Consider the following 270,155-nt stretch of genomic DNA (forward strand, 5'->3'; position numbering starts at 1 on the left):
TCTGTAAATAAGTTGTTGGTGTGCGGACATTGCAAGAACTGAATATCTGTCTGACAAAGCAAAGTAGGATATGTAGGTTTCTTTTCTTGTAAACGTATTTGAAATGTAATCCAGTGTTTTGTCAGGAAATGCCAAAGGGGGAGATTGTTAGTACGAAATTCGTATTGACATTTCCTAGACTTTAGTATAGGGTGAAAATTAGTTTGTGAGGAATTGTTATTGAACGCTTTGTCACTACTCTTTCAACTCCCACTTCAGGCATGCCCGACCATATGAGAATCTTGACCTCGGGTAAATCATGACATAATCACGCATTCATTATAGGATTCCTAGTTGGAGCTATTTTCACTCAAGTATTTTTATGTTAATCTTATTTTTAATAAGATTAGATTTTATCTCTTGAGATTACTTTCCTAGTTCAACTCTATTTTAATTGAAGTTAAAATATTATCTTTTCCTATTGTGACTTTGCTTGTTGCTTACCTCTTAGTTAATTTGGTTTAAAGAGAGCGTCTTTACTTTGAGTCAAGGTGAATTAAATCTCTTATTGATGATAGGTTGTGGTGCAATAGGAAGTTGAAGATTCGTGGCCTATTGGGTTTCTCTCCCATGAGAGAGAACAAGTCTTGTATAAAAGATTATGTGCCATTCTTTTATTCCATAGCTTTTGAAATATTTGTTTTGAGCATATAGAATTCTAAGAAAAGCTGTTGTGCGCATATTTGAGATAAATCATCAAGTGTTCAATGTTTACTTGGTGATTTATCAAACACTTTAATCATTCATATTGCATTCATATGCATGTCGGTAACTCATACGGTTGAGGGCACCAAGACCGTGGTGGCGGTTGTCTCCGGTGAGCTTGAAGCAATCGTGACGATTTGCGTTCAACATAAGGAGTGTCGAAGATCATCCTGTGACAGAAGTTGAGTTATGAAGAAGTGATAAACATTATCAGAGTGTGTCTAGGATAAGTGTGTGAGTACTTCTTGTAATCATCGTTCTATAGTGGATTTGTGTTGGACTGAGAAGTCCCGTGGATTTTCCCAGAGGTGGGGTTTTACCACGTAAAATAATTCTTTGTGTGTTCTTTTAATTTAAGCTCTGCACATTACAGGATTGATAGGCCATATCAATCCTGCTTCAAAAGTTGATTATTATTTATTGCAAAAAAAAATTCAAATTAGCCTGTTTAACCTTCTCTAGGCATATATAGACATCCTACAGGTATTATCAAAGTCAATATATACTTCATAATAAATCCCATAAAATCAAGTTTTCTTATTTGATGTGTAAGGAATAAAAGCCAAAAATTATCTTGAGAAAATGATTATTCCGAAAAACCATTTTTCATACTTAATCAATATTTTTACATAAAACAATTTTTCATATATGATATGAATGCATGAAGGGACCTAAGGTCAATCTAAGTAAAAAGTCTTAGATGTTCAATCCACAAAGAGTTTTTAAGCTTTCAAAATTGCACCTCCGCAAAAAAATTCTTGGATCCACCAATTTATGACTCTCCTATATGTATATCCGTCAGTGAACTCAGAACCAAATTAAAAATCAATTTCTACTGTGTCGAGTAGTGGTATGAATGGCTGGCCACTTTTGGAGTTCGACCAAATACTCGTGTATGCCCTCAATTGTATGAGGTACTTCTGGTCCAGTCCAGTCCAGAGTCAGACCACATTAATATTGTGGGTTTCCACGAAATGTCTGGGCAAGTGCTGGGATAGTTTAAAGTAATGAAATCAAGAAGGATAACACCTGGAATTCTTATTGATTGTCCTTTGATTCTTTTTCTCAGTGTTTACACATGAAAATTCTTTGTGTTGGATGTAGAGTTTCTTTGTCTGGACTTAATAATTTTTAAGTTTGTCAATCTGGTGGACCTGATCCAGCCGCAAATCTGATGCTTTCATTTTTGCATTCAAATGACAAGACAGGATCTTCTATATATGAATTTAGGCCAGAGCTCCAGAGGGCGAAGGCAAGCTTGCCGGCCGACATATATGAATTTCGCAACCCGCTTTACACACAGTTATTCTGATAGCCTCTTGACAACCACACAACGTGCAACACAACGTGCAACGTAATTTTATGGCCCAAAACATAGTACAGTTGAGAGGTTGACCAGAGACATTCAAGACATTGATGTTTTGCATTCCTTTAATTATAACATGGATTTTATTTATTATTATTGATATTATACAGTAAAGAACTTGTGGTCTATTCATATTATAATATGTACATAAAGGTGAAATGATGACACTCAAATTTGTATGACGTACATTTAGTGAATTAGAATAATATATATATATATATATATATATATATTCTAAATGTGTGTACTAAATTTTTTCGTGGCCAAAATGCTATACGGGAAACAAACATCATATATGTCTACTAGGACCTATCATTTTGACCTCTACAACCACAAGTCGTGCTTTGTTTGTTTTGCCAAGACCCACGTAGACTTGGAATACCAAAGTTGGAGTAATGCTCGCGGCGGCTGTTTCAGCAAACAAAATTGCATCATCAATTAGCTCCTAGTCTATTGAAAGTTTAAGCTTCTCTTCTAGGTGTCAAACCTTTTTTCTTTTTTCTTTTTTTCTCAGAAACAAGTTTCATCGATGTAGAAATTCATAGCCAGTACAAAAGTGAACTGAAAGAAATGAGCTCAAAGAAATGCAACACAAAAGAAATAAAGCCACTATAGCCATAAAATTATTAAGGCATCTCCAATCATAGTCTCTAATAGTGGATAGAGCCTCATTTAGAACTCTGATGAAATAAACTCTAAAGGCAATGGCGGTCCTACGCCAAGGACAAGGTAGGCAATTGCCTGCCCAAAGTTTACAAAAAAGAAAATAATACCCATATGTAACGTAGGCACTAGGCACTAAGTAGGCAAGGGAAGCACGAGAGCTTCAGCTCCCAAAAAGCTTCTTAGGTGCCCACATGATACAAATTCAACATGCTTTCATAATTTTCCACGTCATAAAATAGCAATACCTATCCAATATGAAATGATTATTCATATTCATATATGGTTTCTTTACAGCAGTCCTAATTCTTAAAAATATTTTCCATGCTCCCTCGCAAATATTTTCAGATTCCTATCTGGTTTCTGTGCTAAAGTTCCTCTTGTATTTGGTTGGAATTTATTATGATAATTGTAATAAAAGGTTACTTATTTTAATTTATATTTATTTGGTTTGTTACACTATATTTCTCTTTTGTACTCAATCCAAGGTTGATAAATGAAGAAATATGTTGTTATATGTAAATTGCAAAAATTGTTGTCATATGTGGGGTTGGAAAAATTGTAGTGGTGGATATGTTTAAATTTATATATGTTTTTTGATGTGCAATGAGAAACACAACATGATATTATTCAAAACAACCTCAATTTATATATATCTTTTTCTGCGTGCAGGCCTTTCTGGCCTTTCATCGAGCATCTTGTGTGCATTTGAGGTCGCCGCATGGAGTCGTCTCAGACCTCCACAGACTGTCCACAGCCACATTTTCGGCCATCTCATGGGGTCATGTGACCCGTCTTGTCCCTGAATGGGTGCCCTGCATGAAGGTGCGATGGCCACACTCAAACTTGTATGACATCTAATGGATTAGAATAAATATCCGGAGTTACTAACGAAGAGAGTCACACAAAAACATATGGACCACGTCTATAGTACCGTACGTATATCCAATAATTGTAGGTAGATAGCTACTTATCGTGAACATGTCTAGTAGGACCAAAATGTGTAGTATATTTATCAATGACAAATATGTATAAAGTCGATGGTGCTGTATTTCAGTGTAAATACGTTTTGGTCTGAATACAACAAATCCATAAGAAAAATGAGTTTGCTCCATTAATAATGCACCGCAAGAATAACAATACTACTCTGCGGATGAGTTTCTTCATCTTCAGGACTCCGTCATTCTGCACCAATGCATGTTGAAGAATACACGAGTCATATATCGGAAACTTAACAAAATAGAAAGTCTCATATAATAAATGATTCCACTCCTAATAATATCGGCTTTTGATAAAAACCTCACACCTGTTAAATAGGTGATTAAGTTGGGAACAATATCGATATTGTATAGTGGTGTCCAGTCTGTCCATCCTGAAATCTTAACAGTATCGATCGGCCATTGACTAGGCGATTAAACCTAAAACAAACAAAACTCAAATCAAACAAAAAAAACCCCAAATTGAATCAAAATCAAACAAACCCCAACTTAAAAATTTTAAAAAACCAAAAGAAGAAAAAGAAGAAGTGATTGATGTGGATTGATTGCACTTGTGGCCACTAAAAGTGGTCCCACGTGAGGAGGAGTGTTGAAGAATACACGAGTCCATATAAACTTAACAAAAAGAAAGTTTCATATAATAAATGGTTCAACTCCTAATAATATCAAGACCTTTTAGTATAAAAACCCCACACCTGCTAAACAGGTGATTAAGTTGGGGACAATATCGATATTGTTAGTGGTATGTCAAGGATCCCTCTAAAATCTTAACAATGCATACAAAAAGAAGATTTGAGTATATATATACAAACAAAGCTGTTTTCAGTTTTTATAACGGTGTATTCGTGGGTGTACTAAGGGTATTTTTGGTAGTTAAATAGGGTGTACTTAGTAAATTTTACATTTTGATTTCAATATTAACTTAGATCATAGGGTGTACTTAGTTAATTTTAGTGTTCGTTTAGCAGTACTCTTTAGATATTATCATTTTTTAAATTGAAATGGGTTGAATTAAAATGCCTAATATGCACTCAAATCTAGCCCATATTCTCCAATGGAGACACCTACAGGGTGATTAGATGCAAACATATATATAATGTTTCAAAAAATATCAATGATATTACAGTTTTTATAATAATAAAAATATCTATTGCCTATAGTTCCTATTTGATTGATGCGATTTAGCATGTTAAGAGCAAATTAATAGATCTGAAATTAATGCGACATGGAATGGAATATATGTTACATTAAATTAAGAAATGAGTGAAGCTAGCTTTTTTTTTATTTCGTCTTCATCTGTAATTTGTGATTTTGGTTGGGTTTTTTTTATGTTTAGTTAGGTGGGTGTTTTAAGATTTTTTTTGGGTTTACTCTTCCTAAGGGCCCATTTGGTTTATAAAAAAGGAGGCTTGCAAATGGTGAATATCTACACATGGTGGATGTTATGTTAGAGACGAGACGTATATATAACAATTAATCCTATTTGTGTGAAGCTTTTACGTTCTGAATTATACACATCCAAAATGGTCCATATCCATCATCTTATTACCTCTACTGTTTCATCTACCTTGGGTTTGTCTTGCTTTGCCGTGTGTTGAGATCGCATGCATTGCCTTCCCAATTCCTTCCACTTATTCTCGCCCTTTACTTCTGGTAATTTCTTTGCCTCCTTTAATGTTCCTTTTCACTTGGATTGGGCTCCGATTTATCCTTTTCTTTTGGTAATTTCAATTTGGGAATCTTGGATCTTTGATTTTTTTTTAAATTTTAATTTTTTAAAATCTTAAAAATAGTTTGGAGTTCAATACCAAACAAGTTTTTTAGATCTTAAAATCAGTATTTGAAAACTCACATTTTAAAAAAGAATTATGTTTTTTTAGTTCTCTTTTTTGAGTAGGATACCAAATATGACCTCAATTATTGAGCAATTTTTTTTTCTTCCTGAAACTTAAACCTTGACAGGATGGGTTATGTTCATGAAAAGAGATTGAAAGATGGGGCGAAATCTGTCTTTAGGACATTGTAATTCTTGCAAGCCTTAATTGCTAAAGTTGTCAGTGTTTCTATCTATTTGTGTTTGCTTATTTACATTAATTTCATGTAAATTTGTTATTGTATTTGATTATTACAATTTTGTTGAGAATTTATTGTAATCTAAATTTATATTTTCTATTGTTCCACCAAAACACATAACATTAGAGCATACACAATGGGGAGGTGTATATGGGGGTGTATGTTAAATATACACCCCGAGTCACCGGAATCGTCTCTAATTGGGAGATGTAAATGGATGTAAATATACATCACCACCATAGGGATGTAAAATAAAATGTATATTTACATCTATTTTTACATCCCTTGCATGTGGGACCCACCCGAGAAAAGAGAAAAAAAATGAAGAAAAGTCAACATAAAAGGCTGGGACCACGACTACGCCGAATTTACACCCTCTCATTGGAGCATACTTATAGTGTAAAGGGATGTAAAGTGGCTTTACACCCAATTTACACCTCACACTGTGGATGCTCTTAGCATTGGAAATTTTATTTTTTTTTTTTTTTAAGTTTGAACAAAAGTTTAGAGGAGATTGGTCTACTTTCACCACCAGACTGGTGACTCATAACTTCAAGTCGGAAGGACTTACGCGTGCCACTCAATTGTCAATCACCGGCATGAATTTATGTAGGATTTAGCATTGCAATAATTGATGTACTTGCACTATGCCAAAAATGACCTTTAGCAATAGATATATTGCCTATTTACCCATCCTATCGTGGTATTCATGACATATGCCTATATACATTTTTATTGGATATGAGAATGAGTTTTTGAGTTGTGTGTGATTGTGTGAGGTTGGTTTGGTAGAGGGGTGATTTCTTGCCCTTGTGATTCTTTATAGAAACAAAATTGATGATAGAATGTAGAGACATAGAAATGTGACTTTGTTGGCCATTGCAATTTTTGAGTAATGTTATGTGAAACTTGCAGCAAATAAAATTGAAGGATCCATAATTTATATTGCGGATTGTAAGGCTCAATCACGGCCAAGGGCGAATCCACGTATATGCTAGCATATGCTCTAGCACAATGCTGACTTTTGAGATTAGGCTTATTGTGTAGGCTCAATCTAGACCAATCAAAGAAATCAGCCGGCTGCAAGAAGAAAGAACAGAGAGATGTAGCAGATGAAGAGAGAAGAAAGAAAAGAAGAAGAAAGGAAGAAGGAAAAAGAATAGAGAGAGAGAGAGAGAGAGAGAGAGAAGAGGAAATCGAATAAAAAAGAGAGGGGGAGATATGTGTTTCGATTGGATGTGTTTTTATTTTGTCAGGTGCACTACCCAATTAAAGGTGATGTTTTTATTTTATTTTTACTTCAATTCCTTCTAAATATTTGTTCTTTTTTTCTTTCTTTGTTTCCCTTCAATTTCCAAATATTATCAATGATTCCAATATTTTTTCTGTTTCAAATGTCGTATATTAACAAAAAGTTATAAATATGATAAAGAAAATATACTGAAAAAAGAGTGCTTGTAAAAATAAAAAATTGTAACAAACAAGGGCTTACCCAAAAAAAAAAAAAAATTAGCCTACCCCTACAAATATTTCTGAGTCCGCCATTGATCAATGCAGAGATTAGGAAGTTAATGCATGATGACATGCTTACAAAGTCTAGGCGATTTCAGGTCTTTTCTTAGGCTTCCAATAGCTTTTCATCTCGAAAGCAACCTTTCTAATTTAACCAAACATTAATCCCAAGTTATTGTCTTGGAAAGTGACACTATATCTATCCATTTAAGACCAAATCTTGTTACTGCACGTAATATTTCAGACAAGTTTTGAAATTCCTTTACCAATTATCATCTTCCTTTAAGAAAACGAATAGTGGGAAAATCTAAAGAACCTAATTAGAGGTGATAAATTATAAATGAATGGCGGCAACTTTTAATAGATAAGCCTTTAATTAAATTCCCAAAATACCTCCACCACCACCACCACTACGCCGCCACTGTAGCCATCACCGCCATCTCCTCCTCCTCAACCTCCACCACCACCACCTCGACCTCCACAACTGTCATCACCACCACCAACACTACCACTACCGCCTCCTCCACCTTCATCACCACCACCACCATCACCACTTTCACCACCACATGATCAGCCCATAACACTTTCAACATCATGCTATTTTAGTCATTATTCACAGTTACAACAGTTTTATATTAAAATTTACCAAACATTTTTGACACTGATTTTTGTACTAACAATACTTTAAAAATATTGTTTACTAAACATGAAGTTGCTTTACTTTACAGCTAATTATTTTTAAAGCATAACATAAGCAACTTTTTTTTAAAAGTGATAGAAATTCCAAACTGGACCTTAGTGCATACATAAAAAGAAGCTCCTCTTTTTACTTCTTGTTTTTGGTCGAAGGGAATGAGATTTCATTGCCAAATAAATATACAACTTATAAGGAAGCCCAAATACAAAAATCAGAAAATAGAAAAACAGGGGCTCCATAACAAAATAAACATCCAACCTAGAATATAATACTAAAATAGCATGCCCAAAACAGCAAAAGCCCAAAAAATACCAAAACTCTAAAATCTAACCCTAAACGAAGCCAACCGTCATCACCACTAGATACGCCACCGCTGCCACAAGAAGAGTGAGGTCCAGGAGAACCAAGAGAGGAGATCTGTAAAGTGTGGATATAGGGGAGCAAGCCACCGTGCATCATACTCAAGTGATCTATCAAGTAGTAGTCAAAATTGACCATAGATTTATATAGCCCACAAGTGCAGATCCAAGTGTTAGATTTGAGAATGAGTTGTTGGAGTAAAACAATTGTAGCAATCCAGTGGCAAACCAACTAACTTTTAGGGGTAGAGGACTTTCGGTTTTGAGATTTGGTGGGGGAGATACACGGTTCGATGGAGGAGTGGAGGGATGAGAGGAAAGAGAGATGAGGGAGATGCAAGGGATGTAGAACAAAGGGAATGGAAGTTCATAGGGAGAAGTAGAGGATCTCTAGGTCAACATTTGAAAATGCAGAGAAAAGGGTTTTGAAAGGAAACACATAAAGTAAAGAAAGGAACCCACACAAAAGGAAGCCACATAAAAGGAAGCTTTAGATGTAAGCTTTGGGCTTTGAAAAGGTTGTATAAATAATTGGGTTTCTCATCTTTACTGATAAGATTCTAGAATAAGGCTTGGTCACCAAGTCTTTCTTTGAGTTCCCTTGGACTTTGATAGCACAAGTGCTCTCAAGAATCCCATTACAGGGCTTAGAAGAGCTGTAATGGGATTTGCCATGGATAGCCAAACTTTTATCCTTCTTCAAACCAAGAGTGCCTTGCATAGAGTTGAGTGGCATAAATGATCCTTGCACATCTTCCACTCTCAAGGGATCAAAAATTGCTTTATTGATGTCAGCAAGCAACTCCGTTGGGGAGTCAAATGCATTTGTAGAATTGAAAAACATCTGAAATGCTTTGAGGCAGTGAAGGTGAAGTTGTTTGCATGCTTCTGGCATTTCATTACTACTCAGAGCCAGTTCTAGAAACTCTTTCTTCTTTTCATCCAATGTCTTCTGTACAATTGCTATTGATTCTTCAACCCCCAAATTTGGATTTTCCTTCATGTGTAGCAGAACGAGGTTTGGCTTTCCCTCCTCTTGCTCCCTCTGCAATTATACCATTAGTAAACTGAAAATTGAAACATATTGACAATTAATTAAGAATTTAGTCATTAAATTAATATGCACCTGGTAGCTTCTAATGTCATTCAAAAGCCTTGTCAAAAGCATAAGTGAATTTGTAAGTGGCTGCCTTTGAGGGCACTTGAGGATGTCTATTTCTGGAGGTGGATTCAGCAGAAAAGCAGCTGGAAGAAGAATGGTCTGTGAAGCAATAGAGCTTGTGGCCACTTGGAGGTACTCAACTGTTGATGGGGCATGCCCATTTCGGCTCCACTCTGCTTCCTTTAACCAGCTTGTAATTGTTTGGCACCACTAAGATTCATTTGGTAAAAAGTTAAAAATAAGTAACAAACTTTTTTACTTTTTACCATAGATCTAATGCGTGTAAGAAAATTTTGTCAACTGAAGTTTGAAAGTAAAGTCTTACTAGATCCTGGAGATATGCCTTTATGTCATATCCATTTTTATTGAAGAATTGCCCAGAAATGTCATCAACAAGGTCTTTGAGAGCATTGAATATAGTTTTGCCATGTCCAGTCAGGCCTTTTGGCTCCCATCTGATTTTATATGATACCAACATTTAGATAATATTGACAAAATATTTATGAACGCAAACTATATTTTATATAAAGTCGTACTCATAACACTACGCATACCGCATAACAGTGAGTGTTATAGCTAAAGTATACAAGAATCATTGTTTAACATTACATTGTACCTGTTGATGGCATTGGCAAGAGCATCCAATTCATCCTATTGAACCTTCCCTGTCAAAAAAATCATCAGCAACTGTAACAAGAATTGCACCCTTCACAAGTGCCAGCCGTACATCTGAAAGGGAAGAGTTTGATGCGGATGAAGCAACTGCAAAATGGCAGTATGTGGTTTTCTGTCGAGCAAACCCCATGTCAGCAAGACCCATGTCCTTTGACCACCTGCATTATTTTTCACCACACAAAAGGGGAAAGAAAAAAAAGTTTCACTTTTCATGACTGATTAAAATAAGATAAATAAAACAATTAGGAGAGTTTGTACCTTTCTAACTCCTTCAATTCATTTCTGAATACGGACTGTCTCAGTGTATAATTCTCAATGGCAAGTTGTAGCAGCGTGGCATTGCTTTGACATGATAGTAATCTGCAGGGAATAATTAATCAAGTAATTTATCTGATTGTGAAAATTTGACTGCCTTTAATCTAATTGTAGTATTAGTAATTACCTATAAGATAAGGCATTTCCTGTCCATGGACCAAGAGTTTCTTTCCTCTCAATGCACCTCCTGTGCTCTAGATGATCCAACCGTGCAAGCCATGGGATACTAAGTTCATGCTTAATCTGTACAAGGGAAATATGCAACAAATTAAGGAGCTGATTAAGTAACTGAATAAAATTATCATTAAAAAATTTAAATGAACAATAATGGCCAAACTTTTACCATATGTTTTAAAATTTTGTGAAATAAAACACGTGCGTATTTTTCTCGTCTCTTCGCAAATAATATAAAATATACCTGTTCTTGCAAATGAGTCATAGTAATAGGTCGGACCAAATTTGTAGAGTCTTTTATTGTTTCCTTCTCTAGTATTCTTCTTGAGAATGCCCTGGCATCCTTAAGCTGATTTTCTCCTATGAAAGTAACATCAGTTGCCCTGTATACATTATACATGGCACTCAAAAAAAGCTCATGATGCTCTTCTATATACGCCACTATATCTTCATCCTTGAGGAACCTGCAGAACTTCTCTGCATATAATTGCAAAAAATGTAAATTAATATTTAATTAAAAACGTTTGGTGTGCAATTCAATTAATAAAAAGGGCTAACGACAAAAGACCCCCTAAAGGTTTGGATTCATTCTCAATACGGACCTGGAGTATGCAGTAACTAATAAACATATATGTAATTAACATTGATCCTTACCAGGAAAACCTATAACCATGTAGTCTTAGTAGTCGAAATGCGAGAGAATGTGTATAGAGTTGTAGTGGCAACGCATGCTTTGCCATACTCTTTGGTTCTTCGCAGCTGATGTAACTTCTACTTTGTCAATTAGAAAAAAATTAATCAACCAGATTAATTAAATTTACATGTTAATTATCTTTATATATATATATATGCTTAATTAATGTTGAAGATTAGGGCTGGGTGTCACCTGTAAACTTGGCCCAGCAGACTTGTAATCTCCTCCATGAAATGCTCTGCCAGCCCCAGCCTCTCAATCTGGTTAATTAGATGAATCTTTACAAGGTCTTCATCAAAGGGGTAGACCGTAGGAACTGTACACGTACCAAAATTGTTCTACTATGTTAGCTCATGTTGTTTTTTTATTTTATTTATATCTATATATATATAAAGCAAAAGACTGAGAATGATGAAACATTCAAAATACCAGAAAATGCCCTTGGTTAATTCAAAAATTAAGAATTGAAAATATTAATTAAATGAGAATAATATGGTAAATTCACAAAAATTTTCATATTAAAATTAAAAAAAAATCAAATTATAGGCCTTACTTTTATGGAACATAACTAGCATGTTATCTTTTCTTAATTATAAAATAAATTTTAATGTTTTTAAAAAAAAAAAAAGCCTATCGCATGCGTGGGCGTGTGCAGAGAGGCTAGTTTTTAATAAAACCAAAATTGGGGAGGGAGACTTGAACACATAACCTAGGTATATGAAAAATTGTGTTCAATCACTTGAGATACAAGCTTATTACTATTAACTCATTTGTCATTTAGAAAAAATTATTCTCAACTACTTGAAATACAAGTTCTCTTGCTATTTGTCATTATTTAATATATTAAACACACATGCAACGTCAGTAATGTAGGTGACAAACTACGTAGGCCAACAATGACATCATATAATACAAAATATAAAAAGAAAACTACGTACCTCCATAACCACATGTTTGGACAATAGAATTCAATTTCACCAAAAATTCCTTGTTTCCTGTCTTCATGAAGGCATATGCAATGGCTGATGGGGATTGGATTAACCCGTCTTCAAGATATTTTAACATGCGTGCTGGATTATACTGTTGCTGATCACAACCAGACACCCACCTGCCCAAAACAGAAAACTAGCTTGGATTAATTTTCATAATTGGGATATTAGGTCCGGCAGGAGAAAAACTTTGTTGTAACGGGAATAACATAATTTTGCTTTCCTCTATCAATCATGCTATGCCACATCAAAAAATTCACGTGTGTCATAGCGTTATTGGCAGGGGATGGTCAAAAGAAAACATGCAAGAGTTGACACTTGACTGGATCGTTGGTGGGGCTTAGGAAATTGCACGGCAACATGCTCTTTGACCTGGAGAGAAACTCTCATATAACGGGGATAACATTTTTTACTATCCCCGGCCAATAACGCAATGATATGTAGGATAACTTTTCCACGTGTCATTGCGTTATTAGTCAGGAATAGCACCCTATTGCATGTAAGTTTTTTCGGTATGACTGGCCAAATTAAGTCTATCATAAAGTGTACTTCGTATTAAACATAAAGAGAAATTAAAATTTAGAACTACCTCTGCGTTTTGAATATTTGTTGTCTCTCCGAGAAGACTTGTTCTACCAGCGCTGTTGACCCATTAGAAAAGTAAACATGTAGGCCCTTGGTTTCTGCAAGTTCAATCATTGCGGGGAAAACTATTGCAAACCACTCAAGAAAAGAACCGTTCTGCTCTTCCAAGAGCTTCTCTGTGTTTGCATGGATGAATGCCAACCCTAAACATGCATATACACAGTCGAGTCAACAAGCACAGCAAATTAAGAAAAGTTTGCAGCAATTAGTTATGCAAAATTGGGTATTTTTCATAATTGGTTACTTTCTTTTTAAAGTCTAGTTCTCTTGAATTAAGCTACTGCCTACTGAAATAGTGTAATGTTTGTTGCATATAATGCATTAATAATTGAAACAATCCAATAATGATTAGAGAAAATGTAAAGAACCGGACTTTAATAAAATCAGGACATCCGAATTAGAGAAAAACTATATATATATATATATATATATATATGCACGTACCTTTCTGAATGGCATCGTGGCCAACATTCCATGTGGTAAGTGCAACAATGCAAGCAAGAGTTGAAGTGAGGCACTCTATGGTGGGATGAGCAATATTCTCACCCCAGGAGCCTCCTCTGTTTTGGTGTTGGAGCACCCAATCCAAACACCCCTGAAACAATGGTTGATCTGATTGTTGAGGGCTGGAAACCATTGAGAGCCAAGCAGTGTCATACGGAGAAGGAGGCACAAGAGAATAAACATCAACTTTTGATGACGCTAAGAGATCTTGTTTAACCTTCATTACAAGATTCTTAACTGAAGATTCTTGCAAATCCATGCAAATTTCTATTTTTTTTTATTTAGCGTACGTTAGTGTTCAGCTCACACGTCTTTGATTATTTCTTTGTGTAGATTCGTATAATTTGTGTGCTATTTATAGAGTTTAAGTCAAACCATTCAAAATGTGTATATATTTCCATAAATGTTTTTTAAATTAAAGGGTTCTTAGATGTAGGTCCAATTTGATGAAGATGTAATGGATGTATATAGTCCACATGCTGTTAGTTTTCAATTGCAATCCAATAACCTGCCTCGTCAAATAAGCAAATAGTATATCTACAATTTTGAAGTAATTTACAACATATGCCACTAATAGAAAATGGCAAGTCTTATAAACACCTCCTCTTACAATCAAGTCCATGTGAAACAAATCTTTGGCAATTCATGCTTAACAAATTCAGCGTTTTTGTTATATATATACATACATACCTTCAAGGCATTAGTTTTTTTTTTTTCTTAGGGTTTCCAAAGCAATGTTCATGTGCGAGTGCGAGTATACTATATACATATATACATATATACCTTCAAGGCATTAATTTTTGACCTTGTTTTGGCTGATCTTAGATCTTTATTATTCCGTTTGATTATGAGGACTCTCCCATATGTATAAGGGAACTCAGAACCAAATTAAAAATCAATTTCTACTGTGTCGAGTAGTGGTATGAATGTCTGGCCACTTTTGGAGTTTGACCAAATACTCGTGAATGCCCTCAATTGTATTGAGGTACTTCTGTACTTCTGATCCAGTCCATTCCAGAGTCAGAAAACATTAATATTGTGGGTTTCCACGAAATGTCTGGGCAAGTGCTGGGATAGTTTAAGGTAATGAAATCAAGGCTAGTTACACTATGGAAGCATGCATGCATGCACTTCATTAATTATAATAAGGATAACACCTGGAATTCTAATTGTCTTTTGATTCTTTTTCTTAGTGTTTACACATGAAAATTCTTCGTGTTGGATGTAGAGTTTCTTTGTCTGGACTTAATAATTTTAAAGTTTGTCAATCTGGTGGACCTGATCCAGCTGCAAATCTGATGCTTTCATTTCTGTATTCAAATGGCAAGTTAGGATCTTGTTCTGTATCCAGCTAGATGCCCGAGGGCCAAGACAAGCTTGCCGACCGACATATATGAATTTCGTCGCAACCTGCTTACACAGTTGTTCTGATAGCTTCTTGACCACTACACAACGTTCAACACAATGTGCAACGTAATTTTATGGCCCAAAACATGGTATTGTTGAGAGGTAGACCAGACACATCCAAGAGTGGTAGGGTGTCACGACATTGATGTTTTGCATTATAACATGGATTTTATTTATTATTATTGATACTATACCGTAAAAAAACTTGTATGATATGATCACACTCAAATTTCTATCACATTTAATGAATTAGAATAATATAAATATTCTAAATGTGTGTACTAGATTTTTTGTGGCCAAAATAAAAGCTATACGGGAAACAAACATCGTGTATCTCTAGTAGGACCAGAATATATGTGTATATACTGAAGGATTGGCATTTGCAGATTTCGGCAATCTAGCTGGCTATCTAGGTTAACTATATAAACGCAACAGGGTAATGACCAAGTTGAAGCAACTTTTTCTTTTCCTTTTTTGAGAATCTTTTCCTGTTAAGAGTGGCGATCGATAACATACTAAATTCATACACATTAACCTTTTCTGAGGGAACATTCACTCCAAACTACTACACTACTTACACTAATAAATCCTTTGCAAGTAACCTTTGACCATATCGTCTAGAGCATGAATTCTGATTCTAATTTGTCAACGTACCGTCCCAAGTATGTTCCATGTGCATTATGATTAATTGTGTACTTCACGTACAGCCACCTAATGCAAATCAATCAACGTCCAATTACAACTGGAGTATAGAAATGATGATTTTGAAAGTTTTTCTTTATGATATGCTCGCGTAGACTTGGTCCATCCATCATTATGACCTCAACAACGACAAGTCATGCTTTGTTTGTTTTGCCAAGACCCATGCATGCGTAGACTTGGAATACCAAATTTTGAGTTATGCTCGCGGCGGCTGTAACAGCAAACGAAAATGAGTTTAAGCTTATCTTATAGGCATAGGTCAGACCCTTTTTTTTTTCTTTTTTTTTTCTTTTCTTTTGACTTTTGACTTTTTTCCTTTTTGTGGTCAGAAGCAAGTTTCATTGATATAGAAACTCAGAGCCAGTACATAAAGCAACTCCATTTTTGCCAATGGGGAGTTAGCAGCCACTATTCACGTGAATAGTGGTTGCCTTCAAAATCAATTTTGTGTTTCCACCCATTGCCCTAAATGCAAGCATTATTCATTTTTTGTTTTATTCACAATTTTATTTACCTTAATAATTAATGTGGATAATATTTTCGGATAAGATTTACGGGTTCCTACGTGTCAAGACTATTCATAATCATATAAAATTTCGGGATAAGATTTTTTGTTCAAATTTCGGATGAATTTCAAAATTCAAATTTCAGATAAATTTTGGGTTCAAATTTCGAATGAATTTCAAAATTCAAATTTCGGATGAATTTCAAAAATCAAATTTCAAAACATTTGGGTTCAAATTTCGGATGAATTTCAAAATTCAAATTTCAGATAAAATTAGGTTCAAATTTGGATGAATTTCAAATTTCAGATAAGATTTTCATCCAATCAAATCAAGCCACGTGGCATCTTTATCTTTTTTCTATAAAACCAAAGGCTCACCTCATACCTCTCACACCACATCTTTCAATATTTTCATTTCTTAGAGTTTAGCATTCATACTCCATTCATTCTCAATGGAAGAATATAGGAGATGCTTGGAGAGGCATGAGAGAGAAAGAAAGGAGAGAAACCGTAGAGCCGATGAAATCAATGAGTTGCAGAGGCAAGTTGATGAACAAGTTCTCATAGCAGTGGCAATGGAAGAGGAAGAGAACCAAGGTCGCCGCCGTGGTTCACAAGTCGGCCGTCGCCGGAATGTGGACATGACATAGGCATTCTCGGGGTAAGAATCTTTTGGAAGATTATTTTATCCCAACTGCTTTGTACAATGATGTTGATTTTGAAGGCGATTTAGAATGCAACCCCACTTGTTCAATAAAATCATGCATGATATTTGCAATTATGATGCATATTTTGTTCAAAAGTGTGATGCTACTGGGGTTTTGGGCCTTTAAGCAAAGCTTACAATTATTATACGCATGTTAGCGTATGGAGCATCTGCTGATCAGGTGGATGAGGTTGCCCGAATAGGAAGTCCACTACGTTGGAGGCTTTGGTAAGATTTTGTGATGCGTTGAAAACCTGACACTAGGGACTACCTGCGTAGACCTACTCCGAGGACCTCCAACGGCTTCTACAAAAGCCGAAGCTCGAGGATTTCGGGAATGATTGGTAGCATCGACTGCATGCATTGGCAATGGAAGAATTGCCCAACACCGCAAAGTGATTACGGAAATAGGAAAGGCACAAAAGTATCATCCTAGAAGCCGTTGCTTGGCTTCGACACATGGGTTTGGCATGCTTTCTTTGGAGTTGCCGGAGCCCAAAATGACCTCAACGTCCTGGGTCAATCTCCGGTCTTCAACGATGTTTTGAGCGGCCAAGACCCCAATATTACCTATGAAGTCAACAATACAGTCTACAGACGGGGTATTATCTAGTGACGGTATCTACCCAAGGTGGACCACATTTGTCAAATCCATTCCGAATCCCCGATCCCATAAGCAAAAATTATTTGCTACTTATCAAGAAGGATACAGGAAAGATGTCGAAAGGTGTTTTGGCATCCTTCAAGCTCGATGGTTGATTGTTCGAGGTGCGGCTCGTATGTTTGATGAGGAGATCCTCCGGAGCATTATGATGACTTGCATCATCCTCCATAATATGATTGTGGAGGACGAGTACGATTATGATGCTGGAGAGGTCTATGAACCGGATCCAATAAACACGGCCTTGACCTGGATTTATGAAAGGCCCATGGGGCCAAATGGAGAACCGTTTGAGCTGGAACCGTTGGTGAGGGACGATCGTATGATGACCCGGATGATAGATCGATATACAGAGATGCAATCTTTCTATATTCATGAAAGCCGTCAACTTGACTTGATAGAGCATTTATGGACGGTGAAAGGGAATGAAGATGAATGATGGAGCATAGATGCTTTGGTTATGTTTTAGGCCTTATGTTTTGGTTGTGTTGTTTAGTATTGCTTATGGTTTGGTTGTGTTGTTTTTTTATTTATTATTGTGCCTTGTTTCTAGTTTTTGTTTTGATTTGAATTATGTTGTGTTTGATGTATGGAATATGTTGAATAAAATTGTCTTTTATTGAAGGCTTTGTTTATTAAATAAAGAAATCCAATACAAGTCATTAAGAATTACTACTACAAAAATAAAAAACATGAAGTACACCAACTTTAATAGAAAACAAGAAAATTAAAAATACATAAAAGGTATGCCAACTAATTTAATGGTTTTGATCATTTAACCAATCCGTGTTGCTAGGCCCATCATCCTGGAAAAGTCTTCTTCTCATAACATCCCTTCGTTCTAGCTTCCAATATTGTTTTGTATCAGGGGACATATGGCTTGTATCCATCGCCATAGTTTCCCGATCCGTCTTCTCCATATCTTTTTTGCAAATACTCCTTTTCTCGTGCACACTCGGCTTGAATTGCCACCTCCATATCTTGGCGTTTTTGCTCCAATTCAATTCTTATGCCGTTTTGCCTTACAATTTCCTCCAAAAACTTTGAATTATGATTGCTTGAATTACCCGTTTTCTTTGCCTTCGCAGCCTTTCGGCCAATGGGCCTCGGTTCCTTTTGGATGGGTGAGTCTTCACTCATAGGGGAATCGAGAGGTGAATCCGATGTCGTTGCATCACGGAGAGGCGTCTCGTTTAACACAACGTCGGGACCCGTTGGAATAATATTGAAGCGTTTACAGATTTCACCACCTCCCAACATTCATGATGGGTGAATTTTTTTTTGCCACCCCCGGTTGCACCAAACCACATCTGTGTTTGAATGAGCTATTTAACAAAAAAATGGAAATGCAATAACTATTTAAAATATATTGGATATGAAAGTAACAAAATAAAAATAATGGAAATGCAATTAACCTTACAAATAAATTGGAAGTGCAAGAAATATGAAGAAACAATTGGAAATGCAATAAATATTAACAACATATTGAAAATGCAAGAAATATTAACAAAATATTTGAAATGCAATAAATATTAACAACATATTGAAAATGCAAGAAATATTAACAAAATATTGAAAATGCAAGAAATATTAACAAAATATTTGAAATGCAATAAATATTAACAACATATTGAAAATGCAAGAAATATTAACAAAATATTTCAAATGCAACAAATATTAACAAAATATTTGAAATGCAAGAAATATTAACAAAATATTGACAATGCAATAAATATTAACAACATATATATATTAGGACATTAAACTTAATGATTACGAAAATGACAAAATACTTACTTCGTTAGTACGATTTTCCCCACTTCTATACAAGTTCATCGCTTTTGCCAAGGCATCTCTCCATTTTGCCATCTCTTTGTTGAGAAGTTTCCACCTACTCGACAATGCCATTTCGTACGAGTGGAGTCCGAATTTTTTCGCAAAATTCGGCATGAATTTTTTTCCACATATGGAAAAATTTCATCTCATTGCCTGACAAGGGACAATGACAAACTCGGAGCCAAGCCTCACACAAAGAAACATCTTCCATGGTGCTCCACGCCCCTCCGGTTTCAATAGAAGAAGCCATAAAAATAAAAACTAAAATTACAAGGTGAAAGAGATGAAAATGTTGAGTGAAGAGTGAAAAATATGTTGAGTAATTGTAGAAGTAGAATAAAATGTATGAGAATTGGTGTTGAAAGTGAATGGTATTTATAGGTATTTATAGGAAAAAAAAATCAGAATTTTTTAGGATTTTTTAGTATTTTTTATTTTTTTTCATAATTTTATTGTCCAAAAATCGCCAGCCGTTGGATTAACATTTGGAATCAAATCGAGAGTGGGGGAGTGCCACGTGGCTTCCACCTGGCGCGTGCGCGCCAACGTTAAAAATTTGAAAACCGCGTGACGACGCCGCCATGGCGTCACCTCCACCGCGTTTTGGACTCGGGCGAAAGTTGCCTTGGGCGGCCCGGGTTAGTGGGTCCCACACCCCCGGGCCTGCATGGTCGAACGAGATTTTGTTTTCCCCCTTCCCTCGGGGGGCTGCATGGCTGGAATGGCTCTAAGTGAACTCAAAAAAATAAGCTCAAAGAAATGCAACACAAAAGGAATAAAGCCACTATAGCCATAAAACTTATACATTAGGCATTCCCAATCATAGTCTCTAAATGAGGCTGTAAAAATAGTGGATATAGCCTCATTTAGAGCTCTGATGAAATATTTTAGATTTTAAAGGTATCTTTTCCACAATAGTGTTGAGAGTATTTATCCTACATTGAAAAGTTAAGGGATTTAGCCTGGGTTTATAAGGAGTTGGGTTACTCCTCCCATTGCCAATTGGTTTCGGGGTGGAACCTCAACTTTCTTCATGGTATCAGAGCAAGGCTTCACATGTTGAGCCCAACGACTACACATGCTCCCAACGTCACCCAATATGTGTTGTTCACGTGTTGGGGGGAGGTGGTTCGCCCCTCCTCCCCTCCCCTCCTCTTCCTCCTTATTCCTCCTTGAATCACACTTCTCTCCTTCTCGCCCTTTTTCCATTCTTGTGGGATGAAGACCATGGGCATGATTTCCTCTATCACCACCATCTTTACCCTGCAGATCCTGCTCCATATCTACTCAAAATCCATGGCTCATATGGATTCCTTCACCTCCCCTTTGATCTAGCCTCATCCTTGGTTTGTAGCTGCAAATTTTAAACACGTTTTGGCGTGTATTTATTGGAAGGTGTGTAGAGCTCTAGTTTAGGTGCTTGCACCACCTCCTTCTAGGTTCTTGGTTCTTTTCCTCCTGGCTGAGGAATGGGTTTTCTCATTCTTTTTTTGTTCGCTGCTGTCTTGGATGTATTGGTTGGGTTAATTATGGATCTATTAGTGAATCTCGGGTGGGGCTATGTTTTGAGGGATGTTTGGCTTGGTTTGCTAACCTACAGGTGTTCGGTTCTTCATGGTGGTGATTGGTGGTTTGTCCATTTACAGTTGTGGAGTTTCTATTTGCTAGTGGTGGCGGCTTGGTGTTTCTCTTTGGTTGTGGCGGCTAGATTTCCTGTGTTTTATTTTTTTTATTTTATGTATTTTATGTTTAATGTGGGCTTTATGCTGAATGTGGGTGTGATGCCTCTTTGTGGGCTATATGCCTTTATGTGGGCTAAATGCCTTTTTGTTGACTTTTGACATTTTAGATTTTGGCTCGGGAACATGATCTTCATATTATACTGTACTGGTTTTAGCTAGATTTGTTTATGTTTGTTTTTTGGCCGATGCTTTTGCCCAACTTTGTTTGTACTGTTCTCCGCTCTTTTTGGAGTTTGCAATAAATTGCAATTCAACCAGAGAAAAATTAAAAAAATAAAAATAAAAAAAAAAAAAAAACCAAAAACAAGAAACATAGCCCCATTAATGGAAAGGCTCTCTATCTACCTAGATGCCCGAGGGGGCCAAGACAAGCTTGCCGGGCAACATATATGAATTTCGCAACCTGCTTACACAGTTATTCTAATAGCTTCTTGACCACCACACAACGTGCAACGTAATTTTATGGCCCAAAACTGGTATTGTTGAGAGGCAGACCAGACACATTCAAGACATTGATGTTTCGCATTATGACATGGATTTTATTTATTATTATTGATATTATACCATAGAAAACTTGTGGTCCATTCATATCATAACATGTACATAGAGGTTTGATCACACTCAATTTTCTATGACATTTAGTGAATTAGAATTATATATATATATATATATATATTCTAAATGTGTGTACTAGATTTTTTGTGGCCAAAATAAAAGCTATACGGGAACCAAACATCATATATGTCTAGTAGGACCAGAATATATGTGTATTTTCTGAAGGATTGGCATTTGCAGATTTCGGCAATCTAGCTAGCTATATAGGTTAACTATATAAACGTAACATTTTTCTTTTTCTTTTTCTTTTTTGAGGATTTTTTCTTATTAAGAGTGGCGATAACATACTAAATTCACACACACTACATGAATGCTATGACTCGAACCCAAAATCTTTCTTAAAAAAGAAAATTTACACCAAATTATTACACTACGTATACTAATAGATTCTTTGCAAGCAACCTTTGACCACCATATCGTACAAAGCATAAATTCTCATTCTAATTTGTCTTTTTTGACCTCCAATGTACCGTCCCAAGTGCGGTCCACGTGCATTATGATTAATGTGTACTTCACGTATCATACAGCCACCTAATGCAAATCAAACAACATCCAATTACAACTGGAATATAGGAAACGATGATTTTGAAAGTTTTCTTCGTTCGAGATAACTTTATGATCTTCCATTATTGGCATTGCATGGTAGATTATATGATGGGCCGCAAACAACATATGCATCATCAGGGCTGGTCTTGAATTTTGGGTGGTCTTAGGCGATAAACTAAATGAGGCCCCTTCTCTTAGTATACAATTGCCAAAAAAAACAACAAATAAAATGATTTTATGTAGCGCGTGAATAAAAAAGGTAGTATGCATTATAATAGGACATATCTCCGTAAAAAAAAAAATTCATATTAGATATTTAATATCATGAAGGAAACTACAAATTTACAAACCAACATTCCAGCAACTAATAATGGGAACATGTCCCTGAAATTGGTAATTTGTATTCTCAAAAGATGCATTAAAACTAAGTATTTGTTCAAAATACTAAACCTTTTCCCTTAAGATTGGCTTCTTGTTTCAGGCTTCATCACATGACTTTACGTGCAAAATCCTCTTTGCGGTTTGCAAAAAGAATCATACAACATAAGAAAAGTAACAAATGGTAGCACAAATGGACAAAGAAACAAATATAAGTAACAACATACATATTTTTGAAGACCTAAAACTGAAAACAAAGAAAGTAAATCATCATTTCTTCCATATTATTTTCATTTTCACTGAGATCACCAACCCCTTCATTAAGTAAATCATCAGCTGAATCTTCAATTGATGAACTAGTTTTAAAAAACTTATCAAGAGCTCCTTTTTTGAGTTTGAATCATTTTTTCTATTTTTCTCTTTTTATTTCTTTTTGCACTTCCAGATTCATGTTTCCTAACCATTTTTCTAGTGCAACTCTTAAGTCTAGAAAGTGAAAAAAAGACAACAATGAACAAAACAAACACATCAAACACAACCAGCACAACAAACACAACCAATAAACTAAAGTGTTACCAAAAAATTAAAATTAAAATTAAGCAGCATGCATATCTGAGACTGAGCTCATGCATGATATAAGCATATGCATATGATCTAAAATGTACGACGTGTAGATGACTTACATATTAATCGTTTCAATAAAGTCAATGGTGCTTTATTTCAATCTAAATTAGTTTTCTCTGAATACAACAAATCCATAAGAACAATTAATCTTATTTGTGTGAAGCTTTTACGTTCTGAATTGTACACTTCCAAAATGGTCCATCCATCATTATGACCTCTACAACCACAAGTCGTGCTTTGTTTGGTTTGCCAAGACCCATGCATGCGTAGACTTGGAATACCAGATTTGGAGTTATGCTCGCGGCGGCTGTAACAGCAAACAAAAATGCATGATCAATTAGCTCCTAGTCTATTGAAAGTTTAAGCTTCTCTTCTAGAAATAGGTCAAACCCTTATTTATTTTTATTTTATTTTTGTCAGAAACAAGTTTCATTTTATATAGAAATTCAGAGCCAGTACATCAAAGTGAACTCAAAAAAATGAGCTCAAAGAAATGCAACGCAAAAGGAATAAAGCCACTATAGCCATAAAACTTATTAGGGCATTCTCAATTATAGTCTCTAAATGAGGCTCTAAAAATGGTGGATAGAGCCTCATTTAGAGCTCCGATGAAATATTTTGGACTCTAAAAGCATCTTTTTCATAATGAGGGGCTCTATATTTGGATTTTTATGGTGTAATTTGATTTATGGGAATTTATTTTTATTTTTATTTTTAACATTTTAACAACAAAATAATCAAATTTACACTAGGTTCTGAAACGACAAACACGCATATTATTAAGACTTTGAAAGTAGAAACAAATGTGGTGAATGATATTGGTGGTGTGAAATTTTTCAAAAAAGGAGATGCATTTTATATGGAAAATTGAATTGCTTAAATAATCAAAAAAGAATAAAAGAAAATTGATGTTGGTATATTGAATTTCTTAAAATTGCCATTAGTTTTATTTTCATTTTTTTGTTCAGAACTAAAGTTCATTAGAAACGCACAAAAGGGCACAAAAATACAACATAAAAATTAGAACCAACAAATTGAGCTCAACGTCAAAGCAAAAAGGCCAGAGGCCCAAATGCCCACAACAAGCCTAAAGCTCATAAAGGCATTAAGCCCACCCACATAAGCCCAAACAAAAGGCCAAAATAGCATACAAACCCTAAACAAAACTTAGCCGAGTCGCCGCCGCCAACGCTTGAGACGACACCACTAGGACAAGTTAAGGGGATGGGCTGCCACAACCAAGGGGCACAAAGTGAAAAAAACGTACAACCTACAAATACCCAAAAATTCCACATATTACATAAACACAAACAAGAAAAAAGAAGCCACCACATGAAGCTCAACACCTCCCAAATCAAAACTGATAATGCACCAGAACAAACACAATAACCAAACAAACAACTACATAATAGAAAGAGGTGGTGCAGGCACCTGAGCAAGAGCAAGAGGTTGAACTCTACGAATCTTCTGTATGCAAGAAGACGAGTTTCGACTAGCTGAAACGACCACATGGTGAAGCAGATCAATAATGAAAAGAAAAATTTAGTGGGAAAAGATAGGACCGAGACTAAAGAGAAGAGATTTGAATGGAGTGGGTAGGAAAGATAAAAGGAAAGGGATGGTGGAATGGACAACTGAATACAATGGATGAGAAATATAGGGATAGCTGGGGAATAAAGGAAGTCGGAGGCATAAAGCCTCAAAGTTCAAGTAGAGCTCGAGCAAAACACCCACACACAAAAAGGGCGAAGGGGGCCAATAGATCTTCACAAAGAGATCCACTGGAAACAGGTAGAAGGCAAGAGAAGAACCACTAGAGGAAGGGAAGAGGAAGGGACCTCCTTCCCTCCTCCCCCCCAAGTCGTGCAACGCAGACTTAAATTTTATCTAAGGAGGTAGTTTATGACATTATAGGTTCACTAAGCTAAATGGGCAATCAACCTGGATTGTTATTTGTGCATGCGCTTATGGGCGATTAGAGAAGCCGCCTTTTTCCTTTCATATGGGGCCCACTTAGGCTTAAGGATCTCTATCCATATCCACAGATTTGGAGACCTTTCAGACGGGGCTTCATCATTTAGAGCCCAAAATCAATGCCACTGGAAATGCCTTTTTGGGTCTTGGGCTATATAGTTGAGAACCTCATGGTGGTTGCAAGAATTCTATAGTGAAAGCCTTATACATGGCTCTTAGGTGATGTCATATCTCTAATTAGATCAAATTGGTTTGATCCAATAGTTAAGAGATATGACCTCACCTAAGAGTCATATATAAAGCCTACACTATAGAATGACTCATGGTGGTTGAGTCTCAAAATATAGACCTCATTGGGGATGGCCTTACATACATAAATCCTACTAAAGGCATAAAGCCTACCAAAGGCCAGGTAAATTCAAACCCTAACAGACTAACAACATTGTTGTCAAAGTTGGGAAGCCAAGCACAGCACCATGGCCCAAATGGATGGGGAAAGCTATCACCACACATGAAAATACAACAGCAAAAACACCAAAAAAACACAATACAAAAAAAGTCACAACCCATCAATTCGCCAGCAAAACCAAAAAACCCTTACAAAACATAAGCACAAAAACACAAAAGCAACCACACAATAATCACCAACTCCACCAAAATCGACATCGCCAAAACACCGAATCGAACACTGCAACCAAGGGAAGACACAACCCTCCAGTAACAAGAGAATGAAAGGAGGTGGTCCAAGTACCTGAGCTAGAGCATAATTTAGATTTCTACACATATTCCAAGAGATACGCGAGAAGTCGCGTTTAAGCCTGGTAGCAACGTCCAAAATGGAAGGCCAAATGGAATTGGGGGAGAGAAATTTTGGCTAAGAAAAGGGAAATATGGGATTTTGATAGCGGGAGAAGTGGTAAAGGAAAAGCAGATATTGAGATTTGGATATTTGGGGGAAATAAGGACAATACAGTAAGGGATGGTTTTGTGGAAGATTGAGGAAAGGCATATAACAAGAGGCATCGAGCCTCAGAATTCGAGCAAAGCTAAATCAAAAACCCACAAATGGGGGAGAAGGGGCCACTAACAAACAGCTGTGGACCAAGCAAATAGGGAAAAGCCTACTGAACGCTCACACAATTTGGAGGATAGGGGAGCACGAGCAGTGATCTCCTCCCCTCCCAAAGGACATGCGGCGCTGGGTTTTTTGTTTCTTTTGGTACGACTATAATCCATGATTTTCACTCAATATCGAGCAGTCCTTATTTGATGTCTTATTTATTTATTTTATTTTTGAAGTTTTCACTTATGTATATGTATGCATTTCGAGAGTTAAAGGTCGTTGACTCCTGACTAGGTGTATGTTTCCTTGCTTATCAATGAATTCCTCGTACTATCGAGTTTTGTTGTGTGTAAAATTTGGGATGCATGTTATTCTTGAGAATGTAGTTGAAGATATAGAAGTAAATAATATAAGTATTTAACAGGTTGTATACAATTTGGGAAATGTCATAAAAATTAAAGTAAACTCAACCAAAATTTCAAGAGAAACTTTTCGATTCATAAAATTTACATAGAAGTTAGCCTACCTTATTTTTGAATCATGAGCCCGTACATATTCGCTTTCAAACCAAGGAATAAATTACTAAAACCAACCAAATGAACAAATTGGGCCTTGGGCAACCCTTGTGTTGGAGTGAGGCCAGCAGGATTGTTTTCTTGCAAAACAATATGGTAATTGGGCTTATGCATAGCAGCACATTCACTTCCATCACAGATTGTTTCCATAGGCGTTCTACAATTGCCAAAGTACTACAATTTTATTTCGTCTGTGAGATGAATATATTTTTTTCTTTGGTCTGGAAAAGAAAAAAAAAAGATGGTAATCAAAAAGAAAATAATGTCAGCTTAAAAACATGGAAAAAGAAAAAACGAGGTCCCACCGAGATTTGAACTCGGGTTACTGGATTCAGAGTCCAATGTCCTAACCACTAGACCATGGGACCGTTGTGTCAAAATCATCCAAATTATAAAATATAACCAGTACCTTTTCCAGTCTTCATAAACCATTTCACCATTTTAGCTTCACTCTCGCTGAGCACTCGCAAGCACCCAAAACCCTGATGAGAAGAACCCTACTGAGAGCTCCCTTTTCTTTCTCAGCAACCTATGTTCTTCCTCGGAGGCCTCCCCGTCCGTACATCCATGGTGACTCTTCATCAGAAGCCTCGAGTTTTCATTCCACGTCAAGTTTCAGCTCAAATCCCAGGTGGGTCTTCACCAACTCTCTTCCTCCTCCAGAATGGGTAGAGCCTCTCAATGATGTCTCTGATATAGTATCGAACCCACAAGACTTTGACCCATCTCCATGGGTTGCCCAAATTCTCAATCTTTTAGATGGGTCTCTGAAGATGGAAGCCAATTTAGACTCTTATTGTCACACTTTCTTGATTAAATTGTCTCCCAATTTTGTTGCATATGTGTTAAAGTCTGCTGAGCTTCGTGGAAAGCCCGAAACAGCTTTGCGGTTTTTTGCTTGGGCTGGTAAGCAAAAGAAATATCATCATAAGCTTGAATGCCATGTGTCTTTGATTGACCTTTTATCTTCATCTGGTGATTTGGATCGTATTCGATATGTTCTTGCTGAACTTAAAGAGAAGAACTTTTTGATGAATTCTGCCGCTGCTAATTCTTTGATTAAGAGTTTTGGCTGTCTTGGAATGGTTGATGAGCTGTTGTGGGTTTGGCGTAGAATGAAGGAGAATGGGATTGAGCCTAGTTTGTATACATATAACTTTTTAGTGAATGGATTGGTAAATTCGATGTTTATTGAATCCGCTGAGCGGGTTTTTGAGGTTATGGAAGGTGGGAAAATTGTACCAGACGTTGTGACTTATAATACAATGATTAAAGGGTATTGTAAGGCAGGGAAAACCCAGAAAGCAATGGAGAAGTTCAGAGCTATGGAGGGGAGGAATGTGGAACCTGATAAGATTACTTATGTGACTTTAATACAGGGGTGTTATTCAGAAGGAGATTTTGATTCATGTTTGGGTCTTTACCAAGAAATGGAAGAGAAAGGACTTGAAATTCTGCCTCACGCGTATAGTTTAGTTATCAATGGGCTTTGTAAAGGTGGGAAATGTATGGAAGGATATGCTGTTTTTGAAGATATGATTCAGAAGGGTTGTAAAGCAAATGTGGCAAACTATACAGCTTTGATCGATTCATATGCAAAATGTGGGAGCATTGAAGGGGCAATGAAGCTTTTTGAGAGAATGAAAAATGATGGGCTCAAACCAGATGTGGTAACTTACGGCGTTGTTGTCAATGGATTATGTAAGAGTGGGAGAGTGGAGGAGGCCATGGAGTATTTTCAGTTTTGTGAAGGCAGTGGGATGGCAGTTAATGCCATGCTGTATTCTAGTCTGATCGAGGGCCTTGGAAAAGCTGGTAGGCTTGATGAAGCTGAAAGGCTTTTCGAAAAGATGATTGAGAAGGGATGTCCTCAGGATTCATATTGCTATAATGCCCTTATTGATGCCCTAGCTAAAGGTGGAAAAACTGATGAAGCATTAGCACTCTTTAAGAAAATGGAAGAGGAAGGTTGTGATCAGACAGTTTATACGTACACAATACTCATCAGCGGACTGTTTAAGGAGCACAAAAATGAAGAGGCATTGAAGCTGTGGAATATGATGATCGATCAGGGCATCACACCAACTGCTGCTTCCTTCAGGGCTCTCTCAATTGGGCTTTGTCTCTCAGGAAAGGTAGCCAGAGCTTGCAAGATTTTGGATGAGCTAGCACCAATGGGTGTAATTCCTGAGACAGCTTTTGAAGATATGATCAATGTTTTGTGCAAAGCTGGCCGTTTCAAGGAAGCTTGCAAGTTGGCTGATGGGATTGTGGACAGAGGTAGGGAAATACCGGGACGAATTCGAACTGTTCTAATCAATGCTTTGAGGAAAGCAGGCAATGCAGATTTAGCTATGAAGTTGATGCATAGTAAGATCGGCATTGGGTATGACAGAATGGGTAGCATCAAAAGGCGAGTGAAGTTCCGAATTCTCTTTGACAGTTGAGTCTTAGCAATGCTGTAGTTCTTAGAAATTCTGTTTAGCTAATTCAAAGATGGCCTCTTGTATCGCAGAGTTGATGTTCACAATTCAATCCCTGTATATTACATCATTCAATTTATTGAAGAAACTTTCACATAAACGTTTTGGACCTTAAAAAAGTTGTCAAAGTGTCTATTGGCCCAGCTGGATGGCAGAAGAACCTAATCATTTCGCTTTGGCCACATGGCATGTTGAATGTATATGTGATCTCTGTATCAGTACCCAGGTGTGGCTTTCCTCCTCTATATCAAGAGCAACAAATCATACATGAACTGACATTTTCAAAAATATATAACTAGGTGGAGATATATTAGTCGGAAATCTAAAGAAAACATTCTATTCAATGTCCAAAATAAGCATGTTTTATTATTTATTAAATAGACAGAAAGAGACAATAGATTCATTTTCCAGAATAATAAAATTGCAGAGAAAAGTTTTGACTAAACAGGGAAAGTAAAAAACTTTAGAATCAGCAACTCAACTGAGCAATATTCAATATGTTGACTCTATTTGGTTCCTAATTTTTACATATTCTACGAGTGTGTATGACTAAGCACATTCATCTGTAATGATTTGCCAAATTAGTTTCTTGTTGTGGTAGGCATTCCACCCACCTAGATATCATTAATCGCGTGTACTGCCAGACCTATTTATTGACATTACTGCAAAACTATCATTAGTTTGTACTGCAAGTTGCATATGTGATGAAGTTGTCAGATTTATTGCTCATGCAGGATAAGGCCCATCCCCAAAGAAATAATCAATCTGTGTTCCCCTTTGAATGGCTGTCAAAATCAAAGCTACAGTATGGAATTTTGTAGTTATTTCATTTAGAGAATCTAGGTTGATGCTTTGATGAAGCTGGTATGAGGATGGGTCCCCGACACAGTTAGATGAAATAAGGGTGGAGATGCTTCAGTGTTGGGATAGGACAAAATCATGCACACCCTACTCATATCAACTGCTGTTTTCATCATTTGCAAAGATGCTTGTCTTTCTAAGCCTCTATCTTATGTGATTGTCCATTATTATTACTGTTTGAATAAGGTCCCTCAGTGACTTGATTTTTTGAGAATTCTGGTCATTTGGCTTAAGTCCTCAGTCAAATTTGGTTTTTCTGCTGCTGTCTTGCACCCAATGTTAAGTATAAACTGCTTGCTGAACTTGCAGCATTAGAACTTCGGAGTTTTAGAATGCAGGGGACTCAAATAATTGTTAATTTGTTTGTTGGTTATGAGTTGGCTAGTGTTAGATTTCTTGTGTAGAGTTGAAGTGATATTTCTGGAAATCTGGTCCAGAGTTTTAAATATCCTCTAGTGCTTTCTGAGATCAATTTTGGTCCAGGGTGAGATCAATTTTGGTCCAGGGTTTTCTGGTTGTCTTGAGAGGGATTTCCACATTAATGTCATCATCTGTGATAAGTGTGACTTCATCGGTTTGCCAAAAAAAGCTTATCATGTCTATTGGGAAGATTTTGTTCAGGTTTTTCTTATTTGAGAAGATTTTGTTTCTTCTTCTTCTTCTTCTTCTTTCTTCTATTTTTCCATTTTCTCCACTTTCACTGCAATAGCCAACAGCTTTTATTTGCCACTTAGGTAATAAAAAGTTAGCAAGTACAACTGGAAATCTTTGCTCACACAACACAACAACACTAGCACCCCTTTTTCCCTTGGAACAAAATGAAGTATCAACTCTATGGTAGTGACTTATCTGGACGCTAACAGACAAGAATTAAGGTACCGACTTTTTGCAAATTCAAATTTAAAAGAAATATAAAAAGGAAAAAAAAAATATCAACGATCCAACTGTCGCCTTCTTCGTTACACTACCCTTGTCACATTATTAACGTTGTGTTTCTAATTGTTGATTCTCATACGTAATGACCTTATATTATCAAGATAAGATTTGTTCGTTTTTTAGGCCCCGTTTGGTCGGCAGGTTATGGTACCGCAAAAACTAGTGGTAATTGAAGAACTTCTCTTCTTGTGACATTGGAAAATATCTAGCTTTCGGTTTCCTCCGGGGAGATTATATCAGTCTAAATCTAACAATCTTGAGACCAAAAAATATATATTTGTTTCGGAGTCATGTATTTGTTTCTGCAAGGTGCAACAAAGCTAAACATCATCTGTTAAATCATGAAGAAACTTTACATCAATAGAATTTATCAACTAATCAAAGTTGATTAGTGCCTTTTTAAAATCATTTGGATTTATGGAAAAAACTAGTTTTTGACCCCTAAAATCTTATGTGAAACAGGTGGGAAAATTAGAAACCCCACAAGATCTGGAAAAAGATTTTGGCTTGTAAATGAGTGGCTCCTAAACTTAACACACACATGTTCGATTAATTTCATCAATAACGAAATGTTGATTTTGGCTGGGAAAAACTCTCAAGTAATTGTAATCATTATATCTTTGGACATGGACTTAGATTAGATGAGATTTAAACAGTTGTGAGTAGCTACATCACTGATGGTGAAATGGAGAGAGTGAAGCTACAAATGGTCCTGGCACTGGACGCATTTGGAAGGCAGGGGCCCCAGAGACAAGTAAAGCTTGTCTATGCACAACCACTTGTTAATTATCCAGCCAGGAAAGGATATTACATTAAGTGCCTACAAAATTATAGGACGTGGTGTGGGTCTCTTCTGCAGAATATGCAGTGCACCAATGGTGTGAAATTAACCCGTGAGTTTATGAAGAAAAAAAGAAAAAAAAAAAACCAGTGGGTTTTGGGTGGTAAAGCATTCTTCTCCCTACCCAAAATCTGGGTTTGATTTGATCAGTCTTTGCCAATTTGCACGCAATGAGGGGATAGTTTTTATCTAAGGCTGACTGGTCCGTAGAGATCCACAAGAGTTGGAAAACAAAATCTAACAACTATCTTGATAAAATACCTTGTTCTTTGATAACAAAAAAAATTACAAGTAATTAATTTTTCTTATATAGAAAAGGAGCTAAGAAAGAGACTTGAACTAATTTGATCATGATTCATGAGGGAGTATAAGAATAAATACTCTAAACCACTATAACTATAAATTTGCTTGCAAGAGTTACATCTTGACTTAATAGTTATGAATATAGACTTTTGTGAGCTGTAATAAATAGGGAAATCGTGATTATGTATTTATAAGAAATGCTAAGGTCAGTCGCCACTCAATTGAGCAAGCACGCCATACATACGCGATATATATGCATAATCTGCCAGAAATCATGAAGAATAAGAAAATTTAGGAGCATGAAAATTTCTGGAAATAAGAGGCCAAATATGGCTTCTTGAAGGAAGCTTGGTATCTTCTCGTCAAGCTTCAACCCTTTCTTTAAGTGAGCATAAATAGCAAGCTCAAAATGGCAAGTAGATTTCCTCTTTGTGCATCTCCATCCCAAAGCGCCTTTGCTCTTGGAAAATGATATGATGTGTCTGCATCAGGCAAAACTCCCTCCACTAAACGCCAATCTTTTCTTTCATGGCTCCAAATACTTTCTGGCTACTAGCAAGAAAATGGGAAAGATGATTCTTCAAAAAAAGTGAAAACTAGATAAGCAAAGTACAGAAAATCTGCTTTTGTTACTTATATGAGCTGGAGATTATGAAAGTTTAGTTTGTTCTAGTTCATTACCTTGTATTTCTTTTTTTTGTATAAATCTATGGATCAAGTCTTCAGTCTAACTTTGTTAGGAAGTAATTATCCCATACCAAAATTGTCATGGTAGGTTTGGTGTGTTTACCGAAATTGTCATAGTAGGTTTGGTGTGTTTACCATTTTCTGTCTTTGACTTGATGAAGTGGTGTTCCTCTTATTGCCACATGTGTCTAAAACTTGGGTTCCTAAAAACTAGAATGAGATCATTGTCCACCTAAATTTCTGTACCTTGCCTTAGCAGTAGAAATAGGAAGGTGGGCAGAGGGGTCTTCCACCAAAAATGAGAGACGAGAGTATTTATGTATGAATGAGGCACTACTATATATCATAAAATCCTCTCAATTTTCAAAGGGTGGCTTAGTAATTGGAGGGAAAAATAGAGCATGGTGCTGCTAGGCCAAGCTGTTAAAGCTGATTGGTTTTGGTCCCTTGGCAATCCTTGTCCCCATATCATTTCAAAGAAGAATCTCTCTCTCTCTCTCTCTCTCTCTCTCTCTCTCTCTCTCTCTCCCCTTCAAAAAAGGATGACACTACGTATGTCTTGTGGTCTACAAGGCATCGTACCATTCTAAGAAGAGTGAGGTTGTGCAACATTAGAAGGTTGGTTGAGCTTTTTAATAAACGACAAAGGCTAGCTCAAGATAGATTGCCATAATCCAAGAGAGAGATTTGAATTTTTTGCTGTTTTCTATATAAATCATATATATGCTAGAGAGAAACAAGAGCAGTCAGGACCCCCACTAACAATTGTACCAACTTTATTATTTTCTGCAGCCTCTCAGAATCTCTCCAATGGAACCAGCTGCGTGTACGAATAACCAGAGCAATGGCAACTATGGAGAAGACATCATTGGGTGGTTTGAAGATGTGACTGAGAAAGCTGGTTTGGTTCAAACACAGACACTCAGGAAGATACTTGAGCAAAACTGCAGTGTGGAATATCTCAGGCAATGGTTGGGGGACATCAAAATCCAAGAGGTAGATGGATTTGTATTGGAATCTCTCTACACTTCTCTGGTGCCCCTTGCTTCACATGCAGATTTAGAGCCTTATATTCACAGAATTGCAAATGGGGACGCTGGCCCTATACTCACCCAACAACCTATGACCACTCTCTCCTTAAGGTAGGTTCCTTCATTAGGTTATGTGCTTTACATTATTCCTAGTTTTCGACCAAACTGAGTAAAATATACCTTGTTTGTGCTATCTTATGGCTGCTCGGAACATTTTTGCTGTTGTATTGAGTTCAAAGAAAAAATCCACCATTACCTCTGTTTTTTTCAATTTGGCTTATCTTTCTCACTTTTTTGTTGGGTTTAATGTTCTTCTAGTTCTGGAACCACAGATGGGAGACAGAAGTACGTACCCTTTACCCGCCATAGCGCACAGACCACTCTTCAAATATTTAGGTTGGCTGCAGCTTACAGATCAAGGTTGGCTACTCTACAAATTTTTCATTGTTCTATTTTATGAATAACTATCTGAACTTCTGAATCTTTCATTTAATATATATGAACCTATATCTTACGGCAATATTCCAATCTTTTATCATGAATACTTAGAAATTTCTTTAAGTGGCTCTTTAATTTTACTGAGCTTTCTTCCTCTTGATTGTAGAGTTTATCCAACAAGGGAAGGAGGGAGGATCCTGGAATTCATATACAGCAGCAGACAGTTCAAAACTAAGGGAGGATTAACAGCAGGAACAGCCACAACTCACTACTATGCCAGCCAAGAATTCAAGATCAAACAGGAAAAAACCAAGTCATTCACTTGCAGCCCAGAAGAAGTCATTGCAAGTGGTGACAGCAAACAATCAACATACTGCCATCTCCTTCTTGGCCTCTTCTTCTCTGATCAAGTAGAGTTCATAACCTCCACCTTTGCCTATAGCATTGTGCAGGCCTTCATCACTTTTGAAGAACTCTGGAAAGAGTTGTGCAATGACATCAGAGATGGCACTCTAAGCAAAAGAATCAATCTACCGAAAGTGCGAAAAGCGGTCTTGGATATCATCTCCCCAAACCCGACATTGGCTTCAAAAATCGAAGCTAGTTGCAAGGGCTTGGAAGATTTGGATTGGTTTGGTCTAATTCCTAAGCTCTGGCCAAATGCCAAGTATGTGTATTCTATAATGACAGGATCAATGCAACCATATTTGAAAAAACTCAGACGCTTTGCAGGGGATGTGCCATTAGTTAGTGCAGAATATGGATCAACTGAGAGTTGGATTGGGGTGAATGTGGATCCTTGTTTGCCTCCAGAGGATGTGACTTTTGCTGTGGTACCAACTTTTTCTTACTTTGAGTTCATACCACTCCATAGACATAAGCAAGATTGCAATTTAGCCATTGATGACTTCATAGAAGATAAACCAGTCCCACTATCCCAAGTCAAGGTTGGACAGCAATATGAGATAGTCCTCACTACTTTCACTGGTGAGTTGTCACTCTTGCTTTTCTCTTCTCTTTTTTCTTTTTCTCATGGATATCAATTTTTTAGCAAACATTTCTACATGAAGCATGTAACAGTCCCAAGGGTTCCGTTTTTTGCCGATTCAAGTGATACGTGAGTTGGGTTTAGAACATCGTGAGACAGTTCGGTGTTTGAAGTTAATCTAATTTTACATATTAAACCCAAGTTAAAGTGACTGTTTTTCTTAAGCATTTTAGCATCTTTACTAGGCCAGCTCAACCAGTTGCCCTGACATAAACGACTTTCATCTGTAGAACTTTGAATTGTACATGTCTATGCCCCATCACTATATTTTTCCTACAACAAACCAAGCCTCGATTCAATACAGACACGTGGACTGTTGATTATTTGCAGACCAGCAGCAATCTTGGAAAAATCTGATCATTTTCTCAAACTCATGGCCCACTAGTTACATTTTGGAAAAATTAGGTAGTCAGGATACGTGGATGAAATTAAGACCATAATATCATGGTCTCGAAAAGAGTATGCATAAGGATCTGTGTGATGTGTTGATCAATATTTGAGCTACTGTTGAAGTTAAAACATCACAAAATGAGGGAAATAAAAGCAAAATCTTGCTTTTGTTTTAATTTTAAATTTTAAAATAATGAATGTTTGTATAATGTTTTCAGGACTTTATAGGTACAGGTTAGGGGATGTGGTGGAAGTGGCTGGTTTCCACAATGGGACTCCAAAATTGAACTTTATATGCAGAAGAAAGCTTATATTGACAGTAAACATTGACAAAAACACAGAAAAGGACCTTCAGATAGTGGTAGAGAGAGGGTCTCAATTGCTGAGCAAGTCCAAAGCTGAACTGGTTGACTTTACAAGCCATGCTGATCTGCTAACTCAACCAGGCCACTACATCATATATTGGGAGATCAAAGGCGAAGTTGAAGAGAGGGTTCTTGGTGAATGCTGTAGAGAGATGGATGCATCATTTGTGGATCATGGCTATGTGGTCTCAAGGAGAAGCAATTCAATTGGGCCTCTGGAGCTGCGCATTGTGGAGAAAGGAACTTTCAAGAAAATTTTGGAACATTTCATAGTAAATGGTTCTGCTTTGAGCCAATTTAAGACCCCTAGGTGCACCAGCAACAAGGTGATCCTCAGTATTCTCAATCTATGCACAGTTAAAAGGGTTTACAGCACTGCATATGCTCATTAGCAACATAAGTTGCATATGGCGGGTTAATTTCTTCCGAATTAGAGAGATCACATGTCAAAACCAAGACTTGCAGCTGCGCGCTATCAAATGTCGGACAGTTACAGAATAAGGCTTTGTTACATTGTTTCTCCTGCTTATATATCATGTCCTTGCCATTCCCTCATGCGTGGTGAATGCTCTAAACGGAGAACGAGAGAAAGAATTTAAGATAAAATGGCATTGGCTGTGGCAACCCCATTTACATCCAAGGGATTGAAGGACTTGTTTCTGATAGAAATCTAAAAATTTAAGCATCCATCAGTCTTGTTTTTTTAAGTAAGATAAATGAGGACTGGCCTGGCCAGATCAGTTTTACTGTCCATCAATGATTAAGCTTTTCAATAAAAGACCTGTGCAGTTGAAAAATTCATCAACATTGGAAGAGCAAAACTCAGTTCAGGCTTCTCACATCCGCAGATTCTAGCAGCGTCTACATCTAGAGAATTGCAGTTCAATGAAGAGACGAATAGCTAATTTCAACTTTGTAAGAACCATAACCCGAGGTGGTTTGACGATTTCTTTTCCTACAAGCAATAGGAGACTTCTATCTTAGTCAATCTTGGACGTTGGTTGCCTTTACTTCACAAATCACAACTTTTTAAATTTAAAACATAAAATTATATCCAATTTATTATAGAATTTAAAGTTTCAATCTTCCACACAAAAACAAAAGCATGGAAATGTAATAACTTTGGAAGCTTTTCAGTTTCCACACTTGTTTGAGTGGCTAGACATAAACGCTTGGCCCAATAAAAGGTTCGTATATAATAATTCCAAACAAAAACTAGCCCAAGCAGGACTTGTATTCGACCCATAAAGTCTAGAGACTCCCTCCGTCTGTAGGCATTTCAACCTCCAACCATCTCTCTGTTTTCCCTCTGTTTTTTCTGCTTTTCTGCTCTACAATTCACTATGAAGTGAAGAAATGCACAATTGGGTTTCTCTCTTTTTCCTCACCTTTTTTTCTGAGCTTAGTTGTTAATGACATAAAGGAAGAGAGGAGAGAGGTTTCTGCTGAGGTTTGGCTCTAAATGGGGGGTGAAGATAATTGGGACGGCGGCATAGCTATGGCACCAGCCATGATGATGGCTGCACAAAATACAGAGAGAGAAGAAGAGCAGTGGAGGAATTTTAACAACTCAGTCAATGCAGTTTCCTTGGGTTTTGTTGCTACTGCCATTCTCATATCAATGTTTCTTGTTATGGCTATTTTTGAGAGATTTTTCAGGCCCAGATCATCACATCTGCCTTCAACTTCTCGAACCACTCGTTTCGATCTCCAGCAACAGATTGTCTACCAGAATCCCAAGCTTGATCACCACTCTCCCAAAGTAAGCTTCATTTAATTTCTCTTGTTCACTGCTGAACTTTTTTACTTTCTTTTATGGGGGTGCAATTATAGCTAAGCTGATTCCAGTTTCACTGGATTTTGTTCAAAATGAAAATGGGTTTGTCATTCTCCACCAAAAACAAAAGTAAAAACAAAAAATAGTGTCACTAACAGAAGAAAGAACATAACAGAACCCTGTTTTTATTTGTAGAATTTGTTGTTGTCTTCTCTTTAGCTAATTGGGGGGTTAGTGGTTTTAATTTAAGTAACAATCTCATCAAGATGACAGTGAGTTATTTGGAGCTTCCATTTCTATAGTGGGCTGCATAGTTTATAGGATCTGCATTACTTGCAATCTTATTTGATTATTAATATCCCAAAACCCATGATTTTAAATCATGAAAATTTTATCATATTTTCATCATTTCAAACCATTTCTCATTATTAATGTTTGTAATGCTTTGTTGACTGTTCTTAATTTGTTTTTTTAGGTAGACTATCAAGCAATAAGTAGAGTCTTTGACTCAATTATTGATAAAATTATGAGATTTATATACTGATCAAGTACTTGTTCTTTGACCAACTACTGCCATGAACCCTGATTTTAAGCATGGGAATGGCAAAACTTAGCCACATGGTGCAAGGACCTATGTTCACCATGTGATTGATGTTCCAAATGTTTATGCCTTGTATGATCTCCAAAAACAGGCATACCACCAACTCATTTGTTTCTTATGCATAATAAAACAAATTATGTTCGGGTGCCACGTGTCCGTACGACATTGAGTGATCGATGAATTGTGAATATATTTTGATGTTTCATAGTTGAATTTGGTTTGTGAGAAGCCTTGATTTGAGGAGAGGGTTAAGTATTCTGCAGACAGCTTTAGTATTTTTAGAAGGTGTACAATTCACGTGAAGGAAATTTCTTATTGTTATTTGTTTACTTTTTGTTAACCCACTAGTGAAGGAGTGATTATCATATTCATATTCATGTTCTATTCTTGGATTGCAAGAATGATTAAGTAAAAGGGCTTGCTTTGCTGCATTTGAATCTTTAAAAGCCACCAACCACGCCAGAAAAGTGGCTTTCCTTGATTTGGATTTATTTGTAATTGCATGTTATTTGTGCTTTTGCGCTGTCTGTTAAGGAAATTGAGTTGTAAGACAGTTTTGTATTGAATTTGTGCAGATGACAAGTTATGCCAGAGAAGTTTCTGTGGTGATGCCTGGAGAAGATATTCCTACCTTCATTGCACATCCTGCACCTGCACCATGCCCCAGAGAGCGCGTCGCGTGGCCTCTGCATCAACACAAGCCATGCCTCAACCCCTCCTCCTCAAGCTGAATTTCTAGTCATACCTAGAAATTCAGCAGAATCATACCTAGTTTTCAACAAAAGTGCTTTTAGTTTCAGACATTATTAAAACTTGGGTTAGTTATTGACAATCACATTAGTGTTTTGAACCTAGGAAGGAAGCTAGTAACCAGAAACACTCATCATCAGCACAAGGATATGTAAATTCCACTTATGTATATGTTTTCTTGGTAGCTCATTTCAATTCTATGTAACTTAAGTTTGTGGCTTTGTTAGCCTGCGGTGGATGAAAATCAAATAACCATCCACAAATTGGTCCTGCCAATCCAGCCATAGTGTCTAAAGGACCTTACCTAAGTGTCACATATAAGGCTCTCACTATAAAATGACTCACTCAAACGAGCTAGCTTGGTTTTTCACCTTCTAAAGCCCAAAAGAAATGTTAGAGAGTTGGCTAAAAACCCAGAAAAGATTACCACTAAACCTATACAATTGAAGGCTTTTATTTTTTATTTAAATACCAAAAATAGTCTAAATTATCAAAAATTAATATAATCTACAGAAAGAGGAATTCAAACTTAGATGCAAAGGTGAGCTCACTGTCCTAATCAACTAGTCTAATCTACGCCTCTCAACTTTTAAAGTTACTAAAGAGAGATGGGAAAGACTACGTTGATTTACATTTACCAAACAAAAAAGAGGAAATTTCCTACCAAATCACCAAATGTTCCTGAGTACAGACCGTACAAGCAGAAACAAATTCTGGGGGACACTAGAAAGCCTTTGTATTATTTGTATGCAAAACCAAGACCAAAACCAAAAAAGTTACACCAAAACCAATGAAAGGGAAAGAACTAAAAAGTCTCTGTCTTTCCCACCGCCCATCCCATTCCATTCCAAGAGAAGATACCGCCAATTCGAGGAGGAGGACCATTTCCAGTCCAGTACATATCCCTAGACGATTTGCAAATCTCAACTTTTTGAACAAAATATTTTGAAAAAATAAAGTAAGAAAGAAAGGAGAAGAACATTGTTTTGCAGCCACAACTCAGCAAGTCAGCTCCTGCTGCTGCTGCTGCAATCCAACACACAACAAAGAAAGATTATTGGGTTTTAATTCACAATTAATCACAAGACAAAGTCCCAAAAACAAGGATGCTCAACACTAATTCACACAAAGATAAAGACACAACCCAATCCTGATGATGCCATATCCAGAGAATATATATACATTGTTTTTTGAAGCAAAAAAAATTTCCCATTTTTTCAAAAGCACTTCCCTTTTGCTATTTTAAGCTGCTCTAATCCACAATGCTTTCAAGAAAAGCCAAGAAAAACATTTCGCACAAAATGCAACCAGTAACCTAAAAAAGCAGACTCAGACAAAGATGAAGCATTCTAACTCGAGGGACTCATTCCCCTGCTTCTGGGGTTGCGAAACGCCGTCGTTTGATGGTTCCGCCTCCTTTTTAATTTGTTTACCCTCACTCTCCACTGCTCCCTGCTGCGATGAACTGCCACAGGCAGCGGCTCGTCCAGTCACCTTCGCCGGGCTCCTTCCTACAGCTGCCCGACCAGCGCCACCGGCCGTCCGAGTAGCTGGTGACCTCGACCGGGACGACACCGCATCACGCCTGACTCCGGTGGGGCCCGCGCCACGCTGCATGGTCCTCAGCTGACCCGATTCCCGCCCGCGAGACGACCTCGTTTCAGTCCGATTCCTCTTCCCCATTGGAGGTTCCGGCGCCCTCGCAGGGAGCTTGACTCCTTTTTCTCTCCGGCCGGCGAGTTCGCCGGAGTAAGGACGCTTGCAGCGTGCCGTCGTTGAAGAAGGCCCACTCGCCCTGTCTCTGTTTCCCACGTCTCTCTTCCGCTTGCTCGTAGCTTCGTCTTCTCTGGCGTCTGTAATGGTGGTTGTGGTGGTGGTTGTTGACAATGAGAAGCTCTCGCTTACCCCACAAAGGTCTGAAGCCTGAGAAGGCTCCTCAGAGAGCTCCTTGGGCTGCTCTGCTTGGAGTTTCGGAGGAACATGGGTGGGCTCTGCCTGGAGATTCGGAGGAAAATGGGTGAGCTCTGCCTGGGGATTCGGAGGAAAATGGATGGGTTCTGCTTGGGGTTGCGGAGGAAAATCGGGAAGCTCTTCTTGGAATTTCGGAGGCAGATGGGTGATTTGGTCTTGGGATATTTTGGGGATTTGGGGTTTGGAGATGGGGGTTTCGGAGAGAACCTCCTTCACTGACTCTTCTTCAACAACCGGTGGAGGATGTGGAGGCGGTGGCGGCGTCGAGGCTCTGAGTTGGGTTTTCTGGATATGGGTCGGGTCGGGTTCCGTCACCGAAGATCTAGCATGGAAGTGGCGGTTGTTGGGGCCATTTGGGTGGTGGTGAGGGTGTTGGTTTGGGGTCTTGGTGGTGCCGAGACAACAACCCATTTATGAGTTTTTATGGTTTGTGAAAGCAGGGATTATTTTCAGAGCGCTTTAGTGGAAGTTCGTAGTGGCTAGCTAGTGAGTAAGTGAGGGAGGGTTGGGTGGGAAAGAAAGATTTAAAATTTAACGGTCATAAATGGGAGGGGAGAGAGAGAGTGACTGGCGCAGAGACAGAGGTTTTAACCTTTAGGCTAAAAGACTATCTCCAAACAGCCAAGAGCTTTAGGGCAGAGATATTGATGATGGATTGATTGGTTTGGGCGTTCTGATGAGGATGAGGTCCTCTTCACTCTTCAGTTGCAAAGCTATGCAGCAAAAGCCTCATTGCATTGCAGGTAATGCTGACGTGACATATACATATACATATACATATATATATATATTTGTGTACGGTATATTCACCTCTCTCTCACCACAGCACGCTCAATGAATGATTATGGTTTCTCAGAGACTTGAAAAGGGAACCCCAAACGGAGCAACAAAAACTTTTTAGGAAAGGAATAGATAGATAGAAAACACAAAGGTTTCGTACGGGCAAAAATTTAGAAAAACAATGACAAAAGCAAAAGATGCCCATGCGCCACCAACATATCAAATATGGTCCCCAGATGCTAGAGTCGCTGATCTTCAATATAAAACGAAAGGATAACATATGGGCGTGAAGAAGACTCTAGTAGGTCCAGTACTAAGTCCTACTACTAACTAGTAGGTAGGTGGTTCAGGCCTGACCGAGGGAGGAGGACCCGCAACCAGTCTGGCGAACCTTCCTAGGATCATTGCAAGCTACAACATAAAAGAAGAGAGATTGTTTTCAAGTAAACTTTTGCGACAAGACGAATGATTTTGGCATATGCTATAAAGCCATTGCCATCAAGTAGACCCAAACATGTGGGACTCATAAGCAAGCATATATTATTAACTACACTGTGTAAAAGGATTGTATTGCAAGGCAGCTTCTTGCCATCCACATCAGTCGCTTCGTGTGTGTTTAGTGCCGAACGAGAATCAAAATAAAAAGGAGGAGCAGCATGTATAATGGATGTGGCATTGAAGAATAATCAATTATTCTTTCTATTAATAATTAACAGCAGCAATCACAGTGATATAAGACCTCAATAGAGCAGCGGAGCAGAGTGGTGTCTGATAATTACAATGAATTGAGCATACAACTGGAAGATATCATAACAAGACCATGTATGCTTGGGCGCTCTATAATCATCACTTGTACAATACACAGAGTACGCCGATGGAAAAGAATACAGACCGACGGTTTGTCGAAAGAGAACAAGGTAGGAAACAAACCCGCCTATCATGAGACAGAAAGATGCGAAGAAGTGGCCCGATCTGATTCTATCATTGACTTGATGTAGAATTCACCGGCTTTGTATGACGACCTGACCATGGGACCAGAAGCCACATATCGAAATCCCTGTTACATTCAAAATAAACCGTTGATTGAACTGGTATAGATACCATGGAATGAGATGGTATTGTATCAATTCATATATTCACGACACTCAGTTGTGTAGTTGTCCAAATATTCATAACACGATGTTACCACATCCAGAGTAAACCAGGCTCGATACAGCTGTTACCTTGCCTGATCCCTGATCTGGTTTCCAGGTATAGGACCTGGGAGCAACCAAAGCTGCCTAACGTGCTTGTAACCAAATTTATATGTGAGGTGGGCCAGAAGATCATTTGTTTATAAGTTAAGCTCAAGCATGACATGAGAGAGCAACTAATTATACCAGTGCTCAAACATTTTTTTTTTCTTCCAAACTACAAGAGAAAATGAGAAAACCTGTTTTGCAAAGAAACATCAAATAGCATAGCCAGCTTAGTTAAAATGATAAAAGCATACCATTTCCATGCCAAGAGCTCGATACTTCTCAAAAGCTTCAGGAGTAATGTATTCAGATACAGGCATATGGCGCTTCGAAGGACGCATGTATTGACCAAATGTCATCACATCAACACCTGCTGCTCTCACCTTCTCCATTGTCCTCACAACTTGATCAGGTGTTTCCCCACAACCTAACATTACTGAAGTCTTTGTTAGCGTTCCAGCAGGAGCATAATCTTTGGCCATCATTAGAACATCTAAAGATTGTTTAAAATTGGCACGATGATCCCGCACTGCCCTCTGAAGCTCTTCAACTGTCTCAATATTGTGAGCAAGAACATCTAATCCTGATGTTGCAACTTTCTCTACGCAGCTGGAGTCTCCCCGAAAATCAGGAACTACAAGACAACATGGCAAATCAACATCGCATATGGAAAACAAACAACAACGGAAAAGTCTAGACATAAAAGAACTGCAATCACATAATTTCCAGGTTTAACATCCGTTAGCTATAATCTCTTAACCATTCATTTATACATACAAAACGCAATCTTTAGTCCACTCAACATAATGTTCTGAATTCTATACTGAGTTGATTTCTATCATCCTAATTTAAACACTATTATTAACACAAATTCATAATCCAAAAAAAATAAAATAAAAGATAAAAATCATACCCAAAGCCTCAATTAGCATACTGGGTTTCAGCGTCTTCAACTTTTGCACGGTCTCCGCAAAATGCCCACTCCCTTGATCAGGCAAATCGTCCCGGTCCACGCTAGTAATCACCACATAATCCAAACCCCATGACGCGATTGCCTCCGCCACATTCGACGGTTCATTGGGGTCAGGAGGAGGTGGAGTCTTCGAAGTCTTCACATTACAAAATCTACAAATTTTAACACACAACCAAAAACTCCCATCAAAACAAAAACCAAAAAAGCACAGCGACTAGCTCTCAAGCGCATTTCATCGAACAACTTGCCTGCAACCGCGGGTGCACGTGTCACCGAGAATCATGATCGTAGCGGTGGCGGTGCCGGTCTCGCCGCCGGACCAGCACTCACCGAGGTTGGGACACTTGGCCTCCTCGCACACCGTGTGGAGCTTCAATTCTCTGAGCTTCTTCTTGATCTGAGTGTACTTTTGGCCGCCGGGAATTGACTCCTTCATCCATTTTGGCTTGGGGAGAGGGTTCTTCTTGGTTCCAACTTCGACGGAGTATGGGCCTTCGCCTTCCACGAAGTCCGTCAGAACTGGAGACTCGGCGATGAGGCGGGCCCGCAGGCCCGCCAGAGTCTGTGGGAATTGAGAGGAGGTTGTGGTGGTCGAGGGTGGGGTTTGGGTGGACGACGAGAAGGACCGCGTGGTCGATATTAGGGTTCGACCAACTAGGGTTGTGAACCGGGTCTGCATCTCTCGTCCGATGTGGGTTTTGCGATAATGTGATGAGCGATACGGAGAGATTCAGACGGTTCGAGGATGAGGAAGAAGGTGATGAGATTTGGTGGTTAGTTTGGTTGGCGCAGACAATTTTGGATCTGAAAACAATAGCCCATGTGTAACTCTATTAGGGCCTAATATTTTAGAGTAAATTGGGTTGGTTTGGGCCAATGGGGAGCCCAAAATATCAGAAACCCAGTAAGGCTAGCCTATGTTGAGCGGCTATCGAGGACCTGGGTTATAATGAGTCAACAATAGCTTTTCGATCAATGAACTCCTCAACATTAGATGGCTATATTGAACCCTCAACATAGCAAATGGCGTCTAGCCTAGTGGAAATTTGCAAACCATAAGTCTTATGTTCAAATTCTCATGGCATTATAGTTGTGTGGATGTGTAAGAAGTTTCACTCCTTTATAATTTAAATTATCGCTTATATTATAAAGAAAAAATAAATAAAAGCTCTCTCATAAACCTTGATGTACTAAAAATAACGCATATTTTTAATTACTTGAAATCAAGTAAATCATGAATTCGAGACAGATATTTTCATTTTTAGTTTTAGAGGAAGTAGTAAATTTGCATTAAAATTGTGAAAGGTTATATATTCGAGCGAACAAACGTGGCTTTATTAAAACCTTGCCCAGGAAAATCCAGTGAAACAAAACTTGGGACGAAGAAAAAAAAACGCTCCATAAAGACAACAAACAAAAACTCACGACAACTCCATAATATCATAGTCAGCTTGAAGAAACACATTGAGCCATGAAGGATCCCTTCAAACTAAATGTCTATAGACACACTACCTAAAGCAAACTTAACAAGTCTATCAGCCACACAATGTGTGCAATGTAACCTACACTATAACACAAATAAGTGATGAATTTACACTCTAGGATATATGTTAGTATCACATGAGGGTGAATAGGCCTGCAACATCTCATTGTAACTTCTCAAGCCACAATGTGTGCAATGTAACCTACACTATAATTAAATACATTAATAAAAACCTCGTGGACGTAACCCGATTCTCATTTCAATGGAGTTAGGTAAACAACATCAACCTCGTGGTCTTCTGTACATGTGTGGTTGTATTGTTTATCTCTTGTTTGTCCAATTTTTTTTAAGACATCAAAAATATAGTTTCAAAAAAAATACAATTTGGACATTATAATAACAGTAAATTAGTAACATCGCGGTGACAATGTCACTCGGTAGGTTGGAGCTTAGGCTCTACGCGTTGATAAAAAAATGAGATCTCTAAAAACAGAAAGTGTGCAAAAATATATTAAATTCAAGCGTGTCAATTTCCGATTGGGTGTTAATTGGCTTTCCCTTTTTGAAAATGACTCTTTTTGCAGCCAATAAGCTTGGGCATCATCCTTAAGTCGTCAACAAATAGCATCTACTCAAAGGTGCTGGGGCACCACCAAAGGTCCGACATATAAATAATAGATAAAAGGACAGAAGAAAGAAACAGCTTGTTGATATCTGTATATATCTTCAGGGATATATGTCCGTTAGATGTACATGACATGTATGCACTGATCAGACAGACCTGGAGAGAATTTGGACCAGTGCTTAGCTTATCATCCACTAAATTTTATATATCCTTATGAGTGTGACTTAACCAATTCTTATTCATGCCTAAGTTCAGTTACGAGGTTGCTTTCTATGTCTTTCTCCTCCAAACTCCAAGTACCAGATCTGCCCATTCATTAATATTATCTAATTTCCCCCAAATTTATATCTCCAGCCTTGTTCTTTATCTTTATTTTTATTTTTTATTCTCTTCATTTTGCCAGTCACGTGGATTAGGTTTAAATTAAGTTTAAAACTAATGACTGGCAATCCATGTGACAATACAATTGGGGATATTCCTTCACACTCATCTCATACAACGGTTTGATTCTTCCATCTTTCATTTTGTTTAATTAATGAGAAATAGATAATTCAAACTTGAGACATCGTTCAACATTAGAGAGATAATTAAACTAGATTAAGAGTTAGTTAGTATTCCATTTCTTTCTTTAAATCAACACGACTTGTAAGGGATTTTGCTCAGTGGTTAAAACCATTTAACATTGCACCCAAAGTCTGGTGATATTAAAGAAATCAAGTTTTGTTTTTTTTCCCCTCTTTTTGAGACATCGGGTCCTCCATGTCTGTATGTATTTTTCTTACACAAAATGATATTGAGATAAAAAAGAATCAATCACAATATACATCATATGTTGAGTTAAATGCTCTTAATTATTTAAATTACAGTATCAGTATAATTATCGTAGCTTGCCACGTGATATAATCAGCAGCTAAATAAGATTATCTCTTCATAATTTTTAACTATAAATTGGTTTAAGGAGGACCAAAAGCAATTAGCGCACTGTTTTCTGCTGAGGTGCTGTCCCCGTGGCATTGCTTTGCAAAACTCAAATTTTTTTTTTAAAAGACAAAAGAGACACTATAATATGAAGTAAAGGACGCAAGAAGTTGTAGTTTTCGGTCATTTTAGTCGGCTGCTCAACTGGCTATTATCAGGGGGATTCCGCCGCGATGAATGACAGCTAAAGACAGCCTACCTTTTTCGAGATCTGATTTTTCCATTTTCTTATGACTTATGACTCTTTTTTTTTCTTTTCGTCCGTTGGAAACCGATAGAGATAATAGAAAAATTTTACTTTTCTTAAAAGTCGCTTTTCCTCACCCTTAATTTTATTCCCCACACTCCACGTTATGACAAAAATTAACCTCCAACCCAAGTAACGCTCCTCATCCAAACAGGCTTTTAAACTCGTCCAATATTTTTGTTTTTGTTTTTTATTTTAAAAAAAATTTGGGAAAAAGTCCAAAATTGTGACCGTTTTCATGAAACATTTTATTTTCGTGACTATAAATATTGAAAAATAAGGGAAAAAATAAAAAAAAGATAAAACTATGTCCTCATAAATTGTGTGGGCTTTTAATTAGCTGGATGAAAAGCCCGTAACAATCATTCGACAGAACACGTGAAGCCCATGGAAAATCTGGAGGCTATTAATGACGTGTACTGTTTTTAGTGTAAACAAAATTTAATTTCCGCTTCCCTTAAATCACTTCGTCACGCTCACGCGGTATGCGTGAGGGAGCTGCCCATGCAAATACTCATCACTAATATTTTTGAATTTTTTATTATAAAAAAAGGGAGAAAAATATAGAACTAACATGCCAATGTTTTTCAAAGTTCATTCATTCCAAACTTCAAATAAATTATTTTTCGTAAACATAAAATTTTCCTATGTTACTAAAGAGAAGGTTTTTCAAAACTATGTATGTTTGATTCTTCCTATATTATATTTTTAGTGTGTTTATTGTTTGTTCTTTACGTGTACATTTTGAATTAGTTATTTTATTGTCTAAAGTATGTGTGTCTTACTTTGCCAGTTAGGTTTTGGTTCAACTCCCTCCTATTCTTTTTCTCTCCTTTACACATTTTAGTTCATCCAAACAAAGCAACTTTAATGGTTTATGTTTGAGTTGAAAATGCCAATAGATCTCATCACAATGAAAGATTTCAAACGAATTAAAAGAACATTCAAAAGAAAATTGTATATTTTGTGCTAACATTATGGGCCTGCATTTCACAAAAATAATGTGAAATTTGTATATTTTTGTGTATTTCACGTAAATTTAGTGCAGATTATATGCGCTCACAAACTTAAAATGTATTTTTATGTAAACAAACTGATTAACTTTTTTTCCGATTGAATGGAGGAGGAGATAGTATCCAAACAAAAACAAATTAGCGAAGTGAGACCATATTTATCATCATGGAGAGAACATAAAATGGCAATTAGGAGAGCTCATTTAGGTAACTGATTAATCTGGATTACATATTTTATCCATTAAATATGAGTCAGAAAAAAAAAAACGAAGTCAATGATATTACAAGATAAAATTATAAATCTCCGAAAAAGGAAATAAAACCGACGCGCGCGCCATAACGAGCGTGGGCTTTATGCTCAACCTTTCATACAAATAGATATGTATGACTTACGCGCACGCAGATACATTGTTCCCGAGTTGAAGTTTAGAGAGAGAAAGAGAGATAGTGGTCAGAGAGAGAAAGAAAGAAAGCAAAGAAAGAGAGAGAAGAGTTTCAGAGCTTCACAGCACCTCCTTTTCTTCTCCTTCCTCACTGTACCTTTATACATTTTCCTCTGCCTTTTTCCAACTTTTTCTTTTCTTCCAAGGCTAAAAAGGATTAATATTGGTAATTGTTAATTCGAATTATGATGTAATAATTCTGTTTAAGTGCCTCACTTACATTGCTTACTTCATTTGAATCTTAGCTCTTAAGTTCTTTTTTTACTCCTGTTAAATTCTACATTTAAACAAACTTTATCCACAAAGCTCTCTGCATTTTTCCTCACTGCTGCTTCTTGCTTCATTTACTTCAATTTCCTTCAGCATTTGCTTAATTCTTTTCTCTCTCCACTTTCTCTGTAAGTTCAGGCCATTGTTTTTACACGAATCATTTACCTGTGTGTGTGTGAAATTATGATGTTGTTTGTCTGTGAGTTTTGGCAAGTGGGTTTGCTAACTTTTTTGTGGCCAGTTAGGATCACGAGGGCTGCTTTCTGTTTGGATATTAATATTTTATTTTAATTATGTGATTTTTGTTTTTGGTTTATTTTTCAGATTGGAGGATGATTTGTGAGTGATAGCTTATGAAAAAGGGAATTGAGAAGTAAACTTCAGCTTGGGATCAATGGGTAGGAAGAGATCTGTGTTAGAGTACAAGAACTTGAAGATCCATGGACAGGTTTCATTGGGGTTGATATTGATCTGCTTGGCTCAAGTTTCTCTTGGAGCGACTAGTCCTACTGATGGTAAGCCTCTTCCCATTTTTATTTAATGGCCATTCTTCAGCATTAAAATTCTTATGTGGGAAAATGAGTGGGTGTTCAAGTTCTAAATCTTGGTATTATTGTTATGACTGGATTTCTCAGATAATCAAAACTCATTATTCTGTTGTTTCTGTGTATAACTTTGTGTATGTCTTTTTTTTTTCCCTACTTATTTCAAAGAAAATAAAATCTTTTGATAATGTGATTCGGCGGCGGCGGCGGCGTCGTCGTTTTCAGCAATTGAATGCTTTATTCTAGTGTAATTGTTTGTGCAAACATGTTTCCTTGACTAGTTCTAAATTTTTATAGTTAACTGGAGCTACAAACACTTATTATCTGCGCTTACTTCTGGTTTGGTCAGTTGCTGCAATTAACAACTTACATGCTGCACTTGGCACGCCTGTTCTTCCCGGGTGGACTTCAGCTGGAGGAGACCCATGTGGTGAAACATGGCAAGGCGTTCAGTGTAACGATTCTGTAATATTAAGAATGTATGTTAGTCTCTTTCTTCGACTTCTTTTGTTGACAGGTCGTTCTCAACATGTTAATTTTCAGCTGTCTCATGATTATAATGATTTTATAGAGTTCTTAATGGCGCTAATTTGGGAGGACAACTGGGTGAAAACTTAGGAATGTTTGCTTCAATACAGGCAATGTAAGTTGTACTCTCTCTCTGGTGGAACTTTATGTGTGTGTGTGTGTGTGTGTGTGTGTAATGTTGTTTTATTATATCTTATGCTCCAAGTTATATCTTGATTCAGTGTCATTAAAATCCTTTAGTCTTCATTTTAAGAGATAACAGGCAAATTAGGAAGATATGCATGAAGGGGTGGTTGTGAGTGGATTTAGGTTTGGTTAGTATGTATGTAGGGGCTTTTTGTGCATGCACAATGGGTTTTACTTTAATCTTTGTGCTTGTAAGTTTTTGTTTTTGTTTTACTCTTAAGTTGTTATCTTTGGATGATAGTGTGGAGCACACGGACATTATATACTAGCTTTTATCCAGAATGCTCATTAGGATGATAGTTTTGCATTTGCAAAGGTGACTTGTTTAGTCTGTGCGTGGTCGAGGGTAGAATGCAAAATGTTGGGGAAAGATCTAGGACTAGCTTTCCTCATATTATGATATCTTGCATTTCTTCATATATAAGTTTTTTCTTTTTGAAATTTTGATACATTTGTGGATTATTGACATTGGTGTTTATGTGCAGAGATCTAAGCAACAACCATATTGGGGGAAGTATTCCATCCAATTTACCTGTTAGCTTGCGAAACTTGTATGTTCAACCCTCTTATGAAATTATAATTTTATACTGCATATGTCAAATATTAGCCTGAGACTGCTGATTATTTCCTATCTATTATGCTCACGTATGCAAAACATATGATAGTCTATACCTTTGGCAGTTTTCTTTCAGCTAACCAATTCACTGGAAGCATCCCAGATTCTCTAGCTTCGTTGGCTGAACTCACAGACATGTATGTCATTTTCTTGCTTTTGGTACAGCAGCTCTCAGTTTTTTTATAGGATTGTTTCTAAGATAAGCTATTTTGCCAATCAGGTCTCTTAACAATAATCTTTTAACTGGAGAAATACCAGATTCCTTTCAGAGCATCACAGGGTTGATCAATTTGTAGGTTCTTATTCTGAACTTTTCAGGCTTATATTTCCCAGTTTTACTTTTGTACGCTTTTCAGGCTTATACACACATTTAACCTTTGCAGAGATTTGTCCAGTAACAATTTGAGCGGGCAACTGCCACCCTCTCTAAAAAGCCTAATATCTCTGACCACTCTGTGAGTATCTTGTCTAAGTAAGCCTTATTTATTATGCATCTTCTGTGTCGATAAATAGAGCTAACTCCTCTATTGGCAGACATTTGCAGAACAATCAGCTGTCTGGAACCCTAGACGTTTTGCAGGATCTTCCCCTAAGTGACCTGTAATCATCTAAACAATTCATTTTATTTTTCATATACAGAATTCAGAAGTTTCTAGTTCTATCTTGCCTTCTCATTTTCAACATTCCTTTCCCATTATAAATGATTTTTCTTCCTTACTAAACAGGAATATAGAGAATAACCTTTTCGCTGGACCCATACCTGAAAAGTTGCTGAATATCCCAAATTTCAGGTGAGCCTTATGGAGTACAAAAGTTTGAAGAGATTACTTGCAGTTTCACACACATTGTAGACTTGTCCTTAAATGAAGCATTAAGTTCTGTTGCAGTATATCATATGCAGAATCTAAGTTGTTGATCTTTGTTATACATTGTTATCAAGGAAAGAGAGCTTGATAATTTGGATACTATAATTGTTTTTCCACATAACTAATTCTTATATGCTTAATGCAGAAAAGATGGGAATCCATTTAATTCTTCTATTGCTCCAGTCCCTCCACCCACATCTCTGTTGACTCCACCCCCACCTCCAGTGTCTTTTTGGGGACCACCTACTGGAAAACCACCTGGCAGAACACCTGGAAGAACACCTGGGAAACAGGCTGATGGACCATCTTCAAAAGATACATCAAATTCTGGAAAATCAAAGAAATTTTTAACTACTAAAAGGGTAGTTGGGATATCAATTGGTGGGGTCTTGCTTTTTGTTATTTTGGTACTAGCAATTTTGTTTTTTATGCCAAGACGTGGCAGAAGAGAAGAGGCGGACAGAATTTCCAAGCGGCATCAAATAGGTGCATATATAGGTGACAGGGAGAACCCTCCCAGGGACAATGGTTCCTTGGTTCAACCAACAAATCTAATACAGAAAGGCAAATTCTCACACTTTTTTTATTCAATCTAATTTAAGTAGTTCTTTCTTGGATCGTTCATATTTATGCATCTTATTGTAAGCAACTCACTAAAATTATGGTGAACAGTTCCGAAAGAGGCAGTTGTGAGGCCCAAAGAGGATAATGAAACAGAAACCAGAAGAACATGGGCAATTCCAAAGCCAAATGATGAGCAAGATAGAAATGTCCAAAGGACGGGCACAGTAACAAGGCAAGAGTCTGATTTGAGTGCACTTGATATGTATTTGACGCCTCCTCCTCCTCCTCCCCCTCCTCCCCCTCCTCCACCACCACCTGTTGAGAAGGTCATTGTGAAGCCATTTGTGCCAACTGAACTGCCTAAACTGAAGCCTTCCACTAAAAATCCAAACCTTGCAATTTTTGCGAAGTCTTTTACCATTGCTTCCCTTCAGCAATATACAAACAGCTTTTCTCCTGATAATCTTCTAGGAGCAGGCATGCTGGGAAGTGTCTATAGGGCACAGCTTCCTAATGGAAAGGTCTGTTTCTGATTTATGAATTGGTTTTGCTTTATTGCAACTACTTCATGGATGAGTAGTTGACTGAAATTTGTGTTAGGTGCTTGTTATTTTGCACTTTTGTAGTATTGTTGTGCTAGGTCCACCAGCATTGATTGATTGTTTTAAACAGCCTTCTTGTTTATCAATTTATTTATTATCTGCTATTTGTACTTCCAACCATCTGAGTTTTTTCTCTGAACAGTATGATTGATCTAGTATCAAAATAACCACATGGAATGGGTGCATTGAATTCATTATATGTAGATTCAATCCTTCATGTTCATTCTGTGATAAGTTTCTAGCAAATGATTTGATGTGTAGAGAGTTTCCATTTTCAATGAAATCTAGTGTCAAGCTTGATAAATAAGCAAATTCAGGGTGATCAAAAGCAAGCTGTCAAACTTGATAAGCAAACTGAGGAGGACGTCATAATATCTATTGGATTTCACCTTTTAAGCAGATAAGAAGAAACAGATATGCTTTATAAAGACATAAAATTAGATGCAGTCTTATCGACATTTTGCAAAAATATATTGGCTTGGGAGAAAGAGTTTCACGAAGAGAATTATTATTATTTTTTTTTTCTGTGTCATGTGCTTTTATCTCATGGAATCAAGCAGTTTCTGTTTATATGTACAGAACAGTTCAGAAACTGACATTAATCTTTTGGGATGCTTTTGTAGCTACTTGCAGTCAAGAAATTGGACAAGAGAGCTTCCAGTCAGCAGAAGGATGATGAGTTTCTTGAACTGGTAAACAACATTGACAGAATCAGGCATGCTAATGTTGTTGAGCTCATCGGTTACTGTGCAGAGCATGGTCAAAGGCTTCTTATCTACGAGTACTGCAGTAATGGTTCACTGCATGATGCTCTGCACGTAGATGATGAATTTAAGAAGAAACTGCCATGGAATGCTCGTATTAGAATGGCACTTGGAGCTGCAAGAGCCTTAGAGTGAGTACCAATTGCAATGGCAATTTCTGAACCCACTCATGTAGACCTTTTTTGTCCCTGATCATATGGTGATAGGAGCTGCAGTGAGTATAACTCTGTCTTTGTTTTGTTTGAGTAGGTATTTACATGAGGTCTGTCAGCCAGCTATTGTACACAGGAATTTCAAGTCTGCCAACCTTCTCCTTGATGATGACCTTTCCGTGCGCGTTTCTGACTGTGGCTTGGCTCCATTGATATCATCAGGTTCTGTAAGTCAGGTAAGTCATATTTCTACATTTTTTTTTGCAGGTATTTTTTTCCTACAACAGTGTGGGTCATGAGACCAACATTGACAATTTAAGGGTTTTTTTTTGGAGGACATGTATTGTATTCCTTCAACATGGATTTAAATAGCAAGAGAATTTGGTTCAGTGAATGCTTTCTCCATTGTGATTATATATAGATATAGTCTAGATATATAAATAGCCTTCAGAATGAGCATTGTTTAGGAAAAAGAAAGAGTAAGAATGTAAATGATTTCTTTGCATTTTAAATGAATGTAATTGTGCATTCTTAAGTGAGCCAATATTGCTTTTCTTTCCCAGATGGTTTTGTAGCTTTAGCTCATTCGTATTGGTTGATTTGCATTTCTCAGATGCTTTTGTAGCTTTAGGTCATTCATGTTGGTTGATTTCGCTTTCTGATCTTGAAGCTTGCTTATGTCCAGACCACTCTTCCGTATTACTTCTTTTTCAAAAGGCATGCAGTGTTTCGATTGTCTGCTTAGGCTTTAGGTCATTCCTATTGGTTGATTTGCAATGTGGAACAATTGAACGAATGATGACTACTTATGGTCATCACCAGTACTACTTATTACTACTACTAAATTGCTTCGTACTTTCAGTTGTCAGGACATCTGCTATCGGCTTATGGTTACGGAGCTCCAGAATTCGAGTCAGGAATTTATACTCATCAGAGTGATGTTTACAGCTTTGGGGTGGTAATGCTGGAATTATTAACAGGCCGGAAGTCCCATGACAGGTGAAAGACTAGCAAATTCAAGTTCTTAATTGCATTCTCGCATTATTCCACCAACCCCTGCTTAATTTATTTTTGGATTTGAAAATTTGAGTTTACAGCACGAGGAATCGAGGGGAGCAATTCCTTGTTAGATGGGCCACTACTCAGCTTCATGACATCGATGCATTATCAAGGATGGTCGATCCTTCTCTAAATGGACAATATCCTACGAAGTCTTTATCAAACTTTGCAGACATTATAGCTCGATGTGTTCAGGTAAGCAATGTCATTTTTGACATCGTAAGTTATACAGTTAAGTTAGACTTAGTTTTATGGAATTTGTGACAAAATATACTTCAAAAAGGGCACCATTGGGTTGGTAAACTTAGCTTACCTGGTATCTCTGTTCAATAAAGATAGAATGCTTCGAATGCTCAAAAACACAAGTTTGATTTGCCACATTAGTGGGACGTGAGCCCCATTATACTTTTAGTTGTTATTCACCGCCTCGACTCCAAAGAGAACTATAATCCTAAAAATGTGAATTGTATTTTACAGTCGGAGCCAGAGTTCAGGCCACTGATGTCTGAAGTCGTGCAAGACCTATTAGACATGATACGGCGAGAGCCTCAAGGCAGTGGATCAAGTGAAGATTGACTTTTTGTGAAATGAAGACCTAATGACCAGATTATCAATGATGGGGGGTGCGTTGGTTGTGACTACTGCTAGAACCAAGAAGATACATACTTTGTAAACAGGCTGCAGATGATGGCTCCAAACTTACACCACCAATATCTGCGTCGCAAGCTTCTTTACTGCGACCAGCTGCACAAAGTTCTGGATGTGAACATTCCAACAGTCCGATTTTGGTGTTCAATACTCTGTGGTCATTCTATTGTTTGTCTGTCCTGCAAAGTTGAGCTAACCCAATTGTTTAGCTATTATTATTTGTCAATTGTCACTATAAATTCTTGGTAGTGAAACGTTTTCGGCTAGCTCTGTGATGCCTCACGAACTTGGTTTCTACCGATTCAAAATGTAATCTATTCCATTTTATAACACATATACATCATGAGCTTTGTAAAGGATTGGTTAAATTCGATTTTCTTCGCCATTTCAGGTTGTTAGGGCATTTGCCTGTGTAGTTTTACTATTTTAGCAACATCTTCTGACTGCACCAGCGGCGAAGTCATCTAACATGGCAATGTGGGTCCTACACTCATTCATACCACGACTGATGCTAGCACTTTTCTCAACTATTGAATTCGGCATTTGGATTTCCGTGTATGAGAACTGTGAGTGTGAGGGAGGTGGACTCATTGTCCTGATCAACAGGCCTAACCTAACCCATGTATACAAATGCAAAAGATAATACAACCGTAATTGTGGTTTAATCCAATCCAACTAATGCACAATTAGCTCCTTGAAGATTGGGAGCTCCTTGACTATCATGGTCAATTACTGTCTTGAGGATTAGAAGTTAATTATAACCAGCGGTTAATTGATGCCACTTTTAATTGGTGTTAAAACTAATTTGTTACCTCAGTGAATTGTGGTTTTACTTAATGACCGCTATTCACGCTCCCTCAATGCACTCCCACAGTGCAAGGCCACCACAAGGGTTAAGCGCGAATATCTCCTCCTTTTCCTTCTATAGATATTTACTTCTCAAATATTTATTTATTTTCGACAATACATTATAAATAATAAACATTGTGAGCGTGACAGTCTTATAATGTATATAAATTATAAATACCACTAAATATATTAAAAACCGATTTAAAAATATTTTAAAAAAATTGTCTCCAAATCTTACTGTAGAGAAATAAATATTATTAAAATATAGTTTTGCCCCATTTTTTATTGTCTGAAATATTCTCTTAAAGGCCCCACGCCACGTACAGTATTAAGTTACAGGCCTTCCCCGCCCAACACCCTTTATAATCTCGTCTCTGATTTTCTGGTTCAATTTTCCCAGGAAACAAACAGCTCCACTAAAACGAAGGCCGTACGCTCCAAGAGCCTCTCTTCGTCTCTCGTTCCTTAAAACCAATAACCACACCCAAAAAAATAAAACAATAAAACAACGTCTCTCTCATTTTTCCATGTTCGACGATCCTTATCACCGAAAACTCTGACTCTCACATTCCCGATTTAGAGCCCATTGTCATTTCACAGTCACCAGAGCTTGGATCGCTCCCATGAATCGGTACGATTCTAACCCTTTCGCCGATGACGAGGTCAATCCATTTGCGGTGAGTTCCGATACAGACCTGCATTTACGTATACGTGTTTTTGTATCTATAGACAGAAGTCTCTATCTTCAATCGCGATTTCTGTATGTGTCTGTGTATTTACATGTACATGATCCTTTGGGATTTGGAAATGATGATATGTTGAAATCCTGGCTTATAGTGCTAAATCTTCAATGTCTTTTCATTTCACTGGTTTGGGTCTCTGTTTGGTATTTGATTCCACGGTGAATTGAAACCCACAATGTAGGTTGTGTAGTTATGTTCATCTCTAGTTTCTTTGTTTCTGTTATTCAATGGTCAGTTTAGTTGGTTAGAAAACAGAGAAAAGGGAAACAACTAGAAGGTTTGGATCTTAGGCCTTTTTTTTGGGGGGGGTTACGTAGAACTCAAGCATCTGAATGGGTTCATGTGGATTGTTGGGGTGATTGTGCTTGCCTCATGTGCTGACTCTGTAAAGATGATTTCTGCAAAGATGAATTTTTTTTTTTTCTTTCCCTTTTTTTAATCTTCATCTTATTGCGTTTTGCTAAATTTCTAGAATCCTGGAAGTGTCCCCCCTGCAAACTCGAGGCTTTCACCTCTTCCTCCTGAACCCTATGATCGCAATGCAACAATTGATATTCCTCTTGATAATTCAAAGGTTGTTCAGCATATGCAAGATGTTGAATCATATTTTAAAGTTTTCTATCTGTCATTTATGATCAATGATTTATTTTTGTCAACGAGCAATGATTTCTTGTTCCTTATTATTTTTGTTACTGTAGAGTTTACAAGCAAAGGAGAAGGAACTCCACGCAAAAGAGGTTGAATTGAAAAAGAAGGAACAGGTAATTGCCCATTATAACTCATATGATGCTTGCAAAGGGCTTATAAAATATAATTGATAATCTTGTAAACGGAGTCCCAGACCGTTATTTTTATAGTAATTATCAATTTATTGTGGGTATGTCGATATTTAGGTTCATTTGAGGCACCTCTTCTGTACCAAGGCATGTTAGAAATTGTTGCCATGACAACAAGAAAAATCCACTTCAGATGCAAGTTTATATTTTGACGTGCAACATTGATTTTAGTTGAGAAATGTATGCTTTTAGAAAAATTAGTTTTGTATTTAGTAAGTGGAATTCATAATGCCATCATCTCTTTTCAGGAACTAAAGCGGCGGGAAGACGCCATAGCACGAGGTTTATCCATTTTCTGATATGTGCTTGAGAGAGTATATGACACCAAAGTACAATTTGTAATTTCCCATTTCTTTTTCTTTTTTTGGCAGCTGGAGTTGTAATAGAGGAGAAAAACTGGCCTCCATTTTTCCCCATCATCCATCATGACATTGCAAACGAAATACCAATCCATCTACAGAGGATCCAGTATGTTGCGTTCACAACATATCTGGGTATGTTAATTTTTATTTCTTTTCTTTTGTGATAGTCGGCATAGGTGTTTCAATGGCCAGATGATATTTGATTGTAGATTTTTTGTTTCTCGCTCTTTTCCTTGTATTGACTTTAGTAGTTTTGAGTTAAAAATTGATTGTACAAAAAGATCTTCTAATTAATTCAATCAAATTTTTCTGTGGTTGCTTAAGTTGACTAAGCTTATGGCATTTTTCAGGTTTGATTGTGTGTCTTCTGTGGAATATTCTGGCAGTTACCGTAGCCTGGTTCAAAGGAGAAGGTTTGATCTGTGACTTAGTGTAGACCCATTAGCCATTATAAATAAACTATTTCATGATTTAGTCTGAACTTTTATCTGCTTGCAGGTCCAATAATTTGGCTTCTGGCTGTAATCTACTTCATAGCAAGTGTTCCGCTATCCTATTTCCTCTGGTATCGCCCGCTTTATCGTGCTATGAGGTACTTATGATTCTATGGATATGACCTTATTGTCATCACTATGCAAAAACTGTATATGAGGCTTCAGGCCTATGCAAATGATCACTTCGATGACTCTGCACTTTCTACAACATTTGTCCAACATATCTTTTATCTTATACTTTTTGTTTAGGATTCATACTTGTAATTGTGTGCCGTCTATTACAGGACTGATAGTGCTCTGAGTTTTGCTGGGTTTTTCTTGTCTTATCTCGTACGTACATTTTTGTTTCGTATTAAAGTTATATTTTCTGCATTCAAGATGATGTGAAAATTGGCTCACTTCTATGCCCTGATTCTCTATTTGCAGCTCCACATTGCGTTTTGTGTCTATGCTGCAATTGCTCCTCCAATTGTCTTCAAAGGGAAATCTATCACGTAAGTTTTCTTCACTGTGCAGTCTACGGGGTTTACTAATGACTACTGTTACATTAGTTCTTTCGTTTATGAAGGGGGAATAAGTACAAATGAGTATCCAACATGATAATGTCCTGCAGATCTTGTCATCTAAAATTTTCTCCCAATAGACAACCTTGCCTTCTTCTTGTAGTACATCTTCTTCTATTAATTACAAATATACACTAATCATATTTCCTCCTGAAACTGATTTTTCTTTGGTTTGATCTTGTGTACAGAGGTATTTTGCCTGCAATAGAACTGCTGGGTTACAATGCTGCGGTTGGGGTAAGTTTCGAGCTTTCTTTATTCTATGTTGGCTTGGATATTCTCCTTCAATAATTGCAACAGAGACAAGTCTGTTTTTTAGCTAGGCAACAATCTAGTGGTGTTAGTGATGAGAGTTTCAATATGATGGAAAGAACTAGAACTGTTAGATTGCTATGACAGTGGTTTGATCTTGAAGTTTTATTTTGAGTTGATGACCCCGTGAAGACTTTGTTTCTTCATTTCAGATACTTTACTTCATTGGATTTGGGCTGTTCGTCTGTGAAACAGTTCTCAGCATCTGGGTTATTCAGGTTAGATGATGAATGGACTTGCATTTTTCTCCTGGATTTACTCTGTCGTTTTTCTTCCCCTCTTTGGAGAAACTTACTCTTCTTGCATCGTATCGTATTCGCAGCAAGTATACACGTATTTCAGAGGCAGTGGAAAGGCTGAAGAGGTGAAGCGTGAGGCAGCAAGAAGTACCATGATGGCAGCAATGTGAAATGACCAAATCAAAAGGATTTTGGATAGCAACTTGTTAGGATCACGGTTTCTCTTATATTCTTTTTGTTTAATGGTTTCTTCACAAACCAAAGGATTTCGTATAGTAGTGAATTTTGTTAGGTTGTGCAGTCAGATGGATTGTGCTTCTTTTGAGTCCAACCTTGAAATATCGTTTCCCCGTATTTGATTCTAGAGAAACACTCTTTATGTTTGATACTTTTGGTCCTTGAATAGTTGAAATTTTAGTCACAGAGGCCATGATAAATCAAGCTAGGCAGGCTTCTTTTGATTGTCTCGTACAATTTTGAATTTCTCATGACTTTGTTAAGCAAGCATTAATAAAACGCATGAATAAATCTTGTGTAGGGCTGTCCCATGCAGTAGTTCTCTCACAAAAATTAAGCATTGCATGTGTCCCAACTCCGACACCCAACTTTTTGTGAGAGTGTAGGCCACCTCTACATGAGAATCTCTCATACTCAACCTAATTTCTTATAATACAATCAAAGAAAAAATTGCAATAACAATTTTCCTCTCCAATATTTTTTTCAGTGCCAACCATATAAAAATCATGGCCGCCATCTTGCGAAGGCTATGAGCATGGTCACAATAACAAACCCAAAATAAAAAAAATTATTTCTGGGGATAAACAGAATATTTTGTCTGATATTATTTTAATAATATACTTATTTTTTTGGTAAAGATTAATTATTTTTTAATTAATTGATAGGTATAAATAAAAGAAGAAAGTGCAGAGACTGAAACAGAAACTTAAACATCAGACAGAAAAAAATCAATAAAAAACCAATATTTCGAAAATTTCTTTTGTCGGTTTTAGCCCTGAGGCTCAGCTTGTTCCTACACGAAAGAGGACCAACTTCCAGGGGCTGCAGCAGGAATAAGAAACTTAAGTCCTCCATTAAACCTAATTCTTTAGGAGCTGAAAAACCCTGAGCCCCGAGTACCAAGTTTCAAAATTCAAAGCACAAAGCCATGATGCTTCACAGCCAGAGTTGCAGTTCCATGGAATTAGGGCAAGAAAGTTTCCAGAGCTCAATGCACAACCGCACCTTCTCACCAAGTAAGCTTCGAAATCCCCAATGTCCTTTCAGAACTAGGGCCTTTCTAGAATTTAACTTTACTCACCACAATCACGGCTTAGCAAGAAGGCAATTGTACCCTGTTCCTTATGCCTTGTCCACTCCTCAAAATATTAACCATGTTGTGACTTCACGAGCTCAGAAGCAGAATTCGAGAGGTCCTAGGGCTTTTGTAGGGTTTAAGCTTCAGTGTGATTCGGAAACATTGGTTTTGCCCACAAAAGGTTCTTCAATTAATGGTAAGAAGAAGGCGTATGGTGGCGTATTGCCTTCGATTTTGCGGTCTTTACAGTCCGAAAACGATGTTGAAAAGACCCTTAATTCGTGTGGCGAAAATTTGAATCCAAAAGAACAGACTGTGATTCTCAAAGAACAGAAAAGGTGGGAAAGAGTTGTGCGTGTTTTCGAGTGGTTCAAGTCACAAAAGGAGTATGTACCCAATGTAATACACTATAATGTGGTTCTTCGAAAGCTGGGTAGGGCTCAGAAATGGGATGAATTAAGGCTTTGTTGGATTGAAATGGCGAAAAAAGGTGTTCTACCGACGAACAATACATATGCAATGCTCGTTGATGTGTATGGGAAAGCAGGCCTTGTGAAAGAAGCGCTTTTGTGGATCAAGCACATGAAACTAAGGGGAATTTTCCCGGATGATGTTACAATGAATACGGTTGTTAAGGCCTTGAAGGATGCAGGGGAGTTTGATAGGGCAGATAAGTTTTATAAGGATTGGTGCAATGGCAAGATTGAGCTCAATGAACTTGATTTAGATTCTATGGGTGATTCTGCGAATGATTCTGGCTTAGAGCCTATTAGTTTTAAGCATTTCTTGTCCACTGAGCTTTTCAAGACAGGTGGGAGAATCCCCACTTCAAAGATGAAGGCCTCATCGGATACAGAGAACCCTATCCGAAAACCACGGCAAACATCGACATATAATGCTTTGATTGATTTGTATGGGAAGGCAGGACGTCTTGATGATGCAGCTAATGTGTTTGGAGAAATGATGAAATCTGGTGTGGCAATGGATGCTATTACATTCAATACTATGATCTTTACTTGTGGAAGTCATGGGCATTTGTCAGAAGCGGAAGCTTTGCTTAGTAAGATGGAAGAAAGGGGAATATCTCCTGATACAAGAACTTATAACATTCTTCTGTCTCTGTATGCTGATGCAGGGAACATTGATGCTGCTCTGAACTGTTATAGGAAAATCAGAGAGGTGGGTCTTTCCCCAGATATTGTATCTCACAGGACAGTTCTTCATGTATTATGTGAGAGAAACATGGTCCACGATGTGGAAACTGTGATTCGGAGTATGGAGAAATCTGGTGTGCGAATTGATGAGCATTCTGTTCCTGGTGTCATCAAGATGTATATTAATGAGGGACAGCTTGATCAGGCGAAGTTTTTTTTAGAGAAATGTCAATTAAATGGTGGGCTTTCATCAAAGACACGTGCAGCAATTATAGATGCATATGCTGAAAAGGGATTTTGGACTGAAGCTGAGGCCATATTCTATAGGAAGAAAGACTCGGCGAGACAGAAGAAGGATGTTGTGGAATATAATGTTATGATCAAAGCTTATGGTAAGGCAAAGCTTTATGATAAAGCTTTTTCTCTCTTCAAGGGCATGAGAAATCATGGGACTTGGCCTGATAAATGCACATATAATTCTCTCATTCAAATGTTCTCAGGAGGTGATTTGGTGGAACAGGCAAGGGATGTTTTAACAGAAATGCGTGAAATGGGTTTTAAGCCACACTCTCTAGCCTTCTCTGCTCTTATTGCATGCTATGCTCGCCTTGGTCAGCTTTCTGATGCAGTTGATGTGTACCAAGAATTGGTAAACTCAGGAGTACAACCAAATGAATTTGTGTATGGTTCTTTAATCAATGGATTTGTAGAATCTGGCAGAGTTGAAGAAGCACTTAAGTATTTTCGCCACATGGAAGAATCGGGAATTTCTGCAAACCAGATAGTTCTTACATCCCTGATAAAGGCTTATGGTAAGGTGGACTGCCTTGATGGAGCAAAAGTACTCTATGAGAGGCTGAAAGATCTAGAGGGTCCCCGAGATATTGTTGCATCTAACAGTATGATCAATCTCTATGCAGATCTTGGAATGGTATCTGAAGCCAAATTGATTTTTGAAAAATTGAGAGCAAAGGGTTGGGCAGATGAGATAACATATGCCATCATGATTTATCTTTACAAGAATGTGGGCATGCTTGATGAAGCCATTGATGTAGCAGAGGAAATGAAACTTTCAGGTCTAATAAGAGACTCTGGTTCATTTAACAAGGTAATGTCATGTTATGCCATTAACGGGCAGCTACGTGAATGTGGAGAATTGTTGCATGAGATGGTAACTCGGAAACTCTTGCCTGATAGTGGATCTTTTAAAGTATTATTCACTATATTGAAGAAAGGTATTCCAATTGAAGCAGTAACGCAGCTTGAATCATCTTACAATGAAGGGAAACCTTACTCTAGGCAAGCTATCATCACCTATGTTTTCTCTCTGGTTGGTATGCATGCTATGGCACTCGAGTCGTGTGAAAAATTCACAAAAGCTGATGTAAAACTTGATTCTTTTCTTTACAATGTTGCTATATATGCTTATGGGGCAGCTGGGGAAATTGACAGGGCTCTGAACATGTTCATGAAAATGCAAGATGAAGACCTGGAACCAGACCTTGTAACGTATATTAACCTAGTGGGTTGTTACGGTAAAGCTGGTATGGTTGAAGGTGTGAAGCGGATATACAGCCAGATGAAATATGAAGAAATAGAGCCAAATGAATCCCTGTTCAGAGCTGTAAGAGATGCCTATACAGATGCCAATAGGCATGACCTTGCCAAATTGGTTAGCCAAGAGATGAAATATGTGTTCGACTCAGAACATCAAACAGATTCCGAAACTAAAGCTGAGGCTGATGAAACTACTTCAGATCTTGAGGATTTGTAATTATTTGAAGTGAAAAACTCCCAATGGCGTTACACTGTACAGAAAAGCATTTGTGCATGCATCTCATACTGTGTATGTATGGTAGGAAAACAGCTGAATAATTTGAAGATTGTATAAAAAGTACTGGGTTTGACGAAACATGTGTTGTATTTCCCATTTGTTAAATTAAATCTTAATAATATGCCAACACTGAATGCAATTTTTGCTACTTGATTTAAGCTTTATGTGCTTGTTCATTTTTCATGCAGGCTGATATGCCAAAATTTGCAAGTGATCGGTATTATTTTAACATTGCTACAGTAAAAGATAACTTATTGTTTTGACAAGTCTAGGTCAAAATCTACTCTCACTCACCAATTAACCATACAAAATGAGATTAAACCAAAATTCTCATGATATAAAAAATGTAGAGTTCCCAGCTGTATATCGAAGTGAGAAAAGCTAAGAAGAATGCATCAATGCAATTGTCTCCACCAACCATTTCTTGAATTGCATAATGTGAGTATCTTATCAAGGATGGGTTGACAGTGGATTGTTGGTTCACTCCTATTTCTTCTCACTTTTAGACAATATCCATAACAACAGGAAATTTTATTCTTCTAGGAATTTCCACATCACCCGCAGGAAGAAAAGAACCCAATTTACTGTTGGATTCAATCCAGCTCTTACCCGGCGTCTTCTTAACCCCTCTATCTTGCATTATCCTCCCAATCTCCAAGGCATCATCCCATCGGCCTACTGATCTATACACATTAGCTAGAAGAACATAACTCAAATGGTAGTCAGGTTGTAGTTCAATCATTTTCTTGGCTATGCGCTCTGCAGTAGTGGAGTTCGAACAGCTTGTGCTAGCACCTAGAAGAACTGCCCAAAGGGAAGAATCATTCCTACAATCTGCATTCTCTATTAAATTCTCAGCTTCTTCAAGTAGCCCAGCACGGCCTAGAAGATCAACCGTGCAACAATAATGTTCAATCCCAGGTTTAATCCCGTACTCCTTTGTCATCAAGATAAAATAGTTTCGCCCTTGATCAACCAAACCTGCATGACTACAAGCAAAAAGAACCCCAATAAAGCTGATATAGTCGGGCTTAACCCCCTCCTTAATCATCCTATCAAATATTCTAAGAGCTTCTGCACCTCCACCATTCTGAGCAAACCCACAAATCATTGAGTTCCATGTTATCAAATTCCTAACTGGCATCTGCGTGAAAACTCTACGGGCAAAATCTATGCAACCACATTTTGCATAAAGATTAACTAAAGCTGATTCTACAATAACATCTCTCCAACCACACCTTCTCACATACTGGCAGTGCACTTCTTTCCCTTGTTGTACAGCCGCCAAACCTGCACATGCGCGAAGAACAGTTCCAAAACTGTATAGGTCAGCCTCTTCCATTTCCCTGAAATGCTTAATGACAGATTCAAAGTCTCCAGTTTGACAATACACTCCTAGCAACGCAGACCAAGAAACTGAGTTCTTCTTGGGAATCCTATCAAAGACACGTCGAGCATACTCTACTGACCCGCATTTTCCATACATGTCAACCAAGCTACTCTCAACAACCACATTTCCACAAAGTCCATATGTAATTACCTTAGCATGCATTTCTCCACCTTGCCTCAGCCTCCCCAAGTTGCCACAAGCAGCCAATACCGTCCCAAACGTAAAACCATCGGGAGACAACCCATGATATCTATGCATCAAATAAAAGAACCCCAATGCTTCCTCAAACAAATCGCTCCTTGTGAACGCAGAAATAACCGACGTCCAGCATATAGCACCTGGTTCAGTCAATTCATTGAACAGCCGGCGCGCATCTTCCGATCTATAATTCCTCCCATACATATTAATCAAAGCACTAATTATAACATGATTAGAAACAAACCCACGTCTCACCACCACTCCATGAAAGCACAGGCCCAGCATCAAGTCCCCAATCTCCGAACAAGCTTTAACCACGGCAGACAAAGTGAACGCGTTTGGCTCAATCCCAAACTTCAACATATCATAAAACACTTCAATTGAATTTCCAGGCTTTCCAGCCCTAACGTACCCAGTTATCATCGAAGTCCATGATATCACATCCTTAACAAAAAGACCATCAAACACTTTCCGAGTCTCGGACATATTGGGAACCAACTTGAAATACAGAGAAAGCAAGCTGTTCCCAACGAATCTGTCGGTTTCGAGGCCAGACTTAACGACATGCGCATGGATTTGGAGGCCATGGTTGAATGAAACAGCGTTGGTGCAAGTTTGTAAGAGCGAAGCGTATAGGATTGGTTTAAGGGTGATTTCGCCGGAATCAATGGCGTTCAGGACCCGAATCGCATCGGAGAGTAAGCCCAGCTTGCAGAGTCGGAGGATTTGGGATTGTTTGGGTGATGGGTTTTTGGTGCTCTGTAGATTTAAGGATGTGAGAGAGCTGCAATGGCGTTTGAAGACGAGCTTCATGAAAATGGGGACGACGGGCCAAAACTGATTTTTGAAAAATATATAGCCGTTTGAGAACTTGTTAGGTAAAGTACCCGCCTCTCTTTTTTTATTTGAGTCATATTGAAGTTTTACATAATTAATTTAAATTAAAAAATGAGAAATGTTTTTTTCTTACTAACTATAGAGAGGGAATCAAATTTTGGTGTAAAAAATCGGGTTCATTGTCTTTGTCAACTAACCTAACTTACATTTTTTTTTTTTTAAATTCTGAACTACTTAATTAACTAATAAATTTATAGGAATTTATTCATAGCATTTCCTTCATCTTGGATAACCTCATTTACATTCCTTCTCCGTTAAGAAATACATGTGCTTGTATGGTGTCACGTTATGAAAATGAGAGGAAAGGAAAAGGTATGGCTAAGATCCTCCAAAAAGAAGTAGAGCTTTAAAAGTTCTATTTATAACCTTTTTTTCTTTTAAGAAAGATACTACTCAGAGGCGGACCCACGTTGGGACAAGAGGGGTCTAACACCCTTGAAATGCCTGAAATTTGGCTATGGATGACCCCTTGGACAGCTGTGGAGTGCCCCTTGTGTGCACACCAAGTGCTCAACGAAAGTCTCAGCCTGTCTGTGTTGTGTTGGTCTACCATGGAATCAATAGGCCATTTGTTTTTCAGTTGTGCACTAATGCAAAAGCCAAACCAACCGCAAGGAAGGAACAACTATATTTTTTTCCTTTTTAGTTTCGTGTTGCTCTTGTTTATTTGTTATTGTCAAACAATGGAAGAAGGAAAGCCTCTTTGTTTAGTTAGTAGCGGGGGAGTGGAGGGGAGGCTGGGAAGAAAGATTCAAAGAGAGAAATAAAGAATAAATAAATTTTTAAAAAAGAAAAAAGAGGGGGAGGCTGGAAGAAGAAGGAAAATAATAAAGAAAGAGAGAGAGAAAGAATAAAAAAAAGAGAGGGGGAAAATATTAAATAAAAGGAAAGAAAGAGAGAATAGAAATTTTTTTTAAAGAAGATGGATATATCTTCTCTACTCACTCTGTTTCCTTTTTCTTTTTTTTTTCTTTCTAATTAAGTGGGTCGAACTGGTGCAAGTTTTACAAACACGTGTAAAGACTGGTAGGTTATATTTTTATTGATTAATTTAATGCTTTTAAAGACTCGTAAGGTATCACTTTTGTAGTTTTATTTATTTTGTTATTGGCATTTTTTATTAAAATCAATTAAATCATAAGTTATCTTTTATTATGTCATATCACAATTGGAATCCCAAGAAAACGGAGAATTTGAAAGAGAAAAAATAAATAATAATAAAAAAAGGAAAAACTCTCTTCTTCTTTTTTGGGAATATTTACATTACGGATCTTGGATCCACTACTTATAATCTTTTAATTATATATTATGATGGTATAAGTTGGCAGGTCCTTGAATTTAAGAATGGACATATTTCATGAATATGGTAATCCCAATACCAATTTGTAGACACCAACTATTAAGCAAACGATTGTGATTTGTAGCTTAAAAAATCATATAAGATTTTTTTTTTTAATTGGAAAAAAGAAACCTTACAACAGGAAAACCACGAGGGAACGCAAGCCCAACTAAATCAAAATAAAACCGAGCAGAGGAGCTTAAAGGAAGCCCTTGCTCTCAGAGCTGGGAAGGGTTCGAACTATGGACTAAATTAGCTAAAGCATCAGCAATGAAGTTTGCTTCTCGAAAGATATGCTGGAAAGAAATCTCTTCACAGTAAGAACTTAGCAGCCTTATGTCTTGAACCAAGAGATGAATACTCCAAGGAACCGAAATAGAAACTAAAAATTTTTGTATGTGACAAGTAAAAATATTTTATTTTTATTGGAGAATACACATACGAAAATTACTCCCTTGATTGATGCTCTTGGTATGTTTTTAGAATTGATTTTTCCAACCGAAGTTTTAAATGTGATATGATGACACCTTAAATGGGCATATTTTTCATGTGGTGACGTTTTATATTGGTCGAGTCAATTTGAGCTAATGGTTTTACAAGTTTGGTTTGGATGAGACAAACAACGAAATATTAATTGTAGCATGCACATATGGTGGAAAAGTCAAAATCTTTTTCCAATTTTCCCAGCAAACAAACAAAAGTTAACATCTTTTTTTCTTAACCAAATTTTTTGTTTCCAAGTTGGAAAAAAGATGATCGTTGATTTTCAATGCTTTGACTGTGCGTCGGCCAAAGCCCACTCCAAATCCAAATCACCACCAAGGACCTACCAACTGCCACCCACATTCACTCCCAACAGAATCAGCTGAACCCTATTAATCACCAGATCACTGTCAGCCCTTCATCTACACCCATACGTACGCCCAATATCCCATGCCCATCATTTCATCCTCGGCCAGTTGGCAAAACTATACAGGCCTGCAACAGGAGCTTAAGCCACGAATATCTCCATCCCCCAACCTTACAGATCCACACTGATCCAACGGTCAAAAACCAAGATGACCATAAGACTTGCTCGACCTATAATTCTGCTGATGCATTATATAAACAAATAAATTTTCATTTCGTATTTCTCAACTTGTAGGCTCCGCTTGCTCTCAGCTCCGAACAAAGCAACACATCACATTTTTGGGTGCTCTCCTCAGAAATTAGTTAAAGGGCAAAAACCGAAACCGAAACCAAAACAGAATGGTGGTGTTCTGTTTTCTGGTGGATCAGAAGAGGCAAGTGCGGCGGAGCAAGCCGGCGGCAGGGATATGCTCACGGTGCGGCGGAGGAGCGAGTGTTGCCGACATGCAGACCGCTACAAGATTTTGTTACGTCCCATTTTATTGGAAATCTTGGAGAGCCATCATATGTACGTTTTGTGGAGCCATTCTTAGATCTTATCGATAGTTTGCTAGTAGGCCTTCTTTACTATGAATGCCTAATTCAATTTCTATATCTTATTATTAGTTTAAGATGTGTAAAATTGCACATCAACGCCTTACGCATTGCGTCCGACTCTCTCACATGGATATGTTTTTTTTATAAATAAAATCCCTATGAAGTTTTTCTTTTTGGATTTTGATTTGGTTTTTGGGACGTAGTTGCGTTCATGGTGTCGATTTTGACTACACAAAAAAGAAAGTTCATGGTGTCGAATTAAAATAGAAACAGTGTAAGGTGGAGACTAGCTGGAAGAAGATGTTCAAAGTGGATAGGTAAAAGTGAAAGCTGGAGAGTTAAGATGGTTTTTATGACATGAAGGCGGCAAGTTTGGTGTTAGGTTTGGTTGGGGTAAAACTCTGTGCTCACTCTTTATGATATGTACATGGATGCCTGCCTCTGGCTCAGTTTGTAGCTACATGCAATAAATACCATGCAAGTCAAAATGTTAAAAAAAACCCATGCTTTTATCATCAACAATATAGAAAAACCATATTTTATCATCTTACCCTCGTGGAAAATAGAGTTGAAATTTTCATATTTATTAAATAATCTTTTGACCTTTTTTTTATATATAATATAAGCGATATTGGAGGAGGGGGTTTTTTCACATAAACATTGTTAAGGTACCATCATGGAGTTCTCCTGATCTACAAGTCGATGTCATTTTCTACTGGGCTAGACTTCGTTGGTATAATCTTTTGACTTTCGATTATGAGCAAGAGATATGTACATATATATGGAATTATGGCTTTCAAACACAAGGAGGAGAGTGTGCAGTAAAATCAACCCAAGTAATCTCTCCAAACGAAGAGGTCGAAAATAATTAGACCCTTTGCAGTAAAAAAAAAAAACATATATAAGAGCAATGTGATTAAGAACAACATATATAATTAACTCGAACTAGACAACAAGCCCTCTCTTAATCGCATTGAAACTACATGGGACGGATCCCCTCAACTCCTTTTTTCATTACTAATGGAATATCCTTCATTAATAGTATTGCCCATGATGCTGTTTTGTTTCTCAGTTGAAAGGGAGATGTCATGAGCAATTTTTTTCGAACTAGATAACATTATATACCGATGCGGCATCATGACACAAATATATGAAAATAACATAATCTTGACACAAAACAGCATCGTTCCCACACAACATAAACTCAGCATTAGTATATGAAAATAAACAGCATCATTTGTTTCTCAGTTATTTTCATATGTTGTGTTGCGGCATGATTGACCACACAACATAAACTCGGCATTAGTATAAATACATGTTAATTCTTGACACAAATATATGAAAATAACATAATAATCTTGACACTAATATATGAAAATAACATAATGTGCTAAAAAGTTTCCCAAAATTAAATAATAACTCATGAAAGACTAACTTCCTAAAATGACTAACAAATGAGTCATATTTTAAACATGAACAACTTTGTTTGAATATATTTATTTTCCTCATTCTAATATATATAGACTAACTTCCCATTTATTTGATATTATATAAAGAAAATGTTTGAATATATTTATTTTCCTCATTCTAATATAGATTTTTATTTTTTATTTTTTTATACAAATAGTATTTTTATTCTATATATATACAGTATTTTTATTGGTCGTGCGTTTACAATTTTGTTTCCTCGATGAACCTCTTGAAACGACGCCGCTTCACCTTATTATTATTATTATTTTTTTAATAAATATTCTTGATTTAATTAACCAAATTACCGAACACTTCGCCATCTTTATATTCAGCTGAAGATGTTGAAAACCCTAGCTAGGGTTTAAGCACCTGACCGTTTCAAAGCAAAACCCCAAACTATTTATATTCGCTTGCTACTAGCACTTATGGAATTTCACTTTTCTCATTCTTCAACCCGAGTTCTTCTTGTCTGCGTTCTCAAATGGTAGGGCTCATCCCTGAACTAACCCTCGAAGACCTCGATCTAGCTTCAAAGACCAAGAATTCGAAGGACCCACCTGACCCTGTTGATCCCAGAGACTTGACGTTTGCAGATTCGTTCTTGGATTTTGAGTCCATAGAGGATTGGTTTAAGGATATACCAAACCCTGATATGACAGAAACAGGGGAGGTCAAGGTTGAGTTGGTTGAAGAAGGGTTTATTAGAGAGGCAAATGACTGTGAAGGCCAAATTTTTAATGTGTATGACCCAATTGATTGTGGGTCTGAACCGACTGTTGATGGGTCTGTGCCAATTGATTGTGGTTTTGTGGAGAAGGTGGAATGTGAAATATCAGAACATTTGGGTTGTTCTATTGAGGAAGAGCTGGGGAAGGTCAGTTTGTTTGGAGGGTGTGATCAAAATTTGGTTCTTGATGGTGGGAATTGTATGAGGAGTGAGAGGCATGAGGAAAGTTCGGCTCTTAATGGTGAGAATGGTATGCAGAGTGAAATAGTGAGTTGTAATGCTGGAGAAAGAGAACCACAGAATAATGAGAATGGGAATGAAAGTTTGAAATCCAAGATTGAAGGTGAGAATGGTGCTAGGAGTGAAATAGTGAGTGAAAGTTCAGAGTCCTCATCGTCGTCTTCGAGTAGCAGCTCGAGTGATGATGACAGCAGTGATGATGGTGATAATATGGATGAGGAGGAAAACGAGAAAGGGAAAATGAAGGCGGAGGTGGAGGAGTCCGACGAGGCTGGTGAAATTGAAGAAGGTGAGATACGGGATGCTGATGGAGGAGGGGAGAAGGGAGATAAGACACACTATATAGATTATGAAAGTGCTGATGAAGATTATGAAAGTGCTGGTGATGATGATGAAGTGGTTGCTTGGACTGATGCTGGAATTTTTGATGATGGAGACGAGGAAGAGGATGATGGTGGAGCTCTGAAAGGACCCATTAGGTCCAAGAATGAGCTTGAGGTAAGAAATTTTTTATTGGTACTCTCTCGCATTTGAAGCCATTACTGAACTTTTGAATTGATAAGCTGCTATGAACTTTTAGCGAGAGGTGGACAAAAAGTCTCTATTGATTTGCTTGGAGTCACGGAGGAAATGGTACTTCATGAGTCCTTACTGATAAATTAGCTTAGCTGAGGGGTACTGGTTGATTTCGCTTTAGTGTAGATAGATGAGAAGATAGCCAACCTCAACTTTTCTGGATGGGGACTTAGTTGAATTTAGTTGGGATAAGGGGAAAGAAAAAGTAGTTAGGATCTTTAAGCAAGCAACAAAGGAGGATTCGGCTCTCCTTCTCACTATCTAAACACAAGTTGAATTGATCTTCTTTTTCTATCATATAAGTCTCATATTTAGTGGATTCCAGGATTGCCAGTATTTTGGTTTGAATACTCTCTAGCAGATTAAGTGCGTTGGAGTTAATGAAGCATGATAATATTAGGTTTTATTTTTCAATGTCTCTTAACTTGGGCTACTTTTACTTGTCAGAACTGACTCTGGAATTTTTGTTAGCCATCTTCTGTGTAAACCGTCAATGAAATTAGCTTTCTGCAGTTATATGTCTGCAAATAGCTTGAAACATATTGTTTTTGACCTTTGCAGGTACTTCCACCTATTCCTCCAGTGAATGTGACCTTGGAACCACATCATCAGATGATGCCTGTGGGAGTTGTTTTATCGGTAAGCTCATAAGCAAGTAATCCTATATTGTAACATGGACTCCATCAATCTCTGGTGTCGTTGAAAATGTAGAATCTAGTTGACACTCCAGAAGATGCACATTTGTGGTAATGTTTGAGTTTGATGTCAATTTCAATTTTACAGATCCTTGGTACCCAAGCGATCGTAGAAGGGGTTGAGAAGCACAACCCTCTAAACGAGGGTTCAATTCTTTGGATAACCGAAAGCAGATCTCCGTTGGGGTTGATAGATGAAATCTTCGGACCTGTCATACACCCTTACTATGTGGTGAGATACAATTCAGAAAGTGAAATCCCTGCTGGAATACAAGCAGGCACTTTGGTCTCTTTCGTTCCGGAGTTTGCAGATCATGTGCTCAATAACAAGGATGTTTACAAAAAGGGTTATGATGCATCTGGTAAAAATGATGAAGAGGTGTCAGATGAGGCGGAATTTTCAGATGATGAGAAAGAGGCTGAATACAGGAGAATGCAAAAAATGACAAAGAGAGGAATGAATGACCAGAATCTTGGCAATAGGAAAAACAACAGAAAAAAGGGTAAAAACAAGCCTGGACCCTGGAAAAATGATCAACCTTCACCCCAGCAAACACCAAAGGATGCAGGTCAGCTGCCTCCCAATCAACACCAACATCATTTCTCTCCAGCTGCACCATCATTTGATCGTGGTTATTGTCCATCTTCTTCTGCAGCACCACAAGGTTTCGTTGGTGGGACTGGATTAGTTCCACCATTTCCAGCTGCTACACAGGCCACTGGTATGAACGCAACTTCAAATGGAGTTTGGACAAATGGGATGCCGTTTCAGCAACAAAATACATCCTTCCCAAATGGATTTCCAAATAATAGTTCACCATGGCCTTCACGCTATAATCATCAATATCCTTATCAAATGCCTATTCCGGAGAGATTGCCATTCTACCCGCAGGCTGAAGGTCAGAGATTTCTTTGTGGTGCTGTCTTACCAGGTGGACAGTTGAATTCCTTTGCAGGACCAACGTATTCACAGGGGCTGATGGGTCAACATGGCTTCAATCAAACAACATTTGGGATAGGTTTACAGGGCCAACCCACACCAGGTCAACAATTGAATGCTTTTGCAGGACCCATGTATCCACAGGGGATGGTGGGTCAGCATGGTTTCAACCAAAATGCATTCGGGATAGGTTTACAAGGCCAACCTACTCACCCGACCTTAAATGCAGACCAAGGAATGCTGTCGAATAGATTGCCTGTTGAACAGAACTGTAATATGCCACAGCCTGTTGCAAATACAGGCAACGTGGACATGCAGCAATTTAATCCGGGCGCATCTTCTAATCGTGGAAGGAGACCGTCTCATAGAGGGGGTCGTCATTTTGGAAGGGGAAGAGGTAGGCAGCAATCAAGGTGAAAGTTATGGCATGCTCTGCTGCACCAAGCACACTGAAGTTAAACTACAATAGGCGATGAGAAGAGCCACCATTTTGAAATTGCTTGGTTCTTTTGTATTCTGTTTACCGATTTTGATAGTTTGTGTTCCATGATGCCAATTTTCTCGTTTTTGTATTTGCTGGTCCAGTGTATGGTTGAACATAATACCCGCAGAATGGAGATCAATGTGATGCATTAAATTCTATTGGTGCCCTTATTTATTAGTAGAAGTTATATTCCAATGCGAGGACTAGGAGGTTAAAATGGTCTTGGGTGAAGTCGAATTTTGAATGTCGAGAAATTCCGGTATAGTAAAATGTTGAATTGTGTTGTGTCCGCAATACATAGAATGCTTAATTATGTACATGCCCTCTGTGCTTTCCAACTTATCTCAGATTACCACCTGTGTTTGCAAACGGCTCAAAGTATCCCCCAACGTTTAAAAAACCATCTCACTTTACCCTTTCCGTCAGTTTTTTTGAAGTTCCATTACGAACGTTACTGTTCATCCCCCCAAAATTCCATAACAGCAACCCATCCCTTTGTTATTGTTCATCCGACCAGTTTTTGGCTGCCATCTCCTCCTCCGGCCACCCCAAGCGACGACATGGGTATCAAAAGAACCAGCATGTTGTCCTCTACCACTCTCACATCTCATCCGCTACCAACCGCCGTCTGGATCGCCGAAAAAAGCAAGAAATTGGCCGATTTTTACCCAAAATCTCCATCGCTCGTTCGGGCGATTCCGAGCACCATTTGCTTCGATCCAGGTATGGTTTTTCAACCTCTTGAGCTGTTCTTGCTGCTAGTTGTGTTGGTTATGATAAATTTCTGAGTTTTGGAGAGTAAATAAGCGATGAACAGTAACAAAGGGGATGAGCTGCTGTTTTGGAATTTTGAAGGGAATGAACAGTAACTTTCGTAACGGAACTTCAAAAAAACTGACGGAAAGGGTAACGTGATACGGTTTTTTAAACGTTATGGGGTACTTTGAGCCGTTTGCAAACACTTGGTAATATGAGATAAGTTGAAAAGCACAGGGGGCATGTACATAATTAAGCCTACATAGAAAGTATTCCGGTGTCCGTTGGCGCAAATCTTTTGCAAAAGGTTTAGTCCTCCTAACTTTGGCAAAGAAAAAAACATATAGAAAATGTAATTTCCTATCTGATTCCCCAACAAGTACAACGGGGCTCAAATCCTTTAATTCATCACCCAATTTTCTCCTCACAAATTCGTATTACTCGATCTCAATGCTTTGCACTTGCAATGTTTATAAAGTATTTTCTTTCATTTGCAAGGGTTAATTTAGCGAAGACCATATGCAAACCCGATGACAGGGTACACAATCTCCAGGTCAATCTTAAGCTTCCTAAGTATTCAACAATTCAAGAAATTTTGAAAATGGTAGGAAAGCATAACTAGAATATCACACTGACCAAATAGAAATTATGAGAATAAATCATTAAATTAGAAGGTTCTGAAGCAGTCAAGAGAACAACATACATTGAACTCAGGTGACTGGAAACAAGTTTAAACATATAAGGAGAATGTCATTGAAGGCTGCTTTTCAATGCTTCTTTTGCTTCTTTTTTTCTTTTCAATGCGGGGAAATGGGAGGTGGTGGGCGTTCTCTCAATGAAGCCATAATTGGTGCACATAACCCATATGATGAAAAGAGAATATCAGGACACCCGATTGTTACTCAAGTTTTAGCATTCCTTGTGAAGTCGGTGCAAGTCTGGCAGCTGCAATCTGAGAAACGACAGATTTCACAGCCAAAGCACACACAAGAAGTGCAGCCTTGGCATGTTGGAGAACGGGTACAGCCTCTATATACTCTTCGACTTGCTCGTTCTTCTTCATCATTACATGTTATTCTGAAATACAGAAACAACCATTCCCATCATCGTTATTGAACCTTTAAAAATCTAAACATACCTAATACATATATATACTTAGTGTTTGCAAGAATTTACAACATACACACTTTAAAGATGTGGTCACAAGGAACATGAAAGTAGATTTACCTCCAAACTAAAATACCTACTGGTAGCTTTTAAACATTCTAGCGGAATAACATCTACTAAAATTAGTGCCTTCCATTTTCAGGGGTATGTGTTCCTAAGGCAGTATTCAAGTTCATTACATAGTAATAGAATATTATTCCTCTGAAGTAAAATCCATTTTTGCTGAATGAACAGTATACATAAACATAAAATAGGAGAACAATAGAACTATAGTCGCTTCAATAAGCAATCATTTAATGGTTCTAAAAGTTGAGTAGAACAGAATATTAAAACCATAATAACTTTAGACACCATTAGCATAAGTATGGAACAAGCTTGTTCATATGCTTCACATTGTTAACAATGGTTAATGGACTAAAGTATAAGAGAAAAAAACAACCTGATCCCTTAATGAGTAAAGTATTTATTCAATGTAAGAGAGGAACATACTTGTCATATGGCAGCTCAGCACATTTCCAGTTCACATCAGCTAAAGCATCATGGTGAATCCGGCATTCCTCTTTTGTCCGGAGACGAAACCTGCGCTCCTTGTTGCATCTAGTACAGCAAACAAACTCATCACGGTGACAAGCCCGTCCATTGTTAGATCTGTGGGAAGCATTAGCATGTTTTGATGCCTCGTTGTGGTATTTGAGCAGCACTGTTTTACACAGTGGAACCTTCTTCCCATTATCAATTACCCAAACATTATTCTTCCATTTCCTAGCTGTCTCTCTTCCAGAATGCTTCTCAAATGCAGCAGGAGTCAGTTTGTCTAGTCATTAAAATACAAAGAGAAAAAAATTCAGATGCTTAAAATGCAAGATTTGAAATGAAATAGAAACAAAAAACCTGAATATAACCATAAGCATCAGACACTTCAATGTGAGCTTTCCTCATGATCACTTAAAGTAGTTAAACAATACTTGAAAAGGCTTGCATTCCTGCCAGGTAAAGTTTCACATGCTAAAAGAAAAAGAACCTTTACCATTTTCTGGATATTCTCAAGGCATCACGCTCGCTTAGATATAGCTAAATTAACTACATAATTAAACATTAATGTGCTGTGTCCTTATCTTGTTAGAACCATGAAAAGTACTGAAAGTACAAAGACATCACTTCAAGACAAGAAAGTTGTAAGCAGGTGATCTCAGTTATGAAGTTAAGACAGTAACCAAATAGCTTTCCTATTCATGGCTTCAAGGTAAGTATTTGCTCTACGAACAGAACAACTGTCCTTAATGTACCAAGTTGTTTTAGATGAGGAAAATAAACTGGAACTTCAACGTACAGTGAAGACATAGAATCTTATTAGATCCTCTAATGTTTTCAAAGTACTCAATAGAAAGAAAATAAAGTCCATGAGCTATGGCAAACCCAATATGCATAATTATGAGGATGCAACACTTTCAGATCCTCGGTTGTCAGAAAGAGGTACTTTGGAAAATTCCACGCCATATTCTCATTGCTTATTGATAATAGCACTGTAGAAACAAGACCAGATGCGCATAAGGACATCAAATAACAAAGCCTAGCTTGAAAGTTATGCGCTTGATTGCTCATCAGAAATCAAGTGCAAAGTTCATTAGCTGCAAGAAAACACTGATAGCCAAAGAACAAAAATACTATCAATGCCCATGAGCCAAGGATGAAAATGCAATTTCATCAACCACACTTGTTCAAATTACAAGAAAGAAGAAAGAAAGATAGATAAAACCCTATAAAAACTAAACCATGGTATGCAACTCCACATCATCTTACTCTGTAGAACAGAACTTGGACATCAAAACCAAAACCAAGTCCAGGAGGTCCCGATCACCACCACAATGGCAATGTAGGTTTCATTCTCAACACACCGCCTCAAAGAAGAGCCCTTTAGTCAACAAACAGACCACGATACAATCTAAACTCAACCATATGAAGCAAGAAAGTGTACAAGTACATAGCTGCATTACGTTGTTGCATAAAATCAAGGAGAAGACATTCACTGAGACAAAACAACATACACTTAAACTGTATAACCGGAAAAAATACAATGGACAACTTGCAAAGAGAAACTCGACACCAATACAAACTCTTATCTCACGGCAGATTAAAAAGACCAGAAAGGGACACCCATCAACGTCAAAACCCAGTTCACGATGAACTCAAACTCAAAACACAGGCACGCACATTTAACATGCATTAAAATCAAAACCCTTTTCCCAAAAACAACAAAGCAAGGCAGAGAGAAAGACCTTCCTGACAACCAGGGGTGCATTCGCAGGTGATTTCCAGGTCACCATTGACGAAAACCCTAAGCCTCCCAACAGCATCACCATATCTGTGGCTGGTACAACCACACGTGACCTCTATATGGTCCGAGCCTCTGTTGACCCCACTCATCTCTCTCAGCTCATCATCGCTAAACAGCACCAACGCAGTTTCCCTCTCTACTCCATTCGCCATTTTTTCGCTTCTCTCTCTGAAAAGAACGGTTTTCGATCGAAACCCAGAAAACCCACAAGACTTTTCAGAGAGAAATCGAAGAGAAAGTCAGTGAAAAGCTAATAAAATCAAGGAAAATAACATGGGTCTGGGTGATGGATAATGGGCTCTATTGGGAACAAGAGGAAAAACTCAAAAAAGCCCAGAAAACCACAAAGAAAGGCAAGTAATTAAAAGGGTCTAAGAGGCACGCATCTCCATGGATTTATTCCGAGAGATCTGGTGGAGGAAAACGTTGAAAGTTGCAGTCTTGTAGATAGAAAGAGAAAAAAAAGAAAAGAAAAGAAAAGAAAAAAAATTAAGCGTTAGGAGTTTGATAGAGAGAGAAAGAGGTTGGTTGGTAATGGGGTTGAATGAATATGAATGAATGAAATGAGCTGGCGAAGGAAAACAAATGTCGTGGGGTGAACTGAGAGAGAAGTGAGAAGGGGTTAAAGGACTCTCTCTCTCTCTCTCTCGCTCTCTCTCTCTCTCTCTCTCTCTCTCTCTAAACTACTTGCAATGCATGATATGACATGAGAGAGGGATAAAAGAAAGCAAAGGGCTTTGGGGTCAGGGCTTTTCGTTTATGGGAAAATCCCTCTCGTGGGAAGGAGACGAGGTTTTCGTTTTCTGTTCAAGTCTTTTGTTTACTCTTTCATTTCTTTGTTTCTATAATAAAAATATAAATTAATTTGTATTCTAATTTTTTACTGCTAACTACTTGGTTGCTGTGGAGTTTGCGAGTACTATAGGATTGTATTAGCAGATTTGCCCTGTTTCCATAGAGCTTGGCATCTATCTATAATCTATCTATATCCATCTATATATCTAACTTCTAAGTCTAATAATAGACTAAGTCTAAAGTCTAAACTATGTTTACTGTTTTACTATGCTGCTGAGGTAAAGGTCGCTGCCACCAGGCACCTGAGCTGTAAAGATTTTATCAGAATTTGTGGGGAGCTGAGTTGGGTTTGTACTTTACCAGTGAACAGCCAAATTTTGAGCAGAAATTATAGGTTCATATACTTGGTTTTCTCGAGAATCGGGACTGAAAACAACCCAACCCTTTGCTCTCTCTCTCTCTCTCTCTCATACATACATGTATGCCAAGAATACCAATTATCTTTTTAATGCCTTCCCCTAAGTTTCAGCTAAAAGTTGATTGAATTTGGGATGAAGATATGAGAAATGCATGAGGTTGTAAAAGTTGCATTGTCGCTATCTGTAAATAGTTTTGTCTTTAGGTGATCAAAGCTATAAGTTCACAGTGCTTGAATTGTTAAAGCAAAAGGAGCTTTTCCAGAAAAGAAGTGAGCCTTCAGCTGGGCATACATGTCTGATGCATGCACAATATTGCACAATTTGTCTACCTAGCTAAATAGTAATGCTGCTGCGCAGACGGTGCAAAAGATTTTTAATATTCCAAAACTGCATGATCACGAGTCTTGCAATCAAGTGGTCCAAACAAAGCTAGCTCCAACTATCTGAGGTCGATTGTAGTGTTTTCAAATCCACAAAATACGGATCTCAATTCTTCACAAGTAGTCTTGATATAACATAAATGTTGTTAATACTCTCGATTTGTTACGGTAATAGTGTTACTTGAGAGTATTTCTCAAAACGTTATATTTATCCAATAAAAATCATCATCGTGCCTACTCCGATGTAAAATGAGACCTTTTCTTAAGTTTTCCAATGATAGTTATACAAATTTAGGAGAAATATAATATAAAATGTCATACTTGCACTTTTTTTTGGGTGATAAAATGTCTTAATTGTACTTAGGCACTCACCTACCTTGAATTTGTGGGAGTAATTTTATATAATTTGTATGTGAGTGGCGCCATTCATATTAGGTACGTCACTATTTCACAATGGCACATGCATTCTCTGTTTTCTATGACTTGGACCATTTAAAAACATACTCAAAGTTTTAGATTAGCTTAAAGGAACACTATGGACACTAGAATCTACGTCTAAATTCCTACATTATTGCAAAAGTTGGATGCCAATTATCAAATTCATATACTATCCTTATATATATATTCTGTTATAAAATAGCAAGATTTGGTTTTAAATTGATCGGTGCAGGACGTGTTGATTGTTTGAACTTTAAACACACTTTATTACGAATTTTCATGCCTTTAATAATAGTGGCGGGTTTTTGTGTGTGCTCAAGCCAGCTCCTCTTTTGGGCACAAACACTGCATTTGTTTTTCCTACTCTGCTTTCCCCACAGGCAAAGATTGAATTGAATAATATGGTTATCTTTATTGCATACTTATGAAGCGAGCCAGAACAATGTCTACCATGCCTGGTTCACCATCTTCATGACTTTTAGTTGGCAGTGGTGAGGTTGTGCTCCCAAAAGGACCTACCATATTAGACAGGAGGCGTGATTTAAATTGAAAGTTAGCTGCAAGGAACTTTGATTCTTTTTGCTCAATTGGACTTGGGTCTTGTTAAAATCTCATCATCACCAATGCATTGTAAATTTCATATATATTAACGTGAATAAGTTACGCAGGTGGACGTGGACGAATGACGTTAACTTCTTTTCTCTAGGGTGCCCAAAAACTCGAGGCTGGTGGATGTCAGTTTCACCTTATCACAACTCAGGCTTATGAGCAATATTATTATGTGCCATACCACACTGGACTATAATCCCCTGAAAGTAGTCAGTTCATGACACAGTTGCATCACAGTGAAACACTCTAGTTATAGTTTGGTTTCATCTATCTATACATACATGCATATGTATATATAAAGAAATATTCAACAAATTCAACTAGCCAATTGGTTCCATCATTAGCTCATGACACAGTGCAGCCACTTACATATGTCTTGAGCTAATTATGAGCTGTTTTGGCAAATTACCAACGGAGGAGCCAATTGGGTTTTGCGGTAGGAGGATCTGATGCCATCATCACCATCATCATCATTATCATTATAATATTTACCAAAAGGTATAAGAAATATTTCAGTGTACTCCCATTATATTATTATATAATTTCATAAACAAAACCTTTTTTTCACTGTGGCATGCGATTTGGTTGATGATTGGCTTGATATCCATTGAAGTGACCTGGCCAAACAGTCATCTCTCTCTCTCTCTCTGCATTCAAAAAGTTGTGCAGACAGCCAAACCATAGCCCCCAACCCAACAAGTTACAAGAAAAACTTTCTTAACCCAGTTGCTTTGTCTCTTCTTCTTATTTCTCTCATCATGCCACTTATTAAAAAGTCGAGAGAGACAAAAACAAGAACAACATAAAGAAATAGGGAAGTATTTCTCACAAGCCACACCATAAAATCATAACAGATTGCCCTGGACAGATCTTATGCAGGACAAATTACTAACAACAATGATTAATTTAAGAATTATGAGCTTCTATTTTTTTCCCTTCCCTTTTTCATCTGAATATGGGTTTGAGCTTGTCATATGAAATTGCTACATGATTTACATTGGATTCTCCTTGAGGACCACTTGGACTTCCAGGCCTACCCAACTTTGAAATCAACATACATACATACATAGTTTTGATCATTCTATATATCTAGTCTAGTGACCCAGTGAATAGTCATTCATGAATCATAATCAATTGGGTCTTTTCTCATGTGCAATTTTTCTTCTAGTAATTAAGACAAATTCATTGGCAAATCCAAAACCAAAACAGCATTTTTTTTCTTGTCCAATCCAAATAATAAGAACCTAGGGCGGCGCCTAATATCCACCTACTCCTAGAGATACAATACAAACAGCTTTCTAGGTCACCCAAATAGCTTGAACTTAGGTTGTTTTCAGAGAAAGATACATACAACATAAAATAATAAGTGATTAAAATCTCAGATCAAACCAGCAAGCTAGCTTAAAAAGCTTACGAGAAGGAAGAACAAAAAGATTTGATCTGTGTGGTCTTTGCGTAAGATGTATTATGGGGCATTGTCAGTGAGCTCCCCTGTTGAGGTAAGGCTTTCAGGGATGGTATGGTATGGTGTAAAATCTCTGAAGCTGCACAGAACCCAATACTTGTTATATGTATATATGTGAATCTGACCCATATATGTATATATATATATATATATATATCATATGGTACAAAAGCATGTATCAGCTTTTGACGCCATCTGAAGCTGCTAACTTTGGCAATACTTGAACCTGCTTTTACATTTTTTTATTTATTCAAGCAGTGATGATATTAATGATGCTCCCAAGTTTTACCTCGATCAAAAGTCAAAACCCAACCAAGCAACATAATTTGGGTCCAGTAACAAAGATTGCTTTACCCAACTTTCAAAAATCATTGAATGTAAGCTTCCTTCATTCAAGTTCACAACATTTTTATCGTGAATAAATCCTCCCCTTTTATTCCGCATTCATCAAAAAGAAAGGAAAGAAAGCAAATTCCATGTGACAAATCGGCCACACAATTCAGGCAATGATTAACCTATTAACGTCTGAGTTTACAGTTCATCTCCCAGTTGGAAAAAAGTTACGAAATGGTTGCGAGACCTTCAAAACCCTATTGACAAATAGTGCAAGGTAGATTGCTAGATTGTAGATGTGCAGGTTGGGATGGAATCTTATATTTATATTATATTGTATAGGGCTTCTGTTTCATGAACGTCAGTGTCAGAGTACCTAAGATGTAAACAGAGAGAGAGAGGTCTAAGGTCTAATCCCATCTCATACTAGTGCTCGTACCATATGCGAGATCCGCATAGCCGATCACACCACAGAAAACGACGGCGTACTTTTCCTACATTTTCATCGAAAAGTCAACCTGTAAATTTCTCCCATTCATCACCATTTTCATTGGCTAATCACATCAGTCAAACAGTAAAACTAAAATAAATAAAAACCTTAATATATCACATGAAATACCCCAATAAACCAAATAAAATTTATAAAGATTTGGAAATCACAAATATTAAAATATGAATTTTAAATTAAAAAACACACGCACACAAAACCTTCTTTTGGGATGAGTCTGGACTTTGCGGCCCAAAGCCAGGTCTTGAGTCCATGAGATGGGCTTCCTTGAGGTGATCCACAATGAACAAGCTTTTCCTTTCAGCCAACCACAAAAGCAACTGCAAGAGCAAACTTTATGATCTTCTTCTAAGCTGAGTTGAAGTTTCAGATGATAGATTCAAGAAATGTTAACTTCATTGAAGATAAAAACTTCCAAGTCACAAGAACCAGATTAGTTTGGAAACCCACAATTAAACATACGGATTAAGAGTAATATATGAGAATAGGACCCTCAAAGCTATCACACAATACAGAGTAGGAGCCAAGAATTGAGGGCTTTTCCACTCCAATGCCTTGTAAAACTATTTTAGAACCAAAAAAGTTCAATTAGCAAAAGGGCATAATGTTTTAGCCTTGGTATTTGGATTGAACAACACCAAAATGTTCTTTTACCAATCTAAAAACTAACCAAATTACAAAAGAAAAACCCCAAAGTTTATAACATATCAAAGTAATTAGTAAGGCAAAACAATTGTTGTAGTTGTATTGGTAGATCTAGGAGCTGCAATTCATGTCTGGTTTGTTTATACATGCAGTTTTTATGCTGAAATTTCGCTGGCTTTTATGGGTATTTGTATTTGCCCTTGTAACTGATGATCTTTGTGTTTAATTTATGAATACAATTATTATTTTTTCTATATAAAAAAATTGTTAGTTAATCTAAAAGTTTAATTCCTTACTAATTAACCATCAAATAACCCCCACAATCAAACAACAAATGTGAATTTATCATACTCTTTCATGGTTTCAGAATTATTAAACTATAATATCAGTTAGGTGCAAAGAAGTACAAAGGATATTATATGCAGAACAATAATTTTGCAAAAATGCCTATCTCATTGTCATTTCATATAGTTAAGGTAATCCCTCCCGATCATAATCTCAACCACCACCCAATATTTTCACTTCATTTTAGTACGTGGGCCATAGCCCCACACAAAAGAAGGTCTGTGGGCCTTAGCTCTATTAAACTATAGTTTTCTTTTTTGAGAATTTTATAATAATATTTAGGAAGGAATGAGTTGGTGTTTAATGATAACAAATGTCACCACCAAGCACAATGTTCAGCGTTACATTCCAATGCAATTAAACTATAAATTTTTTGCTACTCATTAATGAATTTAACCCACGCGGATTAGAATAGGGCGCGGACATCTTTGGATACCATCACTTGTTGCTTGTACATTGATCTTCTTGTGATCTGAACATTTAGCATTCGCTAACGGGTCTAGTTTGGTGAAAAAGTCATTGATTTGCAGATTATTAGTCTCAAATTTGAATCCTCGTGACGTTATATGTGAGAAAATTCCCTATTTCAATATTGCTTATAAAAAATAAAAAATAATAAGAATAAATTATGTTTTTGTCCACATTTAAAGCAAAGTCTTCTTTTACTTAATCGCCCATTGCTTCTCTCTCTGCCTGCCCTAGTCTCTTTCAGGTTGCCCACTTTCTGATGATCTCATCTCTCCCATTACCAAAAGTCATTACTTGAGACTCAATACTTGAGCTTTCTCTTGTTTCTGAATCTTCTCTGGGTCCTCTCCACCTGAGTAAGCATTCATACTCTGTTTCCTTTTTATCTGGGCAGTTTCTCTCTCTCTCTCTCTCTCTCTCTCTCTCTGCCAAACTTCCTTGATTGACGCTTATCAAACTTACACTTTCAAGTGGTTTGCTTTTGTTGCTTTCAATTCAATTTTGGTAAGTTAGATCTGGGTTTGGTTGGAGTTTGAAAGACGCTTTCCATTCATGGCCCTCTGAAAACTGAAATTTAACTCCTTTGCATTTAAATTCATCTTGACGTTTCATAACTCTGATTATTACTTGATAGATACCTCTCACTCCTTCACCTGGTCTCGTTCCTTTGCAGCCAACGCATCTGTGTAAGCGTTCTTATTGTTTCTGTAAATAAATCATACATTTTTCACTTGCCTTGTTCGCCATCGTAGCTCCTGAATGCTAAAGTTATGAACTTGATTCTGTTTTGCTTGACACCCATGTTTTGTGCTGAAAACTATCAACTCTCAGCTTAGATGTTATTTATATACTTGTTAAGAAGGCGTTTCTGGTTTGGTCATTAACCTCCTTGCTACTTAAGCTCTGTAGTCTTTAGAAGATTGGTGGGTTTTGCTTTGATTCAGTTTCTGAGCTGATACAGTGGGTTTAGGTTTCTAAACCGAAATATTTGTTGGAATAAGGAACCAGTAAATGAGTATGAGGAAGTATATGAATCCCCACTCAGCAAGGGTCTTTGGTGATAGGGTTTGGGTTATTCCATTCTTTGCTAGCTTGATCATATTCATTACCCTCTTTTTCTCGGGCATTTCTGGGCTGTTTACCTCCCCACATGGTGGAGAGCAGTTGCCATTTGACATTATTTCCTTCTCAAAATCGGATGACTCAAATGAGTATTTTGTTGAATCTGATTTGAAAAGATCATTGGAAACCTATGGGCGTTCTGAAATTGGGGCACCTAGATTAGCATATCTTATATCAGGTACAAAGGGTGATAGCCATAGGATGATGAGGACTTTAAGCGCGGTATATCATCCAAGAAATCAATATATCCTACATTTGGATCTTGAGGCTCCGCCTCGTGAAAGGTTGGAATTGGCAAGTTCAGTGAAGGCTGATCCTACTTTTAGTGAAGTGGAGAATGTGCGTGTTATGGCTCAATCCAATTTGGTGACGTATAAGGGCCCTACCATGATTGCTTGTACCTTACAAGCCATTTCCATTCTGTTAAAGGAGAGCTCAGAGTGGGACTGGTTTATAAACCTCAGTGCGTCAGATTATCCTCTCATGACACAAGATGGTTAGTACCAGCCTTCCCTCATTGCTCATTGTTACTTTCATTGATATCATGGATGCTGTAATCATTACTACTATGCTTGTATGAATATTTGCTGCCCTTGATTTTTTAAAGAGAGATTTGATACATATTTTGCATATTGGATAAGGGTTGTGGTAACAATGCTATTGCTTGTGATTGAGCTTCTTTTCTCCCAAATGGCCTGCCAAAATGTTGCTTGTCATGTTCGTCGTTTTAAGGACTTTGTGACAATTGCAAGGGCATTTTTTTGCAGCATGAATTTGTGTATTGTCCACTATGTTATTTCTAATTATGATGGATTTTCATCCATTTTAGTGTGGTAGCGGAGAATGTTTTGCTGATTCAATGTATACTTTTATCCCTTGCCATGTCGTAATTGATAATAATAATAATAATAATAATTTTTTGTTGAATTTGTTTGCTTATGAACTTGGATAGTGAAAAGTACCTCATAAAGTGTTTCTGATGACATGCCCGCCAATATAGCCCTAAATTTTGCCTGCTAATATTCAATGTTGTGCTAATACCTGATGATTTGACACTTTATTCGAATATGTGATGAAGCCTGTCCTCGTTGACTAATGACATGCTATCTGCACACTGCTGTTCCTTTGTATGAAATAGTCTATCAAAGGTGTACCAGAATCCTATAAGTAACGAGGCATTTATAAAAGGGGTACAGTAGTTTTCAAAATATATTGCTTTGGAACATTGAGCTAGTGATGCCTGTCTATGTTTCGGCTTTCATTTATGGGCATTTGTTTGGTCCTAGGAGTGACAACTGCTCTATCCTGTTGATTTACCCTAAAGTCTCATGACATTGTTATTTATGCTACTAGCAGAACCATATTTGTATTAAACTGTCTGCCTGTTTGATATAATCTAAATGTATGTCATGTGAGGAATATCAGTCTCATGTTACCTGATCTGTTTCCTAATTGTGCAGATTTGCTTCATGCTTTCTCCAATCTGTCTAGAAACCTCAACTTTATTGAACTTATGCAGATTACTGGATGGAAACTGTAAGTGAAATGTATTGAGCCCAATAAGAAACTGTTCTATCTTTGTATTTTATTATCATGATTATGCTATAATCTCTTGTTTTGCAGGAATCAAAGAGCAAAACCAATCATAATTGATCCAGGCCTGTACTTATCAAAAAAATCTGACCTTGCATGGACCACTCAGCGCCGATCACTTCCTACATCATTCAAGTTGTTTACAGGTAATTAAATTTGGTAATTTCTATCCCTGTTTCCTGGAAATGTTTTATTGCACCTTTGCTTGTTGAATGGTTATAAAAATTTACATAGCAGAAACATATTGAAAAATGTTGAAATGCGTTTCTTTTCTTTTAGTTTGACGTGTGTTGTTCATGCAAATCAAAATGTATGCATATTGGGTAATTCAACTCTGAAACAATCTAGAAGGATCAGCTAAAATGATTTATTTTGCATATAGATACACCCTTTAGGGTCACCTACGAATTTGCTTTCAACGATCCAAACCATCAATTTTTGAAGTCCACATTCATAGATCATCCTTGCAAAAAGGATAATGGTAACCGAAACCGTTTCGACATCCAATTGTGTCCTTCGAAATCAATGAACACAATGCTTCAAAAAAGTACTAAAATTTCAATAACTCAATTGAGTGGTCAAATGATATTGGATTCCAATGATTTTTTGTAGAGATGATCTTTGAATGATTATCTAAAAAATAGACGGGTTAGATTAGTGAAATACAATGCGGAGTGAGCCCTACAAGGGTGTCCCTCAAATAAGCCCTCAATGGAAGCTATGTCTTGTGTCCAGCTGAACTACTCCCTCAACCCCAAGAGAGGGAAAAATAGAATGAAGATAGACAAAGTTATATGTTAAAAAACCGTTTCTTCTGCAAAATGACATTAGCTTTACTGATTAAATATAGTAATTTATGACTTTGATTTTTCGTTTTGCGATTAGCAATAAACCTCTCTCTAAATTAGTTTGAACACTAGTTTTTCATTTTTCCTTGTGTGCAGGTTCAGCTTGGGTAATGCTATCGCGATCGTTTCTTGAATATTGTATATGGGGCTGGGATAACCTACCACGTACCATCCTTATGTATTACACCAATTTTGTTTCTTCTCCAGAAGGCTATTTTCATACTGTTATTTGCAACAACGAGGAATTTCGCCACACTGCAGTAAGCCATGATCTCCATTACATTGCTTGGGATAGCCCTCCGAAGCAGCACCCCATCTCGTTGTCTATGAAGGACTTTGACAAAATGGTAAAGAGCAATGCTCCATTTGCTCGAAAATTTGCAAGGGATGACCCTGTCTTGGACAAAATTGATAAAGAACTTCTCGGTCGAAAAAGCCGGTTTGCGCCTGGGGCTTGGTGTATAGGCAACCCAGAAGGTGGGGCTGACCCATGCTCAGTGCGCGGTAATGATTCAGCGTTTAGGCCAGGTCCTGGTGCTGTGAGGTTCCAAGAGCTGCTTCAGACACTGTTGTCTGAAGATTTCCAGAAAAAGCAATGTACATGACAGAGCAGAAGTAAGAGTTGGAAAACCCAAGTGTACATTAATGTATCCATAGATTACAAGGCTGATGTAAAATGACAGTGAGTTTTGTTTTAGATATATTAATAGAATATGCAAGCATGCAACTTCCATTTGGCATAATGGTTCTTCATCCCTTAGTTTGTTCTCTTGGATCACATTGTCCAAACAAGTTCTTCTGATTAGTTTCTGTCTTCAGATGTTAGTTTCATATACTTTTCAATAATCATATCTGGTGAGTGATCAGTGAAGTAACCCTTCTCCACATCCAGCCCTTCTTGAGCCGCTAGCATCTCAACATGGTTCTGAACTCTGTCCCCTCCAATCTGGTTGGGCTCTAGGAGCATGCAAGCTATCTCTGTGGAGTCCTCACCATGAACAAGGCCCAGTGTTTGCACGGTTGGGAGTCCGCCCCCTCGGGCACTCACCATCCGTGCAATCCGTCGAGTGGCTGCGACATCTGTGGACAATATGGGTATGTTGTACAAGGCAACCCATGGACGTGCCCCGATCATCGAGATGCCTCTGGCGGGGCATATACTAGTTGGCCCTTCATCAGGCTTTTCATGGAGGATTTCTGGCATTGTCCATCCTGCCCATTGGCTGCCCATGAAATTGGGTCTGTAGTAGCCAAGCTCACGCCTGATGGTGTCAAGGGCCTTGCCTGTAGGGTGTGCTGCAGCATACAGATATACTGGCACTGCAATCAGTATGAAAGAAAGCTTATTAGTCAATAAATCATGAAGGGTTACATTTCCTTGACTTAAAGAGTTATTTTAATAGCTTAGGATAGGACCAACCTTGGAACCTATTGCCAATGTCCACTGCCACTGCCTTGGCAAGCCAAGCAGCTTCATCCAGAGATGCCCTAGCCAACGGGTGGAAGACAATGTCGTCGACAACCCCTAACCGAGGGTGAGCCCCGGAGTGCTGCTCAAGGTTAATGGCTCCAAAGGCTGCCTCAGCCATGGCCATTACAGTTTGCTGCAAGGGGCTATATATGGCACTTCCTGTGCTATCATGCATAACATAGGACACAATAGTGTACCTGACCCTATTGTAAGCTCGGTCCTCAAACTTGTTAACAATGACAGACTCTGGATCGAGCCTGGCAGCACGTTCAATGGCGTCCAGAGCAGCGTGGTTGCGCGATTCAGATATGTAAAGCTTACAGCAGAGTAGCATGGACTGGTCTATGGTTTTCTTCTTCTTGTCCTGGTGTCAAAAACGACATCATCTTTATCAAAGTGTTCGAGTGAGACAATAAGAGGATAATGTACATAAAATTTACTTCATATATGTCGCCGGTTAGAATGGCAGGAAACATTTACAACTAATAGAACTAAAAACCCACCACAGAGATCCAGTGGGCTTTTTGCCATAATCACACTTTAATTATGCAGATCGTCTTCACGTGAATCACAACATATGTCATGAAGCTTCCACTTAGCCAACTGACGAATGTATGGCCAGTATTTTTGTTATTTATTCATTGTCATTATTAGTCTGTCTTCTTGTGGATCCTTTTTTTCTTTCCTCTCTCTCTCTCTCTCTCTCTCTCTCCCCCTCCCTCCCTCTCCGTAGCCCCAAAAACCAGAATCCAAATGCATGATGAACATTTCTAAGAAATCTTAATTTGTTTGATGAACATTATACATAGAGTAAAGTAAGCTACTAAGTTATACTTGAAAAGAAGCTGCTGCATTATTGAAGAATGGGTTGGTTTCAATTAATTCATAAATCACACATATAATCGCCACAAACTTGACGAATGATTCTGCAGTTGAACTAGCAACTAGGCATGAGAAAAATAAACACAAGAAGAACTATATGAGAAACTAAGGAGACTAGATGATTTATTCTTCTGCCAAAACAGAGAAGAAGAAGATGATGAAAAAAAAAGAAAAAGGAAAAAGAAAACTACAGAAGATGAGATGATCAATCTTTCAATTTCAATAGCTTTAACAAGTCCGTACCTTGCAAGCTGGGCTATTATCCATTTCTTCTCTCCAATGTTTAATCTTTGCAGCTAAAGTTAGTGTCTTTTTCACGAGACCTGACAGACAGGGAAGACGCATATATAAGAACAATGCTGTGACTCAGGATTGAGGCAGCATCGGTGTAAGCATGTGCCCCCACAATTCGACAAGTCCATGCTCGATAATAATAATAATAATAAATGAAAATGACCAAACCCTTTTGAAAGCATAAACCATATGGTGAATGTGATGTATTTTTTTAATCACCACCGTCCGTATGAATATCCATTAAAATAACACCACATGATAAATTATCTCTCTCTTGGCACTCTTGCACAACACCCAAGTTACACGCAAGAAAGCCATGTGTAATTGGGAAGAAAGCATCCCAAATATTGTACTTATCTAACGTATGAGCATCTTTTGTTGAAAGAAGTATAACGTGAGAAGAAAAACTTGTGTGAAATGAGGATACTGACCAATCATGTTATGTCTAGCGAAAAAAGTATCATGTGTGACATATTGTAATTGACCGAAATAGAAAAACAGTGTTATTCTTATTCTACACAAGTATTTCTCGTAAAGTAAGAGTTCAACGGAGGCTACTTTTTTCCTCTTTCCATGGCTGTTTCCTTTGAAGTAAGAGTTATTCAAACAATAAGCAGACTGTGTTAGCATTACAAATTGCAATCTTGGTAAGTTTTGCTTTTTGGATAAGTTTGCTTACAAAAGATATTTAATGTTAAGATGAAATTGGAGCCCTAAACCCAACACGCAATGCCATGAATATAAGCTGCAGAATCAAATTTCCCCTTGATTGTGGGAAACAATATGACCGGATGACAGACATGTCATTTTTATCTATGAACCCTTTTTGCACAAAGCCAGACCTTTTGCCACATAATTTGCTGCTCCAAAACTCTTATCAACCAAACCAACAATTCTGTCACAAAATTTCAACTATCATTTAGAAGGTTTATCATGTACAGTCTATCTGCCAATAGAGTTTAGTTTAGTGAAAAATGACTTTGATTTACAAACCAAATGTCTCATGTTTGAATCCCCACGACATCATAGTTGTATGCGTGTGAGAAATCCTCCTCCCCTATAATTCAAACTATCGCTTGTCTATCTAATAGATGAAAAGGATTTATGCAGCCAATCTAATATTATTAGTGTGGATAAGAATTTGCCATGCTTTGTCGGGTGAGGTACTACTACTACTAGGCAGTAAGCACCAAATAGACTTCCATAATTATACTAAAAAAATACATGATTAAGAACAACAAACAGATAGAATTCAAATAATAAATTCCAAAAACAACGCCAAAGCTTCAAGTTAATTAAAAATTGGGAAAGAAACTAATGTTTGGACAGTGAGTTGACAACGACAGATGGAGAAGCTTCAACCAGACGAGTTATGAAGTCTCATCACGGGTGCATTGGCCTTATCATATTGAAAGAAAACTCTTTTGATTTTATTCATCAAAGCTTGTCTCAGATAGTTTGTGCGATCCAACACATGCTGAAAGAGAGGCCTTAAATCTCGTTTGACTAGTATGAGCAACAGCTGTTTCTAGCCTCATTTAAAAAAAACACACAGCTGTTTCTAGCTAAAACTAAATAAATTTGTTCTTCTGCAAGACATTCCTAATATTGCAAAAAAAAACATTTCTTTTAACGAGAATAACACTGTTTTCTTATCTCATGTCAATAACACAATGACACTTGGAAAAGTTATCCCATGTGTCATTACATTATTGGACGGGATGTATCCCCGTTGCATGAGAGTGTTTCTCCTAATAATGGGGTTATTATTATTATTATTATTATTTTAATAGCAATTTCATTGGGATTATTACGACTAAAAATTTACACAAATCAAAGCCTCAGCGATTTTCAAATATAATGCCAATAGAACCATCCAAATTTCATACATTGGACAATTCAAGAATCAGTAGCCTCACAAGGATACATGAAAGAACAAGTTCACATACAGCAACCTGACTGCAAGTAACTTTCAATTAATTTTTCTTGAGAAAAATCAGTGAAGTAGCCCTTCCCCACTCTTATCCCCTCTTCCTCTGAAAGCCTCTCAACTTCAAGCTGAACCCTATCTCCTCCCACTTTCTCCGGTTCCAACAAATTGCAAGCTACCTCAATGACAGATTCACCGTGTGCAAGTGCCATGGCTTGGACTGAAGGAAGTCCACCTCCTCTGCCACTCACTCGTTTTGCAATTCTACGAACAGCAGCAATATCAGTAGAAAAAACTGGGACGTTATAGTTATCAACCCACTGGGTTGCTCCAATCACAATGACACCTTTTCCCCGAGTCACTTGAGGGGGTCCCTTGTCCGGCTTCAGCGCCAAGTATTCTGATTTTGGGCCCCCAACCCACTGTTCTCCACTAGAAGTTGGCTTGAAATAACCCAGCTCTCTTCTGATTGAATCAAGTGTCCTCCCCTCTTCATGGGCAGCTCCATAGAGAAAAGTAGGAACTGCAGGCTACATTTGAGATTATCAGCAATCCATGTAGAATATAAACTGATTTCCATCCATATAATTTGAATTTGAATTTGAATTTGAATTTGACTGTTGCTAATAATCACATAGCTTAACATAGCCAGATGATTTCTACTTTCCAGTTAATCATCTTTAAAAGCATATTTGCTCATCATTCTACTACTATCGACAATATAATGTGGTCTCACAGTCAAGGGAGCAAACCTTGGAGATTAGAGCCAACATCTGCTCCCAAAGAGTTTGCAACCCCAGCCACTTGGTCCAAAGAAGCACCAAGCAGGGGGTGAAAGCATATATGATCCACAACTCCGAGCCGGGGATGACTTCCACAATGCATCTCAAAGTCGATGGTTTCGAAAGCAGCCTTAACCATGGCAAGCACTGCCATCCTCAAGGGACAAGGATCCTCAGATGGCTTTGGAGCCAACTTGGAGACAAGAGTGTAACCAACTCTGTTGTAAGTCTCATCTTCAAACTTATTGACAATGGGTGCTTCTGAGAAAAGCTTAGCAGCTCGCTCGATGCCCTCCAGCGCAGCCCTGTTTCTGCTTTCAGAAATGTACACCTTGCAGCAACCAAGCATCGACTTCAACATTTTCTCTCCTCCCTGCTCGTCAGTAGCTGCAGAAAAACCCCACCGATTACCACAATGAACAGACACCATCCAAAAACAGTGTGGCCATAGTTTCTCTCGGACCACAAAATCCTCTAACCTTAGCCACTACTTCAGCTAGCTACTAGTGGCTGGTGATAAAAGTATCCGAGCACAACCTAAATTTGCGATGAAGGATGCTTTGCAATAATGTTTATAAATTTGATGCAATGGGAAGTCCAGGGTTATAAAAGCTATATCAAATTGCCAAAGAACCTTGTCTTGCAGTTAATTTACTCAGACTCGACATATAGAAAACAATAGAGTTCATCAGATTACCATGAAGAACAAAACGTTCTTTAGTGTACAATTTTTCAACTAATTAATTACACCATAATCATATCATAATTTCAGCAACACATATTAGGAAACTCTATGAGTAAAGAACAAATCTAAAACTAGAGGAAGATTAGAGAACTAGACCAGGAGGAACACTCACAACCCAGAAAACAATTGACCAACTCACACTCCTCCTTCAACCAAAACATCAACTTGAGACTAACCCATTACAGTAAAACGACAAGAACCCAACTCAATACGACATCTGCTTAGCTTCAGAAGCAGCTCCCGGATACCCCTTATACCCCAATTTCACACCCATTGAAGCACAAACCGCCCTGAACTTCAACCTCAGAGCCTCCATTACATCTTGGACGCTCTCGTCCTCGGGTTCCATAACTGGGTATTTCTCAATCAACTCCTCCATCTGCTTCACACCCTTCTGGACCCGAAGCGAGAACGGGGTCGGGTCGACCCGGATTGCAGAGTTCCACACGTCCACGCAGCCCCGGTAGAAGCCGAGCTCCTCGCCCACCTCAAAGCCGTGCTTGAGGCCCACTTCCTTTGCCTCCTCTTTTCCGGCGACTAGGCCGTCTCCGTAGCCTTCATCGAAGCCTTCCTTATGTAGGTTCTCAACGAGATTCACAGCTGGTTCTAATATGTCTTCCATGGAGCACAACTATGGAGAACAAACAATCCTCAATTTCTCTCAATTTCTTTTAACTTTCAACGTGTAACCCTAAAATCCCAATCTATGGGACCGAAAACAAAGACAAGGCTAATCAAAATTGATGCAAGAGGTACCTGAAATATCTCAGCGCCTTTGGGTTTTTAAAATTGATCGTTTAACAGAGAACAAGTGCTTTGATTTTAAAGTGCAGCTAAAATCATACGCAGCTGCTCCTCCAAACGAAGGTGGCGTGGGCGTGGAGGTGGAGGACGATGTCGTCCCGGGGCTGGGAGTTGCCGTTGAGAGGACAAGGGGAGAGAGATTTTATTTATTTTTTTAAATTAAGTTTTTAAATTAATATTTGTATTATTTATTTTTGAAAGGAATGTATTTCTTAAATAATTTGTGGACTGAATTGTCCCTCCATAACTAACAGAAGTTAAAAGAAATTGACAAAAATTGAGGATTGTGCTTGAAAAATTGACCAAATTGAAACAATAGAGATCAAAATAGTAAAAGTGACAAACTATAAAGGCCAAAAGTGACTTTTTACTAAAGCAAAAATAGGAAAGAGAAAATATATATATCTACCTGATGATCGTGGAAGTCTTCGAGACTGCAAGAGTGCGCTTGTGAATAGTGGTGGTAAGTGGTGGCTATGCATTTGGATCAAAATATCCAGTTTTGGTTTAAATGGGTCAAGTTTGAAGGTAGGCATAGCCTATTAGAGCATATTCACCTCAAAAGGCTAAAGCTAAGGCAATGACTGCTACTATTCACGTGAATTATCACTTAAAATTTCAGATAACATTTTCGTATAAAATTTTCTAATTAAAATTTCATATAAGATTTTTGGTTGCCACGTGTCCATCATTTTTTAGAAAAGATTTTCATATGAGAATCTCAGTTGCCACGTGTCTTATTCCAGATAAAATTTTCGGATATTCATTAAAAAAAATTATAATATCATATTTCAAATAAGATTTGGTGTGGAAAGTGAATAATGTAAGTGGAAAGTAAAAAATATTGGAAGGAGAAGAGTTTGAATGAAGATTTGGTGTGGAAAGTGAATAAAATTGTTAGGTATTTATAGGAAAAAAAATCAAGAATTTTTTGTTATTTTGTTTTTAAAAAAAATTCATCGAGCAGAAGTCAAATTTTTTACGTTGGCGTGTGAAACTCACATGACAATGGTAATTTTTTTTTGGATTTGTCCTCACTGATGTCAGCGCCTTCGGGTTGAAGTCCAGGCAAGATCTGCTCTTAGGCTTGCCCGGGTTGGTGGGACCCAAAGCTTGCCCGGGCTCTCTTTCCTGCACTGGAGGTCCAAACCCCGCTGGGGAGGCCTCTTGCCCTGGCAAATTGGGCTGCGGTGGAGGTGCCTTAGAGTCCCTGTTACTTCTGCCGCCGCAAGGCTTACAGCCCAATTCATAAAATACAGTCTTCTACCTTTTTGTTTTTTGGTTAGAAATATGGGCTTTTAAGTTGGGACTTCCTTACCACAAATCTGGGATGGATGTAATTGATTTTTATTTTAAAAATTAATACAAGCAAAGCGATAGCCTAAGTGGAGAAATGAGGGACAATATGGGAAATTGAGGGACTAAAAAGCCCAAGTAAAATCTCACACCCCATGAAAAAATGAGGGACATTGTTGTAATTTTGAAAGAGAACATGGGAATGCTCAAAGAAAGAAAGAAAGAAATAAATATGTGAAAAGGTAAAGAGGAGTTTCTAGAATCAGTGCTGTGGACACAGTTCCCATGCTTACTCACACTTGACTTCATCCTTGTTAACTCCGCCCTTTGTGAGTTCTTTCTTGTGAGAGAGAACGAGAGAGTAGTTGCGGGGTCCTTTTTGCGTGACAAGCAACATGCTTATATGAATTAATTAAACTCTAATATTAATCATTATTATTATGACTGACTGAGAGAGAGAGATCACTCAGAGAGACCCATTGAGAGAGAGAGATGGCTAAGGGGAATGGGAATGGAAGCAGCAACAACAGCAGCAGAGGGAGGCCATATGGATTGATGTTGGTGATGGCATTTGGGGCAGCATTGCTTGGGGTGATGGTGCTTCACAAGCTCAGGGAGAGGCGCATCTTCAACCTCCTCCTCAAAGAGAAAGACACCGACCTCATTTCTCTTCACCACCTTTTACAGGTTCTCTCTCTCTCTCTGTCTCTCTCTGTCTATTGAAATCAACCCGCTTTCACTGAACTACAAATCAATCTCTTTCTCTTTGCACGCCACCTACTAATTAAGCAAATGCTGACATGCCTTCATCTCCCCTTTTGAGTTTTTAGTTTTCTCCTTAAAGAAAATCACCCAGAAAATTATGGCTTGCAAACCAGTGCTTGTTTTGAGCTGTTAATTGGTATGTATTCATGTTGCCGTTTCAATCGACATGCAGATCCAGAAGCTCTTTGAAAAGCTCCTGACATATTATATTCTAAAGAGATACACCCGTTTTGACCAAAACACCTTACTTAATTAATCAGTGACCACTTATTTTATTTGGGATTTTCTTAATTTGGGGGTGCCGTTGAATTGGGAGAGAGGGGTGGATGATTAATTATGATTGATTACGAAGCGTATTATTAAACAAGATTAGCATATATGGCTAATGAGATTCTATTTAGTGATATTTTGCTATTTGTTTACCCTCACAGAAGGAGAGATACTACGCCAAAGAGTTGAAAAGGAAGAACGAAGAGATGACAACGAAGCTATACTCCATTAGAACCCAAAAGATGGAGCTTGACAGAAGAGTCTTGGAGTTTAAGTCCACCATTGATTCGCTTAAAGAGGAGCTACAAACCATGGAGGCCGCACTTGAGGAGAAGCAGAGTGAAATCAAAATGCAGAGAGTGAACGTGGAGAATGAGAATCCTCAAGTGATGGAATTATTAGAAATCTTGAAGAAAAAGGAAGCTGAAGTTGAAAATTTGAAACACCATCTTGAATACCCGGTTAAGGTCTCGTCGGTGAGCACTGATGATCCATCAAATCCAGCTGTAACTCTAACCTTGTCTGAAAGTGTGACAGGAAAAGGGAAAACAGAGGTGACTGAGACTACAGAAGAGGCTGATAGATTGCAAGAATCCACCACCGCTAACAAGAACATTGAGAAAGCAAGGCCAATTGAAGGTGGAAGTGGGAATAAATCCATTCGTCCTAGACAGGGTGAGAACACAACAGAAGTAGAAGATCAAATTGGAGAGGGAGAGGGAGAAACTGATAGGAGAGAAATGATGAGCAAACAGTCAGAGAATTTCGTGAACCCTCAAGACAGGAATATCAAACAAGGCGACACCGAAGAGGAGGGCCAAGGAAAGAAAGGTGAGAATTTCAAAGATGGTGAGGAAAGTAATCTGGCAAATGCAGCTGAGGCAATTAGTGAGACTAATGGAAAAGATGATGGAAATATTGAAAACTCTGAACTCAATGAGAGTCAGAAACTTCATGCGACTCCTAAAGGTGGGATGAAGTTGGAAATGCAAGACGACTCTGACAACAGTGGAAGGTCTAGAAGAGTGAGAGGGAAGCATGGCTTTATTAGTGGCAATAGACGTAAGAAATGGAGATTAATTGCTAAGCACAGGAGGTTGGAGAACAGGGGAAATTTTAAAAACAATGGAGTGGGAAGTGTGAGAAGTACAAGATACATCAAAGATGATCAGAATGGGTCTACGGACAGTGGAGACTTAGAGGAAGCAGCTTCAAACAGGAGACTTAAAGGTGATGGCAAACAGAGACTTGAAGTTGGAAAATCAAAAGACCATGAAGCCATCAACATACAACAGAAACTAAACAACAGGGATATCAACAAACCAGAAAATAGTGCTGAACAAACGAAATCTGCGGATACACAGGACTTGCCAGCAGATTTGGAAGTTGCAGATGCAGAAGAACAAGAAAAACATGCAACTGATGATAATCTCTTTGATGAATTATCTGGTTCCAATTTGGAAGAAGATAAAGAAGAGTACAGGGAGGAGGTAGATGAGTCTGAATTTTAGCAGATTTAACAAGTTCTTAAGACTTCAGTTTGGTCAGGAAGTGTTAGATATCTGTTTTTATTGCTAGTTATGTTTGGTTAGCATGTTTAAGCCAGAGTGAAACTGAAATCTGGTGTATTTATTCTACAAACCCGGATTTTAGCAATTAACATCCCTGAATAGCCAAGAGAGTGATTCATTTGGTTTAAGAATTCCCCAGAAAAAGAAACTGCAGACTAGAAAAACAACTTTGCGCTATTAAAGAGTTTCCTATAAAAAAAATTTCCCAGAAATTGAAGAATCGCTTCGATATGAGTTGCAGACTTGATTTTAAAAAAAAGGGCAGATATTACGAAATTGGAGTATACAATGTTCCTTGTGTTTGAGTGGCTTTTCTAATTTACTGAAAATGACTATTTACTTGCTAATAAATTTCTATTGAATCCAACAATAAGATAAGGGTCTGATTGGGGTTAGTTCTCTAGGGCATAATTAACTGCCCTTTAAAGCCATCAAAAGAATTTTGAACTAGGAAGGAGAATGTCATTATTTTATTGACACATGAAAGGTTAATGCATCGAATCACAAAAGTAACTACAAAAAAGACATAATTGGACAGGGCATAAACTCCCAACAAAGCCATTAACCTCGATATTTTTTCAATGTATCAATCTCCATAGACTGATCAAAAATCAGTTGCTGACAAAGAAAATGAAATTTGAAGACATTATATCCAAGCAAACTCGTTATTTCAAAGAAGTTCTGGGAATATCTAAAACTCCAAACCTCAGTGCGATGCTTCCGCCAGTTTCTGAAACAAAACAAGAATTAGTCAGCAAAAGCGAAAAGTACATCACAAAACAACACAATAGTTTACATCGGTGACCCCATACTGGAATGCTAAACTACACTCTCAGCTATGTTTACCTGGTTCAATCAAAATTAGTTTTTTTTTTCTCCCTGATCCTAGAGTTACTAGGATTGTCCAACCAATAAACACAGAAGAAAAGGCACACTGCATTGCGTGCTTCACACAGAAGTACTCTACAAGACCCTGACCCAGCCTAAATTCCCCTAACCTGATCCATAGCTAGCTCTATGTGGGGCATTAGTAGCAATTAGCAAAGCAACACCCTGTAATAATGTGATCCAATTGCCATATGTGAACACCTTGAATATTGCAAACAAGAGTGTCATCTTGCAAATTTTCTTAGAGGTGAACCACTAACTATAGATTACCAAGCCATCTATATCATAACACCAAAAACATACAATATAAAGCAGGGAATGTGACGACGGGACAAAAGGAGAACAACCATTTATTGTAAGAGTATAAAGTGAGAGACGCAACGTGAGTTCTCTAGTTATGTTTTTGGCATCCTACTTATTTTTAAGCATGCACAGATTTAACAAACCTAGATGCTGGAAACAATGTAAAACTACAACATCTCACTAGATTGAGACAGGGAACAGCCATATAAAGGCATATCTGATTGATAACACAAAATTATGACACGCATCCTTCTGCATTGAAAACAGTGCTAATTCAAAAATAAATAAATAAATAATAAAACACAGCAATGTTGCTTTGCACATCTGATGCCTAAGCCCACAACCAACCATAACACATCCTAATACTTATGGGTTAAAGAAATCTGAAGTACCTCTTCCTTCTTGCCTTTGCCTCCAGTGAAGAACTTGTAAGCCCCAAAGATGAGTAGACCCCAGCCAGATAAAGAGACAATTACAAACTGCAAAAGTACAGATTCCAGTCAAGAAAACAACTTCATGTGCCCAGTAATTTCTATTATACCAAAGGTTCAAGAACAAAGCTAAGGAACTTCAACAAGGTAATGTGTAAAACCACTTTTCCATAGCTAACAGCCTCTTGTTAGCACGTCTTTTCAGACGAGAATCATAACTCAGCACCCATAAAAATGTTAACATTGCTTTATCTAACTAATAAAAATGTTAACAAAGTTTGGGGGGGTTCTATGTAGTTGATCCAAATTAAAATGAAGCCAAGTTTCGTAATTTTGACCGAGACAAGCCTCAAATTGGAGGGGAAAAGGTTCAAACCCAAAATAACCGGAATGCATTTTGTGATAACTTGCTGTTTATGCTGCTATTCTACATCTTAAGACATAAAGATTTTTCCTTGACGAATGTCAATTCCAAACAAATGGGTTAAATGAAAACCTAAAAAAGGCATCAAAATCATCACAACCCATTAAAATTCAACAAGAAACTAATTTCATGAAAACGAATACCACGACTATAAATTTATAAAAAAAAAACAATGAAATTTAAGATAGAAGGAAAACGAAGCACAGAGAGAGAGAGAGAGAGAGAGAGAGGGACTGACATGCTCTTCCTTCCATTTGGATGGGCTCAATGGGTCTTGCCAGACGTTAATCCTTGGGGTTCCATGATGATCTGCAAGTTCAAATTTTTTTGTTGAAATAAAATCAGCTCAAACTCTAGATCGGGAATCAAGTAATGGAAAAACACAATATTGAATCTACGGTTTACCAGCAGCGCCGGCAAGGCCACGTCTTTGGATTAGATTCGATGCTTGAGACGAGGTTCTAGCCGAAGAGATTCGACTTGAAGTTGCGAATTGACGAGCTGCGGCCGCCGCTAAAGTAGCCATGGCTTTGCGCTTCAGAGATGAGAGGTAGACGAAGAGGAGAGCGAGACACAGAAAATGGAGGAAATGCTTGCTTATGAGTTATGCGTCATATGAGTACAAGTAGCGCAAAAACGTCGTCGTTTGCGAGAATTACTAACGGAGCGTTGGGTACTTTACTTGGGTTAGTTTCTGAAGTTGAGCCCAAAAGGCTTGTAAGCCCAAAACTGGAGAAATTCTCTGGTCCGGATGAATCACCTCACCCGTCCGGCCGCAGATGCACACAAGGGAGCCCCTGCATTGGGGTCTCATACGCGGAAAGGCTATAATGAGGGCTTAAAGTGAGGAGGTTATTTGAGGAGGTCAAATCTCACCATCAACAAACGTAAAGAAATCATGAGACTTAAATATTTTAAATGTTTTGACGGTCGGATCGGTCTCCTCAAATAACCTCCTCACTTTAACTCCTTATTGTAGAAGCTCCCCTCATACGGCATTACTTCGTTAGTTATGTTGTGGGCCGAACGGATGAGGTGATTTGTTGTCGAATCAAAGAATTACTCTTAAAATTAACCAATTGGGCCCATCCAATGTTCTTGGGAACATATGCAAGACTTGAAAATCTAGTTAAATAATATTTGTTCATAGCGGAGAATGTATCATGCCTAATCGAAAATATTTAGGGACATTTTGGAAAAAGCAAAAGGAGAGAAAAATTTTAAAAGAAGCAAAAATGGACAAAAATACCCATATTTATTTTTAGATTTCCTAAGGAATCCAATACATTTGCATGTCTTTGATTTGAAAGTTGAGTGGTTTTTTTGTCTTTTTTGAAAAAGCTTTGGCTTTTTCCAAAAGTGAAATTTTTTTTATGTCTAAAACCTAAAAAACCTAAATATTTATTTGAATTTCCTTTACACTGATATGAGCCTAGCACACAAAGGAAAGCCACTCATCTACTTGTATATAAATCGTGTTTGTATGAGCTTTTAGGTTTTTGCGTTGCGTTTGAAACAATAGCTTCTCATAATCACAAGTAGTTGTTACTTTGCATTGATTCAAAGTGAACTTCAGCGATACAGTGGAATTATATTTCATACCATGTAAATCTAGTCAAGTAAAAACGTAGAGGGAATACAAATCTGCTTGTCCAATGAACTGGAACTCAAACAACTCAATCAATTTCTTGTTACTCCAGATGGCAATTGCATCTTTTGTTAACTCTTGAAGTGAAGATAAACAGGTAAAAGAAGAATGATAACAACACAAGTGCTAATAACTATGGCAATGCAAGCCCACTTCCTGTTATTCTTCTGATAGTCCTTAGCTACCTCAAGCTGCACATTTCCTCTCCTGACGAATGAATTGGCACGTGCCACATGGCTCTCTATGTCATTCAGCTGCTGCCCTTGTGCATCCACCAGTGCAGCCATGTCTAGGAACACTTGGTGGAGCTCAATGAGGCTCTTCTCCATCTCCTTCACGGCATCATGCCGCTCTTGGATCTCTTGAACAGTGTCCAAAACTTGGCCACGACCCTGCTCCTCAATTGCCTTCTGAAGCAATGTCTCACTCGCTCCACTCGATATCAAATTCTCAATCGTTTCTTCATTGGCCTTCTCGCCTGTTATTGTGAAGTACCTCCTTTGAACTGTCTCTTTGTATTCGGATCCCATTTTGGTTCTGAGGCCTTGAAAGTCATCCATCATGTCCTTGAGCTTCTCTGCTAAGCCATTAAGTACTGAAGTTCTCGTTCGATCAGAAGATGACCCTGCTCCACAGCCGGGAAGTTTTCGCTGATCAGCATTGGAGAGTTCAAGTGTTTCCAGCTTCCCCTTGATGATTTTAACCAGCTTCAATACCTGCTCAACATCAGAATCCATCCTGGCGCTAAGCTCTTTCATGGATTTGGCATCGTGGATGAGTTTGCTCTCCTCATTGGCTTCCTGTAACCGCTTGTAAAGCTGCACTACAGCTCTCATGTCATGTTTGACATTCTCTATCTCCTTAAAGAATCCATCAAGATTGACAGTCTCTTTCCAGGCCTCACCACCTGCCTGCATATCATCAATGCAGACTTGTTGTTCAAGGTCCTTGTATCTTTTGAATGAATCGCTCAAAAACAGATCGTTCATCTTGGCAGCTTATCTTGATAAGCTTTGCTGTTTGGTAGGCAGGAGAAACTTGTTTGAGGTACGGACTGGTGAGAGGGTCATAGCATTTTTCACTTTTCTGAAGACCAACATTATAGGGGAGAGGAATTCATGGTTGCCCATGAACTGCCACATGGCTGCTTCTCCTTCTTGATACACCCTTTGAATTGGGTTTGACTTTGTCATTGATTTTCATCTCAATGATCATGATTGCAAATTCAAACAGTAATCTAAATGAAAGTTGACTTACGTTCCAATAGATCTGGCCTCAAACTGTCAAACATAAGTACGTGTTGACCAAATTGATTAAATAAAAGAAACATGAAGAGCACTAAACATTTGTAGTGTTGCCCCTGTAGATTTGTGGCTTGGCAAGTGAAATACAATAACTTAAAACATGGCATTGCAGATTTACAATGCAGGGCTGATTAAATTACTCATATGTCATGGAAACATATTATATGGAAAGTTAGAAGCAAGCTGAAGTGAATATGCTGCAACTACAGGCCTACAAGTACACATGGTGATGAAAGCAGAATCAAATAAGAGCCAATTTATATATATGATCATAAAAAATGATATTACAAAAAAAGGAATATGTTCATCGGCTAATGATCAAAATTTTCTTGCTCATTTACAGAAGCTTGTACTCACATATACACTACAATGGTACGTTTCACGAATCATCTCCCAGGTCATGATTTCTAGACAATATGATGATGTCACTTAGCCCCGTGCTATATAATGTTGAAATAGATAGATCATGACATTATATCTTCTTGTTTTAGTTGTTGCTGCTTAATTTTCTCCTGTTTCCATAATTCCAATTGAATAATACTACACTTCAAACTCCTCTCCTGACTCTGTCCGCACAAAATAAAAAGAAATAGGTCACTTCTGAGAAGTTTTGAGCCACTCGTATATGACATTAAGCATTAGTAGGTCAAATTTTAAACATGTATAGTTCTTGATTTGGAAAAGAATAGCGTTCTTTTATTACCTCAAGCGTCGTTATGGTCTTGGAAAGCTCAAGACACTCCTCTAAAAGCAATTTTTCTTGTGCAACGACCTTTGCTAATTCAGACAGTAAAGGAACAGTCTGCTCTGCCTGTTCAAGAATCGGGTTCAATGTGAGTCCGCATTGCACAAATTTCAGGTAACAAGGTAGTAGTATATAAGCTTACAAACCACTGAAGTATACCAGAGGTGAGAAAGTAGCTAGCAACAACTTCATGGAAGCTGTGAGATCGGAAGCATGTCGAATAGCAAAAGCAGCCAATTGAGTATCCACCTGCAGAATGCTTGGCTTTGTTAGAAAAACAAATCTCTTTCGCTGAAACCAAAACCTTACAATCAGTTTCCTTTGGCCTACCTCTGCACCCTCAATGAGGGGTACTCTGCAGACAACAGAATATAAGCACTCTTTCATCATGGAAAATGCTGCCATGTGTTGCCATTCCACATCTCCCCAAGACTCCAATGGCTTAAGCTACACAAATTACGAACACATCAGTCACATTTTAACACAGGTTGTCTGAATCAATCCGAACATCTGCACACCATTAATCTTGTAACAAAATATTTATTGATTGTTGTTTGCTACTGACTTGAGATCGGAGTATAGAATTCAGCTTCAGGTCAAGCTTTTCTTTCTCTAGCTTCAGTTTCTTCTGTAGCACGGAATGTCGCAACTTTATAAGACTATCCCAAGCATATATAACATTGGACTGCAAAAATCATTGAAAAACAAACAGTTCCCAGTTATGAACTGAACTATGGTAACCTCATAATCTCATGAGAATAAAAATAAATAAAAAAATTGTTCCCACAAAGTAGAACTAGAATCAGAGATAACCTGTGCTTGATTAGCTATCTTCTCATCCACAACATAAGCTCTAGCATTGGCATATCGCCACTGCATCAATCTGTTGTGAAGCAACCGAAGTTGATGACCCATCTCCGTCATACTTGGCGCCGAAGGAACCGAATTAGACCTTACCAGCACTGAGCTAGACGAAGAAGATTTCTTACTCTTGAACAAGTCCAACCCCAAGTTGAGCAACTTCTCCACCCCCTTGGTTTTTGAGGGACTAGTAGGAGGCTTCAAGCTCGAAAACGACATCGGTACGCCCATGTTCTCGACAGACATCGTCGGCGACCCTGTTCTTCCCGGCGACAATGCCCATTGTGTCGTCGCCCCCGTCAGCGAATGAGCTCTCCTGATCACATTTTTAATGGTGAATTTGTTCAACTTCGGAGACTTATCTCCTGATATCGGGAGATTAGAATCCGATGTCCCTCTTCGATGCCTTAAAGGTACCTCATTCGTGTACTTTGAAGAAACCCCCATGCCCAATTTTCTCGAACTTGAACCCGCATTTGGAGACCCAACAGTCTGGCCTGAACAGCCATCACTGCACTCCGATCCCGAATCAAGAGTATCGGACAAACCATCCGAAATTCGCCGAGACGGTTTCTGATACAGAGCATTTTCGTCGACTGAAAATCTCCTAGGAACAACCACATTCGAATTACTCGAAAACTTACTCGAAGACGACGAAGAAGAAGGGGAAGTAGATTTTCCCAGAAACTTGAAGTTTCTCGGGTATCTCATCGACCCACCAATGATGGGTTTGTGATTTTCCTTGGCGCTTTCTCTCTCTTTCTCCTTTTCATTCTCGAACAAACCCACTTCTCTGCGGCTTCTCTGCCTACCAAAGTTTGAATTTTTAGTCTCGATATGATCTTTGAGCCTGTCGTTTCCAAGGTGATCGGCTAGAGTGTCGAGCTTCTTGTTTGATGATGAAGTTGAAGAGGGCCATAGTCCTCGGATGGGGCCCAAGTCATCGAGCTGGGTTTTGGGTTTTCGGGTTTCGTTGAAAGGCGAACCGGATTTGCGCCGGACTGGCGAGATGGCTTGGTTTGGAGATGGGAGGTTGGTGGTGGTTTCGAGCGAAGTGGCTGAAGTTGGTGATGACATAAACCGCGAGCTTACTTCGCGGGATTTGGGTCTTCTGAGTTTGTGAGATTGCTCTGTGACGACTTGATTGTTGTCATTCTTCTTCATGATTTGTTAGAGAGAGAAGGAGAGGGAGAGAGAAATGGTTGATTACTGGTGCGAAAAGAGTATGTGAGGATTTGAAGAATTGATATCTGCGTTCCTTTGGAAACAGATGGGATGATACCAAAAACAAACCACCACACTTGAAATGGCGGCAAATTAGATCCTACGCCGGCATACGAGGGGGGTTTTTTGGGGATTTTGGAGGTGAAATCACTATAATGCCCTTGTGTTGACTAACTTGGCAATAAGTGGAATATAGACGAAAATAGTGTATTAATTGTTTTTCAAAATAATGACTTCTTTTTTCATATATAAGATAGGCGATTTGAACACAAAACATCGGTCGTAGAAGTGACATTTCTCTTAATCAATCCTTTGATAAAATAATGAATCTTGAAATCAACTCCGATGCATATAATCATCGTAAATGTATAAATATAAGCTTGATAAAAATCTTAACGATGTACTATATTTACTAATTGAATGCATAGTGGAACTTGTCAATGGTAGTAATGCTATATATGTGCTACTCATACAAGTAATATGTGGTTAGATACAAGTAACTTTGTTTGGAAATGAACGTTAGTTTTCGGTGGTAAAAGACTCAAAAGGGTAGTAGTAATGATTGGATGGGAGTGAAGCAAGAGACGTTAGGAAGTAGAAGACAAATGGAATAAAGAATCACACTAGGTAGGGACTCAGAGACTCAGTACAAAGTAATTCAATTAAGCCGGCAGTTAAGAGTTAACGAAGGATTTGGTTGGATTGGCATCTGCCAGTTGTTAAATAAATAATGTGTTTTTGTTGTTAATTTGTGATTAGCATGAGCGTGCGTGTCTATGCAAGCTTCTTCCAATTTGAAACCGAACCCAATCAATCAAAATCCTGTTTTATCTTATTGTTGATTCAACTCAAAATTTGAAGTGGCAAACTAATCTCATATCAAAGAAATAGTCAACTGCCAATTCAATATTTTGAGGAAGGTAAAGGCACAGAGAGAAGAATGTTCTTTTAAATGAATTTATAAATAACCTTTTATTTTTATTATTTCCAAAGAATATTGAGTATAAAAAATAATAATAATAAAGAAAGGAGCGCCGTTGCCGGGGATCGAACCCGGGTCACCCGCGTGACAGGCGGGAATACTTACCACTATACTACAACGACCTTGTTGTTATTAGCGTTTAGGTTCATCTTATTTAACAGATCTTAAAGCAGAAGTAGTACAAAAAGATACAAAGCCTTACATTCGTTTTAACGCTATTTTCTCTATCATTATGTCGATTTAGCTTTACCTTATAACTATGATTTCTCTCTATCAAATTTCTTTTTCTTTTACTTTATGGGAATCTATCAGATCAAAAATCGACTTTACATTTTCTTTATCATTCCTGCTTGTTACCGGTTGCATCTTTGCGGTTGAAACTTGAAACAAGCATATGTTGTCATGTCAGCAGGTGAAGAAAGAAAGGAAGCCAGCCAAGCACAAATCTTAAGCGTAGATGAAAATGATTAATTTGATTAGATAGGATGTAAGAAACTTTGCCTACCAATAGGTCCAATACCAGGCAGTAAAAGGCAATATCCTATCTATGTATTGCACAAGAGACCAAATCAAAAGGATACTACAAACTACCAAGGTTGTACAGTTCAACCTATAGCACAGATACTGCAACAACAACAAAAAGTTATTCAAGAATAGTGGTTAGCATTAACAATTCTGAATGACTTATAATGAAGTAAATCATCTATACTACAACACGATCAAATAAACACTACCCATCTTACAACCAATCCCCATGCTTGATCTTGCAAAATCATCATGCAAGCATTCATGACCTCAAAAAGGCTACATCTCTCCTTTACGCACCAACTCTGTCGTGATAGAGAAGAAACTTCTATGTCTGAAATCAATGGAAATTGCATCTTTGTAATAAGGGATGGCTATAATCAACATATTTCTCCCAAAGGGGCTTGTACTTTTCCATCCCAATCTTCAACCATGGTTTCGAGTTTCCATTGTAGTGCAGCACAGCTCCTTTCTCTATCAAATGAGGATCAACATTTGTGTAGCCTAAACCCAGAATATGCCAAGAGGGATCCAAAGGCTCTGTCAATCCGTAGAACGTCAACAATCCAGGTGGCAACGTGCCAAGTTTCCACAATGTTCGATCTACATTTCTTTCCTGCCAGTAGTGGTAGATACCAGTGACATTCCTCTTCCTCCACTGAACCAAATCAAAAACATTCATCCCAAACGCCCATCCACATGCATCAGGGTCAAAATGTGCTCTTATGAGAGGGTGAGAGTAATTCAGATATTTATGGTATCTGTGAAATGTCTCCATGCACGTCTCCACCGCTCCATTAACATTACCATTCAAATCAATAGAGAACAGATCAGACACATCCTTCTGAACCACAACATCATCATCCAAAAACACCACCTTCTTCAGGGCAGGAAAAACTTCTGGAATATAAAACCTCAGATGATTAAGCATAGAAAGATACTTTGGGTTCCGAAACTTGATTGGTGTCCGGCCATCATCATTATTTCCAGAAAAATAATAACTTTGAGTTTCAGAGTCTTGGAGCTGCTTAAGTACGGGAACATAAGAAGCATTTAACCATGTAAAATCCGCAAATTTTTGAACCTCAACGACCACTCCTCTGAAGCTGTTTATAGAAAACCAGGCCTTCATTGCAGCATAGTTGATTTCATCGGTTACGAGATGGAAGACAATCTTATCTGGACTTTTGGAATTTATAGAAGTTGAATTGACCACAACTGAAGTTGCTAGGATGTTGTCAGAGAAGACACAGAAATGATAGAGATTGTTATCCTTCAGTTTCATGTCTATTTGCTTTCTGTCCTTGGTTTTCCTCTGTAAATTTGAGTTTCTGAACCATTCACCAGTCAACTGAATACCAAGACAGTAGAGACTTTTTGGGACTTCTTCAGCAGCTATTTGTCCATATTTTGAACTTTTCTCACTCACAGAACTCATCTGTTCTTCCAGAGCTTGGATTTTGGCTTTCAGTCTCATGATCATGGTTGCACTATCATAATGGAGCTGCTGTGCTTGGTACAGTATTAATGCCATATCGCGAATCGCAGTTTCCGATTCTCTAATTGTCAGAGGAATTCGCCTGGTTGCAGCATTTGACAGCAGGATCTGTGAACTTCGAATCTGAGCACTTAATTCCCAAGCAAATTGAAGGTTGTTGCTTTCTTTGGCAATCACAACGAAAGCTTTTGCCAGAGCAATTTGGTCATTGAGCTGCCTGGAAACTGAGTTGGGATTCAACATTTCTTCAGTAATGTTAAGGCCTTCCATAAGTCTATCATTCCTGTATCTCTGCGGAAGGAAAACAAGCACATATTTTCTTAATTTTGCAAAAGAAAGTGGAAAAGCTAAAGGGAAAAACGATGTATCTATCATTTCCTCCACTGCAGAAAAGAATCAAACAAAGATTTGTCTTTTGACCAAATAAAAAGAAAATTCAATTTGTCTACCAAAATCATGAAGGAGGATATTGGTGCCACCATATAAAACCAGCTTCCTGGCATTCAGACCACATGATATGGTGTCATGATACATTACCAAAACAGAATGCTAGGATTCAGCCGGAGTTTTTATTATTTGTACTTTGTGATGACATCTAAACTAAGTGTTCCTTGACTTTGTGATGACAATAAAATTTCTACATTTTTTCTTTGATTTTAATGTAATGAACTCCACAAATTTCACAAGGATCCACAATATGAGCATACTAGTCTGAAAATTTTGATACACTCAAAAAGACAATCAGCCAAGCACATCCATATCATTCGACAAGCATTAAATCTCTACACTGCCTCTCAAAAACATTAACTATTTTTAGGCTTCTCTAGGGTGTACTATATTTCAAGATCCATGATGAAAGCAAGTTCAGTCAAATGGCCCTGGAATCCCTTACACATATCAAAATTTCTTTTAGTACCCTTCTGGTATACTCCTTGTCACATTCCACATAATAGATAATGAAAGTAACAGGTTTTTTTTCCTCCCAATAGATCTTGTGCACTCAACTCCTATTACATGAAAAGGAGAGTCTTGAACCCTTTCAATGAAAGTTTTGGGAATAATAAGATCATGTCAGATGACAACTAGATCAAAAGCCAAACCCCAACTCAATAACACTAATGTCTTAGCATGAACAAAATCCCAAGTATACAAAATCAACTCCTTTCTATAGTAGCTAATAACACCAAGTATAAAAGCAAAATACAATCGAATTCTAAAGCTTACATCTTTTTGCTGTTTTAGCTCCCAAACTGACAAAAAAAACTCATTGCCATGAAACCAATCAACTGTTCCATTCACAACCCAATTCAGCCTTTTCTAGCTCACCTCCCAAGTCACTCAAAAACCCAATATCTACAACTCCAATTCCCTCTTTATTCCTACATTTTCTAAGGAACATTCAACTAAACCAAAAACGAAAAAAAAAAAAAAACAGAGGGTAGAGAAGTATATACCGTGGGAATGACAGGCCTGGACTCCATCTGATTTCCTCTGCTCAAAGTGAAAATGAAGAGCAAAACCGCAACCCCACACAGTACCCACCACAAGGCATTGGGAAACCGCCTCCTCAGGGGCCTCCGAAAGTCCGTGGCTCTCCGCCTCATTATTCTCTACCAGTTCCAAATCTGAAGGGCCAATACGGAACCCGTTTGTTTCCCGAGAAAGTTGCAGCCTTTTAGACAGAGATCGCCAAGGTGGATTAAATTCGAGTGACGGGATCTTACCGCACAATACTTTTCCAGGGCTGAGACTTGAGATTTGAGATCATAATTGGGATTGAAATTTAGGGTTATGAGGGTTGAATAACTTGAATTGGGTTGGGTTTTGGATTGACGAAGATTTAGCAACACTGGGAAGGGAAATTTGGCAAAGAGAAAGAAGGAAGAAGAAGCTCGTCTTCTCAGTCTTTTTTTTGGTCTCAATTGTCTTCTCAGTCTTTCTTCACCAGACAGACAACAACAGTTGGGAGTTTGTGTGTGATTGTGTGGAGTGAGAGTGGTGTGGGCTATTCTCTTTTGTCTAAATTCTGATAATAATACACTTTCTTAATTTTTATTATTTTAAATTTATTTGTTCATTGGGCATGCGCATGACTATATGCCTATGAGATTCAGATGAAAATAACAGCCGAGTTTTAGAATAATTAATTCAAATGCTGGGGTCATTTTCATTTGATCTCGTGGCTTCTCTTAATAATGTTGGGGGGTTTTCAGGTCTGTTTCCTCTATGCGACGAAGACATGCACCCAACATTTTAATTCCTCGCATTCAGATTTCTGACTTTCACATATACTAAACAATTCTATCGAGCGTAACGTGGAAGATTTTTCTAGAACGTGAATTATATTTTATGCAAACACATTTGTAGTTGTGGAACTATTCATTATATATTTTATTTTATTTAGTCAAGATGTGAAACTTTATATTCTTCAACATGCCTTCTCACGTGGGACCACAATGTAGTGGACCACACGTGGAGTCAAGACACATCGCTCAATTCAGGCCCAATCAATCAACCCGCATTCTAATACCATGTTAAGATTTTAGAGGGAGCAACACCGAAATTGTCCTCAACTTAAATACCTACAAAGCCCAATAGATGTAGAGTTTTATCACAAAAAGTCTCAGTGATATTAGTAGTGGAAATGAATTAAATGATAATTGAAGTTAGAAAATGATATCTACTTGGAACATTCAACATCGAAAAAAGTCTCAAATTCAAACATCCCTCTCCTCCCCTTGTCATAAAAGAGAAGAAAGAAATCCATCGGATTTGTTGCTAGGATTGACCTTCAATTCAAAAACATAATGTTGATAAAATTGTATAACCATTCGTCCCAAGCGCATAGCCAAATCACACAGACTTATTCAAATGGAATTTTATTTCTTGTTTTTTTGACTTGTTTTTCTTTTACAATGCAAGAACCCAGAACAAATGTAATGAAAATAAGTAAACCAATAACTAGTACAGATGTAAATTGATCTCTAAGCCAACAAAAAACTAAAACAACATACAACTCACGAGGGCGCCGGAATGACTCTCTAGAAAGGTTTGTAGTAGCCTTCTATTTCAAAAAGAGTATGCGCTAACGCAGGTGTGCTGAGGAATGGGAGTTTGACATACTTGCCACCAAGAGCACACCTTATACACTCCAACAAGATGAAGATGTACGCGAATGAGATAGCTCCCCAGTATTCTATGCTGAACGTCCCATTGAAGTGTATCAGCGGAAAAAAATTGCTCGAAACTTCTACCATTTGCATCATCATTTCTAACAACATCGCCATCATTATATGGTACCTAAAGAAGTGAGGCCACTCTTTCTTCTTCACCACTCCATAATATGTAGGTAAGGTATATATCACTGCGAACCAGGCAGGTAACCTCGTTATTGCTCCTGGGACATAATAAACCAAATCGCTAAATACTTCGTAGTGTTCTGTGAAGGGTCTAATGAGAAACCCAGTATCAGACATCTGCAAAGCTATCAAGTAGGGGAGACATGCTAAAGTTCTCCACCACCAATCTGGCTTCTCTTCCATTTTTGGAAAAGGTATAGTGATGGAATTATTCTTTTTTGCTTGTGCCAATGTTGAAGACTTGCGTTGTCCAAGTAACACTGGTAGTTTGTGTGACTGACTGCCTCGTTCTCCCCTCAACAATGTGGATGATGTAGCAGACAGGTGCAAGCTTGGCAATCCTGAAAATTATGAGTTTAGGATTATAAGAGCATAAAAACAATCTCAATGATGCTCCTATGCAAGTACGCATTTCATCTTCGGAACATAACATATTAAATGAGCTCATCATAACACAAACAACAGATTAGTTTCAAATAAGCTTATAGGTTCTAAACCTCTTTTACTCTAAGACCAAGGATTGGCTAGATGGGATTTTTCTATTTTGATTCATTTCTTGCGATTGAAACAAGGAAGATGATTACCTGTAGAAGTCCAGCCATGCAGATTGTGATTAGGTTGTTGTAGATTTCTGCTGCTGGACAATATAGGGAATGTATTCAAGTTAGATTTGCATGCAACCCTGTTAGGCTTGTTGCGTCTTTGGAGGTTCACATCGTTATACCTAGTTAAAGACCAATATAATGTATACTGATTAGCATTAAGACAGGAGCTGAGAAACAATCATCAAGCTGAACTGAAACCCTCTTTGTTTCTTCAATAGAATGCTGCTATTGATGAAGACAGGAGCTGAGAAACAATGATGCTAATAATTCTTATAATTGTGTTTTAATAACCATCTAAGTGAAACACATGAGATAGAAATCTATATCACTCAGACCCTTAGAAATAAGCTCCGGCCTTAGAATCTGACTTCCAAGGCTCCGAAACAGGGCGTCACAGAACGTCTCTAACATTACAATGCAGTGGCCCTTTATCCGTGTCTCCACCACCTTTTCTTTTGGCAATTACAGATTCTAGAAAACTGTTTTCAATTTTTTGTAGAACCATGTATGACATGGCCGTGCTCGTGGTAAGGGTACACACTTATTTGGCCACTCTGTTTGTTCTGAAAACACCCTCTCATCAAAAAGCAAGCTATGTTCATTTCAGTACAACTAATTTTTTCTTCTGGAGATGCCATCAGTTTTTGAGAACGAGAGTGCTTCATACCAAAAGGAAATTGAGAAATAATATCATATCTACACAAACAATTTCGTAAATTCCCAAGTTTTTCCTCTTACATAATATCAAAAACTCTAAAATCTTGAAGAAAAGTTTCCGTCCCTAATGTCTGAAAACCCTAAAATCCTACAACTGTTTCAAGGAATTAAGAAATCGAAAAGAAAAAAATGAACGAAGCCACACCAAAAAAAAAATTAAAAAAAATCAAAATTAAACTAAGAACAAAAACAGAAGTGGGCTCCTTATCTTTCATATAAGATGGCGATCTGATTACCAAACACGCTAATTTTTTAATTTTTTAATTTTTTTTTTCATTTCTCTGTATTTATGAGATCAATGGTAGCTATAACTATAAGGATCGAATACGTACCGAGAGGCAGCGGGTGAGGCAAGAACGCTAAGGCGGCAGCCCAAGGTGGTTGCCATGGCTTGTTGAGCTGTGTTCTGTTTTCGCGCACTGTTAAATACTCGGCGCCGTCTAGGTTCCTTTGTACGCAAGTATTATAGGGCCCCACTCCTATATAAAAATCAACTGGGCTAGTGCGGAATTTTTAAATGGTTGAGGGAGTATGAAGTTTATTTATTTTACCCAAAATAAGGGTTTTGTGTTATTTATTTTTAATTCAAGGATTGAAATGCAAATAGTTTAACTCTTATCCTATATAATATTAAAAACAAATAATTACTAACCAATTTGGGTATGTATATGCGCATCCTCTAAACTTTCCGAAGGAGGTAGGATGGGTGAGTTGAACAATTTCCTTTAATCAGATTTTCTTTTCCTTTTCCTTTTTGGTTTGCCCTAAATTTCTATGTTTACATAAGCTTTTCCATAGTGTTTAAAAAAATAATAATAATGAAACATTTATAAAGCTATTTTTACAGCGGTAACTCACAAACAAAATTATGTTATTCGATGAGTTCGTACAACTAAGTATTGAACTCCCCAAAAATATAATGTATCATATTTCAATATTTATATTGATGTAATTCGAACTTGAAGCATCTTCCTATTAAGGTGAAGACAACTATTACTAAACCGAAGATTCATAATATCCTTTTCTTAATTGACATAGAGCTCATTTGAGAATGATTCTGAATTAGGCTAGAATCACTTATGGGGAAAATGATTTTAAGTAATTATGGAAAGAAACATCTCCCATGTGCTTCTCCATAAACAAGCGCATATTGTATTATCTTAAATATGATCGAATGCAAGAACTCAACAACTAATGTTTCCAATAATTAAGCGTTTTACTCGTGTACAATGAAGATAAACAAGTTTGAGCATAATCCATGATTTGGACAGCTAATTTAGTGATTGCAACTTAATTTTATTCAATGTCAAAATTTACATAAACATTTTCTTTGAAACTTGAGAATGAGGAGCAGTGTCATCATGGTTGCAAATAGAATGTCTCCAACGTTAAATAAAGGGGTAAGTGCGCAAAGTACAAAGAAAATGTTGTCCCATTCGTAAATACGGCAAATAATGGACACTTTGGAAAATTCGAAATTTGAGTCGAAGAAACTTTAACATTCTCAACTCTTCTAGGATGTGTACGAAAGTATATTCAGAACTGTTCGAACTAAGACTAACGACAGTAAATAGATTAATAATTAAATACTGGACACAATCAGCTACTACGATCCTACTTTTATTAGTCTACGTCCCTTCCTTAAGAAAATCAAAATGCTTTACATGAGAAACGGTGCGTTTCATCAAGTGTTTGACCAAGAAGTCTTTAATGCAGGCGAGAGGAGCGAGGGAAGCTTGCACGACTTAGACGCTTCTTCCGGTATCTCCATGCTACTTGAATTCTCTTTGCTGCAAGACCTCTCCAATAGGGTGATTCATACCTATCAAAAACAAAAATCACAATCAATCAAGTTTCACTTTCTTACCGCAATGACCAAATTGCTTCATTACGATTAAAATCAGATTAGTATGCTTCCATGTTGTAAAATCGAAAACACGCGCCGTAGGAGACAAACAAGAGCAAAAAAAAAAGAAGCTATGTTGGTTGAGATAGTAACCTTATGGCTCCTTGCACGCGTGCATTCCGTAAGAATCTTGCAAAACGACTGGTGAATTCTTCCAGGTCTGCAGCTCGGAGTGAAAATGCTTCTACGTTACTCAAGCACCTTACCATCCTGTTGCTCAACAATTTCCGACCAGGGATCCTGACTTTTTTTTTTACATCCACAAAACAACATGTTGAATAAGTATTTAGTTTATGTAATGAATTGGAGTAATTCAAACAAGTGAGCAGTTATCAAAATAATACCATTGTTTACTGAAGGATGCTCTAGACACCATGTGAGAAGTTCTTCACCGCAGACATCCCCTTCACATAAGGAAACAACAATCCCATCCTCCCCAATGCTCTCCACTCTTCCGCGCACAATAAAAACCATCTTCTCGACCAGGCCTCCAGGATAAAAGATTTTGCTTCCTTTGATGTATGTCTTTTGTTTTAGTTTCTCACAAATTGCATCTAAGACAGGATCTTCTAGCAGGGCAAAAATCCGAACCTGCAATATTCTTTTAAGTTATGGGAACATGCATGCTGCATGGATGCTCTCTAAACTTAACATCAGGAGGTATCACTCATAGTGCTTCTTTAACATATTGAGTTTTAGTTATGAAACGACTCTCTGTAGGTTCAACACTCAGCCTAAAAGATGCACTGCAGCATTTCAAAGCATAGAACACAAAACTAAGTAGTATGCATACAATGGAGATCTTACTTTTTTCACAAATTTGAAGAGATGGCGCCTTATATCTCTTTGAAGGTCTTCAGGCAAATTCTCCAAAAGCATTTCTTCATTTACACCTCTAGTTGCAGACCAATTATACCGTTCTGCTTGCCTTACTTGTCTACATGAGTTAAATTGCCAACAAATATCAGAAAACATTAGAGATAAAAGTTATTGATGAAAATGTTCATAAATATGTGCTTAGAGTCAGTACTGACATACCTTCTTAGTTCTTCTGGCAAGTGGCGATAGCTCATCCACCGTTCAACATCACGGCGTCGCAACAACATCTCAAATCTCCTAAAAGAGGAAAAACACCCAAAATTGGGAAGAAAAAAGAGGAAAGAAAGAAATTAGAAGGGCGCACACACACACATATATATATATACGTCAGAAAATTAAGGAGAGTTTGAACTAAAATTTCAAGGCTGCAAAGTATATTCCCAAAAGATAGATACTGACAAATTTTCAGTTAGTGATCACAAATAGTTACAAATCAACCATGCATAACATACTGCTCTGTTATTCTATACAGAGCTAGCCTACTCCAATACACAGGACGATTTTCTTTGTTGACAGTAGTACTACTATTGTTAAAATGCACAAAATTATTACGTAAGCTTAGATCCTTACTTTCAGATGCCTCTTTTTGTGAAACAGGTTCATAATGGAAAAATGTGGTTATTAAGACAAATAGGTCAAACAGTTAAAATGCAGTGTGATGAATATACCCTATATCCCTTCAAGCAGCTTTGGCATGTAGAACATTTAAAAAGCAGAAACGATAGTAGAAAGTAGTACCTCCGTCCAAGAGATTGAAGAAAATTCTGCATATTTCCAATTAGAAGAGCAAAGAGCAAGAGGCCCAGTCCGATAATTGCCATGGTAAAAAGGACTTCCCAAACAAAGTAGCTTGGAACTTGATTTCCTGCCAGAGTGCTGATTTGCTTCATAGAATCAAGAAGGAAGAAACCAATAAACCAATAAAATTAGCATTTGGTAAGATGTGAGGTACAAACAGAAATATATTGAGTATACAAATAGTCGATCATATCTCCAATACACACATTATAAGATAACATGTGAGGTACCTGGAATCCCCAAAACAATGAGTATACATAGCTAGTCACGGTATCTGCTGTAGTGAGCTTGACAGCTTTAGTGTAGATTCCATAGGAGAAACCGTCTTCATCAAAACAAGCATTAGCCCTCCCATTATTTTTCCAGTTATCCCACGCTGGCTCGGATGTAAAAATTCTACCAAACCCACAATCTATGAATCTCATGCACAAGTCATGGGGGATTTCAGAGGCATGGCAGGCATTTCGAAGACATTGATTAACCCTCTGGGACAAGAAAGATGAGTAAAAAGGAGATATAAAACAAATAATGGAACACTTCATGCATGCAAGTTCAACATGCTGTATTTCGACACTTAATTGGCAAGATGCACAAACAAAATTATTATGGAGACAAGTTAGAATTAAAGGGTCCATGAATAGATTTCTCTAGAAATTAGTAGTACATGGATGGATATCTAAGTTTTAATGAGAGGTTCATGTCGATACATTGCTATCTTTCGAGGGAGTTATTAATTGAAAACTGTGGCAGCTAGTATAAAAGGAAGAGCTCCCCGTAAACGTTCAATCCAATAAAATATCTTTGAGTGAAATACAATAATACTGTAAGCTTCAAGTTCCTTATGTACATGTCTATTCAGTAGCTTTATATTGCAGATGTTATGATATAAATTTTCTCTACTTCTGCTGACTCATATACTTTCAACACTTTATTTTAGAGAATAAAATCTTCACACACCTGTAAGCCAAAGAGGTACCAGCAGGAGCCGACAATGTGGCCAGCCAACATGAAAGTGAGAAGGTTTATTATAAAATTCGTCCATGCTGACTCAAATACGAAGCCATATGGAGATTGACCAGCAAGCAGAGGTAGAAACCTATACAACCTTGGAATGTACTGAAAAAGCACTGCCATACGTAGAAGATTCTTCGCATCATTTGCTCCAGATGATTGGATGTATTGTGGCAAAACTACAAAAATTATGATCTGAAAACAATTTAAATTCATTAACTCATAGCAACAAGAGTGTAGTAAGATGATTGAGAGCATTGAGCCTTACTTGAGGAAGTGGCAAAACAATAAATAAGTCAACCAGAAATTTTCCGTGGATATAATTGAGAGCAATTCTCTTTGGTTGGTCCACTATCTCTCCTGCACCAACCACTCTAGACTCAGGAGCCACATAAGCCAACCTAAACTGCGAGAAGTCACTTTGGACATATCAGTTAAGACACTGAAATCAGATTGTAAACAATCTCAGAGAAAATTTCCAAACAATAAGCCTCTATCAATCTTGTACTAAAGCTACCAATTTATTAACCAGCATATTCACAAGAAGGACATGTCTAAAAGCGAGGTAAAACGGTTACCTGAAGAAGCATGTTCAAAAAGTGAATAAAGTCAGTTATTGTTCTGAAAAACACCATTATGAAGGTCAAGTACCATTTGATACGTAGACACTTATTATCCTGCATTTTAAGATTGTAAATACCAGACAAAATTAAAAGAGAACCGAATTAAAAAGTTGACAAAAACATTTGATATTATTCTAAACGAAAAGCCAATGAAGAACGATCTTTATAAACTTTAATCAGTGGTTTTATAGAAAAAGAAAAAGAAATGAGCTAAACCTGTTCTGTAGAAGGAAGGAAAACAAACCTGTTCTGCATATAACACGAAGAAAAACAAAGGGTCTAGAAAAATTGCCATCAAACAAGCTATGACAAAGAATTTGTTCCACTGTCGTATGGCTTTAGTATGAGGATTCATGACTCCTGGAATATATTGATTTAGAAAAGAGATAGATCTTATAAACCAGCCTTTAGCATCGCCGTAGAAAGCAATCTGGATCTGCAGAAAACCACAAATCACTAGACTGAAAATGCACAAGTTTTTTACAATAGTATTTAACAACAATCTACATAGTCAGGTATACATATGATAAGAACATTATCATACAAAAGTAAAAATACCATATGCATCATTATCATTTTCATACAAGTAGACATAAACAATTAAAGAATAAAACCTCACAATTTTCAAGTAGTACGCAGCTAATATAAGCACATACAAAAAGGCAGTTAAAACAAATTAACTCTGGTGTAAGAATGAAAGGGAAACAAAACCTTAGGATCAAAAAGCCTTGAAGCTTTGGGATTATCCTGCTTAGCAGATTTCAAACTCTGACATGTTGAGCAAATTGTGCAGTAAGGATCACTGCACATTCTATACTGCTGGAATGGAACACACGCATGCATGAATGGACTTTTTATGTTACTTTGCAAGCAACTTGTATGGTCTACAAGGTTGGTTTCAGTTTCCTTGGAATTCACAGGAATGGAATTTAACACATTCAGGGAAATGGATTCAAATTTCTGGAATTTAGAATCTGCATGTTCATCTGAGGATTTCGTAGCTAGCATTGGTGCTTCATCATTATCGAAAGCAGCCATTTGTGAGGAAGAAAACCTACAAAGCTAAACAAAAAAAAAATTAAACAAGTGCACAATCTGAGACAATGTCCTTGAATGCAAAATCCCTAAATCTTCCTATGGAACAACATCATAATCTGAGGTTACGCATTACCTCAATTGTAATTTTCCTTTCTGTGTGTGTGGATAGTCATTTATTCCGTAATCTAATTCTGAAAACCAAACAGCCAAGAATTCAGACGAATGAAAATCAACTCAACACACTAAAATAATAAGAAATTTCTGTTGTAATTTCTCTGTTTCCACAAAAAATAAATTACAGTAGCATAAGATGAAAATAAATTACCACACAGAAAAAGGGTATTCAAAATAATTAATTGAAACAACTAATAAATTGCTAATAGACAAGCCCAATAAAAGCTGAATTCTCTTGACTTGGGGTGGGGGTCACATTTGTTGATGAAAACAGAACCAGTCTTTAGGGTTTGATGAGCCTGAACAATGCTCTGCTCAATTGAGGTTTTTTTTATACTGCCCCACTCTTGACTATGGAGTCCAGAGCCCTCAAAGATGAGTTCTCTTGACATGTGATGCGAAGGAAAAAGAAAAGAAAACGGGTCATGGTACATACATTCACACCCAACCAAATCATCCCCTTCACGGAAAGAAAGAAAAGGAAACAAACTGAGATGGAATCTTTCCGAAATTAATGAGATTACACCCATTTGGAGAAGGATCCAAAAGGGTTTTCGATTCCACAAATATATCATGTATTAATTTCGTTTCGTTCACATTGCTATGTCCCGTAAGTATGCAAATGGAAGAAATTCTAAACATTTATTTTGTTTCTCTGAAGGTTAGCTCTGGCTGTGGAGAAATTAGTGAGAACGCTGATATCCATGGGACGTCTTGGCACATCAAGAAATTCTTATCATGGGTCTTTCCTAATATGTGTCAAAATTGGAGTGTAATTATCATAACATATTTAAGTATTTTTCTCATAAAAATTTGAAAATAATATTGAGAGAAAAAGTTAATATAAGTTGTACCTTCCTTTTTTTTTTTTTAAATTTTTAAACGAAGATAAGAATTAGAGGAGCTTTGTTATCTTATCACCAATCAAACTATGTATTCCATTATAGCTATAAATAAATAAGTTTTTTATTTATTTAAAAAAAGGCAGTAATTGTTTTCACATAAAGATATGACTAGAACATTTTATAGTTAATTAGAATTACACAATTAGGTTTTTACACTTATGATCCTGGGGGACCGGGAGAGGGGGGTGTTCTTATACGAACAAGGTTCCTTCTCTGACCTGTGATTGAAAGGGTAAGCTATATAGTAGTCCGATGACTGAATCCTTATGTATAGAGAGGCTCATCTAATTCTTTAGGAAATAATCTAACTTTTGTACTTGTTGCTTCCTCACTTCAGTAAAATACTATCGCTTATGATTTTTTATTTTTTATTCAAATTGAATTACATAACTTTCAAAAAGTAAGCTTTGATTTAATTCCTTTTCTGTTGCAACTTTCAAATAAAGCGATTTCAATTGGGCAAATAACTAGATATAATTATTACCTATGCAGATTTGGGTGAAGCCTACACGCAGGAAGCAAAGAGCTTTTATGGAACAATGGAAAGATGTCAGACCAAAAAAAAAAAAAAACCAATGGAAAGATGATGTTCACCAAAAAAATATAAAAAGATAAAGATTTTGGTTGTTTTATTACTCCTCCATATGAAAAGAAAAATGTACATATACAATTGTATTTGAATATGTTCAAGAAAGCCAACAGGGTATAATCTCTTGGAAAAGGATATTGACTTGCATACTATGAATCTCCATGATACATTGACAGTGTGTGTGAGAACTCATTCCGTTTCTAACTTTGGCCCCCAAAAAAAAATTGTTCAAGAAAACCATTAAAAAAAACATGTTAAGATTGTGATAATAATATTAGATGAAGTTGTAGATTTATTTTTTGTTGTAAATAATTAACCTTTAATTTTTTTATATATAAATAAAACGGAGTGACAATTCAAATTAGGTCCGTTCTATACCTGCGCTGTTATATTGTGATCATGGAACACTATAGGAAATTTGTTTCTTGAGGGAAGACTTGTTCCTATCTAGCGTAGGATTCGCAATATCTAAAGTTTTCTTTTTCCTTGAGGATTTGTCAACTGTCTTTCTAATCATGGTTGACCTTCTCCTCTAGATCTTCTCTGTTAAAACCACAGATATAGATAAAGACTTGTTCTCTAAAGCCATTGATTGATCACTACGTGCTATAGTTTTGCATTACAGAGGGACTCCATGATGGCTAACAAAAGAAAAATCGAAGGTTGCAGCAGCGCAGACATGAGTAAAAAGATGAAAAGCCATGAACAAGATGATGTTCAAAAAAATTCTAAGAAAAGAAAATTTGCAGGTTGCAGCGGCTCAAACATAAATAAAAAGATGAAAAGCCATGAACAAGATGATGTTCAGAAAAACCAAGAGCTCCCCATGGATGTGGACACGTACACACCAGAATTACCTGACCTTGTTGTCAACCAAATCCTCCTCCTCCTCCCCACCAAGCTTGCTGTCCGGGCCAGCACTCTCTCCCGGCAATGGCAACGCCTGTGGTCTTCGCTCCCGGTCTTGAATTTCGATGAGGATCTGCAGCTCTGCAATTCTCGGTATGGCACTGACAGGGCAATGTTCCGGAAGTACTTGCTCAGCTGTTTGAAGCGCCGCAAGAAGAACCAAGAAGAACATGACTTGGACACATTCAGGCTTAGCATGAGGTACTCTGGAGGTGCCAGTATGATAGATAAGTGGCTGAGTTTTGCTGTTGAGAGAAACGTTAAAGAGTTGGAGATCATCCTTATACGAAAGTATGGGGACAGAAGCAAACACTACTTCTTGCCGCAAACGATCCTCAACGCACAATCTTTAACCACTCTGAGATTAAATAATGTGAAATTAAAAGACAACCCTATGCCTATAAGCCTTCCTAGTTTGAAAAATATGGTCCTCAAGAACATGGATTTGGGTAACGTGGGATTTGTCCACTTAATTTCTGGCTGCCCTTCCCTTGAGGACTTGTCGTTAACTTCGTGTGGGTTAAGGTTCTGCAAAGTTTTGAGTTCAAGCCTCAAATCCTTGCAAATTGCTGGGTGCCGAAAAGTGAGAATTGAAGTTGGAGCTGTGAATCTTGAATCTTTTAGATTCTGGGGTGATTCTTATACTGAAATGTACATGCACAGCAGCCTCAATATCGCGTCGTGTCGATCGCTTAGACATCTGGAGTTTTTCAATACATGCTTTGGAGGCCGATGGTTTCAAGACGACCTCAGTTCAAGATTTCCCCTGCTTGAGAGTTTGGTGTTGTATAAATGCAGCAACTTTTGGTCAGATACCATCCACATCAATAATCAGACTCTGAAACGCCTTGCGTTTTGTGGACGCAACGGTTTTACCGTGAAAGTCAATATCAATACTCCAAATCTAGCTGCTTTTGAGTTTAATACTGGTAATTTGCCGAGTCATCAGTTAAATGTTCTGTTCTCCAACTTTTCTCTGAATGCTCCAAATTTGTTGAAGGCCGACGTCAACTTCAACTTGGAAGACAGATCTGGCAAAGAAGAAAATATCTTCGAAGACATAGATTTTCCTGCGTTAATAAACTTTCTCAGACATTTTGATTCCTCTGGAAGTTTAAGCCTAACCCTTAATGAAGCTGAGGTATTTATGCATACCATTTTAGTCACTTTTCGCTCTACATATGTGTCAATCGATTTCTAACCTTTTTGTTGTTGTCATTGTTGAATATGTTTCAGGCTCTTATCTTTCCAGAAGAAAGGAGAAATACATGTTCTCCACCACTACCTAGTCTCAGGCATCTTTGGGTAGCAGTAGATCCTTTAAAGAAGGTGAAAGATGATGTCTCTTCCAAGATGGTGAAAGATGATGTCTTGAGCTTGAGGGATTCCTTGCAATGGATGGCACCAAGAGGGTACATTAACATGTTGATGGAAGAAGACAAGACAGTTAAATCATATTAATATTAAAAAGTTTTGTCTTTAACCTTACTTTTTAACTGCCTGTTTTTAATGCCATTACTACTTATTGCTCCATGCTAGAACTCTGACTAATCTTCAGAGAGCCAGAGAATTAACCTTACTTCTGTCAAGAAAAATTAACCCTGCATGTTCTACCATGGCTAAGACTCTGGAGCATATATTTCTGCAAATATTGCTTTAAAAGTCCAAAATGCTATTTCTCTTTAGAATTCAAAGACCACAGGATGATCAATCTTGTGATCAAAACTAGTCTATTTTTCATGTGTACAACACTAGGCCTGATTAGACTTAAGCATGGGACCAACACATAACTTGCAACAGAGTTCAATCCTCACGTGCCCATGCCCGCCCTGTTTCTTTTCTTTTTGTTTTTTTTGTTTTGTTCAATACTGAATTTCATTTCCAGCCAAACAAGGCACGAAAGATACAAAAGAGAGGAGATGAACAGCCAACTAAGAAAGCCTATCAACTGAATACATACTACCCAGCAAAGGCAGACCTCCTACAAAAAAGTTATCAAATAAGGGGGTATGGTAGCCCATAAGACACTAACACCCGAACCAAAGACAGTGGTGGTCGTGAAGGAGAATAGGATAATGAGTTAGGATTAGGTTAGGTTTGGTTAGGTCTATAGTTTGATTCTCTCCAATATGACCATCCAATGTAAACAAAAGAAAAAAGTTATCTCAAGAAGTGAAGGCGGAGTAGGATAATGGGTTAGGATTAGGTTAGGTCTATGGTTGGATTATCTCCAATATGACCATCCAATGTAAACAAAAGAAAAAAGTTACCTAAAGTGAAGAAGAATAAGATAATGAGTTATGATTAGGTTAGGTCTATGGTTCGATTCACTCCAATATAACCCTCCAATGTCAACAAAAAAAAAGTTTATATTATAGATATTTCTCAACAAAGAAAGAAAAAAATTGCTTATATAGATGCTGTTGGTCCCAAAAGCCCAAACTAACATGGGCTCCTACCAGCCATCAAACTTCCAGCGCTTGCTTTCTCTCACCAAGCTCTTGACCTCTGACGTCAACCAAGGCCGTCATGACAAAGCCCTTGCTCTTTTCCACCACATGCAGGCCTCACTGGCCCTCCCTCTCGACGCCCATGTCTTCTCTCTTGTTCTCAAGTCTTGCTCTGCCATCCACCGCCTGCAACTCGGCATCTCCATCCATGCCCATGTTGCCAAATCGTCAATCCTTCCAAACCCATTTGTGGCTTCCGCTCTCCTTGACATGTACGGCAAATGCGTGTCACTCTCAGCGGCACGTAACTTGTTCGACGAAATTCCTCAGAGGAACGTTGTTGTGTGGAATGCTATGATATCGGTGTATACGCGTAATGGGAATGTGTCTGATGCGTTGGGATTGTTTGAGGCTATGGATGTTGAACCAGACGTGTCAACATTCAATTCCATTATAGCCGGGTTGGCGGGATCCGATGATGGGTCGTTCAAGGCCGTCGAGTTCTATAGAAAAATGAGAGCTTGGGGATGGAAACCGGATTTAATAACACTGCTTGCTCTGTTACGTGCTTGCGTTGGTGTAGCAGCTTTAAGGTTTATTAGGGAAATTCATGGCTATGATGTAAGGAATGAGATTGACTTTCATTCTCAATTGAGTAGCCTCCTGGTGGAGGCCTACGGGCGCTGTGGTTGTCTTGCTAATGCGCACAATCTGTTCCACTGCATGAAGAAAAAGGATGTAGTTGCATGGAGTAGTTTGATATCTGCGTACGCACTTCACGGGGAGGCAAGAGCTGCATTGGACGTTTTCCGGAAGATGGAATTGGCAAAAGTAGAGCCCGATGAGATCACTTTCCTTGCGGTACTGAAAGCGTGTAGCCATGCTGAAGGATTAGCCGATGAAGCACTACATTATTTTAGTCGGATGCGTAAGGATTATGGTGTGCAAGCGAACAGCGATCACTATTCTTGTATAGTAGATGTTTTGAGCAGAGCAGGGAGGTTGAATGAGGCATATGAGGTCATAAGGCAAATGCCAGTGAAGGTGACTGCTAAAGCTTGGGGTGCTCTGCTTTCGGCATGTAGAACTTATGGAAACATGGAGCTTGCTGAGATTGCAGGGAAAGCTCTGTCCGAAATTGAGCCTGCTAATCCTGCCAATTATTTATTGTTGGCAAGGATGTATTCTAGCTCAGGAAGGCATGAGGAGGCCCAGAGAATGAGAAGGGAAATGAAGGAGAAGGGAGCGAAGGCACCTTCTGGCACTAGTTGGGTGGTGTATCAAGACTAATATTGTACATTAGTCTATTAAAAGCAAGCTTCACTTGTTCCATGTCACACAGAAAGAATTATAGCAAGAAATAATTCAGTTTTGAGGTGTTTTTACCAATGCAGATAGTCCTCCATTTCATGACATACCTAACTTGCAATTTTACTCATCCCTTGATGGAAGTTTTTACTGTCCAAAAATCTTTTTATTCAGAATTTGTCCAATTGGAAAGGCCAAAAGTTAAGACAGGGGATGCTAAACTCAATTACAATATCATGGATTGAAAAAACAAGCTAGGAAATCAATTGGGTTATAAAGTATTTTCTAGTTGCAAATCACAATCCAATGTTCCAATTCGAATGAAAATAAATAAATAAATTTATAATTCAAGCGCTTGCACAAGGTCTTTGTGGGCTGGACCTAATAGTATGAAATTGCTGTCAAGTTTGGGCTCATAGTACAAAAAGTTCAAACCTTTACCTTGGAAGAACAAAAGTCCAAACCTTCAAAACAATATATTCTGCTACTCAATCGCTGTCGCTGATACTGATAATGGCTGCAAAACCTCTCTAACCCCAAGCCATGGCGACTTCCATTCCCGCCCTCTCCTCTCCAAGCCCCTCTATTCTCAGACTCAAAATTACTTCATTTTCTCCTCTCATCATTCGACCACATAAACAAACCATTCAATTTCGCTCTTCAACCAAAGTTCAATTTTTGAACCCTATACAACCTCATAATTTCCCTGGGTCTTCCGGGAAAGCAGTTGGGTTTTTGTTTGAAAGAAGGTTAAGGGTTCGTGTGAGTGCAAAAAGTGATGGCGTTGATGAAGCTGAGGAAGAGACTGGAGGAGAAAGTACTATGCCTGAGCGGTTCAGGTACTTGACCAAAGAAGCTCCTGATCCTCCTGTGAGGTGGCCTTGGTTTGTAGGTAAAATTTTCTATTCTCTTTTCCTTTTTTCTCTGTTTGTTTGCTGAGAAAATGTTGATGAATGGAAAAGAGAAAAAAGAAGAAGAAAGTTTGAACATTTGGGATTGTAATAAATTGGGACTCCAAAAGAATTTAAGAGCGACACTCTACTGGATACGTGTGATAATATCCCATTGAATGATTGTGGGTGGCAATATCACTATGATTAAGGAACTTGCTTTCATATAGAAATACATCTTGTTGGTTAGTTTCTTCTTAGGAAGTATATTTTGACATTTCTCACCACAACTTCCTCAAATTTAGAAATGCTTGCCTCATAAGCTCTTAAAATGCGAGACAGGAAATTATAAGAGTTCGTCACAAACATCTAAAAAGTGAGCTAGCGATTTGTAATTCTTAACTTTTCAGAATTACTTATAAAGAGGAAGAGAATGTATAGACAGTATATGTGTTTTAAAAGAAGGGTTCTTCAACCTATTGACAATTCTCATAGTTTTATTTTCTGCCTTCTCTGGCGTATGCATTAGTGACTAAATGTTCTATGCCATAACACATTTAAGTTTATTGACTGATTTTCACCTGAAAATGTTGAAGAGTGCTGCTTTATATGAGTTGGGGGAGATGATGTGGACAAGTGCTCTGATTAAGTGTGTCTTAGTTCTCTATGCTTGAGGGTATTCTGCCACTAATACTTTTTCCTTGTGATTGTATGAATATAGAAGGATTTGCTGAATCTGGATACATAAGAAACTTGGAAATTATTTAGCAGAGGGCAGAAAGTGCTGCTTTGTGGAGTTAAACAGATCTGAGAGCTGACTTTTTTGGTGTGAGCTTATAAGCTGATAAAACAGAAACTTTAACGTTTTGGTTTTAGATTATTTAGTTCCTGTTACATGAACTCGTTAGTGGTATTATAAAACATATTCTAATATAACTTTTTATGACCGTACTAATTATGTTGTTCAATTTCTGTTTTGAGGCTTGCACATACGAATTTTTATGACCAATGCAACTGTTGTTCTTAACCTTTTTCAAAATACTTTTCTGGGAAATCTGACTGCACAATAACATATCTTATGCAGCTAACTAAATATTATTTGTAATTATGCAGCATTGGTCTTCCTTATTTATGCATGGAGAGCTGTCTTGCTGGAATTAGCTAACTGGAGAAAGGCTGCACTGGCTGTTGTCCGTTTTGTGGGATACCTCTTGAAACTTATCTTGGCCCTAATCTTCCATTTTCTTGGTGATCCCATTACTTTCATAATCAGATTCATAGAAACAACAATCTATGCCCTTCGCTCTTTCTACTCTGGCATAGTGGCATATGCTCCAATTCCAGAATTGACAACGGTTATCATGCTGGCATCAACCGTCCTTGCTATCGCAGAAGCTGTTGTTCCAAACTCTATAAACTGTCAACCTTTTCTTCTCACAGCATCTGGTGTAGTAGGCTATGCAGCTGTGACAGGTTACATCTCAGAGCCTTTCTTCTGGACGATTCTAGTGGGGTTGTACGGTTACTCACGATTTGTTAAAAAGAGGGATGATGTTACATCTGCATTGCCCGCAGCAGCTGTGCTGGCTGCTGTAGGAGAACCATATATTAGAGTTTTGGTGATCTCATCATATCTCGCCTTAGCCATTTTGCACCACTCAAAGAAGCTTTCGGAAAGAAAGGAAGAAATTGTAGTGACTAATAGGAAGCTTCCAATGCCCTTGCTTGGCGTAGCCTTAGCCATTGGAATTCGTCTTGCTGCTAAGTGGGCTGGGTACCGGCATTTGACATGGATGATAGTATGAGTGTTAAGAATACCATTATTTGCCTATTGGACTGCAAGGGAAGTAACCTTGTGTCTTGTGTGAGATGTCTCCAGTTTGCGGTGACAGAATTATAACCCTTGTTTTTGTCAACTGAATTCAGTGATCTCTCTGTAATTTAGATTGCAGTAGTGATCTTGTTTTGTGCTTCCCATTTTTGTCTTCCATGTTTCATATCAGCTTGACTAGAATTCAATGATTGTACAACTTCAGAAATTTCAAAGTGGCTAGTCTCCCTATAATTTAAACTGGAATGTTTCTACGTTGTTCATGTGACCCATGTCACATATCAATAGTTTCCTTCTCATCTTTAGCATGAAGAAATGTGACTGATTCATTGTGAAATCATATTATTCGATTCATCCTTAAAAGACTTTTAGCCTTAATTCTATTATTGTTTAAAAGTATATAATTTCACAAGGGCAAATCCGAAATCTGAATATTAGAAGGTGAGTGATAATGTAATTCTCGCTGCGGTACAGTCACACCACAAAAATATTTGTGATACAAACGTGAGTGATAATGTAATTCTCGCTGCGTTACAGTCACACTATAAAATTACTTGTGATTCAAACGATATTGGGGGAGGGGGAATCGGTCTTGAGTCTTACCAATCCTATTATTCCTCGACAAAAAAGGACATTACAACTTAGAGCAACTCCACCCATTTGCTCTTTGCCATGGCAAAGGAGGGCTAGGGCAGACACTATTCATGTGAATAGTGGTTGCCCTTGCAAAAAGCCATTTCCATTTCCACCCGTTGCCATGGCAAAGAGCAATTACTATTCATTTTTTTGGTTTTTTTTACAATTTTTTTTTTTCACAAATTACTATTCTTTTTTTCAATAATTAATTTTGATAATATTTGCGGATAAGATTTTCGGGTTCCTACATGTCAATACTATTCATATCTTATAATCGGATAAAATTTTCAATTTCAAATTTCAGATAATTTTTTTTTAAAAAAGGCTGGCATTTATAGTTTTTGGGTTTTTTTAAATTTTTTTTCAGTATTTTATTGCAAAAAATTTGGCTGCTGTTGGATTGGGGGAAAAATCGATCGGAGAGCCCAAACGACGCCACATGGCAACAGGAAAAAAAAATCAAATAAGTGGGCTGACGCCAGCGATGACACCAGCCCAACCTCGGGCTTGAGCTCGGGCTGAACTGGCCTGAGGGCCAACCCGTCTTTGTGGGTCCCACTCCCAACCCAGGCTTGGGCTCCTCGTTGGAACATCATTTTTTTTATCCCCTACCCACCCCCAGCCTTGGGCTCAGCTCACCGGTGGAGTTTCTCTTTCAATACCAGTCGTGGGCAAAAAGGACATTGAGCATGCTGAACGGCTAGATAATGAAGAAACGGCGTCGTTATAACCGTAGTACGAGTAAGAAGAAAATGACCTAGGGTTTGTGCAGGGCTTTAGATTGCCTATATAAACAACACGAACCGCTGCTTCTCCTTCATACTCTTCAGTCTCCATCGAAGCCTTTCCTAGCCTCCTCCCATCTCCTCTATTGCCTGTTCAATTCTGTTTCAGATAATCAAAATTCCGTTCTTTTATTTGTTTCAATCTTGCTGAATCACGCACGATGCACCCCGGGCTTCTCTGAGAGTTCTCACTGAAGATGAAAGCCCCAATGCTCGTGCTAAAACGTCGCCGTTAAGTGTTGTAGTTTAGCTTTGCTCCCCACGGCTTTACTGTGTCAAATCGACGGCCATATCTCTCCCAAGCTTAGCCCTTTTTATGAATTTTGTACTGTATGTTACGCCTCGACACACCTTAAGCCTGTTTTTGAAGATTCTCCGAAAACAGAGCTAGTCATGGAGGCGCAAAGCTATTGCGGTGTCAACGTGGGGGTTTATCTGTTTTGATGGTTTTGCCTCTAAAAACGTCCGCTAGATTTGTCCTCTTTAGATCTCCAAATTCAGTTTATTTGATTGAATTTTGGCGATGATTACAAATTATCCGCGCTTCTGAGAGCAATCTATGAAGCAGAATGTGATAATCAATGGTTGAATTTCTTGATATGAGCCATGATTTGTGCTTTTTTTTGTTAATTTATGTTTTGGGTTGTTGAAAAGTTTGCATATTTTTTCATATCTGTTTTGGCAGTGATGACTAAATTTACAGCTTTATGCCAGTTCTGCTTCAGAAAATTCGTGATCGAGAGAGCTGTTTCATACTCTGAGCCTTCAGTTTATAAATTTGATTTCTTTTGTGTTTTTTTTTAATGATTTGATGTTTTGAATTTTGTGTTCATGTGGCCTATGATGATTCAATCCGCTTGTTTGAGGTGTGGTGGAGCTGAGACCCTGTTTTCAGGGAGAACCCCTCGGTGAAGCCAGATTTCATATGACATTAATGGATTTAACTGAGGTTTTGGTCTAAATTATTGCATCCAAATCAAATGTTTGTGTCCGTTGCTTGATCTGCAGTTTTATGTTTTGAAAATCTTCTTGTTACAATTTTGATTTGAATATTGTGTTGTTCTGACCTAGGATGATTGCATCCGCTTGTTTGAGGTGTAGTGGAGCTGAGACCCTGTTTTCAGGGAGAACCCCTCGGTGAAGCTACATTTCATATGACACAATGGATTTAACTGAGGTTTTGAATCTTAATTATTGCATCAAAATCCAGCGTTTGTGTGTTTGGTTTTTGTATGATATTAAACACTGATATGTTTGTTTTTCTTTCTATTATGTTTGATATTGAGTTTTAACTATACCCTTGTCCTTAATTCGATTAGATTTTGGGTCTGAAAAACTCATAAATTTTTGGTGTTGTCTATCAGCTTCATCTCTTGTTACTGGTGGAGACTGAAGTTAAACAACAACACTACATCTAATCGCTATCAAGCTCTTTGTATTTTGCATTTGGGTGAAAGTCCTGTGAAAACTGAATCTGATTTGAATGTGAAGAATTTGGTAGGATAACATAAGAAGGAAATATATGTACTCAAATCACACTCAAATACATAAAAAGGAAATATATATACGCAAATCACTCAGTGACATTCATAAAGCAATTTTGCTTTCAATATTGTTACTTTTATTGCATGTAGGATAAATTTTTACCAAAATGAAAGTATTTTAGTTGTAAGTTGTCGTCAGGGGACATTCTAGTTACCGTTTTCCATTAGAGGTTGGCCTGCTATAGCCGCGCGGCTATACTCTCCGAATATATTCGAATATTCAATATTCGCTGCTATTTTTAAATATTCGGACTTAAGGAGTATAGCCGCACGGCTGTAATAATTAAATATTAAATATTTTATTTTTTATTTGTAATTGTATTTATTCTAATTATATTTCAAATATCCTTTATACAAATTTATAAATAAACCCAATCCTAGACATGTATTTATAAAAACACCCAAACACTATTTAAACATAGAAACACACCTAAAATCAACCCCAAAGTCAACAATTGTATATTTTTTGGGTGTATTTATAAATGAGTTTTGAGTGTGTGTAATGATAGGTTTTTGGTGTGTTTATAAAGTGTTTTGGGTGTTGGATTTTTTTATAATTTCAGCTCCCATTTTGGATGTTTTAGTGAAACTCCTTATTATTTATTTAGTGACTAATTAGTATTTAAATATTTTAATTAATTTCTTAAATTATTCAATATATAGTAATTGATTATTAAAAAATTTCTTACAAATTAGTTTATTTAGTTTAATATTTGTAATTCAGTAATATTTTAGACTTATTTAATTACTTTAATCAGTAATTAGTTTTTATTTATTATTTATTTAGTGAATAATTAATAATTAAATATATTAATTAATTACTTTTTACCATATCTTTTTCTTCCTAGCAAGTTTCTTTGACGACGTTTGCTGTTAAATGTTCCCAAAGTAGATGTGCATCACTATAAAACTTAACTCAGATTATAATATTATAACTAAAAGCCGCCATAGCCGCCTGCGGCCACTTTTCCTTTTGTTTTTGCACTAAAGCGTATAGCCGCGCGGCTATACTGTGCAAATATAATATATTTAAAGAGTACAGCCGTCGGCTATGCTGGCGTCCTTTTTTAATTTTTTTTTTTTTAATAAATCGTATAGCCTCGTATATATATACTTGGATCCTTCTTTTTTTATTTTTTATTTTTTATTTTTATATAGATTTTTTTTTTTTTTATATAGATTTTTTTTTTCATGATTTTTCTTCCTGTAAATAGAATATTTCACAGTATAGCTATAAATGGAATATTTAAAAGTATAGCCGCACGGCTGTACCCGTGTTAGCATGATCTGAATTTCTCTTTTGTATATCAGTTATGTTTTAATTATTGTCGACTTAGTGAATAATTAGTGTTTAAATATTTTATTAAAGAATTTTTTTAACAAATTAGTTACTATTTATTAAGTAATATGATTTATGAAGTTAATTAAAATATTTAATACTAATTATTCGATAAAGAAATCATAATTAAAATATAATTGTAGCTAACTAGAAAATGATAAGTACACATTGTAATTGCTGTGTTAGTATATACTAATCATTGTTGCAAATCGCTGCGATTCATTCTGTCATATGAGTGTGGTGAGAAATTCGTGTTTTTGAAACGTCAGCTGCTTCTTCTTCACAAACTGAAGTGTCTATTACAGGTATGAAGCAATTCAACTTTGGTAGGCCAGCCAAACCATTCAGCTTATAGCTTTTTATATTTTGGATTATCTGTGGAAGCAAGCACATTGAGATGCTTGATTGAAATTTGTTTCTTTTCGTCATTTTTTGTTTGGCAGAGGAGACAGATGAATTTTTTGAGTTCACAGCAGAGGATTATTATCAGATTATGAATGCCAAAGAGGAAGGTAATTGACAGATGAGTTTCTAAACACACGAAAGCTTAAGGAGGCAGAACAGGCAGCCCGCAGGATAACAAAGGTGGTTGCTGTACCCTTTATTACGACTTTCTTTTCTCCTTGTTGTGGTGATTGTTTCTATTGTTGTTTGTATGATCAATTCTGCCCCATCATCATCGGATGCATAACCTATTCAATATCTTAATTAGTCGTATAATCGCTTTTTATCTATTTGTTAAGTTCATGTGTCATGTATGCAGACTGTGATCAGGGTTTGATTTCCTGATAATTAGAGGCCACTTTTCATCCATCAGAAACAGTTCAGAGCTTGGTTGATGATCTCCTCACGAAAGTAGTTGCTCGACCAGAATTACCATTCTACATATGCATGCAGAGTGAATCAAAATACTGAACGTCACAGGATTTTTACTCTGCTGGCTTTGTTCCTGGTGCAATTGTGTATTTTTCATATGATATACCAAAAGGTTATCAAAGAGGAAAGGATCTGAATGGCAGAGAAAAATGTACGGGAAAGAGGGAGTTAGGACACTCTACACCCTACAAAATTTAATCGAGCGGGTTTCAAGTCGTGTATGGGGGGTCATGTCGGAAATTGCCACCAAATAGAAAATAAATGTTTTCAACTAGGAATATCATTTAAAGAAATATTTTTTTTATCTACTACTGGGGGGTTAAAAAGCATTAAAATTTAACCTGGAAAATAAAAATCTAAAAAACAAAAAAACAAAAATCCCCAGACCCGCCTAGGCCGCCTAGGCGGATTTTTTATATTCATTCGCCTTTAATTTGTGGTGATACACTGGAATTCGCGTAGTTGTTCATAGTTGGTGCTCTTTCTTTAGGCACCAAGCTCTGAGAGCTTCACACCAAAGCTCTTGAACATAGCTTTGCCTACACGAAGAAAACTATCTAACGAGAGTTTGGCCGCAAGCTCCCGCAGATTTTTGATAATTTTGAAGCGAAACCAGTAGCTCCTGAACATAACTTTGCCTACACGAAGAAAGCTATCGAACAAGCATTTGGCCGCAAGCTCCCAGAGATTTTTGATAATTTTGAAGAGAAACCAGTAGCATCTGGAAGTATTGCTCAAGTGCAAGGAGCTGGTAAACAGGTGAAGCCCATAGTAGTTACCGTAAAGGTTTGGCATCATGGTGTTTGTGAATCGATTAGGAGAGATTTTGTTATAATCAATCTGGTAGCAAAAATTTCAAACTTCATTCCTGCTTTAAAGTGGTGGAGATTGGATGAGTGTACATCAGTTTACAGTTTTTATCATATCTCAAGTTGATCTTGCAAGGGAAGCTGCCCATTTGTGCATCCTGCTGTTTTGGTGGAAACTTATGAACAAGGGAAATGTGTGGATGATCTTCAAGGGCATGATCGGATTAAATCTGCGCTTGCTCACATTGGGACACAAGCACTTTTGAAGATGCTTCTGGACCTGGTAACATATATATACCATTGATGTTACTTGCAATGCATTTGGACTATTTTGATTGAATTGTGTTTAAATCTTTTAAGCATCTTGTTGTGTCTTAAAGTTTGTGAATTATACCAGTTGATATACCTGAATGTGGTCTGAATACAAATCCAATATATATATATCTTTCTAATATCTTATCCCTACATGGTTGATTTTTTCTCTCTACTGTTCTATCTTCCACCATCTCCTCTCTAAAAATGGGCAAGTAATTCACCTTCAAAGGTTTTGCCTTGTTAGTTTTTCCTTAACAGTTATGGAGATCAGTTGCATTTATCTTGTTTCAAAGCCTGAATTTTGTCAAGCTCAATTAAAATATGTGATATTCACTCCTTTTTTCGTTTATTCATCACTGTGTGTGTTATGGTTGTAGACAAAATGCAGTTCCTCAATAATATTATGAACTCAGGAAGCTTCTGTTACAAGTTTCCCTCCTTAAAAATCTACATTATGTACTTGATTTAGTCTATATTCGGCCAAAGAGATCGGAACTGTATTGCGATATTGTTATATTTAAAGCATATAGCCGCGCGGCTATACGGAATAGTTAAACGTAAACCCACACGGTTATTCGTTGTAAGTAGAAATTTTTTTACAGTATAGCCGCGCGGCTATACCAATATTTTCATAGTATCGCCGAATGGCTATACGTATAGCCGCTCGGCTATACGCTTTAATTATCAGTTATGTTTTAATTATTGTTTACTTAGTGAATAATTAGTTTTTAAATATTTTATTTTAAAAAATTTAAAAATTAGTTACTGTTTATTAAGTAATATGATTTATGAAGTTAATTAAAATATTTAATACTAATATTTCAATAAATATACAGTTAATTTATTTACTTTTGTTCTTTGGCCAACTTCTTTAATTTAATGTATGTAATTAACTAATATCTTAGACTTTTTTAATTACAATAATTATTATTTCTTTAGTACATATTTAAATATTTTATTGATTTTATAAATTACTTCATAAATAATAATTAATTATTTTATGGACTTTGGTTATTTATTTATTTATTAAATAATAATTAAAACATAATATATTCAAAGAGTATTGTTGTGTGGCTATATTGTTAAAATATTCTAATATATTCAAGGAAATATGACAAAGGGCACCTAAAATGATAAGCAACCTCTTTAATTAATTTTTTTTTAAAATAAAAAAGTTAGATGCCTAGGCTTTAGCGGGTCCCTTTTTTATTAAATTTTTTAATAAATAGTATAGCTGCATGGTTATAATTTGGTTTTTTTAAATTTTTTTAAAAATTAATAGTACAGCCGTTCCGTTTTTTGGGTAATAAATAGTTTAGCCGCTCGGCTATACGTTGCAAATATAATATATTTAAAGAGTATAGCCGTTCGGCTATACGGTGGTCCTTTTTAAAAAAAAAAAATTATATTTTTAATTTTAATAAATAGTATAAAAACAAATTACAATACGAACCGCTGCTTCTCCTTCATACTCTTCAGTCTCCATCGAAGCCTTTCCCATCTCCTCTGTTGCTTGTTGTTCAATTCTGTTTCAGATAATCAAAATCTTTTATTTGTTTAAATCTTGCTGAATCACGCACATTGCACCCCGGGCTTCTCTGAGAGTTCTCACTGAAGATGAAAGCCCCAATGCTCGTGCTAAAACGTCGCCGTTAAGTGTTGCAGTTTAGCTTTGCTCCCCACGGCTTTTCTGTGTCAAATCGATGGCTATATCTCCCCCAAGCTTATCCCTTTTTATCAGTTTCAATACTGTATGTTATGCCTCGACACACCTTGAGCCTGTTTTTGAAGATTCTCCGAAAACAGAGCTAGTCATGGAGGCGCAAAGCTATTGCGGTGTCAACGTGGGGGTTTATCTGTTTTGATTGTTTTGCCTCTAAAAACGTCCGCTACATTTGTCCTCTTTAGATCTCCAAATTCAGTTTTTTTGATTGAATTTTGGCGATGATTACAAATTATCCGCGCTTCTGAGAGCAATCTATGAAGCAGAATGTGATAATCAATGGTTGAATTTCTTGATATGAGCCATGATTTGTGCTTTTTTTTGTTAATTTATGTTTTGGGTTGTTGAAAAGTTTGCATATTTTTCATATCTGTTTTGGTAGTGATGACTAAATTTACAGCTTTATGCCAGTTCTGCTTCAGAAAATTCGTGATCGAGAGAGCTGTTTCATACTCTGAGCCTTCAGTTTATAAATTTGATTTCTTTTGTGTTTTTTTTAATGATTTGATGTTTTGAATTTTGTGTTCATGTGGCCTATGATGATTCAATCCGCTTGTTTGAGATGTGGTGGAGCTGAGACCCTGTTTTCAGGGAGAACCCCTCGGTGAAGCTACATTTCATATGACATCAATGGATTTAACTGAGGTTTTTAATCTTAATTATTACATCAAAATCCAGTGTTTGTGTGTTTGGTTTTTGTGTGATAAGTTTAGGTGCTAATTAGGATGTTACAATCCAACGTGTTTGAGGCGTAGACCCTGGTTTTGCAGGGGAACCTACTCAGGCAACATGTTCTTCGTTTGAGTGTTTTAAATCAAACACTGTTAATGTTTGATTTTGAGTTTTAACTATACCCTTGTCCTTAATTCTTTTAGGTTTAGGGTCTGAAAAACTCATAAATTTTGGTGTTGTCTATCAGCTTCATCTCTTGTTACTGGTGGAGACTGAAGTTAAACAACAACACTACATCTAATCGCTATCAAGCTCTTTGTATTTTGCATTTGGGTGAAAGTCATGTGAAAACTGAATCTGATTTGAATTTCTCCTGAATATGAATGTGAAGAATTTGGTAGGGTAACATAATAACTATTTTAAATCAAATTTTCCATGCCCTAAAAAAAGTTTTGCTGCTGGTATGTACTCTTTTTAACCACTAAACAAAAACATAACTCTCCCTAGTTTTTCTGCTGGGAGTAAGAGAAATATATGTACTCAAATCACACTCGGTGACACATTCATAAGCAATTTTGCTTTCAATATTGTTGCTTTATTGCATATAGTTTCTGCATGTGATAAAGAAGGGGATAAATTTCTACCAAAATGAAAGTATTTTAGTTATAGGTAGTCGCAAGGGGAAATACTTTAGTTACCATTTTTTATAGAATGTAGTTTGAGTTTTAAATTTGCTGCCATTTTAAAGAGTATAGCCGGTCGGCTATACTCTGCGAATATATTCGAATAAGGAGTATAGCCGATCGGCTGTACTAATTAAATATTCGAATATTTATTTTTTATTTGTATTTTTTCGAATATGTCTATTTGATTTTTATTTAAAAAAAAAAATTAGTTTTTTTAGTTATGAAATATCTTAGCCCTTATTTAATTACTAATTATATTTCAAATATTTATTTATTTAGTGACTAATTAGTATTTAAATATTTTAATTAATTTCTTAAATTATTCAATATATAGTAATTGATTTATTACAAAATTTCGTACAAATTAGTTTGTTTAGTTTAATATTTTTAATTCAGTAATATTTTAGCCTTGTTTAATTACTTTAATCAGTAATTAGTTTTTAGTTATTATTTCGGTAGTGAATAATTAATATTTAAATATATTAATTAATTACTTTTTACTATATTTTTTCTTCCTAGCAAGTTTCTTTGACGACGTTTGCTGTTAAATGTTCCCAAAGTAGATGACAATATATTAATTAATTACTTTTTACTCAGATTATAATATTATAACTAAAAGCCTCTTGCGGCCAATTTTCCTTTTGTAAAAATAATATATTTAAAGAGGATAGCCGTGCGGCTATACCTGGGTGCCTGTTATAGATCCTAAAAAAGAGGCACGTGCTTTTATAAAATAAATAAATCGTATAGCCGCGCGGCTAGACTGTGTACATATAATACATTTTAAGCATATAGCCGATCGGCTATACGGGGGTCCTTTTTGAAAAAATAAAAATAAAATAAATCGTATAGCCGCATAGCTATACATTTAAATATATACTTGGATCCTTTTTTTTTTTACGATAATTTTTTTTCATGATTTTTCTTCAAAAACACTTTAAATATAATATTTTCACAGTATAGCCGCTAGGCTATACGATATAAATGGAATATTTAAAAGTATATCCGCACGGCTAGACCTATTAAATAGCATGATCTGAATTTATCTTTTGTAATTAATTTAATTATCAGTTATGTTTTAATTAATGTTTACTTAGTGAATAATTAGTGTTTAAATATTTTATTAAAGAAAAAAATTTAAAAAATTAGTTACTATTTATTAAGTAATATGATTTATGAAGTTAATTAAAATATTTAATACTAATTATTCAATAAAGAAATAATAATTAAAATATAATTGTAGCTAACTAGAAAATCACAAGTACACTGTAATAGCTATGTTAGTATATACTGATCATTGGTGCAAATCACCGCGATTCATTCTGTCATATGAGTGGTGAGAAATTCGTGTTTTTGAAACGTCAGCTGCTTCTTCTTCGCAAACTGAAGTGTCTATTACTGGTATGAAGCAATTCAACTATGCTAGGCCAAACCATTCAGCTTATAGCTTTTTATATTTTGGATTATCTGTGGAAGAGGTAGAACAGGCAGCCGGCAGGTCAAGGATAACAAAGGTGGTTGCTGTACCCTTTATTATGACTTTCTTTTCTCCTTGTTGTAGTGATTGTTTCTATTGTTGTTTGTATAGGATCAATTCCGTCCCATCATCATCGGATGCATAACCTATTCCATATCTTAATTAGTCGTATAATCGCTTTTTATCTATTTGTTAAGTTCATGTGTCATGTATGCAGACTGTGATCAGGGTTCGATTTCCTATAATCACACATTAGAGGCCACTTTTCATCCATCAGAAACAGTTCAGAGCTTGGTTGATGATCTCCTCACGAAAGTAGTTGCTCGACCAGAATTACCATTCTACATATTTATGCAGAGTGAATCAAAATATTGAACGTCACAGGATTTTTACTCTGCTGGCTTTGTTCCTGGTACCATTCTACATATGTTAGCACATGCTTTTTGGTCTCATAACTTAAAATGAAATATTCACAATGAAGACACTCTTCTCTATGATTATGGGGTTGCCCGTTCGAGGTGAAGGCAGAGGAATCAGAATTTTTACCTGAAAATTATTTCACTGATGTAATCATATGTATCTTTTGATTATAAATAGCAATGGCTAATGTGAAATGTTTGATTATTGTAATGTCATGTCCAGCAGATGATGCTTCAGATGCCAAGTCAGGTCCCTTTCTTCAAGAAGAGATCATGTCCTCGCTAAGCATGCAGAGCCTGTTGAGTCTGCACCAGAAACGATACCAGAGGCATCACCTCCTGTTGTTCAAGAGAAGAAGCCTGGAGAGAAACAACCTGTTAAGCCAAAGTGGCTGAAATTGTGACATGAATCACATGAGTTCTGTAAATTGATGAGCGCAACTCCCTATCTTTGAGATTGTGCTAATTCTGACCGTTATTTGATGGCTGCAACTTGCCGTCGGATATTTGTTAGGAGTTTAAAGAGATAACTTTTGCATATGGCAGCACTTGTGCTTTGCTAAGGTGGTTCATATTTTCTAAAACAATGTATGAATGTTAACCATATACGAAATGTCAGTGACTGTGCTGCTAATTATTTTGCCTTTTCATCTTACATCTTTGAATATTTTGCTTAGTGTTGGCTAGGCATTTGTATTGCCTGTTTTCCCAACTTCCTTTTTCTGTGTTTATCAAAGGGGAGAGGATCTAAATGGCAAAGAAAAACGTACGGGGAGAGGGAATTTGTACACTCTACACTCTACAAAATTTAATAGAGCGGGTTTCGAGTTGTGTATAGAGGGTCATGTCGGAAATTGCCACCAAATAGAATATAAATGTTTTCAACTAGGAATATTATTTAAAGAAATATTTTTTTTATCTACTACTGTGTGTTAAAAAAGCATTAAAATTTAACCAAAGTCAGGAAAATAAAAATCTAAATTTTATAAAATTTAAATATATATATAATAAAAATAATAATAATAAGGCCTAGGCCCGCCTAGGCAGATACACACACACATATATATATATATATATATATTTTCTGATGATTCAATCGCCTTTAGATGTAGCCGCTCTCTCCCTCTGTGAGTCCTAAAGGAAAATTTCATAGAGGGGGGAGGAGGAAGAAGCGTCATTGCCCTCCTCCCTCTCTTCTCTTCTCATCTTTTTCTTTTAGGTTAGTGAATAAGTCCACTGGGGCGGTTTGAATAAAAAGCCTCTTGTAGTGGTTTCTTCTAAACTATGGTTAAATTGAAGTTCCTCATCACTCCTTTTGGTCTATACTCTCAATCAACTCCTACTCCCAAAACCCTTTAGTTGGTGCTCTTTCTTTATGCACCAAGCTCTCAGAGCTTCACACCAAAGCTCCTGAACATAGCTTTGCCTACACGAAGAAAACTATCGAAGAAGCATTTGGTCGCAAGCTCCCGGAGATTTTTGATAATTTTGAAGAGAAACCAGTAGCATCTGGAAGTATTTCTCAAGTGCATGGAGCTGGTCAATAGGTGAAGCCCATAGTAGTTGCCGTAAAGGTTAGACATCCTGGTGTTTGTGAATCGATTAGGAGAGATTTTGTTAAAATCAATCTGGTAGCAAAAATTTCAAACTTCATTCCTGCTTTAAAGTGGTGGAGATTGGATGAGAGTATACAGCAGTTTGCAGTTTTTATCATGTCTCAAGTTGATCTTACAAGGGAAGCTGCCCATTTGTGCATCCTGCTGTTTTGGTGGAAACTTATGAACAAGGGGAATGTGTTGATGATCTTCAAGGGCATGATCGGATTAAATCTGTGCTTGCTCACATTGGGACACACACACTTTTGAAGATGCTCCTGGACCTGGTAACATATATATATACCTTTGATGTTGCTTGCAATGCATTTATGCTTTTTGACTATTTTGATTGAATTGTGTTTAAATCTTTTAAGTATCTTGTTGTGTCTTAAAGTTTGTGAATTATACCAGTTGATATACCTGAATGTGGCCTGAAGTGCTACTATCTTTCTAATATCTTATCCCTACATGGTTGATTTTTTTCTCTCTCTGTTGTTCTATCTTCCACCATTTCCTCTCTAAAAATGGGCAAGTAATTCACCTTCAAGGGTTTTACCTTGTTAGTTTTTCCTTAACTGTTCTGGAGATCAGTTGCATTTATCTTGTTTGGGTGTTCCTTATTAAATAAGTTGCAAGTTTGATATTTGCCCTTTAAATATATATTCCTCCTTTATGCCAAGATTTATGCAAAGAAAGAATTTCATATTAGAATGCTTTTCAATCCAACTTCCCTTGGTAATACTCTCTTGTCTCAAAGCCTGAATTTTGTCAAGCACAATTGAAATATGTGATATATGTGTAGTATTCACTCCTTTTTTCGTTTATTCATCACTATGTGTGTGTTATGGTTGTAGACAAAATGCGGTTCCTCAATGATATTATGAACTCAGGAAGCTTCTGTTACAAGTTTCCCTCCTTAATAATCTACATTATGTATTTGATTTAGTCTATATTTGGCCAAAGTTTCTAATCTTCTTCTTTTTACAGCAAGAGAAGGAGGCATTTGCTTTCTGGGGTATTCTACTGACGAAATTTCGTCGGCATAGGTCTATCCGCAACAATTTGCCAGATTAGACCTCTCTTGACGACGTTACGTCAGCAAAGGTAACTTTTATCGAGAGAAGTCTAATCCAGCAAATATTTGCCAGCATCGAACTATGCCGACGAAAAATCGTCGGGAGAGGATTTCTTTTTTTTATTTATATTTATTGTTATATTGTTATATTTAAAGAATATAGCCGCGCGGCTATACTGTTTAAACATACAGCCACGCGGTTATTCGGTATAAATAGAAACTTTTAACACTATAGCCGATCGGCTATATTTTTTGAATTGAATATTTTCATAGTATAGCCGCGCGGCTATGCTCTATAAATGTAATATTTAAAAGTGTAGCCGCCCGGCTATACGCTTTAATTATCAGTTATGTTTTAATTATTATTTACTTAGTGAATAATTAATTTTTAAATATTTTATTAAAGAAAAAAATTAAAAAATTAGGTACCATTTATTAAGTAATATGATTTATGAAGTTAATTAAAATATTTAATACTAATATTTCAATAAATATACAATTAATTTCTTTACTTTTGTTCTTCGGCCAACTTTTTTAATTTAATATATGTAATTAATATCTTAGACTTTTTTAATTACTTTAAATCTTTAGTACATATTTAAATATTTTATTGATTTCATAAATTACTTCATAAATAATAATTAATTATTTTAAATTATTTTACGAACTTTGGTATTTTTATTTATTAAATAATAATTAAAACATAATACATTCAAAGAGTATTGTCGCGTGACTATATTGTTAAAATACTCTAATATATTGAAGGAAATATGACAAAGGGCATCTAAAAAGATAAGCAATCTCTTTAATTAATTTTTTTAAAAAAATAAAAAAATCGGATGCCTAGGTGTTATTAGGCAGGTCCCTTTTTTATTTAATTTTTTAATAAATAGTACAGCGGCATTGTTATACTTTGGTTTTTTAAATTTTTTTTAAAAATTAATAGTATAGCTGTGCGGCTTTTGTGGGTAATAAATAGTATAGCCGGCGGCTATACTTTGGAAATATAATATATTTAAAGAGTATAGCCGTACGGCTATACGGGGTCTTTTCTTCTTCTTTTTTTTAATATTTTTTATTTTTTAATAAATAGTATATATAAACAACACGAACCGCTGCTTTTCCTTCGTACTCTTCAGTCTCCATCGAAGCCTTTACCATCTCCTCTGTTGCTTGTTGTTCAATTCTGTTTCAGATAATCAAAATCTTTTATTTGTTTAAATCTTGCTGAATCACGCACGTTGCACCCCGGGCTTCTCTGAGAGTTCTCACTGAAGATGAAAGCCCCAATGCTCGTGCTAAAACGTCGCCGTTAAGTGTTGCAGTTTAGCTTTGCTCCCCACGGCTTTTCTGTGTCAAATCGACGGCTATATCTCCCCAAGCTTATCCCTTTTTATGAATTTCAGTACTGTATGCTACGCCTCGACACACCTTGAGCCTGTTTTTGAAGATTCTCCGAAAACAGAGCTAGTCATGGAGGCGCAAAGCGATTGCGGTGTCAACGTGGGGGTTTATCTGTTTTGATGGTTTTGCCTCTAACAACGTCCGCTAGATTTGTCCTCTTCAGATCTCCAAATTCAGTTTGTTTGATTGAATTTTGGCGATGATTACAAATTATCCGCGCTTCTAAGAGCAATCTATGAAGCAGAATGTGATAATCAATGGTTGAATTTCTTGATATGAGCCATGATTTGTGCTTGTTTTGTTGTTGTTAATTTATGTTTTGGGTTGTTGAAAAGTTTGCATATTTTTTCATCTGTTTTGGCAGTGATGACTAAATTTACAGCTTTATGCCAGTTCTGCTTCGGAAAATTCGTAATCGAGAGAGCTGTTTCATTATTGCTTCCAAATCAAATGTTTTTGTGTCCGTTGCTTGATCTACCGTTTTATGTTTTGAAAATCTTCTTGTTACAATTTTGATTTGAATACTGTGCTGTTCTGACTTGGGATGATTGCATCCGCTTGTTTGAAGTGTAGTGGAGCTGAGTCCCGGTTTTCATCTGTTTTCAGGGAGAACCCCTCGGTGAAGCTACATTTCATATGATCCCTTGGTTTTTTTTAATTATTTTTTCGATAATGTTTTTTAATTATTTTTAAATTAATAGAATAAGAGGTTGGCTAAATAGTATAGCCGTGCGGCTATAATCTGTAAATATAATATATTTAAATAGTAACTCTCCTAATATATTCAACTATTTAAATAGTATAGCCGCACGGCTATACTATTTAAATATATTCGAAATTTTTTTTTAAAATTTATTTATTCAAATGTACCTATTTTATTTTTATTTGTAATTAAGTAATATGTTAGTCTTATTTAATTACTTCAATTAGTAATTAGTTTTTAATTATTATTTATTTAGTGAATAATTCATATTTTAATATTTTAATTAATTTCAGAAATTACTTAACAACGTTTTAATTTTTCTTACTGAACCCCACGTCTCAGGTCCTCCATGGACTAATTAGAAGTTAGAACCATGAACCAAGTTGAAGCATTCAGTGGGCCAAACTCAAGTGTCCATCCTATCAGAAAAAATTGTGCTGGTAGTGATAGGCTTCGGGCATGTACAGGGATTCCCTTTGAAGCTGTTAGGTCTCTTCTTTTTCTGGACCTTGTTCCTCTGTTCGTCTGCTAGGCCTTCGGCTAGGTTGTTCTACATTGGGCTGTTTCAGACTGTTCATTGTGTTGTGTGTTGTGCACCTGTGTTTTTTGTTGTTGTAATATTTAGACAGAGGGAGAGTACTAATGGCTCTCTTTTGGCAGGAAATTTCTGCTCACACCATCCACATTTTGTGTTTCCAAACAAAAGAAAGCAGAAAATGTTATGCCTCCAATCAAGGTGGTGGTATTGGTAGGTTGTAACTTGTAATTCTTGTATGAATGACTCATGCGCATTTGCAGTTAGTTGCGATCTACACTAATTTTGTAGATTAATATTGTCAAAAATAATTATTTATAATGATAACATCAAATGAGATGTCGACCTTGTATTATTACACAAATTATTCACCCGAATTGGTGAAAGAAAATGTACAAATTCTATACAAGGGCCAAGGGTCACCGTCCAAGGCATGTTACAGTTAACCCCATGCAAACGAAAAATCTGTGTGGTATCAAAATAGTTAAATGTATGACGTTCCCACTATGCATTATATGTAAACTGTCTAACTAGAAGTATAACTTACTATATAGAATTTATCTTTCTATTGAGAGATCTCTCAAATAATTATTTGAAGAACACCCTTTAGGATCTTCTGCAAAAAAAAATTTAACGATCCAAATAATCTATTTTTTAAGTTTACATTCATAGATCATCCTTGCAAAAAATTAGACAAATCAAAAACCGTTTCGAAATCCAATTGTATCCTACAAAATCATTGAACACGGTGTTTTAAGAAAGTACTAAAATTTCAATAACTCAATTGAGTTGTCCAATAATATCAGATTCAAATGATTTTTTTATAGAGAGGATCTTTGAATAATTATCTAAAAAATATATTATTTGAATTAGCGAAATACAATGTAAAATGAGTCCTATAAAAATGTCCATCAAATAAACTTATTTAAAGGATTCTTTAATGGAAGTTCTGATCTCTAATGCGGATGTCCTTATTTTACTAATGTACGGACAACTTTTTTCTGTGCATTCTTTATGCTAATAAAATCAACTCAGACACTTTTCTCACTTTTAGTTTCCTAGTATTAGTACAATAGAAAACAGGCTCTGACAATACCAAAATGTCAAGCAACACCTTTTGATTTGGCTTTTCTTCATTGGTGCCTTGTAGATAGAACTTGGGGGCTGTTTATATGCTTTAGTGCCTTTTTCTAATGATAATAATATGGAAAAGAAGAGGGTTACACAAAACAAAATGGAAATGGCTTCCTTTTCATTGAATGAATAAATTCATTCTTATCATGGAAAAAAACAAAATAAGTTTGGACAATAAGTTGTATTCGGACGTTCGCACTTAAGAATATCCTTATACAGAGAGCTTCAATTGGAAGATCCCTCAGGGATACCTTTGAATGCAGGGGTGGAGCCACTTTGGGACCAATGCAGTCCCAGACCCCACGTAGTTTTTATTATAAAAAAAAGTAAAAAGGAAAAAAGTAGTATGCTATTCTTGGATAATCCATATTAATTAACATATTTATTTTACCACGTGGAGCCCTATCCATCCAAACCTATGTTTCCACCAAGACTACTGTTTGGGCCTAAATTAAACGCGCCTAGATCAACACGGATTGGGCCCAGAATAAAAGCTACAAGACTCAAGCAGTTTTTTTGTAAAACGGAAGGCAAAACCCAAAACCCAGAGAGGCCCAACCCAAGACTCATCAAAACGTGGCAGGCAAACTTGGGCCCCAAAAGAAAAACAGTCTCCTTTGGGCTCCAGACAAAACAGAATGGGCCCAACATAATTAAAAGAAAAGGAATAGACCAATTTTCAGAACCCACGTGAAACCCACGTGACACCTTTCTTCTCAGACTTTGAAAAGTCAACAAAATCAACTATCACATAGTTGATTAGAGGGGGTTGGTAGCTGGCAAACTGGGAAGAGACATCTCTGAAAATCAGAAGATCAAACCCCTCTTAACATATATATATATATATATTCAGAGATATTTCTTCTATTCAGAGAAGGTGATTTTTTTTTTAGAGATAAACAAACTTCAATCTCAGAGAGAGATAAGCAGGAAAGTAGGGAGTTGTTCAAACTAAAGAAATCAAACTAATCATCACGGTTGAAATCTCACAATGCGCAGTTAAATTGGGAAAATGGATTAGGTTTTCTTTTAAAGAAAAACAGAGAAGTGATTTTAAAGACCTGATTGATGAAAGCCTATCTGACAGAATTAATTAGAACCCTTTCCTCTCTTGTTTTTCTTGCTAGATCTTTTTACAAGGATTTGCCACCCATTATTTTAAGAAAGAAACCTTACTCCTAAACATTTCTTATAAATGTAAGAGGGAGTGAATAGGACAAAAAACAATCAATTCATCAATAAATAAATAAAAACTCAAAATCAACCAAAAGCTCACTTGAACTCCAAGAGAAACCATCTTTAGATCAAGAATTCCCAAAGTCCAGACTTAGAAAATAAGTCATTCAAAACGAGATCTCTCTCGTTACAAATTTGGTTTAGCAAAAGCCAAGACAATCAGAGTTTGAGTTTTTTCACAAATATGAAAACCTCAACAAATTTTACAGTGCAATTTTAACTCATTAAGTCCCCAAGACCAGCCACTTCGCCTTCAGATCAAGAAGTTGCGTTCTGCCCGCTCAAAAGCTTCTCAAAAAACTTGAAATAGATTAAAGCTCTGCTCAAATTGAACTTTGGTATCGATTTGCAGCTGAAGCTTAGCAGTTGAAGTTGTTAATAGTCTAGTCCATCCCGGATATATCTAGTCCAGCCCGGATCGTAGTCTTCTATCCAGGGAAATAGAGTTCCAGATTGTCTATTTGTCTTTCTAAGTGTTGATATGTATATTTACAGTTTTGTAAAAATCCTGCCTAAAACCAATCCAATTTCTATCAACTATTCTCGCCGAACAATTGTTTTATACTTGAGATAAATTGTGAAAGTCCTCACCAGTCTGAGGCAAGAAAAGAACTTACTTGAGAGATATTCCTCTCCCAAATTCACAATCGCTTTGCTTAGAAATCAGTAACTTGGGGCGCAAGTTATCTTTTTTAGAAGAAGTCTGCTAGAATCTTTATTGCTAGCAGTGACACGCTCATACACCAAGAAAGTGACTTGTTGATCAGTCAATGGTTTTCAGGGCAATGGGGAACTTTGCCCTTCCATCTCAGGAGTAAACACAAAACGGGTGAACAACTACATCTTCTTCTGCAAACCCATTCCCAAAAATTTTAAGAAAACTATTATTATTATATTACCTTTTAACACAAATATTAATTTGTACACAAATTGCTAAAAAGCAAAGAGATTTGAATTTATGTTTCTATTGACGGGAACAAAGTTTCTCATTGTTTGTGAGTTTTTCTCTCAAATTCAATATTATATTATCAAGTTTTAAAACTAGGTTAATTCATAGATGAATGATTACTAGGTTGCATATATTGAGAAAAACATTTTTAATAGTATAGATGATGTGGTTGTCAAAATATGAAAACTTGTCGAGGACAATTATGAATTGTAATGAATCTTTTTTTTTTTGGGGTCAAAATTATAATTGTAATGAATAGACAATATTATTTTTGATGTTTTGGTATGTCTTGAGTTCGAATTTTTTATTGTTTATATTTTCTAAGAGGCCCTCGCACACATAAAATCTTAACTTCACCACTGTTTGTATGGCCTACTCCACATTGACTTGTTCGTGAAATTCCATTATTTGATCAATTATTTCAAGCAAAATAATCTGAAGTAGGTAGCACATCGTCATGTAAAGATTGTCAACTATCCAAGGGACTAGGAAGGTCCCAATGGTCAGACCAAAAAAGAACGAAGAAGGAAGGTCCCACCCCAATTTTCTTATAAAACTATTAAAGATCCCTTAAAAAACCACCATACAAGTTGGAGCCATCTGTCCTTTTTATAAAAACAAAATGTCAAATTTTACTTTTAGTCCTTATAACAAAATATATCACTACTATACTAGTATAATAAAGACAAGCCCAAAGTAGTTGGTGTCGCATCGCATACTTTACTTCAAAAAATATTATACAACTTTTAGTCAAGTTAATTAGAACTGATGTGTTTTTTGAACTGCACCGTAATTCGAATTTTCTTCTTTGTAATATCATATCGTTTGTATATAAAAAAATATCAATCGACCTAAAATTTATGTTTAAAATTCAGATCCGTATAAAATACTATAATGTCACGTGTCGATCTAAAACAGGCCCAGCCTACATCTTGCCTACAGCTACCATGTAATCGTGTAACGGTGTTACTGTCGGAGGATCCAACTCATCCACTAAATTACTGCACAAAACAAGGGCCACGTGTCCATTGAGCAATGACTAATATAGTAGCTCCTCTCTACTCTCTTCTTTCTAGTTACACTGTCTCTTTGGTTGTCTCTTCACTTGCTCACTGTCTTCTTTGATCAGCCTCTCAATTCTGGTTAACTTATGACGATCTCGTCCTTCTTCACCAGAGCTTCAAGAGCTTTCAATGACCACCCTGTTGCCTCCAAGCTTCTGGTGCTCTGTACTCTCAGGTTCTCAGTTCTCTACTTTCCCCTGTTTCAGTGATTCGTTTTCCTCCTCAATTCTTGTTTACCCATGTTAACTTTTTCTTTCTTGTTTCGGTCTGTTTGGCTTCTGAGAAAAATGTAGGACTAGAAAATGAGATGGCAAGCTTGAATTTCATTTTTTTTCTTCCCTAGGATATAATGACATTCTTTTTTAAGTTTTGGTTGTATTTGAATTAGTTCAAGTATCGTTTTTTCTATTTCCCATGAAAGCAAAATGGCATAATCCATAAACTCTGAATCCAAATTTTTCTATGAACGTCAGTTTTCTTAGCCACACACCAGAGACTTAGCCCTTGTTTGGTCACTGAGAAAATGGAATTAGAGAAAATATATTAATTGTAAATGTTTAACTTATTTGATTCGTTTCATGTGATCTTTCACTGTGGCAAAGAACCCGTACCCCTCACGTTATTCCTTCGCTTGCTTAGTCTGTAGGCTAGGATTACACTGAATGTACATATTCCAAGTAACGTGATATAGATCTACTAATAAAAGGGCTAGTTGAAGAGGTACACTAGTTTATTATTTTTAATTTTTTAATTTGTTTTTAAACTGTTACTTTTTTTTCATAGTTAACACCAAAATAAACTTTTTTGTAAGTAGACAGTAGCTTTTCTTGCCTCAATGTAATAGACAAGCAAATATATACAAAATATTGATCACATTTTCTGTTTGGGTTTTTTTTGGATGATTGCAGTAGTGGAGGTCTCCTGGCGTATGCAGAATCACAGTCAAACATTGGTTCTCCTAGTGTTGTTGATGATAAACCAGATGAGTCCAGGAAGAAGAGAGTGGTGGTGCTTGGGACAGGATGGGCTGGTACTAGTTTCCTCAAGTATCTTGATGCTTCAGCTTATGATGTTCAGGTTGTTTCACCCCGGAATTATTTCGCGTTTACCCCTTTGTTACCTAGTGTCACATGTGGGACGGTTGAAGCTCGAAGCATAGTAGAACCAGTTCGAAATATTATAAAGAAGGTAAGCGACTCATTCAAAAGTTGCTGGAATTCTTTATGTGTTTATATATTAGTTGCATGGAAAGATTGATCACATACAAATGTATATTAGTATATGTTGCAGGAATTCGTTGGCATTATGTTCGCAAGTTCCAAACTGTAAGCCAGAAATTAATGTTCACAAGTTACTTCTATTTCATGGCAGAGAAATGGAGAGATCAAATTTTGCGAGGCAGAATGTGTCAAGATTGATGCTACAAATAAAAGTGTTGTCTTGCGGGCTAATTTTGGCACCAACTTGGTGGGAAATGATGAATTTTCCCTTGAATATGACTACTTGATCATAGCTATAGGAGCACAAGTAAACACTTTTAACACTCCTGGTGTAAAGGAGAACTGTCATTTTCTGAAGGCAAGTGAGTTTATTTTTATGCAAGTGGAGCAAAGCAGCATTTAATCATATTTATGCCTTAAATTAGGTTGCTTGTTCAATTTTCTTAAATGAACTTGTGTATCTTAAAGTCTGTCAAGAAAACTGCTCTTAGTCTTCTTTCATAAGGTGGTGATAGGAAATTTTCTAATGAAGCATATTTGACTTCACATGCAGGAAGTAGAAGATGCTCAAAAGATACGTACGAGTGTGATAGATTGCTTTGAAATGGCTGTACTTCCAGGTCTAAGTGAAGAAGAGCGGAGGAGAAATCTTCATTTTGTAGTTGTTGGAGGGGGTCCTACTGGTGTGGAATTTGCTGCAGAGCTGCATGATTATTTCCAAGAGGATTTAGTCAAGTTATATCCTATGGTTAAGGATCTTGTGAAAATAACAGTGATCCAATCGGGAGATCACATCTTGAACATGTAAGAAAGATGCATCATGTTTTATCTTATTGATTGCTTTTTGGAATCATTTGAATGATAAACCCATTTTAGCTTGATTCCACACTTCATTTATGTGAAGTTTCAGCAACTTGTTTCTGTAATATTGAAGTATGGGACCAATGAACTTATACCAATCACGGAAGCTCACCTTCCATGATTTGAAACTTTTCTTATTTCAAAAAGTGAATAGGCAAGTTCACTTCAAGGAACTCATTAAAATTTCGTATCCTCTCTGTAGGTTTGATGACAGAATTAGTTCGTTTGCTGAGAAGAAGTTTAACAGAGATGGTATTGATGTTCAGACAGGATGTCGGGTTGTCAGTGTTTCTGATAAGGAAATCACAATGAAGGTGAAATCCAAGGGTGAGGTCTGCTCTGTGCCACATGGGTTGGTTGTGTGGTCTACTGGTATTGGGACTCGTCCAGTTGTGAGTGACTTTATGAAACAAATTGGGCAGGTTTGTTTCATAATTTTAATGCCATCCAAAGCCTGAGAAATATAGAATTTACATTATTATCAACTGGTCTTGTCGAATTGATGGTTTTCACAATCTGCTTGGGCTAATATGGATGCTACATGGGTGACATGCTCAGTCAAATCATAATTTATATTCTGCTCCATGTGCAGGCTGATAAACGTGTTCTAGTGACTGATGAATGGCTGCGTGTAAAGGGTTGTGAAGATGTGTATGCCATTGGCGATTGTGCTTCAATTACTCAACGTAAAATCATGGTATGCAAAACCTTTACCTCTTTTGTATTCATCATTAGAATTTTCGTAAGTGCTGGAAGCCTAGATTTATTATGGTGTAGTATGTTGGAGAGCTTCTTGAAGTCAAAATATATTGTATATTTAGTGTTTGTTTCTTATATTTGAAGTAGTTTTTCACACATCATTGCTAAAACTGGTATCCATCTTGTCACCTTTAGGAAGATATCTCTGCCATATTTAAAGCTGCGGACAAAGATAACTCTGGTACCTTAACAGTTGGTGAATTTCAAGATATAATTGACGACATCATCATAAGGTACCCCCAAATGGAGCTCTATTTAAGGAGCCAGCATGTGCAGGATTTGAAGGACCTATTGAAAGATCCTGAGGGTAATGATAGGACGGAAGTGAACATTGAAGAATTTAAATTAGCCCTTGCTCAAGTGGATTCACAGATGAAGAGTCTGCCTGCAACTGCACAGGTATGTGTCTTTTATCTTGTAGTCGGAGTAAACTGGTTACTTTTAGTTACGAGGTATGATTTCATGCCGTGCAACTATAAGAAAGGGACCCTCAGTTTCTACTCTTTTGGCATTCAGGTTGCTGCTCAGCAGGGAGCATATCTTTCTAGGTGCTTTAACCGGAGAGAGCAGAGCAAAGAGAATCCTGAAGGTCCTAGACGTTTTAAAAGTTCTGGGCATCATGACTTTCGTCCCTTCCGGTATGCAATATACTTTAGGCTCGTCTCACTTGCACCCTTTATTATTTAAAAATGGGAATGAAAATTTCAATAGTTCCATAACTGCCTTTTTATTTGTCATTCTAAATTGCTAGCAAAATCTCACTTTGATACACAATATATACTGTCCAGTTGATTCTGCATATGCCATTTTCTTTCTTTTTCCTTTCCTAACCAATGAGTTAGTTGTAACTTGTGAATCACTAGGTACAAGCATTTTGGGCAATTCGCTCCGTTGGGGGGAGAGGAAGCAGCAGCAGAGCTACCTGGAGACTGGGTTTCCATTGGCCATAGCACTCAGTGGCTCTGGTATTCCGTATATGCAAGGTGATCTTAATTTGCTTGCTTCTGGTAAACAAGAGTTATAACATATAGATGCAAGATTGAATCTGATTTGATTCAATGTTTTCCTTATTCAGCAAGCAAGTGAGCTGGCGGACTAGGGTCCTCGTGGTATCTGATTGGACCCGGAGATTTATTTTCGGGAGAGATTCAAGCCGCATTTGAAGAGGGCCAGCATATTTCTGGCACCAGTAAATTATGAGTGTTTGCATCTGCTTCATATGTAAATTCAGAGAGAAATTCCTTTGTAGGCTGTAGAAAAAATTCCTTGTGATGTGATTCATTCATGGCCAAAACATCGAATTTTACTTACTGCAGTGAATATGTTGTTTCTATCAATTCTTCTGAATGTGTGAAGAAGTGGGATGTTCAAAGCCCATGTGAGTTTGGAGACATTGCGTTTAACTTCTTGACATGCATGAGATAATTTTCAGAGAATTAAAAACTGGAATTTTGATTATTAACCACAACATCCAAACAATATCATAGACTACAACTTAATTTACAACCCTGTCTCCCTGTCTTGGGCTTTTAGACTAAGCACACTTGTCCTACTTTTTCTGGTCTGACTAAGTCAACCTCGGACCCAAAAGAATAGAGTGCCTTCTTTTACGTGACAATTGCACCTTAGGCTTCGGGCCCTGATTTGAAGTAATAACCCTCGCTCACATACCCTTCCATTAGAAATTGTCACCTCAATTTTTGGCAACCAGAACACTGTCTCAATCCAAAATCATATATATTCCGGCATTACACTTTCCTTCCTTTTCTTTTCGAGAAAGAATCAGAATCAGAAACTGGGTTTCACAATGTGGGGACGTTCTTTCTATGAAAGTGCCTCGAGGCTCCTTCGTCAACACCCCTCTCTGTCTAAGCTTCTTGTTGTTGTCACAGTCAGGTTTTTCATTTCTCTTTAACATGCATCTTATATGAGCTTTCAGTAGTTTTGGTTTATCTTTTGAACAGTCAGGTTTCTTTTTTTCGGTTTATCGTCGTTTTCATTAGCGGTTCTAGTGTTATGTGTTTGTGCTGATTATATATGAACATGCACACATTATGCATGCATATGTATGGTTGATTCATGCCCGTATTGTATACGAATCTCTGCATATCTTAATTCTTCCTTGTCTGACTTGCATTGTATATATTGCAGTGGGGGAGGTCTAGCGGCATTTCATGAAACCACACCAGTCCACACTGTATATGCTGATTCAGTTCAGGAAGACCAAATAGCCAAGAAAAAAAAGGTAGTGGTACTTGGAACTGGTTGGGCCGGAGTCAGTTTCTTGAAAAATTTGAAGAGTTCTAATTATGATGTTGAAGTGGTGTCACCCAAAAATTATTTCTTGTTTACTCCTTTGCTACCGAGTGTTACCTGTGGCACAGTGGAAGCACGCAGCATCGTTGAACCAATTCGATGCATTACTAAGAAGGTTAGTATGCGATAAAAGCCTAATTGATATGGTATGATTATTGATTGATGGAGATACTTAGACAATAAGGCTTAATTTTTTTTCATTTGATGATGTGGCAGAAAGGTTTAGAAGTTCAATTTAGGGAAGCAGTATGTCATAAAATCGATCCCAAAAATAAGAAAGTTTACTGTCGATCAACTCAAGACACAAATCTGGGTGGAAAACACGGTGAATTTAGTGTAGATTATGACTACCTGATCATTGCCATGGGAGCTCAATCAAATACATTTAACACCCCTGGTGTGGAGCAATATGCTCATTTCTTGAAGGTATCTTTATTTTTTAATTCTTCCCTTGTTGAAAAGTATGGTATGGAGCAAATGCACATTAATTAAATCTTTTGACTTAAAGCACTCTACTTTCAAAAGGTGAAGAAATAAAATTCATTTTTATGCTGTTGGGTTTTAACTTCTAATTTGTAGGGAATAGAAGATGCTATGAAGATCCGTCAGTCTGTGATTAACTGTTTCGAAAGGGCAAGTCTTCCTTGCGTAAGCGAAGAAGAAAGAAAGAACATTTTGCATTTTGTATGTGTTGGTGGTGGTCCAGCTGGTGTGGAATTTGCTGCAGAGCTTCATGACTTTGTTAAAGAGGATTTAGCCAAGTTATACCCTTCAGTTATAGACTGCGTACAAATTACCGTTATTGAGGCAAGCGATCATATTTTGAACATGTGAGGCCACGAATGCTTCTATATTGGGATTTAAATGATGATGGTGGATTAATCTTGGTAAATATGGCAAGTTAATGGTTGCACTTGGTTTGGTCTTACAGGTTTGACAAGAGAATTACTGCATTTGCTGAACAAAAGTTCTCCAGAGATGGCATTGATGTAAAAACAGGTTCAATGGTTGTAAAAGTAACTGATAAGGAACTCTCCACCAAAGAAAGAGCAACAGGCAAAGTTTCACATCTACCTTATGGGATGGTTCTCTGGGCAACTGGTATTGGGCCACGCCCGGAGGTTATTGATTTTATGAAGCAGATTGGTCAGGTTTGTTGCTAATTTGTGCTTATTTCCAATCATATGGTGCTTGACTTTGGGCTTGAAACTTCAATTAATCAACGTTGTATTTGTTTGAGCACAACAGAGTAACAGGCGTGTTTTGGCTACTGATGAATGGCTGAGGGTGGAAGGATGTGATGGTGTATATGCTTTAGGTGATTGTGCAACAATAAATCAACGCAGGGTCATGGTATATATATTTATTGACAAGCTACCTGTGTATTTTCTATGCATTATAGAGCACTTGTTGAGCAATCATTCATTAGCTATATGAAATTTTGTTACCATTGCATGGCAATCTGTTGTCAGGAAGATATCGTAGAGATATTCAGAAAAGCAGACACGGACAAGTCTGGTACTTTAAACCTTGCGGAATTTCAAGAAATCATGGATGACCTTGTGGAAAGGTATCCTCAGTTGGAACTTCACTTGAAGAGCAAACAGATGAGGAATATTGATGAGTTACTGGAAAAGAGTTGGCAAAATCCGACCGCTGAAGTCGATATTGAAACGTTTAAGTCCGCTCTGTCACAAGCAGATTCTCAGATGAAAAATCTTCCTGCAACAGCTCAGGTGAACTACTTAACAGAAATTCTCAGAACCTCTAACTCAGGCATCCTATCACTTTATTAACTTGTCTTTTTTTTCCCCCTTTCCAAATTGTAATATTCTAGGTAGCTGCTCAACAAGGTGCCTACCTTGCCAAATGTTTCAACCGTATGGAGGAGTGTGAGAAGTACCCTGAAGGTCCCCTCAGGTTTAGGGGCGTTGGACGCCACTGTTTTCAACCCTTCAGGTGAAACTTTGTTGCCAATTTCTAGTAAAATATCTTATCTAGCATAGAAACACAAATTTAACATGATATAAGCTGTTATATGTGGTCAATGGTGCAAGACACGCTGATCCATGATCTTAGTATAAATGCTAGAAGATAACTTTTTATATGATTTAACCCAAGGTATAAGCATTTTGGGATGTTTGCTCCTCTGGGAGGAGAACAAACGGCAGCTCATCTTCCAGGAGATTGGGTCTCAATTGGTCACAGCACCCAGTGGCTATGGTACTCAGTATATGCTAGGTAAATTTATGGTATAGATTCGCTTGAACCGGTCATATTCATATCACCATTGTCTGAACATTCTCCCTATATTTGCAGCAAGTTAGTCAGTTGGCGCACAAGGGTGCTGGTGGTATCTGATTGGGGAAGGCGATTTGTATTCGGGAGAGACTCAAGTCGCCTTTGAGACCAGACGGAAGCCTAAGTCACACTAGAACTCTGTTTCCACCACTTTTGTCTTCCAATATTAGGCGGAGCATTGGTTCCATTTCTTTGTCAGTGTCAAACTTGTACTGCGATTGAGATTATGATGTTTTTGTACTGCATAAATGCAAATAACTCGCTTGTTTGTATTCAGCTAGCGGTTGTCTGTTTTGTTTTTACCCTTTGGGGTTGTACAAGTTTAGTGCCTATAGAAAATCAAGTGGACCAAATATAATATTCATCCCAACAGAGTCTCCTCACTCGGGTTTAATTCTGTTTTGCTTTTCTAATTTCTTTCACAATTAGATATAAGTAATTTTTTTAAATACAAGCGATAGTTTAAACTAGAGGGGAGGAGGTTTCTCACACACAAACAACCCATGCTATGGGGGGTTCAAACTTGAAATTTCTCGTTTGCAAGTCAAGACACTTTTCTACTAAGCTAAGACCCTGTCAACATATTAAAGTAATTTCTACAGCTACCTTACAAGACACAAACATCTTCCATTTTTGGTCAAAGAAGGCAACTATGTTCCCCTAAATTGATCACTTATGGGATCGTCCTAAATTGATGCTATGGGAGGTTTCTCACGCACAAACACTTGTGTTTGAACTCTTATATTCAAAACCCCGCGAGGCCGCGCCTCAGTACATCGGCTCCCAAGTCCTGTGATCGAAGTCTGGGCAATTCGTCGAACACCTTACCCGCAAATCCGGAAAGCCCTCTGAATTTCCACAGCATGCTATCTGCTTCTTCAAGGCGTTTGCGATGCTACATAGCAGCAGCATCAGACCTATGCGCTAGCAATTTCGGCCCCAACTCGGCTCCAAATCGGTACCCGATTCACAAGCGTATGCTATTATCCACCCCACTTGGTAAGCCATTGTTTTCCACTATAAGTAGTTTCACCAGCAACTCTCGGGCCTCTTCTTTCTCAGAAGAAGACGCTATAGTGAATCAAATTCTTTCCGATTTAGAAAACGCCTCTCCATTACTCGAATCGTCATACAAAAAACGCGTCTTCCTGAGCTCCAAAGCGTTTAATCGTGTGCTGGTTGCAGCAGCCAGCGAAAGGAACGATCTTTCCCTTGTATCCCAACTTGTTCAAGTTGCAGTCGCGTCTCGTCGTCAACCCTTGAACTCAACTTGTTTTCTCACTGTCGCCAAGGCTTTTGCAAAGTCAGATGATTGTGGGGAGTTGCTCAGACTAACAAAGCAAGTCATGGAGATGACCTCTCCCAATATGACCATCATTAACAGGGTTCTCTTTGCCTTTGGTGAATGTGGAAAGATTGATAAAGCACTTCTGATCTTTGCCCAGATGAAAGCTTTGAATTTTGTACCAGATTTGTACACCCACAACACCATTTTGGAGATCTTGGGTTGTGCAGGTCGCATTGATGACATGCTGGGTCAGTTTGGGTCCATGAAAGAAGCTGGTATTGACCCAGATGTGGTTTCTTACAATGCTGTGTTGAACAATTTGAGGAAGCTTGGGAAATTCGATATTTGCTTGTTCTATTTCAGGGAAATGGGTGAAAATGGAGTTCAGCCAGATTTGCTGACTTATACAGCAATGATTGAGAGCCTGGGCCGATCAGGAAATGTTGATGAGTCACTGAGACTCTTCAGTGAGATGAAGGCGAGGCGGATTCGTCCTTCGGTGTATGTTTACCGGTCACTGATCAGCAACCTGAAGAAGATGGGGAAGGTGGACTTGGCATTGAAGTTGATGGAGGAGATGAATTCATGTGATACAGAGTTTGCTGGTCCTATGGATTTCAAACGAAATAAACGCTTGTAAGTAGTTAGAAGCAGATATTTGTTTTGGTTTTGGACTTTGGAGGTCTCTTGGTATTGCCATTTGATATAGTTGTATGGTTCTTGAAATCTGCCATTCACTTTCTGTGGTCATTTGCAAAGTGATGCTTATCATTAAGACATTGTTTCACATAGGCAAGGCACACAATGGATGTCAAATTATGGTAATGTCAAATTATGGTAATGTCAAATGTTGTTGAAAACCCAAAAGAACAGGTTTGTTGTTATTAGCAGACAAGGGAGTGCAATCCAACAAGAAAACATCTCCAAGAGGAAATCTTAAAAAGTTTCATACTGATTCCTACTACTCAGATTGTCAAGGCTGAAACAAATACATCTTGCAAGGAAAGCAAGGAAAATAGCTTCATCTATTATTGCACAGCAGAGAAACTACAGACTTGCAAACCCATTGACAGAAATAGAAAGCATACTTACTCCATAACAAGAGTTATGGCTCACCAAAATCAAGCTAAACTTCAGAATAAAAGTTAACCAATTCAGTGGAGGTAAGTTCCTCCATTATTCCACTTATTCTTCCTCAGCAGCTTCTTCTGCAAAACTCAATTCCTGGCAAAACTCCTCCTTGGTGCTAAAGTAGGGCTTCATCCCAACCAATTCAGCTACTCTTTTGGCTGGCCCTGAACCCCTTGGAGTATCATTCCCACATCGGACAGTCCTAATCTTCGGAAGCACATCACCCATCTCAGCAACATTGCAAGGTGACTTATCCTCCTCCTGTACACCTTGGTACACCACTATCTCACTTGGAATCTCCCACCTCTTCTTCACCCGGCTCTCCGGCCCTTGGCTCCTTGATGTCTCCCGGCCAATGCCACGTGGCTTTCCTACCAAGGACACCCGCCTCTTGTCACACCTCTTACCATCATCCTTATCATCCTCAGGCCAAGACCTCTTCCGTCCATCACTCACTGCCGAATTACCAATCTGATTGTACCTGCTTGCCACAACCCTCCCAGCCTTGAATGGTGTTTTCTTTGCAGCCACAGACTTCTCACCTCCATCTTTAAAGAGCTTCTTGGGTTCAATTGATGCAAGAACCTTGTCTTCCTTCTTCACAGGCCTTTTCGACCCTCCAACAGTAGTTGCAGCCTGTTTAGGAACTTGAACCTTGGACACAGTTTTACGCGATTTCGGGCTCAAACTCAAACTCTTGCCCCTCTCTTTTGTAACCCTCAATTCATCAATGTCCTGAAGCTTCCAAAAGCAAGATTTCCGGCGACTCTGTGTTGCCTGAACAGGGGTTATTTCAAGCTTACTCGGCCTCCGAAATCCGGCTCCAGCTATAATCTCCGAGGGTCCCAGACTCATTCCTCTCCTATTACTCTTTGGTGTCGCTCTTAACATTAAAGACTCGATCTTTTTTAGCCCCTCTAAATTCTTAACACTCTGTTTCGGCTCCATGAACTTCGCCGCCACAACCCTTCCACGCTTTTCTACTGTCTTCTCGTTCCTCTCAGCCTTTTCAAGTTTAAGCGCTTCGAGCCTCGAAGACAATCGACTTATCTCCTTCTCAATTGCTTCAATCTCCGCATCAATCTTCCCCTCATCTCGAACTTTCTCTTCTCTTTCTTCAACCTCCTCAAGACCCTTTTTCTTTGCGACCACCGAGAATGGCTCAATATTAGTATTTGTGTTCAGCGGCTTAAAGGGTACTGAAGATTTGACGCAAGCAGGGGTTTTCAGAATCGCGGGGCTCAGATTCTCTTTGCTGCAATCGGATTCAAACGACTCGGAAGAACGATTCAGCAAGAGGGGTTGTAGTAGATCAGACCAAGAAGCTTTGATGGCGGAGGAGCCTTCAGAGTCTTCGTTGTCGAAGGCGGCGTTGTTCCACACCTGAAGGTCCTGTGCGTTAATGGCATCTGGGTATTGAAAAACACTCATTTTCACTCACTGGGTACCAACAATTTTAGACAAAGATAATCGACGATGGGTTGGTTCTTTACCTTGGTTTCTGTATTGTATGTATATGTACTGATTCTCTGTGATTCTTGGATGAGAGAGAGATAGAGAGAGGGGGAGATCTTGATTTAGAAGAAATTCTTGTATTTTGAGATTTTTGACCGTTGGGAAGAAATTAAGACGTTGGGGTCATTTTGAGGCTCCGTGTAATCGTAGCCGCTGGATGCTAAACGGCTCCTATAGACGCTCCGATTTGATTTAAAGTTTTCTTTTTCGTTATTTTTGGACAGATTTGTTTTTTGACCTTATTTAAGTAAATTTAGAAGCATTGTACATGTTTTACATTGTCAAGTAGGTAGGAGAATATACGTTTTGGCTACATTTTGCAAATTGTTTACAATTTCATGAACTTCGTAACTTTTCCAAAGAAAAAAATAAAATAACATAAAAAGATAAAAAATAATAATTTTTGATTGAAAATACGAGTTTTTTGTTTTTGTTTTTGTTGTTGGTTGAACTATTATACATGAAACTCTGGGTACAGCTAATGAGTTGTGATCCAATAAATTTACAGAAAACAAAAACCATGATAAGAGTAAAAACATTAGTTGAAAGACTAACAGAATTTGTAGCTCAAGTGAATAATAGCGTTTTCTGTTCTAACTTGTAATACTCTCCAACCCGATCCTCAGCCCATTCCATTCTCTTACTATAGAAAAGCTCCTCTATTATATGACAAATGTGGATTAAAAATCATAGAAGAGTTTTCAGAATAAAAAAAAAAATCAATTTCTAGAACAAAAAAGAAAAAAAAAAACTGAGCATTGCAGACGTGGCAGAGTGTGAAGCATGAGATTGTCTTCGACGGCCAGGATTAAAAGCCTGGAATAATGAGGCGCCAATCCAGTCAGGCAGCGGATCCAGGTAGACACTAGACCGGTCTGAGCAGAGGCCCTGGTGCTCTGGAACTCGAACTCTTGGCTACTTTCGGCTTCTTCAAGTGGGTTGGGGGGTATTTGGATATGCTGGACAGAATTTCGAATTAAGTTCCTGGAATTGAATTCGAAGATGGATTCAGGGAGGCAGGTGTTCACGGTGGATCTTCTAGAAAGATATGCCGCCAAGGGGCGCGGAGTTATCACCTGTATGGCTGCCGGAAACGACGTCATTTTATTGGGAACCAGTAAAGGTTGGATCATTCGACACGATTTTGGCCTCGGCGATTCATATGGTGCGTTATTCTTGTCTATCATTTTTCTGGCATTCAATTCCTTGAAGATTTACACACACCATGTGATGAGAAAATGGAATTTCAATTTCAATTAGTGTTTTTTTTTTGCTGAAAATCTTTGAGTAACTGCCAATGTCAGGATTTCGAATATGAGCTTATGCCAATGTGATGAGATAAAGCTTTTCCGAGCTGAATTTTGACTTCTGAGCTTTGTGCTTTGTTTTCCAACTAGATATGAATGCTTAGGAACAGTTTAGTTCGATATTTGTACTGATTCTAAGATTGCACAGAGGAAAATGTTTCGCTTTAGTTACTGAATTCTTTGTGTCAAGCTCAGTCGAGCTAGGTGGGTATTTAAAACTCAATAAAGCCCCTTCTTTGATTGGGTTGACTTGATTAATTTTGCATTCTATTCTATGTAAGATCAAGCATTGCTTGATGGTACCTGTTCTTTTGAGCTATAGATATTGATCTCTCGGCGGGTCGTCCTGGGGAGCAATCCATCCATAGAGTTTTTGTTGATCCTGGAGGGAGCCACTGTATTGCCACTGTTGTTGGTAGTGGGGGTTCTGATACGTTCTATACTCATGCAAAATGGACCAAGCCTCGTATTTTAACCAAGCTCAAGGGTCTTGTTGTAAATGCCGTCGCCTGGAACAGACAACAGATAACAGAAGGTAATTTATCAGTCCATTGCCTATTTTTCTCCATTGCATTTGGATGGAGGTATTGCACATATTAAGTCATTGAGCTATTGCTTGGGATTTTTTTTCAATAACAGCTTCGACAAAGGAAGTCATTCTCGGTACAGACAATGGCCAACTTCATGAAATGGCTGTGGATGAGAAGGATAAGAAGGAGAAATACGTGAAGTTTCTTTTTGAACTATTAGAACTTCCAGAGGCCTTTATGAGTTTGCAGGTAATCTTTGTTCACCTTTTCTTATGTGAAATTAATTCTGACAGAGTTGCACCAATTTGTAACTCTATGCATCATCATCTTTGTCTCATTCTTTGTGTGCAGATGGAAACTGGGACCATTCTCAATGGAACTAGATACTATATAATGGCTGTAACTCCTACACGACTCTATTCTTTTACTGGTATTGGATCGCTGGAAGTAAGTTTGGCTCTAACACCTATTCTTGTGTTGGATTTATTGAAATTGGGTAACATTGGCATAGTGAAATTGTCAATTATGTTCATGGTTTCAATTTTCAAAAACATACGTGCACGGTTCCAAAAATTTCTACTTTAGTGGGAGTGAGCTACGATTTGCATTAGATGGCGACAATCATGCACTGGTTGGAGGTTGTACCATAGTTCTGGGTTAAACTATTTGCAACAAAAATCAGCATAAAAGATGTAAGATTTTTATTTTAAAATAATAATAATAATAATAACATTTGTATTAAAGTAAGGACATAAATATGAAGTAGCTAGCCAAATGGTGTTTGGAGATGGCGACGTAGAGTTGCATGCTGTTGATTTTATACTAAGGAAAGTTAGTACACGGGTGATCTAAGGGTTTCACTGTTTCACAGGTCTATTACCCTGTTGTATTCTTATGCCTAGAACAGATGGTCATGTTAAATTTACATTGCTTTTTCTCCTGTTATATGGTGTTAATCATTTCCAGTGCACAACATATTTGTTTGTCTTACAGTCACCTGTTTTTCCTGATTCTTAATTGTTCTGCATTTCTAGACCGTTTTTGCTAGTTACTTGGATCATGTGGTGCATTTCATGGAACTTCCTGGTGAAATACCTAACAGGCAAGTGTTTGTGTTGACACTAATAAAGTTATTTGCAAGATGAGATACAAAAATTTCTTACAATTTTTTTTCTTTGAATTATTGTCCATTAAAAAAAGAAGAAAAAAAGATCACTTTATGATTTGAAAGAATTTGTGATGTACTGTTTCCTGTCGTTCTTATTGACATTTTTCAGTGAACTGCATTTCTATATCAAGCAAAGAAGAGCGGTACATTTTGCATGGCTTTCTGGTGCTGGTATCTATCATGGTGGTTTAAATTTTGGGGCACAACATAGGTACATGACATTCTTTTCTTCCTTGTCTAATGGCACCGTCTGTCTAAATTCTGATCATTCTGGCTACTGCGTAGTTTTATTGTTTGCTTGCTTTCCTTGACATATCTAATGATAGTCCACATGAAAACCTTCTCATAGTATGGATTTTTGGAAATCTTTTGGGCAGTTCTCCTAATGGAGATGAAAATTTTGTGGAGAACAAGGCTCTTTTGAACTATTCAAGTTTGAGTGAGGGTGCTGAATTGGTGAAACCCAGTTCTATGACAGTTTCAGAATTTCATTTCTTGCTTCTTATCGGGAATAAGGTTAAGGTATGCGTATATTAATTCTCTGAATGACTTTTTTCTTGTGATCAGTACTGTTATCTCTGTGCTCGTACTGGGTATCATGTTCTGAACTACTGCTGGTGCTAAACATTAGGTTAAATGAAAAAACCTATATGCTGTGCCCTAGAAGGTGGTTTTTTAGTGTTCACATAAAACAGCCTAAATACTGCACTTGTCCTCTCCTTTTAGCTACCAGACTTGTTTTATGAGTGTAAATGTTTTGAAGGTTGTAAACAGAATAAGTGAGCAAATTATTGAGGAACTTCAGTTTGATCAAACACCCGAGTCAGTTTCAAGTGGTGTCATTGGATTGTGCAGTGATGCCACTGCTGGGTTGTTCTATGCATATGATCAAAACTCTGTATTTCAGGTTTGCTTCTTTTTATGACTAAATATTTTCTGGATTTAATTAAGTTTGCATCAGACAGTAAAATTTTCCGTACTGCTGGATTTGAGAACATAATGTAGGTGTCTGTTAATGATGAAGGCCGAGACATGTGGAAAGTCTACCTGGACATGAAAGAGTATGCTGCTGCTCTGGCAAATTGTCGTGACCCACTTCAACGGGACCAAGTATATTTGGTGCAGGTGGTATCTAACTGATGGTTACACTTATTGCCAATGATTGTAATCGTAATTTATTCTCACAAGTTATAGAACTTAATAAATAAATAAATAATTATGAACCTCACCGCCTCACAGTGTTATGTATTTATTTTCTGAATCTTTGTATTTACCTGGGAAGTCAGTAACAAAGTAATTCGATTTGCAGGCTGAAGCTGCATTTGCCTCCAAGGATTATCTTAGAGCAGCATCTTTCTATGCAAAGGTGAATTCTCTATTTCCTTGATCTCTCTTTTTTCAATAAGTTTATTACAATAATGCCTATAGATGCAGCAGGACGTTTGTTGTTTCTTGATCTCTTTTTTTCTTTCTTTCTAATCTAATTGTCTTATAATTGTGCAGTCACCCTGATGACATGTAGGAAATTCCACTTCTGCTTCACTCATTGACCTTACTATTGTCTGTTTAACTATGAAAGCTGTTTCGACCAAAAAAAAAAAAAAAAAACTATGAAAGCTGTAAAGTACCACATATTTGTATTGTCTCGATGTTTCTCATATTCTAAGGCAATGCCTAAGAAATTGCCAATTAGTATCTTTTCAATGAACAACTATATTATTAACCATCAGTAACATTCAATGTGTGTCCCTTTCCATTGTACCACACTCTGATTATTCAGATCTCATATTTGACGGATTCTGAGAATTAGCCAAGATCTTTTTTACGAATAAGTACATTAGTAACCATTAGTAAATTGAAAACATGTTGTCCCTTCTGCAAACATTGCAACTCTGTACAAATGAACCAACACACCCCTGTCTCGCTAGTGTAATATGATGCCCCATGTTATTCTCCTGCATACATCATTTAATTTGTTTAACTGAGATTTAAATATGGTTCTTCAATTTGGACTTGTGTTAAACATATAACCTCACTGTAAAAAGCACAATGAATCCTTCCCCTGCCCTGCTCTGTTAATATGTTGTTTTATTTATATTTTATGGCTGAGAACAAGATACTTCATAAACTTTCCCTGTCTATATACTCTTTATCTTTTCTTGATCTCTGGTTCTCAAGGTCCTCTTATTCCAACTTAGGAACTATTTGAACTGGTTACAGCTCGTTTGTTAAATGATAGGATTGTCTTGCAGATTAATTATATATTATCATTCGAGGAGATCACTCTGAAGTTCATCACTGTAAATGAACAGGTACTTGCAAAATTATTCTTCGCATCTAGTGTGTGTTTTGATTTGGTATTGAACTCATACATTTATGGGCTTTTTTATTTCACTTTGCATGTTTGCAGGATGCTTTGAGGACCTTTCTATTGCGGAAACTTGATAGCCTTGCAAAGGATGACAAATGCCAAATAACAATGATTTCAACATGGGCAACTGAATTGTACTTGGATAAGGTGTTGCTTCTTTCTTTGCTTAGCTCTTGGATAAAGAACTACCTTTCCTTTTCTTTCCTGTCGTATTTTAGATAACTTTGTAAAAGCTGCATACTTGTCTTTTTAACACATCCAAAGGCAAGATGGAGATAGATTAAAGATGATGCATCCCACATTAGATGAACTTTGAGACCATCTTTCTTTTGACTTCTCCCACTTCATTATCTATGTACAATTTAAATAGAATTATGAAGATGTTGAAACTTTCCCTCAAAATTTACGAAGCAGGTATTTATATGTTGTTTTCTATTTTAGATAAATCGGCTACTATTGGAAGATGACACTGCGTTAGATAATCGTAATTCAGAGTATCACTCGATCATGAAAGAATTTCGTGCATTTCTTAGTGACTGCAAGGATGTATTGGATGAGGCAACTACCATGAGACTTTTAGAAAGGTAATTGTTACAGAATCGGCTCTGAATTGTTTACCTTCTGACCATTTTTTTCAAATTATTATATGGCTGTGGAATCTCATATTCTTTATCATGTTGTATTTGATATCATCTACAATGAGATTATTGTGAAACAAGTATGTACCATAAGGGACTTGGGCCAACTTATCTTTATGGGTCTTTCTCTTTAGATTTTATTCCAGTTGAAAGATCACTATAATAAAGGATCCTCTGGCTACATCTTGCAGTTATGGTCGAGTTGAAGAGTTGGTGTTTTTCGCTAGTCTGAAGGAACTGCATGAAATTGTAGTTCACCATTATATTCAGGTGCTTTCGTGCTTACCATTTTTTTTTTTTTGGGTTTCAGATTGTTATTATCATCTCTTAGTACTTCTATTTTAAAAAAATGTCCTTCTAGTCATGAATGATGTACTTTGACTGAATGCATATTAGCAAGGGGAGGCAAAGAAAGCATTGGAGGTGCTTCAAAAACCTTCTGTCCCTATAGATCTTCAGGTATAGGTCATGTTCCCTAACAGGTTCCACATGTTCTCAAGTTTTTATGTATTAATATTGTTATACATGCCTTTTATTTTACTGAAATATGCAATTCTTTACTTGCAGTACAAGTTTGCCCCGGACCTCATCATGCTAGATGCATATGAAGCTGTAGAGTCATGGATGGCAACAAACAACCTCAACCCAAGGAAACTCATTCCTGCAATGATGCGTTATTCAAGTGAACCACATGCAAGGTATTATCTCATGAATATCGTTGACTAGAAATTGTAATTATGATATAAAGATCTGGCTAATTCTCTTTGGTAACCAATTCCTTTCCCTTGAAGCACATAAAAACTTGTAATTTTTTTTTAAATAAATAATTGCATAAATCCACTACACTTTTCTTTGTTGGTTTTAGACATAAAACTTGAAATTTCTAGTATACCCCTAATAATTGCATATATCCACTATACCTTCTGCATGTTCATCTTGAGTAGTTGGGATTATGTATTGCAATACCTTGTTTTTATCCATGTACCCCTCCTCTCATATGACATGCACAATTCTTTTAAGCAGATACAAATTTTGTCTCCCATTGTGTATTTTATACTTTGGTCACTGAAGCAACATCTCTTTCATTGTCAGGCGCAAACTTCTAGTTGATACTGAATTAGTAATTAACAGTTTCCATAAAACTTGGGATTTCTATTCCTGATTGTTGGTTGATGACGCATATGGTCTTACTCTTCTTTCTTATTGTTATTTATTGCTTTGTATATCCAATTCAGAAATGAAACACACGAAGTCATCAAATATTTGGAATACTGTGTTCATCGTTTGCATAACGAGGATCCTGGAGTTCACAACTTGCTATTATCGCTATATGCCAAGCAGGTTGGATTTCTTGATTAACAATTTTCAAATGATTTTAACTATGATCATGGTTTAGTGGTTTTGATAGATACATACATAATGTATAGATATATGTATATATAATTGTCTGTATGTGGATAGATAATATATTCCTACATGAAAACCTGATGCCTCTTTTTTCCTAACTAACTTCAAAAGGAAAAGCTAATTCAACTTTAAAATCTGAACACAGATAAAGGAAAAAATTGATTTATTTGTCACTTATAAACTTTGTAATTCGTAATTTTCAGAAAAATTAATTCAAATTTGGTTGAGTTTTTAAAAGTGAATTATAGCCATGTCTCTTGTTTTTCCCTCGGTTTTATTTTAGATGCAATTATATATGCAGAATTTCTTTGGGTTTAAATATTTTTCATCCCTCTCCACTATATGTATGAATGTATTTCATTGCTTTCATAATAATTTACAGGAAGATGACAGTGCACTTTTGCGTTTCCTACAATTCAAGTTTGGAAAAGGACGGGAAAATGGCCCAGAGTTCTTCTATGATCCCAAGTATGCTTTACGCCTTTGCCTCAAGGAAAAGCGAATGCGTGCCTGTGTTCATATATACAGTATGATGTCTATGCATGAAGAAGCAGTTGCTCTTGCCCTACAGGTTATAATTTGAGGCTAATTTTTGTGATTCAAATATTGTTGCCCCAATCTATATATCGTTTTACTTGTAGGTGAAGGATAAAGATCATTGCTTCAATCTTAGTACATCATATTCTCGTTATTTGTATTCCAATGCCCTTTTTTGATTTATTTATGTATCAGAACTATCTTTGTTTAGAACATATGCTTCTTGTGGAATAATTAAGATCGAGGTTATCTGTTTGTTGATGTGGTTATGAATTCTAGTTATCTTGTTTCTCCAACTCAGAGGAATAGAAACAATCACCCCCGGCTAATATTCTCTTCTTCAGTGGAACCTAGCCAAATCTAATTGTTATGTTTTTGCTCCAGTATGTTGAAATGGCTTTTATCCTATTGTTACATAAGTTGTCCTTTTGGCGACTTAGGTTGATCCTGAGCTTGCTATGGCTGAAGCTGACAAGGTTGAAGACGATGAGGACTTGAGAAAGAAGCTTTGGCTCATGGTTGCGAAGCATGTTATAGAACAGGAAAAGGGAGCTAAAAGGGAGAACATACGAAAGGCAATAGCATTTCTTAAAGAAACTGATGGCCTTTTAAAGATAGAGGATATATTACCATTCTTTCCAGATTTTGCCCTGATTGATGACTTCAAGGTAGGATTGCTGTAACCTTCTGCATTGTCATGCTAGGGCTTATTATGATTCAAGTCTTTGTCGGCTTACAAGTTTTTCTTCTTCTTTTCTTCCAAAAGTGTTTTACTGCCTTTGTTGTTGGCCACTTTATATGATTTCTACTTTCTTTATTTGATTTTCTCTGTCTTTATTTAAGAGTTAAATTGTGAATTTATTTGCATGCATGAGAAAACATGCTTTTGTGAGGAGAAGACTACCTTTTTTTTCGGGTCAAAGACTCTACCAATTAATTTTGTAGTTGTTCGATCCTCCCAGTATATAAGATGTCTATTATAAAGTGGCTTTCAGAATATTTACTTGTATGATGCTGTTGGAACTATAAATTTTCACTCCCGTTGTATTTTGAATTGCATCTATATCTATGTAGGAGGCAATTTGCTCATCATTAGAGGATTACAACAATCAAATCGAACTACTGAAGCAGGAGATGAATGATGCGACACATGGTGCAGATAACATTAGAAACGACATTAGTGCACTGGCTCAGAGATATGCTGTGATTGATCGTGATGAAGAATGTGGGGTATTGCTCGTGCTGATGTTATAGTTTCTTAATCAGATTGATTTTTTGATTAAGATACAGCTTATTTTGCAATCACACTTCAATAGAGATTTTTGTGCATGCCTCTTGGCTTATCTATGAATACTGAACTCACCCCACCCACCACTCCAACAAAGAAAAGAAATACGGAAACACACACACATGCACATGCACAGTTCTACTGGTGTGAGCTAGGAAACAAGTTTTTTCTTCTTCTTTCATCCATTAAAGAGTTGAGTGACTGCATGGTATTGGGTCATAATGCAATCTCTTTAAGTTGGGTTGGCTCATACTTGTTTTCTTTTTCTCAATATCTAAGATATTTTAGGCCAAATCTGAGATGGTATTCTTCTTCTTCTATCAGGTTTGTCAGCGTAAAATTTTAACTGTGCGTAGGGAGTATCAGTTGGCTAGGGGCTATACATCAGTAGGCCAAATGGCCCCATTTTATGTCTTTCCATGTGGACATGCCTTCCATGCGGAATGCCTGATTGCCCATGTCACACGTAGTACAAATGAATCTCAAGTAAGTTGAAGTTTTGTCTTCTGTATTATTTCTTTGTTTTCTATTCTCATTGGTTGCATCAAGTGGAAAGCAGTAACTGAGGTATCATTCTTCTGGTTTGTGTCTCAGTTGCCATGTCAAAAGATTGTTCAGTATTTGTCATACTAATCCAATCTTTTAGATTTAAACGATCACCTGATAGTTTGAAAAGGCACTAACAGTGTTATTACCAAAATTTATTAAAAAGATTGAATAGAATGTTAAGATGTTTCATGGCTGATAACAGTGAAATGAATAATCATTATTCTAGAAGACTTTTGTATCATAAACAGGATTCAATATAAATGACCCTTGGGATAATGGAGATGATAGGCAAAGAAACCTTTAAATACATGTTGTCGCAGTAGTCTTGACTGGTTCAGAGATTGCAGGACAGAATGCATAATCCATAAGCCTACATATTTGTACAGCTTAACATTTGAATTTTGTTATTTATGTAATTTATAGCATGAAAGATAGACAATTCCAGTGACAGGATCTTTCTACTTGTCTCTTTTTTGAATTGTATTGCAGGCAGAGTATATACTGGATCTGCAGAAGCAGCTTACTCTACTTGACGGGGAAGCTAGGAAGGATACAAATGGTAGCCTAACTGAGGAAACCATAACAAGCATGGCGCCTGTAGATAAGGTCTGCATTTTGATCTTATTTGGCTCTATCTTCTTTTCCTTTACATTGTATCTTATTTTGATCTATTTTCTGTTTCATGGCTGGTAAATGAGTCTATATGATTATTAGCCAGTTTCAATAAGATTTTAGTTTATCTATCATCCTAAAATTGAAAAGATTTCGAAGTTAAATTACAGGTATTTGGTGATGACTTACATGTACCTTAAATTCTATATAGTAAACTAATCCAAGTACTTTATGTTAAAAATGATGCAGCTCCGATCACAGTTGGATGATGCCGTCGCCAGCGAATGCCCATTTTGTGGGGACCTAATGATCCGTGAGATCTCTCTGCCTTTCATCCTGCCAGAGGAGCGACAGCAGAATAATTCATGGGAGATAAATTCACGTAATCTTGGAAACCAGAGGAGCCTGTCTTTAAGTTTATGATCATATTTCTGTGCGTCTGCGTCTGGGGTGTGCATGTGAGTTGTGTTCCTACGGAGATGTGTCCTTTGCCTGTTGTGAAGTTTTGGCATCATCTTCTTTTTTATATTTAATGGGCGTCGTTAGGGTTGTTGACAATGCCCTTGCTTCTTGCAGCATTTATTTGGTGCCACTGCCATTATATGTAATTACAAAAGTGGTTTTTATTGCCAAATAAACTAAATAATTGTGTAAAAAACTTGCGTAGGTGTGGCATTTTCTTTTTTTAATTAATTATATTCTCTAAATTTACACCCAAGAAACCAAAAGATGATTTGAGAGCACTGTAGTGTAGTAAATTATAATATTCCGTACTCAAAATAACGTAACATGAATCAAGATTCAACAACAAAGTCCTTTTTACCAACGTTGGTAAAAAAGCAACTATAAAAAAAAATGTAAAAACAAAACAAACTGAAACTTGTAAGAACACTAATGCCTCTCTTTTTTGTTGTGCTCTTTCTTTATTCATGCATTTATTATCTCGGCTCGAACTCGAATTCTCTCCTTGAGGCTGCTGCAAGCTTATTTTGCTGTCCCAACAATACAAAGCCATTGACCCACAAAGATGCTGTTGCAATTGATGTTAGGATTGATTGCAAAGAACTCAGCATTCAGTTTGAACTTCTGCATGATCCCATTGCAAGTATCACCAGCTTCTACCCCCATAAACTTTTGGCATCTTGGAGTGGCTTTCACATGAAACCCAACTGCACCATTAAAAATTCAAAAGAAAATTCAAACACAAAAGGAAATATAAAAGAAGACCAAAGATTGATTATCAGCTATAACTAGATAATTAAAATTCTAATCTTGCAAAACTTACTGCCTGGTTGTTTGCCCTCAGCAAAGGAGATGATGACGGAAAGGCAAAGCACAAGAACCAAATTAAGGGACATGGTAAGTTTGTTTTTAGACATAATCACAGCCATTATTGCTTTAAGTATATGTCATTACTTGTAAGTTTTTAGTAAGAACTCTGTTTAGTGTTTAGGGGATGAGATTACTCTTTATATTTTCTGTATATTCTCCTATCTGAGTTTTTGCTCTTTCCGAAATGTTCTGTTTATTTTTGGTTGTCATCCGTGGATTCCTTCAAAAATGTCCTGAGCTCGTCACTTTAGCTGATAAGGGAAATGGGTTGCTTGCTTGCTTGTCTTTTAGCCTGTATATGTATCTTGTAGGGACTCCTGACTTCAGTTGCATGAATTCCAAAACTTGTGCTAAAAAAACACAACTTGTGTGAGCAAAAGCGCATAATTTTAGTTTCTTGTTACAGCCTTGAATTATCTTGATAATTGATATGAGATCGTTTGATGGTTTGAAGTAATTGCTGCAACTGTTGCGAAACCCCTCTACAGATGAAAATATAAGCTCAAGTAGTCTAGCCGTCCGGCTATACTATTTAAATACATTATATTTAAAAGGTACAGTATCGCCGTGCGGCTGTACTGATTTAAACTAAGTATAGCCGAGCGGCTGTACAATTTTTATTTTTTTTAAAAAAGGACCCTCCAAAGATTAGAAGCCACGTGTCACAACCATATAGCCGTCCGGCTATACTATTTTTTATAAAAATCATAGTATAGCCGCACGGCTATACATGTGTGAAAAGTGCACGTGTAAAATAGTATAGCCGAACGGCTATACCTTTTTAAAAAAACATTGAAAAACAGGGTATAGCTGTCCGGCGGTACTATTTTTATTTATATATTTTTGTAAAAGGACCCTCCATAGATTACACGCCACATGTAAAAAAAAAAGTACAGCTGTCCCGCTATACGATTTTTCCAAAAAAAAAAAAAAAAAAAAAAAGGTAGTATAGCCGGCGGCTATCCTATTTAAATACATTATATTCAACGTGTAAAATAGTATAGCCGTGCGGCCATACGGGTTTTAAAACACAAATTGAAAACAGAGTATAGCCGTCCGGCTGTACGATTTTTATTTATTTTTTTTAAAAGGTCCCTGCAGAGATCAGACGCCACGTGTAAAAAAAGGTATAGCCATGCGGCTATACGATTTTTCAAAGAAAAATACGAATCGTAGGTGGCTTGTGTTAGATCTCTCATTATTACATTTAGTGAGGTTCTAAACAGACCTCACAAAAATGCACAATTGTTGTTAAACCAAATCATCAGTTTGCTGCTTGTGCAAAATGAGCCTGGATTCTTGGAAAGAACAGAATGCCCAAAGAGAAATAGAGAGAAACTTAAGTCCATTTAAATGGAGCTGGTTAATTTTTTCAGATACAACTCATTACATTCATCTCTTTTCTTTTGTCAACACCTATTACATTGATCGCATAACTACTAAGCTATCATATGAAGTTTTTTTATTTATTTACCCTTTTTGGTCTAACCATAGAAAGTTAGGAACTTTGGTCAACAGCCCTAAAGTCTAAACCCTAACCCTAATCATCATCTTCAATTGTCAACTTCACATCGCCATCAGCCTCTTCTTCACCCTCACAAGCTATGCAATACAACACAGTGACTGCCACCGTGTGCCACAGAAGCAAGAATGAAGCAAGGAGGCCCAATGCCAACTCCGCAGTAAACTAGCTGCCCCCTCCGACTTCATCCACAAAATCCCCAACCCCCAAGTGGCAAACACATAAAACCCCATTAAACACCACACAACTCTTTTCAGCCCCCTTTGTCTTACCAACCCGCTGCTCCTCTCTAGGGCATCCTGACCCAATTTCGACTCTGCCACCACCACGGCCGGAGCTAGGCTCCACATCAAGTCACGGTTCTGTAAGACCATCAGAAAAAACAAACCCAAGAACGCAGTGAAATACGGGCCAATAACAGGGACCATCAAATCCAGCAACAGCCGGAACAGTGAGGAGGACGACGCAATCTGCATCAGGGAAAGCACGCGTGTGAACACCAGAGGAAGAACCCAAGACATGCCGGAGTTCACAGCAGCGGGTAGGCCATGGAGCCCGCGAAGCGCGCTGTTGGTGGCGGATCCCACTACGCAGAGATAGGGGATGATGTCTAAAGCCAGGAAGACGACCAAACCAAAAATGGCTGATTGGGTATTTTGAGGCTGAGAAGTAGGAGGAGGAGGAGGAGGAGGAGGAGTTGTGAGAAATAGTATCTGGCGGACTGGTTTGGCGACGGCTTTAAGCAAAGCTGGGTAGAAAACTGTGGAGAGCTTGAAAGCGTGGGGAACGAGCAACAAGAAGAAGTGGAGTGAGCAATGAGAGATCATTAGGCCCAGTGATTTGAGAAGCACGGTGGACAAGCTCACCGATTGGGTTGCCATGGCGGCTAGGGTTTGGAAAAGCGGCGCAGAAAAATTGGAGACGACAAAGCGTGTAGTTTTTACTGTTTTACTGGACTAAAATACTATTTATAGACATAGGTCAAAGTTTACTTGGTGGCTGGCTATTTCTTTCTAGGGCTTTCCTTTTACTTTTTACACCCCCATTTTCTTTCCCTTGTTTTTGACCGTTGATACTCCTTGAAAATAATGGAATAATAATGCATGTGTAAAAATCACTTGCCAACATTTTACTTAAATGGGAGTGTTAAAAACACTTGGCAACATTTCTTATTCTTCTGAGTCACCGAACACAGTGAGTTGCAGAGCCAGAACAGGGGCTCTGTTCTTTGAAAGATAACAAATTGCTTCAGCCATGTAGACTAATATTGCATTAAACACTGATCAATTACTGGAGGAGGCGTTTGGAGAACAGCAAAGTCCATCCTCTTTATTCCTACAATTAATTATATATATTTCCTCAATCGAACATGATCAATTTTTTGCAACTTGCAGCTCAGTTCACAGTGCCTTGAGTACAAAGCCATTGACCCACAAAGAAGCTGTCGCAATTGATATTAGGGTTGATAGAGAGGAAGAAATCAGAACTCAAATTGAACTTTTCAATAACAGAACCACATGTATCACCCTCCTCTGCACCGTAAACTGAATCGCAATTGATATTGGGGTTGCTAGTTTCTTGCTTTCCAAATCCAACTGCAACAAACATTAACGCAAGTATTAAATATGAACAACTAAGAAATAAGTTTAAAGGAAAATAAGGAATTAAGTTGGGAAGAATTCTTACTGCCAAGTTGTCTACTCTCAGCCATGGAAACCATTAGAAGAAGAGAGAGCAGTAAAATCAAGTTCATGATTGCCACTTTGCTGCTATTCTTTGCCATTTGCACTTGTTTCTCTGAGTATATATAATACAGTAAAAACTCTGTGTTTCTTTAGGTTGTGCTTTTCTCTATATATTTATAGAGGAAAGCCCACAAAAAGAAACAAAGTTTGTGATAGGGAACTTGGAACATTGTAACTTTGATTCCCTTGGTTCAAGAGGGCCGGCTTCTGCATGTTTTAATTATAATTACTAGATTTGTTTGCAATGAGATTTAGAGGCTCATTTTCTATCGCTCAGTATATGTGAGGAACAATGTGGCCGGTTCACAAAACTTAAATATATTAAGCACTAGACACTGCAGGCCATAGTATCAACTTGAACGTCTTTGTATAGTATCAAAGTATGGAGTGACACACTTGATAAAATTGCATGATATCCTTTATATCATTTATGTGGCATGCCTAAAGTTGTAAGACATTGTTAATATGGTATTGACTATCCACATTTTGCGTGTGATAGTATGCTATAAATATAGCTTTCGTGTATTATTTCACCAGTTTGTTTAGTTTAGTTTATGTATGGACTTAATATAGTTGAATCATGAGATATTGGAAGCAATTAAATAAAGGGAGCTTTAGTTTTCACACACAATATAGTTTACTATTTAGGTAAATAGGAATTCAATTTCAGCATTAGGAAAGCCAAATGCCAAAATATAGTACCTACTTTTACCATAATATACATCAAAATTACAAAATATGCCATTATTTTCAAATTTCAAGATTTAATTTTAAACCAAAACTTACAGCTGTATATGGATCAGTAAAATGACATCAGAACAACAAAAACTAAACCCGAAACGACATCTACTCAAATTGAACGCTAACCCATTTGTGCGACCATTCGCCTTCACCTCGAGAAATTGCCTTTCCACAGTTTCCTTCACACTATTCCCAAAAATCTCATAGACGATCGTTCCATGCTAAACCATTTGCATCAACAATGACCACCAACGACGGCGACCACCAACGATGACCACCAAACCATCAAAGCCTATTCTCACTCTCGAAAAAAAAAAGGTAAGAAAATCAACGGTCTAACACAAATTTGCCTTCGTTTTCAGGGATTAAGGATTCTAGAGATTTTAGCTACTGTTCATTATGCATGCCCCCTTTGGAAAAATGGACGACTCTTTGGATTCACAACTACTCTTGGTTTAGGTTTTGCCTTCATTTATAAGGGATTAAGGATTTTAGAGATTTAACCTACTGTTCATTCTTCATTCTGCAATGTAGTTTAGGTTTTGGGTTTAGTTTTGGTTTTGACTTTGCTAATCTTTCCATTTCATGTCAAGTTGATATATATTTTATGTTGTGTTTTGGGTTGCTCCTATTATATTTCTATTACGTCTGATGTTTTGCATTTTGGATTGCTCCTTTTAAAAGAGGAAGAGCATCAAATATTTTTGTTTTTTGTATTGCGGTTTCCGTTAATGCAATGCAATGAACCACAACTGCATTGCAATTTCTGTTTTCTATTTTCTACTCAACTATTTATACTTCTTCCTTGTAGTTTATCTCTACTTGTCCTAATTGTGTTTTCATCCCTTCTTGTTTCAGATCACAAATGGCACAAGAAATGTCACCACAAAAGAATGAAGCTCAAAACCAACAATAGCCAAGAATAAGACACAAACCTCCATTAGCCTTGAAAATGCAAACAAAACAACAAACAAAAACAGAAAACAATTCGAATAAGTAAATAATGTAGATGAGCAGTTGTAACATTACCATAGACTTGAAAATATTAGTATGAAATCGAATTATGAAACAAAAAACTACACTACAGTTTCTGATGAAAAAACTGCAGTTCAGTTTATGAAAACAAATCTGCTCAAGTGTGAAAAGAAACCAAAAGGCAAAGCCATGATAAAAAATACTAAAACTAAGTTCAAAACATAATTAAGTCCATAAGTAGTTGTAACATTCCCATAGAATAGCAAAAATTATTCTGAAATCAAAATATGGAACAGGAAATTGCAATTTTTGATAAAAAAACTGAAATAAACGGAAACTGTAGTGCACTTTATGAGAAAACATATGCTCAAATTTGAATAGAAACAAAAAGGAAAATTCATGATCAAAGTACTAAAACTAAGTTCAAAACAAATTCAAGTCCATAAGCAGTTGTAACATTCCCATACATTTGCAATGCAATTTATGAAACAAGAAACTACAACAAATAGAAACCGCAATGCAGTTTATGACAGAAAATAAAAAAACTTAAAATAGAAACCAAAAGGAAAAGCCACGATCAAAGTATTAAAACTAAATTCCGAAAACATATAAGTCGATATAAACGAAAAAAGGTTCACAAGTACTCATACCTCAACATCAAGGACTACCAAAAAAATCTCCCCAACCAAACATTAGCTCAAAATCAAATATGATCACAAAATGAAGAAGATACAAAATCGTACGCCACAAAATTGAGCTCGAAATAGCAGAACTAAGATCGAACCAGAGCACAGAAAATGGCACGCCAAAACTGACCTTGATTTTGCATGCAAAAGCAAAATTACACCCAAAACATAAAGATAAATCTAAATAACACAAAACATAATCAAAATAAAACAGAAAAACAAAGAAAATAGAACGAAAACCTATCAGAAAATCGAAGCTTCAATTGCAGCTAAACGAACCAGAGCTCCAAAAAGTCAAGCCAAACGAAAATGAAAGAGAATAGCAACAGACATGGGTAAAAAAGTCATTTATTTTGTAAGTTTTAAAGTTGGGCCAGACTTTTTAAGAAAAATGATAGCATTGTCTTTTCAGTTATTATTTTAAGCTGGCCCAAAGAATCTGGCCCTCCTCTTTGGCCTATTCCAAAATAACAAGTATTTCCTAGCTATTAAAACCCAAACAAAAATACCTAATATCTCAAATACTAATTAGTAAAGTTACTTAATTATGTCTAATACCTAATTTTTCTTTAAATAAATGAATTATATAATTCAAACTGGGAGATTAATACTGTTCTTGACCATTAGTTTTTACAGATGTATTGTTTTAAATTGTTTTTCTTGTTTGGCAGGTTGTTTTGGAGTTCTTAGCAACAGTTATGATATGTGACAATTAGATTGAAATTTCATATAAGTGCTAACAGCCACAGTGGACCTAATCCCCTAACTACTTAAAATCATCCAGTTTAGTTATTACTAACTTTTCTAAAACTAGAGAGATTAACAAGTCTACAACTCTATAGCCATCAGCCTCCACAGCAGCCTCTTCACAAAATCACAATGTTGAGCCATATTTCTTCTTTGAGACACCGATCGAGCACACCCATGCATTTTGAATATGGATAACATTTGTGTATTCTTTTTTAATGTTTTCTTGCCTATAAGGGTTGTTTGTGAATTTTTGCGGACAATTGTGATATGTGACAATTAGATTGAAATTTTTTACATGTAGGTAAGTTGAATTTTTAAATAGAACTATTCCAAATAAAAGTATTCAAAGAGAATGAACATGAACCATGCAAATGAACATAACTATATTACGTGTGTTTTTATTTTTGTTCAGATTAGCTGTATCGAACTAATTGTCAGTAATCAAACAGAATGTAATACTTCATTATTCAAAATTTCAGAAAATCAAAGCTTAAGCTTCTTCCCCATTCTCCCCAATCACCATAGTTATGACAAGGTGAGGAAAGAAACCATAACAAGAAACCATAAAACACCACTAAACACTGATGACCAATAATATAACAATTGTCCATCATTAATTGACAAAGTAATGAAAATACATTGGGAGGACATCACAGCTCTCATCCTCTTTATTGGTGCAATTAAGTGTTTCCCCAATTGACCATGATCAATATCTGTTGCAACTTGCAGCTCAGTTGGCACTCCCTGCAGTACAAAGCCATTGACCCACAAAGAAGTCGTCGCAGTTGATATTAGGGTTGATAGAAAGGAAGAAATCAAAACTCAAATTGAACATCTCGCTAACAGAAGTACACGTATCACCCTCCTGTGCACCATAAACTGCAAAGCAAACTGCGGCAGGTTTTTTCCCTCCAAATCCAGCTGCAAACATGAATGCATGTATTAGATATGAAAAACTAACAATTTTTTTCTTCATATATATATTGACGTGAAACTAAAAAGAAATCATTTAAAGGGAAATAAGGAATTAAGTTAAGATAATAATTCTTACTGTTAGTGCCAAGTTGTCTACTCTCAGCTATGGAAATCATTAGAACAAGAGAGAGCACTAGAATCACGTTAAGAATTAGTGCCATTTTGCTACCAGCCTTGGCCATTTTTATTCACCTTCTTCCTCTGAGTATGAAGTATAAACTGTGTGTTTCTTGGGTTGGGCTGTAAAAGAGTTGCTTGGAGTCTATATATATAGAGAGAGCCAGCTTGGAACATTGTTTACTATGATTCCTTTGATTCAAGAGGGCCGGCTTCTCCATTTGCTTCTCCGTCTTACTCTACTGTATACCACCGCTGTCTTAACAATGACACTAAAGAATAATTTAAAATGGAAAGTGAATTAACAAACCTTGGTTAATTATGATTTTCTTTTTTAAAAAAATTTTACTGATGAAACAAAGCTGTGTAAGTTCTTGAACTGAGGGCTAAGAATGGTAAGGTTGATGGCGGTGGAGCGGCTGGCCTTTGGCTGGGATTGTCATGGTAGGAGCGTTTTCATGACAATTCTTTATAGTAAGTAAGGTGCTTTTCATGAGCCCCTCTACACTCTGCCTCTGTGTTCTCAGCGGTGGTGTCGGCAGTTTTGTTTTTGTGCTAGTATCTTCTCAGTGGTGGCGGAGTCATAAACTTTGTACAGAGGGGGCATCTAAATATTGAAATATTTTTATTTATAGTGGTGACATTTGAATTAATTTTATATTTAATTCAAATTAAATGTATTTTGCGTACTAAAAAAATTTGAATTGTAGTTCATTATTACAAAATTTAGAGTCAAAAGAAGACAGTAAAAGAGATTTAGGAGGGTAGCAATAATGTGAAAAAGAGAGAGAAGAAAAACATAAAAATAAAAAGGGAACTTTGAAATTTGGAACGATCTATATTGTATTCGATTTTATAAACCCATTTGCAGCCAATGGGTTTGTGACCAAGCGGTAAAGGAACAAGCGTCCAAGTACAATTGAGTTGCAATGCATCCAACTCAGCTTCATGGCAAGTTGCCAATGGGGATCAAAAGCAGCTTGAGCATAATTAGTAGGCTCACATGTTCTTGAAACGAGAGGCTGAATTTGATCAGCACTTATTTGAAATTTAAAAGTATTATTTCTTCAAGGGAGTCTTATCCAATTGGCCTATAAAAAGGCTACAACAGAAAAGAAAAAAAAAAAAAAAAGGAGGAAGCTGTCGATAGATTAAAAAAGACTTGGAGAAATTAGAGTAGTGCAAAGAAAAGAAAGAAATTGCTACAGGTATGCTGTCACCTCTATTTTCTTTTCTATGTTAGGCATAGCATGCCATAAATCCATGGGTGAAAAACTCTGAAATTACTTGGATGAAAATTCATAGGTGAAAAACCCTGAAATTATTTGGATGCAAATCCATGGGTGAGTAACTCTGAAATTAATTGGATGTACAAAAATCCAGAGTGAGAAACCCAGAACCTCTATGGATGAAAGAAATCTAGAAAAATGGGTTCAAAGATCCATGACAATTAGCAAATGAAATAGGTCTTTACTTTTGTCCTATTAGTTCTCCTTCTCTTTGCCTGAATAAGCTACAAATGAAACATGAGAAGTTAATTCTCTACCACCAAGTGCAGCAAAGAAAAAAGAATTGAAGCAAAGGTGCAGATGCAAATAAAAAAAGGGGTTATACCTCTACCTCTTGAACACTCTAACCAATTATCTCCCTCTCTATTTGAGAAAGTTGTATCAATTTCTTTTTCTATATGAGTACACTGCATCCAAAAAAAAAAGAAGTTAGTAGCCTTCCAAGAAAACAAGAAAGAAAACAAACAAACAAAAACAAGAAGAGATGGCAACAAGGTTTTGAATTTGTGTTGCTATGTTCGAACAAAGAAAAGAATGGAGTTGTGGGGGCCATGCCGCATGGTCTATTCTTGATATCCTTCGCTTCTCTTGAAGACAAGAAAATGGGAAGTGAAAAAAAAATAGCGAACTTGTCTGTTGGTTTCTCTCGCTGCCCGTGGTGCATCGATTGTTTGTTTGTTTTTTTTAAAGCTTTTATTTGGTCTTTTAAAAGGTCGAAGATTTATGGTGAGATATTTGAGTTAATCTCAAGTATTCCAGATGGATATAGGAGTGTCACAACTTGGATTGATCTCAACTACTCCGAGTAGATATGGGAGTTGCAAGCAAACTCTTAGCTATTGGTTTGGCTAAATTGATAGCTGCCAACCGCAGTCCTTATGATTTGGATTCCTTGTTCATGGGCTAATCGATTTCAAATATCAAAGGCCCGAAATATATTAATGGGTTGTCAAAAATATTTACCCATTAATTCTCAAAAGCCCAAAATATTTAATGGGTTACCTAAATAGTTACCCATCAAATTTACAAATGCCCAAATTGCCTATTATACGGATATTTGATCATTTTTAAAAGTCCTCATAGCCATACTTGGGTCCAAATGTAAATGTCAATTTTAGAAAATTAGTGAGTTCATCAAAATTGCTCATTCTTTTTCTTAGACATTGACAATAAGAAAAATGGCATAAAGCCTTCCAATTTTTCTGTGGGTCATCCACCCATGCAAATTTCAATGAGATTAAATTCAAATATCTCAAACACAAATTCCCAATTAGTGGGCCACACTTACCTATTAATTTCCAATTTTTCCCATAAGTCATCTACCTATGAAAATCTCCAAATTGTCTCAAAGACACAAATTTTAAACTATTGGGCCACACTTACCCATTAATTTGCAAAATTCCGAACTACGTTGGTTTGACCCCATGAAGGGTAAGTAAACAGTCTAGCATCTTAATAGACGAATCCACAACCAAATTTGAATCTCTGGTTACATAAACCAAATTCTTCAAATCTCAAATCCAAAGAGAATCTCTGGTTTATTCTTAACCAAATTCACCCCAAACACACATCAAAATCAAATCCCTAGTTTATTCAGCTAAATTCATTCAAACACTTTTTCAATCAAATTCATTGAAATTCTCCTTTTTGCAATAAGTCATTTATTCATTGCAAATCTTTGAACTATAAGTGATGACTTGATTCTTGCAAGAGATACGTAAGCACCATGAGGTTGGACTTGGGAGTAGCCGGAAAACCAAATACACACGTTCTGTTTCTTTATGATGGAATCAAAGGGTGTTCCCTTGAAGCAAGGGCTTGTAATTAAGATACACTGTGTCTCGAATGGGTCAAATCTAAAATAATAAAACCTCATTATTTAATTAGTGGTGGTAAAATTATGTTGAGAGGTTCACATTTCTCTTCAACATGATACATGCAAATGAACATAACTATTACGTGTGTTTTTATTTTTGTTCGAATTAGCTGTATCGAACTAATTGTTAGTAATCAAACTAAATGTAATACTTCATTATTCAAAATTTCCGAAAATCAAAGCTTGAGCTTCTTCCCCATTCTCCCTAATCACCGTAGTTATGACAAGGTGAGGAAAGAAACCATAACAAGAAACCATAAAACACCACTAAACACTGATGACCAATAATAACAATTGTCCATCATTAATTGACAAAGTAATGAAAATACATTGGGAGGACATCACAGCTCTCATCCTCTTTATTAGTGCAATTAAGTGTTTCCCCAATTGACCATGATCAATATCTGTTGCAACTTGCAGCTCAGTTGGCACTCCCTGCAGTACAAAGCCATTGACCCACAAAGAAGTCGTCGCAGTTGATATTAGGGTTGATAGAAAGGAAGAAATCAAGACTCAAATTGAACGTCTCGCTAATAGAAGTACACGTATCACCCTCCTGTGCACCATAAACTGCAAAGCAAACTGCGACAGGTTTTTTCCCTCCAAATCCAGCTGCAAACATGAATGCATGTATTAGATATGAAAAACTAACAATTTTTTTCTTCATATATATATTGATGTGAAACTAAAAAGAAATCATTTAAAGGGAAATAAGGAATTAAGTTAAGATAATAATTCTTACTGTTAGTGCCAAGTTGTCTACTCTCAGCTATGGAAATCATTAGAACAAGAGAGAGCACCAGAATCACGTTAAGAATTAGTGGAATTTTGCTACCAGCCTTGGCCATTTTTATTCACCTTCTTCCTCTGAGTATGAAGTATAAACTGTGTGTTTCTTGGGTTGTGCTGTAAAAGAGTTGCTAGGAGTCTATATATATAGAGAGAGCCAGCTTGGAACATTGTTTACTATGATTCCTTTGATTCAAGAGGGCCGGCTTCTCCATTTGCTTCTCCGTCTTACTCTACTGTATACCACCGCTGTCTTAACAATGACACTAAAAAAAATATTTTCAATGGCAAATACATACCAAACGTGGCCAGCATTTCCCACTCTTATGTCAGGCCATGTGCCTCGCTGATTTAGCCCTCAGTCCCGATGAAACAAAGCTGTGTAAGTTCTTGAACTGAGGGCTAAGAATGGTAAGGTTGATGGCGGTGGTGGCTGGCCCGCTACTACAAAAATTGCAATAGACAACGGTAATCCACCGTCGTATATCCGGTTTTTTAACCGTCGTGAAATCGACCGACATCTTTTGATGCATAAAACCACGACGGTAAATCCCCGTTGTCTATTATTTGTAAAGACAACGCTTTTACTCAAAACCGTCGTCTATTAGATGTAAAGACGACTATTTTTTTTTTTGAAAGAACTATCATTTATTATATCCAAAGACGTCGGGTTTGTTAAAAAACCGTCGTCTATTAATTGTGAAGACAACGGTTTCTTGAAATATTGTAGTCTATTAACTCTAAGACGACGGTTTTTTTCAACAAAACTGTGGTCTATTAACTGTAAAATTGACGTAGTAATTTTACATTTTAGCTTCTTTTTTTTTCTTGTTTCCAATGGTATCAGAAATATATACTCAAATATGCTATTACCTACGCCACACATATATACTAAAAAATTGTTTCTTTCATAAATAGAATATCAAGAGTACAATAGAACAAAATAAAATCTAAAAAATGAAAGTACTCTAGGGCCACTAGCTACAAGTGGCAAGCCTAATTACAATAATACACCAAAATTCCTATACCTAATTATCCTTCTAGTCAAGTTCTCCATATGTATATAGAGCTATACCTTCATCATCACCACTTTCCCCCTGCATTTAATTGCAGGTTGAACTAACACTACTTCCCCCGCGCTAGCAGTAGCTTCATTAGAACCACTTCCTTGGCATAGGAAACTGCTTAACAAGCCAAAATAATGTAATAGTGAGATATACAATCCATATAATAATAGAAGTCACTCTATTGTCTCGAAGCCACTAATCAAGTAAACACACACTACATGGCCTATTTCCCACCATGACAGCACAAAACAAAAGATTGGATATCCAGACTCAAGGCAGAGACACTCACATGTTTTCTGTACAAAGAATTAAATTAAGGAGAAGCCTGTAAAAAAAACATACAAGAAATAAGATGGGTTATGGGTAAAAGATCAAGTGCTTGGTCTTTTGTCCAACAACAACATATTATCCAACACTAAATAAGAGAAACACAACACAACCATAGAATTGGTGAAACTTCACTCACCTTTCAAATTCTCACAACCAAGCAGATAGAAGTTATAAGCTTTAACGAAAACAAAATTTGTCCCATGTGTTGGTACCTGTAAATCACAAGCAAAATTTTAAAGATACATAACCCTTTAAAATGCAAATGCAGAGACACTGTGCTTCAATAACTGGTCAATCATGAATAGGCCACAATAAGCAACAAAGTTTACTTATGTAACTTGGCACAAACAAGAGAACTCCCAACTCTGAGTAAATGGCTATAAAAGCCATAAGCCATAAGCCTTGCCTTGCCCATAAAGCATCAAGCCATAAGTTAACAACAAGAACATTTCACAATGAAACATACGTTCACCACAAGGGGACTTCCTGGTGGTAATGTGCGAAACCTTGGTTGGCATTCTCACGGGTCCCTTAACCTGGAGCCTCTTGTCCTTCACAGCGCGGACCAGATAAGTGCAAACTATCAATATAGAAGTGTCAATCCAGCATGCTAAAGAAATATAACAAGAAAAATATGAATTCTTAATAATCTAAACAAACTTAAAAACTTTATGTAGAGACAGTGGTGGATAAACCCATTTCAACGATGTCACACATCAATTAAGTACAAATGAAATTGAACAGTATTGAAGCTCATCAAAACTTTGCATTTACAGGACTGTGGAATTTGGAGAATACCAATGCAGGGGTAGAGGAGCAGTAGAGAGAAGATGGAGGGTACCATGGTTAAAGTCTTTCAGCTTTGAGAAGATAAGGCCTTTTCTGGATACCAAATTCATAAATAGGGGACTAAGATCATGGGACATATATAAGTCAAACAAAATTTTGAAGAGCATAACGATAGAAGTTACATTTTGTAGATTCTCACCTTTCTGATGCACACATATATAAATCCCTAAAATCGAAAAAAAAAAAAAAAACCAAAAAATTGCCTTATTTTCTATATAAATCGAAAATATTTAAAAATATATAACAATTTGCCCAGATAATCTACAATTAAACACCCAAATATTTTAACCCTAAATCATATTAGGGATATAGAAATTGATTCATAAAAAATTATAGAAAATAATCCTAAGAGAAGGAGAGTTGTTACCTGTGGAATGGAGGAAGGGAGGCTCTCATGGAGCCAGCCAACAAGAGAGATCGAGTGAGCTAGAGAGAGACAACAAGAAAGAGAGCTCCGGCAAGAGAGAGCCATCGAGAGACAGACGATGACCGTCACCTCTTCACCTCTTCACCTCTGTCTCTCTGATTTCTTTTCTGTCGAAGAGGTTGTATGTCTTCTTGGTGGTGGCGTTGACCTCACGACATCAGTTTGCAAGTGTCAACGAAGTCTGGGATGAAGATGGCATCGATGGCGGCTGGTGATGACTGATGCGAAGAAGACGATGGCGTCGACGCCGTCGCTGTGTTGATGGCGTCTCTGTGTTGATGGCATCGCGGCGTCCATGGCGTCAGTGGCTGGTAGGCACGTATGAGGAGTAGAAAGGAGAGAAAGAGAGTGTTTCATATAGGGTTTCAAGGAAGGAGAGAGAAGAGCTCAAGAGGTTTCAAGAAGGGAGAGATAAGGTTTTCACATGGATGGGGAAATCTGAATTTTAGGTCGAGCTCGAATTCACTTAAGCTGTTCCTTTTGTTTAGTGTGTTTTAAAAGACGACGCTTGTTAATTGACAAGCGCCATGTTTTAAAAAGCAATCCATTTTAGGGTTGTATAAGATGATATATTACAACGGTTTTGTAAAACCGTCGTCTTTTGAAACACGACGACAGTTTTAAAGTGAACCGTCATCTATTTTGAGTCGTGGTTTAACTAAATTGTAGTAGTCCTTCGGCTGGGATTGTCATGGTAGGGGCGTTTTCATGACAATTCTTTATAGTAAGTAAGGTGCTTTTCATGAGCCCCTCTACACTCTGCGTCTGTCTTCTCAGCAGTGGTGTCGGCAGTTTTGTTTTTGTGCTTGGTATCTTCTCAGTGATGGCGGAGTCAGAAACTTTGTACAGAGGGAGCATCTTAAATATTAAAATATTTTTCATTATAGTCGTGACATTTGAATTAATTTTTTACTTGATACAAAATCCCTAAATTTAATTAATATATTCCATTATTTTATATATCACATTACCTATTTATTCATCATTAATACAAGCAAAAAATATTAATTGATTCAAATTAAATGTATTTTGCGTACTAAAAAAATTTGAATTGTAATTTATTATTACAAAATTTAGAGTCAAAAGAAGACAATAAAAGAGATTTAGGAGGGGTAGCAATAATGTGAAAAAGAGAGAGAAGAAAAACATAAATATAAATAGGGAACTTTGAAATTTGGAACCATCTGAATTGTATTTGATTTTATAAATCCATTTGCAGCCAATGGGTTTGTGACCAGGAGGTAAAGGAACAAGTGTCCAAGTACGATTGAGTTGCAATGCATCTAACTCGGCTTTCATGGCAAGTTGCCAATGGGGATCAGAAGCAACTTGAGCATAATTAGTAGGTTTACACACTGAAACGAGAGGCTGAATCTGATCAGCACTTATTTGAAATTCAAAAGTGTTATTTGTTCAAGGGAGTCTTATCCAGTTGGCCTATAAAAAGGCTACAACATAAAAAAGAAAAGAAAAGAAAAGAAAAGGGGGAAGCTGTCGATAGATTAAAAAGACTGCTGGAGAAATTAGAGCAGTGCAAAGAAGAGAAAAAAAATTGCTACATATATACTGTCACCTCTATTTTCTTTTCTATGTTAGGCATAGCATGCCATAAATCCATGGGTGGAAAAATCTGAAATTACTTGGATGCAAATCCATGGGTGAGAAACCCCAAAATTATTTGGATGCAAATTCATGGGTGAGTAACCTTGAAATTATTTGGATGTAAAAAATCCATACGTGAGAAATCCAGAACCTCTCTGCCTGAATAAGCTGCAAATGAAAAATGAGAAGTTAATTCTCTACCACCAAGTGCAGCAAAGAAAAAAAGAATTGAAGCAAAGGTGCAGATGCAAATAAAAAAAGGGGCTATACCTCTACCTCTTGGACACTCTGACCAATTATCTACCTCTCTATTTGAGAAAGTTGTATCAATTTGTTTTTCTATTTGAGTACACTGCATCAAAAGAAAAAGAAGAAAGAAGTTAGCTGCCTTCCAAGAAAACAAGAAAGAAAACAAACAAACAAAAAAGAAAAGAAGGGGGGGGGGGGGAAATTGTTAAGGCCGTATGGCTTTAGGAGAAACCCAATTTGGGTTGTACAGAAATAAGAAGAGATGGCAACAAGGTTTTGAATTTGTGTTGCTGTGTTAGAACAAAGAAAAGAATGGAGTTGTGGGCGCCATGTCGCATGGTCTATTCTTGATATCCTTCACTTCTCTCTAAAGACAAGAAAATGGGAAGTGAAAAAAAAAATAGCGAACTTGTTTGTTGGTTTCTCTCACAGCCCGCGGTGCATCGATTGTTTGTTTGTTTTTTTTAAAGCTTTTATTTGGTCTTTTAAAAGGTCGAAGATTTATGGTGAGATATTTGCGTTAATCTCAAGTACTCCAAATGGATATAGGAGTATCACAACTTGGATTGATCTCAACTACTCCGAGTAGATATAGGAGTTGCAAGCCTTGTTGCAAGCAAACTCTTAGCTATCGGTTTGGCTCAATTGATAGCTGCAACCCGCAGTCCTTATGATTTGGATTCCTTGTTCATGGGCTAATCGATTTCAAATATCAAAGGCCCGAAATAGATTAATGAGTTGTCAAAAATATTTGCCCATTAATTCTCAAAAGCCCAAAATATTTAATGGGTTACCTAAATAATTACCCGTTAAATTTACGGAGCCCCAAATTACCTATTATATGGTTAATTGATCAATTTTAAAAGTCCTCATGGCCATATTTGGGTCCAAATGCAAATGTCAATTTTAGAAAATTAGTGGGTTAATCAAAATTGCTCATTATTGTTCTTGGACATTGACAATAAGAAAAATGGAACAAAGCCATCCAATTTTCCCGTAGGTCATCTACCTATGCAAATTTCAATGAGATTAAATTCAAATATCTCAAACACAAATTCCCAATTAGTGGACCACACTTACCCATTAATTTCCAATTTTTCCCATAGGTCATCTACCTATGAAAGTCTCCAAATTGTCTCAAAGACACAAATTCTAAACTATTAGGCCACACTTACCCATTAATTTCTAAAATTCCGAACTACGTTGGTTTGATCCCATTGTAGGGGTCTTTTTGTTCCAGCAGCCTAACGAATGGGCTTGAGCTGCTGTAAGAGGAAGACAAACAAAATTCCCCCAGTATCTGAGTTCAAGAACCCGGCTCCCAAAAGAGTTTTTGAAAAGTTTGCAGAAACTCTAGAAAAACACTCTTAGGCTCTTTTCAACAATAGCCAAATGAACATAACAAATTGATAAGTGACTTAGCTTGAGGAGCTTGTGGCATTGGAGCTAAAGTTTCACAAGTTTAGCAATTTGAGAGAGAGAGAGAGAAAAAAACATGAATTTCTTACAGAGAGCAAAAGTTCAAAATGGGGAAGAGGAAAATTAGGAAGATTTCTATCTTAGGAAGAGGGAAAACAATTGAAGAAGAAGATAGGGTGTCTTGAGTAAATTCCAGTTGCTTGACAAAGCTTAGTCATGCTCTGGATGATTGTTTTGCTAGATAGAGGAAGCTATCTTTTATAGGCACTTAGAACCCCTAATTTTATCTAACCTCCTCATTCCTTGTCCTTTGCTTCTTTCCATTCAATCATATTTGGTGAAATTTTCCTAACCAAGGCTCATGGGTCATGAGCCCTTTGGGGTTCCAAGAGTTTTATGTAGCTGGACCTCTCCATAAGGGTGAGGCGCCACCCACTTTCTTTCCTGATTTTCAAAACAAAGCTTGTAGAGGAAAAGAGAATGGTGGAGTCTTTTGTCCAATGGGTATTCTTCCTACATATATGGATTTCCTTTGGTCCCTACCATGGCTCCTGGTCGACCATTTTGGAGTCCTAACAAAGGTGGAATACGATGCTAGTACAAGGCACTGGGCTGGGCTTTGCGTACAGTATTGGGTTATTGAAGTACTATTTCCAGCATTCAATGGGTTTTTGTCAAGCTGTGGGAAATAGCTTATTTGTTATATTTTGCGCATTTTACTAATGTGGGTTTGTCTAAGTATTGCAGCAGACTATTAGATATTCTCCTAAGGCATTGGATCACTTTTCTCCCTCTCTTATGCTACCCATGTGTTTGGGCCCGAGGAATGGGCTTGAGTTTTAATGCTCCCAAGCAGCCTAAAACTTTCATCCTTCGAACTCTAAATAGGCCTTGTGAATGCTTGTTCCTGTCCATACCACAACCTTCTCAGCAAGCCTTGGGTAATTACGTGGCTTGGGCCCACTTAAGCCTGTAGCATGGCTTGGTATTAAAATAGCAATCCTTCACATGGCATTGCCTGTTTGTTTAGCATGCTCGTGCTCGAATTTCATCACGTTATTATAAGCTATGATTGGGCCGCATAACGTTGTATAAATTAATAAGTGAGGATTTATAGAATCGGTACATTTTTGGCCTTTTTGCGCATGCTTGCTTGGCATGACACGTGGCCTATGGCTTGCACTGGTGCGTCTTACAAATCCTCTTATGTCCCGATTGAGCTCCCTTTGCGTTCAATTATATGTTGGGCTAAGGATAAACCCGGGCTTAGTCCTTGAATTTTTGGGCCTCAACATTAGCCCCCTTGATTATTGGGGCCATGAACAGATATTGAGATGAACCAAATAATCAGCCCAAAAGGAAAAATCAAATCCACATTGGTTACATGACCTTCTCGTTTCCTGCTTGTGTGTTGCCATGATTATCTTCCAGCAGTCTTTTACGTTCCCCAAGGTAAGCGCTTCCATCAAAATTTGTTTTATTTTATTTTCTTTCTTTTCCTTTCTTTCTCCTTTTCTTTTCTGATTTCTTTCTTCTGTGCGTGCGAAACCAAAACCACTTGCCTTCTTCTTTCGATTTTTGCTAGTTCTCTCTCACACCCAAGTCTTGAAAACGAGAAATCACTGAGGGGCGCCATCCATAACCGCTAGTTGGTTAAGCACAGGGAAACCGCTCGCAACCACTGGGAGGGGCTACCGTTCTCCTTTAAAAAACCCCAAATTTCTTGGACTTCTCCTTCAATTCATCAAAGGCCAGGCTTAGCAAGGTCACTTTGCAGAGCGTGGAGCAACTCGGAGAGAAAATTGCAAGGCAGTTCCCTTTTCTCTCGATTTTGACAAGCTGCTGGAAAAAAACACAATCAAAGGCATAGTAAGCATCGTTCCTTTATTTCTTCTCCTATTTCTTCATCTTGTTACCGCATACATATACATTTATGCATATACATATACATACATATACAGATAGGAGCATTCACACATATATATTTTGAAACTCCTTCACGAAAAAAGCGTTTTCTCCCATTTCCTTTTGTTGTCTGCTCGCTTAATTCCTCATACCCAATCTTGAATTTTGGAGAGGAACCGCTGATTAGGAATTTTAGGCACCCTCCAAGTGACAATTTATCCTAGTTGAGCACAAAACCTCAGATAGTGTCAAGGCAAGGTAGAAAAGAATAAGCATGCAACGCCCTGAATGTCTTTGCCTTTTCATGAGTAGTCAACCCAAGGCCTTTCTAAGAGGTTGACTCCTGAAAAGAATAAGCATGAATAGCCGCAACCGCAATCAAATTTGAATCTCTGGTTACATCAACCAAATTCTCCAAATCTCAAATCCAAACAGAATCTTTGGTTTATTCTTATCCAAATTCACCCCAAACGCACATCAAAATCATATCCCTAGTTTATTCAGCTAAATTCACTCAAACACTTTTTCAATCAAATTCATTCAAATTCTCCTTTTTGCAACGAGTCATTTATTCATTGCAAATCTTTGAACTATGAGTGGCTTGATTCTTGCAAGAGATATGTAAGGACCCTGAGGTTGGACTTGGGAGTAGCTGCAAAACCAAATACACACGTTATGTTTCTTTATGATGGATTCAAAAGGTGTTCCCTTGAAGCAAGAGATAATAATTAAGAGACACTGCATCTTGGATGGGTCGAACCTAAAATAATAAAACCGCATTATTTAATTAGTTGTGGTAAAATTATGTTGGGAAGTTCATATTTTTCTTCAACATGATACATGCAAATGAACATAACTATTACGTGTGTTTTTATTTTTGTTCGAATTAGCTATATCGAACTAATTGTTAGTAATCAAACAGAATGTAATACTTCATTATTCAAAATTTCAGAAATTCAAAGCTTGAGCTTCTTCCCCATTCTCCCTAATCACCATAGTTATGACAAGGTGAGGAAGGAAACCATAAAACACCACTAAACACTGATGGCCAATAATAACAATTGTCCATCTTTAATTGACAATGTAATGAAAATACATTGGGAGGACATCACACAGCTCTCATCCTCTTTATTAGCGCAATTAAGTGTTTCCTCAATTGACCATGATCAATATTTGTTGCAACTTGCAGCTCAGTTGGCACTCCCTGCAGTACAAAGCCATTGACCCACAAAGAAGTCGTCGCAGTTGATATTAGGGTTGATAGAAAGGAAGAAATCAAGACTCAAATTGAACGTCTCGCTAACAGAAGTACACGTATCACCCTCCTGTGCACCATAAACTGCAACGCAAACTGCGGCAGGTTTTTTCCCTCCAAATCCAACTGCAAACATGAATGCATGTATTAGATATGAAAAACTAACAATTTTTTTCTTCATATATATTGATGTGAAACTAAAAAGAAATCATTTAAAGGGAAATAAGGAATTAAGTTAAGATAATAATTCTTACTGTTAGTGCCAAGTTGTCTACTCTCAGCTGTGGAAATCATTAGAACAAGAGAGAGCACTAGAATCAAGTTAAGAACTAGTGCCATTTTGCTACCAGCCTTGGCCATTTTTATTCACCTTCTTCCTCTGAGTATGAAGTATAAACTGTGTGTTTCTTGGGTTGTGCTGTAAAAGAGTTGCTAGGAGTCTATATATATAGAGAGAGCCAGCTTGGAACATTGTTTACGATGATTCCCTTGATTCAAGAGGGCCGGCTTCTCCATTTGTTTGCCATGAGATTTATTACCAATAGGAACAATTTAATCTCAGTCTATGTGGAGCATGGCCGTTTATAGATGCATTGGATTGTTCACCGTAGGCGATGGTATAATTTGGTGTACAGAATGATACAATTAACAATGACACTAAAAAATAATTTAAAATGGAACGTGAATTAACAAACTTTGGTTAACTATGATTTTTTTTTAAAATTTACTGACGGTAGCGGTATGTCATTTCTCTTTTTTTTTAAATATTTTCAATGGCAAATACATTCCAAACGTGGCCAGCATTTCCCACTCTTATGTCAGGCCATGTGCCTCGCTGATTTAGCCTTCAGTCCCGATGAAACAAAGCTGTGTAAGTTCTTGAACTAAGGGCTAAGAATGGTAAGGTTGATGGCGGCGGTGGCTGGCCTTTGACAGCCACAAGAGGGTCCATGATACTACTATTTTGGGATTGTCATGGCTGGGGCGTTTTCATGACAATTCTTTATAGTAAGGTGCTTTTAATGAGCCCCTCAACACTCTGCCTCTGTCTTCTCAGCGGTGGTGTCGGCAGTTTTGTTTTTGTGCTGGTTTCTTTACTTTTCCTTAATAGGCCATTCCTGTATATATTCCTTGCGGCTTTGTCTCGGTTATGTGGTGGAGTCCAAAACTTTGTACATAAGGGGCATCTTAAGTATTGAAATATATTTCTTTACGGTGGTGACATTTGAATTAATCTAAAACAAATGATTACTCGAACAAAGAATTGAACTTATTACTCTTATGGTCACATTTCAAGTGAATAAAAAAACAGTTGAAATATAAGAGAAATAAAATTGCCTGCTTGTGGTTACAATTTCAAGTGGAGAAACAAATAGAGATATAAGTAGTTTACCTAAGAATTCTCAATTGGTGCTCAATTGGTGCCCAGTGAAGTAGCTTCCTACTTAGCAAGGAAGAATTCTATATCTGTCTCACCTAAACGTTATATATAAGTTAATTCTATATTCGTCTTCTATATCTGTCTTACGTTATTTGATTGCTCATGGCCCAATGTGCCTAGCCAATGTTAAGTTTTTTTTAATCTAAAGCCCATAGTATAAAAAAAAATTTTATAGGCCCATAGTATAATTTGACATGTTTACTACTGTTATTTTACAATATAAACGATTTTAAATGGAAAACACTTGTTAATCAACAACATTTACATATTTTGTGAAAACTTTTAGGGTTAGTCAATTCATTTTATTCAGTTATGTAAATTTTAATTTGTAACATGAACTTGGGTTTTGTAATTTTTTTTATTTTTTATTTTTTTGGTTGATCAATTGAAAGTTCCTTTCACGAAATTTAAATAAAAAAATAAAAAATAAAGATATGAAAATAAAAGGTCCCATCTATTATTCATGGTTTTCCTCTAAATCTCCACAATTTAAGATTTTCTGTACAATTTACAAGGAAAGATTCCATCCGCGTCAACTCAATCGTGGAGTTACCCGTTTCAATTTAACCCAACCACACCCCTCCGAGAGTCAACGGCAACTCCCGAGTTAAAAACTCCAATCATTCTTCGCCGGAAAATTCCAATCGCCGGCGATCTCAGCCCTGACCCCAGCAGTTCAAGTACATGACTTTTTGGATAGACTCGTCGGCCTGGTTCCGTCTCTCCTCACAAACTTGGGAGAAACCCGACCCGACTGCGCCGGACAATGGGCGGAGATCCGAAGCGTCCCCGGCACCACCCAAGCATCTCCTCCTGCTTAGCTGGAAGGATTTAAGACCGGATGTCCACTTAGGCCCCTGGTCGGCAGGGCCCTGCACCACGGCCACGCTCGCCGCCATCCAAACTCTGTTCAAATGGTTCATCTTCGATTTCTAGACTCTGAAACTCTGAAACTGAAATTGAAATTAAGGGTTGTTATTGCTTTTGCTGTTGTTTTTGGTGTTTGTGAAGTCTGTAAGAGTGAGTTAAGGGGACAGTGGCGTTAATTTATAGGGAAAGATGGAAGGAAATGAATCCGGGTTTGGTGAAAAACCACTGGTTTTTCTGAGAGCGGAAATGGTTTTGGTAGAAAAGTGCTGACTGGTTGGGCGTGGTGGCCCAGCTTCTTTTGGCGTTTTCTCAATTCTTTGGATTGGAGGTATCGATAATTTTGATGTTTGATTGTGTCCAGACTCCGCAATTTGATTTTCTCCTCAATTTCTCGAGAATTTGATATGTGTAAGTAGATAATGTGTTTTTCTTTTATAAGATAATGAAATTACGCAAAATTGAATTACATCAGTGAATTTGTCTCTTTTCACATTTTCAACCTTTTCTTCAAGTTTGATTTGACTCCATTTCTAATTGATTAAATAGAAAATAAGTGAATGATTGAATCATTGAATCAAGAGAAATAAATTTGATGTTAACCTTTAGTTTTAAAATTTGATGACTCAATTATATACTAACTTTTTCGTACATACCTGTGAGATGCTCTTTTTTAAAAAAAATTTAAAATTATTTTAGAATTCAAAAAGATAATGAGTAGTTATGTTCAATAAAAATAGGATTCATTATTTAAATTTTTTTTTATTTCAATTTTTTTTAGTATAAAAAATGTGAATTTATCATAATATTCTCAATTAATTAATAATTTCAATTATTAATATTTGCATTAATCGAAGATATTTTTTTGTATTTTGAATATTTTATCATTCTCTGCTTTTTACATTATATATATAATTAATAATTAATTGTTGATCTAATAATATTTCCCATTCTAACAAAATGCCATCTTAACTCTAAAATTCAACTTTCTATTGACCAAAAAATTAATACAAATTATTTAATTTTCTAGTTGTTATATTTCCCTTTCTTTGATGTTGACGAGATATTATAAAATCTGTTACTTCCAACTTCAATTAGACTAAAGTAGCTCAAAACAAAGACTAGGATTAAAGTAGTAATTAGATATCTTTAATTATAGGAGATTGACAAAGAAAGTTTGCTTACAATAATTCTGCAAATTATAGATAAAATGGGGCTAGAGTTATCGCGAGAAACAACGATATAAAAGAGAGACGAAGAGAAGGAGAGCCTATGAGCGAGAACAGGTGTCGAGCTTATCCGAATACTCAGAGGACATCGGATGACTCAGCGTCATGGATCCAATTCGTGTGTGTGTGTGTGTGTGTCTCTCTCTCTCTCTATTGGACTATTACGCATATGTCCTCTTCAGCATGGGGCCGGCCTGCCCACACGTCGTCGTCTTCTACGACTTATCGTCGTATAATAGTAAGTTGTCGCTTCAGGGGCAATTTTGTCTTTTCGATAGTGATGGGAAATGATTTGATATGGAGGAGGGAGAGGGACACGTGAGCGCGTAGGGCCTCTTTTATGCGTTTTGGCGCCATTGGGTGATCACTCTCTCATGGGCCAGGCATGGCCATCACGTGCTGCTGTGGGGTCCCCTGCAGCGGGCTCTGGACTCTTCTTCTATTTATCCTGGCGTCTTCGGCGTTACAAATTACAATGAATAATAAACTAATTCTGTTTTGTTTCTAGTGAGTAGTTAGATTTATACCATTTTCGACGGATGAGATTGGATGCAATTACGGAATCGAACGGCTACCGTTTTTCTTCTTTTGATTGAAACTAGGCCGACAACATTTCCATAATTCATAGTTCTTCATATGAATCCGAGACGGTTTTTGTTGTACCTTGTACGGTGTACATCACGCTGATGTAGCATACCAATTCGGAGACACATTTTGGTTAACAGTTGTACGGCATCGTCATCTCAAGTTTCAAAATATAGGGTATCAGATTCATATCATCCTCCAAACTTGTCAATAACAAAATATATAAAATTTTCATCTTTTTAAACCTTGATGTTAGATTACGTTTTAATTTAACCTCATTATCCACGTTGATACGCTATTTTAAGGACATTCGTAAATATATTGTACGTGAATGATGTACATAATCGAAAGATGAAAATCAAAATCTAATCTAACATACGAGCTTAATAATAATATAAGAACATATATTAGGATGAAGAGAACATAACCCTTGTGATCCATTGAAAAAAAACTCTTCTAGAATGAAAGTTGTTGCTGGATATAGGTTAGGGTTTTCAGTTTTTGCAAGGATTGCATAAACCAGGATGATTTCATACAGTGATTGGGGATCAAAATGTAAACTTGCTTCATATCCATAGGCCAATGGAAATTTGTTTATTCCTATCACTATAGCGAATGGGTCGCCTTCATAAGGAGAGGTCCACCCACCTATCAGCTTTAATGAACATAATAATTGTAGTTGCAATAATAGTATGCCCAGGTCATTATCAGAGAGAGAGTGGGGGGGTGAGCTGGAACGGAACATATAGAAATAGTGCTTTTATAATAATCGCTTTTAGACTTCTGCCAAAAAAATGAGAATCTAAAAACAAAAATTAAAAAACCCTGGTATTGTATGTTTGAACTTCCGTGATGGATTTTATTTTACACGGAGAATCTGAGATGGTGATGTGCATCATACCAAAACAGTAAGGCTCGACCTTTAAGTATTATCCACTAATGCTGATTATGGATATTTAATTCTCTGTGGGTTTCATAATTTACGCTTTAGCAGGAATTAATAAACAAATTTCAGTAGGATCGGAACATAAAGATCTTCCAAAAAAGGGTTAAAGAGTGTAGATAGTGTTACTTTTTTAATTTGAAATTACAGGCAGGCAGGTATTTATCCAATTATATTATAAAAGCAGGATTACTACTTGGTTGGAGATTTTTTTTTTTTTTTAATAATATAAGTGATAGTCTAAACTACAGGAGATAAGAATTTTTTATACACACAACTAAGATATTATGAGAGTTCGAACATAAAACCTATAATATACAAACCAAAGCCTTTTTTTATTGGACTAGACCTCGTTGAAAATTAATTTATAATTACAGGCAGATGTATCCATCCATTGTCATTGGCTTACATTCCAATGTATTGACAAAGTAGTTTAAAAGATAAGATCTTCTCTTTATTCTCCACAACATCATATAATCTTTTTTTATTAGAGTAACTGCACACATAATCTTTATGCCTGAAATATAAATCTCTATCTTTGTTTATATCTCAAAGATCATAGACATGCAAACAAAAAGCTAAGCAAATATACTGCTACCAAGAAATGGTGTTTCCATTGGATGTCACAGTATAAAAAACCCTGGCCAAGGTTCCCCAATATTTATCTTCATATAATTTGATGGAAAAGTTTTGGTTAACATGTTAATTTATTGTTAGTGGACCATAAAATAAGTATTATACACAGATCTCAATCCAGTTTCCATTATTCTACATAATTAAGAAATGGAGCAAGATTCTTGACATCTCAACTCAGTTTGAAGCAGTCAACTTCGAATAATACCAAATAATCTGATGCAGGATCCTTTCAGACAAAACACACGCATAGATCATGATCCTTAAAGCGTAAGCCAGCATGCAGCAGAGTTGTTATGTACCTACTTACCCATAATCCATATAATCACTTCCATGGAGCAAATAATTGTAATACTCTATTATAAGACACTTGTTTGAGCCGCGTGACCTAACCAAAGAAAAGGGATATATATATATTACTGCATGTCTGATGAAATTTGATAAGCGATCGAACTTCTCAAAACTTTGAATAACCCCATTCCATTCTATGTGAGAAAACAACCCAAACTGCATCAAACATTTCTACAAGAATACAAAATTCATGAAGAAAACTTATGGTAAGTAAATTAGCCGTATGGAGAGGTGTTTGTGTTGGATATCTCAAGAGAGAAGTGAGCCCAAACAGCCAGCTAGAACAGAGATCATAAGTTCTGTAAAAAATCACTATTGTCATTTATGCTATCTACAAGTACATTAGGAGACCTGAAGCAGAGCTTCAGACTAATTTTTCTCATAAAAAGGACAAAGCAAAATTAAGCAAAACAAGAAACAAAAATGTAACATCTATCCACAACGAAACATGCTTCCATTTACCTTTAAGATTGCTCAACGGTCTTCCACACATGAATAGGCGACAATTCAATCATATATAGAAACTTCCACACTAGAGAAAGAAATGATCTAAACAAAAAGGAACATAACTCTACACTGAATCAACCCCTTCAACCTGCTGCTGGGCTAGGTACCTTTCCCTGCGCTCTTTCTACAAAGGAAACCATGCATAACACAAGTAAGAACGTTTACAGTAAGAAATGTATAAAGCTCAATATCATCACTCTATCAAAAGAAACAAAAACATGTCAAACGCCTCACCCATTCATCTATGACAAGTCCTTCCCCTACAATCCGGGGGCCTGTGTCTTCTGGAGGCTTCTTTCGTGCCTCGAGGGCAGCCTCAGCCTCAGCCAATTGCCGCTTAAGTTTTTCCATCGCCTTTACAAAAATCAAATTGAAAGTGAAAAAGCTGCTGCAAATTAAGACAACAAAAAAAGTATGCAGAGTGCAGGAAAATGACAGGTTAGAGATGTATCCACCATCTACTTACAAGGGTAGGGCGTTCAGGATCCAGGAAAACAACACGCAAAACCTGCTCAACCACGACTTGGTCCTTCTGCTCATCAAACTGCATAAATGCATGTAACAGTTAATGTTTAATATCTAGGAATTATGATGCATACTGGTTTCTATTTGTGATAGAAACAAAAATATAGAGAACTTTTCAAGAATAAATGAGATTTATAGTAAGATCAACCTGATTCAGGAGTAGAAGATATATGTTCTAATTATAGGAAAGTTCCAATTAGAATTTCTGCAAACATTTGCTATGAAGTACATGACATCTGAACGTTCACTTACTAATTATATTGGCACAGCAGGCTACAGACAACAGAGAAAATGACCTCAGTTCTGCTATCTCAAGTCTAATTACAATATCTCTGATTATTTTGAGGGAATGTAAACGTCCAGTAGTTATTGGTTACATTTACACAGAAAAATAAAAAAACTATTATCGTGGAAAAGCAATGTATTAAGATACGGTAGAAGTTATACAAAATATCTGCAATTATACCAGTTCTGGTACGTAGTCCATATCTCCTTTCACTTTCAAGCTCATGATCTTGAACTTAACCCTGCTCTTCTGGTCTACTAGTTTTTCATTGGTCTCCGGAGGTTCCACAAACTTGAAGACTGTCAATCAAGTTACAATTTTCAGACAATAACTCACTAAAAACTAAAGTAGCTAGCATGTTATTTATTGCAAATGGAAATGAAAAATAACCCAAAAATGAATAGAAGAGTGCGTGAGGGAAGACCATGAAGAATGAATTACCAGTTGCAATAAGACTTTCACCCGGAGCAAGTATTCCCCCCGGAGGACGCATGTAACAACTCTTTGGTGCAGTTGTTTGGAACTAAAACAACCAACATGTAAGCAGTTAGATGGTTCTGTTGGGTAATAAGTGTAACAGATCAAATTGACAGCAGAAAACTCCTAATGCTGTCATCCCCAATTTTCAATTCAAATGTTGTCCCAATTTGATCACAATACTGGTTTATGACTAGTTTCTGATATGTAAAAGAAGTAAAATACTTAATAGGGGGGAAAACACAAAAGGGGGTCTAGATGAGTCAATCGATACCTTGAAAGCTACATGAGACTTGCTTGTGTTTTTAATTCCAATGGCACTCTTGACCTGCTTACCAGGTTCATCTTCAGAGAAAACAGTCACGGTGAGGAAAAACATAACTAGCTTGAATCATCAATCGGCAAAGGAATTGAGCAAGCATTACACTTATCTAATGATTAGCAAAAATGTCTGAGTGAACATCTTATGAGAAATCCTGGGTGATGCTAACAATGTAAGAACAAACCATATTCGGATCAATCAAACCACTCCACACTGGTCAAATGGATACATCATGCAACAGAAACAAACTAAAGAAAGAGAACATCAGAAATAGAGACACCAATAAGAACCGACCAGATCAGCATAACAATTGGAACCACTGTAAGTCTTTAACTCATGAAATCAACAGATCATGCAACTTAAGCAAATCAAAGAACAAAGAATGCAGCTCTATGAACTAAATGTCGAAGACCCAGATAAGCATTTGGCAAATGAAACCAGTGTAAGCTCAAACAGACATCATGCAACTAATTACTCACCCCAAAAGAAACAAAAGTTCCACTCTTTACCTTCAAAATTCTCAGAAAATGGAATAGATGACCAAAATCAAAATCATTATACAAACAACAAAGATAATTAAAGCAGACAAGGTAAGGGGCGTACATGGAAAAAAGAGCTTATTAGCAGGATCAAGACGGAGCCTCCTCCTAGCAGGAAGCAAAGACTTGGTCACATACGACACCGTACTGGCAGAATGAAGAGCCGCACGCTCCACAGACTCGTGAGTCTGACCCAGCTGGTGAACATTGTGCATAGAAGACAAGGTCGAAGACGACGAAGAAGAAGAAGAGGAAGAGGCATTTCTCGACTGCCCAAATGGATTTTTGAATAGACTCCACAGCTTCCCATCAGGCCCAGATTTCTCAGCTTCCACAGCCATTCTCGACCCACCCGCCGGAAATTCGCTTCACGGTAGCAGCCGGAAAATGGGTTTCGCCGGAGATAGTTGGAAAAAAAGTGAAAAGAGAGATTTTGTTTTGTGCTAATTGAAGGCTGAAGCTGAAAGATTGAGGCTTTGGTGCAATGCGTGTTTTAGTTGTGTCTCTGGTTGTGAAGGTCTTTATGATAGCCAATGCCAAATGTGGCTGAATGAGACCTTTCGCTCTGGACTTTTTGGATTGTCGGAATTGGCGGTGGTTACTTTTACTCACTCTCCCTGTTGATGTTGGCTGGCAGTTGGTAGGAGAGCTTCGAGTTTGAAACTTTTGGGCTAAATATTGGCACTATATCATGACAAAAAAAAAAAGCTTAAACGGGATTTTAGACTAATTAACCCTTAATCTACTAATATTTTTATTTTCAACGTTAAAAGAGATCTACAAAATCGACGTTGATTAAGTCAGTTAGCCAGTATGGTGAGTTCGCCCCTTTCACCCGAACCCCTCCCAGTAGATTAGTGGTTTACAATAATTAACAGCTTGACAGTGATTTACAACAAAAGAAAATGACAGATAGCGACAATATAGCTACCCATTGGTGGAAGAACTATTGCTTCGGATAACACTTGCACCAAAATCAAAGTTCTCTTTCAAATCTTCTTATGATTCCTTTTTTCTTTCTTGTATTTTTATTCTGATAAAGGCTTAAAGAGGAGAGCATGGCATAAGGCCATCATAATTAAAATAGGCTATGATGTTTAGAGCATTAGAACATGTTCTGGTGGTGCCATGAAAGATAACGACACAGCAAACCCACCACTGATGCTCCCATGTGGCCCTCTTGTGAAAGGCATCTCATCTTTTCCAATATCCCAAATCAATGAAATCATGTTTCGTACAGTTGATTTGGGGGCAATAAGAACAGTTGCTAACTTGCTATGGTATAATCAAACAGCTTTTGCGTAAAGTTGCTTTCTGTTCCTTGCATCTTGTTCCACAGTCTAGACTAAGTTGATGGACCCAAGAGCTTATTGCTTGGAGATTAGAGCACTACCATATGACAGTAGCTACTTAATAATATGCTCTAATTTCAGGATAGTAATTGATTGGACATAATTCAATTCGACTGTTTTTAGTCTAGGAAACATTTTACTAGATTATGAATCATATTCTGTCATATAATTCAACCCACCAAACACACCCTAAGAGTAAAAGCATAGAATTTTTATTTCCTCTTTTTTTAGAAAAAGTTCTTACAAAGATATGATGATATTAAGATTATAGATCAGGATGCGTACATCTTGAAATACACACACAAACATACATAATGCTTACTGATGATTTCATAAACATGGAGGGGCATGCAGCATATCTTTCCAGCTCAGTTGGGTCCCCAACAGCTCAAGTACATAATTAGTCTAAGTGGTTCTTCTGATTGCTTCAGATTCAGAGTCCTCTGCTTGCAATATTTCTTCGACTCCATTGTTGAAGATGTAGACGAAGAAGATTTTCCCACTTGTGTAGACAGTGGCATAATGTTGTTAATTAGTGCATGTTGGTAGCTCCGCAGGGATCTCCATTTGCTTAGATTCTTTTCTTTAAACTGCTCCACAGCTGCAACAGTGCCCAAAACAGCCCAAGCCTTGCTCTTCCACCTCATTTTTTAACTTTTGAATGACGGCCACTACCAATAATTTAAAGAACAAAGTAGAATTTGTTACAGTAAGTTGGAGAGAGTATTGAGATAGACATATATATAAGCATTGAGACTATCTAACTGAAGCCATAAATATTCAGAGAGAGAGAGAGAGAGAGAGAGAGAGCTAAGGGGGTGATGAGAGTGGAGGTGGTTTCACTTGGGTTGTGGTTTTTGGCCATACCAGCGGCTATTTTGTTCTTTTCAGCCCAGAATTTTTGGAGAAAAGTTGGTTTCAGTTTTCCCTTGGGTGAATAATTTAGTAATAAAGTTGTGTTGTTCTTATGATCGGATTAGGCCAAAGCCAAGATGCTGTGCCAAATTTAACACTTTAGTCAAGCAAGAAGAAAAACTGAATTTGGAAAACTTATGTGCCCAATGTATTTTACTAAATTTGTAAGAGCATTTGCCTCAAAGTAATTTACAATGGCCTTAAGCTAAGCCAAGCTTAATTTGGTTGGTGTCAGTTGGGACCCCAAGAGTTAAGATACATCACTTTCCTCATAGACTCCTCTGACTGCTTTATTTTCTCTTCTCTCATGATCATGCTTGAAGCCATGGCAGAAGAAGAAGAAGACAGCTTCTTGGCCTGAGAAAAAGACCTGAGATGGTTCTTGGCTTGCTGGTGCACCAGTCTCATGGGATAGTTCCATCTGCACACCCCTTGGTCTTTCAACACTTCCACGACTCCAACTGTGGCTGCCACAACCCAAACCCTACTTGCTGTTGCTGTACTCATCATTTTGATTTTCCTTTTTCTTGGGATGTAAGTCTCTTAATTTGTATTGAAATTATGATAAGATAGGTCTTTTGCAAGAGAACAAAATTTGAGACAGGTTGAGTTGAAATAATTGGCATGGAGGGTCTCCTTATATAGAAAGGAAATAATAAGTTACTTGAGTTGGATGCATGAATGAGAGAAAGAAAAGGCCAAAATATTAGGACAAAACCAGAGGCTACTATGTTGCTGCTGGTTTTGAGCCGAGGAAATCCAGTGGATTTTCTGGTTTGAACTTTTCTGCTGGGGTACACACGACATTATGCGCACCTTGTTTCTTCAATATAATAATGTTGAGGCCACAGAATATATGGGAGAGTAAAAGCATTTGTCATCATTCCAGTCCAGTGAATTGAAAAAAATAGAGATTTATATAAAAGCTCAAATTATATATTAAAAATCTTATATGAAATGGACTTTAGAAACACAATAAGAACTTATTTACAACATAACAAAGAGACTTTGAACGTACTATAAATTACAAAACTACCATTGATTTCTTTTTTTTCTTTTTTTTATTTATTAAAAGCGATAGTAATTTTACTGATAACACATAAAAAAGTACAGAGTAGTCGCAATGCCAAACATGAGTACAACATCTCCAGTGACCAAACACAAAAATAAATTGGTTTGATCTAGAGAGAATTAGACATGCCAAAAAAACCTAAAAACTCCAATTCGGCAGACAAGAAGCATCTATACTCAGACCTACAATACAAATCCACAACGCAACTGCAAATCCGCATCGAAAAGTCGAACACTAAATACATATATCAGTAAACTCCTATTGAGTTTCTAAGAATTATTAGACTAAAGTAAACATAGAAACAAGGACACCGCACCACTTCATCTCCAGCAAACCTAAGAGACCAGTAGCACCAACATGGCTAAACCTCTTATTTTGCACAGGCAAAATCCGATCCCACACAAACCAACAACAATCACTTTTCCAACTCCAAACATTAAATTGGAGCAAATTCCATATGTGTGGACCAAAAGCCACAACAAAATCATGGCGTTTACGATAGATTGCAGTACTTGCTTCAAAAACACAACGAAAACCAAAGAGAAAAGCTGGGTCAACAACACCACATCGCAACCATCCCAGTGACAACAAGATACATCCAAGAACAACAAAAGTCACCAAGGACCTACAACAGAAAACACACAAACAAACAAACAAACAAAATACAAGATCCAGATATATCTGAGCAAAAGGACCTAAAATCTGAACAAATCTGGAGAGAGAATAGGAGAGGGGGAAGAAAACTAGGAAAGGAGAAAGGGAGATGAGGAGAGAAAGATGGAAGATGGGGAAGCCACCCACCCCCAGAGGGGGGCGGCGGCTACAGTGCAAGCTCACAATTTCACCTTCAAAAAGCCATTGATTTCTTAAAACAAGCACAACCTCAGAACCTCATAAAAAAACCCCAAAACACTCAGCAAGACATGAGTTTTTTGAGTGTTTTTTTATTTGTTTATAGAAATTAAATGATTCGGGATTTATTTACTAGCTACGTACATTATTGCATTCACTATTTTCCCTGGCTATGGACAAAATTATTTACTAGTTACTTGGTACTAATTAATGGTAGGATCTCCAGAGAAAATTTGATTTTAACCCCTTACTTTCCTTAAGGGACCATACATGATATAGATTTTTTCGGTTAGGGATAATGATCAGATGACATATGAATTTTCATATTAATTGTATATATCATAGAGAACTCATAGATTTACAATTTACAATAATTTTGTAAATAAACAAAATTTCTTCAGGCTGCACAGCCTACACCAACCATGGTCAGCTTAACCACATGCTTCCAGCTATCATCATGCCATGCCTCAAAACTTGAAAATTTGTAATCCAAGCCTGCCTTCAGTGCCAAATTGTATTGATTATCTTCTTCAGCTACAAATTATATAGTTGCTGAAATCAATTGGGTCCCCAGCAGCTGAGGTACATGACTTTCCTGAGAGACTCTTCAGACTGCTTCACCTTCTCATCTCCAAGCTTGCTTGAAACCAGAGCAGAGGATGAGGAAGAGAGCTTGTTAGCCTGAGAAAAAGACCCAAGTTGGCTCTTTGCATGCTGCTGCATTAATCTCATAGTATAATTCCACCTGCAGATCCCTTGGTCTTTCAAGGCCTCCACAACTCCAACACTTGCTGCCACCACCCAACCTCTCCTTGCTGCTGCTGATGATGAACTGCTCATATTGATATCTTCTTCTGTAAACTCTTAATAAGAACACTCTTAAACTTGATGGGAAGTAAAACTTATGTTTTGATGCGTTTGAAGCTTGAAGTAAATGGGGAGTTGGTGTTGCTTTTATATGGAGGGAGTGAGAGTGACACTAAAACTGGGGGAAACCATGGGCTAGCTCTAGCTGTAGAGGTTTTTGCTGGGGTAGCCAGTGGTTTTTCCTTAGTGGGGAGTCAAGATTAGGCTACTTGGTGGCATTCAATTTTTTTTCCTGTCAACTATTTGTCACATTCATTGACGGAGACAAAATTGGGTTGGGTAGGACCAAAGCACACGGTTTTCCTTTATAAAATCCATTTAAGCCTCAGGTATGGGAGGAAAGACCACTTATTTTTGTTTGTTTTCTAGTGGAAATTATCTTCTTTTTTGGGAGACAGTCCAATTGGTTTGAGTTAAGAAATATTTTAGAAGGAATGCTTCTTGGAAACTACTGGTGAAAATACTTGGGTTTGGAGATCCATTATTATATTGATATTATAATATTCTAAATTCATGTTTCGAATAGGATGCTACTCGCCTCATTTGACTCATTACCTGTATCCTTACCTGTAAAGAGGGAAGTAAGCATTTTCCTGAAGGAAGTATTTTCCTTTCCAATAGAGCATGAGATGTCTTGGCTGAGCCATCATGGCTAATCCTCTGTCCTAGTTTCAGATTGGGATGTTTCTAATCCTTTGAATTAATGAATTGGTCTTTCAGATTAAAGAAGGAGATTCCAAATGATAAAGTCATAGATTAGATACAAACTTGGCTTAATCTGAATCTGTGAGTGGTGCATTTTTGTCAATCCATCATAGCACCAAGTTGTGTGAGGAAATTTACAGTGTAGATGATCATGGCTCAACATTTCGACTTCAAATTCCATAAAACGTTTCCTTCTTCAAATATACTGTTTTGAAATTAAACAAATTCGACTCAGACCTGTAGGGTTGATAAATCTTCCACTCATGACAAAATAAACAATGGGCAAAATATATACACAAAAAAACAGAGACCAAAATAATGATTTAGGCAGCAATTCCCAGAAACATATATGTTTTATATGGTAACTGTCTTAACATGACATAATTTACATCAATTTGCCCCAAGCAGACATGAATTGTCTGCCATTTACAAGCACAAAACGATTGCCAATATGTAACTATGTCCTCATTTGGTGTAGCTCTTCATGGGTTGTGTCATCTTGTTTCATCCCTTGTTCATGCTCAAGCTCCATTGCAGCAACCGCTTCCACAAAAATGTGATCTTTTTCCTCTTGTTTTTGTGCTGATTGAATTAGTTGGGACCCCAGCAGCTCAAGTACATGACTGTCCTCAAAGACTCCTCTGATTTCTTCAGCTTTTCATCTCTGACTTTACCCAAAGCAGCTGAGGCAGAAGAAGATGAGAGCTTGTTGTTGGCATGAGAAAATGACCTGAGTTGGGTTTTGGCTTGTTGGTGCACAGATCTTAAAGCAGAGTTCCATCTGCAGATCCCTTGGTCCTTCAGTGCCTCCACAACTCCAACACTTGCTGCCACAATAGCCTTGCTTGCACTTGATGAACTCATCGTGATTATGATTTCTCTTCTCTTCTCTTCTCTACTAGATTTTTCAGTCTGATTTTTTTGCTCTTCAGTTGGTATGTGAATGCGTGTCTAATGAAGGAGACGGGCAAAGAGTGCTTATTTATATAGGGGATTAGAAACGGGGTGCTTTTTTGTCTGTTCCCAAAAACTAGAGGCGGTTTCCTCAGTGAAAGCAAATGGGTCTTTTTCTTTGGGATAGAAAAGCCAGTGGTTTTGTTTGTTTTGGACCTTGTGGATGATGCACTGTGAGTTCAGATATTACTCAACTGGACATCCAGATGCAGTGGAAATGATCAATTAAACATGGGTAGAAGTGGATTTTCAGAATTTCGATAAGCACAACATTTTGCTGCCACGTGGGCACATGGTTTTGCTTTGCTTTCTTTTTATTTTTTTATATATTGAGAAAACTGAATTTCATTCAATAACCAACTAACATAATACAACGAAAAGAAGGAAAGGGATGTACAAGTCTGGGCCTCTGTAAAAAATCTCTGGCGTAAAAAACCCCCAAAAAGGAGGAAAAAAAGCGCCTCCCAGTTGACATTGAATACATAAATCAACAAGTAGCTTTTAAATCTGCAGCAGGCAATGAACTCAATCGAGGAGGCTCCTCCTCAATCCATGTATAAAAACCAATGTTCCTAAAAGCATATTGGGCTAGCTCATGAGCAACTACATTACCATTACGGACCCAAGAATCTTATCTTGTAGGGTCATAGTATAAAAGTTAATATTTTTTTTTTTAAAAGGTTTGTGGGGGGTGGAGATTGGGGGTTTGGGTTTGAAGGTTTAGGAAATAGGGCTTTTGAAGTTCTCAAGTCGGGAGGAGGGTCTGTTTCAATTATACAATCTGTTCTTTTTTCTTTTCAAAGACCTGGACCAAAACGACGTCGTTTTGGCCATGTTTTTTTATAAAAAAAGTGTTGTTGTTGGTCCAAAACGACGGCGTTTTGGCCAGTGCAAATTCGTTTTGGCCAGCTTGTTTAAAAATTTAAAAATATAAATAAAAAACAGAACCCGTATTCAGCTTCTTCTTCCTCAGATCTGCAACCTCCTCCTTCACCCATTCGGAGTCACACAACCATTTAAAGGGACCTTCTACCTTACTTTTATGGAGTCCATAGGATCGTTTGACCTCACTGTGAGTCCGTCCCTGACTATCACGTCACTATCATTCGTACGAGAAAGATCTGAACCACAACCACATCTTTTTAATATCTTCCACCAAGTTCCCTTCTGCTTCAAAATACTCTTTGTCAGAATTGATTCTATTTACTGTCCCTTGTGCGTCTATTTCCAACACAATGTCTTGAAACCCAAAATTATGCGCAAACTTGTATGTATTTAGGCTCGCAGTGTAGGAGTGAAACTATTTGTTCACTTGGTTTGGTGTGGACCGTGGGCAGAAAAACAAACATTTTAGTGTCCTTCTTTCTCTCTATTTGCTTTGGATAATTATAGGCGTGAGTCTACTACTTGTTGACATGTCATTAAATAAATAGTGAGTATTATAATTAGGTTAATTGTCATTTGATGAGTATGATTTAATCTACATATTACATGAATGTCCTCCGCGACAATTAATATGATGGGTATTGCTCACCGTCAATAAAGAGTGGTGAACAAAACATAAAAAGGATGGTACCTGCCACCATTTTTGAGAGCACCATCAACACTCAATTTGATATGAAATGTGTGTAGGCATAAAACCTTTTTACACTAAAAATTAATGTTTTCGTGCTGACCAAAACCACAGTAGCTTGATTAATGTTTAAGCTGCTGGTGCATAGAATAATGAATTGTATATATCATAGAGAATTCAGGGATATACAATTCACAATCATTTTGTAAATAAACAAGGCTGAATTAATATTCAATCGGGACCCCAGCAGCTGAGCTTACTCGAAACCAAAGCACAGGATGAACGTAGAAGGAAGGAAACCCATAAAAATGTGGGAAAAACCATGGGATGTTTTGGGCTATAGCTTTTGTTGGAGAAAGAAACCATTCAAGACAATGGATTTTACCCAATTAGGGCAACTGAAATATGTTTCACTACTAAATACTCAAATTTATAGGTAACTGTCATAACATAATTTTATATATCCTGATCATTTGATATATATAAAACTCAAGGAGCCCCTTCCTGGCTTGTTTCATCCTTTTGTTCATGCCCAAGCTCCAATATTTCAGCAACCGCTTGCACAAAAATCTGATATTTTTGCTCTTGTCTCTGTGCTGATTGAATTAGTTGGGACCCCAGCAGCTCAAGTACATGACTGTCCTCAAAGACTCCTCTGACTTCTTCAGCTTTTCATCTCTGGCTGTACTGAAAGCAGCTGAAGCAGAAGAAGATGAGAGCTGAGAAAATGACCTGAGTTGGGTTTTGGCTTGTTGGTGCACAGATCTTAGAGCAGATTTCCATCTGCATATCCCTTGGTCCTTCAGTGCCTCCACAACTCCAACACTTGTACTTGACATCATGATTCTGATTTCTTTTCTCTTCTCTACTATTTCTCTCTTAAATTTTTTGAACTCCTCAGCTGTGAATGTAAATGTTTGAGTGTATTATTGATGGAGAAGATGATAATGAGGTACTCTCCTTATATAGGGGATTAGAAAAAGGAAAAAAGGTGAGTGTCTGGATTGGGATATCACTGTTGTGTACGTGCTGATGGATTGGGATATTCAGATAAGCACAACGTTTTGCTGCCTCATGGGTACACGGTTTTTATTTGAATTATTGTATTTTAGCCTGCGGTCTGGGTGTGAAACCATTTGTTTGCCTGTTTAATTTGGAGTGTGGGCCAAACGAAAGAACAGTCACTTACTTATTTTGGACTCTACTTGGAATGTGGGCCAAACGACAGGACAGTCACCTGATTGTCACAGGTTGATGTGCATCGGTTGAGTATCAATTCTTACTTCTTATTTTTATATACAAGTAAAAAATGTTAGGGTAAAGTGTTGAAAATCTCCCTGAACTATAATGCTTATCACAATATCTATCATGAATTATTTTTTCAGCCAATTAGTCTTCATATTATTTTAAATGGCCAATTCAGCCCCTACCGTTAGTTTTCATCCAATTTTCCGTTTAAATGTCACATAGTAGGCACATGACTCACTGTTCAATTAAAAATTAATTTTTTTAAGTTTAAAATAATTAAAGTTTAAAAAAAAATTAATTTTTAAAAACCCATTTTCACGGAGAATTCTCTCCGGTCTAGAAAGCTTCCTGGCTCTCCCACCACCACCTACATCCTCCAAGCCTCTCAAACTTTCAGAACCTCTCCCTCTAGAATCCCCAGACTGGGTATCAATTTTAGGCTTAGCAGACAACTCTGATGGGAAAAATGAAAGGTTATCAGAGCTAATTGTCCTATAAAGGCTGTTATTACACGAATCCTTACGATTACTCTGCATCAACGAGTAAATCCACCACCATGATTTGACAAAGCGACTCCATCTCCAATTGGCTTAAATCGGCTATGAATTGACCTATTAGTCCCTTCTCCACAGTTCCAAAGTTGATCATCTTTCCCAACGGAATACTCGTAATTCTCGGTGGAATTTCGCGTAAGCGCAACTGGGGTTGTGGGCTGCCGCCTTCTTAAAAGGGTATAGGTTTTCTCAGAGAATCAGACATGGGTACTGATGGGCTTCAATCAAAATCCGCAAAAATAGGAAACTTGGGTTCCTAGGAATTGCCTCTCAGCTATCTCTGCGATAGTTCCAAACTGGGTTTCCTAGAGAAAGAGTTTGTTGGGGCAAATTTGCTGACTTCCTTGGAGAAAGAGAGCTTTAAAGGTAAAGAAATCCTTATTTCTGCCAATTCAAACTAAGATCACAAATGGGTGGAGAGAGATTTCCTTAATTTGAACGAGACTAGGCTGAATTGCTCAAAGTGAGAGCTTGTGGAGGAGACTGAAAGAGAGAGCAGGGACAAGAAGCCAAAGCTTGAGGTCTCGCTTTCTCTCACTGCTTCAAACGCCTTACAAAATGGTGACCCTCCATCTATGCCAAGGCCTAGCAGAAGTGTACAATCTTTGGCACCATGTACTAACTGTTAGCGAGTCTTTGCTTAGTTAGGATTTTGGTTCTTTACTATGTTAGGATTTTAGTTACTTACCATTTATCTAGTCATATTATAATTGAGATTTATTTCTTATTATAATTTATATTTACTTCATATTGTAATTTAGATATATTTCCTATTTTATTAGGGTTAACACATCTTTGTACTTATATAAATACCTCTATATTAGAGAAAAATAATAAGATGAGAAAATATGAGTCAATATGAGCGTATCTTAGTATAACTGAATATTTGCCATACTTTGTTTGACATAGTATAAGAGCCAGTTTTTCTTGTGACCTGTGTTTGCGTTCTCTTTGAAATTAAAGTACTCTCCTCCTCTCCTTGAAGAGGAGGGGAGAGGGAGTGAAAGGGATATATTTATTGATCTATCCCAATTACCTTGACGTATTCCCATGAAAATGTTGCTTATTTCTTGACTCCGACGACCTCTTCTCTTCAGGGGGAGATGAGGAGTGAAGAGAAGTTGTGTCTACGTGAATTAACTCAAGTTTATATGGAAGAATTTATTGTTGCGGTTGTTGCTACTGTCACCGTTGATGTTGTTGTTGTTGTGTTCTGATTCGTCTCTACCTTAACCCTAAACACTACCTATTTCTGTTGCAATATACACCTAGCCTATAATCCTAGCCCTCCGCCGCTATCTATCTTGCTACTGTGTTGCCGTATACCTTGCTATCGTCGTGCCTGTTTCTCAAGTACCACTGCTCATATGTGCTTCATCGACCCCTTCTCTTGAGAGAGAAAGTGAAGAGAAGTTGTCTCTGTTGTTGCTGCTACCACAGTTGTTTGCTTAGGGAGTGAATTGAAGTTGTCTCTGTTGTTGCTACTTCCACAGTTGTTTGCCTTGCCTTGTCTTGCTGGTGCCAGTGCCTTATATTGCTCTTGTTGGTACCAGTGCCTTGTGTTGCTCTTGCAGCTATCAATTTTGTTGTCTCTTACTAGGGACATTGTTGTTGTTTCTTCTACCGTGTTCGTGCCTTTGCTGGTGTGTTTCCGTTGTGGTACCAGTATTGTTGCTCTTGCCTGTTATGGTGCCAATATTGTTGCTTCTACCTTATCTCTGTCGTGCTCACCGTGTTCGCCTTACCTACTGCCGTGCTCACGTGGTTTCGTGTTCTGCCTTATCTAGTGTCGTGCTCACGGGGTTTTTGTGTTCTGTCTTACCTACTATCGTGCTCACTGGTTTCGTGTTCTGTCTTATCTAGTGCCGTGCTCACGGTGGTTTCGTGTTCGCCTTACCTATTGCCGTGCTCACAGGGTATCTATGTTCGCCTTATCTCTGCCGTGCTCACAAGGTTTCATGCTCTGCCTTATTTATCGTGCTCACAAGGTTTCTATGTTCTGCTATGTGCCCTATTTTTTAGGGTTTGCTATTGTGTTTCCTTGCGATTGCTTTAGTTCGTCACCTGTTTCACTTGTGGTTGATGAAAAGACCTTCTCTACAATTAGTGCTTCTCAAGTATGGTGTTCTGCTACTCGCTTGTCAAGTTGGGCCTACGAAATATCTTTGCCCAACTTGAGGGGGAGTGTTAGCGAGTCCTTACTTAGTTAGGATTTTGGTTCCTTACGATGTTAGGATTTTAGTTACTTACTATTTATCTAGTCATATTATAATTGAGATTTATTTCCTATTATAATTTATATTTACTTCCTATTGTAATTTAGATATATTTCCTATTTTATTAGGGTTAACACATCTTTGTACTTATATAAATACCTCTATATTGGAGAAGAATAATAAGATGAGAAAATATGAGAAAATATGAGTCAATATGAGCGTATTTGAGCATAACTGAATATTTGCCCTACTTTGTTTGACACTAACAATACACAAACCACTTGTTCCAACGATTTCACAGTAGCTTCATTATCGTACTCGTCGGCGAGGTCTTGGGTGAGGATGGTCTGGGCGATGGCCATAACCATTTGCCAGCGCCGATGACGGAGAACTTGATGTGGCGCATGGTGGAGGAGGGAGAAGTGGCGCCGGAATGGGCTTGAAGAAGGCCTTGGTTAGGTCGAGGCCGCTGAAAAAATTATTTTAAACTTAAAAAAATTAATTTTTAACTGAACAGTGAGTCATGTGCCTACCATGTGACATTTAGACATAAAATTGCATGAAAACTAACAGCAGAGGCTAAATTGGCCATTTAAAGTAATATGAGGGCTAAATTGGCTGAAAAAATAATTCATGGTGGACATTTCAAAAAGCGCTATAATTTAGGGGGGTATTCGGCAGTTTACCCAAAATGTTATGATAATCTCAGAGAAGAAAAAAATGTTAATGACAAAGTTATGAACAAAACAACACTATTTTCTCATTCATGATGGATTTTTAAGGGAAAAATTTAAGGGTAAATCTAAAAATCATAATTTAAAGTACAAAATTCATTCACATTAGATTTTAAAAAATTAAAAAATTAGGAATTCACCTGATTTTATAAGTTTCTTATAATCATGCCTTCAAATTCCAAAGCTTGCATAAAACATCCGACTTAGAAAGCTTTGGTCGAATTGTATCACAAAGTTTTGGTTGATTTGAAGATTAAAAGTTCAAAAGACCTTTTGGTTGATCTGAAGAATAAAAATTCAAAAGACAGATTTGAGAGAGAGAGAGAGAGAGAGAGAGAGAGAGAACAAACCAAGAAAAAAAAAATCTAAAACATGTTAATAACAAATAGGTAAAGAAAATTGGGGAAATTGGCGGCTTCACCCCTGGCTTACCTAATTTATTCACTAATATCCTTATTTTGAAACTCAATCACAAATGCCCCTCATAAAAACTCTCTATTGACAGCCTATTACCCATCCTTCACTTAGTTTTTTTTCTTCTGAGTCATTGCTCTCTGAAATACTCTCATCTCTCTAGCCTTTTCCTCTTCCTTTTCTTCCTTCTGCCCCTCTCTCACTTTTGTTTGGTACTTGGTGTGAGTTCAAGTCCTTCCAAATCAAATTTGAGTGAGATTGTACATAAATTTGTTGAAACATAATTGTGGCTTCCTCTTCTTCTTCTTCTTCTTCTTCTTCTATGATATGCTATCTTTGAGATGACACCCCCAATTGCTTTCTTCTTTGTTTCTTCTTCTTCTTCTCCTCTCTGATATGCTCTATTTGAGATGAAATCCCAATTTTGCATATCCTCTCTCTCTCTCTCTCTCTCTCTCTCTCACACACACACACACACACACACATTGATTCCCAATTATCCATGTTCTTCTTTTCCTAGGTCCAAAGACCCATCTTCCTCATCCACATCATTAGCCACAAGCACCGCCAACAAGTTTACAAACCCAATTTGTATTATTTGTTCTTGAAATGGGTGGATTGGCATTGACTTTAAATTTTTGTTTGAAACAGAAGCATTTATTTGTCTGAAACCCAACAAAACTTTCCAAGACATACTTTAAAAAAACAGTGATACGACAAGGATAAAATAGCAATACAAGACCAATACGATGACAATAGTAAGACAATAAAAAACTTAGAAATTTCAGATTTATTGCGTATATATTGCTTGTTTATTGCAATAAACGTGCTCAGCAAGATAACTCTAATACAAGCTCTCTCCCTTTGTGTATATTGCTTGTTTATTGAGTGTGTATTGCTTGTTTATTGCATGTATATTACATGTTTATTGTGTATTTATTGCATGTGTATTGCCTATTTATTGTATGTATATCGCATGTTTGTTGTAGACCTCGCCAAAGAACCCAAAAAGAACAAGGTACGAGTTGGAAGATATAACTAAAATGAGAGGATCTATTAGTCAGACCTTACCAAAAAAACCCAAAATTTGTTGCACAATCCCAAAATTTTATAAACAAGATTAGCATAATATTCCTCAAAAGTTCTTGTATAATCTCACTAAAATAACATTCTCTACACAAGCTGAAAATATTAATTGTAAACCTAGAGAGTAAAATTTTAAATTAAACCTACAATTATGTTTCAACAAATTTATGTACAATCTCACTCAAATTTGACTTGGAGGGACTTGAACTCACATCAAGCACCAAAAATCCAAACCCATATATGAAATTTAAACAAAGAGAAGAAAACCCAAATGTGAAGGAGAAAAGCCGAGCTAGCTACTTGAGACGCCATGCATGGAGGTCGAAAGAGGGGGCATAGAGTGAGAGATTGAGGTGGAAAGGGTGAGGTCGTCGTTGCCGATGTGGGGGCGAGTGAAAGAGATAAGAGAGGAGAGAAGGGTTGAGAGAGAGACTGAGAAATTGTGAAAAAGGATTTGGGAGAGCTCAGAACAACTAAACAAAAGTGAAAGAAGGGTAGAAGGAAGAAGTGGAAGAGGAAGAGACCAAAGAAATAAGAGTATTTCAGACAGTAATGACCCAGGAGAAAAAAAAAAACATAAGTGAAGGATGGGCAATAAGCTATCAATAGGGAGTTTTTATAAGGGGCATTTGTGATTGGGTTTCAAAATAAGGATATTAGTGAATAAATTAGGTGAGCCAGGGGTAAAGTCGCCAATTTCCCAAAAAATTGATGGGTTAGAAAATTGAAAACAGGGTGCCCGTTTTCTTTAGTCAAAAGGCCCCCTATTTTCCTTTCTTTGGCCTGATTGTCAAAAGGAATAAAGGGTTTATTTTAAAAAATTGAAGTGTAGATAAATAAAGGGTTTATTTGGGTTTCTTTTAGAAGTGGGCTAGAAAAAAAATTGGAGCCTCAAATATTTGGGGGCCCTATGCCGTCGCCCAACCCGTACAAGCTATGAGCAGGATTTGAACACATCATAAGGCCTTTTTTATACCAGTGATAATGCCGGAGGGAGGTGTTCTCCTACACACATTGTCAGCGGTATCATAGAAGTTCGAAATTGGAACAATTAGTCTGTAAATCAGGTCCTTTTCCACTTAACAAGACTCAGGTCCTTTAAATTGAGACAATTAGTCATAGAAGTTCGAAATTGGAACAATTAGTCTGTAAATCAGGTCCTTTTCCACTTAACAAGACTCAGGTCCTTTAAATTGAGACAATTAGTCTGTAAGTCAGGTCCTTTTTCACTTAACATGACTCAGGTCCTTTTCCAATGAACAAGACTGTTGACCTTGACCAAATGGCAAGGCCTTTTGTTAAACGCTTCATAACCCTTTGTAAAGTTAATGAGGATTCTCTTTCTTCATTCTATGTGAGATATCACCATATTAAGAGTTAGTTTTTAAAGTTTTGATTGATCAAAATGAACCGTCAGCCTTTTTATTTTGCCAACAATGATCAATAGGATGAGATAACCTTGTGTGTTCTTGTTGGCCCGAACTGATAAATTTCAACTGGTTTGTTCTCTGTTTTTTGTTTTGTGATAATCCCATCTGGTTAGTTGATTGACTGACAAATAGAACCAAAAGCATCTCTATTTGAAGGAGGAACCATTAATAAAACCAACATATATTGAATTAGAATTCCAAATAAGTACCAATGATACAGTAAGCTAAGGTTAACCTGGTCGAGAATTGTCTAATTAATAGATCCAATGTTCATTGATAAAAACCAAAGAACATAGATTTTCTTGTTTTTTTGGTTGATTGGGAAAATTTACATTCAAATAATGTATACAGCTTCAATTCAGTCCCAAAAATCTTCAAATCTTGAGGTACTTCACCATGAGCTCCAATTTTTGTCAATAAAGACTCCAACAGCTCAAGTACATAACTTTTCTGAGAGAATACTCAGCTTGATTGATTCTTCTCTTCAGAATTCATTTTGTTCAAAACCATAGCAGCAGAAGATGAAGATGAAGAAGAAGAAGAGAGTTCCTTGGTTTGTAAGAAAGATCTCATATTGTTCTTGGCATGCTGGTGCACAGACCTCATGGTGGTGCAACTCCATCTGCAGAAGCCTTGATCTTTCAAAGCCTCAACAGAAATGTGATCTTTTTGCTCTTGTTTCTGTGCTGATTGAATTAGTTGGGACCCCAGCAGCTCAAGTACATGACTGTCCTCAAAGACTCCTCTGATTTCTTCAGCTTCTCATCTCTGACTTTACTGAAAGCAGCTGAAGCAGAAGGAGATGAGAGCTTGTTGGCCTGAGAAAATGACCTGAGTTGGGTTTTGGCTTGCTGGTGCACAGATCTAAGAGCAGAGTTCCATCTGCATATCCCTTGGTCCTTCAATGCCTCCACAACTCCAACACTTGCTGCCACAATAGCCTTGCTTGCACTTGATGAACTCATCACGATTATGATTTCTTTTCTCTTCCTTACTGACCTCTCTTTGATGCTTTCAACTTCTCAGTTGTGAATGTGAAAGTGAATGTTTGAGTGTATTGATGGAGAAGATGACCTTCAGGTGCTCTTTATATAGGGGATTTCTTTTGAAAAAAGGTGGGCTTGTGGCAAAAAACCAGAGCTGGTTTTGTTTTTCTCCTGGTTCTTTTGGTAAGGTATGTGGATGTTTACACTATTTGGAGATATTACTGTTTTGTACATGCAGATGCAGGGAATATGATGTACTAGGCAGGGGTAAAAGTGGAATTTAAGATTTTGGAGTTTGGATAAGCACAGAGTTTTTGTTGCCTCATGGGCACATGGTTTTTTGTTTAAATTATTGTATTTAGGCCCGCAGTATGGGAGTGAAACCATTTGTTTGCTTGTTTGACTTGGAGTGTGGACCGAGAGACAAAAGCAGAGTCTCTTGTCTCTTGTCACTTTATTTTGGTATGTGGGCTAGTAATTGCGTCTGGGAGTGAAACCAGTAGTTTACTCGTTTGTATTACTGAAAATGTGCTCACGTTGGATAGTTAATGAATTGCGTGAAGTTCGACTACTTCCTTCATTACCAATTGATTTTAGAGTGGAACTTCAACTTCCTTCAATAATTACGTGAAGATTACATTATTATATATCACATTGGATAGTTGAGAAATTGGGTGAAGTTGGACGACTATTGCCAATTAATTTTGGAATGGAATCTCAACTTCCTTCAACAATTACTTAAAGCTTACATGTGGATGGACGGACAAGTGTCCCTAACATTGCCCCCTCCCCCCCCACACACCAAAAAACAAGAATGTTTCCTCTAAATTTCCATCACTCTTGTTGGAGAAGTGATCAAATTAGGGTTCACATGTCGGTTCTTTCGAGGCATGTTGGCATCAAATAGAGATGCACAAATGACTTCCAATAAATGTCGGTTCTTTCGCTCAACCATCCCATTTTGTTGGGGAGTGTATGGATATGAGCGTTGATGTATGATGTCATGATCCTATAAGAATTTGTTGAGATCATGATTAAGAAATTTGTCACCATTGTCAGAACGGAGAACCTGAATTTGGGCATGAAATTGAGTTGCAACTATTTTATAGAATTGTTGAAATGTTAAACTGACTTCCCCTTTGGTTTTGAGAAGGAACCGCAGGTTATTCGGGCACAATCATCAATGATTGTGACAAACCATCGAGCTCCAGCCGGAGTAGCGATTTGGGCAGGCCCTCAAACATCAAAATGAATAAAGAGGAATGGAACCATACTTTTATGTGTACTTAATGAGAACGAAATACGATGGCTTTTAGCTAATTCATACGTATCACATTGGAAACTGGAAACATCAAAATTGGAAAATAATGATGGAAACAACTTCTTCATATAACCGAACGAGGCCTAATTAAACTTCTTCAGATAACCGCATCTCCTTAATATCTTCCACCAAGTTCCCTTCTACTTCAAAACACTCTTTGTCAGAATTGATCCTATCTACTGCCCCTTGCACATCTATTTCAAACACAACGTAGGAGTGAAACTAGGATTGATTGATATGATACAATGCTAAAATATGAATATGGTTTGAATACTTTAAGTTAATTGTATTCTTCTCCATAAAGAGGTATATATAAGAGTTTACAATAGTACTTTACAAGAAAATAGATACAATAATTAATTAGGAGAATATATCCTAATTATATAAGGATGTGTCAACTATATAAAACAAGGAAGTAAATCACCTAATTAACTTAGGAAATAAATCTTTTTGATTTAGTAGATTAACTCACGTCAACAGTTTGGGCCTATGTAAAAAATCTTTGGCTTAAAAAACCCCCCAAAAGGAGGAAAATCCGCCAAAGGAAAAGAAAGGCCTCCCACTTGACATCGAATACAGAAATCAACCAATAGATTTTAAATCTGCAGCAAGCAAAGAACTCAACCAAGGAGGCTTCTCCTCAATCCATGTTTGTGTTCCTAATGGCATATTGGGCTAGCTCAGGAGCAACTACATTACCATCCCATCACTGCCATTCACACAACCAAGGAGGCTTCTCCTCAATCCATGTTTGTGTTCCTAATGGCATATTGGGCTAGCTCAGGAGCAACTACATTACCGTTCCATCACTGCCATTCACACGAGAAAGATCTAAACCACAACCGCATCTCCTTAATATCTTCCACCAAGTTCCCTTCTGCTAAAAAACACTCTTTGTCGGAATTGATTATATCTACTGCCCCTTGCACATCTATTTCAAACACAATGTAGGAGTGAAACTATTTGTTTACTTGGTTTGGTGTGTACCGTGGGCAGAAAAACAAACATCATAGTGTCTTTCCTTCTCTCTATTTGCTTCGGCTAATTATAGACGTGAGTCTACTATGTGTTGATATGTCATTAAAGAAATAATGAGCATTATAATTAGGTTAATTGTTGTTTGATGATTTAGTCTACATATTACATGAATTTCCTCCACAACAATTACATGAATTTCTTGCACTATAATTAACGTGATGGTATTGCTCATCGCAAAAATACGAAAAGAAAGGTACCTCCCACCATTTCTGAGAGCACCATCAACACTCATTTGATATAAAATGTGTGTAAGCATAAAAACTTAAACATTAATAAGTAGCTTGATTAATGTTTAAGTTTTTGGTGCATAGAATAATCAATTGTATATATCATAGAGAATTCAGGGGATCTAATAAACAAGCTGAATTAATATTCAACCGGGACCTCAGCAGCTGAGCTTACTTGAAACGAAAGCAGAGGATGAATAGGAGGAAGGAAACCATGGGATGTGTTGGGCTATAGCTTTTGTTGGAGAAAGAAACCATTCAAGACAATGGATTTTACCCAATTAGGGCAACTCAATTATGTTTCACTACTAAATACTCAAATTTATAGGATCATAAATCCTTCAGTTAAAACGAAGTAAATAATGGATTAATAAGAAAGGGCAAAAAGAAAAACTCGAAAAGAATGATCAAGGCATCAATTGCTCAGAAATATGTGTGCTTTTGCTTTATATGGTAATTGTCATAACATACCATAATTTACATCAACTTGCCCCAAGCAAGCAAGCAGACATGAATGAATTGTCTGCCATTTACAACGATTGCCTTTGCCAGTAGTATGTAACCCAACAAGTTTATATATCCTGATCATTTGATATATATATATATATATATATATATAAAACTCAAGGAGCCATTTCATGGGTTGTGTCATCTTGTTTCATCCTTGTGTTCATGCTCAAGCTCCATTTCAGCAACCGCTTGCACAAAAATCTGATCTTTTTGCTCTCTGTCTCTGTGCTGATTGAATTAGTTGGGACCCCAGCAGCTCAAGTACATGACTGTCCTCAAAGACTCCTCTGATTTCTTCAGCTTCTCATCTCTGACTTTACTGAAAGCAGCTGAAGCAGAAGAAGATGAGAGCTTGTTGTTGGCCTGAGAAAATGACCTGAGTTGGGTTTTGGCTTGCTGGTGCACAGATCTTAAAGCAGAGTTCCATCTGCATATCCCTTGGTCCTTCAATGCCTCCACAACTCCAACACTTGCTGCCACAATAGCCTTGCTTGCACTTGATGTACTCATCACGATTATGATTTCTTTTCTCTTCTTTACTGACCTCTCTTTGATGCTTTCAACTTCGCAGTTGTGAATGTGAATGTAAATGTTTGAGTGTATTGATGAAGAAGATGAACTTGAGGTGCTCCTTAAATAGGGGATTTTTTTATATAAAAAAGGTGGGCTTGTGGCAAAAAACCAGAGCTGGTTTTGTTTTCTTCTGTTTCTTTTGGTAAGGTATGTGGATGGTTACGCTATATTTGGGGATGTTACTGTTTTGTACATGCAGATGCAGGGGATATGATGTAATAGACAGGGTTAAAAATGGAATTTAAGATTTTGGAGTTTGGATAAGCACGGAGTTTTGTTGCCTCACGGGCACATGGTTTTGATTTAAATTATTGTATTTAGGCCCGCAGTATGAGAGTGAAACCATTTGTTTGCTTGTTTGATTTGGAGTGTGGAACAAAAGACAAAAACAGTCTCTTGTCACTTCATTTCGGACTGTGGGCTAGTAGTAGCAATCTGGGAGTGAAACCAGTAGTTTACTTGTTTTACGTGCAAATTGTAAATGTAATTGTGAAAATGTGAAGATGAAAATGTCTCATATTGAATAGTTGAGAAGTCTAACAACGACTTATAAGGAGTTGGATTATTTTCTCCAAATTAATTTTGGGGTGGAACATCAACTTCTTTGGAACTCACATGATTCTCACACGTGAATGGACGGATGAGGGTCCCTAACATCTGCTGCCCTCCAAAAACTAGAATGTTTGCTCTAAATTTCCATCACATAAGTGATCATGTTGGAGTTCACATGATTGTCACATGTGGATGTACGTCGATTGAGTATCAATTGGTATTTGATGAAGAAGAAACATAACATACTAAATTAATGAGGATTCTCTTTCTTTCTTTTAAATGAAATATCACTAAATTAAGAGTTAGTTGGTTAGTATGTGATAAAAGTGTCATATACAGTTGATGAATTAGATGGCTAATAAGATGCAATATTGACATGTCTGGTGTGTGTTTGTTTTATATTTGAAAAACGTAATGCTCTAAGATTTTCTTCTTGTTGGGTTGGGAAAATATACATTCAAATCATGTATATACAAGCTTAAACTCAGTTTCAAAAATAAAATCTAAGTGGTACATCCTCAACTACCTATAATATTGGAGGGATTTCAATAAGGACCCGAACAGCTCAAGTACATGACTTTTCTTAGAGAATCCTCAGCTTGGTTCTTCTGTTCAGAATTCATTTTGTTCAAAACCATAGGAGAAGAAGAAGAAGAGAGTTCCTTGGCTTGTAAGAATGATCTCATATTGTTCTTGGCATGCTGGATCAAAGACCTCATGGTGTAACTCCATCTGCAGAAGCCTTGATCTTTCAAAGCCTCGACAGCTCCAACACTAACCGCTGCGATCCAAGCTCCTCTTGTTGCACACATCTTCAGTTAATCCAGCAGAGCACTCTGCTTTTTTATGTTTCCGGGGTGTTTTTTTTTTTTTTTTTTTGGTTTCTTTTGTATGGAGGACTATGCTTTGGACCCTAACACTGAATGTATATATATACACACACATAAAGCAAAAGACAAAGACAAAGTGGTTTTGAGATTTGTGGAAATCCGGAAGAAGCATTTGTCCCTTGTAGATGATTAGTATTCTATATAAGACAAATTCTGCAGTGGTTTTCTGTGAGAAAACCTGAGGTTTTGCATCTTGTTTTTTGATGAAGCAACGGAAAATCTCAGCTATTTGTCTCCTTTTGTACATGCTTTTCACCCATTCATCCCTTCTCTGCTGCTCTGTCTTTATTAATTTGCTTCCCTTCAAAACTGAAGGATGATGAAGGTGTATTTTTGTCTCCTGATACGTACGATCCATTTCGTTCTACTAGCTACATTCGTGTTTCATCTTATCAAATTTGTGTCATGCTCGTACCAACTTGTTTTTGTTCTACACGTTTTTGAATATGGATTTTTTGTGCAACTTTTGGAAGGGATATTTTGATCATTCATCTATTTCTTTTTCCAAATGTTGCTCATTTTCAATTTTCAAATGATTGGTTTAGTTAGTGGCGGAGGTGGAGTTTGATATTTGGGGGGGCCACAAACTTAAAACTATGGGATTTTTTGTGCAATCCATACTATACTCTTTATACATTCAAAGAGGTGAGAAGATGGTAGGGGGCCCATGCCATCTCAGGCTTATGAATAGCTCCGCCCCTGGCTTTAGTCCTATACGAGAGGCTACGCAAGTTGAGGTGATGAATCACTCTTTTTCGCTGTTAAAATCAATCATCATTGTCCCCCTACATAATTTAGCATGAAAATGAATTAATTACTGAATTACCACTTGATGATCCCATAATTTTGACAAAACACATCCATCTTCACTACTTTTGAAATCTAAAAGCTAGTAGCCATTACTCCAATCAAGAGACACATATTTAGCCCAAAACCCGTTTAACGTTAACCCAAAAGTCACGAAATAAGTTAACAAAAATACTTCAATATGTGCGCAGTGACGGATCCACCATGGGATCAATGGGGTCAGACGACCCCATGGTAGCCCTGAAAATGGCTTGGAGGTTCTTGGTTTCTCTTGGCAGCCATGGCATGTGCGTATATATAAATATGCTGGGGAGGAATTGGATCATTAAGTTGGCACACATGGACATGTTGGGATGCTGCAATTTGAAAGGACCCACTTAAAGACACATAGTACAATGTGCCATGAGTTTTCTGAAGATTTCTACATGTTACGTTATGCAAGATCATTTATCGGTTGAGAAATCAAACTGAATATATAAAGATATATTAAATCGATTATCTTATTTTAGCCCTTCAAAACGGATATCATACTCAGAAAATGAAAAGTAAAATGAAAATGTTTTGATTTCTAAATCAAAATTATAGATATTTGAAGATCTAATTCAATGTTACCAAAATGATTTGATGGATTTTCTAAAATTAAATTGTAAACTAAACAATAATTAGTTGCCCTCTTATCACTTATTTTGTTATAACAAACGTTCTAAATCCACTTTTAATTTTGGGAAATGGAAAAGAAAGCAAGTTAAAAGAGTGAATTAATGGAAAATAGTTTTTCTTGGCCAAAATTAATAGAAAATAGTTTCATAAGATATGAATAAGGGGAAATGGACCATGATGGTGAGTTTTATTTCGGTTTTGCATGTGATGGACATGTTGGACTTGATGTTCTGGGAACCGAACTTGCTGCGTTGCGGTAAGGTTTGTTAATGGCTTTGTGGAGAGGTTACCAAAATTTTCTTTCGGCTTCTGATTCTCATGAGGCAGTGTCGCTTGTTATTGGATCTGGCGAATGTTGGAGCAATCTAGGCAATCTGGTTGAAGATGTGAGGAATCTATTGGTGCATTTGCAAGTGCGTGAAGTGTTTTATCAACCTCGCAAAGGGAATGAAGAGGTACACCTTTTGGTTCACTTCAGCTTACATGAACGGTGGCGATTGTTTTGGGCTGGTTTACGCTGGTGGCGAATAGAGAAGCTGCTTAGTGTTTTTGAGGGAGGTGTGTGATACTCTTTTTCCTTGACCGAATTTTCCTCCATTGGAGTTTTCAAGGCAAGGTTTTATGAGGTCCCCCTAGGTGCACCTCCTTTCTCTAGTTTTTCTTGTTGTTTCTTGAATGTTATTTTAATTGTTTCTGAAGAAGTAATAAAGATTGTTTATTTGATTATTTTTAAAAAAAAAAGGGTAAATGGTAATGCTAGTAAATAAATATTTGTGTCAATTATCAGCAGGAAATAGTTGTCAATGTAAAAATAATTGGGAGTTTCACTAATACACCCAAAATAGGGACTGAAATTATAAAAAAAACCCAACATGAAAAACACTTTAGAAACACACCCAAAACCCATTTATTAAACACACTCAAAATCCATTTATAAACACACCCAAAAAATATACAATTGTTGATTTTTGGGTTGATTTTGGATGTGTTTCTATGTTTTAAACAGTGTTGAATTTTTTTTATAAATTCATGTCTAGGATTGGGTTTATTTATAAATTTGTAAAAATAATTTGATTTGAAGGTGATTTTTAGTAAATAAATATTGTGTATCAATTATGTGGTGCAATGAGGAATTTTATAGATGTAGATAGCAATGTTCGAAAAATCGCTAGGCGGTAGGCAGGGGCCTAGCAGCTAGAAGAGTAATCTGGCCTAGGCGTTTTTAAAAAAAAAAAAAAAAATTATTATTTTGTATTATAAATTATAAATTCATACCGAAATCATGCAAAATAAAAGGATATATAAATTATAAAAAATCATAATTGATATAAAACATGGGAAAAAGTTACTACAAAGAAAAATATTTGAAATGAAACGCTAGGACTCTAAATCTAACTTTTCCTCCTCCTCTCCATATCCCTCCAAGACTAGGTTTTATTTAAAGTCAGGCAAAAATAAATAAAATAAAAATATTTTTTTTAAAAAGGACCCAACCCGCCTAGCCCACCTAGGCGGATTTTTTTTTTTAAAAAAAAAATTTATTTGTTGGACGATTTTTCGAACACATAGATAGTAACTCGGTTATGTTTTTATCTTATCCAACCCCTGAAAATCCACCGAATTTGCGCCGATATAGCAGATACTTGGATTTTTCTCCTTCCCGTTCCACTCGGTTGAGAAACTCAAGGAGCTTCCTAGGCGAACCAATGGCGGTGCATCTCTTCAACCTCGCCCCCAATCTTACCGACTCTGAGTCTTATTTGAGGATGACTTTCGTCCATGCAGTAAAGAGACCAAATGCTGGAACTATAAATTCATTCTTCGCAGGGACGATGACCTTCGGCGAGCAAAACATGTTTCCGGAGTCGTTTGTCCTCCTCGACCAAGCTTTCCTGTCCGGCATCAATTTCTTCGACTCTACAGAAATGTATCCAGTGGTTCAGCGAGCCCAGACTCAGGTCAGGGGAGGAGCGAGGAGCGTCGTTTTGGCCACCAAGGTTGTAAAGTAGCTATGAAAGTATCAGTTCATGCTAACAATTTTGTGCCAGATTGGTTTTCACTTCTGATGTGTGAAAATTTGTTCTAATATTGCAGGGAAGTACAGTGTTCATCTAGTATCTCTTGCAGTAGGTTCGACACCTCTCCCTCCAATTCTTTATAGTTTCTTCATGTTCTTGTCCACGTTAGGACTCTGGTTTGGAGACTTAATGGGGCCCCTGCAGATGCTCGGTTGAATCTTTTTAGAGGTCAATTTTCAAATTGTTCATCTCATCTTTTGATATGTAGGAACTTCAAATACTAAAATAATTTTCTAGGATTTATAAATAATTTTAAATTCCACAAAATTAATTACTAGTTATGAAGTAATTTATGAAATTAATTAAAATATTTACATACTAATTCTTCACTAAATAAAAAATATTAAAACATCATATATTTAAAGAGTATAGCCGCTTGGTTATACTTTTAAATAGTGCAATATATTTTAAGAATGTAGCCGCACGGCTATACGAAAATATTCCAGTATTACCGCGCGGCTCTACTCCTTTAATATATTCTAATATTTAAAGAGTATAGCCTATAGCCTCCCGGCTATACTCTTTAAATATATTATGTTTTAATTATTATTTATTTAGTGAATAATTAGTATTTAAAATTTTAATTTCCTTCATAAATAGTAATTAAATATATTTAATTATCTTAAATAATTTGGTGAAATTTTAAAATAGTTTCAATTATTTATAAGTCCTAGAAAATTATTTTTGTATTCTAAAAATGGATTTTAGCCTCCAAACCCTAAATCCAAGTCTTGAATTGGGGACTGTTACTATTGGTAACGGCGGTGTTTTGCGAAACATTCATAATGATAATTTTCTCTGAATACAAAATCGTAATGATAATTTTGGTTTAGTAATTATCTTTGTGGAGTGAGATAGACTGGCGTTTTTTTTGTGAGATTTGTGGCATCATTGCTATAAGAATTAGCCTTTGACTCAAATAATTTCTCTTGAAAAAAAAAATTACAATTATGCTCTGCCTGAGGTAACTATAAATCCATCTGGGACTTGGAGCCATTGTGAATTGTATATACAGTTCAATGTTTCAATCAGTGTACAATTTGGTCTGAAACTCATCAATAACCAAACTCCTTAAATTGACTGCTCCTCCATCTTTTGAAATTGATGCTTTCGTTCTTTTGAGAAACTATATCTGGAAGCTTTCTTTCATGTATGTCACAGACTCTCAATACAAATATACACGATGGAATTATTTATCAAGCCTAAAAAAGAATCCGGTCAGGGACCTAAAATGATACAAAATTCTTCATGTTCTTCCCTTCCAACAATGACAGACACATTAATCAATGGAACCCATCACAAAGCCTTTTTGAGTCCTTAGTGATCATTAAAAGGTTCCCAACCCTCAGCGGTGTGCAAAATTGAAGATTATGACCCCACTTTCAACCTAACCCTCTTCATCACGCAAAACCAATCGAAGATCAGGAATGTATCCGCTTTCTTTGATCAAGGTTGACAGAGAATTTAAACTTGCATAAATTATGTCTGATTGAAGGTGTGATGTGTCTCCAGCAACGAAACAATGGACCTGGCTTTTAACAACAATCCAACTTACTCCAGGAGACTTTTCTAACCCTTTTCCCTGAGCCGTGTTCTTATCTGCCTGACCTCCATCCATAGACCTGCTGCAGCATATATATTAGATATCAGAACATAATTCCCCGCATTCATCGGTTCTAATTCAACAAGTTTTTCAAATATGGTTCCAGCTAACTTCGTGGCAGAATGAAGTCGACAAGCAATGAGCAAGTCTCTCCACACTGATGCATCTGCTTCAACAGGCATTGATTCAAATCTAGGCCTCTAAATCTAACTCTTCCTCCTCCTCTCCATATCCCTCCAAGACTAGGTTTTATTTAAAGTCAGGGAAAAAAAAAAAAAAAAAAACCAAGGACCCAACCCGCCTAGGCCGCCTAGGCGGATTTTTTTTTAAAATTTATTTATTTGTTGGACAATTTTTCGAACACATAGATAGTAACTCGGTTCTGTTTTTATCTTATCCAACCCCTGAAAATCCACCAAACTTGCGGCGATATAGCAGATACTTCGATTTTTCTCCTTCCCTTTCCACTCAGTTGACAAACTCAAAGAGCTTCTCAGGCGAAGCAATGGCGGTGCCTCTCTTCAACCTCGCACCCAATCTTACCGACTCTGAGTCTGATTCTTTGGCCCTCCCTCTCATCCTCAAATACAAATTCATTCTTCGCGCAGGGACGATGACTTTCGGCAAGCAAAACACGTTTCCGGAGTCGTGTGGCCTCCTCGACCAAGCTTTCCTGTCCGGCATCAATTTCTTCGACTCTACAGAAATGTATCCAGTAGTTCAGCAAGCCCAAACTCAGGGTCAGGGGAGGAGCGAGGAGAGTCGTTTTGGCCACCAAGGTTGTAAAGTAGCTCTCAGGGTATCAGTTCATGCTAACAATGGTGTGCCAGCTTGGTTTTCACTTCTGATGTGTGAAAATTTGTTCTGATATTACATGTACCGTCTGGGAAGATGACTTGGATACGAGATGGCCCCAAGTGTTTGAATGCTAAGAATATCACTGAGGCCATTGACGGCAAGTTTGGTAAAGCAAATAGCGCAAACAGTTAATAATTTTGCTTCTGTATAAACGCTTCGTGTTATGCTGTGCTGAGTGATGAGTTATGTAATGTTTAGATGCAGCTTAAGTGTTTTCGGATTGCAGACAGATTACATTGATCATTGGCCTGACCTGATCGGTTTGTATGTAGATAAGTGTTTTCGGATTTTGCTTTCACATTACCATAAATTGGCAGATTGACATGAATCTGCCCCTTTGGGTGAGAAAATGATAGTCATACCTTTTCACTGGTTTTGTTTCAATGTCATGTTTACGTCTTATTTATTGGTATGATGCCCAGTGGTTATTAATATTTTTTTTAAAGTCAATACATTACTTTTGATTAAGTGTATGCATGCGTGCTTGGGTGTGGGGGTATATACAAGCCTGGGCTTCTGCATCTGTGCCATAGCAGTTCATGAATGTCTGCAGTACTCGTTCTAAAAGGAAAATTATTTTGAAAATTATTTCTAGTTCCAGCATTTGGTCTCTTTGCTGCATGTTGTATTTATCGAATAATGCCCGTCACATGTTGATTTACTAATCTGCTTGTATTTCCATTCACAGGATACATTGATATTGCAGGGAAGTACAGTGTTCATCTAGTATCTCTTGCAATAGGTTCGACACCTCTCCCTCCAATTCTTTGTAGTTTCTTCAGTATACAATTTGGTCTGAAACTCAATAACCAAACTTCTTAAATTGACTGCTCCTTCTCTATCTTTTGAAATTGATGCTTTCATTCTTTTGAGAAACTATATCTGGAAGCTTTCTTTCATGTACGTCACACACTCTCAATACAAATATACACGAGGGAATTGTTTATCAAGCCTAAAAAAGAGGCAAAATTTTTCATGTTCTTCCTTTCCAACAATGACAGACACAATAATCAATGGAACCCATCACAGAGCCTTTTTAAGTTCCTAGGGATCATTAAAAGGTTCCCAACCCTCAGCAGTATGCAAAACTGAAGATTATGACCTCACTTTCAACCTAACCTTTTTCGTCAAGCAAAACCAATTGATGATCAGGAACGTATCCACTTTCTTTGATCAAGGTTGACAGAGAATTTAAACTTGGATAAATTATGTCTGATTGAAGGTCTGTTGTCTCTCTCAAATCCTAGGCGTTGGTTTTGTTGTTCTCTTTCTCCTCGGTGCGTCGATGTCTCTAGTGATTGCCTTGGTATGGTGGTTTCAGTGGGTCTGCTCCTACTATTGTGCCGACTGTCTCCAAGTCAACAATGATCATGGTGCAAGCTGCTTCGTTGGGGTCGGCAGTCATGATGAAGGTGGTTTTCCTCACGCCCCCTCCATCATCCGATCTGCAATCTCAAGCCTTACCTTCAAGAGAAGATGGCCATTGTCCAAAGATATGGCTTGGGTGGCTCTTCACCTAGGGTCTATAGCTTTGATCCTCCTTTTCACAGTGTTAGGCCAGGTTTTTGGCAACTAGTGTTATTGGGTACCATCCTTTTACCCATCTTTACGGGTTTTGGCTGGTTACTCTGCAATGGGAACTGCGAATCCGGATGATGTTGGTATCCTTCTTGACAAACCTATAGAGACTAGCCCAGTGGAGTCTCCTGGACGCCTTCCTTAATGTGTTCTTGGAGCATTCGTGGGCTTGGCATCCAACAAATGCTCTTGTGCCTGATTCCCGTGTTCAGGTTAAGTGGCTAGGCCATTTTTTTTATTGTTGCATGGTGTTTTCTTCATTCTCCCCTTAACTGATCTTTGATTCTCCGCCTGTCTCAAGGACTACGTTTTCATAAGAGGTTTCTTTATGTGGTAGTCTAGTAGCTCTAGCCTGACTCGGTAGCCCAGTAGCTCCAACTCTACCTGATAGCGCAATAGCTCCAGCCAGATAACCCAAAGCAACTCCAGCCCGACATCAACAGGACAACAGCTCATCCTACTTGTGCATTCCTCGGTCGTCAATGTCAGTGGCGGACCCAAACTTTCGTTGATCTAGGGGCTTAAAACTAATCCCACCAATATAAAGCCAAATAAAAAATATTTGGGTCTAAAGTGAATTTGGTGGCTGAGTTCTCCACAAAATAACAGAATGAGTGAACTTGGTGGAAATCTCTATTCTTCTTTTATAACATAGGGTTTTTCTTTTTTAATATAAGCTTTGAGCTTAAAGTGTATTTATTGGATGGGCCATGTAGGAGCTCCACCTAAGAAGGACCTGAAAAAATAAAAATATGTGAGTATAGGTGGGATTACATGGCTGCAACTTTTTTGTGAGTGTGGGCAAGTGCCCACAATAGTCCTACATTGGGTCCACCAATGGTCAATGTCATGCGTCACCACTGCAACAGAAGAGAGGAGCTGATCTTAGCCGTGCATTACCCGATCCTAAATCTTATCGATGCCATGGAGCACCACCATAATAGACAGAGTGCAGCTCTAGGTCCCCTGGGCAAGGCGGCCCACCAGCAGCTCATATATGTCGTGCTTGCATCTCAGTTGATGATCATGTTTATTGCAATATAATTTAACTAAACTATGTTATGTAATAATATTTCATACTCAATTAACTTCATGAATGTTGGAAAATTTGTGTTTATTTAAATATTCTATTATTAAATTGAAATGGGTCCAAACCAGCTTTTTAAAGTTAATCATACAAAAAGTTCAATGGCCAGGAATTTGCTCCCAAAAGTCCATCCTTTTGAGACCATTCTATAATTTTCCCATCATACTTTGGTGCTCAATGACCTAACAGAAGCAAAAAGAAATTCATACAAATACTATATTATAAGAAAGGGAATCAACAATTTGGTAACCTTTTATATCTCATCTTATCAGAGTCATACGATACCATTACATTATAAATTAAGGGTGTTATTAAACGAATCCTAAAAATAACTGAATATACCATAATATTTAAATTAAAATATAAAATTATCTAAGTGCCCGTTTGGCATTGCTTATTTGGGGTAATAATTTTTTTAAAATTTTGGAAAACCCAGCCTGCTTAGTAGACTATAAGAAAATCACTTATTGTTAAAAATTGCTGTGAAAGAAAGCTATAAGGGAAAGCAGCTAATGAGGTGCTTTCATTTTTTGATTTGGCTGGAATCGGTTTTGAAAAAGCGCAGGGTTTAAATGGGAATCAGTACCAACAACATTTTTAATAAAAAGTTTTCCAAACGCCAAACTACTTTATCTCACAGCTGATTTCTCTCATAGCAAATCTGATAGTCATTATTTTCACAACATAGCAATGTCAACATGGCCCTAAGTACACCTTATTTAACCACCAAAAATACACATGGTACACTCTATCACACAACACCAAACCCATTCAGCTGGTTGTCGAACACTATCAGACCACCAAACCCACTTTGCTGCCAAAGAGCCTCATATTACCGATACCCTTTTTATTTTGTACAGATTAACCACTTTTGTAGCAGCAGGGAGGTCCTCTCGTAACATTCCATAGCAAACCCCAGACTATCAGACCAAGATGAAGTAACAACTGTAATTAGAAATAGTTGTTGAACGTGAAAGATGTTCCAACTTAAACAAGAATAAATAAAACAAAAATTCATCTTTGATTCTTGATTAACCAATTTCTAAACCGCATACACAAATAAGAAATAAGCGACCAATTAATTAACGAAATTGCATACCTAGCATTGCAACTGAAAGCTTGCCGATTGGTACTTCAGGAGGATATGAGAAACCTTTTAGCACATTCGTAACATGGCGTTGTAAACCCTAAACCCTTTTAAGTGGGTTATCACCACCACCTTCATTCGATGAATATATAATGGATGGCCTCAGAGAATAAAAAACCTTTTGGAAGTAGAATTTTTCGTTTACATTTTATTAGAGTTGAATATGATAAGAATGATGTACTTATTAAAATTACATTTGTTTCACAATTCAACATACCCTTTTTGGTCATTATATATTAGGGTAAATTAGTAATTCAATAAATAGTTTGGTAGTATGGCGTACTCAGTTAATTTTAGGGTTCATTTAACAGCGGCCTAAATTAATTGTACATGCATGTAAAAGGTGGAGGTATCTTACGGCTTGTTCAAGTGTTGGTATTTATATATATATATATATATATATATAGCTCCTTCAATGGTGAGTGGAGAGGAGAAGAAGATCGATTTTGTAGAGTGTCATCTGAGGGTAACAATCCTGTTTTAAGGGGCTTGCTCTCCATTCATCCGCCGCAGCCTCGGCTCTCTCCTCCTTGAATTGCCTCGATGCCATTGAAACACTCCTAATTGCATTCACAAGATTTTTATCAAACACTTCGTATACTTGCTTTCAAGTCTTTGATTTCTTCTTTTCTTTTCTTTGCTTTAAATTATATATATATCAATTGATAAAATTGAAAGCAAAGAAAAGAAAAGAAGAAATCAAAGACTTGAAAGCAAGCATACATATACAATCCCCTTCCATTGAGGGATCCTTAAAATAATTTTATTTGAGGGATGCCCTTTAGGGTACCCTACGAATATTTTTTTCAAAGATCCAAACCATCTATTTTGCAAGTCTTCATTCACAGATCATCCATGCAAAAAATCATGCAAATGGAAAATCATTAAGGCGTCTAATTAAGACCAACAAAATCAATTAACACGGTTACTTCAAAAAAGTACTTATATTTCAATAATTTAATTGAGTGGTTAAATAATATTGAATTCAAGTGATTTTATGTAGAGATGATCTTTGAATGAATTTATACAAAATAGATGGTTTGGATTAATGAAATACTATGCGAAGTGGGAGTGGGCCCTACAATGTGTCCCTCAAATAAGCTTATTTGAGGGATCCATCAACGGAAGCTCTTTGTATATATTCCGTTGAGAAGATACCCTAGGCAAACAAGCCTAGAGCAAGAACGAAGATGAAGAAGAAGATGCAAGCACGTTCAGAGCAAAGAAACGAAGCTGAAGAAGAAGACCTACACCATTGATCGCAAGTTGAAGAGGCAGACCCACCATCTATGCAAAAGAGGTATGCTAGCATTGGTTATGATTCTTTCAATATATGGCCATGGTTCTTCGATTTGGGGTTTTGGGATGAGTTGTGATCTGGTTTTTATGGGTTTGAAGATCACTGCTCAAGACTTTTAATGGTTTTTAAAAAATTTGGAATATCATGTGTACTGCTCCTAATTGATTTGAAAAACAAAAAAACAGAATTTGATTAAAGGAATTTCGATTTTGGGGGTTCTGTGTGATGAGTTCGATTTGGGTTCTATTGAGTAATTCTTGAGATGGATTCTAATGGGTAATTCATACATTAACAAAGATAAAGAAGACATTTTGCTACTATCGGGAGCAAGGGCGGATCCACATAGGGGCAAAAGGGGTCAACTGACCCTTGCAAGCCCGGAATCCGCCATTGGAGGTGAAGATGTTGACCCCTGCAAATTGCCCACAAACTGCTTAATGAAATGCTCCAGGAAGTACAGCACACCAGCATAGCAGGCATATTACCTTATTTTTATTTTCAGCATTTAAGTAAATGTCTTTGTCCTTTTATTTTCATTTATTTTTATGTTACTCCATTTACTTAAGCTTACAATGTAAATAAGAAAGTACTCCCCCCATTTGTATTCAAATAAAAATATTAGAAAATCAAATTCCCACCAAATCAAATATGAAAAATCGGTTTTAGTGCAAAATACGATTTAGGCTCAAAATGATGGCTCATTAAGTCAATATATACTTCATACTAAAATCTCATAAAAATTAAGTTTTCTTATTTGATGTGTAAGGAATAAAAGCCGCCAAAAATTATCTTGAGAAAATGATTATTCCGTAAAACCATTTTTCATACTTAAGCAATATTTTTACATAAAATAATTTTTCATGTATGATATGAATGCATGAAGAGACTTAAGGTCAATCTTGCTTTTAGATGTTCAATCTACAGAGAGTTTTACATTCTTAGAGATATTTCTTGTGTATTGCCTTGTGTATCTATTTTTTGAAGTTGATGCAATTCTCTTTGATAGTGAACATGAGTATTTTGTATGGTTTTATTTATTAACTATGAATTAGAATATTATCGTTTCATTTCTATGGTCTATTTTGTATAGAAATTTTTTTAACCTTTTACACATTGACCCCCGGAATGAAAATTCCTGGATCCGTCATTTGTTGGCAGTGCTCTATGTTGGAAGTTTGAATGAAATTCAAGAACATTTGTCCCACATTGGTAAAAAGTAGAAAGAGTAAGGTCTTTATAAGTGTGGAATTCCCCCACTTAGTAAATGGAAGTGGGCCAAGTGGAAGCCAATTGGGCTTCAAAAAAGACTTGGGCTTTGAATATTATATAAAACTATATACTATGAGTGTCTACTATTTCCACTCACCTGTCCTATTTTCCCGCCCACTTTATCTTCAAAATTTTAGAGACAAATTTACCCATAAGGCCAACGCCATTTCCATTTCACCCAACGCAACGGCGTTTTCCTTGAATTTGAAAAATACAGAATAGACGAAATGGAATTGAGTTCTTTTCCAGCAAAGCTTTTCTTTAACTTCTTCTTCATTATATGGGGGGGTTCTATTTACCCCAGCAAACATCTCATGCCATCTAACAAGCCTACAACGAATCTACAGAAATGGTTGAAGAAATTAGTTAAATGGTACCTTTCTTGGGAAGAAGGTTGTTGGCAATAGCTCTTTGATTGTGGGTTAGACAGAGTATATATCTTCAGTGTCTTTCTTGGATATCAGACCACAAACTGACTGCAATTCCAAATTGTGCTTCCCACTGGTTGCCTTTCTATGCACTCTTCTTTCACTCCAATTTCGATCTAATTCCAATTAGGGCTTGTCCAATATAGATCCCTACATTTTCTATTTCATAGACATGTACCCATCACTCTATAAATCTATGTGTAAAACCCAATTTCAAATTTAAATGACCAGTAGGATATAAGAGGTCTTAGTATTTCTATGTTTTTACATCATTGCCACTAAACTTCATATTTTATTTATAATTTATTTCAAGCATTTCATTAACTGCCATAATTGTAATTAATATACTCCCTATTAATAGCATATCAATCACCCATTTCTTTTAGTTGTCATTCCCTCTCACATCTCGCCCCCTAAAATTGCAAACAAAAAAAAAATCTGTAAATTACATATCCAATAATGTACCTATGAAAAATATAATATAAATATATACATATAAAATATAGGTATATTACTATAAAAAAAAAACAAAAACAAAAAAAACGAAGTCAGTTACTTTGTAATTGCGTATATTTTTCATAATTATAAATAGGTACACAATAATTTATATAAAATATAAGTACATTATTTACCCACAGGTCAATTATTTTACAATATACCTGTAAATGTGTATAGGTACATTATTTGAAAGAGATAATTATGTACACTTTTCATACTAGGTAAATTATGTTTTTCATAAAACAAACAAGTAATAGGTACATTATTTTTTCAACATAATTAATATGTACATTTTTATTCATAAACAATTGTAAAGTGGATTATTAGTCATGTATAATTCATAAAAAGAAAATAACATAAACATTTTATTAAACAAACCGATTACCTAAATTTGAATTTATTGTTAAATTTTTTTAAAAATGTTTCAAAATTAATTCCTACATCCATTACAACCATTTGAAGATCTTTCCAAATTCAACATATGTCATTATATACAATCCAATTAAAAACTGTTTCCATATTGATTCATACATTAATATACAAAATGCAATAATAACTTAGTTGGGGGTATTTTTGGAATCTAAAAAGTACAATAAATCAGATTTTATGCTTAATTAGGTAACTTGCTGAGTTGGATCCTAGTCATGGGTTTTTACTTATACAAATTAGGTATTATTTATAGGAACAAAAAGTGAAGGGTTTTAAATACGGCAAATTGAATTTGAAGGGTGTAAGCCAAATTTACTATTCCAATTATCACTTATGTGCAACCTTATAGAGAGATTGCTGTTTTCCACAAGGATGAGGGGCAGCTTTGGGGAGGTGGGGTTGGGGTGGATTATTTTTTACGTTTTTCTAATTTTTTTAATGGGTATTTTAGGAATTATGGTGGGTGGAAAGATAGGATTGTATTTTTTAAAATTTATATTATAGGTGAAAAGATAAGGTGGGTGGGGAAATAAGACAGAATGGTAGAAATAACAACACTCTAATATTTAATGGTCAAGAAGATGGGCCTTAGGCCTTGGGGCACTTGGGCACTTTCATATTTAAATTAATTTTTTGGTTTTGAATTAATAAATTTTTTATTAATTCGGATTAGTTTAATTAACTGTTTTCTAACAGTTGTAACTCTTCTGATAAGGTTTCAGATGTTTATTTAAATCAAACAAAGCCTCATTCATTTGACACAGAAAAAGCATTTCACATTGTCTGAGAGGAAAACAAACAAAGTTCGCTAGATTCTAAGTCCGAGTGCTAGGGCTTAGAATACAGATAGTTGAATCCTGGGAGGCAGTCACCTATAGAACTTCAAGCATCAAGAAGGGGTGAAATTACTGTCTTTAGGACATTGCATCAAATCTACAAGCCTCTATCTCGAATCCAAGTCAATTTCATTTGTTATTTATATACTGTATTCTGTATTTACAGTTTGTTTTAAATTCTATTTATATAATTATTTTAAATAGTCACTAATTGTTGTTTTTCCAACATAGAGACTAAAAAGTCATCACCATGATAACTACAATCATGCCTTGCCATCAAGAAAAATCCAAACCAGAATCTGATCTGCACAAGCCTTCTGAAATAAGATTTCCTTGCACCACCTATGAGGCCATGAAGAAGAAGAAGAAGACTGAAGTGGAAGAGAGACGGATGTGCTTAGGGAAAGCTGAAAAGGTTGAGAAAGTCATGAATCTAATTTGTTGGAGCCCTAATTAGCCATGCCATTTTTCAATACGATATCTATATACTTATGAACCTAACTACAATCATGCCGATATGATGTGCATGATGCAATCTCCCCCTTGTTATACCATATGCAGCTTTTCTTCCGTCAAACGAGAGTTGTGAGTTTTGTAATGGACAAAGCTAGCCCGCTTCTTGGGCTGTAGAGCCACACATCACTGCTCGATGATCTAATAAAATAAATACTTACTTCTGCAGTTAATTTTCTTCTTGACAGATACAAAATATTGCGCATGATTCATATGAAAAATAGTCAAGAGTTAATTTTACAGCACAGTTCTTCATGAGTTTAAAACTAAAGATAGAAGAAATTAACAACTTAAGTCCTCTTGGAGAGAGACTAATTAATCTAGGATACTTTTATATTGGAGTGTCTGCTATGAATCATCATGTATTAGGACCCCAGCAGCTCAAGTACATGACAGTGCGAAGCGATTCTTCTGCCTGCTGCTGTTTAAGCCTTTGATGAGTTTGATCACTAGTAGTGGTGCTGTTGTTTGCAGTAGCTTTATTGAAAAGTACTTTTGGTGTAAGACCACCATAAATTTCTGCTATAGTTGGCCTAGTAGAAGATGAGACAGAGTAGTTGCCTTTAGGAGAAGAAGCAGAAGCAGCAGCTTGGCCATTACTTCCTTGCATCATTGTAAGTGATTTGTGAGCCCTGCACTTGGAGTGTTATGCACTCAAATTAAGAATAGCTTAAATTTATAGACACAGAAGCAGCAGGGCAGCAGCATAGCTGGAAAAGAAAGATTTAGAGGTTTTGTAAATAAATAAAAAGCTTTTGTTGGGGTTTGCCACTTGGCAAAATCAGTTCACTCAAAGCCAATTGAGATCTTGGGGTGTCCTGTGCTTTTCTTCTCATCTTCCCTGTTTTGTTTAAGAAGAGAGTATCACAGTCACAGACAGAAATTAAAAAACAATGCAGAGCACGTTCCTTCCATCGACATCGGAGGCAGAGAAGGCATATTTCCACATGAGTGGATGTTTAGCCTGCACACGTTCAAGTCTACAATTGGATAAGATTGACACCTAACAATCCTTGCAACTTGCCCTTCTCCTTTTCTTCTTTCTTAAGAGTTGAATTTTGCTTTCATCTTTAGTTCCATTTTGATTCTTAAACTGTACATATACTGTTTACTTTGATTCAGGTTGACCTATTTTTAATCGCATAAACCGAATAAAACCACATATATTGTTTTTTTTTTTTTTAATGTGCATTTTCTTATTGGTCGTCACCATTGACGATTATGAATCTTCCAACACATTGATGTTGTACTCTATCTCTATCTCTAAATACATATTCAACCTTTAGAAGTTTTCTCAACTATTTTTTCAATTTATAATATGAATTTTTCTTTGATTTAAGTAAAAGAATATATTATTTCTTAATCATTGATTAAGGGAAATCGAAATAAACTAAACCAAATTGATCATCAAAATGAATTGATTATACTACTAGTTCGAGAATCAATCGAACCAAAACCATACCAAATTAGGCGTACTAGAATCAAAACGACTTTCGCACATCCATAATTTTGACAATATTTATTAACGATGTTAGATATTATTTTGATTGGAGTTACACTATTTTCACCCTTTTCAAATTAATCTCCTCACAACCTATGATTAACATTTGAATGTCGACAACCATGGCTATAGGCGCCATCCATAAATCGAACCAAACCAGACCGCGCTTACTCTAAATCAAAACGACTCTCGCTTTCCATGGCCCCTATCAAAAGGAAAAGAAACAAAATAAACTGACTATCCAATAAAATATCAGGCGGCCCGGTCCAATTCAGTCCGACCCATCACCATGTCTCTCTTTCAGATACCACACCACGCAACACCACTTGTCAAAAAACTACTGGATCACGACACTTGGATAAGCCTTTTCGTGGACCTCTATCTCTCTCACACTCTTTCCCGAAATTATTTTATAAATTAAAATCCTAAAACCCACCAAATTCTCTCTTCCTCTCCACTATGCTCAAAATTTTCCCGGAAAATTTCCAACTCTAAATACTCTCTCGTCCAAAAATGGCTGCCGTTGCTTCTCTCTCTTTCTCTGCCCTGAGTCAATGTTCTGATAGAAAATCGGTAATCTCTTCTACTCGGAATTTGGCTTACAACTCCGAAGGTCTCCGGCTCCGTACGAGCTTTTCCTGCAATAATGGTGGTGTTCGAGTATCGAGTTCGAGTTCTCGTATGGTGATTCATTGCATGTCAGGCGCGTCATGTGGGTTTTGCTTCGTACCTTTGTTTGACGCCATTGAATTGCTATCTTTTAACGTTGCTACATTTTATCAGGAACTAGACTGGAGCTTAATTTTAAATAATTTTGTGCAGAAGCTATCGAATTTTCCATTCATTTCTGCTTTTTTACCTCTTCGGCCTGCTATAACTTACTAAATTAACATCGTTTAAAGTAAAATTAAGCTTTTAGTTCGATCTAATTTAGCTGTAATGTTTTCTTGTTTTCCAACTTATGCCTTTCCTTGTATGTTAATAGTAGGAAGTTATTTTACTGATATGGAGAGGAAGAATTTTTCTAATCATCTTGCCTTGATCATGTGGGATAAGAACAATGGAGCCTTGATGAACTAATTATCTAGCTAGATGTTCATATTCATCAGGACCCATCTTTGGTTCCTGAACCAATATGCTTGAATTTTATCAGAGTTTATTTTAGTTAAATTTGTTTCAACAGACTCTTAATTTTTATTCCACAAGCAGTTTATAATTAAATTCTCCATAATTTTCTTGGTCTTCTTGTGGTTGCTTACTTGATGTGCAGATGCGCCTACTGTAGCTGACACAAAGTTGAATTTTCTTAAAGCGTATAAGCGACCAATCCCTAGTGTTTACAACACTGTGCTGCAGGAGCTGATTGTCCAACAGCATTTGATTAAGTACAAGAAGTCATACCGGTATGACCCCGTGTTCGCCCTTGGTTTTGTCACTGTATTTGATCAACTCATGGATGGATACCCCAGCGATGAGGATCGAGAGGCAATCTTCCAAGCTTACATCAAAGCATTGAATGAGGACCCAGAGCAATACAGGTTTGTCACTTGTGTGGGATCTTATTTGGGATTCCTCTTCTCTGTATTTTTCCATTGCATAACTTTTTATTTCGAAACGAAGAAATGTGGCATGTAAACTGTGGCAAACTGACAATCGCATTATCTGAGGTTTCAAAATTATGAAAACTAAGTGAACATGTAAGCTACTAATTGAGATTGTGATATTGCACTTAAGTATTCCTTTTTGTGATAACCAAGAAAATCCTATTAAGAAGATATCTGAATCATGCAAACTGCATAGTGCTACATCAGAATTTCCTAGTTTATACCAGAAGATTGGTTGATAAAATAATCTGAGACACATCCATTAAAGGATCAGTTTTCATATTGGAAAAATAAAGGAAAAACCACTGGTCATAGGATGCTTGAGAAAGAAAAAAAGGAATCCTAATTTGTTAAGTATTCTATGATTTTCTATTTTATCTTGAAATATCTAAGAAGTAGAGATAATTTTTTTTATATAAAAAAAAAATTGGTGATTTAATTAATTTAATTAATCAACCACAGAAATGGTTTCTTCCTTTTCCTCTGCTTTTCCAAATGTAAACTGAGTCTAAGAATTTACACCTCTTTACACTACAAATACGTCATACTGGCCATGAACATGACCAATCATTTGTGCTTCCTCTTCAGAAGAGTAATTTTTGTGAGGAAACAATTCTTAATCTGTTCACTGTCAAAACTTCTACTGCATTTTTTTCCAGTGGGAGTGTCATGTGCATTTGAATTTTTATTTTGCATGTAATCAATCTCTTTCTTATATATTTGAGAAAAGTCTCTACCTTTACTAGATAAGTTTCCATGCTAAGCACTACAGAATTGATGCACAAAAGTTGGAAGAGTGGGCTCGGGCACAAACTTCCAGTTCATTAGTTGAGTTCCCATCCAGAGAAGGAGAAATTGAGGGGACATTGAAGGACATTGCAGAAAGGGCAGCAAGCAAAGGAAGTTTTAGCTACAGTCGTTTCTTTGCTGTTGGGCTCTTTCGTCTTCTCGAATTGGCAAATGCAACTGAACCAACAATATTAGAAAAGGTTAGACTTGCCAGTCCTATGCATCAACATTACAACTCAATGATAGGTGTTCAGCCAAATGTTAAAATTACAGCATTTTGTGCTTGGTTGAGTTAATGACCGTTACATCAAATAATTGAATTACCTTGCATGATCAACTTGGGCTGATAGATTTACTTACTAGATACATTTTTCCTGGGCCTAATGGGCTCTGCTGACTTTTGAAGAGTTGTTTGTAATTTTTAACTGGGGACATATTTAATGGTTGGTGAGAGAGAGAGAGAGAGAGAGAGAGAGAGAGAGAGAGAGCAATGTTTGAGCATTTACAGTTTGGTTGTCCAACAGTTATGTGCAGCCTTAAACATTGACAAAAGAAGTGTGGACCGGGACCTTGATGTGTACCGCAATCTACTCTCCAAGCTGGTTCAGGCAAAAGAACTTCTAAAGGAATATGTGGCCAGGTAACATATCCCTCAGCATCATGTCCGTTATTGAATTCATAGTATATTATATATGATAGATAACATGGACATGATAATAATCCTCAAAATAGACTGAAGTTTTATAGATAGATTGAACCTTCTCCTGTTCTGAACGTAATTGCAAGGATCAAAATACGTAAACATTAGCATGCCTACAGGTTAAGTTCTGTAATCATAGAGCTTTTAAGTCTGAATGTTCTTGTATTGGAATCAAGTATACACCCGTGGCTCTGGTACTAGTTGTCTCTACCTGATCACAATTCACACTACATCCACAATTGAAGCTATAATATTTAACCAGTTAATCCCCTAGACCTTATAAAGTTAAAATCCATAGCTTTAGTTCGATTATCTGTAGACTGTACATCTTGGGTTATAATTTATGGGTTTTGGCTTATGATTCATTAAGGATGGAGAAGCTTTTGTGCTTACTGTGTTCCAATGGGTAACCATAGTATTTCAATGCAATGATTTTGGCTTTCAGGGAGAAGAAGAAAAGAGAAGAAAGGGTTGAAAATCAGAAGGCCAATGAAGCAGTTACAAAATGAATGGGAGACTACCAATATGTTCACCAGTAGTCGGAGTGCTGCCTCCTTCAAAGCTGGTCACTCTCCGCGAAGCTGCAGATCCCCAAATCTTTGAGGTAGAGTTGGAGTTTTTACACTTAGGCATGTACCTTTCCATCAACTTGTAGGTTTGCAGTTAGTGTATTGCTTGCAATGGTGCTCCAGCAACAGCCTATGTTCCCACGTCTACATATTTACTTTTTATTATTACCTTTTGTTTTTAAAAAAAAAAAGTATTATAGCTTGTAACTACAATTCTCGATTTGCAATATTCGAATCGTCTCCACAGTGAAGCTAAGTGCTAGTCTCTCTTTCTCACCTTAATCAAGTGCTTCCATAGCATCACTCTTGCCTCCATTGCCTAAGCTTGACCTTACAAGTAATCACGGTTTTTATGCACTGTGTATGCAAATGATTGAGCCTTCTATCATAAAGATTTCATCTTCCTGGTTCATTCATTTTCTTTTACTTCAATGCTCGTACCCTTGTTCTGCCAGGCCTTGGTGGGATCCAACGAATTTGAGAATAATTATTTGCGTTCATTTCATTCACATAAATCAATAATATACAGCTAGATAACAATTCTTCACAAAGAAATAAAAAGATCTTTCATGGTTGACTGCTGGAAATGGTACTAAGCTAAGATGGCAATGAAATCCCAATAGAAATCTCACTCGTTCACAAGGGAATTAGGATAGGACAGACAAAGGAATGACTTAATTAGTGGTTTAACTAAGCTGAGAAATATCAATTTCTCCCGGGAGCTTAAATGTGTCTGCTGCACCAAACTTCCTATACTCTGCTGATTCATGGGCTTCTTCATCCGAATCCTCTTCATCAGCTCCGTGGCTGCTCGGTGACACGGGATTGTTAATGCTTTTCGACCTGCAGCCGTGCGTGGCGAGCATGTTCACCTGGCGAAGGTGAGAGATTTCCACCATGACAGTTTCATCATCGACTGGGAGGGGTTGCTTCCAGGGTTCGCCATCGATCCTCATGTACGTGTGATCGATTGCACCCTTGTGAAACAGAAAGCGGATCCGGCGGGCCTATCACCAATAAGATTAGCATAAAATAAGCCAATTATGAACATAATTTCAGCTTGATCAAGATTCATTGCTGCAAATTATGTAACAAAACCATTTCATATTTATTACCTGGGTAAGACGAGTCCCATGTCCCTTTGGCGCAAGCAAAACAAGCCCATGCCAAGCATCTCTGAAACCAACGACCTCAATGCGGCCATCGTCTACATATGGTGGAGTAAATTCTCCCTGCAAAGTCAAATCCACCAAAGAATTTGTTAGAAATAATAAGAAAAGAAATTTGGATCCAATTCACTAAGTGATGTCGTGAACTAACATTATGCCTCCTCCTAGTTGGCATTCCCCAAGGATTAAATCCACCAGAAAAGCTAGGCAAATTGAGGCACACAATTGACTTGATGCTGAAAATTGAAACGCAGAAGTTAATAAAGAATAATTGGACATTATTTATGAAATAACATCAAGCATCAAGTACCACAGAGACGAGAAACAAAATATTAAATCAATTTAATCCTTGTGCATGAGATGTTGCCCTTTTGCAGTAGAGCACAACACAGACTCATGAGAACGAAGTTCACCACCCATGCAAAATGAAAACGAGGGAACACAGTACAAGTAGTGCATGGAAATTTTTAAGGAGAAAAGTGACGTTGGACTTAGGTGGCAGGGAAATTTTTCTTGAAGGAACCGGAAAATTAATTAGCAACTGGATCAAATACAGAACTTGGCATGAATCCAAGATCAAGCAAGCTCAACTCAGTTATAATATAGACAACAATGTACCTTGGAGGAATTTGGAGCTCTTCCCAATGATCACCATGGTTTTTCATGATCATCAACTTTGCAAATTGGTTTATGTTCCTATTTCAAGAGATAAAGTTAATTTCATATTCAGTAAAGAAGATGCTAGAAGGTAATCCATTGCTGGACGGGCAATCTCTAGATGCTCACCGGGAAGAAGACTGAGAAAGGGAAGAAGAAAACCAGCCTTGTGAACGGGTAATCTTTGCATAAGTACTCTGTATTTAGGATTAAAGAAAAGAGCAGAGGAATAAGTAGCGTTTCTCTCTATATCATAATATGCAGAGCAAGATCCAGTTAAACTGAATGACATGAATGCTGTAACAGATTTATCCACGCCAGAAAATTTATTGTATATGACTAACACTATAGTTCATGAAAAATGAAGGGTTGCAGGCAAAATTACTAGGAAGTTCATGAATTCATTACTCCGAAAAAGAACAGAATTAGAACCCTAAGGTCTTTCAGTTATTTAATGGATGGTGTATGAGGATCAAGTTTAATAATGCGTGACAAATTCATCTATCGAGGTTCATGTACATCGTAAAAGTTAGCTGCTCTATGTGTAACACCTATGGCGTATAGTACCAACTAATATTTCTAATTTGCATCCTACCTTTTAGTTTGTGTTATCTATTATAAATTTTCTTAAGTAATATATCAAATAATTATCAGGATTTAACTACACGATATCCATGGATCATAATGGTTCTTCAAGAATTATGTACCTGATTTGAAAACTGGTTTTTAAACTTTTCGGGATGCAGCTTTCTCTCAGTATGAAATGCATATGATACTTGAGCATCCATCCCTACAACCATAAACATGTAGTCCATTTCAAAAAACACAGTTAAGGAAGATATTATCAACAATTATTTCGCTTATATACAGGAAAAAAGTAAGATAAGATGCTAATTTTGAATATCACTACAAACAAGTGACAATGGTGGAACTTAAATCAACTCAGCAAAAGGAGACATTTTCTAGAAAGAAAGAGATAGCTATGCAGATTAAGGCTCAAAATATTTGACAGGACTCCAAGGGAAGAACTCATACCCATACTGAAGTAGTTCCAAAACCCACCACGAAATGTATGGTAACCTTCCTGCAAAGCACCCAAAAATTTGTGTGTATAAAACAGCAGACCAAACTTGTCTCCAACAAGAAAGAGAAGAGCTTTGAGTTTTCACAAAAGGAACGCCAAACATTTAAAAGTGACACTTCTTTTAAACATCATTCCATCAGTTGATTGCACTTTCTTGATTACTCGGTTGAAATTTGTGCTTAGAAGAGCGCATAAAAATTGAAAAGTTGAAGGTTAACTCCATTTGGTTATATAGGTTTATGAAGGAACATAGCAAGAATAAAAAATTAGACTCTAGTTAGAAATCAGGCCTTTTGCAATCATATGCAAGTGATATGCAATTTTGACACATCTGAGGTCAACAGTGAAACCATTAAATTTTAAAATCTATCTGCATTAGATTTGTCCAGAAACAAATCAACCACAAACAGAAAGCTGGCTCAGCTTCTGAAAGATAGCTTGACTTAATTTGCAAAGTAACTGATTTTAACTGCCTGCTACTCTATGGATCTGGTTCTTTTCGCTACTAAAACAGATAAGAGAGGACTTACCACGCTCAGCTCGTTTGTATCAGAGACTCGGCCAAATGCATGCAAAGAATGTGGAAGCTCAAGAGGAGCAATGGGATCCAATGGACCATCTTTTGGAGTCTTCATCCTCATGAGGAGGTGCCAGCTATATCAGAATAAGGAAGAAAAAACAAAATCATAATTTGCACTTACTAAAAAAGGAGAACTGGTTAAAACTTGCAAAGAAGATGAAGGAGACTTAAGGAAAAAAAAGGACTGAATAAAATTAGTCATCAAAGAATTCATACTTCAAAACTCCTTCTGCAGACAGGTAAATCTATTATATGCAAACAATTAAGGAGATGATTTAAATGATGAGATGTGAATCATCTAGAAACAGTACTGTGAATTTACAAAAATCAGGATGTAAAAAGAAACAATGATGACTGTCAAACCTGTCTATTTTCATTTCCTTGGCTTTCTTTACTTCATTCAAAAACGATTTCACAGATTGAGAATCTGTCCCGGGATTCTTCTTCCCCTGATAAATTATCAAACAGCATGTCATGCATGATGGAAGCGATCAATGGCTGCACTATTACCTTAGCCATGAGAATTACAAATCACTCAGAACATTTAAACTTGAGTAAAGTACAAACATGGCAGCACTACTTAAGGATTGCTGGTAAATATTGCGTCTTCAAACAAGAAATTGAGAAATGTATTGGTAGTATGCACATCTACTTGTAATAAATAAAAAATTCTGAGATTTAAGAGAGTAAAAAGAAAAGATTAAGAAGAGAACTAATTCTACAATAAGAATGGCATAATATGTTCCATAGAATGCATTAACAAGTTGAACTCTGAAAGGTACAAGAATCAACAAGACATGAGTGCAATCCTAGTTGTAACTACTGACTGCCTGCATAATATCAAAGCATATTGTGGTTTTGCATAAATGACAACTCAACCAGGCATCCAAACATGATTTAGGTAATTCTAGACCATAAAAGCCACTGGGACAGGAAATTGCCTACCCATCCAAATGCAAATGGAAGATTATTTCCAGTTCCCAAGGGTACTGTTGCTATTGGAGGTGAATGAGATAATTTGAGATCAGAAACAACTCCAAGAAGCCAACCAGCAGTTCCATCACCACCTGCAACCTAGAGGATTTGGTACATGTCAGAAACAGGAAAGGGCAACAGCCTGCAAGGTCATGAAAAACAAAAATAAAAATAGCACACCATTTATGTTGATTATAGTTTGACTCACAATTATTCTCAATTTCTCTTGAATCTTTGTAGCAAATTCATCCCCATTCTGCTTGAGTTTTTCCAGATTGGCATAGATTCGGCTCAGCACCTTATCAGGAGTCTCTTCCCCCAAATCAAAAACCTACAAATAAGCTAGTTCAAGATCAGATTCGCAAAAAAATTGAAATAAAAATAGCCGCTTAATGCAACCGCTGAAGTAATAATCAATCCATAATTTAAACTGAGAAATTTAACAACATTTGACCATACAGAAAAGAAAAAAATATATTAATACCTGAGTTTCATTGAGAAGGGAACGGTACGTTACAAGAAGATCCCCACCTAGCTGACCACCACTTCTGGAGTTGATAAACACTAAAACTGGACACTCGGGTACATCAGGTACATTTTCACTCTCTGATTTTGGCACTAGTACATACTTTGGAATTTTGAAATTCTTCAAGAAGTCCTCCCCAGAGTTGGAATGTGCCATTTTTCCTCCAACTGTATTATTTAAATCATAATTAGCAATATTTTGTAATAAAAAGCCTGAAGATAGCCATTTCTACAACCAATGATAATAGTGATTTAGAACTAAAAATAGTAACTTTGCAGGATACTGATGAACATACTCAAAATTCAGTCTATGCAAGATATCCAAACGCCAAAGGGCAAAGACATCATTCAAAGAAATTCCGTTTGGATGCCGAGAATACATACACAGGAAAAGTAACAGGAAAGAAAATGTTCAAATTTTGAATCTTCAAGTCTCAGCATGAAAAGAAATACAGTGTTTGTGAAGCAAAAGATAAACCAACAATACAAATCCATTGGGTAAACTTGGAAAAGAGCTAAAAGTTCGAATTGGGTGAGAAGGCAAAGAAAGAAGAGCAAATACCTATTGAGCCGAGTAGATGAGAGCCTATGACCATTTACCAGATAAGCTGAACGATGGAAGTGAGATTCTGAATACCCGGGAAACAGAATTCAGGCGGAAAAGTATACCAAATCTCGGGGAGAATATGCAGTTGAGGCTCAGAAGGGTTAAAGATAGAGGCTTTTCGGATCCAGAGAACCAAAAGTTGCAGAGAAAACGCGGAATGTGGAGATTATATGATATGATACAGTTGACTTATTCTTCTTCTTCTAAAGCTCATTGTGGAAACGTGATAGAGGCCATTAAGCATGACCGAAGGAAGCTATTAAAACGTGATCGAAATTATTGAGGAAGTGAAGGCAAAGTAAATGTCTTGGATTGGAAATTACTACTATGCACACGACGAAGGGGAGCGAACGTTCCTATTCTGTCGTTCCGTGCTCTACCTGTGAAAAGAGGATCTTTACAGCCAATCACACATGACACAGCTTTAATGACCGAAATACAAAACATTACTATTCCCGTTGCACAACTGTTTCTCTCTTCGGATCCTTCGAAAAAAACATGTTTGGCACGCGTTGCTAAAAGCACTTTTACGTTGCGAAAAGCGCTTCTAATTTCGTCTAAAAGTCCTTCAAAGTACTTTGAAGTTTAGCATTGCCAAATGGAACATCTTTCTGGTATTTTGATTTGTGGTCTGATGTCGGATTCCGCTAGGAATCCTCTGGTGGGGCCCTGCTGCTGAAGGCCCCCGGTTGGCTGATGAAACGATGTGGGATTAGTGGACGCTGGGACCCACATTCCAACATGTCATATTCCAACATGTCATCAATTGTTGTGGTTGTGGTTTTGGTTTTGAGAGTTGATTTTCTTCTTGATTTTCTTTTTTTCAAGGTAATTAATAATGATTCCGCGTTAGAGATTCCCACATGATCTGGACATTTGTGAACACATTTATGCATTATCCATTAATATCACACAATATGGTGAATTAAAGTTTTCAGAAAAAATGTGTACCAAAAAAATAGTCATCAGAAAATGAGAAGTAAGGTGACACTTTCAATGAAGTTTCCTCACAATTTGTTACTTTCAACATCCCCTTCCCACCCAAACTTATTTCATCAAGAGATCCCTCTCAAATAAACTTTAATTATTTACGAGATATTTTGTATCCTTTCAGTTGTGCGCGTGAGTTTATTATAATGGTGTACCTTTCATGTATTTCTACCACACACTACACACCAACGTATAAGACCCGAAATTGATTTGTGTACTAGTGGAAAGTTGGTTTATAAGGTCCTAGAGCAATGCCACCACCTCTCTTCCCCTTACCTTCTTAGACTTGTCTTGGCTTTTTCCATGCCCCAACCTGTTACACGCTTCTACTTCTATAAATTCCCTCACCCAACCCACCGTTTCACCCAAACTCTCCTTCCAACATTCAAACACTCTCTCTCCCTCACTCTCCAACACATCCTCTATTCCGCAAACGACTCTTCAGTCACACTCGACATTGTTGAGTCCGCAGGCAATTTCAACCATCTTATTAATTATAGGCAACCACCAAAGGCACGTCAAAGAATTTGATCACCTTGTTCCTCAATTGCCTGATTTGAATAATAACAATAATAATATGCATTTTGAGCCCACCAGAACATCAGCTTGAGATCAGCATGGGAAGACAATAATGTGCAACATTTGTATTAGGAGGAGAAAATATTCAAAGCTTGAAACAATTTGTCCTGACTCAATGCAAAAACAAAAATGTGGCGCCCCAAAAACACACTTGTCAAAATTTGTGGCGCCACATTTTCTTTTTTCATGGGTGTGTTTGATGAAGGCACAAGATTGTAGTGAAACTGGTGTGGCTTCAATGGAGGGTGATGATGGCCATCACCATTTCGGGAACTGCTTAACACCTTGTTATGTAGCAGAGAAAAAGAGAGAGGTCATGGCAGAGTACGCTGTTGTTAACTTCAAATGCTTGGCAAGATATAAAGTTGTGGGTTGGGTCTAAATGTTGCTAGAGTTTGAGTGAGCTCCCTACCCAATAATTAAGACAGGGCCTAAGCATTGGTGGAACCTGGCCCAAAACAAAATCAATAGCCCAAGTTAATGGAAGCAAAAAGGGCTCGACCCAGTCCAAACTCTTTTACATTCAGCATATCAACGGAAATTAGGGAAGCAAAAATCAAATAATTTTTTTTTTTTTAAAAAGGTCCTGATATTCTAAATCTATATGTATAAAACAAAAGGCAAAAAATGCATTTGGTTAATGCAAATATTGAGAATTGAAATTATGAATTAAATGAGGATAATATGATAAATTCACACATTTTCATATTTTAAAAAAATTAAAATTAAAAGAAAAATCAGATAATGAATCCTATTTTTATGAAACACAACTACCCATTATTATTTTTTAATTCAAAAATAAATTTTAAAATTTTTTAAAAAAACATCTCTCAAGCACGGAAGCACGTGCGAAAAGGCTAGTAAATAATAAAAAAGAATGCGCTTCTAGATCAACTCGAGTAATTAAGAGCAATTATATATGCACTCCAAATTAAGACTATAAAGAGAAGAAGGAAAAAAAAAATTGAGACGATATCATGCATGTATTAGGTTTTCCCTGCAGCACTAAAACCTTCCCCACCAGCTATTAATATAATCCGTTAATTTTGATATCACTATACCATCATCATATAAGTGAAGCCAAGCACAGTGGCCAAAAAATAAAAAAAGGTTGAACAACCAACAACGTCGGTCGTTTTACGTGTAATTTTGCCATGCATCCCACACAATCTTGGTACCACAATTCTTGTACACGTGTTTACAAGTGACAACAGCTAAGCCCTCAAGAGGGGGGTCAACGGTCAATTCAGATCTGTAATTCAATCCTCAAATTTATAGTAGAAAAAGATACATATAGGTCTCATGTTGTCATATAGAACACCTAAGTGCATGCACCGGCGGACTCAAGAATTTTTTAGCGGATGTGCAATTTTGAAATGTTAAAAATTCTTTGTGGATTGAACATCTAAGACTTTTTACCTAAATTGACCTTATGTCCCTTTATTCATTCATATCATACATGAAAAATTGTTCTATGTAAAAATATTGACTAAGTATGAAAAATGGTTTTTCGGAATAATCATTTTCTCAAGATAATTTTTGGCGGCTTTTATTCATTACACATCAAATAAGAAAACTTGATTTTATGGGATTTTATTATGAAATATATATTGACTTAATGAGCTATCATTTTTAGCCTAAATCGTATTTTGCACTAAAACCGATTTTTCAAATTTTGATTTGGGGGAAATTTGATTTTCTAGTATTTTTATTTGAATCCAAATGGGGGGTACTTCCTTATTTACATTGTAAACTTAAGTATATAAAAATAAATGAAAGTAAAAAGACAAAGATATTTACTTAAATGTTAAAAATGAAATTAAGGAGCAAAGGGGCAATTTCAAGCACCAACAATAGTTTTCTGGCGAGGAAAGGTGCAGCTGCACCTCTTTGCTCCTTAACAGATCCGCCAGTGCGTGCATGGATGCATAGAATATTAAGAGGTCGATCTATATTTCTCTTACATCCACACAAAATTAGATCATAACTCATTAAAAAAACAAGTCATTCTACAGATATGAGTTAGGTCAATTGATTAGAACAGTGAGTCTGATGCTCTTTTGCATTCAAGTTTGAATCACTTTCCTATAAATTAGTTTATTTTAAACTATAAAAAAATATAATATAATATAAAAAAAGCCAATCGATCATATTCATATATATATATATATAGAACTTATATTGAGAGACACCTTTGTGGGACCTACTTCGAAAATATATATATACATATATGTGTGTGTGTGTGTGTAAAGTTTTAATTTTGTTAGTTAAGTACGTACCCCCATAATCCTCTCAAAAACAGAAGGCATTGATATTCAAAGTTTGTTGGGAGATTTGGAGGCCCGACATCAACAAGAACAAGTTAGCTAGCAACGTTTTTATACACGATACAATTAACCACCAAAATTTAATATAATACATACAGGTGCTACCAACCCTAGATTTGCGACAAGTAATTACCTAAACTGGTATAATGTGTACGTATAGGCGTAAGGCATGCATCAAATTCATCATCACAACCCCTTCAACAAGCAAAATTATTTATATATATAGTGACGATACACACACTGCATACAACTTTCCACGACCACATAAAAATGGATATTATGGTCGCATAACATTTGGGCACGTGTCACAGCCATAAAATTAAAGTTTCTAAAAGCTTCATTGCTGATCCAAAGAAATTAAAGATATATGTGTGTGTGTCCTGTAGACAGCAAACAGGGAGACATAGATAACAATTAAACTATTTTGATGCATGGAATATATAATATTGATAGCGTATGAGCTAATCTTGTAAACTACTTATTCTTGAAATTCAACAGCTGAGATCATGAAATTGAAAATAAATGACCTTTTATACATCGAGATATGAATATTTAATGAAAAATACTTCCTTTCCTTATTATGTAAGTAGAAATTCTTACATTCCTATTCATAACAGTGTGATATTTTTGATGAATTATTTTTATATGTGTGTTAAATTGTAATTAGCACGAAGGAGTCCTTACGAGGAAGGAGTCCAGCAGCATCCATTTTTAAAATGAGGGCGGAAAAGCATCACTTCTAGATTTTCTTTTTGTAGTTTGGGAAGTGAAAGAAGAAAGGTGAAAACTGGAAAGCAAAGCAAACAAGCAAGCAGCAGCAGCAATTTGATTTGACTTCAAGGCAAAATCTCAGTAAGATTGAGATTATATAATAAGATAATAATTGACCAATTTGGGCAATGTTAGATAGAGGTGGATGGACTACAGCACCTGATTTTCAATGACTCAGATTTCTTTGGTTTTGCCTTATTACAATGCCACTGCAGATAAAAGAAGCACACTTGTTTGCTGGGGTAAGAGGACATTCGTCAGCTCAGGATTGCAGGAGACGGGTTGACTTTGTTGTTGGAAAGTAGGAAGACACTTGTCTCCGTTTACTACGTGGCTGGATTTTAATGGCTTGATTTCTAAGACGTTCCAGCTTGGAAAGTTAGGGAACATGTGTTAACAACATGACACATCATCGTGAACTTTTCTGGGTTTATTATTTTTGAATGATTAAAGGTGAGGAAAATCAAATAAACATTTTGTTTGTTTATCTTTTGTGCTAAGGCAATTCACAATTAGGTTCCTATCAATCTTCAAATCGGCAGCATTCAACATAGAACTAAATTTGTTTGACAAAATAAAAACATTATGTCAATTATTGTAGGACCAACCAAAGAAATTTTTTCAATTATTTATAATAGATTTCAACCAATCAAGAAATTTAGAACGCTTTCAGACAAAAAGACAAATTCTGAAAAAATAGTCAAAGGATTCAAATATTATCATGACAAAAAAAAAAAACACGACATGAATCAAACTTCCGTTTTCTAATTTATCAATGATTGACAACTATGCTGAAATATTTTTAAAAAAATCATATGTCTAAATTGCATGATCACCAATGCGTGATCATGATCATGATTCTATGAAGTCCTCGAATCATCAACGGCGAAACTAGAAATTTTTACAAAGGTGAATTATTATTTTTTTTTGGCAGTTAACGTAAATGAAGTGAAACACTCATATCTTTTCTTCTTCTTTTTTTCTGGGAAAATGATGTAATATTATATGATATTGTGGAGCATTTTGCTGATGACAGCCAACGTAAATGAAATCAAGAATGCCCTTCGACAACAAGTAACCTCAGAAAGTTGATAGAAAATACGATCAAATAGTGTATAATCACGAAACAGAAGGGATGGAAGCTTTTCTCCTTGTTGATAGCAGATCTAACAACCCTACCGCCCCATCATTTTCAGTACTTGGGTACATATATTTACGAAGAAAAATTAAAACTAATAAATAAATAAATAAAAAGGTCAACCCCATACGTCCAAAAGCATAGTTTGTATTATTCCCGCTGGCACAATTGTATCCATGCATAAGATAAGATTAATAAAACTTCACACACCATGTTTACTTTTACATGTGACCCAATTCCTCGGCTTTTTTTTTTTTTTTTTTTGGCTGCTTTTTTGGCGTGTGCTTATAGCTTAATTATGTACCTAATATTACATTCATATACTGCACATAAATAAATGGACATGTGGCATGAGGCCGGCGCCAAATCCCTTTGACTTCAAATTGTTTCTCAAACTTCATCCCTCCACTATATATATATTCCTCATCTTTTTCCCTTTTCAGCAGCAACTTAATTGCACTACTTTCCAATTATAAGCCACAAAGTAGCTTTGATTCGAAATCGAAACCTTCTGATCTCCAGCTCCACATCAAGTTTGATAACAACATCTGCTGTGCCGCTGCCAAGATGGGAAGAGCTCCTTGCTGTGATAAAAATGGACTCAAGAAAGGTCCATGGACAACTGAAGAAGATGCTTTGCTCGTCGATTATATTCAGAAACACGGAACGGGGAATTGGCGAAACCTTCCGAAGAACGCAGGTATGTACATGTACATATATATATGATCATGTTCATCAAACAGTTTGTTTTCATTCTAATTAATGATTGAAATGTAATTAAATGTGCAGGGCTTGAAAGATGTGGGAAGAGTTGCCGCCTTAGATGGACAAACTACCTGAGACCTGATATAAAGAGAGGAAGATTCTCCTTTGAAGAAGAAGAGACTATAATCCAGCTACATAGCATCTTGGGAAACAAGTAAGCTTAATTATATGCTTAATTGCTAAACATATTTAATATGATTTTTTTTTTTTTTTTTTTTGTAATTAATTGCACCTCCTGACCAAATTATCTATTTTCCAATAATGTCAGATGGTCAGCTATTGCAGCTCGGTTGCCAGGGAGGACAGACAATGAGATCAAGAACTACTGGAACACGCATATCCGAAAGAGGCTCCTTAAAATGGGAATTGATCCGGTGACACATGCTCCGCGAATCGACCTTCTTGATCTGTCCTCACTTCTCAGCTCATATATGTGCAACAATCCAGCTGCTGCGCTTCTCAATTTGTCAAGCTTGCTGAGTAGCACCCAGCAGCAGCAACCGCTTGTCAATCCAGAGCTGCTAAGGCTGGCAACCAATCTGTTGTCAATCAAACAAGAAAACCCAGAATTGTGTTCCCGAAACTATAATCTCCATGATCAAAACCAGCTCTGCAATTCCCAGCAGCAAAATAGCCAAGTACTCCCACCTTTACAGTCCCATGACCAGCCCCAAGATCTCATTCAAGGGGACTTTTCTGCTGACGTGGCTAAAATGAAACAGCTTATGCAAGTGATCAATGAGGAAGGGTACTCACCCAACATGACCAACTTTAACTGCCCCACAGTTTCCCAAGAAAATATGGTTCCTTCAAATTTGGAGGCTGATTATCAAACTGCTGTTTGCCAACCAAGCTATGTGCCTTGCACTACTTCAAGTGATCCCACCAACACTCCTGATTTGCCCGAAAATTATTTCCAATCTTTGAATTACAACAGAAGTAGCGATTTCAGCTTCGATTCTGTTATGTCGACGCCTTATTCAAGCCCCACCGCATTGAATTCATCGGGAACATACATAAACAGCAGCACAGAGGATGAAAAAGAAAGCTATTGCAGCGACTGGTTGAAGTTTGAAATCCCAGAGAGTGCTTTGGATATTAACGATATTATGTAGAGATTTTTTAGACTCAAATCTTCTGTTTTGTGTTTCTAGTTTGATTTGATTTCCGGTACTAGTAGTTGATGTTGATAATGAGATTCTTTGTCGTCATTGTTTATTAATTAACTGCAGTTTTTTTTTTTTTTTTTCGGTGTGTACCAAAGAAGAGTTGCATGCACATTTGTTCCATTCCATGCACTGTGAAGAAAATATTCTTGTCAAAGCATATGTTATCATTTTCTTTGCCAAAATATTAATGTTGTTTGAATTTAGTATATCCTGTCTTGTTACCACCCTGCCGTCACCACTGGCATGCATGTCTGTTTGATCAGCTCTGCCAGCAAAAATACATGAGTTCAAGGTTTAAACAATGTACAGTTCAATGGTTCTTGAGATCTCTACATATATATCCGGGAAGAAGGAAAAAAAAAAAAAGTCTGGGTGGGAGCTATCGAACTTTTTCTTGTATAACTTGGTAAAAAAATTGTATGTCTATGGGAAGTACTTAAGTGAAATAATACGTGAAAAATTGATCCTATATTTTTAGAGTTAATCTATTATCATTAATTGGGTAGTTCATCTTATATTGTTGGTACATGTAGGCCCATCACTTACAAACTCAAATGAATTACAGAGAAGCAAACTATAGGTCTTTTTTGATAAGTTCCAAAATCCTTATTTTGTACATGTTCCATTAAATCTATGTAGTAGCAAGTTGTGAGGCACATAGAAAATATAAGCTAGCGGGGTCTTGTTCAGTGAAAAAGGATTTTGATTTGCATATCACATATCTAAGGTTTGAACTCCAATGACATATCACATCATAATTTTGTGTGTGTATGAGAAAACTCCTCATCAGTAGTTTAGACTATCGATATATATATATATATATTCATAGTAACTGAATTAATGATTAATCCACATTCATCATATGAAGAAGTTCATTGCCAAAACATAAATTTATCTCCCCTTTTATCTTTTATTCACTTTTTTTTTGTCTAATTTGTACGCGTGTTGCATATTTAGCATATACAAACGTACATTGGTAGAACTCTGATGATGATCATTTGGCTTTTGAGTTTTTGCCACCTGCCAAGTACGCTGACCATGTATGTAGTAGTGTGGTTGATCCGAAATAAATGAAGCTGCTTCTTCTTTTCGTTTTGGTCAATCAGCTACGCATTTTCGTGCGTATTCGATCTGCTTTCAGTCTTTCTCCTTGGCTTTTTCTCGACCGCCCAATATCCACAAACCCACTTATTACTTGTTCAATAAAAAATAAAATTTTGATTTCAAAGCTTATGAGTACTCAAAAAGTGTGTTATTGTCTTCACGTGCCAAATGCCTCCTCTTATCTCTTCATATCATCACTGTCCCACCAGGAAAAAAAAAACACAAACACAACCACATAATTTAGCAGGTATTGAATTATTGTGTGGAGCATATGTGGCCATGCTTGCTACCAAATAAAACAGATAGGATTAGAGCGTAGGAAATTAGTGGACTTTCTATCCGTAATGGGTTTTATGACCTTTGTGCTGCATTTGTTTTGAGCTCATTTTTTTGAATTCATTTTGGTGTAACTGACTTTGTCTTTCTATATTAATGAATCTTGTTTATGACGAAAAAGAAAAAAAGTGGGTTGTGGGAATGGAACCTCATCATTTTCCACTTTTTATTTTCTTTCGTTAAATTCGAAGGAATACGTGAAAGAAAAACATTCGTACTCATCTCTGAATTTTCTTGTCTCTGTGACAATAGAAAATGTGCATTTAATTTGTTCCAATCACACAAAGAAAGAATATTGAAGTTGTGAGAGCCTTTTCTTCCACTTAAAGTGGGGGCAAACTCAACCCGACACATTTAGCATCTCCTTTTTTCCATCAATTTTTGACATATGATCATCATTCAAGGAGTCAAGCAAAGCATGACATAATTATTGCTCTATAAATTCAAAAAAAAAGAAAAAAAAAGTCTAGTGTTGGCAAGAAGATTAGTGTTGAAAAAAAAAGAAGATAAAAAGGACTAGTGGCGGCTTGATTGATCGTTTCTTTTTGTTATTCTTCACATGTTTTCATTGTTTTTTCAGAGAAAATGCGCATTTGGGTCAAAATAACTTTTATTTGGTGGCTGGAAAATAAATGGAAAGCGGTGATTTATTTGAAGACTCTGACACTCGACGACACATGTCCACCTTTCCTCTGTTGATCAGGAAGAAGAGGAAGAGAGAGCCGTGTAAATCATGAACAAGGTCTTCTGTTTCAGTTTGGCTTGAACCGGCTCATTTTTATTTGTCATCTAAATCCTAATTACTATACTTTTAGTTTGCCTTTTACACTTTTGATATTGATGATCAACGTTAATATTATAATCCCTTTCTTAAAATTTACGCATCTTCAAGGATAAGAAATGCTCTTAATTGTTGTTCAATTTAGGATATGAAATTCCCTTTGATATATGCATAATCAGGTTCAAGCTAATTTGGTCCGCCTAACTTGGTACCATTCAGAGAACTTTTTTCTCCTCAGCACCGCTTTACCCAACTCTAGTGAAAATTACCCTTGCCTTGGGGCTACAACACCGCTACAGCTCGCGTACATTGTCGAATTTGTGTAGAGCGACAGTCTATTTGTTCATGCTCATCTGATATTATAGATTAGTCAGATTCTTTGGACTTCCTTATTGGGTTGCTTGTTTGTTGTTTATGTGCCCTCCCCGTTTTGGGGTGAGGTCTTGGAATGAAGTTCATCTTTCGACCAAAAAAAAAACATTTGCATAGTTATGTATGAGAGGAAATGACTGAACCAAACCGGTTATTAACTAAATTGATCTGGTTCAGTTATACTGCTAGTTTGAAGGTTAAACATAATCATAATGTTGCAATAGTTAAGTATGCAGTTTGATACCTAAAGCTAATCAAATCGGACTGTGTTTGTTGTCAATTTTTTTTTTTTTAGTACAAGCGATTGGGAAAATGATTTACTCAAACCAATTTGAGATATAACATATAAGATAAATTCATATTGAACGCACAATTCAGATTGTCACCATGATATCTCAAACCATGTACAAGTGAATAGTTATTGTGCACATATACAAACTATTCAACACTCAAATCCTCACCCTTGCAATCGACAATGGCCCGAATCTCCCCTGAAGACACCATATCATGTCTTTTCTTTTCGTACAAGCCAATACCCGACAACCGTACGTACTAGGAGAGTGTATATACTAATAGCCTGAATTTGCAACAACACCATCATTGTACCTTTTAGGCTTTTCCTCTCCTACTTTCTACGCTCAATTACCAAAAACTTTGCGAGGGGGATCATCTATCTATTGCTTTTCCTTTTGACCTAATCTTCGTTGATAAAATAATCTCTAATTCAAAATGGTAAAGAAAAGCCAAGTCCATTAGCTTTTTTTAAGGACGAATGGGGCTTGCACTAAAACACACCAAAAGCCTAGTGATCTCTATCCATTTTAAAACACAGAGGAGGGACCCAACCCAAGAGAGCCCAAGGAAGAGAAAAAGCTTTAAAATGAAGGTAAAGAAAATAAAACCAGTGGGGCAAACGAGAGAGAGTGTTGAGCTTTTCCCAAAGGAACTTTTGGTTGGAATAATTTTTGCTTGATTGGCGCTTTATGTTTGTCTTGTCTTTAAACACACCATGCATCTCCTTTCATTCATTCATTTCTCCCTTGGACTGTTGCTCTCCCTTGTATATATAATTCCACACTCTCTCTCTCTCTTATTTTTTTCTGTGATTTGGAACCTACTACTTGGGTTTTTTCTGCTAATTTTTCCTCTGTAGAAATGGAATATTGATATTGCAATAAGCAAAGATAATGGACACCATTTTGGACATTTTACAATTTTTCTTTTTTCTGCATATAAAAAAGAGTTGGTAAAACAAACAGTCTTTGGAACTTTGGAGTGTGGCCATTCCATTTCGTTCCATGTGAACTGCAATGTAATGTCCCCTCTCTCTCTCTCTCTCTCTCTCTCTCTCTCTCTGACTGACCAGTTTTGTACTACTTTATATTTTTGAAAAATAATTTGTGGAAAAGTTGGATGCTTTGGCTGTCCGGCAGGCACACGACGACTTTTGTCTGAAGGAGCTATTACCTAGTAACCACACACGCTCAAGGTCACGCATATGGTGCTTGCTTGAAAGGGTTCAACACAGAAACGGTCAATTCCCTAGGATGCCCTCCCATTCCACATTTGTTTCCTTTTTAATGCACAAGTTTCAATACACAAACTCTCCCCACCCTCTTTTGCTTTCTCTTTTTAATCTTTTACCCCTTTCTCATTTTAAAAATATTTTCTTTTTGAGTTGAACGATAACATATTAAATTCACACACATTACACGAATGTAATGATTCAAATCTATAATCTTTTCTGCCTATCATTCACCTTGTTCTTGTTGGCCATGCTAATTTCTCATTTATAATTATACCCTTTTGGCCTTTTTATTTATTAATTATATATGAATAATAATATGGCTATTGCTTGCTTGGTTTATACTTTATATCATTATTAGATTATTAAGATGTCATTAGCACAAAATGGGACATCAATGGCTCAATGACCCTCTGGCCTCTTCTGTAGCAAAAGTAAGAAAAAGGCTATGGCAAGTTCATGCTGCTCAGCAATCACTCAAAATTGAAAAAATAAAAAGAAAGAGAGAGGAGAGAGAGCACCTTCATCTCATATCATATCAGAGTGTGAGGAGGATAGAGAATGAAAAGGAAAATGACACCACAAGCTGCCAAATCTTTAGACAGCCTTTTTCTTATCATGCAAAAAACCCAGTATTATACCACCCCTTCTTTCTCACACTAGCCTCTACCAAACGAATATCTTCTATTTCTCGTGGACCCCACAACCCAACCCAACTGCCCTTTTCCTTTTTAAATAATTGAATCCAAAAGTAGAATCCTTTTTCATATACTATATAGTATAATACACAATTGATGAATGCCCACTGTACTTTGTGAGTGAACTATACACAGTAGAGAGGGCGTCTCTGCATAAATCGAGATCTCTCTCTCTCTCTCTCTCTCTCTCTCTCTCTCTCTCAGTCAGCTCACGGTTCGTCCTTCCTTTTTCATCTGGATTATAAACCCATCAAATCATATCCACCATTTATAGAGAAAGAAACTCTCCGTTTTATCAGAAACAGAGACAACCACAAAGAAAAGAAGAAAAGAAGAAAAGAGGAAAAGGAAAAAAACCGATCTTTCTTTCTGGGTGGGTTTCTACCATATATCTCACAGTTCTCAGTGCCATCTCTGCTCAGTTGTTTTGGCTTTTGCTCTGTTTAGGTCGTGAGGAGACAATGGGTGCCAGAAGCAGCCTTGCAGCCCTGAAAAGCAAAAACACAATGGCTGTCCTTTGAATATTTCAGAATCTCCTCCTTTTTCACCTTTACTATTTCATAATTTCAAAAAGAAGCATAAAGCTCTCTCCTTTCTCAAACAAAAACAAATCAGAAATCAAAGTCCTTATCTTTCCCTCACTTTCGTCCTGCTCATCATCATTTTCCTCAGAAACAAACACAACTTCACCCCAAAATGCCATCATTTCCAACCTCCACCACTTTCACCTTCTTCCTTCTCTTGTTAATATCCAGCTTTAACATTACCCTCGCCGGTTTACTTGCTCAACCGATAACCGGTCACCCCCAGCCACTCAAACCGGGCGAGTACTCCAGCCCCAACACCGTCCCAGCCCTCCCGGCCCAAACCCCAACCCAAACCTGCCACCTCGACCTCTCCAATGAGCTCTTCGGCGGCGTCAGCCAAGCATGCGGCCGAGACCTTGACCGCAGCCGATGCTGCCCTGTCCTAGCCGCCTGGCTCTTCGCTGCCCATGCCAGGTCAGCTCTCGAGCTCCCCTCATCGGCTCCGGCTCCTTCCGCCGGCCTCGACCAGCCGATGATGCCGGACGACTCGCAGAAGTGCGTCAATTCCCTGCAGTCCTCGCTCGTGAGCCGAAACATCCGGATTCCTCAGCCGAACGCCAGCTGCGACGCCGTTTTGTGCTTCTGCGGCATCCGGCTCCATCAGATCGGCTCCCTCAGCTGCCCCGCCGCTTTTAACGTGTCGCTAGGGTTTCACAATGCCACCCCCACGGCCGCCGTCAAGAACTTGGAGAAGAACTGCCGCAACTCTTCGTATTCTGGCTGCACCAAGTGCCTCGGCGCTCTCCAGAAGGTCAGTTTCGTCTTTCCACAATTCTATAACATATTTTGTTTTGTTTGACCGGAATGCCGACTTACTTGACTGGTAATTACTAATTGCAGCTCAAGGGTGGGAGCAAGAATGGAACGGCGGGGGACAAGTCCACGAGCGACAGAGCGAGCAAGATGTTCAACAGGGACTGCCAGCTCATGGGGCTGACGTGGCTGCTGGCCCGGAACAAAACGGCGTACATACCCACTGTTTCGGCGGTGCTGCGGGCCATAATGTACAGTGCGCACCCACCGCACGAGTCCACGTGTAGCCCGGACCAGGAGAACATGCCGCTGGCCGTAGATTCACTGCAGTTCGATAAGGCGCAAGCGCCCGCATCGTCACCGTCCATTTTGTTGTTTCCGATTCTGCCCCTGATCATTTTGGTGTCTCTGTTTGTTTAGGGTGAGAGAGAGGGGATCAAGATTCAAGTCTGGGTTTTTGCCCAATTTTTTTTGGTAATTCCTGTCGTGTCGGGTCACGTGATGCTAGTAGACAAACGGGGCTGTTGGGTTGTTTTGTCATTTTGCCCACTGTAAATTTCGGCTCATGGTAAGTACAGCAGGGAAGGTCTTACTTTTGCTAATTCAAATTTCTTTACATTTTCATTTTTAGAAAGCAATATCCTAAATTACTCTAATATACTGAAAAGGGATCGGTGTATCGGGGTGAAATGGGACGGACACACTGTCTTAATCAACTTAATTATTCACCTTGGCGAAAAATGGGAACACTGCCTGCTTGGTACTATAATGAGTTGGTCCTCATGTGACAGGCTTGTAAGTTTGGATTGTTCCATGAAAGACTGGGTCAATGGGTAAGAATAGTAAAGGCAATTTGAGGTTTGAGACATTCTCTATCTGATTATTTATTTATGGTGCTGAAAATTTGTGGGAGTGCATTAATGGTAAATGATTTGGAATTAAGAAGCAAGGAGGGGCTAGAGAATTAAAGAAATTTGGTGGTGGTACCCAAAGCTCATTAATGACGATTTCTGTTGGGGGTGTTTAGAAAGCTACACAGAAAGATAGAAAATAGCATTAGCAACTCCCCATGACTGAGTATGTTGGTCGCATAGAAACGCAAAACTGGGACACGAGATGCTAAGAATTTTGGATTATAAAACCCAAACACATTGTTATGTGAAGATTAGATTAATTAAATAAAGTTTTAATTAGGTAGTTTTACATCTTCTAGGGAGCGAATTGCGGATGAATTATTGTCGTCACGTAGCCCGGCTTGGATAAATGTTTCATTTCGTGCACATCAATTTTTTGTTGGTAGTGATTTTGACACTCCTCTTTTGAACGAGGTTTTTTTTTGGGTGTGGTCCATCGGCCTGTATAACTCCATAACCTTTGGGCAAAATAATTTTGACTTCAGCATGTCCAATTTCTCAGCCTCTACGCTTGTATCTAATGGCACAGTTTGGAGTCTAAATTTGAATGGGCATTTAGGCTGCATTTGTTTTGTGGGATAGGAAATGTTTTCCCCCAAAAAATACAATGCAGAAGCAAAGAATTAGTTCAAATGCTTCCTAAATGTTCTTGTGAAATAAAATAAAAAAATTCTGAAAAACCAAATATTTACTTGTACCATTTAATAATGAATCACCAAAAAACATAATCCAGTCTTACTGTGACAAATTGGAACAACCTTCAAGTCAGTTAAATCAAATTTTTACCAGCCCTTGCCTATAAGCCACAACCAATCAAGTGTTACACCTGCAAATATACCTACCAGCAGGAACACAACCAGCAAGTTTCCTAAAGCATTTTGCTCTGGCCCCTGCAAAACCCAAATTCTGATCAATCTTACTTCTTTAACTAAACAAGCTGTTAAACTTTTCAAGTGTAAAATGCAGTGTACAAACCTTGTAACCTTTGGGTGCTGAAGTAAGCACACAGACTGTGAGGTAACCATTAGATAAACCCAAGAAGGATGTAAGCATTATCATCCAGCCTTGGTCACCATACTTGGCAGTGAAATAGAATGCCGGGACGAGCAAGAAACGAGAAAGAATCACAACCATGAGCCCTCTACGATTTTCCAACTTGAGGAATTTCACCAGCGGAATGTATCTCCCAATCAAATCGGACACATTGTACATTGCAATCAAAACCAGTGCATACCTGACATGTATAACTCCAGATTTTAGAACAAAATTCTTGTTGACACCAAGTAACGTTATGTTTAAGTACATACCATGCACCCAAGCTGTGTGATCCAGTGTCTTCGAATAAGAATCCAGGGAAAATTGACAAAGTGAGGGCATAGATTAGAAACATATCGAGTGCATAATCAATGTTTTGAAGCAGCAATTGTTTGTTCCCCAGCCGCTCTAGATCTCTCTGCTCTTCCTCATCCTGCATGAATTTGCATTGTTTTTTTCTTAGAACATTAGAAGATGAATGCGTTGGGGCATTATTTGAGCATATGTTGGAGCGAATGACATACTGCTTCAGGCAATGTTTGGATGCCACCAGCAGCAAGGTCAGCAGAAACAGTTTTTGATCCTTCTGAAGCGGCCTTTGAGCGATAGTACTTAACAATTGGTAGCTTCGGAAAGGCAAAAGCATAAAGAATCACGCAGAGAAGCTCAAAGATCGAAGAGATTGCAAAGAACAAAACTGCAGTGGAAAAAGAAAGCCAGTGCTTTAATGTAAGTTGAACATGCACATATATATATGGTAGGCAAGACCATGCATAGATACAAAATATCAGAAGATCTAAGTTTATGATGGTCCTAAAGAAAACAGTAACATGTTCAACAACAAATATGAAAACTTGAGAACTGGAACCTACTAGCTCCCTTCCGAAGACCATTATGGGAATTCTCAAATGCTGCCTTTGTAATTAACCTCAAAGCAGAGGTTAGGGCTCCTGATGCAGCCAAACCAGCAAGGAAAGACTGAACAGTTTGAAACAAGAAAACTCACAAATTTATAACCAGGTCCATAAATTTCGACAACTTGAAGGAAAACGAAAATGAAACATAGAGCATGTAATTGTTATGCAAAATAAATACTGACTTGGATGAGTTCTCCTGACATGAAAGAGAGGTCTCCAACCATTCCTCCTTGCACATGAGCATCTGCAATTCCAAAGGCAGCACTAATGGCACAAATTCCAATAAAAGTTCCAAGGCCTCCTCTCCCAGATGTAGCTAAATCCAACTATGGCAGAATGAAGCACATTTTAGAGGCTTAATCATATGTTTCTCAAGCAGTATTTGGTGATGTTAATTGAAGATTTAAATTGCACTTACAACTAGCACCAATAGAGAAGTTATGAAAAATAGAACATATCCAAATAGGTTTCTTTTCCTAGTATTCATCTTCGCTTCATGATACGACAAGATTATAATTGTTCCAAGCGCAAATGGCTGGTACACCAGAGTGAGGACCCTTGCGGGATGGTATCGCTGCACCAGGGGAAAAAAGAAAATTAAACTTCAACTGATGAGGCAATCCAATTCCAAATGCTACAACTGTCAAAACATATTGTCTACTTGCACATAACTCAAAGAAAATCTGAGAGATAGGTACAATGCAGAAACTAGATATTGTAGTTTCTGAATCGAAATCATATCGGATAGGACAGTTACCGGGAACAAGTCAACATAGTAATCTTCTATTGTAAGCATACTGTTCCATGAAAAGAGGCATCCATTTCCCAGAAGCCAGCACACCACCATTGCAGCATACTTCCCCTATAATTGAGAACAAATGCATATCAGAAACTGGTTCAACATATAGATTTGCTCTAATTGCAATTTCATTCTAGTTTAAAGGAAACAAAAGAAGCACTACAAACCTCAAGCTTTGGTGGGGGTCCATTTACATCATGGCTTCCCATGATTGCCTCTGTTCAACCAGCTCCCCTACAAGTTATGATGTTATGGCAAATCATTCGGTTTATTGACTACATAAAATAAGCCACTAACATCAAATCTTAGTGTGAATCTGCCGCTAAATGCAATAAATTATAGTCAACCTATCTTCAATGATTATGT

The 270,155-nt window shown here is 37.1% G+C and overlaps 48 protein-coding genes, 1 long non-coding RNA gene, 16 other non-coding genes and 1 pseudogene across 84 annotated transcripts in view; 35 read left to right on the plus strand and 31 right to left on the minus strand.

Annotated features, from left to right (window-relative positions):
• Window positions 1-8,159: 8,159 nt before the first annotated feature.
• LOC103329563 (S-linalool synthase-like) lies at window positions 8,160-13,829 on the minus strand. Its single transcript, XM_089050503.1, is given in 13 exon segments — window positions 8,160-9,457; window positions 9,539-9,784; window positions 9,900-10,029; window positions 10,191-10,225; window positions 10,227-10,407; window positions 10,508-10,609; window positions 10,692-10,807; window positions 10,983-11,202; window positions 11,393-11,509; window positions 11,625-11,748; window positions 12,371-12,540; window positions 13,011-13,209; window positions 13,511-13,829. Coding segments are annotated over 13 exon segments (2,514 nt in total). The 3' UTR covers window positions 8,160-8,902.
• Window positions 13,830-27,200: 13,371 nt separating this feature from the next.
• TRNAQ-CUG (transfer RNA glutamine (anticodon CUG)) lies at window positions 27,201-27,272 on the minus strand. The gene has a single exon. It is a non-coding gene; the product is annotated as a tRNA-Gln (tRNA).
• A 57-nt stretch (window positions 27,273-27,329) lies between these two features.
• Window positions 27,330-30,576, plus strand: LOC103329542 (Pentatricopeptide repeat (PPR-like) superfamily protein). 2 transcript variants are annotated; one of them, XR_016126333.1, is made up of 3 exons: window positions 27,330-29,317; window positions 29,420-29,613; window positions 30,122-30,576. XR_016126333.1 is itself a non-coding variant. In XM_089050987.1 (2 exons), the coding sequence occupies exons 1-2, from the start codon at window positions 27,390-27,392 to the stop codon at window positions 29,484-29,486; spliced, it is 1,995 nt and encodes a 664-aa protein (XP_088907113.1). In that variant the 5' UTR covers window positions 27,330-27,389; the 3' UTR covers window positions 29,487-29,682. The 2 variants fall into 2 exon arrangements, 1 of the variants encoding a protein (XP_088907113.1); XM_089050987.1 differs by lacking the exon at window positions 30,122-30,576 and having other exon boundaries at window positions 29,420-29,682.
• A 2,923-nt stretch (window positions 30,577-33,499) lies between these two features.
• On the plus strand, window positions 33,500-37,108 carry DFL2 (Auxin-responsive GH3 family protein). 2 transcript variants are annotated; one of them, XM_008232023.3, is made up of 5 exons: window positions 33,500-33,633; window positions 33,808-34,157; window positions 34,365-34,466; window positions 34,651-35,471; window positions 36,141-37,108. In XM_008232023.3, exons 2-5 carry the CDS (start codon window positions 33,826-33,828, stop codon window positions 36,677-36,679), a joined length of 1,794 nt encoding a protein of 597 aa, XP_008230245.1. In that variant the 5' UTR covers window positions 33,500-33,633; window positions 33,808-33,825; the 3' UTR covers window positions 36,680-37,108. The 2 variants fall into 2 exon arrangements, with proteins under 2 accessions (XP_008230245.1, XP_088906215.1); XM_089050089.1 differs by lacking the exon at window positions 33,500-33,633 and having other exon boundaries at window positions 33,685-34,157.
• Window positions 37,109-37,602: 494 nt separating this feature from the next.
• On the plus strand, window positions 37,603-39,628 carry LOC103329540 (uncharacterized). Its single transcript, XM_008232022.2, has 2 exons — window positions 37,603-38,049; window positions 39,241-39,628. Exons 1-2 carry the CDS (start codon window positions 37,750-37,752, stop codon window positions 39,394-39,396), a joined length of 456 nt encoding a protein of 151 aa, XP_008230244.2. The 5' UTR covers window positions 37,603-37,749; the 3' UTR covers window positions 39,397-39,628.
• A 921-nt stretch (window positions 39,629-40,549) lies between these two features.
• LOC103329539 (uncharacterized) lies at window positions 40,550-41,932 on the minus strand. The gene has a single exon (XM_008232019.3). The coding sequence runs from the start codon at window positions 41,795-41,797 to the stop codon at window positions 40,745-40,747; it is 1,053 nt and encodes a 350-aa protein (XP_008230241.1). The 5' UTR covers window positions 41,798-41,932; the 3' UTR covers window positions 40,550-40,744.
• A 909-nt stretch (window positions 41,933-42,841) lies between these two features.
• LOC103329538 (lipoic acid synthase 1) lies at window positions 42,842-45,160 on the minus strand. Its single transcript, XM_008232018.3, has 4 exons — window positions 44,626-45,160; window positions 44,318-44,529; window positions 43,659-44,038; window positions 42,842-43,223 (listed from the first exon to the last, which is right to left on the minus strand). Exons 1-4 carry the CDS (start codon window positions 45,054-45,056, stop codon window positions 43,104-43,106), a joined length of 1,143 nt encoding a protein of 380 aa, XP_008230240.3. The 5' UTR covers window positions 45,057-45,160; the 3' UTR covers window positions 42,842-43,103.
• A 3,964-nt stretch (window positions 45,161-49,124) lies between these two features.
• On the plus strand, window positions 49,125-56,351 carry LOC103329536 (protein STRUBBELIG-RECEPTOR FAMILY 3). 3 transcript variants are annotated; one of them, XM_008232016.2, is made up of 17 exons: window positions 49,125-49,332; window positions 49,761-49,951; window positions 50,331-50,460; window positions 50,553-50,624; window positions 51,181-51,246; window positions 51,377-51,448; window positions 51,532-51,603; window positions 51,695-51,766; window positions 51,846-51,911; window positions 52,037-52,102; window positions 52,323-52,741; window positions 52,850-53,262; window positions 53,967-54,238; window positions 54,357-54,495; window positions 55,122-55,258; window positions 55,357-55,513; window positions 55,796-56,351. In XM_008232016.2, the coding sequence occupies exons 2-17, from the start codon at window positions 49,831-49,833 to the stop codon at window positions 55,892-55,894; spliced, it is 2,373 nt and encodes a 790-aa protein (XP_008230238.2). In that variant the 5' UTR covers window positions 49,125-49,332; window positions 49,761-49,830; the 3' UTR covers window positions 55,895-56,351. The 3 variants fall into 3 exon arrangements, with proteins under 3 accessions (XP_008230238.2, XP_016649461.2, XP_008230239.2); XM_016793975.2 differs by having other exon boundaries at window positions 49,128-49,332; window positions 50,279-50,460; XM_008232017.3 differs by lacking the exon at window positions 49,125-49,332 and adding an exon at window positions 49,424-49,564.
• An 853-nt stretch (window positions 56,352-57,204) lies between these two features.
• Window positions 57,205-60,723, plus strand: SCAMP3 (Secretory carrier membrane protein (SCAMP) family protein). Of its 3 annotated transcripts, none has more exons than XM_008232013.3 (12): window positions 57,205-57,492; window positions 58,031-58,132; window positions 58,257-58,319; window positions 58,643-58,676; window positions 58,766-58,888; window positions 59,107-59,169; window positions 59,255-59,348; window positions 59,535-59,580; window positions 59,677-59,744; window positions 60,002-60,050; window positions 60,278-60,343; window positions 60,448-60,723. In XM_008232013.3, exons 1-12 carry the CDS (start codon window positions 57,439-57,441, stop codon window positions 60,532-60,534), a joined length of 849 nt encoding a protein of 282 aa, XP_008230235.1. In that variant the 5' UTR covers window positions 57,205-57,438; the 3' UTR covers window positions 60,535-60,723. The 3 variants fall into 3 exon arrangements, with proteins under 3 accessions (XP_008230235.1, XP_008230236.1, XP_008230237.1); XM_008232014.3 differs by having other exon boundaries at window positions 57,297-57,492; window positions 60,258-60,343; XM_008232015.3 differs by lacking the exon at window positions 58,031-58,132 and having other exon boundaries at window positions 57,297-57,492.
• Window positions 60,724-61,411: 688 nt separating this feature from the next.
• Window positions 61,412-64,815, plus strand: LOC103329562 (Pentatricopeptide repeat (PPR) superfamily protein). Its single transcript, XM_008232051.3, has one exon. It carries the CDS (start codon window positions 61,530-61,532, stop codon window positions 64,605-64,607), a length of 3,078 nt encoding a protein of 1,025 aa, XP_008230273.2. The 5' UTR covers window positions 61,412-61,529; the 3' UTR covers window positions 64,608-64,815.
• A 54-nt stretch (window positions 64,816-64,869) lies between these two features.
• On the minus strand, window positions 64,870-67,138 carry LOC103329561 (Pentatricopeptide repeat (PPR-like) superfamily protein). Its single transcript, XM_008232050.3, has one exon. The coding sequence runs from the start codon at window positions 67,066-67,068 to the stop codon at window positions 65,170-65,172; it is 1,899 nt and encodes a 632-aa protein (XP_008230272.2). The 5' UTR covers window positions 67,069-67,138; the 3' UTR covers window positions 64,870-65,169.
• A 2,308-nt stretch (window positions 67,139-69,446) lies between these two features.
• Window positions 69,447-70,111, plus strand: LOC103329534 (uncharacterized). The gene has a single exon (XM_008232012.2). The coding sequence runs from the start codon at window positions 69,740-69,742 to the stop codon at window positions 69,944-69,946; it is 207 nt and encodes a 68-aa protein (XP_008230234.1). The 5' UTR covers window positions 69,447-69,739; the 3' UTR covers window positions 69,947-70,111.
• Window positions 70,112-71,739: 1,628 nt separating this feature from the next.
• LOC103329533 (uncharacterized) lies at window positions 71,740-75,225 on the plus strand. The gene is made up of 3 exons (XM_008232010.2): window positions 71,740-72,872; window positions 73,512-73,589; window positions 73,734-75,225. Exons 1-3 carry the CDS (start codon window positions 71,889-71,891, stop codon window positions 75,000-75,002), a joined length of 2,331 nt encoding a protein of 776 aa, XP_008230232.2. The 5' UTR covers window positions 71,740-71,888; the 3' UTR covers window positions 75,003-75,225.
• A 1,240-nt stretch (window positions 75,226-76,465) lies between these two features.
• On the minus strand, window positions 76,466-79,910 carry ULT2 (Developmental regulator, ULTRAPETALA). Its single transcript, XM_008232009.2, has 3 exons — window positions 79,269-79,910; window positions 77,482-77,806; window positions 76,466-76,902 (listed from the first exon to the last, which is right to left on the minus strand). The coding sequence occupies exons 1-3, from the start codon at window positions 79,477-79,479 to the stop codon at window positions 76,728-76,730; spliced, it is 711 nt and encodes a 236-aa protein (XP_008230231.2). The 5' UTR covers window positions 79,480-79,910; the 3' UTR covers window positions 76,466-76,727.
• A 6,026-nt stretch (window positions 79,911-85,936) lies between these two features.
• On the plus strand, window positions 85,937-90,038 carry LOC103329530 (beta-glucuronosyltransferase GlcAT14A). 3 transcript variants are annotated; one of them, XM_089050087.1, is made up of 5 exons: window positions 85,937-86,236; window positions 86,367-87,350; window positions 88,315-88,390; window positions 88,478-88,593; window positions 89,392-90,038. In XM_089050087.1, the coding sequence occupies exons 2-5, from the start codon at window positions 86,744-86,746 to the stop codon at window positions 89,898-89,900; spliced, it is 1,308 nt and encodes a 435-aa protein (XP_088906213.1). In that variant the 5' UTR covers window positions 85,937-86,236; window positions 86,367-86,743; the 3' UTR covers window positions 89,901-90,038. The 3 variants fall into 3 exon arrangements, with proteins under 3 accessions (XP_088906213.1, XP_088906212.1, XP_008230228.2); XM_008232006.2 differs by having other exon boundaries at window positions 85,945-86,088; XM_089050086.1 differs by having other exon boundaries at window positions 85,943-87,350.
• Window positions 89,894-92,051, minus strand: LOC103329531 (formiminotransferase cyclodeaminase-like protein). Its single transcript, XM_008232007.3, has 3 exons — window positions 91,892-92,051; window positions 90,716-91,130; window positions 89,894-90,615 (listed from the first exon to the last, which is right to left on the minus strand). Exons 1-3 carry the CDS (start codon window positions 91,991-91,993, stop codon window positions 90,098-90,100), a joined length of 1,035 nt encoding a protein of 344 aa, XP_008230229.2. The 5' UTR covers window positions 91,994-92,051; the 3' UTR covers window positions 89,894-90,097.
• A 1,714-nt stretch (window positions 92,052-93,765) lies between these two features.
• On the minus strand, window positions 93,766-96,697 carry LOC148918153 (formiminotransferase cyclodeaminase-like protein). 3 transcript variants are annotated; one of them, XM_089051014.1, is made up of 3 exons: window positions 96,613-96,697; window positions 94,625-95,041; window positions 93,766-94,395 (listed from the first exon to the last, which is right to left on the minus strand). In XM_089051014.1, the coding sequence occupies exons 1-3, from the start codon at window positions 96,683-96,685 to the stop codon at window positions 93,884-93,886; spliced, it is 1,002 nt and encodes a 333-aa protein (XP_088907140.1). In that variant the 5' UTR covers window positions 96,686-96,697; the 3' UTR covers window positions 93,766-93,883. The 3 variants fall into 3 exon arrangements, with proteins under 3 accessions (XP_088907140.1, XP_088907141.1, XP_088907142.1); XM_089051015.1 differs by lacking the exon at window positions 96,613-96,697 and adding an exon at window positions 96,156-96,298; XM_089051016.1 differs by lacking the exon at window positions 96,613-96,697 and adding an exon at window positions 95,506-95,560.
• On the minus strand, window positions 95,324-96,021 carry LOC103329560 (uncharacterized). The gene has a single exon (XM_089051017.1). It carries the CDS (start codon window positions 96,019-96,021, stop codon window positions 95,605-95,607), a length of 417 nt encoding a protein of 138 aa, XP_088907143.1. The 3' UTR covers window positions 95,324-95,604.
• A 1,046-nt stretch (window positions 96,698-97,743) lies between the features above and the next one.
• On the plus strand, window positions 97,744-100,236 carry LOC103329529 (uncharacterized). The gene is made up of 2 exons (XM_008232004.3): window positions 97,744-98,186; window positions 98,696-100,236. The coding sequence occupies exons 1-2, from the start codon at window positions 97,992-97,994 to the stop codon at window positions 100,043-100,045; spliced, it is 1,545 nt and encodes a 514-aa protein (XP_008230226.2). The 5' UTR covers window positions 97,744-97,991; the 3' UTR covers window positions 100,046-100,236.
• Window positions 100,237-100,545: 309 nt separating this feature from the next.
• LOC103329527 (uncharacterized) lies at window positions 100,546-102,740 on the minus strand. The gene is made up of 4 exons (XM_008232003.2): window positions 102,557-102,740; window positions 102,390-102,460; window positions 101,689-101,775; window positions 100,546-100,835 (listed from the first exon to the last, which is right to left on the minus strand). Exons 1-4 carry the CDS (start codon window positions 102,675-102,677, stop codon window positions 100,812-100,814), a joined length of 303 nt encoding a protein of 100 aa, XP_008230225.1. The 5' UTR covers window positions 102,678-102,740; the 3' UTR covers window positions 100,546-100,811.
• A 1,000-nt stretch (window positions 102,741-103,740) lies between these two features.
• On the minus strand, window positions 103,741-105,188 carry LOC103329559 (syntaxin-124). The gene has a single exon (XM_008232048.2). The coding sequence runs from the start codon at window positions 104,786-104,788 to the stop codon at window positions 103,871-103,873; it is 918 nt and encodes a 305-aa protein (XP_008230270.2). The 5' UTR covers window positions 104,789-105,188; the 3' UTR covers window positions 103,741-103,870.
• A 145-nt stretch (window positions 105,189-105,333) lies between these two features.
• QWRF3 (QWRF motif protein (DUF566)) lies at window positions 105,334-108,009 on the minus strand. Its single transcript, XM_008232047.3, has 6 exons — window positions 106,662-108,009; window positions 106,414-106,533; window positions 106,179-106,295; window positions 106,008-106,097; window positions 105,807-105,914; window positions 105,334-105,669 (listed from the first exon to the last, which is right to left on the minus strand). The coding sequence occupies exons 1-6, from the start codon at window positions 107,871-107,873 to the stop codon at window positions 105,568-105,570; spliced, it is 1,749 nt and encodes a 582-aa protein (XP_008230269.2). The 5' UTR covers window positions 107,874-108,009; the 3' UTR covers window positions 105,334-105,567.
• Window positions 108,010-108,965: 956 nt separating this feature from the next.
• TRNAD-GUC (transfer RNA aspartic acid (anticodon GUC)) lies at window positions 108,966-109,037 on the minus strand. The gene has a single exon. It is a non-coding gene; the product is annotated as a tRNA-Asp (tRNA).
• Window positions 109,038-109,369: 332 nt separating this feature from the next.
• On the minus strand, window positions 109,370-112,975 carry GAUT10 (galacturonosyltransferase 10). Its single transcript, XM_008232002.3, has 2 exons — window positions 112,393-112,975; window positions 109,370-111,229 (listed from the first exon to the last, which is right to left on the minus strand). Exons 1-2 carry the CDS (start codon window positions 112,540-112,542, stop codon window positions 109,781-109,783), a joined length of 1,599 nt encoding a protein of 532 aa, XP_008230224.1. The 5' UTR covers window positions 112,543-112,975; the 3' UTR covers window positions 109,370-109,780.
• Window positions 112,976-113,801: 826 nt separating this feature from the next.
• LOC103329525 (protein TIC 20-IV, chloroplastic) lies at window positions 113,802-116,088 on the minus strand. Its single transcript, XM_008232001.3, has 3 exons — window positions 115,952-116,088; window positions 114,882-115,021; window positions 113,802-114,638 (listed from the first exon to the last, which is right to left on the minus strand). The coding sequence occupies exons 1-3, from the start codon at window positions 116,005-116,007 to the stop codon at window positions 113,980-113,982; spliced, it is 855 nt and encodes a 284-aa protein (XP_008230223.2). The 5' UTR covers window positions 116,008-116,088; the 3' UTR covers window positions 113,802-113,979.
• Window positions 116,089-117,088: 1,000 nt separating this feature from the next.
• Window positions 117,089-122,777, minus strand: LOC103329557 (putative cyclic nucleotide-gated ion channel 20, chloroplastic). Its single transcript, XM_089051292.1, has 14 exons — window positions 122,264-122,777; window positions 122,008-122,065; window positions 121,548-121,898; window positions 121,081-121,272; window positions 120,792-120,890; window positions 120,482-120,619; window positions 120,160-120,408; window positions 119,433-119,687; window positions 119,143-119,288; window positions 118,564-118,641; window positions 118,333-118,462; window positions 117,870-118,116; window positions 117,619-117,769; window positions 117,089-117,441 (listed from the first exon to the last, which is right to left on the minus strand). The coding sequence occupies exons 3-14, from the start codon at window positions 121,872-121,874 to the stop codon at window positions 117,327-117,329; spliced, it is 2,127 nt and encodes a 708-aa protein (XP_088907418.1). The 5' UTR covers window positions 121,875-121,898; window positions 122,008-122,065; window positions 122,264-122,777; the 3' UTR covers window positions 117,089-117,326.
• Window positions 122,778-123,949: 1,172 nt separating this feature from the next.
• Window positions 123,950-125,912, plus strand: LOC103329556 (uncharacterized). The gene is made up of 2 exons (XM_008232044.2): window positions 123,950-125,592; window positions 125,688-125,912. The coding sequence occupies exons 1-2, from the start codon at window positions 124,177-124,179 to the stop codon at window positions 125,910-125,912; spliced, it is 1,641 nt and encodes a 546-aa protein (XP_008230266.2). The 5' UTR covers window positions 123,950-124,176.
• A 916-nt stretch (window positions 125,913-126,828) lies between these two features.
• On the plus strand, window positions 126,829-128,290 carry LOC103329523 (Tetratricopeptide repeat (TPR)-like superfamily protein). The gene has a single exon (XM_008232000.3). It carries the CDS (start codon window positions 126,869-126,871, stop codon window positions 128,189-128,191), a length of 1,323 nt encoding a protein of 440 aa, XP_008230222.2. The 5' UTR covers window positions 126,829-126,868; the 3' UTR covers window positions 128,192-128,290.
• Window positions 128,291-128,671: 381 nt separating this feature from the next.
• Window positions 128,672-131,170, plus strand: EMB1923 (embryo defective 1923). The gene is made up of 2 exons (XM_008231999.2): window positions 128,672-129,101; window positions 130,213-131,170. Exons 1-2 carry the CDS (start codon window positions 128,753-128,755, stop codon window positions 130,902-130,904), a joined length of 1,041 nt encoding a protein of 346 aa, XP_008230221.2. The 5' UTR covers window positions 128,672-128,752; the 3' UTR covers window positions 130,905-131,170.
• A 1,335-nt stretch (window positions 131,171-132,505) lies between these two features.
• On the plus strand, window positions 132,506-132,646 carry LOC148918154 (small nucleolar RNA snoR134). The gene has a single exon (XR_016126528.1). It is a non-coding gene; the product is annotated as a small nucleolar RNA snoR134 (small nucleolar RNA).
• Window positions 132,647-132,869: 223 nt separating this feature from the next.
• LOC148918155 (small nucleolar RNA U36a) lies at window positions 132,870-132,958 on the plus strand. The gene has a single exon (XR_016126533.1). It is a non-coding gene; the product is annotated as a small nucleolar RNA U36a (small nucleolar RNA).
• Window positions 132,959-133,027: 69 nt separating this feature from the next.
• On the plus strand, window positions 133,028-133,119 carry LOC148918156 (small nucleolar RNA Z223). Its single transcript, XR_016126542.1, has one exon. It is a non-coding gene; the product is annotated as a small nucleolar RNA Z223 (small nucleolar RNA).
• A 68-nt stretch (window positions 133,120-133,187) lies between these two features.
• LOC148918157 (small nucleolar RNA Z278) lies at window positions 133,188-133,302 on the plus strand. The gene has a single exon (XR_016126509.1). It is a non-coding gene; the product is annotated as a small nucleolar RNA Z278 (small nucleolar RNA).
• Window positions 133,303-133,416: 114 nt separating this feature from the next.
• On the plus strand, window positions 133,417-133,530 carry LOC148918158 (small nucleolar RNA Z278). Its single transcript, XR_016126510.1, has one exon. It is a non-coding gene; the product is annotated as a small nucleolar RNA Z278 (small nucleolar RNA).
• Window positions 133,531-133,656: 126 nt separating this feature from the next.
• On the plus strand, window positions 133,657-133,767 carry LOC148918159 (small nucleolar RNA snoR97). Its single transcript, XR_016126541.1, has one exon. It is a non-coding gene; the product is annotated as a small nucleolar RNA snoR97 (small nucleolar RNA).
• Window positions 133,768-135,388: 1,621 nt separating this feature from the next.
• LOC148918160 (plant UBX domain-containing protein 1-like) lies at window positions 135,389-142,615 on the plus strand (annotated as a pseudogene).
• Window positions 138,809-138,949, plus strand: LOC148918161 (small nucleolar RNA snoR134). Its single transcript, XR_016126529.1, has one exon. It is a non-coding gene; the product is annotated as a small nucleolar RNA snoR134 (small nucleolar RNA).
• On the plus strand, window positions 139,174-139,262 carry LOC148918162 (small nucleolar RNA U36a). The gene has a single exon (XR_016126534.1). It is a non-coding gene; the product is annotated as a small nucleolar RNA U36a (small nucleolar RNA).
• Window positions 139,331-139,422, plus strand: LOC148918163 (small nucleolar RNA Z223). The gene has a single exon (XR_016126543.1). It is a non-coding gene; the product is annotated as a small nucleolar RNA Z223 (small nucleolar RNA).
• Window positions 139,490-139,604, plus strand: LOC148918164 (small nucleolar RNA Z278). The gene has a single exon (XR_016126508.1). It is a non-coding gene; the product is annotated as a small nucleolar RNA Z278 (small nucleolar RNA).
• LOC148918165 (small nucleolar RNA snoR97) lies at window positions 139,821-139,928 on the plus strand. The gene has a single exon (XR_016126500.1). It is a non-coding gene; the product is annotated as a small nucleolar RNA snoR97 (small nucleolar RNA).
• Window positions 142,616-146,115: 3,500 nt separating the features above from the next.
• On the plus strand, window positions 146,116-146,256 carry LOC148918166 (small nucleolar RNA snoR134). Its single transcript, XR_016126527.1, has one exon. It is a non-coding gene; the product is annotated as a small nucleolar RNA snoR134 (small nucleolar RNA).
• A 223-nt stretch (window positions 146,257-146,479) lies between these two features.
• Window positions 146,480-146,568, plus strand: LOC148918167 (small nucleolar RNA U36a). Its single transcript, XR_016126536.1, has one exon. It is a non-coding gene; the product is annotated as a small nucleolar RNA U36a (small nucleolar RNA).
• A 72-nt stretch (window positions 146,569-146,640) lies between these two features.
• Window positions 146,641-146,732, plus strand: LOC148918168 (small nucleolar RNA Z223). The gene has a single exon (XR_016126544.1). It is a non-coding gene; the product is annotated as a small nucleolar RNA Z223 (small nucleolar RNA).
• Window positions 146,733-151,819: 5,087 nt separating this feature from the next.
• Window positions 151,820-156,137, plus strand: LOC103329521 (external alternative NAD(P)H-ubiquinone oxidoreductase B1, mitochondrial). The gene is made up of 10 exons (XM_089050999.1): window positions 151,820-152,081; window positions 152,815-153,094; window positions 153,278-153,488; window positions 153,684-153,930; window positions 154,190-154,409; window positions 154,580-154,684; window positions 154,882-155,145; window positions 155,263-155,384; window positions 155,610-155,729; window positions 155,822-156,137. The coding sequence occupies exons 1-10, from the start codon at window positions 151,993-151,995 to the stop codon at window positions 155,907-155,909; spliced, it is 1,746 nt and encodes a 581-aa protein (XP_088907125.1). The 5' UTR covers window positions 151,820-151,992; the 3' UTR covers window positions 155,910-156,137.
• A 134-nt stretch (window positions 156,138-156,271) lies between these two features.
• LOC103329520 (external alternative NAD(P)H-ubiquinone oxidoreductase B3, mitochondrial) lies at window positions 156,272-159,733 on the plus strand. The gene is made up of 10 exons (XM_008231996.3): window positions 156,272-156,642; window positions 156,898-157,177; window positions 157,279-157,488; window positions 157,642-157,892; window positions 157,994-158,213; window positions 158,311-158,415; window positions 158,535-158,798; window positions 158,900-159,021; window positions 159,184-159,303; window positions 159,382-159,733. Exons 1-10 carry the CDS (start codon window positions 156,554-156,556, stop codon window positions 159,467-159,469), a joined length of 1,749 nt encoding a protein of 582 aa, XP_008230218.2. The 5' UTR covers window positions 156,272-156,553; the 3' UTR covers window positions 159,470-159,733.
• A 250-nt stretch (window positions 159,734-159,983) lies between these two features.
• LOC103329519 (Tetratricopeptide repeat (TPR)-like superfamily protein) lies at window positions 159,984-163,510 on the plus strand. Its single transcript, XM_008231995.2, has one exon. It carries the CDS (start codon window positions 160,227-160,229, stop codon window positions 161,289-161,291), a length of 1,065 nt encoding a protein of 354 aa, XP_008230217.1. The 5' UTR covers window positions 159,984-160,226; the 3' UTR covers window positions 161,292-163,510.
• Window positions 161,581-163,213, minus strand: LOC103329518 (uncharacterized). Its single transcript, XM_008231994.2, has one exon. It carries the CDS (start codon window positions 163,211-163,213, stop codon window positions 161,837-161,839), a length of 1,377 nt encoding a protein of 458 aa, XP_008230216.2. The 3' UTR covers window positions 161,581-161,836.
• Window positions 163,511-164,055: 545 nt separating the features above from the next.
• LOC103329516 (zinc ion binding protein) lies at window positions 164,056-174,362 on the plus strand. Its single transcript, XM_089050998.1, has 23 exons — window positions 164,056-164,462; window positions 164,927-165,139; window positions 165,244-165,383; window positions 165,486-165,581; window positions 166,169-166,236; window positions 166,412-166,513; window positions 166,680-166,824; window positions 167,066-167,209; window positions 167,308-167,427; window positions 167,612-167,668; window positions 168,555-168,614; window positions 168,713-168,820; window positions 169,115-169,257; window positions 169,503-169,581; window positions 169,708-169,770; window positions 169,879-170,009; window positions 170,547-170,652; window positions 171,101-171,289; window positions 171,696-171,923; window positions 172,330-172,485; window positions 172,868-173,029; window positions 173,582-173,698; window positions 173,954-174,362. Exons 1-23 carry the CDS (start codon window positions 164,300-164,302, stop codon window positions 174,125-174,127), a joined length of 2,964 nt encoding a protein of 987 aa, XP_088907124.1. The 5' UTR covers window positions 164,056-164,299; the 3' UTR covers window positions 174,128-174,362.
• A 7,744-nt stretch (window positions 174,363-182,106) lies between these two features.
• Window positions 182,107-182,656, minus strand: LOC148918169 (secreted LysM effector LysM1-like). The gene is made up of 2 exons (XM_089051295.1): window positions 182,507-182,656; window positions 182,107-182,376 (listed from the first exon to the last, which is right to left on the minus strand). The coding sequence occupies exons 1-2, from the start codon at window positions 182,610-182,612 to the stop codon at window positions 182,186-182,188; spliced, it is 297 nt and encodes a 98-aa protein (XP_088907421.1). The 5' UTR covers window positions 182,613-182,656; the 3' UTR covers window positions 182,107-182,185.
• A 3,471-nt stretch (window positions 182,657-186,127) lies between these two features.
• On the minus strand, window positions 186,128-186,776 carry LOC148918170 (secreted LysM effector LysM1-like). The gene is made up of 2 exons (XM_089051319.1): window positions 186,455-186,776; window positions 186,128-186,324 (listed from the first exon to the last, which is right to left on the minus strand). The coding sequence occupies exons 1-2, from the start codon at window positions 186,558-186,560 to the stop codon at window positions 186,134-186,136; spliced, it is 297 nt and encodes a 98-aa protein (XP_088907445.1). The 5' UTR covers window positions 186,561-186,776; the 3' UTR covers window positions 186,128-186,133.
• Window positions 186,777-187,390: 614 nt separating this feature from the next.
• LOC103329514 (uncharacterized) lies at window positions 187,391-189,674 on the minus strand. 4 transcript variants are annotated; one of them, XR_513915.3, is made up of 4 exons: window positions 189,115-189,674; window positions 188,035-188,780; window positions 187,858-187,893; window positions 187,391-187,682 (listed from the first exon to the last, which is right to left on the minus strand). It is a non-coding gene; the product is annotated as an uncharacterized LOC103329514 (long non-coding RNA). The 4 variants fall into 4 exon arrangements; XR_016125803.1 differs by having other exon boundaries at window positions 188,035-188,913; XR_016125802.1 differs by having other exon boundaries at window positions 188,035-188,110; window positions 188,365-189,674.
• Window positions 189,675-195,394: 5,720 nt separating this feature from the next.
• Window positions 195,395-196,194, minus strand: LOC148918171 (secreted LysM effector LysM1-like). The gene is made up of 2 exons (XM_089051140.1): window positions 195,859-196,194; window positions 195,395-195,730 (listed from the first exon to the last, which is right to left on the minus strand). Exons 1-2 carry the CDS (start codon window positions 195,962-195,964, stop codon window positions 195,540-195,542), a joined length of 297 nt encoding a protein of 98 aa, XP_088907266.1. The 5' UTR covers window positions 195,965-196,194; the 3' UTR covers window positions 195,395-195,539.
• Window positions 196,195-197,480: 1,286 nt separating this feature from the next.
• LOC148918172 (Wound-responsive family protein) lies at window positions 197,481-198,076 on the minus strand. The gene has a single exon (XM_089051364.1). It carries the CDS (start codon window positions 197,966-197,968, stop codon window positions 197,702-197,704), a length of 267 nt encoding a protein of 88 aa, XP_088907490.1. The 5' UTR covers window positions 197,969-198,076; the 3' UTR covers window positions 197,481-197,701.
• A 3,224-nt stretch (window positions 198,077-201,300) lies between these two features.
• LOC103329512 (vesicle-associated protein 4-2-like) lies at window positions 201,301-204,963 on the minus strand. Of its 3 annotated transcripts, none has more exons than XR_016126045.1 (8): window positions 204,374-204,963; window positions 203,723-203,793; window positions 203,413-203,494; window positions 203,152-203,270; window positions 202,627-202,704; window positions 202,395-202,514; window positions 202,116-202,284; window positions 201,301-201,690 (listed from the first exon to the last, which is right to left on the minus strand). XR_016126045.1 is itself a non-coding variant. In XM_008231989.2 (7 exons), exons 1-7 carry the CDS (start codon window positions 204,648-204,650, stop codon window positions 202,225-202,227), a joined length of 807 nt encoding a protein of 268 aa, XP_008230211.1. In that variant the 5' UTR covers window positions 204,651-204,963; the 3' UTR covers window positions 201,947-202,224. The 3 variants fall into 3 exon arrangements, 1 of the variants encoding a protein (XP_008230211.1); XR_513913.3 differs by lacking the exon at window positions 201,301-201,690 and adding an exon at window positions 201,841-201,952; XM_008231989.2 differs by lacking the exon at window positions 201,301-201,690 and having other exon boundaries at window positions 201,947-202,284.
• Window positions 204,964-206,697: 1,734 nt separating this feature from the next.
• On the minus strand, window positions 206,698-207,317 carry LOC103329511 (uncharacterized). Its single transcript, XM_008231988.2, has one exon. It carries the CDS (start codon window positions 207,084-207,086, stop codon window positions 206,808-206,810), a length of 279 nt encoding a protein of 92 aa, XP_008230210.1. The 5' UTR covers window positions 207,087-207,317; the 3' UTR covers window positions 206,698-206,807.
• Window positions 207,318-208,807: 1,490 nt separating this feature from the next.
• LOC103329510 (uncharacterized) lies at window positions 208,808-209,503 on the minus strand. Its single transcript, XM_008231987.3, has one exon. The coding sequence runs from the start codon at window positions 209,338-209,340 to the stop codon at window positions 209,059-209,061; it is 282 nt and encodes a 93-aa protein (XP_008230209.1). The 5' UTR covers window positions 209,341-209,503; the 3' UTR covers window positions 208,808-209,058.
• Window positions 209,504-210,406: 903 nt separating this feature from the next.
• Window positions 210,407-211,041, minus strand: LOC107880955 (uncharacterized). Its single transcript, XM_016793648.2, has one exon. It carries the CDS (start codon window positions 210,934-210,936, stop codon window positions 210,664-210,666), a length of 273 nt encoding a protein of 90 aa, XP_016649134.1. The 5' UTR covers window positions 210,937-211,041; the 3' UTR covers window positions 210,407-210,663.
• Window positions 211,042-220,787: 9,746 nt separating this feature from the next.
• LOC103329508 (uncharacterized) lies at window positions 220,788-221,418 on the minus strand. Its single transcript, XM_008231986.3, has one exon. It carries the CDS (start codon window positions 221,244-221,246, stop codon window positions 220,977-220,979), a length of 270 nt encoding a protein of 89 aa, XP_008230208.1. The 5' UTR covers window positions 221,247-221,418; the 3' UTR covers window positions 220,788-220,976.
• A 2,854-nt stretch (window positions 221,419-224,272) lies between these two features.
• Window positions 224,273-225,016, minus strand: LOC103329507 (uncharacterized). Its single transcript, XM_008231985.3, has one exon. It carries the CDS (start codon window positions 224,871-224,873, stop codon window positions 224,601-224,603), a length of 273 nt encoding a protein of 90 aa, XP_008230207.1. The 5' UTR covers window positions 224,874-225,016; the 3' UTR covers window positions 224,273-224,600.
• An 887-nt stretch (window positions 225,017-225,903) lies between these two features.
• LOC103329506 (uncharacterized) lies at window positions 225,904-226,401 on the minus strand. The gene has a single exon (XM_008231984.3). It carries the CDS (start codon window positions 226,298-226,300, stop codon window positions 226,034-226,036), a length of 267 nt encoding a protein of 88 aa, XP_008230206.2. The 5' UTR covers window positions 226,301-226,401; the 3' UTR covers window positions 225,904-226,033.
• Window positions 226,402-243,364: 16,963 nt separating this feature from the next.
• On the plus strand, window positions 243,365-246,888 carry PSB29 (photosystem II reaction center PSB29 protein). Of its 2 annotated transcripts, none has more exons than XM_008231982.2 (5): window positions 243,365-243,682; window positions 244,241-244,508; window positions 245,347-245,563; window positions 245,888-246,003; window positions 246,509-246,888. In XM_008231982.2, the coding sequence occupies exons 1-5, from the start codon at window positions 243,484-243,486 to the stop codon at window positions 246,570-246,572; spliced, it is 864 nt and encodes a 287-aa protein (XP_008230204.2). In that variant the 5' UTR covers window positions 243,365-243,483; the 3' UTR covers window positions 246,573-246,888. The 2 variants fall into 2 exon arrangements, with proteins under 2 accessions (XP_008230204.2, XP_008230205.2); XM_008231983.2 differs by having other exon boundaries at window positions 243,380-243,673.
• A 220-nt stretch (window positions 246,889-247,108) lies between these two features.
• Window positions 247,109-252,696, minus strand: DGK5 (diacylglycerol kinase 5). Of its 2 annotated transcripts, XM_008231981.3 has the most exons (14): window positions 252,185-252,325; window positions 251,919-251,930; window positions 251,582-251,790; window positions 251,306-251,428; window positions 251,068-251,196; window positions 250,486-250,571; window positions 250,073-250,196; window positions 249,494-249,542; window positions 249,166-249,248; window positions 248,588-248,655; window positions 248,420-248,497; window positions 247,953-248,037; window positions 247,748-247,864; window positions 247,109-247,639 (listed from the first exon to the last, which is right to left on the minus strand). In XM_008231981.3, the coding sequence occupies exons 3-14, from the start codon at window positions 251,777-251,779 to the stop codon at window positions 247,319-247,321; spliced, it is 1,461 nt and encodes a 486-aa protein (XP_008230203.2). In that variant the 5' UTR covers window positions 251,780-251,790; window positions 251,919-251,930; window positions 252,185-252,325; the 3' UTR covers window positions 247,109-247,318. The 2 variants fall into 2 exon arrangements, with proteins under 2 accessions (XP_008230203.2, XP_008230201.2); XM_008231979.3 differs by lacking the exon at window positions 251,919-251,930 and having other exon boundaries at window positions 252,185-252,696.
• A 5,771-nt stretch (window positions 252,697-258,467) lies between these two features.
• Window positions 258,468-260,057, plus strand: LOC103329502 (transcription factor MYB41). The gene is made up of 3 exons (XM_008231978.2): window positions 258,468-258,734; window positions 258,824-258,953; window positions 259,068-260,057. The coding sequence occupies exons 1-3, from the start codon at window positions 258,602-258,604 to the stop codon at window positions 259,912-259,914; spliced, it is 1,110 nt and encodes a 369-aa protein (XP_008230200.2). The 5' UTR covers window positions 258,468-258,601; the 3' UTR covers window positions 259,915-260,057.
• Window positions 260,058-264,894: 4,837 nt separating this feature from the next.
• LOC103329501 (putative GPI-anchored protein At4g28100) lies at window positions 264,895-266,748 on the plus strand. Its single transcript, XM_008231977.2, has 2 exons — window positions 264,895-266,122; window positions 266,212-266,748. Exons 1-2 carry the CDS (start codon window positions 265,481-265,483, stop codon window positions 266,542-266,544), a joined length of 975 nt encoding a protein of 324 aa, XP_008230199.2. The 5' UTR covers window positions 264,895-265,480; the 3' UTR covers window positions 266,545-266,748.
• A 960-nt stretch (window positions 266,749-267,708) lies between these two features.
• The window catches only part of LOC103329499 (equilibrative nucleotide transporter 3-like), a 3,303-nt gene continuing 856 nt past the window's right edge, over window positions 267,709-270,155 (minus strand). For 2 of the 3 annotated variants that reach the window (XM_008231976.3, XM_089050210.1), the window contains exons 2-10: window positions 269,957-270,023; window positions 269,748-269,852; window positions 269,409-269,564; window positions 269,173-269,316; window positions 268,946-269,051; window positions 268,598-268,770; window positions 268,346-268,506; window positions 268,014-268,272; window positions 267,709-267,928 (exon numbers count right to left, since the gene is read on the minus strand). In XM_008231976.3, the coding sequence (XP_008230198.1) occupies window positions 267,821-267,928; window positions 268,014-268,272; window positions 268,346-268,506; window positions 268,598-268,770; window positions 268,946-269,051; window positions 269,173-269,316; window positions 269,409-269,564; window positions 269,748-269,852; window positions 269,957-269,998 (1,254 nt within the window). In that variant the 5' untranslated portion in view covers window positions 269,999-270,023 and the 3' untranslated portion in view covers window positions 267,709-267,820. Of the gene's footprint in view, window positions 267,929-268,013; window positions 268,273-268,345; window positions 268,507-268,597; window positions 268,771-268,945; window positions 269,052-269,172; window positions 269,317-269,408; window positions 269,565-269,747; window positions 269,853-269,956; window positions 270,065-270,155 lie in introns of all 3 variants that reach the window. The other variant, XM_016793597.2, reaches the window with a different exon arrangement.

This window comes from Prunus mume, linkage group LG4 (genome assembly GCF_029339155.1).
Source record: "Prunus mume cultivar Tortuosa linkage group LG4, ASM2933915v1, whole genome shotgun sequence".
NCBI lineage: Eukaryota > Viridiplantae > Streptophyta > Magnoliopsida > Rosales > Rosaceae > Prunus > Prunus mume.

What these genes read in the sequence shown, in the direction of transcription:
- LOC103329510 (XM_008231987.3), bottom strand. Translation starts at nt 209,340, where the DNA reads ATGAGCAGTTCATCATCAGCAGCAGCAAGGAGAGGTTGGGTGGTGGCA.
- LOC103329529 (XM_008232004.3), top strand. Translation starts at nt 97,992, where the DNA reads ATGGCTAAGGGGAATGGGAATGGAAGCAGCAACAACAGCAGCAGAGGG. An exon ending in CTCTTCACCACCTTTTACAG is followed by an intron (nt 98,187 to 98,695) that starts GTTCTCTCTCTC and finishes TTACCCTCACAG; the next exon opens with AAGGAGAGATACTACGCCAA.
- LOC103329519 (XM_008231995.2), top strand. Translation starts at nt 160,227, where the DNA reads ATGCTATCTGCTTCTTCAAGGCGTTTGCGATGCTACATAGCAGCAGCA.
- LOC103329507 (XM_008231985.3), bottom strand. Translation starts at nt 224,873, where the DNA reads ATGAGTACATCAAGTGCAAGCAAGGCTATTGTGGCAGCAAGTGTTGGA.
- LOC103329561 (XM_008232050.3), bottom strand. Translation starts at nt 67,068, where the DNA reads ATGAAGCTCGTCTTCAAACGCCATTGCAGCTCTCTCACATCCTTAAAT.
- LOC103329531 (XM_008232007.3), bottom strand. Translation starts at nt 91,993, where the DNA reads ATGCGTCTTCCCTGTCTGTCAGGTCTCGTGAAAAAGACACTAACTTTA. An exon ending in ATAATAGCCCAGCTTGCAAG is followed by an intron (nt 91,131 to 91,891) that starts GTACGGACTTGT and finishes TTTTGACACCAG; the next exon opens with GACAAGAAGAAGAAAACCAT. An exon ending in CATTGGCAATAGGTTCCAAG is followed by an intron (nt 90,616 to 90,715) that starts GTTGGTCCTATC and finishes TACTGATTGCAG; the next exon opens with TGCCAGTATATCTGTATGCT.
- LOC148918172 (XM_089051364.1), bottom strand. Translation starts at nt 197,968, where the DNA reads ATGAACCATTTGAACAGAGTTTGGATGGCGGCGAGCGTGGCCGTGGTG.
- LOC148918171 (XM_089051140.1), bottom strand. Translation starts at nt 195,964, where the DNA reads ATGGCCAAGGCTGGTAGCAAAATGGCACTAGTTCTTAACTTGATTCTA. An exon ending in TAGACAACTTGGCACTAACA is followed by an intron (nt 195,731 to 195,858) that starts GTAAGAATTATT and finishes TCATGTTTGCAG; the next exon opens with TTGGATTTGGAGGGAAAAAA.
- LOC103329508 (XM_008231986.3), bottom strand. Translation starts at nt 221,246, where the DNA reads ATGAGTTCATCAAGTGCAAGCAAGGCTATTGTGGCAGCAAGTGTTGGA.
- DFL2 (XM_008232023.3), top strand. Translation starts at nt 33,826, where the DNA reads ATGGAACCAGCTGCGTGTACGAATAACCAGAGCAATGGCAACTATGGA. An exon ending in ATGACCACTCTCTCCTTAAG is followed by an intron (nt 34,158 to 34,364) that starts GTAGGTTCCTTC and finishes ATGTTCTTCTAG; the next exon opens with TTCTGGAACCACAGATGGGA. An exon ending in AGTCCTCACTACTTTCACTG is followed by an intron (nt 35,472 to 36,140) that starts GTGAGTTGTCAC and finishes TAATGTTTTCAG; the next exon opens with GACTTTATAGGTACAGGTTA.
- LOC107880955 (XM_016793648.2), bottom strand. Translation starts at nt 210,936, where the DNA reads ATGAGTTCATCAAGTGCAAGCAAGGCTATTGTGGCAGCAAGTGTTGGA.
- LOC148918153 (XM_089051014.1), bottom strand. Translation starts at nt 96,685, where the DNA reads ATGCATAGCCACCACTTACCACCACTATTCACAAGCGCACTCTTGCAG. An exon ending in AAGACTTCCACGATCATCAG is followed by an intron (nt 95,042 to 96,612) that starts GTAGATATATAT and finishes GTTTTTCTGCAG; the next exon opens with CTACTGACGAGCAGGGAGGA. An exon ending in TGTTGGCTCTAATCTCCAAG is followed by an intron (nt 94,396 to 94,624) that starts GTTTGCTCCCTT and finishes TGTAGCCTGCAG; the next exon opens with TTCCTACTTTTCTCTATGGA.
- LOC103329533 (XM_008232010.2), top strand. Translation starts at nt 71,889, where the DNA reads ATGGTAGGGCTCATCCCTGAACTAACCCTCGAAGACCTCGATCTAGCT. An exon ending in GGTCCAAGAATGAGCTTGAG is followed by an intron (nt 72,873 to 73,511) that starts GTAAGAAATTTT and finishes TGACCTTTGCAG; the next exon opens with GTACTTCCACCTATTCCTCC. An exon ending in CTGTGGGAGTTGTTTTATCG is followed by an intron (nt 73,590 to 73,733) that starts GTAAGCTCATAA and finishes TCAATTTTACAG; the next exon opens with ATCCTTGGTACCCAAGCGAT.
- QWRF3 (XM_008232047.3), bottom strand. Translation starts at nt 107,873, where the DNA reads ATGAAGAAGAATGACAACAATCAAGTCGTCACAGAGCAATCTCACAAA. An exon ending in CCCTCATTGAGGGTGCAGAG is followed by an intron (nt 106,098 to 106,178) that starts GTAGGCCAAAGG and finishes AGCATTCTGCAG; the next exon opens with GTGGATACTCAATTGGCTGC. An exon ending in TAGCTACTTTCTCACCTCTG is followed by an intron (nt 105,915 to 106,007) that starts GTATACTTCAGT and finishes ATTCTTGAACAG; the next exon opens with GCAGAGCAGACTGTTCCTTT.
- LOC103329534 (XM_008232012.2), top strand. Translation starts at nt 69,740, where the DNA reads ATGGTGGTGTTCTGTTTTCTGGTGGATCAGAAGAGGCAAGTGCGGCGG.
- LOC103329562 (XM_008232051.3), top strand. Translation starts at nt 61,530, where the DNA reads ATGATGCTTCACAGCCAGAGTTGCAGTTCCATGGAATTAGGGCAAGAA.
- LOC103329512 (XM_008231989.2), bottom strand. Translation starts at nt 204,650, where the DNA reads ATGGCTGTGGAAGCTGAGAAATCTGGGCCTGATGGGAAGCTGTGGAGT. An exon ending in TAATAAGCTCTTTTTTCCAT is followed by an intron (nt 203,794 to 204,373) that starts GTACGCCCCTTA and finishes TTTTCTCTGAAG; the next exon opens with ATGAACCTGGTAAGCAGGTC. An exon ending in TGGACTACGTACCAGAACTG is followed by an intron (nt 202,705 to 203,151) that starts GTATAATTGCAG and finishes GCATTTATGCAG; the next exon opens with TTTGATGAGCAGAAGGACCA.
- DGK5 (XM_008231979.3), bottom strand. Translation starts at nt 252,218, where the DNA reads ATGGTCATAGGCTCTCATCTACTCGGCTCAATAG. An exon ending in TCATCTACTCGGCTCAATAG is followed by an intron (nt 251,791 to 252,184) that starts GTATTTGCTCTT and finishes TAAATAATACAG; the next exon opens with TTGGAGGAAAAATGGCACAT. An exon ending in TTCCATTTGCATTTGGATGG is followed by an intron (nt 250,572 to 251,067) that starts GTAGGCAATTTC and finishes ATAATTTATCAG; the next exon opens with GGGAAGAAGAATCCCGGGAC.
- LOC103329506 (XM_008231984.3), bottom strand. Translation starts at nt 226,300, where the DNA reads ATGTGTGCAACAAGAGGAGCTTGGATCGCAGCGGTTAGTGTTGGAGCT.
- LOC103329542 (XM_089050987.1), top strand. Translation starts at nt 27,390, where the DNA reads ATGAGAAGAACCCTACTGAGAGCTCCCTTTTCTTTCTCAGCAACCTAT. An exon ending in AGAATGGGTAGCATCAAAAG is followed by an intron (nt 29,318 to 29,419) that starts GCGAGTGAAGTT and finishes CTTGTATCGCAG; the next exon opens with AGTTGATGTTCACAATTCAA.
- LOC103329539 (XM_008232019.3), bottom strand. Translation starts at nt 41,797, where the DNA reads ATGGGTTGTTGTCTCGGCACCACCAAGACCCCAAACCAACACCCTCAC.
- LOC103329559 (XM_008232048.2), bottom strand. Translation starts at nt 104,788, where the DNA reads ATGAACGATCTGTTTTTGAGCGATTCATTCAAAAGATACAAGGACCTT.
- EMB1923 (XM_008231999.2), top strand. Translation starts at nt 128,753, where the DNA reads ATGGCGACTTCCATTCCCGCCCTCTCCTCTCCAAGCCCCTCTATTCTC. An exon ending in GAGGTGGCCTTGGTTTGTAG is followed by an intron (nt 129,102 to 130,212) that starts GTAAAATTTTCT and finishes GTAATTATGCAG; the next exon opens with CATTGGTCTTCCTTATTTAT.
- LOC103329527 (XM_008232003.2), bottom strand. Translation starts at nt 102,677, where the DNA reads ATGGCTACTTTAGCGGCGGCCGCAGCTCGTCAATTCGCAACTTCAAGT. An exon ending in TGGCCTTGCCGGCGCTGCTG is followed by an intron (nt 102,461 to 102,556) that starts GTAAACCGTAGA and finishes TTGAACTTGCAG; the next exon opens with ATCATCATGGAACCCCAAGG. An exon ending in GCAAAGGCAAGAAGGAAGAG is followed by an intron (nt 100,836 to 101,688) that starts GTACTTCAGATT and finishes GTTTTGTTTCAG; the next exon opens with AAACTGGCGGAAGCATCGCA.
- LOC103329536 (XM_008232016.2), top strand. Translation starts at nt 49,831, where the DNA reads ATGGGTAGGAAGAGATCTGTGTTAGAGTACAAGAACTTGAAGATCCAT. An exon ending in GATCTTCCCCTAAGTGACCT is followed by an intron (nt 51,912 to 52,036) that starts GTAATCATCTAA and finishes CTTACTAAACAG; the next exon opens with GAATATAGAGAATAACCTTT. An exon ending in TTATAGCTCGATGTGTTCAG is followed by an intron (nt 55,514 to 55,795) that starts GTAAGCAATGTC and finishes TGTATTTTACAG; the next exon opens with TCGGAGCCAGAGTTCAGGCC.
- LOC103329530 (XM_089050087.1), top strand. Translation starts at nt 86,744, where the DNA reads ATGAGTATGAGGAAGTATATGAATCCCCACTCAGCAAGGGTCTTTGGT. An exon ending in TCCTCTCATGACACAAGATG is followed by an intron (nt 87,351 to 88,314) that starts GTTAGTACCAGC and finishes CTAATTGTGCAG; the next exon opens with ATTTGCTTCATGCTTTCTCC. An exon ending in ATCATTCAAGTTGTTTACAG is followed by an intron (nt 88,594 to 89,391) that starts GTAATTAAATTT and finishes CCTTGTGTGCAG; the next exon opens with GTTCAGCTTGGGTAATGCTA.
- LOC103329518 (XM_008231994.2), bottom strand. Translation starts at nt 163,213, where the DNA reads ATGAGTGTTTTTCAATACCCAGATGCCATTAACGCACAGGACCTTCAG.
- LOC103329540 (XM_008232022.2), top strand. Translation starts at nt 37,750, where the DNA reads ATGGGGGGTGAAGATAATTGGGACGGCGGCATAGCTATGGCACCAGCC. An exon ending in TTGATCACCACTCTCCCAAA is followed by an intron (nt 38,050 to 39,240) that starts GTAAGCTTCATT and finishes GAATTTGTGCAG; the next exon opens with ATGACAAGTTATGCCAGAGA.
- ULT2 (XM_008232009.2), bottom strand. Translation starts at nt 79,479, where the DNA reads ATGGCGAATGGAGTAGAGAGGGAAACTGCGTTGGTGCTGTTTAGCGAT. An exon ending in CACCCCTGGTTGTCAGGAAG is followed by an intron (nt 77,807 to 79,268) that starts GTCTTTCTCTCT and finishes TTTAATGACTAG; the next exon opens with ACAAACTGACTCCTGCTGCA. An exon ending in GCTGAGCTGCCATATGACAA is followed by an intron (nt 76,903 to 77,481) that starts GTATGTTCCTCT and finishes TCTGTATTTCAG; the next exon opens with AATAACATGTAATGATGAAG.
- LOC103329556 (XM_008232044.2), top strand. Translation starts at nt 124,177, where the DNA reads ATGATGGCTAACAAAAGAAAAATCGAAGGTTGCAGCAGCGCAGACATG. An exon ending in TAACCCTTAATGAAGCTGAG is followed by an intron (nt 125,593 to 125,687) that starts GTATTTATGCAT and finishes AATATGTTTCAG; the next exon opens with GCTCTTATCTTTCCAGAAGA.
- LOC103329525 (XM_008232001.3), bottom strand. Translation starts at nt 116,007, where the DNA reads ATGGCAACCACCTTGGGCTGCCGCCTTAGCGTTCTTGCCTCACCCGCT. An exon ending in GCCTCACCCGCTGCCTCTCG is followed by an intron (nt 115,022 to 115,951) that starts GTACGTATTCGA and finishes GTCTTTAACTAG; the next exon opens with GTATAACGATGTGAACCTCC. An exon ending in GCATGGCTGGACTTCTACAG is followed by an intron (nt 114,639 to 114,881) that starts GTAATCATCTTC and finishes CATAATTTTCAG; the next exon opens with GATTGCCAAGCTTGCACCTG.
- LOC103329511 (XM_008231988.2), bottom strand. Translation starts at nt 207,086, where the DNA reads ATGATGAGTACAGCAACAGCAAGTAGGGTTTGGGTTGTGGCAGCCACA.
- PSB29 (XM_008231982.2), top strand. Translation starts at nt 243,484, where the DNA reads ATGGCTGCCGTTGCTTCTCTCTCTTTCTCTGCCCTGAGTCAATGTTCT. An exon ending in GAGGACCCAGAGCAATACAG is followed by an intron (nt 244,509 to 245,346) that starts GTTTGTCACTTG and finishes TAAGCACTACAG; the next exon opens with AATTGATGCACAAAAGTTGG. An exon ending in CTAAAGGAATATGTGGCCAG is followed by an intron (nt 246,004 to 246,508) that starts GTAACATATCCC and finishes TTTGGCTTTCAG; the next exon opens with GGAGAAGAAGAAAAGAGAAG.
- LOC103329502 (XM_008231978.2), top strand. Translation starts at nt 258,602, where the DNA reads ATGGGAAGAGCTCCTTGCTGTGATAAAAATGGACTCAAGAAAGGTCCA. An exon ending in AAACCTTCCGAAGAACGCAG is followed by an intron (nt 258,735 to 258,823) that starts GTATGTACATGT and finishes TTAAATGTGCAG; the next exon opens with GGCTTGAAAGATGTGGGAAG. An exon ending in CATAGCATCTTGGGAAACAA is followed by an intron (nt 258,954 to 259,067) that starts GTAAGCTTAATT and finishes CAATAATGTCAG; the next exon opens with ATGGTCAGCTATTGCAGCTC.
- LOC148918169 (XM_089051295.1), bottom strand. Translation starts at nt 182,612, where the DNA reads ATGGCCAAGGCTGGTAGCAAAATGGCACTAATTCTTAACGTGATTCTA. An exon ending in TAGACAACTTGGCACTAACA is followed by an intron (nt 182,377 to 182,506) that starts GTAAGAATTATT and finishes TCATGTTTGCAG; the next exon opens with CTGGATTTGGAGGGAAAAAA.
- LOC103329557 (XM_089051292.1), bottom strand. Translation starts at nt 121,874, where the DNA reads ATGGCTGCTTTCGATAATGATGAAGCACCAATGCTAGCTACGAAATCC. An exon ending in CATTGTTTTGGGGATTCCAG is followed by an intron (nt 119,289 to 119,432) that starts GTACCTCACATG and finishes GATTCTATGAAG; the next exon opens with CAAATCAGCACTCTGGCAGG. An exon ending in GCATCCTTCAGTAAACAATG is followed by an intron (nt 117,770 to 117,869) that starts GTATTATTTTGA and finishes TAAAAAAAAAAG; the next exon opens with TCAGGATCCCTGGTCGGAAA.
- LOC103329516 (XM_089050998.1), top strand. Translation starts at nt 164,300, where the DNA reads ATGGATTCAGGGAGGCAGGTGTTCACGGTGGATCTTCTAGAAAGATAT. An exon ending in TTATCGGGAATAAGGTTAAG is followed by an intron (nt 166,825 to 167,065) that starts GTATGCGTATAT and finishes AATGTTTTGAAG; the next exon opens with GTTGTAAACAGAATAAGTGA. An exon ending in TCAAGTGAACCACATGCAAG is followed by an intron (nt 170,010 to 170,546) that starts GTATTATCTCAT and finishes TATCCAATTCAG; the next exon opens with AAATGAAACACACGAAGTCA.
- LOC103329520 (XM_008231996.3), top strand. Translation starts at nt 156,554, where the DNA reads ATGTGGGGACGTTCTTTCTATGAAAGTGCCTCGAGGCTCCTTCGTCAA. An exon ending in TTCGATGCATTACTAAGAAG is followed by an intron (nt 157,178 to 157,278) that starts GTTAGTATGCGA and finishes ATGATGTGGCAG; the next exon opens with AAAGGTTTAGAAGTTCAATT. An exon ending in CACTGTTTTCAACCCTTCAG is followed by an intron (nt 159,022 to 159,183) that starts GTGAAACTTTGT and finishes ATTTAACCCAAG; the next exon opens with GTATAAGCATTTTGGGATGT.
- GAUT10 (XM_008232002.3), bottom strand. Translation starts at nt 112,542, where the DNA reads ATGAGGCGGAGAGCCACGGACTTTCGGAGGCCCCTGAGGAGGCGGTTT. An exon ending in CCAGGCCTGTCATTCCCACG is followed by an intron (nt 111,230 to 112,392) that starts GTATATACTTCT and finishes TTCCTTCCGCAG; the next exon opens with AGATACAGGAATGATAGACT.
- LOC148918170 (XM_089051319.1), bottom strand. Translation starts at nt 186,560, where the DNA reads ATGGCCAAGGCTGGTAGCAAAATTCCACTAATTCTTAACGTGATTCTG. An exon ending in TAGACAACTTGGCACTAACA is followed by an intron (nt 186,325 to 186,454) that starts GTAAGAATTATT and finishes TCATGTTTGCAG; the next exon opens with CTGGATTTGGAGGGAAAAAA.
- LOC103329538 (XM_008232018.3), bottom strand. Translation starts at nt 45,056, where the DNA reads ATGCAGACCCGGTTCACAACCCTAGTTGGTCGAACCCTAATATCGACC. An exon ending in ACGTGCACCCGCGGTTGCAG is followed by an intron (nt 44,530 to 44,625) that starts GCAAGTTGTTCG and finishes TAAAATTTGTAG; the next exon opens with ATTTTGTAATGTGAAGACTT. An exon ending in TATGCTAATTGAGGCTTTGG is followed by an intron (nt 44,039 to 44,317) that starts GTATGATTTTTA and finishes GTTGTCTTGTAG; the next exon opens with TTCCTGATTTTCGGGGAGAC.
- LOC103329523 (XM_008232000.3), top strand. Translation starts at nt 126,869, where the DNA reads ATGCTGTTGGTCCCAAAAGCCCAAACTAACATGGGCTCCTACCAGCCA.
- LOC103329501 (XM_008231977.2), top strand. Translation starts at nt 265,481, where the DNA reads ATGCCATCATTTCCAACCTCCACCACTTTCACCTTCTTCCTTCTCTTG. An exon ending in GCCTCGGCGCTCTCCAGAAG is followed by an intron (nt 266,123 to 266,211) that starts GTCAGTTTCGTC and finishes TACTAATTGCAG; the next exon opens with CTCAAGGGTGGGAGCAAGAA.
- LOC103329560 (XM_089051017.1), bottom strand. Translation starts at nt 96,021, where the DNA reads ATGGAAGACATATTAGAACCAGCTGTGAATCTCGTTGAGAACCTACAT.
- LOC103329521 (XM_089050999.1), top strand. Translation starts at nt 151,993, where the DNA reads ATGACGATCTCGTCCTTCTTCACCAGAGCTTCAAGAGCTTTCAATGAC. An exon ending in CTGTCATTTTCTGAAGGCAA is followed by an intron (nt 153,489 to 153,683) that starts GTGAGTTTATTT and finishes ACATGCAGGAAG; the next exon opens with TAGAAGATGCTCAAAAGATA. An exon ending in CATGACTTTCGTCCCTTCCG is followed by an intron (nt 155,385 to 155,609) that starts GTATGCAATATA and finishes GTGAATCACTAG; the next exon opens with GTACAAGCATTTTGGGCAAT.
- SCAMP3 (XM_008232013.3), top strand. Translation starts at nt 57,439, where the DNA reads ATGAATCGGTACGATTCTAACCCTTTCGCCGATGACGAGGTCAATCCA. An exon ending in GGAAGACGCCATAGCACGAG is followed by an intron (nt 58,677 to 58,765) that starts GTTTATCCATTT and finishes TTTTTTTGGCAG; the next exon opens with CTGGAGTTGTAATAGAGGAG. An exon ending in GGTTTTTCTTGTCTTATCTC is followed by an intron (nt 59,581 to 59,676) that starts GTACGTACATTT and finishes CTCTATTTGCAG; the next exon opens with CTCCACATTGCGTTTTGTGT.